This window comes from Bombus flavifrons, chromosome 2 (genome assembly GCF_040668555.2).
Source record: "Bombus flavifrons isolate JBK064 chromosome 2, iyBomFlav1_principal, whole genome shotgun sequence".
Lineage (NCBI taxonomy): Eukaryota > Metazoa > Arthropoda > Insecta > Hymenoptera > Apidae > Bombus > Bombus flavifrons.
Window position 1 is genome coordinate 18,048,666 of NC_138443.1, and position 271,998 is coordinate 18,320,663.

The 271,998-nt window shown below is 34.4% G+C and overlaps 2 protein-coding genes and 1 long non-coding RNA gene across 11 annotated transcripts; 1 reads left to right on the forward strand and 2 right to left on the reverse strand.

Annotated features, from left to right (window-relative positions):
- Positions 1-476: 476 nt before the first annotated feature.
- On the forward strand, positions 477-36,815 carry LOC138189933 (uncharacterized). 7 transcript variants are annotated; one of them, XM_069132254.1, is made up of 11 exons: positions 478-785; positions 1,344-2,455; positions 17,228-17,353; positions 22,804-23,064; positions 24,942-25,013; positions 29,149-29,329; positions 33,380-33,514; positions 33,866-34,017; positions 34,126-34,495; positions 35,036-35,225; positions 35,687-36,815. In XM_069132254.1, exons 4-11 carry the CDS (start codon positions 22,844-22,846, stop codon positions 35,842-35,844), a joined length of 1,479 nt encoding a protein of 492 aa, XP_068988355.1. In that variant the 5' UTR covers positions 478-785; positions 1,344-2,455; positions 17,228-17,353; positions 22,804-22,843; the 3' UTR covers positions 35,845-36,815. The 7 variants fall into 7 exon arrangements, 6 of the variants coding, with proteins under 6 accessions (XP_068988352.1, XP_068988351.1, XP_068988355.1 ...); XR_011176162.1 differs by lacking the exons at positions 1,344-2,455; positions 17,228-17,353 and having other exon boundaries at positions 477-785; positions 35,687-36,221; positions 36,339-36,815; XM_069132251.1 differs by lacking the exon at positions 17,228-17,353 and having other exon boundaries at positions 477-785.
- Positions 36,816-36,824: 9 nt separating this feature from the next.
- Positions 36,825-224,925, reverse strand: SLO2 (slowpoke 2). 2 transcript variants are annotated; one of them, XM_069132249.1, is made up of 23 exons: positions 221,690-224,925; positions 86,045-86,124; positions 83,509-83,608; positions 81,870-82,068; positions 71,528-71,602; positions 68,389-68,472; positions 68,219-68,313; positions 61,735-61,918; positions 59,191-59,355; positions 58,704-58,924; positions 58,300-58,497; positions 57,945-58,171; positions 57,206-57,727; positions 54,896-55,057; positions 54,223-54,376; positions 49,142-49,247; positions 48,943-49,070; positions 48,496-48,747; positions 48,073-48,184; positions 47,014-47,199; positions 46,203-46,334; positions 44,891-45,004; positions 36,825-44,070 (listed from the first exon to the last, which is right to left on the reverse strand). In XM_069132249.1, exons 1-23 carry the CDS (start codon positions 221,944-221,946, stop codon positions 43,177-43,179), a joined length of 4,647 nt encoding a protein of 1,548 aa, XP_068988350.1. In that variant the 5' UTR covers positions 221,947-224,925; the 3' UTR covers positions 36,825-43,176. The 2 variants fall into 2 exon arrangements, with proteins under 2 accessions (XP_068988350.1, XP_068988349.1); XM_069132248.1 differs by having other exon boundaries at positions 36,825-44,073.
- On the reverse strand, positions 153,152-198,612 carry LOC138189935 (uncharacterized). 2 transcript variants are annotated; one of them, XR_011176164.1, is made up of 4 exons: positions 197,112-198,612; positions 176,429-176,991; positions 153,831-154,077; positions 153,152-153,745 (listed from the first exon to the last, which is right to left on the reverse strand). It is a non-coding gene; the product is annotated as an uncharacterized LOC138189935 (long non-coding RNA). The 2 variants fall into 2 exon arrangements; XR_011176165.1 differs by having other exon boundaries at positions 153,152-153,759.
- Positions 224,926-271,998: the final 47,073 nt, after the last annotated feature.

Here is a 271,998-nt window from a genome sequence, read left to right on the forward strand (position 1 = left end):
AGCACTTCAAACGTTATTTCGCTGGATATATACCTTAGAACATTTCATGTTCGAGCTTTAAACTTTTAAGTTCAGCAATTTTAAAATACACGTTACGTTATTTAGATACTTATGAAAATAATATATATCTAAAACACTACTCTTACAGAATTCAAACAGATTTCAAACGATAATACAACTTGTCAATTTCATTTAAAAATAAATGTTAAAATGTTACGCGTTAATTTCAGGCGCGAACAGTAACATCGATGTAATCCAACATCCACACATGAATATATAATTAAATAAAAAGAAAGAGAGAGAAAGAGATTGTCGCGCGAAAAAGCATATTCGAATGGTATCAAACGGTCTCCGTTTCCACGGCCGCCACCTGTGTATACATATGTAGACACAAAGGGTTCCTGGGGCTTGCAATAGCGCGCGGGCGCGCGCGCGTTCGAGCATCCGTATGAAACCTGCGCGCCACGAGGTAAAGCCGCCAGTGCCATTCGTCGCCGCAGTGCGATACGGTCGATAGAAGAAAACGTGGCCGACAGTCTCCGGTGGTTGCAGCTGCCGCAGACACCGTCGCGTCGCCTCGTTCCCTCGAGCCACGTCGACATTCACAATCCCGTACCAACAATTTTCCTGGAATCGCCCTTCGACGCGTTCTTCCCTCGTTTCACCCCTCGAGATCAACGTTGAGGGTGGCCACGCTCGAATACGCTTCAATCCGCTTCAGGATGCCGTGCGTACGGCATCATGACGCAGAAACGTTTGGCTAGGATTCCCGTGAACATGACGAGGTAATCAGTATTCTGACGGGGTGTGCCGGGGAAGAGCTAACAGCTGGCTTCTTCGTGAGACGAACAGAGTGTTGTTTTTGGCTCGTGTTCTGGACAATGGTTATTGAAAATATTTCTCCTTTTGTTTCATTTTGGAAAGGGGTGGATTATGTGTGGAGTGGATGTCGAAGCGAGGGTTCTTTTGGGGTTAGTAAATGACCCAGGTCTGGCATGATTCGCGTCGCATGGATCACCGATTGTCTGTGTTATCGTCTCCAAAAGTAAATTTCGTCAAAGATATTGTTTAATTGAATAGGTAAAATAAAAATGCGTTATCTTATCTGGGTATCTTAAGTCGTCTTTAAATAGTCCATTAATTCAGTACGACAATACAATTTTTGTATACGTGGATATGACAAATACAATTTTTGTATACGTGGATATGACAAATATAGTTTCCGATATTATATAGCTTAATAATCGGAGCAAAGAGAACGAACGAGAAATATCGAAATCGAATACGAGCCAATAACAATTCGAGATGAGTCGAGTGACAACAGTCTGATATCGTTTCAATAGCTGTCCACGACCACGCGATCCCGGGCACGATGGAGTGGTAAGGCGAGTAGGACCGGCGCGGAAGTGCAACGACGATTCCGTGGCCGAAAACGTGCGTGCCCGTGTCATCAATGGACTATAACTGTTCGTGCGAACGTAAACGATCGTGGAACACGGCCGCGTGGCCGGGCCATGACATTGGACTTTCATAGAATCTGTTTACACGCGTGGCTGCCTGTGACAGCGCCCAGTCAGCGGCCGATCGCGAACGCCGTCGCAAAAATCGTGCCACCAGGGATCTCCGACCTTCGCGCCAACGCTCATCAATCACTATCGACATCTGGAGTTAACGAGTTACGTAGTTAGGGAAGCGGTTCCCAGTCAGTCAGTTTGTAACAATCGCGTGAATCAGATACTACGACGTTCGGCGGTCGTGTTGCACGTGGATCGAGCGAAGCTCGAAGGAAAAGTGTACGATATCGGCAGATATCGTTAGTGATTCGTAACCTCGCTTTGTATAGTTTGAGATTGAGGTACCATTTTATTAAAATAGGTATAATCGCTGTGATTCCCTTAAATGATTATTCGTATACGATTTAAAGCCCAGACATTCGCAAAGAGTCTATGTGAAGTTCGAAGTGAAATTCTGCCAGTGCAAAAATTCCAAGAGATACTCGCGCACGTAACAGTGGAGCAATCAATTGTCAGCAACGTGAGGCTCCATCAACGTGGCTGCTTTCCATCTCTACCCTCCCATCGGATCATTTCCACCCCGTTGAACGATCGACGTCGCGATTCTCGAAGGACCGACAGTCTTGCAGTAGGTGGGTTGGCGCCACAGGGTTTGCCAATCGATTTCAGTCTCCTCTCGAGGATGTTCCGCTTCGCGACGTAGCGTTTCGAGTTTTTACGTCGTAGTCACGTGCCAAGAAGCGTAGTGTGCCACGGTGGGGGACCAGTCCGTGGGGCTGGTCGTCGATCGTCACATCGAAGGGGGACACAGTGAAGGGGATTTTTCTCGGTACCTACCTCGACATCGTTGTGGAAAATCGATCCGCCGTGGCAGCCACCCCCGTTGCAACCACCCGGCGCGGTGCAATGACCTCCAAACCGGGAAGGTCCTACAGCATGAGGTAAGAGGATCGTTAGGCAGGGCAAAAGGGGAATAAAGAAGAGGCGAGGGAGAGACGGAACGGAGAAAATAGCCTCCCTTTTGCCATACGTCCCGACGTCTACGACTTTCGCTCGACGTTTTTCTCTATTTCACTTCCGGCCGCATCTTTCCGTGGCTGGGATTTTAAAGCGGTCTAAAGTTGAAACGCCGACTTAAGGTTCACGAGCCCGCAATCAGCTTAACGTTCGACCACGCCGCTGGAATTTACGATGTGTCGTTTATAGGGAAACGATCGTTCCATTTTCGAAACCTGCCGCACGTTTTTTGGTCGCGTGAATGCGCGTAAACCAGTGACGTTACACGCATGTCTTCTCTCGCTTTCTCGCTTTCTCTCCTGTGTTCGGTCGCGCCTCCTCGCCGTTTAAACTCGTAAGGGATGAGGAACGACCGGTAAAATCACTGTCGCGATACGCCACGTTGCTCTGCAAACAGATCACAGTGCTTCCGTGTTAGGTACTTTATGAAATGGCGTCCATTAAACTCATGGATAAAGTTAGAACTCGGCAGAATAATAGGGATGTGCAAATATTAAGTACATATTCGGATACATTATCCAGGAAGCACATATTTTTCCAAAATACAAAATTTTTCCGTTCAACAAAACTGATGTTTTACCGAACAAGCCTGAAATTCTTCGTCATTTTGAAACAGCACAATCAAACGCTTTAGCTGTGTATCTGTTCTCTTTCCCTTTCAAGAAACCAAAGTTGTTTCGAATCTATTGTATCCGTATCCTTCTCTATACGACTGGCTTTATTCTTCTCTCGGTGCCCATTATACGATTCTTCTTTAAAATTAAAAGCGCTATTCAAATAGCGAAGAATGGAAGCTACAAGCGATACTTAACGCAACTACGTTATAGATGCTTTATTGCAGAGGAAGCAATTTTCTCAGTATCCTGGTATTAATCCGCGGGGCATAATAACGTGTCGATTAAAAATATATCATAGAGTCTCGTACCTAATAATCACAGTTCCATGTTTACCAAATAGAAAGGAAGTGCAGGACTTGTAACTTAAGACTATTAACGTCAGGAAGATCGATCGTTTGTTTTATTTTCGTATTAAGTCTTCAATTTCACTAATTCCTTATTTCCTAATTTCCTTATTTCCTAATTTCCACTAATTTCCTTATCGTTTCTATTTACTATTTCAGTTTATTTGAAGGCAGGAAGCATGTTGAAATAAATTTGAATTCGTGTCCTTGATTTCCTTCGTGATCGTAAACTATCGTGAAAGCACAGCACCCACGCAAACGACGCTGCGTGAAACTTTTTAATTTGCCGGAGAATCGACCGGTCGGTCGATGCAACCAGGGGGAAATGTTGCGAACTGACTGACGGATAATTATATTTCAGTTTGAAAGGGCCTTTCATACACTATGTGGCGAGATATTCGCCACGGCGAGATTATACCCGGACTAAAGGATATTTCTGACCAAGAATGTGCAAAACTATGCTCGACAACTCATTTCTACACGGAGATCTTATTCGGAGAAACGTATTGAGCGGAACAATAAACCTTTTGTGTGGTGATCTTCGCAACGGAAATATTGTAACCCTTTCGCTGTCGCAGCCTCCACACGGTACAAACGTTCAGTGTGTAATTTAACAGATGTACGTACTTATACAAGTAAAAAGTTGAAAGTATCATCTTACATTCAATAGCAAAAATGCAGAAATCTAAACCTAAATCTAAATTGTTCATTTCGAATTCTTCGTCATTTTATTACTCTGTTAATAAGTTAAATAGAGTGAGTAAGTCTTTAGAAATTTTATGCTATCCCATTAACATACATTCATAGATATTAAATAGAACTAACGCTGCAATAATTCTTTACGTTCGAAACTACTACTTTTACAAAAAGACACGTTTCGTATTATTTCCAAACTATGAAGAACGACGTAACATTTTTACGTTCTCGTACAAAGCGTTTAACTTATTTCACAATTTTTATTCCTTTTTTCTCATCGTATCCGCTACTTTCACCAGCGTCACGTTTTGACGATTAGTTATAGGTACTCTCAGCAGGTTTCCTTCTTTTCTTTTTTCTCGGATTTCCACTTAACTTCTCGCCGTATTTCCGGCTCTGGTGTTCCTACAGTGACTCGACACTATGATACACAATATGGAAGAGAGAGGGAAGAGGAAACGAAAGAAAAAAAAAAGAAAAAATGAAGTTGTTTCTTGTTATTAGAGCGTTACGCGACGAAATCGAAAGATTTATAGCATCAAACAGGAACTGAAAACGTAGTTGGAATTTCGTTCCAGCCCCACTATCTTCTTGGCTCACTGGTTGCGTGTGTTTGTTCCTTTTGTATCGAGCGTGAGTTCTTACGTCGAATCACCTACTTTCCGAGACCTTCGCTGCTAAGCTTACGTCGCCGGCTACATTGTGACCGTAAACAACTTGTTTCCTTCTTCTATTTCACCCCCTTTGTGTACTATCTTCTTTGAATTTTATGGGTTGCTAGTAAATCGCTGTTTCTAGGACGCAAGCCCCTCCTTGTTTGGAAGGTCGTAGGATTTTGTATATTTTTAACATAGTGTTTGATTTATTGTTATTGGAAATGTCTAATTGTCTTTCACTTGCCATTGCAGGCAAGTAGTAATTCTATAAATTGATTATATCGAATGATTTTCGTTTCTTAGAACTACAATGGTCATCTTGCTGCAGTGTTTTTTTGGAAAAGAAGTTTTGTACTCCTTTTGGTCACTTTATAAAGTTTGCGTCGTACAAATTCACATTTTTGATAAAATTGAGTATGCTTAACCCTCCATGGACACTCATATTTTTGCACTTTCCGTACACAAACTGAATTGTGTATGTTCACATTTATTTGCTTCTTTTTCTTTTTACTGTCCGGTGTTTTGAAGAAACCTAAAAATTGTCTGTACTTATCAAAGTCTTTATTACGTTATACCATGCGCCTTTGAATCAAACGTTTGAATGGCTTTTTAGAAATAGTAAAAATTCGCTTGTGAAAAATTGACGAGTAGAATTTCGTTCGGGACATGAACGACCCGCGTTGCCTATGAGAAGCTAAATAACCAATCTTCTTGCAAATTCCACGTACGGTATTCGCAAGTAATACTGTTTTCCCACGCAGTAAACGTAAACCCATCATCATACACAGGTCGAAACGAAACTTCCAAAACATTACCGATGTATCCTTAAGAAGAAAACGTTTCTACTTGGCACGCGAACAATAAATATATTCATAGTCGTTCGTATATGCATTTATTGCTGTTGCCGCATCTCATATTCAAAGGCAATCTCCCGAGGAGAAAGGTGCGGCATGGGAATGGCGAGTTGCATTTCATGCATCTCGTGGTTCCCTTTCTATTACTTATTCATCGTTACTAACTCGTGGTATCGATCTTTTTAAATCGTTTATTCTAATTAACTGACATTTCACGACGAGGAAACGAGCTGCAATTTATGAAGCACATTATTATTTTTATTTTCTCACGAGTTTTCAAATATATCATTACCAAGGTTATGATCTTTTTTATTATGTAGGTACTCGTTGACATTTGTTCTAGGAGTAAGTCGTGATAATTAATTTTCCATTTAGCTTTACGATCACATTTTCGATATTAATATGCAAATAGCATGTCGTTTGACAGGATTTTCGCTCGAAATCGTTGAATACATATTCTGTCCATATCACGATATATCGATTCTTCCATAATTGAAGCAATAAATGTATTGCTTCCGCCAAAACAAGTTAGTCGTTCGTGTTTTCGTCCTACCTACGTTCGCAACACCAAAACAAGTTTAGTTTCAACCTGTCATCTTATAACAACCAACTATAAAAACCTAAGACGCTAAAACAGAGTTAAAGTTTTAGTTCTTTGCTCGATGGTCAAATTAATTGTTGACATTTCGGAGGAATGTTTACAGTAACACACGAAAGTATTTATGTTACGCGTGTTATATAAAATATTTTGAAATGTTATTATCACTGTAGTATGACACGAACATTTATTACGTTAATATTTCTAGATATAATTACCTAGATCATTTAATTAGCACTATTTGTATATTTAAGACAACATCGTATATACCGCATCAAATGCTTTTGTGTTCTCTACAAAATGTATTAGATATTTATGGTAAATGCCCTATAATTTCTGCATACAATTTCGCATTTGTTAGAAACCAACGTTCACCAACACAATCGTAATAGTCATGTTTTACTACAATGTTGTTGATATATTTCAGAATATTTGAAAATAGTACACATAATATATACGGAAAAGTTCATGGTAGATGTTCAAATAGAAACGTGTCATTGTGTTGTATATCTTATAAATAACCAGTAACAAGCGCAATCAGCTTTATCATCTCTTACACGAATTACATGAGTCACATTTGATAAGACGAATTACAGAGTTTTATTTAGTTACGATGTATATTTCATAAAAGTGATAAATTTTTTATTTAAAATCACCTAACTATACATACATGTATCTCTGAATTCGTAGAAATGTTCAAATATCGAGAAATTTCATAGAACCGTGTTATTTTTTCAACGGTCATTATCTTGATTTCTTGTGTTTTGCTTCGTTTCTCCAGCAAAAGATCGAAATTGTGTGTCTAAAATAGACTGATAAACCCTGTCTACTAGTGTTATCGGTTAAACGGTTACAAACAGGAACCACACCCTTTCTACTTGGACGATATCAGGATGGGGTCGAAACACGTGTTTGGGAAAGGAAACCGTCGAACCTTCGATAAGTTCAACTGCAGAGACGTGGCTAGCGGATAGATATCGATATCAGCTCTCCTTCAACGAGAAGCGAGTTTATATATAGAAATATCGTAGCAGTCGGTCAATTGATCGATGAGCCTATTTTCGAGGAGGGTGCAGCTCCGTTAATGTAGAATAAAGGTATCCGGGTTAATAACACGTGGAAAGTACTGCCAATCTATCTGTTCTCGAATTTCAATAATCTTAAGAACTTCGGTCATCGATCGGTTATATGAGGTCTACACGCCAAAAGAGGCGGGAACTAAGACTTTTAGAATTTTTTAGGGATCGACGAAGATATACGATAATATAAATTTCTTAACATTTCTGTGTGGAAAAAATATTTGTATAAAAGGATTTTCCGTAAATTGGACGGAATTATTATTGCGATTTAACGTTTAAACGAATAATTTAGAAAGAAATAAAAGCACAAGATATAATACAAATAAATACAAGTTACTGAAATAGAAATTGATGTACTTCAGATTCTCGATTAATTTCACATTTAATGCAACGCTTGTAATTATTTTCATTTCGAAATAATTACGTAATTTGTTGAACATTTTTATATTTGTTCTAAATTACTGCGTACACGTAACATCTTTATAACAAATATCTTTATAACAAGTAACAAATTTATTATATAACAAGGAAGTGGCGATATAAGTAGTAAAGCAATTAAGAGTTTTTACCGCATCTATTTTTGTCGATATCTCTGAAATTATTTACGAGGAAAGAGCGTCTAGTTGATCCTTACGTCACCGAATTACCACAAATCACCACGTAATCGTTTGTCCCGTCAATTACAGCAAAAATTATTATCGCTTTAGGAATAAGCTGCAGCCATATAATAAATCGATTGTACGATTAACCAAACTCAACGATACAACGCTAATCATCTTCGCTCTAGCCAAGAATTAATTAAGTTGCATAGAAATCTCTCTGGAGAACTCACGTTCGCTACTCGAGTTCTTGAAATACCTATATATGCACGCAATACGTTTATAAACACAATTCGCATTTTCATAGAAGATAATCGCGGCGAACCAATTTCGATCGTTATCGTCTATAAAATTGACATAGCCGTGGTTTCGAGACGATTAAGAGCATATTTCAGATAACGTTACCGATAAATGGTCAATCGAGAATTGTAAATCAGTCGAGTTTGTTCAAGAACTTGTGTTAGTATGTTGAGTGAGCTTGCGTAAGTATAATCGGCGATAGTCTCGAACAGTGACAAGGTTAATTATCGTTAGAACAAACGTCCATTATCATGACGCTTCTAACGTATTGCAGAACAGCTCGAAGGAAGTTGTGGAAAGATGATATTCGTACAATGCGTTTCCTTTTCATTTTATTTGATGTGCGTGAATTCGAAGCATTTACTATGAACTTGAAGATTCGTTTCCCGAAGTAAGATAGAAAGTCGTGATGTTCTGTTTCGTTAGCCTGGTTTTTTCAACAGAGACTCCTGCATTTGTTCAGGTCAAAAACGAGCCACCGACCATTTAACTGTTTCACTTGACCCAAAAACGCCGTCTCAAAGCGTAAAGTGCGACGGTTTCGTCACGCGTTTCTGCTTCGCCGTGTGAATCGCGCAGCACGCGCGATATCCTCCGCTTGAAAGGTACGTCATACTTCAATATCAGCTTATTATGTAAACAATTGCCGAGCGTGTCTATATCCGTCCTATCTGTATGTTCGATGTGTCTGGTTTACGAGTTTCGAGCATCCAAAACAGTTTTCATCGAGTTTATTTATTTATATTCTACTTGACAAAGAATTCGGAAGAAGCTGTTTAGAAAACATTTGCATCTTCACTCTCAAGATTTTTTATATTCCTGGTTATTTACATTCAATTTTTCTTGCAGGAAATAGATATTTATTACTAATTGCGTTACCGACGATAATATTTTTCCAAGAAAAAAAAAAAGAAAAAAACAAACGATATTTTACTAAAAAAAAGAGATAAATCATTTTTAGAATTTATGTACGATCTCTGATTTTACATCAGACAAATAACATAATCTGAAAGAATGTCTTACAAGCGTTTCTCAAAGAAGAATATTATTCTAAAAAGAATTTAAACGTTGTCCATAGTTCTTTATATTCGTTTTAAGGCACGTGAAAAACTAACGCGTTGCGCGTACACCGTTTTATTTCTTGTACAGACTGCCGATAAAACAGGTATGCGAAATTGGATGTAATCGATCGAGCACGTATTTATTTTGTACGGGTGTTATCACGTGCGCGAATACAAGGCCACGAAACTTTTATGTCGTTCGCACGCAATCCAGCCAGGGAAGTTCGATCGGTTCCTAACTCGTAAATAAACATGATTTCTCGTTTAACTGGGGAAAAAACTTGCTTCATCAATCGTGTAACTTCGATTCGTGGAATTTGTATTTCGAACTTTAATCTTATCTTTTATTCGTGTCGTTACTTCGTAGGTGATTATCTATTTTCACTGAACGTCGTTCCAAAGGAAATACGATTCAACCATTTTAGTTGAGTTAATACGTAACCAGCACACTTTCAATCAATCAAAAAAGTTCTCTATACACTTTTATGTGTCCGAATTACCCAGAGAAATTGACAACTGTAGCATTTTGTCACAGAATCGTGTACATTTAAGCAAGTACGTATCGGTAGAGAAATAGCAAAGACAAGCGTGAAATTCAACGCGTAATCGTAAATAATTCAGTATTTTTCTTTCTTGAAAAATTTGCATAGGTCGTGTAGTAGATTTACACAAGTTATTTACAAGTAAACAAAAAACGTATAGACAGTTGCGACATGGATCAGGAACGAATAGCAATTGATATTACAAAACAACGTTCCTAGAAATATTTGAAATATGTGAATGGAAATCGTTGTGTTACGCAGGTGAAGAAGTTGCTTCTGCCTTTCGATTCACATTCGTGCTTTGTCGACAAAGACAAAGACGGGTTCCGAAATGTCCGGTTTGTCTTCCGCGTGGCGAATTCACGGAACGTAATCTTCCTCCAACAGCTCGTCTGCATTATCTGACAATGGCGAGTTATGCAATCGACTGACTAATTATCGGTCATTACGCGGTGCCGGTGGCGCGTTCCTGGTTGCGTCAGTAGCCCATTTGCACGGTGGCTCGCGAATAAAGGAGAAATTTCAATGAAGAACCGTGGAAAGAAGAGGTTTCGAGGTCACACGGAGAATATACAATTTTATGAACGAAACGGAGGACCTTTGAAGGATTCTCAGTAAATGGTGACATTATAGAAATTTCATAACGTAGAAGCGGTGGTCAGCAATGAAACTCCTCTTGCTTCTGTTAGCAGGAAACTTTTCGTGTTACGAAACTTTTCTGCGGACAACCAAGGATATAAATAGAATGTATGGAAGAAATGTTGTTCGATTGGTATTATGCAATAGGTATCAAGGCCAAAGATCAGATGAATGGGATTAACTTTTGTGACCGAATGTAAATTTCAACATTTACATGCGTGCAAGTACATCGCAATAAAAAATGTTGTTCGAAAAAGTTTTCACACGAGTAACGAGTTTATCGCGTAAAAGACAGAAAGACAAATGTAAAAGAAGATAAAGCAGAAGTGGAGCTACGCAAAGTGCACAACCCAGAAAACAGACGTTAACCTAATTAAGAAATGAAGAAGATTCTAATCTACTCGTAATGAAAATTCATAGTTTATCATTTTCCCTTTCTTCGTATTTCGCACGGTAATATTGTACGAAAATATTAATCTACAAGTATAATTTATTTATAGTATTAAATTACCGACATTCTACCAAATTACTCGGCATAATTCAAGATAAACAGAGATAAAAAATAAGAGTTTCATGCACACCGATCAAATTTCTTCGGTTCTTATTTCATACGGAATTACATAGATCAATCTTATTCTTAATTTATGTCACCTTAATTACGGACCAAAAGTCGGATAACGTAACGTAGCGAATGGTTACGTAAGAACGTCTGACATTCGCGTGTAACTTGCAATATTTCTTCGATGTTTCGTCGATTTATCTTTTTTTTTTTTTTCTTTATTATCGTCAATGATATTCCAGTATGGGTACGACCTCGTGGATCGAATTACAGTACCTATGCACGTAATGATCCGGACACCGGAAGTCAAGCCGGTGATCTTGATAGCATCATTCTCGACAGACGCGCGTGCGATTCACGCGAACCCATTTCACGATTTTGCCGAGTTGTCACAAATAATTTCATCGAGTTGTATCGAGCGTGGTTTATCTTCATCGTCGAAAAGGCGATTGTTTGTATATTTTGTAATTGGTATAGAAAACAGTAACATCGTTATACAAGACGTTGTATATATAAATAGAAGAAGATAATGTCAATGCAAAGGAGAAATTTATAAAAGAAGATATATATATAATTAAATCTTTTTCTCATATGAAACTTGCTTTTTATCTTGAAATTTCTATTATTCCAAAAATATGTTCTACACAAGAAAATTTTAATACGTTTATCGAGGGACGAATAATCACCATTTTTAACAAACGAGGAATATCTTACTTCTTTCAAGATTTTAGAAACCTGACGCTATATGAGGTCACCATCTGCTCGACTGCCGTTTTATTAACATTTCTGCTTAACCACTTGATTACGTCTCGCGATAAAAAAGTAGTGGAAATATTATCTATGTTCCTCTCGGGAATATAGGCCATGACCTAGCAGCAGCAATGGACGTTTTAAATTACTTTCTGTGGCATCATTTTCCTATTTCTTTATAGGTATCCGACATTTACGAAGAAACATAATGCAGACAAAATTGTCAGACGTAAAAAGAATTTGTCAACCAGTTATAAATCCAATTATAAAATCGAGGAAGCTTTGGAAGTTATCAGGAAACATAATTCCGTTGTCAAATTATTCTGAATAAGTGAAACGATTCATAAATAATTAATAGAAATCATTCATAAAATCTAAGAACCAACAAATCATTATAAAGTGTAATTCTATCGCGAAATTATTCTGAAAAAAATTATTTTACTTTCCATGTTTCGGATAGTATACCGTTTCGTGCCAAAATGGTGTTATGCTTTTCTGGGTCGATCGAATTGTACCGGTAAAACACGTGATTTCGTTTTTTTTCTTCGGTTCACTGTTTCTTAACTTTTTCACAAAGACAACAACTGAGCTGACATGTAAGAGTGGCGACCGGTTATCGTACGTTTTCGTTCGTGCCCTGACCGACAATGAATGACATTGTAATGCAGATTGCACTGCTCTGTCTACAGTGAGCGTACTCGGCCTTGAACGACTAACGTTATTCCGTGTCGCGTTCTCCCGAACGCAGTTATGCAACGTTATCAACCCTCAGCTGTTTCCAGGTCTAATCGTTTAGTCGTCTAATCGTAATCACGCGATTTATCGTGTGAATGAGTATGAAACAATGAGTTCATGTTGTGTTATCACTGTTATGTTACCGGTGGAAGTGCTAATTGCTCCTTATCTAAATCATGTTTCTATGACGTCGTTGGAATTTAAATCAGTCGGATGAAATGGAAATTTGTTTTTAACTGATTGTCATTCACGCCCGACTGCTTGCGAGATATTTTTATTTAATTAGTAGGAAACCATTTAATTTCAGTGTTATTTTTTCCAACCATAATTCTATCTTATATTCCGTTGTAGATACGATATCGTAAAATGTATCGTAAAATTTGATAGAACGTCTATTTATATAAAATTCTATATGGTTATTGTCAATTTCTCAGAATTCATTCAGTAAATAATTATTTCATATTTGCAGTGAACCTACTCTAATTGGAAATCCAAGTAAGATTTAACGCGAGACGTTAATAGCAATCTCATTTGCAGAAACTTCCAAGTATAAATCCAATCTATGGTATTGGATAAATGACGTCAATTACTTTCCATTTAATATTAATGTACACAGTCGCTGTAGGGTGCAAAAAATATATCCGCTATCATTTCTTCGTCTGTGAATCGTACGTGGCTCCGACTCATTCTCAATTCACGAGCGTCAGTGTTGGATTATCGATCCAGCACGGTGTTGTGGTAGGTCATGAAACATATTGCACGCGTGTCGTTCGTGCGATGGCGTATAAGCTCTGTAATAAGTATGATATTTTATTTCTACTAGCGACGCTCACGTGCGTCGCTTGCGATCATGCAAATCTCTGTGAAAACGCACTTCCATGTCCGGTTAGCGTGCAACTGACGCTGGTTTCGCGCTCAGAACGGTTATATACTCTTCGTCTAATTGCAACATTGGCGGCTCGCGATCTTATCTTTTACGCGTTGCTTCATTAGCTTCCAAGAACAACGCTGTGCCTTTTCTCATTGCACGGAGATACTCCTTGCAGACTGTTTCTAATTGTTTATAATTTTAGGTTGAAATAAGATGGAGATTCTATTTTGAAGTTTCGAATACCTACTATTACTGGTAGACTACTGACTGTCCTATGTAAAGCGATGAACGTCTATCTTAGTCTATGTTAGATGATTCAACGGGAGGCATTGATGATGCACGCGACAAGGAATACTGTCGAGATGTAATCGAAGGTTGAAAACGATATTGCAGAAATGAATACGTATAGATCCTGTTAACAAGGCCTCCGACATTCTCAGTATTTTTTTTGGGATCCGGTGAAACTCGTTGCTGTTCCTGTTGAAGCTCAGCTGGACCTCATTTAGATAAGTTTCATGTTTTCAGACCTTCGCTCGATTGAAATTTTATTCGCCGATTGAATCATTCGGTGTCACATTGTTCTTTAATTATAATATATGTTGTTTGGATTAACCGGTGCTCGGTTTGAATTAATCGTACAATATACATTCAAATCCTAAATATAAACGCAGAAATGTTCCTTCAGCCGAAAAAACATTTCCATACGAACAGCGGGTGAATGCTTACAATATACAAATGGGGAAGGGTGAGTTTATCAGATAAGTGAATCATAACGGAGGAATTATTGACACAAAGTCGATTCAATGGTCTCAGGTAACCACATACAAACCGTAGCCAAAATTTCTTCGCTAGGACGCTTCCTTTCTTCAAGGTACCTCGTAAGGCTTCCATTGTCCTCGTCGTAACAGGCCATTTTGCGTTTCAGCGTTCTTCATGCCGCGCCACGGAACACCGTTTGTTACGCGATCGTACGCTGTGGTGAATAATGGTCACGTATCGCTAGTAAATTAAATTTGCCGATAAATTATGCAGATAAAGAAAAGTGCGCGTACGGAATGGAAAAACGTTCGTTTGTTCGGAGTTTAGTTTTTGTGTATTTCATAAGCGCTACACTGACACTCTCAATATCATAATAATGAGTAATCATGGATAAGTGATTTTGCGTGTTCCATTAAAAAAAAAAGAGGTTAAGCTTTTCAATTACATTAGTGTCGCGTTATATCGTAAGTAAACTTGTTCTATACAAACAATGATACACACCACGTAATTCCGTAAATTATTTTTCAATTTGAAACGACATTCTAAACAGATAGCCAATATTCACTTACGACCATATTTTACGATACAAAATATACTTAATGTACCCTAATTGCAAATATGAATTACGAATACTCTTATAAAGACGTCCATAATGTGTAGTAAAATTAAATTATTATCCATTGCCGGTACACGTGATGTCAGAAACACAAATCACAAGAGGGCTATAAAGTATCGAACCGTGAACCATTCTATTCGCGTCGACCTTCGAGTTTACACGGCCCATAAAACGAAAGTTCTATACTTTAAAACGTTATTCCGGCGACAGAATTCTTGCTGCCTGCTGTTTATCATTGTAACCGTCATGAAACGTGTTTTTGATGGTCGAAGCGTGCGATTAGATTAATTAATGGTGTCTTCGAGGCAAAATCGAACGACGACGATCAATGGTCACTCGAAGGAAAAGCGTTCGGACGTTGGAACAGGTGTTAAGCCAGTTGCACGTGTTCTCCGTGAACACGTTGATGCAGGGGAGACAGAGAAAATGAGCGAAGGAGAGGAATACCGTGCTGTTCCAGAGCAGTGATTCCGGTCAGCCGGAATAGCGGTACTCGCTCGGCCGTACATCTTCGTTCTCCAATTATTACGCTGCTTTCCGCGGCGCGCACCGTACTTACGCCTTGTCGCGAAAGCGGAAGAAACCGCGCGCAGGATGCGTTTCGATAAAATCGTTTCAGTTTTTGTTTCTCTCGGCCGTCTCGGCCGTCTCGATGTCTCTCTCTCTCTCTCTCTCTCTCTCCCTCCCTCTCTCTCTCTCTCTCTCTCTCTCCCCGTCGTTTTCTCTTTTACTCCTCGACGGTGTTTCCCTCCGGTCTGTGTAATTTAGTGGAACTCATTGCCGGGTTTCTTTTCTTGTCGCGACAAGAAGAGAAAGAGGAGATGGAGAAATTGCTAGAGGAGACTCTTTCGCTTTAAGTTCGTACGTTTATTCCTGTACGTGAAATTCGAGATACCGATCGGTCTGGAATTTTCTCGCCTTCCAGAAGAATCTTTACCGTTGCTGGAAGTATAACGGAGAGCAGGAATTCGTTAAACCTGTGTTTCTATAGCGCAGAGTAGGTGCAATTGGAAATTAGAACGAGTGAAAGGAGAATTTGGAAAACAGGACGATGTAAAATGTAACAACGCGTATTTCGATCGCGCTGCGTTTCAACGGGAGAATCTGCAGCGGCGTAATTCGTATTGAGTTTCGTGTATCGTAACGTTTCGTTTTAAGATTTTATCGTGTGATTTTTTTTTTAATTGGCGAGTAACAATAAATAAATAAATAAGTAAATGTTAGAACAATTAGGCTAAAATTAGAGATGTTAACGAAAGGTCGATTATCTGAGTCACGAGTCAATTTGCTATGTACAACAATTTTATACAAACTATTATTATTCCAAAACTTCAGAAGTGCTTATTTTGTTCTCGATTCATAACTACGAGAAATTATAACCGTGTCCGGTTTTCTAATCACATGCTTCATTTAACTTACCGTAAAAACGTTTAACGTCTGTTACGTTTTAACCACGAAATATATCTATATCCTTAGGAGAAACACGATCGTAAAAGTTTCAAATTAAAACATGAAAGATGGTCGAAAGTGTTTTTATAAATTAACGGTATACACGCTATTTTCTCGTGAAAATATCTATTTTGCTCTTTTAGTAATTCGATATAACGAAAGAGACATCACTCGTTTTATAGAGAAGACGTAGTAAAATAATTAATATAAACAAAACAAATTAAACAAAAATTCGTTTCGGAACAGTTATAAACTATCCCTATTTCTCAAGCAAAGAGCAATACATTTTATCCTCGTATAAGCGAATAACCTCAAACTAATTCAATGAACAATAGCCAAATCACTTTACCACTTCGATCAAATCCATGCAAACATCGCAGCACTTGATAACTCGCGCATCGGACGAACCACGAAACGAGGTGTATACATATTCGGTCAAATTTAACGCGAATAAGAGAAAAACAAAAACAAATTACAACAAGACGGAATAAAAAAGAAACGCGAATCTTCTGGAAGGCTGCACAACAACGCGCGGAACGACGCTGCATCGTGCGCGTTTATGAATGCGATTCTCTAGAAGCGTACAGCGGCGCTGCAGCTGCGCCGGGTAGTTGGTTAAGGCATGTGCGCCGAGTAACGGCTAATTGGCCACCTTTCCTCTCCGAGACCGGAGAGGCCCGTCTCTCTTTCTCGTGGCCCGACTCTCGTACTCTCGTGCCAGTTTTGTTCGTTCTGTCGTGCGGTTTGTATCGAGAGAGCCGAGTTAGAGTGCCTCGACGAAAGGATCCAGTGCCACGGTCCGAGCCATGGAGTCTTGTTCACGCGCAGCTTCGAAACGAGGACGCTTCCTTTGATCCCGCGTTCGATTGTCACGTCTTTTTTCTCACCTCCATAGTTCGTGCCGACAACAGATTTCCTACTATTTCTCGAAATCCATCACCATAGTGTCTTGTTTCGTGTTTCGTGTTTCAGTTGGACGAGACTAACGATCTCAGGTTGGATCGTTGATTTTGACGGGAGTATATCGATCTCGCCGTGAGAAGATCCTTGCTTCTGTTTTATAGACAGCATAAAAGAGGTCGACGTTCGAGGTTTGCGGTGAGTTCTTTTTCGTTCCCTTGTTTTTTAGGCTCGTTTTCTTTGATATATAGGGGTTCGTGATCGAACGAGGGAGATAACTATAGGAATGTTGGTATTGGAAGAACGAGTTAGAGGTTCTGTTTCGGTTCGATGACTTAAACTGGCAAGTGTATTCAAAGTAATGCTGTGTTCTCCAAGTGAAATGTGTTTAGGGTATTTCGTAACGTGTTATTATTAAATTGGACTGTTTTGTTTGGCGAGAAATAAACGTGAAAGAACTCGTGACTTCGTCTTTCGGATGGTCGTTTGTCCAATCTGAGGTCATCCGAGGGCACCTCGTGGTTAGGACGTTATAAATATGTAAATAAAGTATGTGTAGTCGTAGTAAAACGCGTATGTCGATGAAGATATAGAATTGAATTTGAAAAGTAATGTAAAAAACCGTTCATAGTAACGAACGCTATTATTTAATATAAGCGAAGATACTTTTTTTTTTAAATAAAAAACGATATTTGTATTTTTATATCACGTGAAAAATTCTCCAAATTCTTTTGGAATAGAGTCAGCATGGTCTTATAATTGTTTATTTTATTCGGTAATAATTTTTTCGACTATTCGAACATTCAAAATAGAAACGAAATTTTAGATAGGGATATACACAAATCGTGTATTTTCGTTGTAAGAATAAAGTAACGTTATTTAATTTATCGATAGCTAGTGTATATTTTTTATTTATCAGGTTTTACGAAATGGGATTACATAATAAAGTAAGAACGATAAGAAGAGATGAAATTGAAAGTGATTCTTCGCTAATTTAGAACGATCAAAGCATCAAAGTATTATAGTAAACTACATACGTATGTATAAACTAGATGTTGAATCAGAAGCGTATACGAGCATAGTACAACGATTCTGGTATTCTAGCTGTTTCAGAAACGCTGATTTACTGCAATTGTTTTTCTGTCGCAATGAAATGCGAGTCGAATCGCGCGATTCCAATTTACGTAACTTAATCGTCATTTTTTGCCTCTATACCTATGCTATTTTATCCATTCGTTCCATTTCCATAATCCTTGGCTCTTTAAGCTAAAGATAGCGAAAAGGCACAGTTTATAAGAAAAAAAGCAAGAAAAAAAAAAAAAATTAACGATTCCGTTTAAGTACAAGCAAAGTACAAGTCGCGAACCACAATGTTCGTTCATCTGAGCCAATTAACCATCGCCCTGACACAATTTTTTACAACGGCGAAACTAACTGATCGTAAGATATCCAATATAAACGAAACACCCTATATACATATACATATCTCTTTTAAAGAACCTGCACGCTTGTAACACCATTCGCCATAATAAACTATTGACTGGAATCATCGTCATTTCACGCGAGCCACGTTCCAGTTTTGATGCAGATTCGGATTAAGCTCTTGCTTCACCGAAGAAAGCCCGATAGCACTTTCAAATGATTTACGATCGACGAGCTTTACTTTTTCCTCTGGCGAGTGCATCGGAGCCGAACATATCAATCGGCCGTTTCCAATCACTGATTCGCAATTTCACCGTTCCGAGCACGACCCCGTATCGTGCTGCGATCGTAAAAATCATTGTCAAGCGTCTTCTTCGGCGTGCGAAACGGTCCCTCGAGTATAAGAGTAGATCCGCAAGAAATTGCGATGTTAGAGACACCCACTATACTCGCCCCTCCGTTGATTAGACGTTCGGAGAAATTCAGCCTTAATTGCCCGCGGAACGAGAATCTGACTACGCGTTAACGACGAGGTTAACGAGGAGTCAGCGGGCGTAGTTTTAAGAGTAACGAGGTCCCGGCAGTAACCGGCTTAATCGAGTGGATAATTTCGGGTTGCAAGCGATTTCCCTCGAAAGGGAATTCCAAATTGTTGCGGATACATCCCACATACTGTATTAGGGTGAACAAGCTAGGGTGATATTCAAAATAATACAGCAAGGTGTTAAAATTGGTCAATTGGCCAAGCGTTGAAATTTATGCGTTGGAGCACGCGAACGAACATATTAACAGAAATTTAAGACGACGAGAGCGCAATGTGCATTTTAACACTTTTTATTACGTATGGAAGATGTGTTGGAAGTAATATCATTCGTGTGATGTTAGGATATATCCGGTGTATATTTTCATTAAGACACGAGATATCTCGTCTACGGATTTATACTAGCAATGAGAAACAATAATAAATAATATCCTTGTTATTTTTCTGTTGTATGAATCGAGATTTTGTTCACTGTAAACTGCTACGAAAAGGCATATATGCAAGTGACTTCTTTTCTTATTGAGGTTTTTAATTTGTCATGATTGTTTCCTCTTTGTCGTTGGGATCGAAACGCTTGTTGTTTATATTGAAACTTTAGAAGAATAATTGTTATACGTAGAATCAGAAGAATTGGTATAGTAACGAGTCCGATCTGACATTGAAGTTACGTATGTACGTCGTAGTAAATCAGTTCGACAATAATAGCGACTGTTATTATGTAAATCCTAATGTAAACAAAGAGTTTTTGTATCTTGGAAAGAAAAAGGTTCCGGTTCTGCGATCACAATTTTTTTCCCGTCCTTAGAAAGAATACGATAACAAAGTGTAGCCACTCATTTTATTTACATCCTGTACATAGGGTGACACAGGTAAAGTGTCACAACATTTATTTTTTCTAAAAGATTAATAAAGACATTCACTGCACTTTTTATATGGAATGGTAACTGAGATTTGGTTTCTTGTTTTTTTAAGTCTTAGTATGCATATACAAACGCGTATCTTCGAATCCTTTTTGGAAAAATTTGTCATTGTTTGAAGCAGGCGATGATACCTACCGTAATCATAAATAGTGTCAACGAGCGACTAAATTATGAACAATTGCAGGTCTTCGTTCTATGTGCTTCATTATACGTTGCACGATAGTGTTAGGTTGTTCACTCATCGCTATGAATACCGAGCTCATAGACCAAGAGATGTTATTACCACATTCGTCGTAATTAGACGTATCCACCTTCCCCCGGCACGCACAAAAACATATTTCCCGTTATAGCAATTCTTGCAACAATAATTCGTAGCCCCGAAGATTGTTTGAAGAGTTAAGAATCGTACGAACCCCGATGAAAGTGAAATTCAGCTGAATGCTATTATTGTATGTTCGGTAATTGTAAATTTAATTCGAAAGGGAAAATGAAAGTTTGTTGTATGAATTGAAATGTTTGACAGATCTGTATTGGAAGTGTAAATATGAAATGTAAATTTGATTCGAAAGGGAAACGAAAGTTTGTCGTATGCATTTAAAAAAATCGACGTGTAACTAACAAGTGGTATAACTTCAACGATTCAGAAAACAACAGTATAATCAATTAAATTATAGAGTTAGAAATTTCTAAATTATTTCTTATATTAAACACGTTACGATATTTCTATTCTTTTAACTTTTAGCCTGTGGAAAATGTGTCACTATTGTCATAAAAATCGAATAATTTATTTACATATATTAATTATCTTTGTCTATCAGGAATGTGATAATAAAGTTTATAAAAAAAATGAAATTGTTTATACACTTTGATAGAATAATAAGCAAGTCTAGGTAATACTAAAGATATCTGAAGTATCTCAAAAATAGATCAAATTTCTATTGTTTTTAAGATAGGAAATTTTCATATTTGCTAATTAGTCTGTAATTATGCCAAAGTAAACTATAATATAGTACGGAGATTGCCATTTAAAGTAAGAATATGTACGTACATTCAATGTGTAAGGATTACATGTAGGAAAACTATATCTTTGATTCTAAAACGCGCATCGTTTGTCAGATATCATTTGTCATATTATCGCTCTATTTAGCGATTGAACTAATTAAATTGCATTACGATGATTCTTCTCTTTAATGTCGTTATAGCTGACGCCTACAGGCGCTTTATCATTGATTTTATCATTGTGATTTATGTCTGGAAAATAAGGGATCAAGATAAGTTATCCGATACAATGATCCTAAATTGACAGAGTAACGTTACATAGATATTCTAAAATATTTTTCTTTTTGCTGCCACTTTTCCAAGGAAATATAGTTATTCGAGTAAATATATTCTGTCTGCTGTCTTAAAAGTACGTGTAAGTACGATAACTGCAATTCACGACTCGTTATAAATATATTTACCTCGTTAACAAGTCACGCAAAGCAGAGTAGGCATTACAAGTATCGTAAATATGCGCGTATATGTTTTTCGTATGGGATTGGAAAACTTATGACGTTCCCACGAGGTGAAAAAATTCTTATAAGAAAAGAACATCGTGTAATTTATTACTTCAACACCGTTAAATTCTTGCCATAATTTTATTTTCTAACCGTTCCATAACGTGATTTTGTAAAATACGATCGTCACGATTCTCTAAACTGCTTCCCAAAGCGTTTGTTTTCACACTGTAACGCTAAAAAGTTGAATTAGGGTCTCAGTTTATTGCCCGGTATGCTAATAGGTTTCAAATGTAGATGACAAATTTGCTTTACTATACATTAATGAGAATAGCACAAAAATTTAGAACACGAGAGCATCTTATGAATAGACTGCAGATGTTAATGAATAGATATAACTAAAGAAATTGAATCCGAATAAACATTTTTATTTCACTTATGAAATATTATCACGAGTACTTTATTTTTGTTTTCAATATTTTATATATCTTTTCATATTAAGCGCAGTCTGCAAATTTGTATACTTTTAAGTCTTCCATAAATGCATAAGTAGGTATTCACGGTCTATCAAATATTGTAATAACAACCGTCTTCGTTTGTACATGTTATTAGGTTATTCGGAAAGTACATAACGTTTCCAAGATTGGAAAATAATCATTTATTATAAACTCGTGCGAAGTAACGGAATGTTAAATTCTGATAAACGCTACTTGTTAATCATTGTATGTATAGAGTAACTAAGAAAAGAAACGCAAGATTAGTCAATAGAAAAGATGTTTTTCAGTGTATCAAATCAAATCAAAACAACAAAGACAATGTATCAATAATGAATATGCCAATATTGTTCTATATCAGTCGAACTCATTTAAAATTTTAACATTTTATTTAAAATTTTAACATTTTAAAATTTTAACATTTAATTTTATAAAAATATACCATGTTTAAATTTTTCTTAAATTTCGTTTACGAATCTTTCAAACAATCCAATATTATCATTTATGTTAATTGGAAAAAATTTCCTCTTGTCTTTTACGAATACAAATACTAAAATTTCACCACATTGCTATTTATTCGGACGAACGAGGAAAGAATTTGCAAAGTAACAGATTCTCAGCATGCGTCTTTGAACAGAATCGTATTTCATAAAAAATTCATTAAAAGAAAAAGTTGCGGACGTCGAGTTAATCGTAGCATGAAAAGCATTAATTTTAAACAGGGAGCATTCGATGCAAATCCCCTCACTCTGCAATCTCGAATAATCTGTTTCAGGTCCCCGCGAGTCGGAGGACCCCTCTCTCAGTCGTTAGCGATGATTCCGCCAACGATGCACGGCCATGAATTCAATCAACCTCTGTCGAGGGTGGTTATGGTCCGTAAAACGGATCAAAGGACCTTCAGTAAGGGTAGACGGGGTGGAGAACCTCTCCTGGAAACGGTTACCAGGGAAACCGTCGAGCTTTTCAACGGCGGTCGTGCTGAAAGGAAATACACGTCCGAGACTAGAGACATCGTTACGCCAAAGTCGAACAGGTATGCGTCATTTTTTCTTAATTATATTGACTGAAAGGGAAAACCGGGAGAAACCAGACTTCCTGGAACGTGAATGAAGCGATATGTTCGATGCGTGTATGCGAAGAAATTTCGTTTCGGTAATGTGCTTCCTTCTAGGTAACGTATTTGCAACAGCGTTGTTGATACAACGAGAACCGGTTCACGGCTCTTAGAAATGCCGCGTTGAACGTATCGCTTGTTTCTGGGTAAAACTTCAGAAATGCAAAAGTAGTTTATGTATTTATCCTTTTTTATAGATGTACGTTTCCTTTTTTTAACAGTTAACAAATTTAGAGCCGTGCTTCCTAACAATTTTGGCTCCTGACTCTCTTTTACAACAACTAAATAATCTTTCCTCAAATTTTTTTTTTAATGAAATATGACAATTCATTTTGGCTTCCTACGACAAAGTAGACGTATTAAAATATCTAAATGCTACAAATATTTTTAAAACTAATCGCGAGGGTCACGAACCATATGTTGGGAATTCGAAGTTTAGAATATATTCGTAATATATATTTCATTTGTTCGAAACGAGTAGAGAATCAGTTTTACAAGTGAATTTTTGTTAGTCGATAAATTTCGTTATTAGCGTGTGTAGTTTGATATGAGATAAATATGGAATGAGATAATTGTAAAGTTCAATGAAATTAAGCTTTTAATGCATTTATAAAAAGATACTCGAACGTAATAACTGTAAAGATATATATCTTACTAATACATACGAGTATTCGAACATCTATACCTCTTTAGTGTACGAATTTCATTCACGTATTTATGCTCGTTAATCAGGAAATAATTTGTATAAATCATAGTAAATTTAGTACAATTTATACAATTTTATGACCGTCAGCTCATTCAATACATTTTTCTGTGTAGTGTAATTATAAACTATTAGTGAAAAAGTGCATTATTTGTAATAAAGTTTGCCCTTACGGTCTTCAAACACGCATAAATATCTGATTTGAGACAGATCAGAACTTATCAATTTTTTTTTCTTTGTTATGGTACAGGTTCCGTTTCCTTATACGTGTAAATATACATACATACATAGGTACTTACATGTGTACATATTAGAACAAGATGTCCCGAGAGAAAAATCTTAAAATACGTAATACTATATCACTGGGATTCGGATAAGGGATAGACATTCGTTTACTTAGGATGTCTGTTGATTTTGCACCATGTCTGCTATGGGAGAAACACGAGTAAATATTTGTATAGTATGCATTTCGATTTTCCTATACGAATTTCGTTATTCCTTTTTTAAGAACAACTTTTATTCAGTTCTTTTCTCGAGAACTGCTAATAAAGTCCATCTTATTAAAACGTATCATTTTTTTATGTTCAGTATAGTGTTTATTCTCAGATTCGAAAGAAATAAGAAGGAAATAAGTTTTTAAACGTCGAAAATAGCTCTTTTGTTTTAAAACAATCGATGGTTAAATCAGACGTTTAATTTAGTTGACCTTTGTTGACGTAATCGTACAATTTCGCGAACATACGATTATCGAGTAGATTTGGTATTATAATTTAATTTCGTCGATTTAATTCATTTTCCATTTAATCATACACTCGATCTAAACTTCGAAAGCCATTCGCGCAAGCAATTAATCTCTCAAAAGAGTCAGACTAGTCGACGTTTCACCGTTGAATTCCAGCTGTTAGGTGACATAGATCTCGCGTGAATAAGTAATTTTACTGGAAACATGACCCCAACGCTAATTGATTCGCGGTTGGATGCGTTTTCCGCGTTAATTTCACTCGGGACATCTTGAACGATGTATAGTAATTCTAAGTAAAAGTCAAAGGATGTCCGGCTTGTGTATATCGTAAATCGTTACCCCTCCTTGTAGTATGCCCTCGCTCAGCGTTAACGGAACGAAAAAGAAGGTGGTCGGCTTTGTCGACCAGTTGTCGCCCGAAAGGTATTCACCTATGGTGTGCAGACTTGTAGCCACGCCAAACGCCGATTCTAACGAAGCCGAGCAGCGCGTGAACGAAAGTACTCGACGATTCGATGGCGCAAGGGAAGAAAAAGACGAGAGAAAGAGAGAAGGAGAATCCACCGTTTGTACCTTTCAGGGCTTCGTTAGGTTCGGTGAATGGCCTTAGTGTTTAATAGTAATGACATAGTCGACGAATACGAAGCCGAGAGAAAGTCCATTTAGTGCACGAAATTGAAAGAAATATTGTCAACTGTCGTTGGTACTTTATCGAGTGTAAAACGTGTAAATAAAAAAAAATCCTCGAATAAAACATTTACTCGAAGAAAATTAAATGCAATAACATTGATCACGAAGAATTACCGCACGCATAGAAGAAGCTAAACCTACCAGGTGAACGTAAAATAGAAAGGCAATTGAAACCGATAGCATCACGGTGCAATCGCACGAAGCTCAACACTCGCGCAACTCAATTCCCATTCTTTCGTCCGCGATACTTAAAACACCAAAAAATTCCTATGATTCCATCGAACGAGATATCTTTAAAAGTAACCGGTGAAAGTTTTCGACGATTCTTAAACGAGATCATCTCGAGCACTGCAGCAGAGAATCAAAAGCAAGATTCTCGTGCGTGCAAAAGCCCGGCTGTCCAACTTTCCAAATTTACGTTCGCGAAGAACAATGCCCTTTCCATCCGTGCGTTCACCGTTTCCCCTGAAAGTTCGCGCTCGAACGTTCGCGAGGGTTAATAAATCGTTGTCGACGCGCGAGAAGCAGCGGGACGCGAGAAAGGAAAGGGGGAACGTTTCTTCTGGTGGCGAGTGGCGACCGTGGCCGTGGTCGAGGAGACTCGTAGGAAGAAGGAAGTAAAAGCGTGCACGCGCGGACGACGGCGTATGGAAGCGCGCGCGCTCGCGTGAACCTGAAACGGTCGCGGTGCGCGCGTAATTCTTGCCGTGGCATCTCGCGTGTTCCACGACGTTCTTGGTGTCCCACGCCGCTTTCTCTCGGCTTCTTCGTCGTTACTTCACCGCCTGAATGCTGATACTGTAAATACGCTGAGCTGTTGCGTGACAAAAGGAGCAACGATGGCTACGACGGTCACGTTGAAAATGTCGTGCCTCGCTGCGATCCCCATTTTCAATGGAGGAGTCATTCACTGTCGCGACGTATTTGGACGCTTCGCCGGGTTTAATTGAGTTTAGCGCATTGAGTTTGTAATGCCTGCGTGGCGGTGATGTTGATTGCGATTGATTATCGAAGAATAGAGTCGTATTTTGAGATGGGAAACAACTGGCGGAAATATTTGATTATTTATCGTAAGAAATTTTTATGAATATATTGTGTATATTGTGCGGAACTTTCTGAAATTTTAGGTGATGTCTGAGGCAGCATGTCTGACATTTTGATAAATTATTACAAGTATTCTGGCATGATTTTTAAAGGTTATCTATGAAGTCTTTGTTAACGCTATATCGATGCATCTGCAATTATTAAACAAACGTAACAATTATTTTCCCAATCGAATAGCCGTTCGCATTTAGATCCACTGACGAGCAATAAAAGAGAATTAGAAGCATCGCAGACACGATACTCGTCAAAAGTTTTTCATGAACATATGTCTTATATATATCTTAACGTATGAATCACTTCTTTAGTACATTAAAGACAGATCTTCTATTTTACAGTGTCTATTTTTTTTTTAATATTATCTATCGCTAAATAGTTAGATTGTTAGATTATATTTCTATGTATGATATTAAAAATTGCTTGGATATTTTCTCGGAATCGAAATATGAGAACCACTAAAGTCGCTTAGGATCTTTTATTTAATTTCTCGGTATAATACTAAACCCACCAAGAATTTCATGATTCTTCATACGAGACTCGTCTCGCGTAAATTCATCGCGTCGACGAACGATTGGCGAACAAAGCCAGTTCCATGTCAGATACAATTACCAGGGATAATCCTTGGTCGTCTGCTTTTGTTGGGTCGTTTATCTCGCTCTAGAGTATTCTAGACGATGCTATTCGTTAAAATGACGCGGTATGAGGCGCCGACCATAAATTTCACGCGCATTTGCAAACGACGCGTCGGGAAAGCAATCGTAGAATAAATTGTTAGCAGATACTTGTGACAGATTCACACGTAACGTTATATTTTCGTGATAATAGACGCATAAATGGACAAAGAGACTCGTTAACGATGCTATATCCTGCCGGCGTCACAGTATTCAGCCCACAGTGGAACATACACTAGAAATAGATTAAAGGCACTCGTACAATTTCACGAAGCACGTTTAAACGATCTTCTTGTTCGACCGCTTCGGCTCGCGTTTTGCATGTGCCGCAACGATTTTTCCTTTCTGACGACGCACAGAAGGAGATCGCCGGCAGTTTCGCGCACGCTTTTCTCGACCTTTCAGCTTTTGGCCACGCGAGACACAAAAGGCTTCTGTTCGCAGATCCGTCGACGGAACTCGGATGGATCGTCGAGTTCCGGGCGAAATTGTACGGCGCCGGCTTTAACGCTGCTTACACTCGTTTAATTTCGTTTGATTCAGTGTCTCGATGAACGAGAAACGAGGCTGAAGAGAAGCGGACGCTAATTTAACACGTTCCCCGCCGTTAGCTCTTTTTGCTTGTATCCTTTAAGGAGCTGTTGAAGTTGAGAATTCCGCTGGCATCTTTAAGGGAATGTTTTAACAAAGTAAATAAAGAATGTTTTAGCATTTAAAAGAATGTTCTAGGAGAGTAAATTGGCGAATTGTTTAAATCGTCCGATTATAGTAATGGCACCTGAGTATTTTGATCCTGTTGCTTCAATTAATTTAGATATGTCCTGTATCGATCTATTTGTAATCCATACATTTCTTAAGAACCATTCCTTTCGAAGCTGCAACTTTAATAAATTCGGAGAATGATTTGATTTTAAGAAGAGATTTAACGAGCCTGGTACACGGAACTGAAGATTTGACAAACAGCTGGTAAAATTCCGATAAACGCAACGAAATTGGAGAGTTTATCGGACATGTGTTAAATCCACGTGAATCTGTGATTCGTTCGACGATGGAATTCCAACGAACTATCAAAAGACGTGTCGCGCATATGTTGCAGGCAGTGTGAACGCTTTAAGAAAAACAGACAAGGATCCTCAGCACGTAGCGAAACTTGTGACGAATAATTGGAAAGGCGAAAGCGGATTAAGCAGAGAAATAGCAGGACACCGAAGACTAAACATTCGTTGCGGGAATCGAATAATTTCAAACGATTAAGCGACTTAGAGAACTTTCCATTTAAGCCTTTGGGAAAGATGGTATTTTGAGAAAATGTTTGCCTACGAATCTGCAGAATTGCTTGCCATGCTTTTCGCTTTAAGTGTTTGTCGAGTCGGGTGATACAAAAATAACAAAAATGTATGATTCATGGATTGATAGCTGGAACCGAGTTTCTTTTTCTCGTTCATCCATCTTCAACTTCAGTCCACTCGTTTCCAAGAAAACGATCTTACTACCACCACACTCTAGCGAAGAATTTTCGAAAATGCATCGTACGAGTATCTTCAATTGCAGATATATTATAAATAAAATTTCTAATCTAAAGAGGTTAATATAAACGTAGCATAATCTACAGATAAAATTTAGAGTTATATATTCAATTTTTTCCTATATTAGCCCCGGTCGTTTTTGAAATTATTGTCTTCGTGTTTACCATACAACACGTATGCATACTCGATTATCGGAATTCTCGTGAAATTCGGACAATCAATTTCTCACTCCGATTAGCTTGTACCCCGAAAAGAATGGTTCTTTAAATATATCCAATCAAAGCTCCTTTCAATGCACAGCTGACATGTACGCTGCTACGAATACAAACGGTTCAATCACACTGCTTTTTGATCGAATCCATCGAGATTCGAGATACGTCGAAGCTAAATCGCCGACAGCTTGAAACGCCGGCGACACAACGCAACATAGACCCGTTGTTTCCGAGGAAACCTTTCATAGAAGTTGCTTGTCTAAATCTGTGCACCGCTAGCCGCGAGTGTCACTGCCTCAAATCTGAAAGGCTCGCTGTGCTTCTGCATCGAGCGTATAATCGATTTACTGATTTTCAGGTCGAGGACGGATTCGGTGAGATCGAAATCTCCTTTGACAGCGTCGCCAGCGTCTCCAGGGCCACTGTCGAATTCCTTGCACGGCAGTTTCCACGGTAGTTTAGGAAGCGACGGCATGTCTTGCAGCAGTGCCAGGTCATCGTCGGCCTCCCCCGACTCTGCAAGATATTCGTCGACACCGGTAAATATATTTTTCTATGATCGATCGTATTGCGATCGGAATTCTGCTTCTAAAGAATTTTCTGTTATATAAGAAGAATAGAAAGTTACACGATTTTGAAATACGAGGGTGGAATTCCATTCGAAGTGGAACTGCTTGTGAAACAAAATTTTAGTTAGCGTCGAATTAAACGAATTCCTGTTTGTTCGCTCCATCTATCAAACTGTATATCTTTGCTATACGCAGAAAATAAATTTAATCAAATTTCATTTTCTATGATAAATCACAAACATTGGAGAGAGTCGATTAACTCTTATTATACAAATTCCAGTTATATGAACCGCTTGTCCTTCGATTCACATAAATGAATTTCTACCGTATAGAAACTTAAATGCGAAGTAAAAGTTGGACATTTATTTGAAAGTGCATTAAATTCTTCTTGCAAGTGTCTCAAATGGAAAAGTTCCCATATGTCTGAGATACTTTACCTATGTACTGGTAGAAGAGTTACAGCGAGAATGTCACGTAGTAGATACAGGAAATCGTGAAATTAACAAATTACCGGTTGTCTCCTCACGTCGTTTGAATTATTTCGCGATAGTTTGAACGTTTCGCACGTAAGGTGAGACATTCGAACTTTATATATGGTAATCTATATAAAATTTATTATACGAATACGACGGAATAATGGTTCAAACTGTTACAATAGACTGTGTCGAGTGCCGATTTTAGGATGATTTATATACCAAGGTTTTGGGTCTTATGGAGGGGTTGTCACCAGGCGCCTGTCATAAAGCGCCTATCCTGTTACCGTCTTTTGGGTTTGGGACACTATCTGGTTATTGTCTCAATGGCTGTGCCCTGCAGAATGTTTGGGAGACGTGGTTACCCTATTATTGTTTTACGAGCCTGTAACAAAAACATAAAATCAGTCCTCGGGCAACATCGTAATATCTTTTCATCCTTCTGAGATGTTTTCCAGGCTTACACGGTATCGATCTAGAATTATCTTTTCTTTTGTAATACATAATTCTCTATACTTATATACGTATATAAACCCAGACGTTAACTTTTAAATTAGTATATTTACATCCAGTCCATTAATTGCATTCTTTAAACCCTAATTACCGCAACATATATCGCTTATGCAATCCACAAACTATCGATATATAAATCATCCCTTGTCAAGAAGAAAACGAACGGCGATTTCATTTTCATTATTCATCGTCAACGTGGACGAAACGCGTGAAAATCGAAACGAAAAGGAACAGACAAACACGCACGAGTTACCGTAATCGGTTACCGTTTGAAGGGTTAAACGGCGAAGTAAATCATCGTCACGCGTTCACGCGATCACGTGAATCCTAACTCCGTGTGTAGACGAGCGAGCGACATCGGGGTACGTTGGCATCTGTCGATGACTCAGGATCGTTCCCTTTTCGAGAGACACGTCTAGTGAACGGCTGTGCATAACGCCTCGGGAAATCGTTACTCTCGCAATGATGACTAATCGTCTTCGAGAGTCGAGTTCGCGTGCTGTGTTGATTTTTCTCGGCTCGCTTTTACACTTTGCGTCCATCCGCGCTGTTCTTCTATTTGTTCTATTTAATCTTCTATTTATTCCTTCTACGCGAGGACACTGTGCTCTCGTTTACTATGACTCGCGCGCAGATCGAAGAGAAACGAGTATAAATAGGAAATTGGCAGGGGGCTGAGTTCTCTCGAGACTCGTCAACTACTTGATTTCGGACGAGGTTTCTCATTTCCGCATAGAATAATCGCGTTAGACAAGGAGGGTGGAAAATAAACTAATCCAATTAGAGTAGATTAGAGTTTGGAGCTTTTTGAACTTTCGCGTCATATCGGCAGATATAACATAAGAATTAACATCCACCAAAACCTACTAGTCATTCGATTACTTGACACGACGGATCAGATTCGCAGGCTAAAAAGCATCATCCTCTAGATTTAAGCATTAGATTCAGCTAGAATCAAACATACGATAAACACTTATAATCCAAGTTACAGTATCACGCGAAAATAATTTACTTATAATTTTCAATGAGAATTGATCGTAAACTACTTGCAAATAAAAAAAAAATATCGGCAGATGCATCGCGCAATTATAGAGGAGCGTGTTATTTGTTGAAGAATTAATTCGCGGCGAGTCTACATAAATTCGTATAGTTTCAATTGCTAACATTTTAAGCGATAATACTACGTTTCTACGTTTTATCAAAATATTATATTTTACCGCAAGTTTGTAGCGAATCAAGGTAGAAAAATATTCGCAAGTATTCAAGACCTACAAACTTGTTCTACGTCTTTGCTATTACTCCCATTCTCCATAGTTGGATAGTAGAGAAACTGTGATGGAATTTGCCTTATTTTTCATTCATTTTCCCCACAAAATCAGTGTTTTATTCACGATATCGTTACGCAGTATCGCTATAACGAAGAATCTAATCAAAATCTAGGACGATCTTCAACGTCTCGTTGCACTTCTATTTACACCATTTGTCTTGTCAGCATCCGTGGCCGCATTAATCGAATGGCCAACGAAGCGTCGCGTGACATTTGCGCGGAAATTAAAAATACGCAACGACCGGTCGATAGTGCATGTTGGACAAAAATATATCTGAAGTTGGCTTTTCTTCCGGCTATCGACCGATAAAATTAATTACTATGCCGCTGTTAATCATATAAATCTTTCCGTTTAATCGTTTCAACTTGAAAAATTACATAGATCCGTAGATCGATTACCGCGTCTCCTTACACTTGTTAGTTGCGGAGGAGTCGAAGCTAATCCGAAGAGAAACGCGCGACCGGAAACCCCAACGATAGAGGAGGACGTGCCGATTTTACGATAGCTTGCTTCCTAACTGTCGTGTGCTGGAAATGATCGCGTTACGATAGCACGATGGGAAATCATTTCTGCCAGTCAGTCTACTCCCCATTGGATATTCCGCATCTAGGTTATTAGGGACGTCACCGTCTTTATTGCTGGCTGCATTCGCGCGATCGCGTGATTTCGCTTTGACCGTAACGTGCACGCGTGCACATATACAGGGTGTGACAAAAGGTTGATTCGTCGTGTTATTTATGAGATAGATTTATCTTAATTTAGATAAAGTGCAGCTTGATTAATAGAAACTCCGGGTTAAGCCGTTAACGAGATTAAGCGAATGTAGCATCAGTGTAATCTTTCATTTGTAACTCTTTTCAGTTAATTTAGATTATTAGATACGTCGTTTAATGTTGTGCCTATGGAAGGAAATTCCAGGTATGTGCTTCATATAATTATTTTTCGTCATTACTTCGTCTTTTTATCTAGACTTTAGAACTTTGACAAGTTCCACGAAAATGAAGTATTTCATTAGAGAATTTTGATAAATTATCTTTTTGTTTTTAGACATTGACATTTTGGCTTTTGCAATTGTAATTAGTACTTTTGTAATTTTGTTCGAGTTTCGCTATTAACTGCTCGCCATTAGGGAACGATGCTGATGGATTAATACTTTCAGTATGAATATAACCGATGTGGGAAGGTTTTCTTTTCTTTAGACCCTGTATATGCACGTACAAGGAAAACGGCTATAATAAAACTGCGATCGTATTGCTATTCTCTAATTGCAATAGCTGTTTCAGCAAATTAAAGCGTAGGAGCGTTTGCTTTGAGACGATGAGGGCGCGATGTTTTACGAGAAGGAATATTAAATTAGTTTCGGTTATATAAATAATTTTCGTGAGGTCAATAACCTCAGAATTAATTGGAGTAAATACCAAACTGGAATAAACCTTTTGCACAACGATTTGATATTACTGATCAAATTAGTTATATAATTAAAATATCTTGTTCTTTTTGATTCTGTACCAAAGCATCGTGAACCCGATAATAGAGGAGACTTCTCTCTAGCTCTTGAAATCGAAGAAAATATTTGATATTCCGTAACTGAACTCAATCTTGATCATATTTGCAGTGCATTTTATTTTTAAAAGATTTCATATTGTTGTCCTATTTGTATCGCACAAACTTTGTCTATCACGCGGTATTCTGTCTGTGTGTTGTAGATATCAAAGACTGACACACGTAAACCATCTGTGCGCAGATTGGGGCCTCCTAAGGAATTTATCAACGTTTGCATCGAGACGCACAATTTGTATCGCGCTAGGCATGGAGTACCACCTCTTCGTCTCAACAAACAGGTTATTTCCTCTTCATGTTTACCGATAAATAAACTCGGCTGGTATATGTATATATATAGCTGAATAAATTAAATCTTGCATCAGCAGAACCTACGGTATTTAAAAATATTCTCTATCGTATTAAAACCGTAGAATAGAATTATATGAATCTATATTTAAATATTTCCTTAAAGATTCGTTGTTTAAAAAGAATATTAATACACCCCTTTTCGTTTCAATATCAAGTACAGTATGATGATACTTTGTAGAATAACAATGAACAATTTTTTCTTTATAAACTTGAAATTTTATAAAAATTGTAGCATAGAACCGTTCAACTCTATATTTCATATTTCCTCTCTTTGTTTGCAGTTATGTAAAACAAGTCAAGACTGGGCCAATATACTGGCGGCTAGGGGTAGGTTAGAGCACAGGGCAAACATAGATTACGGTGAAAATTTGTACTGTATGTGGAGTTCCAACCCGAAGACTATCGTAGGTGGCGAGGAGCCGGTAAACGAATGGTAACTACATAAAATTTACATTCAATGAACTCGATGTAATTGATGGTAAGAATCGTGCTAGCGATGTGGCGTTCACCTTTCTAATTTTATTACACATTTTATTCACAGGTATGCGGAAGAGGCGCAACATCAGTACGGAAAGGAGCCCACCACCCTAAAAACTGGCCACTTCACCCAAGTCGTGTGGAAGGACAGCACCGAGTTGGGCGTTGGAATGGCCAGGAATCGAAACGGCGAGGTTTACGTCGTTTGTAATTACAATCCAGCGGGAAATTTCTTGGGCAGCTTCACGGAGAACGTTCTACCTCCAGGAAGTCCGAGTCCTACTAAAAAAATCACCTTTTTAGATCCTAAATCACATTACACGTTAGACGAACAAGCGTGGCAACAAGAGGCTCTAGTCGTTCACAACGAATACAGAAGGAGACATCGTGTCCCAGACATGAGGTTAAGCGTAGAATTAATCGCTGCTGCTAAGGTAACACTTTTTGCTTTATTCTATTGGATTGATCGTAATTGTTGAACTCTGATTTTGATATAAGCTTCGAACTATTTTATTGAAACGTTAATATCGGATAAGAACAAAAACTTTTAAATAGTTAAATTTATAAATGATAAAGCGAAGATTTTCAATTTCTCCATTAATCTCTGTTTCGATAATCAAGATTCTACTGTAATGTAATATTTTTTCTATGATTTAACAACTTTTGATTTGTATTTAACAATGAAACATTTTAGCAACGTTAAATGTATTTTAGCTATATTTTTAACTATTAAATTTGATATCTCTTTATAAAAAGATTCATTTTTAAAACGTCCTATTGCAAAAATAATATTTTTCGCTTTGTAGTGCTAGACTTTATCAACGGATCAGCAGTTCGTTCATGATACTTTTAATTTACGTAATTGTAATTTGTCTGGAACTCCATGCGGTCATGACTTAGCTAGTTTGCAATTGATCGTGCACGGATGGACTCAAGAGTAACGCTCGATTACGAATTTTTTCCTCTATCTTCAGGCGTGGGCGAACACGTTGCTGAACACGAACAAGCTGATTCCCCAGTCGACTTCTCCGTACGGGGAGAATATCTACTCGATGCAGTGTTCCGATCCGAAGTTGATTGTACCAGCACGAGAAGTTGTTTCCAAATGGTATTCCGAGAGGAAGGATCACAAGTATGGAACGGAACCAAAGGTCTTAAACACATGTACGTAGCACAACGTACAAAAGCTAATTTATCGATTATCTTCATCAATCATATTGCTAGGAGTAACTTATTAAAAATATCGATCAACGAAGGCTGTCCAGTTTCTAAATAGTATCAATATATGTTATCTTGCTGTTTAATCGTTAACGTTGTAAGACAATTTTTGCTAAAGTAAGCGTATCATATTTTATAAATTATTAATTTGTAAAATTTTTATATCTAACAACAAAATTGATATATGCTAATTTCTTGCGAGACAATAAATTCTTTACAAAATTTAAGAAATTATACTTTTTGATGGTACATCCTCTGTTACCGTTTCAATGACAACGATCAATTCTTTTTAACGTAAATTGCTGCATTTTCTATCGAATTTTTAAAATTTATAATAATAAATCGAGATATTAAATGTACAAGACAAAATTACGATTGTTAATAATTACCTATTTCTTTTTGTTTAGGTCATTTCACACAGATTGTTTGGAAAAAGACTGTCGAAATGGGTATAGCGATGGCTAAAAGGGACGGAACCTGTGTGATAGTGGCGTGTTACCATCCGAGAGGTAATATTGTTGGTCAGTTCACGGAAAACGTGTTGAAGCCTGTGAAGAGCCACTAGGTTAGTTCGTTAGACGAATCTGCCCACACTTGTCGATACTGTATTTAAGCGATGTATTTATAAAATCATGAATAGCGACAATACACATAATATATGTATATATAACAACACAGATGTGCATACACGTAGAATAAAAGAAAACATTCCACGTACTACACGAAATCGAAACATCTCGTCTGTTTTATTAATCGTCGGTAACATAACATGGCGTTATGATATTGAATCCTAAACGGCGATGACCACAAGATGTGTATGTACGCGTTTAATCTTTGAAGATCGGCTTCCGTTTTGAAAAAGCAGACTGTGACATTGATATCACTTTTTTAACAAGAATATTTCAATCTCACTGTTATATAGGGGAAGAAGATATTAATTTGGTATGATGATAGTTTCTAGTTTTTCTTTTTTTTTTTTTTTTTTTGACATAAGTACTTTTAGTACTTTCATTGCTATTTTGATAAGTAAAGGAATAGAAATTATTTTTTGTTAAACAGCCGGTTGTCAAGGAACCGAAGAGTAACACGATAGTGATACGTAATTTCTTACGGATAAATAGTATTAATAAAAAAGAAATTGTCAGAGACTGATCGTTCCTTCGCTGTTTACCTCAGAAACATCACGAAGCGAGACATACCTGTAATTTTTCTGACAATACAACTACGGATAGAGTGTAGTATCGAATCGAAAGTATCTTCGTTATTTAAAAAACACGTAACCATTATGTAACACTTTCTTTTCACTTCGAACAAACAAAACAAATTATTCAAGAACTATTAACTCAAACATTTACATCGATTAATATAAAATAGTTAGATTACAAATTACTAAACATGTTTCAAGCACATTCCTAAAAAGAAGAAAATGAAACAGACATTTGTAATACAAGTTTTCACTCGATCTACGTTACTCTAAGCGATGAAACGAATGGAATTGTACGTTCACGAAATAAAATGCGACGTATCAGAAGGAAACGATGTTACTGCTTTATAATAATTTATTTATAATAAATTTACATGCACGCATCGCGTGACAACGTGTCACGTGGTATATATATATATATATATATATTTATATAGATATAGATACATTCTCTCTCTGTTTTTCTGTTCTTCTTATTTTACATTACATACAGCCGTTCGTAGTTCCTTTCGTGGTCAAGGATTAATTTTTTAATTCGTATGTTGTGGAAACGAGCTCGACGACACTGAAAACACCGCGCCCTCGAGATTCGTTCATTTCATGCTCCCTTTTCGATCTTGTCTGAAACGAAAATAATTTTTTCACCGAAATTTTTATGCTTTGCAAATCGATCAGAAAAGGGAACATGTCCTTTCACGGCGCATACCGTACGATACATCGAATGGGAATAGTTTCTTTAATTTTTTCAACGATTTTATACAATTCGGAATTTGTTTTTCTAATTAATTGACAGAATGACAACTGTGCTATAAAATTTTAGGGTATCTACGAATGAATTAACAATCAAGACACGATAGAAATTAATTAAATACGAGAGATATGATCTATATTATGTTGTTTTTGCACTGAATGTTCGAAAATTTTGAAATACAGGTGAAGTAATGTTTTAAAATGATAAAAGAAATTAAAGATATTGTTATAATTGTAACATTGAAAGGAACCACTACTTTAAATATTTTGTTGAATATCTTCATAAGATACTTATGAACATATTTTTCATAAAACATGAATACTTCAACCTATTTCATCTTTATAACATTCTCTAAAAATACAAATACTTGAATATTATTCAGCACAGCACGAGATTTTTTTTTTATAATAAAACATTAATGTAATTTTTCATTCTTCATTTGTTACGAAAAAATTCGCTCTTCGTCGTTATTTCATATTGCACGCGTAAATGACATTTTACAATCAAATTACACACATATTGTATGTTCTTTCGATGCTTATGCTATATTAAACGACGTCAAAGAGAAAATTTTCATCGAATTTTTCAATTTTCAATAATCTAATTTTTTCATAGGAACAGAAGATATACCAAATTATCACTTTTAAGAGAAACGATGCCTTAATGACATTAATTTTTTCAATATATTCGATTGCTTAAAGCAATGATTAAAATTTTATATAAAAATGCGAGAAAACAGCTTATAATAAATATTTTCGTTCACGATTTGAAAATTAAGTTTGGACTTTAGATTTAAATCTTTACGGACTAATTCTTCCCACTTAACTGGAAAAATCATTTTATTTTCAATTACAAAGAATAAAATTGTAAAAAGAAGCACGATCAACGATACAATACTGTTTAAGCAACAAAATTTGCTCGAAATGAAAATAGAAATAATCGATTTTGTAGAAAACTGAAAGATACTCTGCTACGAGGAATCTCGTTAATAATTTTACCGAACCTCGAGGTGAACGATACATTCATGAAAAAAACTTCTTATTACAGTAGACTTGACATTATTCATTATGGACGCGTAAAAAATTCACGCGTAATTCTATAATACGCTCCACCGAACGTTATCCGCACGTTTTGTCTTCGAGCTCTACGTACAAATAAAGAATACAATTTCAACGCAATATCCATGAAAAATCAATTTACCGTGAATAAATTACTTTCAAGTACGCTCTGTATTTTTCACATAAAACGATGGATTACTGGTCAAACCGCGCGCTGTGTATCGAAAAAACGAGAAAATGTATATCGTCTCGATGTCGCAAGCTCGGCAGTTCGATTATGTAATTTAACTCTCAGAACCCTTATGATCGACTAGAAATCGACAAGGAACTTGCGAAAGGGTTATCGATTCGAGGATTCACGCGCCGATAAATCAAGATTGTTCTTTGGTTTTTTTTTTTTCCTATGAAGACACGACGATAATTTTTTTTCTGATATATACTCGTCTGAAGTTTCTTAATATTACCGTAATATTAATCTCCATTGTTAACATAGCAATATATCCGCGAAATGTTCGTTCGCGTTCTCTCTTTACTTTATTTTACGTTTACGCTACCGTTTACTTTATTTCCCAATTGATCCTTCTCTCGTCTTTCTTCGTATTTTTCTTTTGTTTTCATTTTCTCAAAGACGCTTGTTAATAAAAAATGTCACTTGCCCACTCACGGATACCAGAGTTTCGCGGTTTCACATCGTTGCTAATGTTTATACAAATGTTAACAGAATCATGGACAATCGGTTTTCTTATGTCAGACGTAACTAGGATTTTTCACATACACTCGAGGACAGTTTTACTTTCACATCGCTTTTTGTCGAACAACAACGCATAGTAATAACACGCTACTCGCTTTAGTTTCAGGTCACATTGGTTTTCGATCGATTCTATGACAATTAATCTATGTACACTGCTGAAAGAATGTCTTTCTGTTAGTATCTTATAGAATTTCGATTACTTTTTTTTTTCTTTTATTATTAAATATATCCCGTATTTTTTTTTTTTTTATGCTTTTATTGTTCTGTGTTTTTTTTTTCGTTTTCACTTCGGTCGTTGAGTCGGTAAAGATATAGGTAGCAGAATCCTTTTAGTATCGAAAAATACAAGATTCACAGGAATTTCTCCTGCGAGAAGATTTCTGTCGAAATTTCGTAATTTTTGTTTCAATCGTGTTTGCGTATCACGTTTTGCAATTTCGTTTTCTTAACACGAAGCTATTTAGTTCTTATTTAATCTTCTGTAAAAAAATCTGAATTTATTTCACAAGTATTACCTAATATCGAACAGGAAAAAAGAATCATTTGCATAAAAATGTAACAATTTCTTTCAACTTCTATTCTTGTTTTTCAATTTCCCTTACAAAAGTCCATCTCTAAATTTTCGATTAATCGAATGTTCTATTAATTGATATTAATCGTCGATAATCCAGATTTCACTGCATCACGTTACAGAAGATTAAATAAAAACTTGCCTCATATGAATATTTATCACGAGTGCTACGAGCTTATCAACATCCATCGATGTCCTCGAACTTTGAAAAGCTTATACACGTGTTTTCATTCGTTACCACGTTATAGCTATACTTTTCGAACTTCTACATGCTTTCTGTCTTTTATTAAACTAAACGTTTGTAGAATCCTTCGCATCGAGTTTTCATAATCAGAGCATAACGTACAGATCTCTGGATTAACCAGAGACTCGTTTTCGTTTTTGGTGCTTTCATCGGTCGTTAGATCATAGAAAATCATCGTTGAAAAATACCACGGCTGCGTCTCAAACTGTGTACTAAACTCTACGAGCCATCAACGTCGACGAAGATGGTCGATGTACGTAGACGGGACGGGTTTCGTTACGCTAATCAAGGTGAGAAAGACAGAGAGTTAATGAGCGAGAGAAAGTCAAAGAGGCTGAAAAAACGGGCCAGAGAATTATATCGAAGAGAGTGTAAAATGCTCGCGGCCAGATCAACGATTGATCGCTACAGAAAATTCATTTGCATATTTGGCTAAATAGAATAATGATTATGTGAACTATAAGGATTGACGGGGAGATGGATCGATTCGCTTCATTTATTCGCTATAACGAAAAATGCAGAATCTGTTTGGCTTTAATCGGGCTCGTGCTCGGAAAACGTTCCACGCTGGGCCTTTTACAATGATTGTTTTTGGAAATCGTTTCGTATTTCGATATAGTTCGATGAACTTGAGTAGTATACGAAATTGATCGATTATAGTATATTGACAATATTCTTCGACTAAGAACCAGAAGATGAAGCTAATCCGATCGCTGATAATCGAACGACAAAACGGGCCGGGCGTAGCGGAAGCAGCATCGAAGCAGGTACTCGATAAAATGACGTTTGGTCGGAGAAACGTGTAAATTGGTCGAGAAACGATTGAGTCAAGAAATATAATATATAGATACAATTAAGTCGTTACTAACGACGGCTACGTATTCACCTAACTGATTAAACGGATTGTCGAAACTTTACTCTCTTTTTTTCTCTTGATTCTTGTTTCTCTTTCATCGCTAAGAACAAACAATTCGTCTGATTAAACATTATAAACTCGAAGGACTTCGATTAAAAGATTTCAACGAGGATTGCCTTGTTTCGAACTAATCAGAAGAAGAGAAGTAAAGATCGCGTTTGCTTAAAAGTGAGTAACCTTCGTTCGATCGAATGGCAACTACATTTTCGACTAGACGATTATCTTTTGTGTTTATTAGTCGATTATTTCGATTATTTCGCAAACGTAGAACCAGGCTTACGGACCATTATAATCGAAGAATTTTATCAAGCTTCGTTCAAATTACTCGGTTTTAGCTCAATTCTTATCCGAGTTCGAACCATTGAAAATCATTTTACCAATGTGAACTTGTCATTTACTTGTCAAAGCGAAGCTTTATTCTCAATTCTTCGCTCTTATAGGTCCTATCCTGTTCATCTTCTCTAGACGTATAACGATCCTCCACCAATCGGTGTTTTTCTGAGTTCCTCGTGTGATATGATTAAAATGGTCGTGTATTTATATTTATAATCATATTTATAAGATATACTCTTGTCGTAAATTGGTTCTAGTATAAAATTATCTCACGTTCACCCCGAGAACGTGACTCTACGTAAGAATCGGGGTTTGCACTAGGGAGACGTTTCTTTCTTCTTACCTACTTCTGTCGGCTATCACGTGTGACGAAGGACAAGAATTTATTTTCTTCAACGTTGTATACTAAATATTATCGTATATAAACTGCTCGTTTAAAAAATCGTACATGCTGATACTTGTTACGTTACTCAAAAAAATTCGTATTAATGTATATTTACGTGTTTTGTCATTTCTTTTTATCCGATAAAATGATAGCAAATTCAGAATCTACTACGTATTCACAAACTCATGATTGGGTACAAAATACGAGGTACAAAAATACCTTACAAAAGGTACAAAAATGTTTACAAAAGTAAATGTCATCGTTGAAAATATTAAAAAATTTTACTATTGTATTGGACACTTATAAAAATCAAAATTATCTTGGATTCGAACGTTAATAGTGGTAAAAAATGATACATAATTCATAACATTAAAGTGCTAAGAGGTTTTCAACGCTTTTGTGTCCATAAATAAATTTCTGATTAATCTGCATGTGTGTCATATGCTCTAAACAATTTTATATTTATGTAATTTCGTACTGATATAAATTTTTAGGTTTCAGTTTCTTATCGAATAAAAAGGAATTATACTGTTTTAAATATTTAACGATACAATTAATAATATTTCATTCAATTTTCAAATGTATCATAGAGTCGTTAAATCTTGTCCATCGTCGCAAGTTTTTTTCTTCCTCGTTTTAATAATTTCTCGAATTGATTAACTGCGTCACTGGACCTCTGGCACGCGTTACCGCGAATTTCTTCATCTAGCATATACTCGTCGTCGTTTTGGATCGCTGAAAATTTCGATCGGATCCACGGAGGTCGGGACGCTAGAGTCGACTAGAGAGCAAAACGTTTTAAGAACATAGACCACTACACACGCCATGAGATATATCAATGGATATTTTAAAACGAAACTCGCAACAAATTGTGGTTGCTCGAAACGCGTGATCGCACTATCTACAAATAGAGAATTAGTATTAACATAGTATCGTACCTTCGTTGAAACAACTATACGTTGGTTGAACTGGGCATCGTTCGAACGAAATTTTCAATCGAATAACGCTTCTACATATGATTCATTTTATTCGTACTAATTTAAATAATTTAAAATTCGTATTAAACTTTGAAATTTTCTGTAACACTAAATCAGAATTAGATATATATCGAACGAGAAGAAGTCGATAATAGGTTTATCAGAGATCAACCGATAATTTATCATTTGAACAAACGTAATTAGATCATTTGTTCGGCTAATTACGATCATGGCTTGTAACAATTACTTAATACGAGTCACGTTACAACGACTAACGCCCAGTTCCATCCAGATGTAGAAAACGAAGAATCAGCGTTCCGGCGTATCACAGTCGCGACTATACGACGTCGCAACGCTTAGGTCCCCCGATGGTTCGAGTCAACTATCTTCGTTCTATCATCGCCGCTAAGCTAAACTCAAACTACCAAAGTAGAATGAAGTAAAAAATTCGTCTAAGCTGTTCACCGTAATCATAAAAGTCCGGCCACAGTGTGTCATCCTCCTCTGTGACATTGAAACACCTTTGCTCTCCGGCCGCCTCGTAATTCATCGTTATCGTCACCACCATTTAATCCCACCAAAATCGTCGGCAATCAGGATGCTGAGAATCAACATCCTAACTAGTGATCTTGACGTGTCATGTGGGAACGCTACAGCCATTTGTTTCGCACCATGCCGGAGAGCCTGCGTCCCCACATAAGGTGATATCATACGATCGTCCCCTGTATGTACTGAGGATCCTGCGTACCGCCTTGGATCTGCGGCGACTGTGAACCTAACGGGCCCTGAAGATTTGGAGGATCGTACAAACCACCTAGAGATCCACCTAGACAAGGATCCATATTGGATCCCAGGGCAGCGGTCAACTCTGGCATAGAAGGCAGACCAACGTCCAGGATTCCTGTGTTGCTAGCTATAGCTGTCTGGGAGCCTTCCTCAGGTGGAGTTACTTCCAGACCAATGGATCCATTCAGCGCTATTTTAATCGGGTTGTGGTTCGAGGGATGCGACAGAGCACCTAAACCTATGTCTTCTAAACTGCTTTTTCTTCTACTTATCGTCAGTCCTTGTCTCAACGAGTTGCTACGTCTCAGCAGAATGTCGTCGACCACTCTCAGAGAATTGGAACGACCACGTAGAGCGCCAGCCACCGTCGGACTGTCAGGTAAGGACAAGGAATTCGATTTGGTGGTGCTCAACGGAGGAGCTCTAGGCAAACCGATTCCCGATCCTCGACGACTTCCTGCCCCAGCTCCCGGTAAACCGGCCGAAGCCACTGCTGCGCTCATCTGCGATACCAGTTGGGCCGAACAGAAGCTGATGTTGCTCTTCCTCCTCGAATTGTGTCGTTCGAAAGTCTTCTGCGCGGAGAACGGACTTGGTCGAACTAGGTACACGATGTCACCTTCCTCGAGCTTCAGATCGCAGCTGGGATTGATGATCACGTAGGAGAGGCTATTTCGCTTCTCGGAGACGTCGTCGTAATCGGCTACTGGGAGGTTCAACGACTCCATCCGGGAATGGACCAAGTTGGCGATCTCGGCTCTCTCAATCTGCTGGGCGTGGTTGTCTCGTGCCTCGTCCCCAAGGCTTACGGAGTACTGCTTTGAAAGAAATACGTGGATTTTAGTTTCGATTTGTGGAATGGCGGAATATTTTTAGAACGTACGAATAACACATTGTTAGTGCTTTTTCGGATAGATCATTGATTGATAAATTATTGGCGAATTGGACGATTTGTTGACACTCTTGTATCCTTTAATTCCATTTATTTCATTCTATCGATTTCTTGATTTAAAAAGCACGTATTGAGGTGTATCGAGGAAATTTTCACGCCACGATAATGTTCACGAATTAATTCATATTTCTGTCAAACAGAGTTCGTTCAATAGCAGTTCTACCGTAATTGCTCGATCTTCAAGAATCACCTCACGTATAAAAATGAAAGAGCTAAACCGAGTAATTTAGTAACAACTTCAACGATTTGCCAAACGTTTATCAATCACCGTCCATCCAACGTCAAAAGGTCAATCATCAAAAAATTGAAGTGTGAGTGTTCTCGATGCTCGATCGAGAGGTCAATGTAGGCGGTGAAGACGAACAGAGAGTTCTTGAACGTTCACAGGCCGGAAGCCACTGACTGCTTTGGTACACTGGGCATGCGCTCTGCAATATGGTGAGTTTTTTTTTTTTTTTTTTTTTTTTTTTTGAACACCAGCGAAAGAAGAACCAAGGCGTAGAATGGAGCGATAGAGAAAGTAGTATACGTGATAGAATAGATAGAAAGGGCCAAACAGAGAAAATAGAGATGCGGCGTACGGGGATTATATAAAGAGAAATAGTATGGTGAACAATATACAACATAGAAGAAATCGATCGAGAGAATAAACGGCGACCAGACAACGTCGACTCTGTACTCACAGCTGAGGCACCCTTGTCGCGGGTGGCGCAATTCGCAAGGCACGAAGCTGCCGCCGAATGACGCACCTTGTACGTCACGCCGACGCCGGCATCGCTCTCCGCGTCTGAGTCGCCCTGCCAAAACGATAAGCATTTCTACCCTTACTAATGATAGCCCACCGTTGACATTTCGCACGCACGCCGCTGCTCGATCGTGGTTTTCGTTTTATTTCGCTTTCTTTTATCATATGTACATGATCGGTGGCTACTGTGCTAGTATCGTGTACGTTCATTGACTTTTGTCTATTAAGCTTCCTCCGTGGAAGCAGCGTACAGGATGCCACATAACAAGCGATGGGCTCGAGTCGCAGGTTTAATAGAAATATCTTTTGATAAAGAAGCAAGAACATTAACAGAGCATATTCGGAAGTTCTGCAAGTATTTCGAAAAAAAGAAACGGTACTTATTAAGTAGATTCGAACCCAAACGCGATGCATTCGAACCTTCTGTGAGTACTTGGGGAAATAAAGAAAGTAGCCTCAAGTGAAATTAATAAAATAGATTGAATAGTCTCGAAACTATATGAACACGTTGTTAGAAATTATCTATTTAGCTTAAAAGTATCTATCTTTTCGGTAATAATTTTTACATAGTTACAAGCGTAAATTATTTTTCACTTTTCAAATGTTCATTGTAACCGAAGCATACGTATGTTTTAATAATCCATTCGTATAAATACTGCAAATTGCTTCAAAGTTGCTAATATAATTAGACAATTACGATATACCGAACTTTATCCACAAACTAACTAGCTAACTAACTATTCACAAGCCATTGTATGTAGGTATTGAATAAATATCTATATTATCCAATATTTCGCGTGATCGTGTACATACACACACACACACGCACGCGCGGAAAGTATACTAAAAATGAATCTCAATAGTCGAATTAACTCGTTATCAACGGAAGAAGCATTTCGATTTATAATAATAATATATATATATATAATATTTCTAACACGATGCAGGTTCAAAGAAACGAACACGTTCAGGATCGAAGGACGTGCTGCGAGCATCGTTTCAACAAGATGCAAGAGCCCTACATTTCTTTGATTCTCATTGAAAGGGATCAGATATCTCTAAAAAAAACGCTGCACGAGCTGACACCGGGATAGATACAGAGCATAAGATAGAGCGGGATTACAACCATGCGCTACTCACAGCTGCCATTCAAAAAGTTGTTTCCTGCCCTTATGAATATGTATAGTACACGAACCAATCACTTATAATTATAGTTGTCACTATCGAGAAGGAATAATCTTTTTACTCACGTGAGACGTGTCTGAAACTGTGGTGTCTTGCGTTCTGTAAATACCAATGGGAATTTCGCAAGTAGTCGAACACAGCTTTTGATATAATCTACCATAGGTTCTGATCCACATGTCGTCCTTCGTAATTCTCATCTGTAATTAACCGGATAATGAAGCAATTTGAGGGGGTAGAGTTTCTTTCTCCCTTGGAAATTTAGATGTATTAGTTAATTACAGTTTGGGATGTACGAGTAATTAGATTAAGTTGGAAAATGTGTCTAATTAGGGGCGTAGTTGTGGTTAATTGGAAGTAGAATTATCGCAAAATATGTACATGTGGTGTAAAGTAATTGAGTTGGAAGTGTCGTTAATAGAGTTAAAAGTGCTGTTTTTTAGCTCGATCGATGAAACCATCAATTAAGACGACGAGGTCAACCATTCCTTCGTATCTCTTTCACTTTCCAAACTTTTCGAGTAAGTTTTTACTCGGATAATAATTAAACCTCAATCATTTTTGTGTTGAAAAAATGTGCAATATAGAAATTGGTTGGTCTAAATATAGCGCAGATCTTTTTTAAAATATTAAGACCTTACGGTATATGCGTAATTTTTATTTTTCAATTATTAGACTATTATTATTTTATAGAAAAAAAAATAATAAATATTTGTAAACAAATAAAATCATTTATTTTCTATTTTTTATACATATATATGTGACGTTATGTATGTAAAGTATACTTGATTGTGAATTTCCAATGTGAGCGAATACTTTTGCGATGAACTTGATTGAGAAACAAGGAAGGATGTGAAAGAATACTTTCGAATTTTTTACCGATGTTAAAAATCCAGAGCCTGGCGCTTGATCCACACCCAACAGCAATCTCACGAACGTTATCATATAATCTTTAACAAACGCTTGATAAAGAAGTGTATCCAGCATAGAAGCACTGAAGACACTGCCAGCCGCAAAAGGCAATCGAAACATATAAGATATGTGCGAGCCTCTTTCCTTTTCTCTCTGTTAAAACAATTAAAATGATTCGAAATATACTCTTAATTACAGTTAAAAATTTGATTAATTTTTATACTACACAGAAAATTATTTCACCTTTGAGAATTCAATTTTTTTTTTCTATTATGGAAAAGTGTTATTTTATTAATTATTCATAATAGAAACATATTTCTTTCTGATGTGTTTGCAAAAAATGCATAATACACTAAAGTTTAAGACGAGCTTTATCATTTAATTCATTAACAATTTGTCAAAGATGAAAGGATTAAAGTGAGATAAAATAAGATGTTCTGAAGTTTTCAAGAACAAAATTATTTTAACCCTTATAATATTATATATTAAGATGCAAGCAAATCTATTTCATAACATAATACTATCATCATTAACTCCAAGTATTGGAGAGGTTTCCAAGTTGATTGCTTTTCTACTATAGAAGATATGTTCGTCTCGTGTTTGTAATGTAATAAAATTTCCTTTATACGGATAAGGTAACTAAGTAAAGGTCAAGTATACGTGCTTATAATCATTAAAGGCAAGTAGCGTTCTAAGGAAATACGAGATAATCTAAGATAACAAATTTTACGTATTATCAAGCCTCATTGGAGATTAGTTACTTAATTAAGAAATCTCTGTAGTAGGTTACTTACTAACAATATAATACAAATTGTTACTTCTATATTTAACGTTAAAATAATTTCATCGCTTCCTTCTTTATTTGATGATATTTCACTTTTTCACGTGACACACAAATAAGCATAAATTATTGTTTAATTTAATAATCAGTGCTTTAATTACTATTAAAAGATCAAAGTCTGCTATTAATTACGAATTGCTCGAGCGCTTCTAAAAATTATCATTTAAAACAATAGAGAAAAATACCTTTTCCATTTTACTGAGATGAAGAGCGTACTTGTCGTGTGCCCTGAATTGCATGAAACGCATATTACTCGATTGTGAGAGCTCCGTTATGCTTTTTATGCTAGGAAAGAATCTGCAAATTCACAAATAATGCTTTTAGTAAATATATTTGTGTATATACATATTCATCACATAATGTAATTGTAAAGGAATTAAATTGAAACCAAAATGAGACAAAAATAGAATAAACTTGGAACTTATTCAAATTAATATACTAAAATATCAAGTATAAATACTAAGTTTAAATACGTATATATTTATCAAGTAATATATGCCAATAAAATATAAAATAGTATGTGTATTAATTGAACATTCTCGAAATTTTACACGTAATTTTCATGGTTTAGTATAATAGTTATTTGTGAAAAATTTCCAAACGCTTACTTAAACATCGTTTGAACCGCGACGATGGTATTGCAGTCAGCCAAAGTGTCTTCTTCTGCGGAATTACTAAGTTCCTTGTTTACGACGACCACATTTTCCGCTAGAGTGATACCAGCGCGAAGAAGATCGTCCAAACAATCGATGGTACCTCGCATCCAGTATACCAAAGGAAAGTAAGACACCGCATCGAGGAACGCAATTTCCGGTGTCCGTTCCAGCAGAAGAATGATTGGGTTCAACGAAGTTTTTGACCTAACACAGACCATTGATTAGCATTATGCAATTTTTTTACACTAAGATATTCTTTTGTTTTGAAATTTAATTTCCAGTAAGGATAAATTAGAATAGTTTCGAAGTATAGACAGTTTGTAAAGTACAGACTTTTGAATGATCGTACAAAGCTTACACTATAGATAAATTGCATATATTATTTTTTTTTGAGGATACCTAAAATGAGCCCTTAAAGGAATAATGAAGTTATAGATCCCATTACTAGCGTAATCAGCTGCCAAGATTATGGTCTTATTCTGCCAATTGTACTCTTTCGCGTTTCTGTAGCTACAATGTTGGCACACCTAACAACCAAGAACATTTGCAATTATAATTTAAGATCAGCATTCACTTTGCAAGTCTATCAAATATTCACCTGTGCAAGCTGAAGACAGCAGAGTGGTTTCTTTTCTTTCAGCAAATAACATAAAGTTGGCGAGACCCCTATGAAGGGTGAAACAGGTGGAAATCCTTTAACGATCCTATAATCACATCGACGTTGTATTAAATTGTTGTATAATTCATACACAGTATGCATTGCATTTGACTTTGTAAGCAAGTGTAAGCTTTCGAATGCATGAAAAGACATTTTGTACTTTCTGTTTGGAACCTTTTGTCACATTGAAATGTAAAGTACGAAGAACACTTGCTGCCTGATATTTATAATCGGAACCATTTTTTACATATATTAAAAACTATACATATATACATTTTTTCTTTAATAACATAATAATCAAATTGCAATTGATTAACATTTATAAGAATATTCTTTTAATGCTCTTTTCAATTGTTTTATTTTTAAATAATATTTCCCATATGAATTATTATAGATTGAAACGAAGAAAATGTATTTTTACACGATTCGCAGGTTTCAAATGCAATGTGTATCGCACTAATTATATCGATACAGTGATAAAACGTGATGTCATACTGTTGACGTGTACAACGTGACAAGCATGTGCGAATGTGTAGAATGATCAAAATATTAAAAACATGTACAATTTTTAAATAAAATAAGGGTATTAAAATAAGAGTCGTGTACTGGGTATCGAGCTATTTTTGAAAACTGATTCTTCAAATTATTTGAAAGTAAATAACTGTATCATTTTCAATTTAAATGTTAAGTTATTTAAATTACAAGACTGTCAGATCAGATTTTCGCGTGTGATCTACATACATACATGCATTATGCAGAAACTAATATTTTCCATCATTCTGCTATTATTGCTGCATCTATTTCACATAAAATCATTCTCAGTTATTTATAGATAAAACTCACACGTATTAGTGTATCAAAATATTTCTTATTATTGTCTATGAATATGAAACGGTATGAAAATCACTTTACCTCCAACTATTTATATACAGATTTAGTTATCGTATGATTTTTTGAAATTTCGATAAACACATCTACAACTTTATACGCAACAGATATACAGGGTGGTTGGTAACTGGTGGTACAAGCGGAAAGGGGGTGATTCTACGCGAAAAAGGAAGTCGAAAATATAGAATAAAAATTTTTCGTTCGAGGCTTTGTTTTCCAGAAAATCGACTTTGAATTTTCGCTCGGTACGCGTGCACTTCATCACGTCTCGTTATAACGGATCTCACTGTAGATCGTTGTCTCGATGGAAAAATTAAAAAAAAAAAAGAAAAAATTAAAAAAAAGATTTTTACTCTATATTTTCGACTTCTTTTTTCGCCTAGAATCACCCCCTTTCCGCTTGTACCACCAGTTACCAACCATCCTGTATAAAATCTGACTACATTATATAAGGATAAATTAATGATGATATCGCGAAGGGAAAGAAATTCTCCAAATAGGTAAATTCATCATGCCACCTTTACAACTCACGTTTAAATAATATGTGCGTGACTAAAGAAGTCACGTGGAATAACATCTTAATGTGTTTAAAGTTATCTAATGAACGATTTGCATATGAAAAATACCGAGTAATACACGTTCTATAATATTTATGCTTATACTAAGCAAATACTAGCTCATAGTGACCAAAGTGGTAAATGAAAATGAAAATTATGAATATGAACAATCATATTTATGCTTGGGATAAGCATAAAGCATCGCGGTTGTTCGTACATATTCCAATGGAATGTATAAATTGTCAAAGTTTAAATGGAAAATACGCTTGGTATCTCTATATTATTCGTTTCTATGGGATTTTCATCCATTTAGGTCGGTACAACTTTAAAGAATGCATCGTAACAATTTCGTGATCGTTACGCGTTACTCTTCTTTTATTTTTATTCCTTTCTTTTTTTCTTTTAATTGCGTTACGTATCCTGGCAATTGTAGACATAGTAAAAAATTTCTTTTTAATACGTTGCATAAAAAGTATCGTCAAAAACTGCAATTTCAATAATTCCTAAGGAAGCTGTTCGAAGCAGTGTTACGAATTACAATTATTTATCTAATAAATTTACTTCGTGCTACACGAATACCTTGAAAACCGATCAATCCGACCTGATGGAAAGTTCATTTCGGCTACGTCCAACATTTTCGTAACTTCATTCACCTTGCAATGCCGCGTGTTTCGTATCAGAATAACTTCAATTTCAGAGCTCGTTCCATTGCAAACGATTCAACGAGCCGTATTAAACAGCGAACCTCGATGCACGATGTAGATGACTAAAGTTTGCTTGAATCAGTTAATAAATTCCGAAGCTGCGTATCTACCGCGACCTCTTTATCAACTTCCTTCGCCCATTTTCTTCGCGTGTGTCTCGCGATCACGCGCCACAACTTCCGCTGAAATATGCATGCTGCGGAAAGTGTCTGGCTAATCAATCTTTTAAGAGCATGAACTAATTCACGCTTCCCTTTTCTCTACACATAATATTATGATAGGTAATAAGCGAGAGAACGTTTCCAAATAAAAACAGTTTTTTTTCTATTAATAACGTGACTGAAGCAAGGTATTAATTAAGAAAGAAGGAAAGAAAGAAAAAAAAAGAAACAGAGGATTTTATAATCCTTAAGAGTAAGATAAAGCGTTGATTTCAATTACCAAAATATTACACACATATACACGAAACCCTTTATAGAGAAAAAATCTATTTCATAGAAGATTATTACCAATTTTATATTTAAATTGACGTAATTCTTAAGTGAAAAATTCTTTTCTCTTAAATTTGTAAATTTAAGTTAAGTTTGAAGAACAGTCACTTTATACGAATCAAATGTAACTTCGATCGTTGCTTTGCAATAGAAACATATGGAAAATTCAAAACGATTCGACGTTTTCGTTCTGAACGTTCCCTCGACGCGACGCGAGGATAGTTTGTACGAAAGCATAAAAACGTGAACTCACCCTTTGAAACTGCTGGACAAAGGTCGTGCGTGAAGACGGCAGTGCATAAAGACGATGCAAGAAGGAAGACATCGAAAACATCCATGAGGACATATAGGGTGTCAGGCAGGACAGCATCGAGCAGCGATTCAATATCATCGACGGTCGATTAGTGTGGCACAGGCATCGAGAGACATTCATACAGGACAGACCGACCATCAACGTAAACTTGCGTTTAATTGTATTTTAGGATGTTGAATGACAGGTTTCGCGTGACAACGACCTCTCGTGCTCCAAAACTTTTACCTTATTCGCCCTGTCTGTCTCTTGTCACCGTGACATTCGAACTTTTCAGATCGCTCGACGTTCACGTTTCGAGATGGAAATTTCGTCGTCGTCGTCGTTGTTGTCGTCGTTCGAAATCAAAATTTTTTCAATTCGACCAAATTTCGTTTCGAATTTTTTATATATTGTATCGAATGGAAACTTTATTTCGAAAGTGTTTGCACGGATGTGACGGAGGTATGGAAAAGTGTCGGATGGTAAATACTGGATAGGAAGAAGAGAAAATATAGATTTTGTATCTTTGAAAATAAAGACTACAAGGAAGAACACGACGAGTTACATTTTTTCTGTTTTACAAGGAAGCAATTTTAAAATTGAAAGATTGTCACTTTATTTGATTTCGACAAATACGTGTGTTTTCACATCCCCTTTTAAATTTTCAAAATATTGCTCGTCGCAATACCGAAGTAACGAAATATCGAAGATATTAAAATACTGTTTGTTTTAATAATTATACCTTAGCTTTCCACGAAACTTCGCCGATTTATCAACTATTTGAAAATAATTACATTTTCGAAACTGACAGATTGTTTCCATTTTTAATCGTGTCACGTTAAAATTCTCCCGTTTGATCATGAATTCCTATTAAAAGGAAAAAATAAAAATGGCTGTACTTATCATGTCTTCCCCTGTGATCTTCAAACGCTACTAAACCATTATAAGACAGGAAATTGATATGGTTACGTTATGGGTACGTTACGTCGAATAGGCGATCAGAGGAAATAACATCTAGGGGTGCAGAAACAAGATGAGCATGGTGCATAGTTTCTGCAGCGTAGCTGCTAAACGTTGTTTCCTATAATAGATAGTAACTCTGATAAGATAGTACAGATTTTCGTTTACTTAATTAATCCTTAACGACAGACGATTCGTCTCAGAGATGTTTCAACGTTTATTTCATTACCACAATTGAATGGAGAATATTACGAGCTTCGATATTTGAATGTCTTTAATTGTAAAAAGTTTCACCAAAGAAATCTATATATCACTGAATAAAATCGAGTCACGTTAATTTATATTATCGTACAAATTAATAAATAAATAAAAGTACTAAGTAATCCGACAGACTACATCTGTAGTAACGAATAAAATATATGGACGTCTGTAATTGAACGATTGTGCGTAAATATCAAAAATGAATATTTTATCGACTGTACGATCCTACAGTGTATCTTCATTGCGTTCCAAAGAAAATACCGGCAATATTCTCATATATATAACGCTAAATAATAATCTAAATAGTTTGACGCAGTATAATGCAAAATCTAATATTTCAAGTAGCCAGTATGTTCTTCCTAAAAACTAATATCGAGAGGTATAATGTACAATATTCAGAATATAAAAACAATGACAAACAAGGTACATTCATCCGGTATATGTATAAATGTATAAACAAATATAAGTATATATTCATATACTAATATATAGTACATATGATAGTAATATGTAGTATATAGATATGCATATGTGTATATGTAGAAAAAATTTATACACAAAATACGTTCGATGCACAAGAGACTGTGCCATGCAAGTGCCCGAGATAGTGCATGATCGTTTCACTCGTAAAGGATTTCACGATCGTGCTTCAATACATAGATCAAAAGGATTTGTCAAAGAGAGGAAACCAGCTTTCTCATCTATCTAATAAACGTATCTATAAATTTGTTGCGAGCGCTAATCTTTGACCGTCGGTTTCCTCGCGTTCATATTGGATGTGCTAGGAAACCTTGTACCTTCGATCCTTTCGACCTTGGACGTAAAAAAGAAATAAAATGAATTGCGATCAGAAGTCGATCATACTCACGCTATTTTCTCGCTGGGCGATCTCCAAGGTACGTCGTCGTCCATTTCGTCCTCAGACTCGTCACCTTCGTGGTCTAAAGACTCTTGACCGGGAAGATGTAAGGTTGAGCTCGTTAACATGTCCGGAACTGGTAAAATGCTCGGTCTCCTACTTCCTGCAACGTTTTGATGTAATTTCTTTTATAAGAATTCACATGTTATAGAATTTTATGTATTTTACACTTTAGTACGCACACGTTTTGTACTATTGTGTTTAGATGATTATTCTGTTTCTTTCTAATATTTTCAAATAGAAATACACGATACTTTTTGTAATATAATTAGTTGAATTTATACTTCGCCACTGTATGTTTCGGTGGCCTGGAAATTAAACGTTGATTGGCAGCGATTAAAAGAAGAATCACCATCGTTCCATTTTAAACATTATTTATCAAATACATGTTATAATAAATGATTTATTGCACTAGTGCTCTGGATATCAAATAGTAACCGCTTAAAAATGTATTATTTGGCATATATCATGCGTTCCCTTCAAAAATTGCAAAATTCTTCTCCTGTACCTATAATGGTTGACTTATACTACTTCCATATTTCCGTATCTGTCTTTGTAGGCACATGAATTTACAGATTTTAACTAAACATGCGGAATAATATTGGTTTAATTATTAATTTACCTCTTCTTTGTGTGAGAATTTCGGGACTGAGCAGATTGGGATTCGGATCTAAGGATCGTGGAACGTCCAAATGATTTCCCGTTATCGGTGTCTGCGGCGAAGATCCTCCATCTTTCAAACACTGTCGCGAATCTCCAAATCCTCCTGGGTCTAAATAGGTTGCTATAAAATTAGAGGTCTGTTATTAACAATTATTTACACACATCTCCTAAAAATATAAAAAAGTTTCTAATAAAAATAGAAATACAGTCCGTTCATCATGACTGATAAAAAGAGCAGTATAAAAAAATATCCTCTAAAACACTTCATGAAGAAATATTAGTTTATGTGTAAATTGAAGAATTTTCAAAACTGTGTACTGTTGTTCACTTATTTTCAATAGCTTACATTTTCTGTGTAGATTTTATTCTTTTATCACCAATTAATTACGATACGTTTCTTTTAATATCTTTTTCTCCTTAATATCTGTTTAATTTGATAAGTGATATTGAAAAATAAATTAAGATGTTATATATCTCCAGTTAGAATTTTTCTACGTATCTAGTAATTTTATTATAATGCAAAGTAATAGTGATAATTTTTTTTATTTTGATCGAAGATTATTATTTGCGAGCTGAGTAGCTCGCTCTTGTAACTTTCAACGCTGTTTTGTGGTATGTATGTTTATGGGGTCCATTCATTAGTGATTAAAATAATGCGAACGTTTTGAATTCAAGAGAAGAAAAGAAAGTAGGAAATAGTTCGTCTATATTTTAATCACATAGCAGATCACATAGAAGATTTTATTATTATTTAATGTTAAGCATTTAAAATATTTTTTTATTTTGATATCAACCATGGTCTAGAATAAAGGAATTACATAAAATGTGTCAGTGTTGTTAATTCGAGTTAAATTATATTCGGAGTAAAAACTCTTATACATAAATTTCAATTCTATGCATGCGTATTTTTTTTATATAGTAACATGCATCTAAAAGTCACGAGAGAAAAGAACATTTACATAATGCAAAAACATTGCATTAAGTTATAAAGCCATGCTACTAAGCTTAGATGTTTATTTGTTATTCTTATCAACAATATAATTTAAACGGTTAGTACAAGCAAACTGAGTTAAGAAAATAAAAATATCTTTAGATAAAACAAGGAACTATTTATTTAAAAAGAAGAAAGTAATTTAGCAATTAATGCTGTAAAGTAGTCATTTATAATTTCATACATATTAACTTTCTATCTGCTTTTATACGTTCCAATCTACTGCATGCAGAACTGTAAATTAGTTACACTGCGACAGAAATGGTAATTAATGAGAGAGATCAGTACCAACAAAATTAACATATTAAAGTCTAATGCAGCATAAATTCATAACATTTGCGTCTAATATATGTATTATTCATTTGGTACGTATGAAACCCTGATCAATCTTACATTATTATACTACGTCGATCGATTTATCGTTCTGTTGAAATTTATACAATATATTTTTTCATAAATTTTTCTCATAAACGATGCAAAGAATATAAGTGTATCAATTATTCTAACTATGCAAATATAAAAAACTGTCGCCATATTTCTCTAAAAAGAATCCACCGTAAAATACATTTAAAACCCACGGAAAATTTGATAACATTAATTTATCAAGTATAATTTATCAAGATCTTTTATATTGTAACGTTATGGTATAAAATTTATCATTGTAAGTGTAGCTGTATGAAATGACGGAGTTATAAATTTGTGATAACTGTTGAATACATTTTCCCACAGAATTAAATGATAGCGTGTTCGAAGCTTCTTACAGTTAATTCCATAACTAATTTTTATTCAATAAATATTCCCTAAATCTAATACTTTCTCAAACTACATCTATCTAAGTTATATTAAACTATATTCTTTGACAAATTAATTATTTATAAATACTAATATACAGAGGCATCGTTAGAACCAAATCCACTCTATCGTTCTTCATTATTTCTACCGCATAACGCGAAATAAATGAAACATTACCATTTGCCATTAATATCATAGATACTCTTCTTATCTTTCTCACAACGATAATTCATTAATAATCGTACTAACTTCATCCTGCCCTTCGAACTTTCTTCCGATAACGTATAAAAATGCCCAAATATCCTTGCGTAAGATTAAATTGTTCACCGATATAAAAGAAGGGAAAACGGATATATCAAAGTATAGCTATAAATCGTATCGCCAAAATCAGATGAAAAAGACGAAAGGAACAACAACGAGAACCAATACCAAAAAGAGAGTAAGATAAAAGAAAAGAAGATAAGGGCAAGCGCATGCGACACTCACGGTGGACATTGGATGCGAGTATGTTGTGGTGTTCGAGTGGTGTGGGCGTGCTAGGGAGAACCTGCAAAATAACCTGTGGGGCCCTGTGTGCCTGTGTACCGTGTACGTTCTGTCCACGGGGCCCCGTGCAGGTCGTCTCCTGTCTGCAGCAAGCTGTTTCGTTCAGCGCATTGTTACAACTGTTGGAATAACGATGGTGCTCGTTGGCACCGGGCTTGTTTGCAGTACCGTTCCCATCACCACCGGCGATCGTGCAGCTGGTAGAGATCGTCGTCGTCGTTGTCGTCGTAGTGCCTGCCCCTGTGCCAGAGTTCATCGTGGTAGTGGTGTTGTTCGTTGTTGTGTTGCTGGCCGAATTACTGTTCATGTTTCCGGTCCCATCGGTCTTCGTCTCCACGACTACTTGCGTACCCTCCGCCACGGTTCCAGTTTGGTTGTTCGCCACCACGAACGCCGAATTCTCCTCCTTTGTAATGCTCATGTAGTAACAGGTGTCCGTTTTCTTCATTATGTGTCGCGGACCTTGTGATACATTGAAACGAGTTAGATAATTTTTGAGAACCTCGATCGATGATAGATTTTGATAGTTAAGAAATTAAATAAAAGATTGTATACGTTTTTGGGGAAAAATACGTCTTTCAGTGTGATATGTTGGGGCTAGTTGTTATTTATTTTGAGTGTAAGAATACGTGCAAGAGCGAGAATATCGTGCGTGAATTATACGATATTTGAAAGTTACCAGGATTTAAAAGGATGGTATCTTCGTAAAATTCCGGAAGTTCTGCTGGGCGGACCGCGACTAATGCCACCCCATATTTACGATGACTGTGAAAGGACGCGTAAGTGAAGGATTTACCCTCGTACTCGCCGAAAAATCGAGAATCTCCGAGAATAATGTGATAAATCTCGTTTCCGGAACATTTACCGTACAGCCTGTGCCACTCTTCTTGCGATTGCTGTCCCTCTCTAAAAAATCAGGGACAGACCGATCATTTTCTTCGAATAAACTTTAATTAATGACTTTCCATGACAAAACACTATTTGATTGATTTCTGTGTAATTCTTTCAATGGAAAAATTCGCTTTTATACTTACTGTCCCCTGGAAGTGTGCAGTAGAAGAGTAACCAAGGTTGAAGCACCAGGGCACGTGCAATTATTCGCCAAAAGGGCGTACTTGAATTCGTCTTCGCACACCACGTGTTCCGCGAACTTCACGTGAAGTTTGTTCTCCGGACGGAAGATTTGTACGTACTGAGGAACGTTTGGTGCAAAATCCTTCACTGCCCACGATCTGTTGCCGATCATCGAAATATCGATAAGACATTCTTCTTTATTCTCAGTCAATGGGAAAAGTTATTGTATATTATATGAAATGTTATCCACATATTCTTCGTGTGTATAAAATTATTAAAAATTAATCGTTCAATAAGTTAATAATTTATCAATGTTTCATGTACGATTTTTCTTTTCTTTTTCAATTCTTCAAACGAAACTGACCTGAGTATCGTGTGCTCGTCAGCAGCGGTTTTGTCAGCGTAATTTCTTGCAGCAAGAACGAAGCAGGCTTCGGCCTCGTTCATTCTCGCCCTGGTAAGATCACTATCTTTCAGACACGATCCTTGAATATAGATTACCCTTTGCGCCCAAATGGGCACTTGTAGAATCATTCTCATCGTGGTATCCAGCTCCATAGGTGACAATAATACAACGTAGTAGTCCTAATTATAATTAAATTCATGAAACTTTTGTCAAGACTATACTGAAACTCTAAGCGTTATAATTACGCATGAAGCGTTGATATTGTTAAGATGTTGGTTTACATTTTACTTTAATTACTTTAATAATAAGGTAATGAATTATAATTGTTAAAATGGAATTTGTAAATTTGATAGCGTACTATGTCAGTAGAACAGAGGAAAATGGAGAAGAAAATCGAGAAGGAAATTAAATCGGCCAAGAGTATTTACACGATCGAATTTCTCACCTGTAGAAGGGGATGGGCGTAAAATTCATTTAGAAAATCCATGATGGTGTCGGCTTGCAGCGTTGTGCTACATACCACCACGTGTTTCTCGCTTTGCGCTCTGTGCGAGGAATACGAGCCACCTAGTTTTTGTCTTTCCATCCACGTGAAAGCCAACTGTTCAAACTGTTAGAAAAATTTCGGATGTCACTACAAAGCTACTTGTTATTTATTAGCTGGCTGACTATAATTATTGTAAAATAATCGTATTCCCTATTTTTTCGAGTAAAATGCAAGGACAACTTTTATCGAGATAAAAAATCAATTTCGAAGGTACTTTTAGAGTTGTAGCATGTAGCAAATTATTAGCTCGTCCGAAAAGTCTCTTTCGTTTTATAAGGAAATAATGGATGCACATCATTTTTCGTTTTATATTATTTTATCGAATTACGTATGATTCATTTTGTTCTGATGTTGATGAAAGATGCGTCGTTGTAGAAGACATGTCTGTAAAGGAAAGACACTTTTCGGACAATCTAATATATTGACAAATTTCTAGATTTTTCACCGAAAGAGAGATTTTCTGAATTTTAAATTCCAATAATTTAAAAAGTTGCAAATCGTTAAATATAATTTTATCGAAATTTATTTTTATTTCAAGATAAATGTCAAATAAAACTATACCATCGTTCGAAGAATTATCGTAATTTTACAATTATTTGAGATCAATATAACAGATTGAAAAATATCGATTAAAATAATAACACTAAATTACGAAAATTATATTAAGTCATTAAATTCTGTCAATTCTAATTCATTATGTAGATGTATCTGTATCCTAAGGGTTCCTTTTATCAGAATATTCGCGTATTATACGTCATCGACAGTCCTGACGGCTGTATCGCACGTTTATCGCTGTCATCGCAATCTGTGCCATCAACCGACAGCTAGCCTTTGATATCTCCTACTGTCATTAGTCAATGATTTCGGTCAACAAGTAGGATAGGGTATTTAGGTTAGCTTCCGCCACCATAAAGGATTTAATTAAACGTTTGTTACCGACGAACATTAATTAGATTATACGCTACACATCGAAATTTTATGAATCCTTTCATAAACACACAAAGGGCTGGCAATGAGTTTTGTATGCGACGCTATTTACTTCTATATAGTAGATTAATTACTGTAGCGAAGTCATTTATGATGATAACTAGCTGTACCTTTCATTTACAATTATATTCACAGTTATACAAGCAGTATACGTATTATACATCGTTGACTTTATATCATTGCAACCATTCGCAGAGTTTCAAACAACATTCTATATTAACGGTTATTAGTTATTTGCTTATTCAATCATTAATTAACGTAACGATTGATGACACGACTGTGGAGAGAGATTACTTTTTACTTTTAGTGTTTTAATTTGGTTGAGTTTAGTTAAATTTAGTTTAGTCAAGATATAAGTACTTATTCGCTTGTTTTATTATGCCGTAGCACACTCGTAAAAAGGATTATGTGTATTGAACTCGAGAGATGTGTCGGTATCGCGTTTTAGTTTAAATTTGAATTGCAAACTGGCCTTATTAAATATAGATTATGTATAATAATTCAACGTGTCACTTGACACGATGACGTAGCGGTGAATAGCATACTTATGAAATCTAGAAAAATTGTATTTCAGTAAATTTAAAGAGATCGTTCAATCGGTGAAATTTAGTCCTTTCTTTTCTGTATTTTAAATCGCGAAGATCGCCATTCTATTGTATAAAATATAGAATACAAATTAGAGTTAAATATCCTCAAATTAATTAACTTAATATAAGAAATATAACACGATAAAGATTACCAGGGATATGTATCATTATGAAATACCACGAAATATAAAGTATAAATTAAAATTAAGTAATTCAGCATAAAGTTAATTTACATTTTTTATAGTCGACTATAACGCAATGATATCCGTTGAGAGTATCCCAAATAAAATTCAAACAATTAAGAGATGGAGTTTTACATTACGTATCGAATCTCACAACATTAAGTTTCTGATATCTCAATTGCTGTATAGGAATTTGTGGCCATTAAGTTCAAGTAATTTCCCGGCCATTAAGTTCTTGGATATAAAAGTCTCATGCCATCATCTGCCTTTCGATTTTCGTCAGACAATGATCAGGGGAAAATCGATAGCGCTTTTACGATCGTCAGCAAACGCACGTGTCGCATCGTTTCTGTCGTAACATTCGTCGTTAAAAGGGAAATAAAGTTTCATGTGACTGGTTACTCACCGAACGATAAATATCGCTAGAATAGCAGAAAGTAATAGTCGAACACTTCCTGTCTCTGTGACGTTTCGTACAGCGGAAAATTGTGTGTCAATTGTCGTAAAAACGTTCTGCACGAATGCAAAATTAAACTGAATAATTTAAAGCAGTTATCACGTATAACACGAGACATTAATATGAAATTCAGCTATTGATATATTACTGTCCTGTCGGTTTTCTCACAGTTAATTAAGAAATAGATGAAATATCAGCAAAACTATGATTCGTAAAACATAACACATACCTGAGTAGGTAGAACTATGAGAGCAACGCAGATCATGATAACCATGTAAAGCTGCGAGGGCCAAATGTCAGGTACAAAATCCCCGTAGCCGACCGTAGAAAACGTGACTACAACGTAATATGTGCTTTGAAACAGATTGAGATGCCTGTGCCCCGCTCTCTGGAAGTGTTGAATCCCACATACGCTGAAACAGGCAAATTAAAACACGCATTTTACGAATCACGAGATCACAGATTTCATCGCTCATTCAAGTTACCGTGTTTCAGAGACAATAATTTACGGACACGAGAATAATTCAAGCCTTACACTGGCCAATTTATGATTTACAGTCGGCTGGAACCGATTGTACAATTAGTAGTTCGTATTTCTCGAACATCAAGGGATACCATCGGATGTCCTTTCATCCTCGAGAAAGCAAAAGGATCGTTGAAACTTCGCGTTAAAAAAACGTTTACCTCGTTCGGTAAACGCGAACTCTTTCTAACGAAGAACATTTACAAACGACAGCAGTACGTATTATGCATGCGGCCTCGTTCTCATATCTGTATCGAGTTTATATTTGTGCGAATTGGTCTTTTCTCTTTCTGTTCGTGTTTAACCAACTATTTTTATACTATAACGAGGTGATTGTATAATGAGTCCCTTTTTATTTAGAGATGTATTTCAAATACCTTCTCATGTTTTCGTCAAGTGTTTTAAATTAAAATAAATTTAACGGTATCGCGTAAGATGTAATCGCTGGATTTAAAGAAATACTTAAGGATTCTTTCAGACAATTGTCTTCAATGTTTCGACGATAGGAGATTTCAGGAGTCTTATCTTCTTTATTTTTAGAACTGTTCCAATATAATATAAGCTTTTTTGATTAGTTTTGTTAACAGTTGATAGATCTACTTCCCTCAAAGGAATACCCTTTATCAACGTGGTTGCTTTTCCAGCAAAAAAGGGAACAATTTTAAAACGTTAAATTCCTTCGCTTTCGTTCCATTCGCTAACGTTGTAAGATATTCCGTGTAAAAATCATTATCGAATAGAATTGATCAATTTGGTCCTACTCAAGGCAATATTCGCCTTATATTATTTATCGAAATTCAAACGAAACGTTGAAACAAAATCGCCTGATTCGTGCGTACGAATTTTCACTGCACAATTTGACCCGCGATTTAGTATTCCCATTCGAAAACGCTGCTTGACGAGTCAACCGAAATAAAAAGAAAAAAAAAAAAAAACAACGAAACAAAGAAACGTTGAATAGCGAGAGGAGAGGAACGATATTGCTTTTTTAATTGGACGACTTGCGTTTCGCGTTCGAATGCGTTGATGTGTATCAACAAATATCCAAACTATCCTCACGCTTTCGGACTCGTTCCTCGTTTCAAAACTGCATTGTTTCTCAAAATCGTTTGCACGTTTATTACGATTCTCGTTACTCCCACAGTGTGGTATCGATACCGCAGGTAACTTCGCGTCGATTGACATACTTTCAGATTTTATATTGAGATATGATAACTGGTTTAATTTTCCAGAAAATACCTAAAAGTTGTCAAGTCGACTTAAGCTATCGTAGATTCGTGCTCCGACAAATTTCAAACGTATCATCTGTTAGAGCAATAGTTCGTCGAAACAATGAAATACGTCGGAGATGTAGGGACATCGGGCCTTTCTTTTGGAATTTTGGGAAGATCCCCGATACTTAGGTCTAAACTATTTATTATAGCTGTACTTAAATAATAGAACTTAGAAGTAGTTGTTGTGATACGATCTGATTATGTTTGCCCGAGATTCGTGACAATGGGCTTGGGCTCGAGGTGACACAACTCGCCGAACGTAGCCACGGTCACGGGATGAACGTTTTTACCTAACAGAAGAAGTACCAATATCGAGGGACACACGCTGTATTAACAAACAAGCCCCGGACAGGAGCAACGTCTGCTCTACGCGGGTCAGCCTAGTAACGGCGCCTGGAATTTTGTTGATATCCCCGGTCAATATGCAATTGACAAATGTGATCGTATCAGTCTTTTATTCTTGCGACCACCTTGGAGAGTTTACACACATCGTTTAGTCGGTCACTCGGAAAGATACCGAGTCACTTTGAGTTTCAAAATATATTCTATTTAACAAAGAGTTTTCCCTGTTGAGCGTGGATTCGTTATTGAACCTAAGAACATTGTCTTTAACATCTGGAGTGTCTAATCATGACGGTTAATTGTCAAACTCTGTTAAATTAACATTTGTACATATAATTGTAAATATAATCTCCATTGAACAACAACGATGGCTTGTCCTAACGAAGATACGTCACACGCCCTTAAGTCTAACACCAACCCGACAAATATATACAAAATTTTCGTTTCGCGAGCCTGTATATGCATACTTAATGATGCGTGCATTTCGATCTTCTGGCTTCTGAATGCGCGAACTCATACGAGCGTTAAACAAATGAATCCAAAACACATGAATTTTTATGAACGCGGTTACACTGTACGCAGATAGTTGGTCACATGGCGCATAAATTCGCACGACTCGATTAAACTATAGTTTGATTTTCGCCCGTGTTCCGAAAACTTTTCCATTTTTTAGATAATAACGTTCTAGTACTCGGAAGCTACATTCACCACATAATAGAATCGATATTATAAAAAAATGATTTATATCTTGATTTGCTACCAATATATCGAATATAAATTGGCTGATCCTATAAAAAGATTTGCCACGAGATCGACAACTTCGTGATTTAACTAGATAATCGTTCTTCTGCCATATAATTACAGAATACATTTACAAGGATTATGCAGTACAATATCTTGTTGCGTATCATGCGCAATGTGATGCGATCGGTTTCGAAATAAAAATTCTGATCTTCAAAATCGGACGAACTTAAAAGATATTTTCATGAAAAATTGAAGAAACTTCATTACGGAGATCATAATGTGTTTGTCGAAACGATAAGTCGAAATTACATTTCTTTCATCGTTTAGCAATATAAATAAGATATAGATATCGAATATAGATTTAGATAGCAGAATAAATAATAAACAAGAGGAATTTTTGTGCAATTCGATAATTGTATAAAAACATCACGTTTATAGAGCAATCTTCCTTAGACAAGAACGTAGGTAGCTTTTCGTAGAACAAAATTTCGTCCAGGGTAACGATAATCATTTATAGCGCGTTTCACTTATTCTATCTATTTTGAAGAACGTAGGCACGCTAACCCTGCCGCATTATCAATATTGATTGTGTAGAAGAGTTGCTCGTTCCGTTCAACTCCGAGAATGCAGCTTATAAGCAGAGCCTGTTCCTTGTAAACTCTACAAGTAGTCGTTCTAACGAAGTGTGGCGGCAACTATACATCTTCTAAGCGCGACAAGCCCATTCGTAAGGCGAACGTCAAGCGATTTTCACAGTGACAGTGAAATAGATAACGTCTAGTCCGGTGCAATAACTGGACCAGAAGATAATAAATTTCGCTCATTAACCGGCGCGTGCTATTTACGAATGTGCGCAAGCTGTACGCATAATTTCGCCGCGCTGTTACCAGGTTAACGTTATCGTTTTGTTGTTTCGTATAAAAAATGTAACGTGACGGGTTGAACAGGTTTGTTTTGTAACGAATTAAAAAACACGTTAACGCAAATGATTTACATTTCGCAGTAATTAAATACGTGATCGTGAAACGGATTATACGTTACGCAGTAATTAGGATGAGCTGCGTTTGGCTCGTTTATATTATTGAATCCTCTGTTTTTTAGATTTTTATGCACTATTGGATTCTTGAAAACGAGATAAATTATTTGTAACTTATTTTAAATCTCTATCCTTTCTTATCGTTTGTCTCTGTCAATTTTGTTGTATCATCTTAAACCTTGTTAGACCTCCCAAAGTACCTGAGAGTTATCATGAATTATTACAATTTACCATCGAATTTGGTTTAATTTAAAGAATTATCGATCAACGGATTCATTTTTTATTAATATCGAAGATTAACTTGCTTTTTTTTATTAATATATACAATGAATTCACGTTAAAAGAACAAGGTTTAAGATGATACAACAAAATTAACAGAGACAAACGATAAGAAAGGATAGAGATTTAAAATAAGTTACAAATAATTTATCTCGTTTTCAAGAATCCAATAGTCCATAAAAATCTAAAAAACAGAGAATTAATACAGAGATGTAATTTATACTCTTCAAAACTCGTGAAACTCAAGTTTCTGCATTGCTTTACAAATGTTCGGAAACAATTCGACTCGAGAGTCTTTTCCCTTGAAACGTAGCCGTTTCTCTATGCCACGGCTGCGTTCCCAAAATATTTCATCGTGGAACGAACGAACATAGGCGAACCGTGACAACGTAAGTACGTGCACCTTACCTCGTTCCCCCGTTTGAGAAACGACTTCCGAATAATGCCGTGATCGGCCAACAGATAGGGGACATCCGACCAAGTCGCGGTGGCAAGGGCGAGCTTACAAGTACGCCGTTCTAGAATTACACCGTAAATAATGAATCAGGACGATCGATGGCGATACCAATCCATCTGCACGAGCCGCCACGATTACTTATTAACATTTGTCCCACATTGCGATCTGGGTCAATCAGGCAAGTTTCATCCCTTCGTGGCGCGATCGTAATCCTTACGAGGATATTGCATATATATGTACAATAATGTGCATATGTACGCGTGTTAACACCTTTGCGTATCGATTTTCCACGTAGGTTTCAGCGTGTACTATCTTGGACAAATCTTAACTTTCAATTGACGTGGATGTCGACAGATTTAATGACAAGGCTCATGATGAGAAGTAGTCCGGAATAAAGGGCCATACTGGAATATTTATAACTATTGTTACAGTGTACTTATATAACATCTTTCTTGTTATTCATACCTATAGAATATGTTAAGAAAGCTTAGTTAAAAAGCTTGGTATATATACTCTATAAACGCTGTACGTATGTACGTGTATGTATTTATGCTCTACAAGTCCAAATGTTAAGATATCTCCGATATTTATTCTACTTCCTTACATAACCAAATTTCTTTCAACGAACAATAGCAATTGTTGGATGATAAAGCAATATCAAGAGTGTCGAGATCATCGCGACGTACTGAATAGAAAATAGCTATCCCACTGGTTGTTTAACTTTCCGTTTATCTCATTAAATAATACAAAATACAGGTGTTGGATAACATGGATACAAGAAATTTTACATAATTCTCAAGCATAGAATATTATTTGACGTCATTCGCGTAATAAATACACCGACGTCAAAGTTAACTTTTCGTGGTTCCCAGGCAAAGGAGCAAGTTAATAATACGTACGGGAGAAATGAAATGCTGGTGTTAGTCCACTGAGGTATCTTGAATTATCAATAATCCTACGCGGATGTTATTATATACATCGTCATTCATTTTAAATGGATAAAACATCATATTGAACCCTCTAAGAGAATATCCCAGATAGATTATAGATTTAACAAGTACGCGGAATTATAGTTATTCTTTGGTCTTAATTGATAATTTTCGAGTTTCCTGGAATATTGCCTTTTATCCCTCGAGCAACGTGTAACTAATCGAACAAATGCACTACCTTTAGAATGGTATAATGAGTTTTGATAGAAAATTGGAAATTGCGTTTACTAGATATAATATTCTCGTATTGCACCTATATAAAAGTGAGAACTGCGTGTTAAGAATAATTATTTGAAATGGAAATGAAAAGAAAATTCTAAATAAATGTCTTGAAATTTCTGAATTACTTTTATAATACCAAATTTTATATCCTTTTTGTAAGTATCAAGATGTATCTTGATAATCAAGATTTGTCATAAATTCGACGAAAGAATCTTTGATTCGTGGAAATTAAGCCTGGGATCATTGTTTCTCTGTCTAAATCGTAATACCGTCCAGGAAATCTGAGAATTCGTAAATGGAAGCGTCTGTTCCTGATTGGCAAAGTTTCCTCGTTATTTGGATAATGTAATATGACTTGTATGCAAGCCACGTAACATGCGCTTTGGATAAACTTACATAATTGTTGTGGACGGCTAAGGAACCGAGAGAAAAGTCGACCAGCGCGAAGACGGAATTTTAATTCGTTCATTCGTTGCATCGAAGAAAACAGAAGTTATTAAAGGAAAGATAGAGACTATTTCATTACACAAGATGATTATGCTTCTGTCCGATAAATATTGTTTGTTTATAATTAGAAAACGACATTTACGTATGGTTGTAAATTTACGAAAATCGAGAAAATATTTTTCTTTTTATTATAAGCAAAAGATATTTAGTGTGTTTGGTGTCTATCATGAAACCTTTAAGTTGAATAAATTACTTTGAATAGTGTTACATCCTATTTCACAATACGGTGAAATTATACGTGTTGATATTTTTATGAAAACAATTATTAACTTACATTTGAATTTATAAATTTCTATTATTTTAGTAATAAATATTTAGAATAATTTATAATTTTACTCACCTAGTAAAGACAAGGCACAGTAACGTTGCACTAAGGATCATAAGTTGTTGACTTAAAGCTGATTGGGACTTTTGCATAGCTCTATGTAGATCGTTCTGAAACACGAGTATCGATGATAACGAGATGAAGATGAATAATTTAATACTAAGTAGTATATGTCAATTACTTACGAACATATTCTGCAATGAATGTTTTGCCAACCAGCAGTTTAGGAATACCGGGATGAACAGATTTCGCATTGGTGGATAAAGTAGCTAAAAATATAATTAATAATTTGCTACTAATCATACTACTTGCTACTAACATTACTGTGTAATAATTTACTGTAAATAACTAGATATCGTTTAATATAATTATTACCAAAAGACATTTAAACATTATGAGTAAAATTATGTTGGTATTAATACATTTTTGTATATAGCAGTAACAAGATTGGCAATGAAACAAAAATTTAAAAGTGATTTTTAATCGTCTTGTTCAACATAAAATCGTAAAATTATAAAGAATTATTTGTCCAATAGAAGTGTATAGTCCACACTCAGTACAATTTGCTAACATTATTAGTTAATAAATTATTATACGAGAAGGCCCAGATATTAAATTAATTTCAATCTGTACTTGTGTATCGTTTGTAAACAGAATAATTTTTGTGGAAAGCTAATTTAAGAAACGAAAGACTCGTCTCATATACATCCCATCGAATATATATATTTGCAAACGCAACTGTTAATGCACGCAAGAATAATGAGTTTGCCTATTGTTCTCGCTTCTCTACCATCGAAGAACAAACATGCTTCAAAGTGACAGCAATTAGCGTCCATCACTGTTTTCTCCAGGTACTTCATACATCCATGTAACATTTCTTTGGAAGAAAGGAAGCGAGATTATGTAAGAAATTTCGTTGATGACGAATACAAATTTTGAAATAAAAAATGTACGATTTGAAAAGTTTGGAACCTCAAATAAAGATACTATATCCTAAATTTTCAAATTATAAATATGCTAATATAAAATATGAAATGAAATAGAATTGGCAACTTTCACACTTAGAGAATTGAATTGAAATTACATAAAAATGTGATTAATGTTTAGATACGTGATTAATTAGAAAGTTCGTGAGCTATTGGCATCGGTTCATAAGTTAATTGAAGCTTATAGACTGCCAGTTAGATGATCATAATCGTAAATGATCATTAACGTAAAAGGGAAAAGAAGTTCTCATGACAGACTTTTTAAAAATAAAACTCGTTAAAAAAATAGTATAAGCCACGCTCGAAAGTCACGAATAGCTCGTCATGTGATGTAAATGCTGACCTAAAAAATGAAACTACACTTATTTTTACGTTATTTTAATGTTGTTCAAAATGTAGCAAAAACAAAACATAATTGTACATCGAGAGTCTTCATATTTTTAATCTACTATCGAATTAAATGAGATGTTCCATATAGACAGCATTTAATTTTGTTCGAATCTCCATGTACATGTACAGAAAACAGTCAACAAAAATTGTATAATATACAATAATTTTAAAATTAATTCATAATTTTTCATTTCGCAATATATATTTTGATATTTCACGCGTTATTTAATTTATTTTACACGGTGTTTTTTACAGAACAAATTTTTAATTTCAATTTTCAAATTTTAAAAGAAATTTTATATTAAAACTTGACGTATAAAAACTAATTAAAACAATAATTTCATAAATTTACTCGCACGACAAAATTTATAATTATTTTAATATTAAAAGATTGTGAAAATCGTTAACTGATACAGTCAATAATTCGATGTCTTTAATATGCACACATTGACGTAGACACATTTTGTAAAATTTCTATCGTAAAATGGCCATCGTATGGCTACTGTTAACGGGTTACATTTTTCTTAAAACCAAATTTATTTACGTTCTATAGAACAAATATTTTACGAGTGATTATAGTTCTAAGGAGCGATGACTTGGGATTTACTGGACTTGCTGAAATGTCACCGAGGTGACACAATACTAATGAGTCTGAGCCAATTAAATTCCGTGCACAATCCTCTGATGTTAAATCCTGTTCGCTTTCAAATCAGGGTTGGTCCCAATAGGGCACAGATCGATACACCAAGATCGAATCTAATTTATCCTACACGTTGAAGAAATACTATTAAATTAATACTACCAAATTCCTCAAATTGTGATTAAGAATTTTCAATTTATTAAAAATTAATATTTCTGCAGCCATTAAACATGGTCGTTAATTTATTCGGTCAAATTGCGAATATATTAATAGTCAGAAGTTTGTTAAATATCGACTCACTTTTTCTAGAACTCTGGAATCAGTAAGAGCAATAGCATACTAGAGGCCAGACTTCCTTTCTTTACTTTCTTTCCCTACTTTCTTTCCCTACTTTCTTCTTACCCTATCTATTATTAAATAATTCCATTATAAAGTATGAAATTTCTATTTTTTTTTTAGTTATTTAAACAACGTGAAATTTTAAAGATCGAAAAAATTACTTGTCACAATTTTTCCATGTGGTTCTCAATTGTTATAAACTTTTAGTTTCGCATATGTAGTTCGGAAAAAGCGTCCATGTATATATCTGTATACATCGACATTGTATATCGAGTCGATGCAAAGCAACAAGTTCTTTACTCTTTCGGTATGATAGCTCGTTAACATAACCATGGCTGATCGGCTATATATCGTGGTTCGAGATTCGACCAATAAAGCTCCATTAGAATCTTTTGATATTGCGTGCAGAAGGGACGTAAAACAGGTAGATTTTTATGGATTTCTCGGTGGAATGGAATTCAGAAGGAATCACACGGTTGATATAATTCGTTTTATTGTCTGCCGCAGGCTCCAAACGCCCGAGAAACCTTTTCCTTTCTCTTTCTTATCAAACCGTGTCTTAATAAACCGTTTCATGGCTTTATGTACTTCTGTCTCAACGTTTGGAAAATATAATGGACGAATTGTTCAGCTATTCTTACGATATTTTCTTTATATTCGTGAAATGTCTGTGAAATAAGATTTCATTTTCTTGTTTCCTTGTAACTTTATTTCTGTTTCATTTAATATCTTTTAGAAAAGCAATGTATCGTTGATTATATACATTATTAAGTTCGTATAGTTATTCGCTTTTTTTAAATTTTTTAATTCTATCGAGAAGAAGTAAATAACAAAAAAACACTATATTAAAGTATAATATACGAATGTACGTATTACTATCTTATATCTAACACAAAGTATACAAAGCAAAAGCATGTGTCAAATTGTTAAAAAGCTATATGTAGAAAATATAGAGAGTGAATGACTCACCGTGATGGTGAACGGAATGGTGTTGACTAGTTCCAGGATGAAGTGGAAAGAGAGAAGCTGCTGCCAGATGTTTCCCTGTGAACATGACGAAGACAGCTCAAAAAACCCAGTGACAATTTAAAGAAAAATACAAGGTGCGGTGGAACGTTCCATGAACAACATCGAACAGCCGTCCTGCATTTTCTGTCCAGTATCCTTCTATAGTAATTATAATATATGTGCGTGCGTGGGCCTTGTCAATGTTTCCCAGAATGTTACTTTAAATCAACAGGTGCCTAGTTAATTAGCGAAAACCAATTTAATTCTGTCTCCGGATCTATAAACTGCCGGGCAAACTCGCATAGGTAAATATTAATTAAACCACCCTACAAATACAATAATCGCATGGTTTCGTTTAGCAAAATTATCCGAAATGCAGTATCCACGGATTTATACTTCGAAATACTTCGCGACCAGGTACATTAGGTTCATGTATCGGCGAATTGTTGATCGAAATCAAGTCGAAAGCTTAAAACAGGATATAAACAATATAGAGAAATATATAAAGATATAAAACAATTAGTGAAAATTTTTCAGTGATTAAATTAAAAGAATTACCGATATGTATTTCATTCGTCTATTATTTTATTTAAAAGTTACGTTTAAGTTGTAATATAGTATAGACGCAAAGTTTGTAGTATTATTTTTTTTTTTCATTCATTTTCGAAAAATTGTATCGAAACTAAATTTGCAAATAGCTGTGTACACATATTTATTATAGGATTAAATTGTTAAAGACAACTACAATTTGATTAAGTATTCAATGAATCTGTCTGAAAGCGTTCTAATACCATGTTTAATTGAAACAAACGACGCGTTCATTTCGACGTGAAATCCATAAATCACTGTGGCACATCTCCGCGTACATACATCTTTTAACGTGACCTGTCAACGTATATCTGGTCGTAGGTAGAACACTGATCTGCAAGAGAACATATCCTATACAATTTCAAGCCAAATAATCATTTGGCTAACAGAGATAAATCAACATTTTAGCTTTCACTGAGTTTGGAAAAGCTTGAAGAAATATTCAAATAATATACATGTCTAGTTTGAGGGATAAATTCCAATGACAGTTCAAAGATTTTTTAAAATCCAATAAACGATTAATTTGAATCTAATTTTTGAAACGTTGATAAATTTTGCACTTTAGATAATTATAATCTAATAAAACAATTTATTGAAGCAACTTTATTTTTATATCAATCAAAACTCAATGAATTACTTAACGTACAAACTTTGCAATTTATAAAATTTCCCAATTAAATTTGTATGCTTAATTTAATTAAAAATGTAATCAAATAATTCGATAAAATCTTAATTCCTGTGCTTAGTTAAGAATTACTAAATACAAAATGGTATTTAATAAATGTTGCTCGTTAGTATCTTTTCTGCAACTAAAAGAAAAGATAAAATCCGTACGGTATTATAAAATTTACTGCTGTTTTGCTGTCGTAAAGCTCCAAATTGAAACAATTTAATACAAAATACGATTCGCGTCAGACTTTATGCTCGTTGTAACACGCTAGTTGGAAATTTCCGTGTAAACCAAGGGGAATTTTACTCAAATGTAAGTCTAAGCAAATGCAGGGTATCAAACTGTGTATAATTTAACATTCTTATCTTATTGTAGGATGAATATGTGTTTTCACAACTTTGTTGAGTTTATTAAATAGCTAAACATCCTCAGAAACTATTAATAAATGTAAAGAGAACTGGTCGTTGACTATTTCGAGCTTGACGATATGAGCAAATATGAATTGTTTAAAGATGTTAATTAGAATTTTTTCATGAAACTTCTTCCTTACGAGCATACAAAAATTATATACTTGTCTGATGAAGAATTTTGGTAAGAATTTTTTCTTCGCATATTATATTTTTTTCTTTTGTAAATTTCAAAAAAGAAGATATTAAGGAATATATTTGGTTAAAGATTATTTAATAAATAAATCTGACGCGCGAATAAGTTTTGTTTCGTTTATTTATAGGAATTAAAAATTATACGATAGATCCATCAATGATTTTATTCGTCGAATGAAGAAATTTTACCAAGTTCCTTTCCTTTTTTGAATAATCTAATCAACATCGTATCGTGGAATCATAACACACATGCGTTAGTATAGTTTCACCTAATAAATCTTGCGTAAAATAATATTTTGTAATTTTGAAGTTTTCCTAATGTCTTCTTTTGTTATTCACATTTAATACCGTTGAACTCAAAAATATGAAAAATTCCAAAAACAAAAATACGATGTACGAAGAATGTTTCGATACCAAATATTATTATTACGGTTCAAGTATTATTTTTAGTCTCTTTTTCAAAAGTATCGTTACAAAATTTCAGATACGGTCAAAATACGTTTTTCTTTTCTTGACTCATAGCAGCATCTACTTTCTTGGAACAATAGGGATCAAAGAAACAATCAAGAACGATGGGCTGCGCATATCTTTGAGATTCGCGAGGAAGCAGCAATTTTATCGCGACAGAGATCTCTTGATACTCCCTTACGAGCGATATTACGTTTGAAGAAGGTTGAAAACACGATGTTCTCGAGACGTTCGTGCAACAACGGACTCCTTTATGCATTACGGCTTTCTACGTGGTGTAATCTAGAAACTGTTTAATTCGTGGGTTGAAAATCGGAATATGAGGCGATTAATGGTTTCATTGACGTACGTCATTCGTCTGTAATTTGTAATTTAATAATAAGCGGTGAATAAAAATTATCATACAGATTGAATTTTTTAATTGTTTTATCGAATATAACTTTTAAGTATACAGTTGAAACATATTTTGATCTATTATTGTTAAATAATTACACAATAAGAAATAATAATAAGAAATACATAATAGACTACTTTTTCTTATCAAAAACAGAAGAATTCAATTATATAAAAGACAATAATAATTATATAAGTAGGAATAGCAATTCTGATTCTTTATAATTATTATTCAGAATAAAGATTCTACACAAACGTTTCACGAACAGAAATTGATATAATAAATATTTGCAATGTTTTTTTTCACAAAATATGGGATTGGAGGGGAGGTTAGTGATTTAGTTGAAAGTGATTCAGTGGGCTGTATTTTTTCTAGATATCTATAGTTCTATTTGCATCTCATCTATTGGTAAAAGTACTAGTAAAGAGTAATGCAAATTTTAGGTGTAGATATAAATAAAGAAGATCTAAATGTAGGTGGAGAAAAAAATTCGATTGCATCTCATCTATAAGAAAACTGATAAATGAAAATGGAAATTTTAAATGTTGGAACAGATAAAGAAAATCTAAATGTAGGTATAAATAAAAAGCCAAGAGATAGTAAAATATTAAAGTTTGGAAGATATAAATAAACATTAATTTCCGTTCGCAATCAACGACTTTCGGATAAAATTGGAACGAAATAGCTAAGTCTGGAGTGTCTACGAACTAAATCAGCAGCTTTCTCGAAAGCTCATCAAAGCTTTAAAAATCTAGCAGCGGTGCTCCCACACGATAACTGGATCAACCTTTCCTGCAGGATTTCGCAATTATTAATATCCCCGGAGATTTACGAACACCAGGCGAATGCAATTTTCATGGTAGAAAAACGTCTATCGCGCGTCGAAAGGAGTATCTTTCTGAAGGCTGCCGCCCTAAACCATAAACATCCTATTAAACGTTGTTGCGGAGATGTAACACTCTTTCGAGAAGAGTGTGTCAAGGGATCTGAGATGAAAATCGTGTCGAAAATATTTTTCAAAGATCGTTCGCGTACAGTCGTCGAAGTTTTAACAAAGTAAATTTTATTGTAAACAATGGACAGATTTTTTAAGAGGGATTCCGATTTCGTTTCTAGTTTGGTCTTTTCCGGAGTTCAAGTACCGTTCTTTTAATAATTGTAGCTAAGTATGTAAACGGAAAGAAATTGGGGAATATTAAGAATATGGAGCAGTTTTTGTTAATTGGTAATTTTATAAAAATACCCATTGACCTTAATTTTGTTTTTTTTTCTATTTTAACAATGAATAAGTATATCTAAAACAATGAACAATGTGTGAACAAATTGGGTTTATAATTTAAAATAAGTTGCATTTACGTTTTGTTACTTATATTTTTGGATATTCAGAGAATAATTTTATAAAACAATCTTTTAATTTCTATTTGTATCGGTTCTCAAACGTTCTATTAAATTTTTATATAGGATAATTTCTAGATAATAATATAGGTGACATCAGAATCATTTATTTGTCAATTAAACTAGATATTAATTTATACGAAATTTTTGGAATTTTTCAAAGTACGAAGTGAATTACCAAATATAAACATTTAAGCTCGTGTTTTACATCATATTCTTAGCATTAAAGGGCAAATTTATTCGAACATCTATTTTCTTATATCCACTTTTTAAATTACTTTTACCCAACTAATGATCTAAGTCTCCTAGTGACTAAACGAAGAAGATACGAATACGTATCGTTTCTCAAAACAGTAAGTCACTCAACCATCAGTAGCCTTAGGCTGACGCGAAACTCTCCTCGATGAGACGAGCCAAATACACAACTACCAATCGTGTTCGTGAACGAATGTACATGAACAAAATACAGCGTTTGCGTATATGTTCTGGAGTATTCGCGTGTGTCGAATAATATCCGAGCATTCGCTGTCACTTGGAGTATCGAGACCTTGCGCGCGTCCTCCTTCGCAATTCCGAGGTAGAATCGAAAGCCATGGAACTGTGTGGTTCTCGGTAATCCTATTTTCTGACAGACTGTTTCGGTTAACTCGACAATCCGTCATACGAGAGATCACTCGTCGATTTCGAGCATGTCGACACTGTTTGAGAACTTTTCAAGCAGATTGTCCTCGAGCGAGGTGTAACGATCACACGAAAGTGGTTTGTTGAAAGGTACAATCTTGTGTGTATGTACTGCTCGTTTCTTTTTACAGAGACAGATACAAAGTTCCAATCTATGCAAATGCATTATGCCGGAGGACACGGAAGGATACGAATAGATTGTATTGTAGAGTATAAAGAAAAAGCATTTCCTTATAATACTTCATGAGACAGGAGATTGCATATTAGATTTTTAAATATTTACCTTATAATTATTTAAAATTGATGAAATAATTCTTACGTAAGTTAGGGAATTCAATTTGTCTTCTGATCAATTTGGTTTAAGGTCTTGAAACTACATTTGAATTATTGAAAGTAATTTCTAGTTGGATATATTTATGCATCAAACTTAACTTAATTTATTTGGTGATTATTAACCGAAATAAAGATTTTGAAACCACTTGATCTTTATATCGTTCCAGATCACAGAAACTATATCTTTAGGTCCTATATTACAGAAAAAAAGGAAGAAAAACTTTTCATATTGCAATTATTTGAATTTATGAGCAAGCATTCCCTATTCATACGCTCACCACTCTAAATATAATCGTAGAATAGAAATATAATATCGACGCGACACTCGTTTAACTGTTCAAACTACGATAACTCCGCGATTTAAAATTGCCGCGTCAGTCCATAAAACGGACAATATTAAAAAGAAACGGCGGCTAACAGGGATGACAAGTGGTATCGGCGAAACGCTACCCTAGAGGGTGGATCATACGTAAGAGAATAAATCCAAAACTGTGACAATAATATCCGGTGGTAACAATAACTGCGATAACAATAATAATAAAACCGTAACAACGTTAATGACGTCGATAAATCATGAAAATGATGGAAGACAACAATATAGAGAAGAAACAAGAGAGAAATGGGTAGAAAAAGAATAATCTACGTAAACTACTAAAAAAAAAGAGATTGTTTCCTCATTCTCGTAATCGACGATTTTCTGTATGGTATCAGAGTTTCATAGAACTCTATAGGAATGTGTTTTGGAATTTTACAACCGGAATGCGTATAGGTACGAGCAGCAGCTCGATCATCACGTTTTACATGATATCAACGTAGCGTTATCGAGTTTGTCGGTTGTTAGAACGTGACGAATCGGGTCGCTGGAATGTTCGATTAGCGAATAGCGTGCTACCACCGATCGGCAACCGCAACACAGCGTTAGAGATGTTATCGAGGATCCTGCACGTGCAAAGGCACCCGGCTTGTTACAATCCAACACCAGCGGTGAACGATAATTTCACGGGCCACGATGACAGTAACTGCGTTTTATGAGTTTCTTTGTAATTTCTATGACTTTCGTAATCGACTTGCTTCCGCTTTATGTCTTCACACGGCAAGGTTGTGAAGTTTACGAATGAATTTTGATACAATTTATGATGTGTTGGATTATCCAAAAAATTAGTAACGATTTCATGATTAATGTGTTTCGTCTGATATTAGAGTAAGTTGGGATTATTTGTTGAATTTTACATAAGGTAAACAAAAACATCGACGTCAATTATCGAAGAATTAGAATTAAATAAATTGTAAAATCGATCAACGAGAAAGAAATTCGGGATTCGGGTTCGTATATCAACGAAGGGTAGATGAAGAATGTCGAATACTAAGTGTGATGTACGATTCCATCCTATTCGTTATTTTAGGTATAACGTAGATCCACTATCATTTAAAGTAGAACTCCATTTATTGGAAGGAGATGTTAATTATTGTTTGATTAAACAAATTACTGCCGATTGAATTTATTTGTCTGAAAGTAAACTACTATTATACGTCATAATATTCCTTGAATATCATCAAAGGCATATGTATACCAATTCCATAACTTAATGACAGTTAAATACAATCATACTTGGTATCATTTTCATTAGAAAAGCCTTTGATCTCTAAGAGAATCTCCTGAAAAGTTTTACTATTTTCATTTCTGTGACACATTAGTAGCTGAGTGGGTCAACCAAGAACGTTTTTCCATGCAAGTAATTCTAGAAATTGGTTATGATCACTCCACGACATTTAAACAAGCAGAGATACAAGATACAATAGTTTAGTAGACACTGCTAGACACTATGTTTGACCGGTAGTCATGACTTTGGCAGAAATTTTTATATTAAATTTGCAATTTAGAGTAGAACAGACGTACTTACATAAAAGTAAATGGTATCGCAGAATCGGTTGAAAGTTGAGAAAAGGCGATAAAAAAAGAAATTAAATAGTATAACAAAGTTCAAACTCTTATTGCTGTAATCTTTCTTTTGGCGTAACGATCCATGCAACCCAGATATACAAAATGGAATTTTCTCCCTTTATTACTAAAATTATACTTTGTGCTTCTTGGTGCTTTGCATATGCAGTTAAAAAAGAAATGTTTTTATTTTACCTTTTTGACTAATAACATGGCTCTGAACTTTTAACTTACTATCATACAGCTAATATTCTTTGTATATAATTTATATCTCTCTATACTTTAGACACTTACTGTATGTGCTCTTGTCTATATTATCCATCTTTTTGAACAAATAGGCATCGGTATAAATAAGATTGCATTTCTCAAGCAATTTCGCGAAAAAAAATCCTGGAAGAAACGAGAATTCGCCTCCTTCGTTAGAAAAGAAAGAATTAATTTTGTAAATGTATCGTGACAGTGATAAAATAGATCATAACGAAACAAGTTTTCTGCCTTTAATCGTACAGGAAGTACATTAAACTGACACTAATTGCGTGACACATTATATATATTTCTTACTTCTTCGAGTCCTAAAGCAAACCTTCAAACTTTTGAACCTAATTTAAACCTAACCAAATCTTACTAGCCTTAGCTTGCCCAACTCTAAATATTTTTCTACAACTGCCTATGTATTAAACAATATCCAAAAAATCCACGAAACGGTCGGTATGGAATAAAAATATTCGATTTCTTAAACATATTTCTCCGACAAAAGTGCTCGCAGCCAGAAATGAAATTGGAATTTAGGTATAACTACTCAAGTCGAACTTTCATGCGTTCGTAAGTCTTCTACAGATTTCCCGGTTTACTTTTGAAGCGAAATAAGGAAAAACTTTTGAATAGAAGCCGACGTGTTTTGTGACTACCGTCAAGTCGAGCCGAAGTTTGCAAAATTTTGTATTGCACCAGTGAAATTGCATTGGTTTTATATTTCTCGAGGATCGTGCCTAAACTTTCAGTGCAAGATGTTTATAACTCGATCGAGTTTGACAGGGCTAGAAACCAGAAAAATCGTTTTCACACTAATATTTATCTATTTATAATATGATAGCTCGTCGTCGATTTGTCGAGTTGAGAAATAATCAGGACGAAATTGCAGAACGACGAGAAAGCTGAGCGAGAAGCAGGGAGACGTCAAAAACTTCGTGCTAGTTGCAATAGAAAAACTCGAATACATAAAAGAACAAAAATCACATGAATTTTTTATTACAAATATATCTATCACGAGTATAATCTAAACATGTACAGTCAGTCAAAAAAATCTATGTGTATTCATTGAATTGTATGTATCCGATTCATCGACAGAAACGGAGAATCAATTTTTTACACTAAAAAATTACACCAGAAATCATGATCATTTCATCAAATTATTTGGCTAAATTAAATCTGCCTTGTACTTTAAATTAAATCTGATATATCTTGTTTCTAATATGTGTTATTTCTTTTTATTTATTTTCTTTTAAACACGAGTCTCGATCCAATTAACGTAAAATTTGATACTAAAAATATTGTGAGAACTGTCCTCGCTATGATATTTCATATCCAACAGATGTATGTAGATACCGTAAACTTTTGTGACCGACTATACATACATACACATAGGTATACAATAAATCACAATAACCATTATAGCAAAGTTGAAATTTTAAAAGCGAAACACATAGTCAGTGAGGAAGTGATGGAAAGAAAATTTCGTTGCCTGAACGGAATGTTTTCGAGAGCAACGAAAAGGAGACGCAAGAGGACTTCAGACGGCTCAATTGAATTTTTCTTATTACGCGTAAAATAAAAGCGAGCTTCTTAGGAATGTTTCGTCAGAATACGTATAAAGAATCAAATATTTCGCGCTTGCCGCAAAATCTCTCCTTCCTAGGAAGCGTTTTTAGTTACCGAACAAAGAGAGAGCTCTTTGTGAATTTTCCTGGCTCGCTGCAGTAAAAAAAAAAAAAAAAAATGATAATCCGTAGCAAAGTAGGAAAAAGCTACCCTCTATGAAGCCAGTAAATTGGTTGGAAAAGCTTCTAGCTAGTCAGCCAACTGGCATCTCTAACTTTCTGACTTTCGGTTACATACACCACGCTATTCAATGCCAGTCAACGCGAATCTTCGACTTCCGTTTTATTTAGTCTAATTCGTTCAGCCAACAGCGGAACGGTTGGCGATTAGACGAGCGTACACCGACTACCATGCATAAGCAAACAATGAAAAGAGAGAAACACATAGAGAGGAAAACGACCAAGAGAGATACACGAAAGCCAGACGTGCAAAATAACTCGCTGCTTTATTATCGCACAGAAAAAGTTGGAAGGAAAATGAAATTCATCGACGAATGTCCTGCAGACAAACGTAATTCTGCAGATGGCATCTGGTCAATTAGGTTCTAAATGGTACTTTGTCGAATGAAATCTGTTAATGTATTTATTCGAGCATCTTCTGTGAAAATTTGTTATTAGGGTTTAATATATGAAAAATTGAGCTAAGTGTTTGGTCATGTTAATATAGGTACCATGTTTTGAAATATTTGCAATTCGATTTAAAAGTCTACTTTCATATTACATATATTTTAGGTAAGGTAATTGTTCTTGCCAACTCTTAGAAAGATATAGTATCAGAATTATTTGATGAAAATGAGTGATTCCATTTAAAGTATGGAAGATACTGTAAATTTTATCGGTAATTTTCTAATTTGAGTGTCCAACTATATTTCAAATATATTTAGTAAAAAACATACAGGCGTCAAAAATGGTCCTACTAAAATCGAGGCTTATTAATATAACGTATAATTAATTTGATATACTTTAAATAATTGTATCATCTCTGTGAAATAAATATCTTTTAATTCCTATATATAGTTTTAGATTTGTTTCAATTTGTTTATCAATACAATATATGTCTTTACAGTACTAATAACATTTTTTAATGTTCTGTATAACACATAATATATTCATAAGAGATGTGTACGAATGTTCTAATACTTTTGTGAGCCACTGTATGTTACGTTAGCTATTTTCTTTAAAATATCGAATGACGTTAAAATAAAGTACTAAAATAAGAAAGGTACTATCTAATTTAAAATTCGTACGTCTCTGTGCGACAATGGAGAAACGAGATATTTCAGACGAGCGGCCGCATGTCCCATAATCGAGTATTATGCGTGAAATCAAATTTCCCGGGAATGAAAGGATGCGTACCTTGTAACCCAGATAGGCGAGCAGCAATGCTTCCGTAAGTGATACTATTGCCAGGATCACCTGGACGACCCACAATTCCAACGGCCTTCTCACCCATAAAATCGCGTCCCAGTTGATGGTCGGATGCTCTTGAAATTCCTCCTCGGTAAGATTCTGGGATGCGAGGAACTCGGTTTTGTTGCCGGGCGTGCAACCGTAACTGAAAGAAAAAAAAAGGGAATTTGCCTTTTTTCTGGGTTTTAAAAGCACTACTGATGAAGAGAAACTCGGGCACAAAGCAAATTTTTTAAAAGCGTACGCGCTATAATTTCACGGAAATTTTCAAAAGTAAGTAATCGACTATAGGGCAACTGCTTAATGCACACTGCAATGGTATCTGACTAATTGTACTATGGAGTTTGAGAATTTGAAGGTTAAATACGACGAAATAATCCGATTATACAGGGTGGTTGGTAACTGGTGATACAAGCGGAAAGGGGGTGATTCTACGCGAAAAAAGAAGTCGAAAATATGGAATAAAAATTTCTTTTTTTTAATTTTCTTTTTTTTTTTTAATTTTTCCATCGAGACAACGATCTACAGTGAGATCCGTTATAACGAGACGTGATAAAGTGCACGCGTACCGAGCGAAAATTCAAAGTCGATTTTCTCGAAAACAAAGCCTCAAACGAAAAATTTTTATTCTATATTTTCGACTTCTTTTTTCGCGTAGAATCACCCCCTTTCCGCTTGTACCACCAGTTACCAACCGCCCTGTATATCGAAGAGATTAAAAAATAGAGGCAATGTTATAACAATGCTTGTAATCTTTTATTTATTGTAAAGAGAGAACTCAAGAAACAAAGATCACGAAAGAAGTTAGGAATGCAACATTGGAAGGAAGAGTGGAGAGATATTGTACGCCAAAGGACGTACATTAAGTAATTTCGTACAGGAAGTAATTTCGGTAACACGACAGATAGAAGATAACGTGGAAGTAAATTGAAGATCCATAAGAAGGTAAGAGGACTAAAAATACTTAAACAATATCGCGAATGTTAGAGACTTGTAGTAGGAAAATGGTATATCAACCCGCGAATTCTAATCTCGCTTTCATTTTCGGCTATGATAGCTCGTTCTCCGAAATATCATAATTTCGAATCGCGACTCGAAATGGTTTCCTTCGTCTTCGAGCAGAAATTCTTTCTCATTGTCGCATTGCAGTGAAATATTACCAAGTTAAAACAAAATGAGATAATAGAGAAAATCTTTTCTTTGTTTGTGGTACTGTAGAATTATTTTGATTAAAATATTTTTTACTTGATTGGCTGAAGATATATTTGGTAGGAATTCTTTTTCAAGAAAAAGAAAAGAATGTACAATTTTGATATCTTTGCAAGAGATATTTAAGATAGAATTAAAATTGGTTATATTAAAAATATAGAATTCGTCGTATAAAAGTAATTAATTTCTTCAACAAGCAAAAGGATAATTGTTTTAAGAAAAACTGTAGCATAAACTTGAAACCAGAAATCGACATATACTCATAACGATCCCTTTTATATTGTTACAATTTTAAGAAAGTTTCTAACGATTGAAAATGGCTGGCAGACATTAACACAGAGTTAATTAAAATAACAACATCGACTATAAAGCTCACCATGCTGCGTAAGTTGGATCGTTGTCGGTGATCACTCTGAATATGTATAAGAAGCATGTTAGTAGCTTGAAGAACAAGTTAGCCAATCGTATCCTCAAACCTGAAACACGAATAATCATTATTAATCGTAAATAAATACAACTGGAAGTAATAATAAAGTGCGATTTGACTTTATAAAAATTCCCATTTAATATCTTTCTTCTGTAAAATTTTGCTAATTCCATAGTGGTAAAACATTTATTTTAACTTTTAAACGCGCAATTTAGTCGAATCCTTTTATCACGACACGTCAACACGCGATAGGGTAAAGGTACGAGAAAATCGGTAGAATGAATTTGTCACGGATAAAGAATGCCCAGGTGGAAAGGTATCGATATTCACGATCTACAAAGAACAGTTTTTAATCGTCCCCTCGTAGCGTTGTGGAACATGGTAGGGCATCGATCTTTCGTTAGGCATACGGATAGATGCAAACAATCGATACCAAGAGAGATCGAGCAACGATATCGGTGCGACATCCGCTATCTGCTAGTGCCAGCAGCTTCAAAAGATTATGTCTCGCTGCCAGACATCTACATGGTTGTCGGTGTCACGATGGCATGCCATTCCCGAAATTACGTTTCTGGCATGCAATGAGCAACATGTCTCCAAAAAGAATTTCCAGCACCCTGAACTCTTTCACGATCAAAAGCTTGCCGATCTTTTCGAACGCGTTGATGCAGACAGAATGACCTTTTGCCATCATTCGTCGAGTGTTTATTTTGTCGCAGACATAATATAATGTATAGTGAGTCATAGAATTATTTGCACAGGCGAAAGTTCGACAAGAATTTAGAAATAATAAAATAAAGAACTTTTCAATCATTTTTATTTAGAAATATAAGATAAGATTCTCTGATAATAAAATCGTAAAAGATATTAAAAAAAAGTTTCAATTTGCATGTACGAAGGAATTCATCACAGTTATAACGTAAAAAGAATGCTTGTTTTACTGGGGGAAAGACGTATTACATGTCATATCTTTTATTAGATTCTCAATTGTACAAATAATTTTGCAACACACTGCAGATCTGACGTCTTATGAGAATTCGTATCACACGAACTGAAATATTACCATTGAAGAAAAAGGATTAAAGATTTTGTTTTATTTCTTACAATTAGCTTAATCATTGTAGTTAGATCCACGAAAAAAGATATGTCATGTGATGTAGTTCGTTATTAATGGTTGCTTGCAGACAGGGAATTAATCACCCAGTAATGAAAATTTGTGTTTTTATGCTTTCTGTTACATCTTAATAACGTTAATGGAATGGTAATTTCAAGGAAGTAATCGTATAAGTGGAATTGTCGAAGGAGAAAAAATGTCTACTTGATTACGTATTTGAAGTTAAGTAAATAGTAAATCGATGGATGTAACAGTTTAAATGTAATACACTAACAAATTGCTTGACGTTGATATTGTTATTAATGAAGATATTTTCACAAACCAATTTGATGTTCATGGAAAACGAGTTAAAAAGAGTAAGCTTAAAATATGGTATCTTGAACCAATATGTGAATGGATTATATATATCTATTATCTTTTCTCTGAGAACTGGAAACAAACAAATCAAATGTTCATATATGTTCCTGAAAGTTTTTTGAGATTTATCACGTTGAAATTCAATAAAATCATACTTCTATTCAAGTTTTCGAAATTTCGATGTCTAAAAAGAAAATTTTTGTTAATTGACACGTAACAATTGTGATAATTAATTTGATTACATTCTGTCCAATGAATGAAGAGACTAGCACATTTCTATTAATGAAATATTCCACAAAAATATTTCATACGACGAGCAATGGAAGAAAAGACAAGCTAAAGCTAATCTATTTTTAGACTATTCTGATAAAAGCACGGTCGCGATCGATCAGTTTTAGATGCTCCGCATTGTGTTACAAGTAAAGTGAAAAACGTAACACGATTTACGAGATGACATTGGCGCAATGGGTATATTCGTATGTACCGCTATAACATGAAACTCTGGCGTTAGACCGAAAGGTCTATTTAAAACTGCGACAGTGAACTCTGCCTGCGAATGACGGTATAAGCTATTACATGGCATTTCATACGAAACGTATCGATGCATCTGAATAGAGGACACGAATTTACAAATAGGCTAAATCAATATAAAATATATTTCATCTGTTTCATCCAATGGTCTATTTATGCGTTTACCTATTTTGATTTCTACTTGTGCAATTGCTTGAAAATATCGGTGAGGTGTTTGATAAATTTTTTAATTCAAATGTTTTAGTCCTTTACATTTCGAGGATTCTTTATAATTCTTTTCCGATTCTTTTATAGCCGATTAATGATACTACTACCTTTTTGCGATTAAACTTTTTGAAATCAAACTTTACGTTTCGAAAATAACAAGGTTAGAAATATTTCTGAAATATCTACGAATTTATAATTTATTCATATACGTAGTTTAAAGGATCAATTTATCGTTTATGGACTTCAATATATAAAAACTATACTCGGTATACTTACTCGAACGTTGATTTTTGATGAAGTACAGCTGAAGTCGTTCCTTGAACGTGTTTTCGTTCACGTAATATTCAACACGAACTCTGTAAAGAAGAAGAAATTAAAATTACCACTTGATGTTTCATAGGTTAAGTAATTCTAATTATTGTAAAGAAATCCCGTATTATGTACAGTATCGAAATTAACAAATTTTCAATTTTATCCGTTTGATGTCACAAGCTCGCAATTGTTAATATCATTTTTATTTAATATTATCTTCTCACATCTCAAAACTTGATATCTTAACGCCTTAAAGGCAAGACAATAATGAACCTCTTGACCCACGTCAATCTATATCAAAGAGGTTATCGAATAGTATTTTTTCGTAAGTAAAAAAATATTAGCTGTACCAAATTATAGCAAGGTCCCTTCAAATCCTAATATCCTCATAAATCGTATAACACTAAACAATTCCTCCGAGAGTGGTAAACTTTTCCAATCCAACTTATTCAGCTAATCACGAGTCGAAATATCGTTGAATGCAGCGTGGAACAATCGCAGTTCGGTGGATTTCTATGAAACGCATTCGCGTCGAAAGTTCTCACGAGGCAGCGTGCTGGTTGTTCTCATTATTAAGCAACAGCACTCCTATTATCGTTTGTTAAATCAAAATCAGTCTACCAGACAAATGGTTCGCATTACTATTGCAACAGCGACCGTCTAATAGCCTAATCATTTCCACCGAGAGACGTAACTCCGATTGGTAGTTATTTTTCAGTCAGTTGAACGATGCGCCGCGATTTTACAACGTCGCGTGTCATCACTGGATCAACATCGACGACAACGACCATTCGCACGAAACAGGCTCTTGAATCGATCGTCGATCAAGGGATGTTCACGCGGAAACCTTTGTGCCTTGGAGAGTCATGCTGCAAGAGCGTGGTTGGAACAATGGCGTGAAAAGAATTCCATGTTATAGTCGGGGCAGGGTTACGGCTTTTTGCCGTTTTTCGAGAGCTTTTCATTTGAAAAAAACAGGAAGTTTAAGTTTTCAGGAAGTTTAATACTCTGAGTCTTTTGCAACGTTAGTTTGCCTGAGATGAATATGCGATTATTGTAATTATCGTTGGAATATGTTTTGTGGTATCTCCAGTTTAGATATTCTTCTCAGTTCAGTTGTGTTATTTGAATTATTAATTTCTAACGAGATTATGGTTTCTTAGAGATTATCTTATGGATCTCTTAAAGATAAACGCCACGAAGAAAACGTCGTAATTTCAGAAAACGAAATTACGAATGTAATACGTGTAACAGGAACAATGAATAGATATAACATATACCACAGTATAGACGTTAATAACATAAAGGAATATATAGTATAACGATTACCAAAGCCCATAATGTATTTAAGCTCTTACTGAAAGCACTTTTGAGATTTTTACTAGATTAGAGTTAAATTCCTTTGTCTTAAGTAATTTTAGAGTAACGCGCGTGATAATGAATAATTTGTAACAATGTGTAATGAAAAAACAAAATATGACGTGATATTATATGAAATGGAGATATGGATGAAAATTATAATTTTATGTGATCATAATATTTAATTATCATTGTAACAACAGCCGTGTGAATGTCTATGTAATTTAAATACACATTTGTTTCATCTAATAAGTATCATAAGTCTATCAGAAATTTATACATTTTTACATCTTTAAATTTCTCATAAATCCATAAACATCAATAGTGTACAACAAATGTAGGAATCGTAATTATTTTGCAATCGAAATCCCAACGCTGATTGATTTGACAGAACAATTTTCGCCATATAGCTTAAGCTGTATTGGTTATCGTATATTTCACTCGCTTACAAACCTATAACTGACATTTTGGAGGGTCTCGGAGGAGGTTCCATTTCCTTGAAAGCGTCCTCGAGGATTTGTCAACTAGCACGACGTTGTCGAGGACATATTTATTATAGCACCGTTGAAGCTTCGCGAAATTAAAACTCTCGATGATATCAATTTTTATATCAATTACAATTTTTCGTATCATACGCTTTTTAATATCTCATATATTCAATTATTTAAAATACAAAAGTATCGTGAAAGTTGACCATCCAGATGGAACTATCTCCTACACCAGATTCAGCTTTGATATATGCTCCAGTCGATTCAATTTCGTTCAATCTCGAAGCGATCCACAGATTTCAGCTATACGCACGGTGTCAAAATTTGAATAATTCATTAGACACCTACGTCAAAATAGCTTCACTCTCGGCCAAACTCATCATTTACAGCATTATGCAAATTGCACCAGTTACAGGTTTAATCTCGTACATTCAGCACTTCATTTCGATGCATTTAAACATCTACCTTGACAACTTTTGTATTCTCGATATTTCGCTTATTTCAATGTCAGAATCTTTCTACTTTTTTTTTTTTAATCGTTTTACGAGACCATCAGAAAGATAGGCGAACTCATCGACTCCACCTTCTATAAATTTTTCAGCTTCATTAGCCGAGTAGGTGATTAGTGTCTAACTTCTCGAAATAAACAACTCAGTTACTTCCATTTCATAAGTTTATTCGTTGCAGGCGATATAAATCGCAAGCTTTCAGGTAAGTTTTAAGAAATATTTGTAACTAACATTTTCCTGCTTTTCAATTTATGGAGTTAATCAATATCGCTACCGAACCCATATATTACGAGCGATAGCGATACGGGCATACTTCGTGTTTCATTCTAACTTTAACAGGATACTTGGTCCCACTTATGGCAAGATGATTAAATATTAACAGCAATGAAACGTTTTTCTAGAAGTATTGTAACTTTGAACGTGTAAGTACGAATTTATTGATGAAATTGCACCAGGGATCTCCTGTACGATCGAATTAATTTACAAACGCCTTATTTAAGAAATTTACAAACTTATAAGTAGCACAAATACACTAATATCGCTAACTTATTGTGCTAGTGCTATAATGTATATATAACTTAATTTGAAAAAACTGCTTACGTTAGTCTGATTCTCACGTGCAAAATTACAGCAAAAGTTCCTGACAAGATCTATTGGTTGAGGTATGGGTGTGACTAACCATGTGAAATATGCCAGAGAAAACGTGTGTGAGCACGCGCGAAATCGGAAACGGAAAGCTTGCGCGCCGTTGCACGCTTTCGTTCGTGAACGTGCACTACCTTTGTGCCGAAACTTTCAGTTAGATTGCACCGCGTGATGCATCCGGCATCGGATATCCTCAGGCGAACGAATCCGGATTAGTCAGTCATGAGTGATATCATAGCGAACTGAAGGCGGCTTAAAGGCGTGTACTCAAAACACCGTTCGCAAGATGTTCGCAAACTTTTTATGACGATTTTGCGATCTTTTTTCAAACTCTGCTTATATTAAATTCACGAGAAGTATATTTTATTATATATCAGCGACGACCTATTTTTAAATACTATCGAGCTCAGTTAGTTTGGTGTTATTTAGTTTTGGAATAGTTTGACAGGTAATTATTAGACTGCGCAAAGCAAAAGAGAGTTATGGACGCTTAAACGATTTGCCTATACACAATATTTCCTACCATTGTATCAAAAGTTCTAACACATACTCTGCATTGTGTAAAAGTCCACCTATTAAATTTTCATTTTTACGAATGAATATGATATTATTTCGAATCTGTTACACTAGCTCGATTCGTGTTTAATTCAAGAATTATTAGTAATTTGCTCGAAAATATCGATTAATATATTATTTCTATTAGCTTCTGGTCGTAAGAACTTCGGTTTCAAAACTGTATATTTTATGAACACATTCGCGAATAGTAGATATGGAAAAAGATGACAAACAGATGAACTGTTCGTGAATATCAATGACTGTGAGTTATAATTTCTTCGTAGCCATAGTGATCAATTTTATCGTTTATTTTTTTAGCCATCCATATACATTTTCCATCGTGCCGTTCGCTTGATTTATCGGTCGGGCAACGACAACTTTTTTTCTTGTTGTTCGCGGGACGGATAAGGAGCTTGACAGAACGATGAAGATAACGTTTGGACGGTGACGGCGTGAAAGTGCGAATAAATCGTTCGTTAGGTATATCGGCTATTTCTTTGTTTTTTGCTTGAATGTGAATAACGAGGATGGTGGCTTGATAAATTTTTTATGGCGATCGATGCCGAGAGGGCTGACCGTTTACGTGGAAGTATATGAGTTATTTGTTTTTGAGGCGAATGTTGTGACTTTATATTATAATGCTTTCGTTTAAAGTGGATATTAGCAGCTATTTTGCTGGCCATACCACTGTTCGTATGAACGTCCTGTTCATATTCGAAATGGGAGAATAATTTGTAGAGATTTATCGTTTCCTGTACTGTTCAGGACAAAAGTTTTCTTACATATCTGTTATACATTTTTCAACTAAAATATTATTATAGGCATAATATTATATTATTGACTGGACACGTATACAAATATGTTTAGGACACGGTTAAAATCATCGTACAACGTTGTCAGAGCTTAAAATTGATAAAGTGCTTAAGTAGCTCAAATATTATTACAAACAGATAATTAAACGTATCATTGTAACCAGTACGAAAAGAGTTCTTAAATAACATACAATGAGAGACGAAGGTACTGTACGAGTACTTTTGTCTTCACTGTTTCGATATACATTCATATACAGGGTGGTTGGTAACTGATGGTACAATCGGAAAGGGGGTGATTCTATGTGAAAAAAGAAGTCGGAAATATAGAATAAAAATTTTTCGTTTGAGGCTTTGTTTTCGAGAAAATCGACTTTGAATTTTCGCTCGGTACGCGTGCACTTTATCGCGTCTCGTTATAACGGATCTCACTGTAGATCGTTGTCTCGATGGAAAAATTAAAAAAAAAAAAATTTTTTTAAATTTTTATTCTATATTTTCGACTTCTTTTTTCGAGTAGAATCACCCCCTTTCCGCTTGTACCACCAGTTACCAACCACCCTGATATGTGTGTATTTTATTTAAATAGATGATGTAAAAATAACAGCGAAAAAAGCGATTAAAGCTGTGTCATATTTTTTTCTAAATGCTCTATCCACCTGATAAATTATTTAATTAGTTAACTCATAAATAGCGAGAATCTGAAATTAAATGCGTGCATACCTTGGTCCGTCTCACTTTTTAATGATGGGAGAACCAACCACTTTGAATGGATAAACCGTAAACTAATCATCCAAATGCAGCATTCCAGTAGCTCAAAGTCCATTTGTCGATATTTAATTAAAATGTGGTTAGAGAATTTAGAGCGTTGACATTTCCAGTATAATTGGAGTCGCCGAATTGATTCGCAACCAATAGGACTAATCTGCATGCGCGAGTGATTTCTAAAATTCCGATGCAATCGTCAACGAATCAGTCCCTTTGATCTTAAGCTGAAATATTCAGACTTGCGAACCTCATTTCTCGACCTTTTAGTTCGCAGACGTTTATATTCACTTTTTATTTCGCATTTCCAGTTATGTATCGTCCTTGACAATGTTATCCAATGGCGAAAATTGATCAATTAGAATTTATTATCTCCTATTGGTTTTACTTTTAATGAATTAAGATAATAATATTGCATTTTTGAAAGAATTGCCTTAAAAAAAAGATACATATTTTTAATTTAAAATGAAATACTGTACAAGGTGTCTTCCTTAAAAATTGTTACTTCTAAGTGTCAAAAATATCAACGAACATTAATTTGACGAATACGTCTTCGACGAATGAAGTTTTTATATCATATGTGCAATTCATTTTCGAAAATTAGGTACGTGTTGCGATATTTTGTATGCAATAACAAGCTGTGCAAATGAAACTTCAAAGAACTTTTTTTAATTCTTTATGTACAAGTATTAAGAAATAAAACTTATACAGTTTCTAAAATGTGGCAGGAGAAATCGGATATTAGCACGTGGCACACACAGTCCTAGCAATCAAAGGAAAGGGGAAACTTCTTCGTTTTAACGAAATTAATGACTACGTTCCCGTTTCGGTCTTCGCTAAAAGGTCAATTCACAGTAACGAGTTCCGGGAACTTTTTCTTGTAATTTTATGTACTATCTATGTCTCACTGCGTTCAGTAAGATGGGGGTTTTCGTCACAAATATTTAGCTACCTTCGAATAAATTATTATATTAGACCTTTTAATAATCGTTCAATCCGTGTACATAAAAAATATTATTATTACATCACCACAAGTGAACGTAAAATATACAAAGTCCGAATTGAAAGTAGAAACGTAGGTACATACTTTTCTAGACATTTTTACTGCTTACTACTGGTAAGTTTATTGTTATGCAACAAAACTAGAAAAGTATGTACCTACGTTTATAACACAAAGTTGCAAAACAGAATAACGAGTTTTCAACCTTCAATTCGGGCTTTATATATTTTATGTTCGCCTGCGATGATGTCATATTATGTCATACGTTTAAAACGTCAATAATTTTTACTTTTTATCAGACAAAAATCTTCCTAAACAAAAGATATATCGTTGGAAGGAGACGATAATCATTTCTACCCATCAGCATCAACACCGAAACATTGTCTAATGAGACAACGTTTATAGATGTCTACGTATCGTCTACTTTCCCTTCGGTCAGCTCGACGCCTGACCACGTAATGGATTTTCCACTTCAGGAAGGAAATACTCGTCCAGCTACGGAATTGTACCTCGTTACTTGAACTCGAAACGCCACTCGGAGCAATTTATATAAATTGAGGGGAACATTCTCGTCCCCGGTCCATTCTCTTCGTCTTCCTGCTTCCGATCTCCGTGTTTGTCACAGCTTGTTTGTCTTTATCCCTTCAACTAACGCTATACTCGATCCGATCGTCGCGTCGCAAAATTTCGAGACGAGAAGCATGTCTTCTTCGAAATCCAGAAAGAGAGTTCGAGTATTGGCTGGGAGAATGAATTTCTTAAAGTATATCGATGAAATTAACAATGAAATTAACTCTTAAAGTAAATAACCAAATAAATCATGTTTGCGCGTTTATTGTTTTAATATTTTAAGGATCAACGAATCAATAAAGAAAAGTAAAAAAAGATATTGCTTTCGATGGTTACAAATAACGTGACAATAGAGTTAACACGAAAAGAATACTCAACAAACAAACAAGGGGTGAAAAATCCCCTGAAGAAATTCAAACACATTCGAAGGACTGAAATTACTCCTCGATATTCAGAATTAAATTGCTCTAACGGCCGTGTTCATTCCCTAAGCTGAATTAGAATCAGCTCAAGTTGTTGACTTTAGAGTTCACGTTTGTTTACTGTTTGTTTGCTGTTTTCGTGGCTAGCTCAGTTACATTGTGCTATGTATAAGGCCTGTTTCGTCAGACAAATTCCATAAGTCTTCCTTATTTTCAAATACTGTAAAATCCATTCGAAATATAACCAAACCGAAGTGAAATTGTATACGACAGCTACAATAAGAAAGAATTGTTGAAATATTTCATGAAAGATAAAAGTTAATCTGCAAACAAGATTATTCGAACTAATTCGAAGAGATTACAAGAAACTTTATTTCTCCTGCAGATCTTCGTTGCGCCCTTAATTCTTCATTTAACTTCACCAATTAATAAACGAAACCGTTTAAGACTTCCAACTCCGCTAATGAAATTACCACGCGATGTTCGAAACACAATGACGATCCCACTGTTCGCCTGTTCAACACTATTCACATTTATTCGACCACAGAAATTTCTAGAAACTCATTTTCATTAGTCTTTGAATTCTCTGCTGACAGTAATTTCACGGTTTATATGACGTTTATTGCTCATTACCGGGCACGAGGATACTTAGTCTGACTCCACTTTCAAAAAGACACAACAATGAGCTTTTCGTATTACTATGCAACGTAGTATTACGTAGCGGAATTTATCAGCGATATATTACGTTTTGCGGGTTTACAAGTGCCATACGATTCAGTTTCTATTAGAATATTAAAATAGATTTTATTACATATAATCGAACTTGACATTCGCTACTTTACTTGGATTCCTTTTTTTTTTTTTCAAATAATAAGGTTTTTACAGTATCTTTAATGGTTAAATAATATTTGGAAGAAACGGAATATTTGATTGAAATATAGGGATTAAATATAGAAAATGAATAAGACATTCAGCGCATTGAAAATCAGCTATCGTTTTTGGCTGCGAACTTGAATGTCCGAGTATTTATTCAAAATCAAAACCTGTCACTAACAAACGCGTCGTCGAATCATAAACTTTGATGTTAAAGCAAATAAATTTCTGCGTTTCGACAGGTGAATTCGACAAAACAATTAACCGTTTAGTTGGTTTGACTATTGTCACTATAGCAACGCAAACGTATCACTTTGAAAGCTTCAATTAAAAATGTTTTTACTTTAAAAATAAATAAAATACCATACAGTAAAATTCTATAAAAAAAAAAAAATACATTTTCTATTCTTAGAACTAATTTAATACGTTAACGAAACTCCGGATTATTACGAATGTAATTAACGAAACAGAGGTTTTCCATTTGCGTGGGAGAAATTTTCATAGACAAACAAAGAACGCAAACTTTCAAAAAATATACGCTTCAAATTTCAAAAGTACTTTTACCTAGAATGCTATTTTTAGAGCTTCATTTTCTCGTTGAACATGTATTTCCGGTGACTATAATTACAGGCAGAAGCGTAAAACTACCGGTCTTTTGACAATTTCCTGAACTTGCATGCAGCCCGTTTATTCCCGCCCTCGACAATCAACTCTCAACTCCTCTCCTAAACTCTCATTTTGCTCAAGTCTAGAATCTTTCGATCAAACGTTATTTCATTCTGTCAGCTCTTACAGCCAAACCAAGGAATCACGTAAATCCTCAATCACAAAGTTAACTTACGAGTTATCCATACCCTTAACCTTTAACCGTTACTCTGAGACTCTAAAATACTACAAAGGTTATAAATATTGTTACAATTTTATTCTAAAGAACGCATATCGCAAAGTCCCGTTAATCTTCAATTAAGTTAAATCTTACAATTAGACGATGGAGGAGGATGCCAGTCAGGCGGCCTGGAGCCGCTTCATCGCCGTCCCAACGGACCACGACTAGAAGGGGCGATAGCGATAGGGGCAATGGCCCCCCTAACGCCCTAACAGACGGAGAATTTTAGGACTGGCTCGAACAAGGGGACGCGGGAAGGAGATGCAACAGAAGATAATTCATAAGAGGTTCCTGGAGCACTCCTGTCACACGCGTAGGATGGTCATCGTGGAGTTTTAGTCGGTAGGAGTCCGACACTACTCTGCTGTTACTCGATTATTAGCAACAGCGGAGTGTCCATGAGGATTTCTCCACGTACAAAAAAAAAAAGTTAAATCTTATAATTATAAGTTGATATTAAAATTTGATTTCACCGTATCAGTTAAGAGTTAACAATGTAATTCTCATAGGCGTCTACAGGTGCTAGCTTTCATGTACTCTGTAACATAATTAAATTTATAATTTATAGATCCCACTGCGTTTCATTTTCATTCATTTCAATACATTAATTCGTAATACGAATAAAAAAAAAACCTTTTATTTTACCAGAATTTTAAATTTCGTTGTTTTGTATCAATATGGATAAAAATTAATAAAACTTCCCAACTCATTTTCCTCGCAAAACTCAATCACATGTTTCCCTTGTCTTGCTTTACCTGCGCCAAGAGGAGTAGCTTTTAACCTAAATTTGTTATTCTAAACGACACGTTGCATAATAATCTCCGACCGAAAAGACGTTGCTCCCGTAACGGACGGATTCTCGATAAACTCAAAAGCGCGGCTCGCTGTTCCGCAGTGCTTTTACGTAGCTTGTAACAGTGGGGGCGAAGAACGGTCTAAGAGAAAGAGAGAGATAGAAAGGTTTCGTGCAACATCGTGGTAATAACCCGGCTTTCCCTGGTTGCACGTAAGATTCGCCAGGTATTAACGGCCCGTAAAGTCGTCGCGCTAACGGTTGCTAATACCCCCGAGGTAAAGGAACGCTGTACATCGGGGCACGTCACGCAAACTACCGCATAAGCCGCGCTACCGTCGCGTTGGATAGATGGGACGTCACGACTCGTAAGCTGATGCTCGATGTTCCGTCTTTCCTCGAAAGCATCGCTTGCGATCCTTATGCACAAGTATCCGATCCCATCGTCCATAGGTATTTGGACGTTCTAAAATTATCGTCAATGTACAGGGTGTTCTGGTGGCATAATAATTTGTCATAAAAAAGAATAAATGGAAAATGTAGAATAAAGTTTCTGTATTTGTGGCTTTGTTTCGAAAAAAAAAATATCTTGAAAATTTACTCGATACACGTGTATTAACGCTGAATTTGGACATATCGAAATTCTGATACTCCCACATGAAAAATAAAATACGTCTCATGTGATATCAGATGAAATTCTTTGATCTAATTCTGGTCTCTGATCTGATCTCTGGCAATCGATCATTAGATAAGTATAATGTACAATGATTAATATTAATTAGCGTATATAAGAGAGAAATAATTGAAGGTGGATGAAAATTTCACCTGCGAAGGTGCCTTAGTCACGTGACTCGAAGTGGGTCCGTTCAACGTTGAAATTTTAAAACCACAATCACGCTTATCTGCAAATAGAAAGAGTCGCGTGATTAATAAAGTTTTCTCGATTTTCCTGAAAGCTATCAATTCCATGTTCTTCCGTGCTATCGGTGAGTAGGCCGTGCTCTCTCCACCCTGGCTGATCACGAAATCGACGAAATCAATCGCAGGCCATCGTATTAACAAACTCCATTCAATTCCCCGGAATATCGATCGGTGTTCCATCCTACCGTTCAACGTTTCTTGCAGATATCTCGAATCGGTAGGGTGCAGTCGATGGACGATACGTCATACGCGTCCCGCGGCGATATTTACGAGCCACCTGACGATCGTAAATGCTTTTATGTATCGACAGGAAATTCGAACGAGCGTGGTTCCGCGGTACACGCCGACTGAGCATCCTATCCTGTATCGTGGCGCTGCATGAATTATGCAACCTGCGAACCGTATGCTCGTAGCTTGTTTAGCCGTCGATCGCTTCTACCTGCAGTAACATCGATCGCCTGGGAATGACCCACTATGCGACAACTTTCCGTTCACCGTATACCGTTTCGATTGAGTAACGACGTTACCCTCGTGTACTCTGCTGACCATCGCTGCGAGCAACGCTCCAAGGATGCGAGCAACTTCGAGAAATTACATTCGAGGATCGGCCAGCAATTTTACTGCTGTTGTTCCACGTGGTTGTAGTAATTTGAGGGTTTGATTTGTGGTTTGGAATCGGTGCTGTGTTTGGATAGGGAAATTAAATTCTGCGTGGTTGCGAGCTAAGAATAACGTTCGTGGACAATGGAAACGTAAAGGTTGGATGACTTGTCCGTGACGAGAACAGGAAGTTTAACTCTTTGACATTCTAAAAATTTTTAGGATAAGATCAGCCAAAAACGTTAACATATTCTTACAGCGAAAGTTTATAAAAGGAAGGTCTCCTTTTGTAAAGAAAAAAGATTATAAATGTTTCCAAATTTGTTTAAACTGCAACCTTTCTTTCTGTTTCACTTTTCATCGATAAAAGTGACGTAAGAAACAGGTTTTACATTATCATAGTACAATGATATTTCCTAGAACATTGCAGTTGTGCAATTCTGTACAAAGGCTTAAACGCTTTCGATATTCACAGAACGCAATGTAATTGTTTCACGCGAAGCCTCTTCAGTTATGGCACCAATTGATGCGCCAGACCAATCATGTGTTAATATAGAATCATGAAAGAGGCAGATGACCTCGATGTGTGAGGATAGCACGTAAAACGATAAGTTATTTAAAGCGGACGAAAAAATAAATTAAAATTTTATATATGAGAATTTGCAACTTAAATATTTTTTATTACGTTGGTAGTAGTAAACTATTCCGGTGACCAATATGGAAAAAAAGATTATAGAAATACGGATGACAGAATAAGCGAAAAAAAAGACTAAGTCATAGGTTATCATATAATCGTTTTTTATATAATTAATTAAATTGTTCTATGATGGACTGACTGAATATTTATTTGCTCACTTGTGTTATTGTATTTGCCAGCGAAGTCTTTGAGTGACCTAAAAATAAAATTGATTAAAATGAAATAGCAATAAAAATGAAAATTTAATACTTTTGTTATTATTTCAGTTTTAACTTGCTTTGCAGGTAAATATCCGTGAACGTGTTAAAATGTCTGACAATAATTTATGGAGTCTATTCGTCTTTATCATTCCATAAAAATTCATTTTGTTATTTTTCATGAAAATTATTTATTTGGTTCATAAAAATGTAAATTAAATCTTCGGTATAAACAACGCAACAAGTGGTTTACTAGAATTTGATACGCGTGCAAAATCATATTCAAATGTCAAACTTGTTAGTTTCACATTTGTGTACAAAATTGTATAAAATATTTCTAGCAAAAGATATAACTTCAAAAGCCAGCATTGCCCTTTGCGTCAACGTAACATTTTATTTGCAAATTTTTTCTCTTGATTTACATTATTTGCATTCTGATAATTGACATTACGTCTATTGAACGAAAGCCTAAAGATATGCTGAATTTTCACCACTCTTTCTTACACATTTCTGCAATTTTATAAAACTTAAAGTATGATGATAAATCTGTTACTTGATCCTCATTGGGTTAAGGTCTAAAAATAAGTCGAAATAAAATTTCTATTACGTACGAAAGTCGTATTAGTTTACGGTACAATCCATCGTGCCATTTTTAGATTAAGAACAGTCGAATTATTAACAGAACGTCCATCCTATTGTCAATTAAACGATATTTCATCTTTTGGGAATTTGCCGAGGACTTGCAATTAGTAAGTTTCTAGCTATGTTGCTCCCTTCGATGTTATCCCCCCGGCAATGTATCGATTTGCTCTCGCCTACGCAAATATTTAGCAATGACGATATTAATTCGCCACATTCTATTCCCGTCTCGTCTTCAATCCGTTGAGGAAGTAAAGAGGAGAAGTCAAAATATTCGCTGCCACCTTTATAGAAATGCACGTTATTTGATTTGTTTCTAAATGTTTGGAAGAAAATTTGTGATAAAAGAAAGTTACGCGTATAGTTCAGACGTCAAAGGGTTGAAACAGTCAAACAGTAAAAGTCGAAATATTCTACAAACGATATGTCAAACGATTAAATCGACAGAAATTAATTTACCGTATACCTGACGATGGAAAATCTTTCTGCAAACATTGTTCGGTGAAATGAAATCAACGAACGTGAAAACAAAACCGGGGAAAACGTACACTTTCAGATATCCGTGAAAATATTTTTCCACCGCGTGATTCTGGACAAATAGAGCTGAATGAACATGACTGTTAATCGGCGGAAATCAACGTTCGCACACGACGAACGGACGCAAGATTCAGTTATGCAATTAAACGATCGGTACACAAAGAGATGTTTTATCCAGATATAAAATATCGTGTTTCGATATCCACACGTTTCTCATGATTAAATTATATCACGCGTTGAATTTACACGTTTCAGTGTCGTGTCCGCCGGATAAACGATCACATGATTCGCTGACAGAAACAGCATGCAGCCGACCGTTGAATTGCATTCATCAAACTTTTGTACGCGTGAAAACTTTGCAAACAGGCAAATTGTAACGTGTGAACGATCTAGATCAGGAACTAAATCTAAGAGAAAATATTATTAGGTTGTCCGGAAAGTGTCTTCCTTTCGCAAATGTGTTTTTTACATCAGTTCACCTTCATACAAACGTGAAGTCTGTGAAATGTCGCGGTATTTATTTCAACAGAATAAAATAGATCGTACGTAATTCGACAAAATAATATAAAACAAAAAACGTTGTGCGTCTATTATTTCTTCGTAAAAGGAAAGAGACTTTTCGGACAATCTAATATAAACAAAGAACTTCGAAGATGCGAAGATAGGCAAGTACGTCTATCATTTCCTCGTAAAAGGAAAGAAACTTTTCGGACAACCTAATATAAACAAAGAACTTTGAAGATGCGAAGATAAGCAACTGAGTTGAATAACGTAAGAGAATTTAGTGACAGATGTCAATAGAAATCCGATAAAACTATTATTTGCGTAGCTCAACAATGTCTCAATAGTTTCGTTTCAAACCTTTAACTATATATAATATTATTTAATCGTTTTTTAAAAATTGTATCCTAACAGTATACGAAAATGATGTATTGTAAATGTAATTATATTGTATTTGAAACTATAATTTGCTTGATAACGTATAAAGTATAATGCTTTGCAGAATAATCTCTACGTAGAGATTTAAATTGCTTAATGAAAGAAGAAAGGATAGTTGCTCATCCTCGATGCATCGAGTAGATTCAAAAATATCGATCGTTTAACGAGCTAAAAGACGTGAGACCACCGAATTTTGAATTATATATGAATACCTATGAATAATATATGTGTATAAGTTGAAAATGTAGATGATTCACATATAGCATATGTATAAAATAAAAGACATAATATTAAAGGTTGCAATGATAATCTGATAGCAGCGTGAGTATCGTACGATCTTTTATCGTATCTTTTCATATCTATATAATATAATATTTAATTTAATAAATACAGTTTTGTATTAAAATTTGTCGCTTTCTGTTTATAATGATCGAAGGATTAACAACCATCAAAATCGACAAATATATTTCTAATGATTGAAAAGTAAAGGGCGGAAGAAATGAAAGTGCGACACGATCGATCGTAACAACTCACGCGATTAATTTTTCAGTAGAGCGATTATTCTTTTCTGCGAATGTGCATTCATCGTCTGTCTCGTATAGGTTAATTATATACGTGTGTCTTCGCGTTCTATAAATAGAAACTAGTAACATGTCGATACAGATAAATAAAACTCCGCAACCTTGCACTGCATTGACTGAATTATAGTTTCACAGCGAACTTCGTTCGCTTTCCTCCATGCATTTCTCTCTATTCTTAGTCTCTTTATTGCATTTCGATGAGAAATGGATAGTTTACGCAGCCGTTTGTTACGATCACGTACGAATATAATTTATGTGCCGATCGAACACATATGTGGACGTAGAAGGGATTAGACACGGCATGAATTATTGGAAATGCACGAATGATACAAACGAACATATCGCAGAATGGATTAATATTAAATTGATCGTGTGTATAGTATTTTAATAAAAGATATTGCAGGTTTTACTTCACTTGGCAGTTCGCGATTTGTATATGCATAAATTTATTGAATACGTAAATTCAAATTTCTTATTTGTAAGCTAATCGATTATTTAATATAACCATAGAAATAAATTGGCGAATTATTTAAGGATTTTATCGTACGAAGTTTCGTGCACGATTGTTAATTAAAGTCAACAGAACTGAAATAACGTGACAAGATAAAGGCGTATAAATTCGATGGACCAATTTCATTAAGGAGATTATTTCCCTCCCACGAAACTCTGGCCCAGTATTTAAATGTCAAGGGTTTACGATATTGCAACACGCGGAAAAATAGTTTCGCGTCAATTCGCTTCTTTCGATTAAAATATTTTGCCATGTTAATGTTTGATAATAATATTAAAACGTCGTTATAAAATGTACGAAGGGTAAAAATGTATAGCACGTAAAAACCGTGGGAAACGATATAAGAAGATATTTCATATGAATACGTTGTTTCTATAAAAGAAATTAATTAGCAAGATTTCACACCGCCACAAGTTAATATAAATTGTACAACTTTTGATTTAAGTTTTAATCCAAGTTAATAATTTAAGTGAAATACGCGACTTTTGTTTCAGATTACGTTAAGACTTAGATTTTAACTTAAGATCATTTGGTCTTATCGGGAAAGTTATGTGTAGGGCGGATATAGAAGTAATACCTTGTGCAAATCCAGTTGAACGTAAGCTGCGACGAAGAAAACTGTGAAAAATCTTGGTTGTTCAGCAAAATATTGTCGCGCGAACCATGAAAATAGCAGAGATATGAACCAACTTTTTACGGCTGTAACTTTTATGGATATATACTTATCAAAGAATTATAATGCTTATAATGTTTACGTTAGATTTTTTCGTAACGATTACCTGAAGTTTCCTTTAAAAGAATGTATATCTAACGGTACTAGATACAAAAAGAAGTTTCAGAGGAAGAATCGAAAATTAGCTATGCCGTATCACGTATGCATAGTTACAAACCAGACAACGATAAATATTTTACAGAAGGAAAGCACTAGAAAAAGGTCTACTTTGCTGAGTAATGCAATGTATCGATCTAACAATAAGACAGCTACCATTTGTAATGATTTCTTTTTTACGTCAACTGACATCGCCCATTGTAATCATTATCCACGGAGTTACAGTTTTAAATAGATATCAAACATCTAATAGCAGATGTACTCCGCAATTGACCATTTAATTGGCCCTTTAAAGTGCTAGTTAAGCTCAATTTACAACACACGATGTTAATTCCGGCAATCAAACAAAAATTTCTATTTTTGACACAATAATCGATCTTCCAAGTTTTGCGATGTCTCCGTCCACTTTTTCAACCATCATTTGCCCATCATGTCGTTAAATGTAGAGCCTACATTAGATCTAGAGTTCGAAGTAGACCTAGTTAGAAGTAGGTTTTATTTTTCATCGCTTGATTTCCTTCTCCGATGTTTTTATTGCGCAACTAAATAAAAGGAATGAACATACAAACGAATAAGATAACGCAAAACACGTAGAAATAATGTACGATATCACGACGAGAATGCTGATGTTTATCCTATTGGACGAAACATTATTGTCAATTTATTAATATTATTAATTGACAAATTATCGTAAAGTAGACGTTCGATCTAATACTATAAATGGATTACAGATGTTTATGGAAATTCGTATTTTTATAAATACAATCGAAGAAATGGAACCTACCCGGAATTATGATAAAAGGGAGTCGAGATTGAAAGAAGATTGGGAAGCACTGCCTTGAAAGGATCGTGAAGTCGGCTCCAATCTTGATTTACGCGATAAAGTTTCCAATACGCATAACATTCACACGATCGGAATTACAGGCAATTTTTCTTCGATAATTTCTTCGTTGACGTGTTTTCCCGTTATTCCTCCCCTTTCAACGTTTCTTTTGTCGCATTGCTTCGTCGAACGTATGTACAATCGGGTCGTGTCGCATTCCCTTGCAGACCCAATTACGGAAATAGCAGCCCGTTATCTTCATCGTGTTATCTGCGCGACTATTGCACGGAGAGAGAACTAAAAAAGGGGAGAAACGTCGTCAGTTGGTATCATGCGTGTTCGCAGATTGCGTGTGCTGGCGTGGTCGACCGTCGTTTCACCCTGTCGTGTGCAAATAAAATGGTAGGCTGGAGGATAGCCGCAAGTGGGTGTCGTAAGCAATAACGTTACACAATAATGGTAATGCTTCGTTGTTATTAAGATGAGACGTTCTCTACGCCATTGCAACAACTATCGCGAAATACTGTTCGTCTATATATACCTTCAATGAAATACACCAAGCGATCGAGTGAGTAGCATTATGGGACTGATATGACCAGTTAACGACAATTTGTGGAGGTCAATATTGGAGTTTCGTTTTCAATCATTTTCAATATCTTTCTATAGACATTGATAAAATGATTCACGAATGTATTTGTACACGCAGGTACTATAGAAAATTTGTACGTGTATTGTAGAAAACTTTGAAATTTCTTGATTCTACTAGTACGATCTGAAGCTAATTTAAATATATAAAAAAATAACAAGACATTTTCTGCTGACATACGCTTGCGGAAAAATTAATAAAACCCGAATCTAATTGCTTTATGAACGTTTTTATCAACGAATGTAATTTTGATCATTTTTCTTTTTCATTTTTAGAATCGCTTTCTGGCACTCACGTTGTGTATTCCAGTTTTTATGCAACATTTTATCAATTCATATGCCTTTTCTAAACTTGTCGGGCAAAAATGATCGATATGGAAACTGCAGTACGGTGACATTCCATAGAAATGCATAACTTGAATGATCGAAGCTTCGCGCATTTCACACCTTCAAAATGTATGCACCGCGAAAATATCTAAGCGACCGTAAAACATTTTTACTCCTTTGATCGATCATATGCTAGCGTTATACTTACTTCCCTACAGATACGGGAATAGCATATGTAACATTGAAAAAGTTTCCTGACCATCGACTGTGTAACCGTGACGGTTGGGAAATGTGGATTTTTAGATTACGCGTGCTTCAAAGCAACCCAGTGGTTGTGCACAAAGGTAAAGATATTTCTAACAAATACGATCAAAAACGAAAAACAAAACACGATCCTTGTTTATGTTGCTTTCTGGGAAAGCGAAGGAATAATCTGTCTATGAATCATGATACACTATATTTTTTTATAATTTTTGAAAAATAATTTTTTTGAATTAATAAAAATCTGACTGCTGGAACGCATTATTGTCGAAGAGATTGAAAATTTCGGCAAGGGTCGTATTTGTTACGAGCCTCTCAATTGTGATTAATAATTTGTTTACTGCAAGATAATCTTTCGCGAAGATTCAAATTGTCTTAATAAAAGAGAAAAATTACAATTCTACTTTGACGAATAGAAAAGGTTTTCAAAATATACAGTTAGATATTGAAACTTAAAATTGTTAAAGTTTAAGACAAGGAAACAGAAATTTGATAAAAATTTGGCACGTTTTGGTAAATTAAAATTTATCAAGAAATGAAGAAATAAGAAAATATAACGTGTAACTTGAGGATATCAAATCTACGTGATACGCACGAATACAAATAAACCTATGATACAGCTTGTCAGACGCTCTTGGGGTCTATTGCCGCGTTATGCAATAAACTGGGGTCTGTCTCGAGACAGATTTTCTAGGTCCGTGTCCTACGATATTAAACTCATCACGAATGTTTATCGACCTGCATAGAAGTTTCTTAAAAATATGTACCCCGCAAAATTGCAATTCTGAGGAAAATATGAGAGCCATATCTCTGAGCTGTGTCTCAGCCAAGTTAAATATCGCAGCAATGATTTACTATAGTAATTTAATAATTTTAAAATTACTATATGAATCAATTTTGAACATCGATTTTGAAACATTGAGTTTATGGCAGGTAGAATGTCAAATAACATAAAATTATTATATAAGTGTAGATTAACGAAAATGTATGATGTAAAATAAAAAATTTAACACATGTTTAACACATATTTTTTATTTAATCTACACTTATATAATAATTTTATGTTATTTGACATTCTACCTGCCATAAACTCAATGTTTCAAAATCTATGTTCAAAATTAGTTCATATAGTAATTTTCAAATTATATCTAAATGAAGTTTCATAATAACACATTCATGCAGCAACATTTTCTAAAGCATAATTCTCGACGATACAATGATATTCCCTAAAATATTATTCATCAACAATTTTAATTACGTACTCTCCATTTTGGTTGTACAGTTTAGGTACGGTATCAACTTTTCATACAGCATCTCATGCATAATTCTCCTACACATAAATTTACATGAAATTTCTTATTTATACATTTTTGCATCGATATTTAAAAAAATATAATTGTAATTATAAAAAATGCTAAAATATTGCTTCGTTATAATATGAAAAAATTTAAATTTCTTCTTTAATACGATAAAAATATAAATGGTTTTCTTCTTCGTTCGTAACGATTGGTTCGAAGGTGGCTAACGAAATACGACGGAGTGCAACGAACCAGGGCGAAATAAAATTAAGCTGGTCGATCTATTCATCGCGCGTTTCTTTTTAAATGGAACTTTCGTGTAAGCAGAAGCAACGCATATGAGCAAATGTAATCGATCGAAGACACTTGGTTCGTTGGATACCGGGCATCGACATGAAACGTGACAATTGTACCGATACAAGCTTTATGAAAATTCGATCGAAGACCATTGACTCGCGTGGACCGACCAACCCAGAAAACTGAAACACGAAGCTGCTCACGATAAACTTAATACAGAAGATAACGTGAAACGGTCGCACGCAATTAATTTTAATATAATCATCCATGGTTACGTGAATGAAGCACACAGAAGACAGCACGAAGGTTATTCACCTGCTCTTATTAAATCCGAGTATACAGGGCGGTTGGTAACTGGTGGTACAAGCGGAAAGGGGTTGATTCTACGTGAAAAAAGAAGTCGAAAATATAGAATAAAAATTTTTCGTTTGAGGCTTTGTTTTCGATAAAATCGACTTTGAATTTTCGCTCGGTACGCGTGCACTTTATCGCGTCTCGTTATAACGGATCTCACTATAGATCGTTGTCTCGATGGAAAAATTAAAAAAAAATTTTTATTCTATATTTTCGACTTCTTTTTTCGCGTAGAATCACCCCCTTTCCGCTTGTACCACCAGTTACCAACCACCCTGTATATTCCAGTCTTCGTAATCGGTCTTATAAAAGTCGAATAGAGGAATAATCGTACTTTGTCAAAAATATGGAGACCAGTGGAATTAATGCGTCGTACGAATTGCTGTTATGGATCGAAATTTTAGTAAAATGTTATTTCGTAGATTTGTGACAAGGTAATTGCACAATAATTTCAGACAGAGCACGTTTTTAAAAGATCTAAAGCTTAAATATTTGAAAAGTATCGAATATCATAGTTGTTAAATTACTTGTTAGTTAATATAATTATAATTCTGAATTATAGGTACATTATAATATTAACTTTTAGCCATAATGTAATTTATACCGATGTACGTTTTGTTCTGATTTTCAGGGTAAATAGCAAAGAGAAGCGTCAAGCCGTATAAGAGACGGGATTATTATACTCTGTTTCACTTCTAATCTCTACGTGCAACTTACAATTATAAAGCCCATGATGCTTTCAGCAAAATTAAATCGCCGACAACCAGATTATAGATTATCCGTTGTAATTCGAATTTCGAGAATAATACGAAGTGAGATATTTTATACAAAAATTTTTTACGGCTAAGAATTATTTTATTTTATCATAAGTCAAAATTTAAATACTTTTCTAAAAATTAAGTGTAGTGTTATGTAATTAAGGTGCAAATTACAATTTTCCATCTCTGCTAGCACCGAAAATCCATAATTATTCTCTTATCACGGAAACATTTGAGAAAATCTTCCTTGCTTTACTAAAATATTTCTAAATCAATTGCAAGAAGTCCAGGTCGAAGAATCGTCGCGTAGCGAGCGATTCACATTCGCGTTTTAATGAAAATAGCTCAGTGTGCTATGCGAGATGGATCTTAACCGGACCTTGCGTATTTTGGCAGGAATGTTATGTTCATTAAGCCGTCGACGAATTTAATTACTAGCTAAGATAATCATTTTTAAATCCAGCTATTCAAGAAGAAGGTTATTATTAAAAGTTTCAATAATTAAATAGTCCGAGTAAATTCCACAATGTAGGCAGATTAAAAGCGTAATCGAATGATTTCCTGATTTGATTCGATACAGAGATTTCCTCGCACGAAGAACTTGTACAAATAACACCATCGAAAGGTCACAGCAAAATGTTATTTCCAATAGAATGACGAATGCTATGAAGAATGGTTATTAAATTTTTATGTAATTACCGCGCGATAACTTGTATGAGAGTGACACGTTTATTCGACTATCGGATGTCTTTTAACATAGTGCAGATCGTAAAATTTCAATTTACGAGACTCGTAAAACTCACAGTGACGTTTAAATATCGTGGTTTTAAACACGAATACAAAAGTGAACGAACCTTTTAATGACTTTTAATATCGCATGTCTATAGATGAGCGTATATATCCCGTGCTAAATGTGGTATGATTTCCACAGGTAGTATATAAAGAGATATTAATATAATTTTATACGATTTTTCGATTCTAATGATTTTGATTTAACCCAAATGCAGAAATAAGATGAATTCCTTAGAAACGATGCTTGTTATTTTAAATTAGTTTATCTTTTAATAACGATTAATTAAAGTTGCAGTAATGATAATGATAATAAAGAGTTAATGACTTGATAAAATTAATAATTTATGTAAATCAATCCTGAAATATTAAAAATCGATATTATAAATCAAAGTTGCAGATTTTTCATTATTGCGATCTAATTTAGTCTCCGATTTAGCAACTGTACTTTTATTCAAGTAATATCGTTGCTGAACACGAGACGATCATTGTTTTTCGACGAACAATGGATTTATGGCAACTAGTTACAGAAAATTGCGTCGGATCGTTTCAATAGTTCGGATGTGATAGTATAATGCACGATAAAGTTGTAAAGCCGCGAACGCAGTAAGCACAAAACGAGCAACTGATTGCAAAGACACGTGGTGACAATGCGGTACAGGTCGACAATATTGATTCGTAACCGCAGCATGGTGATACACTGGTCACAAATGGTCCCAACAAAGAGGAAACTGGAGCTAGACACGCCGCTTGATAACCGAGTTAAACGTTTCTAGTTACCTCGTCACACCTTTCAATGTCTAAAATCGATGTAAATGTACTGAGTGCGGTTCGAATCTGATTTAAGCTCTCCATATCTATATTTCCACCAGCCGCTATCCCAGTTCTATTTTCTGATAAAATTATCTTTTACCAGCTCATTGTTAAATCTACTTTCTACTATTTTCTACTATTAAACCATTATTCTAAATTTCTGCAGGATATATTTTTCCATACTTGACGTTATTGGATTCTTCGTTTTTTAACTTTTAAATACGGACCATTAACCTTTGAAAGAAATCTGAATTTTTAGTTTCTGATTTATCGGAATCTAGTGGAGAATTTTAAAAGATCTGGCAATGAAATTTTCACATGCGAAATACTGTAATACTAACCCTCGGCTGGCGAAAGCTGGGTCAATTCTGACTACAGATATTTGTCCTTATTGTAGCAACTTTACTCGTCGTATAAAAACTAATACGAATCATTTACATAATCGCTCTTCGAGAATATTCCATTATACAGTAAAACCGTTTGTTTTACCATCTTCCGAACGTTAAACTCGACGATACGGTGGATCAATGTTTGAGTAGAATGAAATACGTCGAGTATCGCGAGATAAAATTTTAATTTGAGGTCGCATCTGGTCCGTATACCTGTTTTACAGTCACGTGGACTCATAGAAACGACTGAGGTTCATTCTAAAATTAGACGACCGTCTCATCTTTTGTAATGACTCTCATCACCTCGAGAGCTCTTACTCGAACAATATATGGAACTAGGATTTCCTCCATATTTACACGTGAGCATATACATCGGGGCGTGTCTAAACCAAGATTTTTAGCTAGAAATGCTCGTTACCATTAGGCAAACGGTTAGGCTGTTAAAGGAAAAAAAGAAAGAGGAAGGGAAGTAAAAAAGAAGAAAAGAGAAAGAGCGGAGGATTAATTGGAACGTGACGAAATGAAACATATCGTATGTGACGCTTTAATCGCGACGAAACTTGCTTTCCGGTATTAATGAACTCGTGAATTTTTTAACAGTTTTTCTGTACTTTCATTACGTTGTATAAATCTTTATTTCCTTTGAACAATGGAGGGGCGGAGATTCTAATTTGCATAGCAAATGATTTCTAGTACGTGTTTGCTGTAATTTTCAGTTTATGCTATTTAGAAATAATGTTTGAACTCTTCCAGTTGGTAGCAACGACTTCATTACTATATTCATACGAATGTAATGGGAATATAACGACTTGAACCAGTTTTACATTCACGTGATGCGAATATACTGTGTAGTGCATTGTATAATTAAATTCTAATTAAGAACATTGTGTTCTAATTATAACTGTATGAAATGCTGGAAATGTAAAATTTTGATATTTTGCAAATTAATAAGTCAAATATGAAGTAACGTAATAACAACGATAATATAATATTTGATTTTACAAAACAAGTATTCGACAAATGTTCCTTTAAATTTAATAGAATTTTAACTACCTAAGACTACGATCACGTGATAAATACTATAATCCTAATCTACGGTAAAATTTATAAGAAGCATTAGACGCTGAGGGAACTGAATGACTAAATATACGAAAGACCAGGAAGGATCAGCAGAGAAGGAAACGAACCCATGAATCGTTCAGCGTCGTGTTCCCAAGCAGATTTAGTAATCCACAGTGGGGCGTCGATCGAGCTTAGGAAAGAACGAGCGGCGCAACGTTTTCTCGACTCGATGCACCGCACGCTTCTGAGAATTGCTTTTCTAACAGATTAACCGCGTTTCAGTTACGAAGCACGGGCTTCGTAAAGCCGACGTGACGGATCGACTTCCGCCAAGTGGTTGTTCCTGCTCCCATGGCGAGGATTCCGCCAACCTTTTATTGACGACGAAAAAGGGAAGAGGAAGAGGAAGGAAAACGAAAGAAGAGAAGAAGAGACGAAGACACGAACGAAGGAGAACGAAGAGAAACGAAGAGAGTGAAAGATGGACGAACAGCGGAAGAGAGGAAGAGGATGAAAGACACAAAGAGAAAGCTTCGGTGGTCTCGGTAATTTAGTGGAGGAATTTAGACGTCACACGTCACTAACACGCCCTGAAGCCAACAGGAAAGTCCTTCCATGTAGCTGGTGGGCATGTCGGAAGGACATTTGATCGCTCGAGTGCCTGTCGAGACTCTTGTTTCCCTTGTATTGACGTCGATCCGTCGAGCAAATAACTTCCGGGGAAAGACAGTGCGAACACGCTCCCCTCCTTCCGTTCATATTTATGCAATTTTCCTTGGAATTTAGCTACTCCCTGTGCTTTGATAGCGAGGATATTGGATTTTCCTTTCTCGTGTGTTTTCATTAAAGATTTAAGCGTGTCGAAGGATCTTTAATGTTAAGCCAGCTGGTGTTATTTAGTACGTAATTATGAATTAATACATGAGAAAATATTGCTTATATTATTTGAAACTCGAGTATCAATTTGGAATATTTAAAGGAAGTTTTCTCATATTCAGATCATCGATATTCCTTCTCCCTTCTTAGCGTTCTCCTTTTTGGAAGTAAAATGATAAACCCAATATATCCTCTAATGGTGTAAGTTTGAACGATTTCGTTGAGCGATTTAAAAAGTCATCTTAATATCTGCAATTATTTGAAGAAAGCCAGTCGTTCGAATACCGATTCGTATTAGCAGGAATAAATTCGATACGTTGTTAAAATCGACGATGTCCCGATATTACGTGGAATAAATGCTATGTGCAATAAATATTCACATATCGATATGTCGCTTTTATCGTTTGAAGCTGAAATATATCCGATCTCAGAATCGGTTGATCCCTAATCTTTTATTTATACAACACCTGTTTCATATTTCTTATCTCAACGTTGATAGGTATTCCATTTATACATATATTCGCACGCTGCAGTCGTTCATGATCTTCTGCCACGTTCCTTACGCGTTCCTCCTTGCGTTTCTAACTTCTCCAAAATTAATATCCACTTCATTGGGCATAAATTAAAAAATACATATGACACGCGCACGTATAGATAACTAAAATGTGCCTTCCCATCTACGTAAGAGTATAATATAAAACCTGTTGTATTCTCTTTTGTAAATTTCATGATTTTGCCTTCACAATATTATGTTTGATTACAGGATCATCGGAAACGTACGAAGTTCGAAGCTTTGGAGGCTCGAAAGTTCATAGAGAAACGCTTTTAAAAAATTAGAATATTTTAAATAGTATCTTTTTAATACTAAAGTTGAAAAATTATACAATGTAGCTGTATTACATTAAAGTAAGTTGACATATCTGATTAAAAATGATTTTTAAAAATACATATGGGAAGAGATGACTAGTTATTTGGTTATTGCAAAAGAGGATTACGTGGCTTAAAAAATGTTGGAAAACACCGCTCTAAACTCTAATCAGGAGAACGTGGCAAACAAAAAAAAAAAAAACAAAAAAAAGATAAATAACGGTGAATATAAAAATTTTTGGTTTCTATTTAACGTGCTCGAACGTTATATCGAAGGAAGAGATGCGATTAATTAGAATCAAGGATTTTCTCGAGGTTGAATGACGCGATTTGAACCAAAGCCGTTATATGACGTCGATTCGGATTTTGTGACGTGATAAAGTTGGTGGAAGATTCCGTTGGTAGATCGAACGCGAAGGTACAGTTTATAAGGAAGAGGAGCGTGATGTTACGATCGTAGGGAACGTTTAATAATGAGAAACAATTTCTAACGGATCTGGAATGTACAGGTAAATCACGTGCGATACTTTTATGTCTATTCGTATATATTAATATATATATATATATATATATGTCGGAGATGTAGGGATAGCGGGCCTTTCTTTTGAAATTTTGGGAAGATTCCCAATACTTTCGGTTAAACTGTTTGTTTAACCTGTTCAATATAGTGTTATAACAGTGGACTTGAGGTTGAGGTGACACTGCCGGTCACCGAACGTAGCCACGGTCTCGGGATGAACGTAGAAGTACTAATGTTGAGGGACACACGTTGTATTAACAAGTCCCGAGGCGGGAGCAATAACGGCTCTACGCGAGCCTAGTAACGGTGCCTGGAATTTTGTTGATAACCCTGATCAATATGCAATTGACAAGTGTGATCGTGTCAGTCTTCTATTTGTATGATCACCTTGGAGAGTTGATACACAACGACAAACGAGCAGTCTAAAAGATACCGAACGTCATAGCAAACGTCTATAAAAGAAAGCTTATAATTAAATGTTCAAAAAGTTGTCCCGTTGACCGTGGATTCGTTAAACCCGAGAACATTGTTTATTTAAGAGTGACTTTACGTTATACAGTTAAATCTTGTTTAATCAACTTCTGTACATATTACTGTAAATATAAACCTTTGAACAACTATAATGGCTAATCCTAATGAAGAAACGCAAGGCGCCCCAAGAACCAGCACCAACCCAATAAACCCGATTAACCCGACATATATATATATATATATATATATATATATATATATATATATATATATATATAAATGTGGATTATAAAGATATAAATCTTAATATTTATTGTTTATTTTTGCCTATGTCTCTGTCAATATTTATTAGCTATTTTCGTTCATTTAAATGGCTAACCAAATATATGTGTATTGTATTTCATTCCTGTATTTTTACGAAATATATTATAAACCTTATTAAGTTAATATTCGCGTGTCAAGAAACATCAACACGACACATATGTCATTTTCATATCTTTTTATTTCAACAGAAAAATTGTGACATGGATTGATCAAGGTTAATTTTTTATGATAAATTTAGCAACTACGAAAAAATCTTCCATACGTTTTTATCCACGTATCGTTCAGGTTGCGATAAAATTGAAAGGCTAAATGATCAAGGACGAAGGAAAGCTGTTCGAGTTAGTGTCCGTTCTCGACTTCTTCGTTTATGTAGGAAAATAAACTTGCCAGCTAGAAACAAAAGCAACTGGACTCTTCACCAGATTCAACTGTTTTATCGTACTCGTTGCACTTGACGTTTATATGTACGTTCCTTGTCAAGGTATAAAGTTTTATGAAAATGTGTTCCTTTCTTTTTCTGAAACTCTATTCTACGCAACCTTTCGTTTAAATCCTCTCCTTATTATTATTATGGCTTTCTACTACTTTTGCTGGAACAAATTTTCTGGACAATGGAAATCTTTTATTTTTACCGAATCTTTTATTCGCACTCTTCTATATTTTAAACACGTGCGTTCAATTTAATTAACTTAAGAATCCAATCTTGTCGACTAGATTAATAAAAAATCTTAACATTTTAGTAAGGAGATAACTTTGTTCCTTGTGTTAAGACGTAACGAAGAAAAGTGTGATATGAATTTAAATTCGCGTGGCTCCCCGCGAACTGTATCGCAAATTTAAATATTACGTCGAGGAAAAGGATGATAAAATTTGAGAACATCCATTGGAAATCTTTTCCGCTACTACATGAAATTTGAAAATTTCTTGTCAAATATACCACGCTCTTGGCTATTTTCTGCTACGGTAATAATTTAAAAAATTGTTCATGGAGGTATAAAAATTTCTCTTCTTAAAGTAAAGTGCACGTTATAGTATTTAGAAGTCGACGTAAGTTTTCTTATAAGTTTCATTATTTCTAGTCGCGTTCACAAAAATATAAATTTGCATACAAATTTGCAGTCCGTTAATAACTTCCTCAACTAATAAAAATTCTATAAAAACTTTACAAATTACAAGTTTGATTTTAACCCGATTGTTATATCTGTCAAAAAATTGTAAAACTACGGGAGAGTTGTCCTACAGCAAAGACTTACAGCAAATTAATGCGCAAGAGAACTCGTTAAATATTCTAATACCCTTTAACTTGAAGCATATTTACGCTTCTGTTCAAACACCAGTCCAAACTAAACCAACATCGTAGATCATAATATATCATCAAAATACATATATCATCCGCTGCAATAACTTAACGAAAATGAAATATCAGTCAAGAACACATAACACTACCATCTATCAATCTCCTCCTCAACATTGATATACGGTTTGTTTGATAACCCTTCAACTATCTAACGGCAAGAGGAAACGTGAAATAAACTTCCTGATAAGTAGAAATTCTGACCAGACGATTGTCCAAGGGTGGCAATTGTCTGGTAGGGCGTCGCAGTAGTTCAAGCACTTTCCGATCAGACAACCGTGAGCCAATGTATGATCGGCCAAAACTTATTTCCCACGGGTGCCATGATTCGATTCGACTCGAGAAGTAGTAGCGAGGTACGCGCAGTTTCGCTCCATGCCGCGTTTTTTTTTCTCCCTTCGTTTCCCCTTTCTCTCTATAGGGTTTTCTTATCCAGTAGCATCAGTCTGGAAAAATCCTGCGAGTCTCGTGAGATCAGCCTTTGAGAAAGATGCGGCTGTCGCGTTAGGGAAACGCAAAACACCGGCTTTCGATTACCTGTTCGACGTTACGCATGAACATCTGGGAGAAATTGGAATTTAAAAGTTACCTTTTAGTCGACCCTTCGATCTTACTTCGATGAAACGATTGATTAGAATATGTAATGGGTGATTACGCGCGATGTTTCCTATTTGGAGACCATAGAAAGAATTTTGTGTAAATTTAATCATTTCGATCGTGACAGTCAGATTTATTTAATCGATGTTTACCTACAGTTTTTTTTTCTTTACACCTTTTTTATAGTACACTACATGTTCATGGTGCCAAATTTTTTGTAGTCTTACGACAGAATGTCTCTTTCTCAGATGTATTTTAAAAACAATTTATCATACTGACGAAGAATGTTCAAAGATAAAACGTTATTCGAAATCAGGAATACTGGAATTGCAATATTTCTTCATGCAAATCATTCCCATCTTTCAGTGTGGGTATGTAAATTTTGCTTTCTATATGCATAGACCAACTCCCATTCTCTTTCCACAGCGGTAATTTTATCCTATAATTCAAGCGTGACGAACTAAACTAAATTCAATTGCGCTAAATTTCTTTTTCTACTAACTGACTAATCGATTAAACTATTTAACTAATATATTATTCAGATTAACAATCATTTGGAAGAATATACCGCCATTATTTGAACAGCCAATACTAAAGATAGACCAAAAATTATCAGCTATGAACGTTCAAAGTTTTACCAAGAATTCATTTCATTTGCGACAATCTAATTCCCCTCGCATCTTTCCTTTGGATCTCAAATCCTTCGGTAAAGTCCCAAATCTCAAAGCTGGCAAAATCTGTGTCTCAACTTCTTCTGTCTCGTGTACACGTGTTTAGCTGCAAACCCGATTTCATTCACGTCGAAAATAATATTAAATTCGGTGAAGAGCGCTCTATAAGATTAGAGTTTATAAGATTATTAAAATTCGCAGCCTGTGAACACAGTTTTCCAGCATGGATATTCCCCGAAAGGTCTCAGAGTAGTCTTTCGCCGACCACTTTCGTGAAACAACCAGGGGCGAACGTGAAACGGGGTAGGAGAAGCTTGAAACTGAATCTGCGAAGGTGAAAAAGCGAACGTCGAGGCAGAAACATCGAATTTCGTCGCGGCTTTGCCAGCGAAATCTTTTTGGCCTGAAGGCGTTCTAACAAAATCCTGAGGAAAACGACGTTGGCTCGTGAGCTCGTTCGCTTCTGAGACCATCATAAACCAGAAAATGGTACGCGTTGTCCCAGAGTTGAAGCAAGGATGTCGTGAAAATACCCGAACTTCGAAGATCTTGACGAGATAAACGCTCGTCGTGATAACGCTCGCTAGACCGTCGCCACTGCTAGGTAATTGTGGTTAAAGAGAAGACTCTTTTATCATAGTTCGTGTTCTTAAAGCCTTTTCGCCGCTCCTGAGATTTATTATCGGCGTCGTCGCGTACTAAGATTTATTTGTGGTCATTGTTGTTGGCGTTCGAATGAAAAATTCTAAATAGGAGGATGCTTTTGCTTAGGAAATAATATTTCATCGATGATCTTTGTATCTTTTGTACAGATTGAATACAAGAGTTGGATTTTCAAACCGTTGACGCGTTTAAAAAATTGACTGGAACGTGTTAATTGAAATTACAAGTCGAGTTTTCGAATTTTTGTAGATTTTAGAAATTTTGGTAGTCGTGAATTTCAGGTAATCTTTATCCTTTTCAAATGATCGATTCTCTCAAATGAATTCTTTCACAGTCGTTGAGCACGCTTGAAATTCCATCTTTACGGATTTCAAATCGTAGCGGAGAATATGGACTTCTTAAACCAAACTGTCGAATAAATTCACCACGGTTTTAAAGCGAAGACGATCCGAACTTCCGAATTGAAAATTAAACTCTGGTTTAGTAGATCCTTTCCCCGTGGTCTTATTGCAGAACAATGACATCGTTGCTCGTTTTATCCATCAATTTTCTCCCTTTCATTCGCTATTATGTCCATGGAACGCGTCGAAAAAGCAACCGATAAAATTTAATCGTACGTCGATTTTCGATTATTCGTTAATTTCCGAATAAATTAAACAGGTCAACTGTCTTTATCGAAGCGTCGCTAAAAGCGAGTGTAATTATTGGTGAAATATTATTTCTTTCTTTTAAATTTGCCTCCATTTCACCCAAAATCAAAGGGTTCTTTTACTCACACGCCGTACGATACACCTCGAAAATATTTCACGTTTCACGTTTCACTATTCTACGATCAAAACGCTTGTATCGACGCGTGTTTCGTGAGCTGTCAAACTCGTCGACGATGAAGAAAAATGGAACAAAAATGAAGGAAAGTCGACAAAATTCTAATTTGTACGCAATTTTTATAAAAAACTTTCGAACCATCAATGAATCGAGTGAATTTTACAATACTTAACCCCTTAACCTACAATTTACGTTCGAGAATGCCCGTAATATTTACGTTTGGTTCGATCATCTTCTACGGGCTATGCCCGTAACATTTACGTTTGACCCGATCATCGTACTACGGGCTATGCCCGTAGTTGTAGGTTAAGGGGTTAATCAACGACGCACAAAACATTGTCAAATGTATGTACGTATGTATTTAATATTATTTATGACATACGAGCAATCGTATTTACTTTCAAGTTCCGATTTCAGTAACAAAGTGACGAATGATTAAATGTTTACATTTGGTTCTCTCGATTTCGAGCTTTTAACTAACAATTCGCGAAATAACCGATAATTAAATAAATTTTGTTCGTCGAAACGAAACTTTGCGACGTTTAATTTGCTAACTGAATAAAATGTAAACTAGGAAATATATTCTTAGGTATTACTAGATAATATTTACGAAAATAAATCTAAGCAAAGTGGAGATGAAATGAATGTATATACAGGGTGGTTGGTAACTGGTGGTACAAGCGGAAAGGGGGTGATTCTACGCGAAAAAAGAAGTCGAAAATATAGAACAAAAATTTTTCGTTTGAGGCTTTGTTTTCGAGAAAATCGACTTTGAATTTTCGCTCGGTACGCGTGCACTTATCACGTCTCGTTATAACGGATCTCACTGTAGATTTTTAAAAAAATTAAAAAAAAAAAAATTTGTATTCTATATTTTCGACTGTATAATATAATATACAGGGTGGTTGGTAATTGGTGGTACAAGCGGAAAGGGGGTGATTCTACGCGAAAAAAGAAGTCGAAAATATAGAATAAAAATTTTTTTTTAATTTTTCCATCGAGACAACGATCTACAGTGAGATCCGTTATAACGTACCGCACGCGTACCGAGCGAAAATTCAAAGTCGATTTTCTCGAAAACAAAGCCTCAAACGAAAAATTTTTATTCTATATTTCCGACTTCTTTTTTCGCGTAGAATCACCCTCTTTCCGCTTGTACCACCAGTTACCAACCACCCTGTATAAATTTTATGTAACCTGTTTATTACCAGAATATTTTTCAGATTTTAAATTTAGCAATTGTTTGGTTTATTTCTTATTAAGCAGAATCTTACCTACATTAAATAAATATAATTTCCATTTCCACTAACTAGAACAAGTATTGTATCGTATAAAGAAAAAAATTCAATAACATTATTACAAATAAATATACAGAGTAATCATCTTTCGTGCATCGTGATATCCAAATATTACTAACAGCCACTATATCTGTCAAATTGTCAATAACGAGAATGTACTGCTAATAGAGAATACGTTGTTGTAAGTTAGACACGATGTTTATTGTTGAAAGACAAAACAACATTACGTACTGCAGAAATCCGAGATTGCTTTTTGGCAACTGAATACATCCAACGACTGTCGCTGGAAAGCAAATTGCCAGGCGTATATTATTTAAGATTGTGCGAAATCCGAAGCACGGAACACAGGTCATAGCTGGGATTGTAGCTTGATTCATGGACTTCGTTAGCAGAACAAAGCCATTGCACTTGTTATTTGTCGAGCCATTTCCCTTTGAGAGATTCACTCAAGTGTTACCTCTGTTCCTCGCGAGCTCGTACCGTGTCCCAGAAATATTTTTGTTCCCGCTGGTCGTAACGGAACTCATTAATTAGAGGATAAAACATAAAATTGTCAAACAATTGCTCATCGAGTAGCTACCGTACTCTGATGTTATTAGTAATTTACATTCTCTTCTCGTTTATGCGCTTGATAATTTCATCGGAATTACGATTTGAATATAAAAGTTTCATCAGTACTCTGAGTGAGTGCTAAAGTACTGATTGAATGACAATCAGGGAGGATATATCTTAAATTTATATTTTTACGAACACAGTTAGAAGAGTAGTGCCTAAGCTGAAATTTGTTTTACCTAGCAGAAATAGAAATGCCATTTAGCAAAATATAATTTAATATAAATTTATGTAGACTGGATATGGACTTGTATATATCGTAACGAAGAATGATAGAAATACAGTTAAAAATATTCTCTCCAGTTAAAAAGTTTCGTCCGAGTATTCGACTCGTGGACTTTACAGACTGACAAGATGAAATGTACCTTTTACAACGGGATGCATAACGTTACATTTTACAGCAGACTTTTATAGCACAGTATACCTTTTTATGGTAACATCGTTGCTAGCAAGAAAGGGTTTAATCGAGTGCTAACTGTGAATGAAATGTTTATTGGTAAATGTAAGCTGTCCCTAAGAAGATTACGGTTGATTAAAATGTAAATATATGGGTGAACGAGTTTTTATAAATTAATATATTTTCAAGACGGCGTAGTGATTACAACAAGTGTAACAGAGCAATAAGAAAAGTAAAAAAAAATTTTTAACGAGTAACATGGTAAGTATAAAAATGAGACAAGTAATTGCTCTAGATGCATTTTCATATTTAAAGTTGTTCATGCAAAAACTATATTCCTTTTGTATATTTAATATTTTCCAAGTTGTCTAACAAAATTAATTCCATTGCACGCACCACAAAGCAATATTTTTATACTAAATTTATAAGAAATGTTTAATATCGATACAATCCTAACACAATGATATAATAATGAACCATGTTACCTTCGATATTTGACGAGTAAGGAATGATATTATACAAAACTGTGAATTGTCCTGCATCTATTTACGTATTTCACTCGTATTTAGCAGGTTCCGCCAGAGAAATATTTCATTTCGTTGATTCAAGCAGCGAATTTTCCTTGACAATAAAAAATTTAATTGTCTCGCGATGAACAAACGCAGACTGACTTGTTAGGAAAGCAGAAAAAGAAAAAGTTGTATGCGACGGTTTATTATGATATTTTAATACCTTCCAATTCCGCTTTCTGCCTTGCTTCTTTAGTATTCGTAAATCATTTTTATTACTGCTATAACAGTTAGCGAATGAAAATGTAAAATCGTTTCTGTAAAGGATTTTTACTAAATTTTTCTTAAATAAATCGTGTAATATTAAAATTTCATTCGATAGATTATCTATCAGCCATTTAATAAACTATCCTAATATTTTTAGAAAAAAGAATATTCTTCTCGGAATATTTTTAAACAAATTTTATTTTAATTTCAATTTCATTTATTAACTTGGAGTAACGGCATGCGAGAAGCTTGCTTTCGATATTAACTTTAAATAATCTTCCAGCAATTTCGGTAACGTTTCTCGGAAGCGTTTCGTGATTCACTTCATGATTCCCCGTGGCAAGAGAAACGCGAGCTAAAATCGCTTTAGGAATCTAATTCGTTTAAAGAAGGTTTAGACGTCGACCGATAATTTCACTTACGTGGTCGCAACAGGTGAGGTGATCTTATCGAGCTTTCCGTATTCGAAGCAAAAATGAATCGCTTTATCTTTCCTTCGAAGACTCGCAGTAGCTCAACCATTATTACTACATTATCGGAAAAAAGAACAAATTACGTTTGTGGAGTCGCGCGGACGAGTGAACTGTAAGTTAAATCGCAGACAAATGAACTGTCTACGTAAAAAAAGAAATTATACGTACAACGATTACCAATTATTATAATCTTTTCTATATTTTACAGATATTTAATCTTTGACCACAAAATACTTAGGGATAAGAAGAAAATTAAACGCCACGTAAATAAAATACATTCTTCAATTGGAAACGCTCTTACCTATACTTGTTAAAAAGAAAATCCACGAAATAAATTAAATGTTAGAAAAAAGAAGGTTAAAGAATTAAAAACTTTTTCTTTGAATGAAATGAAAATTATTCTTTCTACACACTGATGGCGTTATAAATGAGCCGCTTCTTGTAAATTTATTGCTTGATGCGAGGAGAAAAATAGAGTGTAAAAGCACGTAAAAGGACATACAGGAAAGAACACTTAGACCCGGCCCATCGGCTATTACCACGTTAAATATCCACTCAAATGATGCCAGTCATAAGATCATTTGCTTAACAGGAAATACGATACCGCACGGAACAGGATTATCCAGCGTGGTTATAACGATATTTCTGCATGTGACGGAAATGCGTTTCGAGGACGAGCATCGAGGAAATGAAGTTCATTTTTCTTTCCCCTAATGGGTTCCGTGCGTCTCCTTTTTCACGTTATGACAACGATTCTTGGAACAATTCCGAGTTATAGTTAGTATTCCAGTTATGGAACATTCTTTCTTCACACTTGTATTTTTATTAAGTAAATCTTTTTTCCTGTTAATGATCTATTTGAGTATATACGTTTCCAAATTTTGGTAAATTGACGAGTTATTCGATTGTTATTTAAAGTTTGAAAAAGAAATTAGCAAATTGTTCAGCTCTACGATCTTCCATTGCATCTTCCAAATCCAAAACGATAGTTTCAAATTCATCTGGTGTCACGCATATTTGATACGTACACTTGATATGAATTTTTGGCAAAATTAATACATAATTTTAATGATATGGAAATAAGGCCATATATCCATTTATTGACTCACATTATTACTTTCCAACGTATTATGTTACTCCAATTACATCCACTTATAACATAGTAGCTTAATATTTCATTCCTCATAATGTATAATACTTATATTTGGTTACTTCAAAGAACCAATTACACAAATGTTAGGAAATCTAAAAGCCAACAAAGAACTGGAATTCCCATTAAAAAAATGGTAGAATTACTAATTTCTGAAATGCATCCAATATTCATACGAGCTACGATCACAATATGCATAAATTATTCCCAAGGCAGCATTTTCCAGCGAAGTCCAGTACATTCCTTGCCACGAAGCGAATCATTTGTCTAAACGCCTGAGTCCTTCCAACTCCAAGTTTTATCGAGGTCACCATTTAACTGGCAGCGGCTGAGCATTTCGAGGCCCCTTTCGTGGCATTCACCCCTTAATCGCGATTGCTGGCCCCTTCGCCGTGAAACGGTAGGCCTCGACAATTAACTTGATCGATAGTGGTCGGTTTCGCAGATAGAACGAAACATCGAGCTTTCGTTTTCACCCTATTTTTCCTTAGCCAAATGGTAAACCTAAACACCGGGTAAGTACGATCTACGGTAAAACGAAAGGTGGGATGAACTCGTAAATTTGCGAAAACTATCGAAAACCTCGAACGAATACGATTATCGTGGCATAATTTCAAGTGTTCGTTACCGATGCTAACGATAACGAGGGGATAAATCGCCTGACATTGTAATTAATGGGATTGATAGAATTTCAAGGAGGGTTGGCCGGTTCGTTCGATGAAAATTACATCCCACGGCAGAGAAGTGTCGCGCGTGTAAACACGATCGCATAATCCCAATTGAAAAACGATTGCATCCGTTTCACGGTGATAAGCTTTACTCGGCTCTGATAGCTGGTTCCAGTGTTTTAAGCAATGTTTTTCGAACCTGTTTGTTCACCGTAGTCAGATCAAAGCTTATCGAAGCTTCCACGTTTTTCATTGCTATCCGATTATCTTTGTTTCATTCTTTTCCTGTCCATCTTTTTTTTTTTTTCTTGATAATGGACAAAGGACATAGATTGGGGAAATCTACGGTGAATCATATAATTAATCGTACAATCGGGAATGAGAGAAGAAAAGAAACTAAATGATGAAACACATAAATTTTTTCATCGTTTTCCATGTTTAGAATCGATTCTGTAAATATTTCCTACATATTCTGTAACACCTTGCTTCAGTCGTTACACGTATACGATGAGTTTTTAATTAAGAAGGGTGCATATATAGATGATAACAATATTGCGTTATTTTATTGCGAACAACACAATATTGCTAAATGGCAGAAGAAATTTCTTACGTTTTGCCGTAATATTTTTGCGATCATATTACCAGAAATATATTTTTCAAAAGAAAATAGATAAATCTGGAATAAACGATTTATATATATTTCATCTTGCAGGTTTAATACACGCGTAATAGGTAACACTATACACGAAATTTATGTTCAGCGAGTAATAAAATTTCGGGTTTACGTCGAGTAATTTATAAAATAATCCGATTTCCTGTTTGATGTTTTTATCGAATTTTATCCAAAATATTTCAACGTACTTTTATCGTTTGGTATTGTTGACATATGCGAATTAACAATTCCATACGAGAGGCACTCGATAATACAAAACGAAATAATAATACATATAAGTATTTTAAATTATTTTACATTATTTTACATTAAATGCTATTTTACATTAAATGACCGTAGATCAACAAGGGCAGAGGAAAAAGTACAAAAACGAATTTTCAATCGGAAAATGAAATTGAATTGGTTCATATTTAAGATCATACGAAGATTATTTATCTGGTTGAATATCTGATTTTCCATTATTATTAATTACATAACAAAAGTTCACATTGATTTACTTACAAATATTATATAAAAATTGTGATAGAAAAGATATTAAAAAATAAGGGTAGTTTCAAAACAAAATTACTAGTCGAAGGATTTTAGTTCAAAAATATAATTGAATTATTGCAAAAACCAAGTTTGTAACTGTCAAGACAAACAACATTTCAGTAGCTTTTATAATTTTAGTATTCTAAGATGCAATCAATAAAAAGTTACAAAAGGCTGAAAAATATATATCTAGCTCTCAAAATTACATAGAAGGACAATTTTGTTAATATGAAATTAATTGATGACGTATGAATTTTAAAATTACTTTCATATGAAAGATATGACAGACTTCCATACAATAAAATATGACTTGTTACCTCACCGTTAGTTCTAAAATAAAATCCAACGACTTACATTCTTTAAACCCAAAATATCATGACATTTTTATGTAAATTCCACCAAGAGCACGAATTCCCGTTGAAATGCCAAGCATCCATCTCACTTACTAATCTCATCTTCGCGACATGTCAAAAGTGCATCTGTCCCGTCGGTCGTGGCACGAGAGCTACTAAGGAAAGGTCGAGCAACGAAGGAAGCAATTACGGCGTTGCGGAATAGCAGCACGACATTGGCGAAACACAACCAGCGACTCCCATCGAATTAAAGCAGAACCGCGATATATTAGGACTCGCGAGACCAATATAGTTTCCTAGATGCGACACACGCCAACACTTTGGCAATTAAACGTTGAGTCCACGGCCTGGTTGATCGCTGTCACTTTTATCATCAATTTACTGCTCCGTTCGAAAAGTCAACGGTCAACAGTTGCTCGACGTTCGACCATGTTTCATTAGCAGTTGCCCGGAAGCGATTGGGTATCGACTTCCGTCGAAATACTTGTCGGTTACTGGTATTGCAAACGAACAAGGTATTTCGATCAGTGCCAGTCCTTCAACGTCAGTACGAGAGACTCGTGCATGAGCAGGTCCTAGTTTCAACCGAATTCGGCCACGTTCAGTCCGCATCAACCCGACTAACTGCGTTTCATGCGATTGCTCGATGATACGCGTTGCTTTCGTTCGAAAGAGTAAGAGGACGAAGTAATCGCGTTTTCAACTAATTTCCAGTCTCCGGTCACTTAACAGTTGGATCGTGTTACCGTCAGGTCGTTCTATGAGCGGAATGATAAGAATTATCTTGGTATAATAAGTTATTTGGTATAACTCGGTTAGTTATTTGGTTTCTGTTGAAAATGACAACGTGCGTTCGTGTTCGCCATCCATATGCAGATGCGTTAGTTATAAGAAATAGTAACTAGAAGATAATCCTAGTTACAATCGATAGATTTAATCGATAGGCTTAAGATGCCTTTTTGTTTTCATCTCTAGCTTTTGTAAGCGCGTGCAATAAAGGTTTTTTTAGGTCACAACGATGTGATAGATTTATCCATTCAATAAAATAATAACTATTGCGATCCTACCTCTGAGTATAGAAATAACAACAGTTTCTTTGTTCACTATTATAATATAATACACGTATATACAATACATAATGTATATAAATTATTAAAATATTTAAATAACGTTAAAAATTATATCAAACTCGCAGAAGATAAGGTTCCTCTCAATGTACTCCGTTTCGTAAGAGAAAGCTGTAGAATTTCCTTTGCACGGTTCCATAAGCTTCAAATAAACGTCATAACGAGTAATTTTTCTGTTTGTGTCTAGTAAAAGGTGAAGCCTCTTCATATTTTTCCTCTCTCCACTCCTGTACATTCTCTGATAATTAACGAATCTATGCTACTGGCAAAAATAAATCGCTTCAGTTTATTGAGAAACCTGCATCTTCACTTGGATACTTCTCCGAGAGGTGAAATCGAATGGGAACGTTTTCAGAAAACGAGATGGTAAATCTCGGTTGAAAGTCAAGTGTTTAACTTGGATAGTTGGAGATTTGCGTTACAACAAGCAAGGAACGACTCGTTTTACATTCGCGCGGTTACCTACAGTTTCGCTTCCTAAGAAAACTGTGCTACGACGGTATTTACAATCGCAGAAACAATAGAATCTGGGTTACGTTTAATTAATTAAGTCAAGCATTGGATGTAACTGAGAAACTATGTTTCAACGACTATGTTCACGTTACAACGACAGTGTGCGATTACTCTCTCGTTCGATATGTCAAGTCCAATTTAAACACCACTACTTATCGCTGCTGTTGACATTTCGTTCGAACGAAAGCGATCGTGCTTTTACTGATTAGGATCGAAGCAATGGAGATTTACATAGTTTCTAGCTATTGAATTGGAACCACATGCAGAAATTTCACTCCTTTCGTTACAATATGTCATATACGCATAGGTCGCCCAATTTTAATCTAATTTAAATCTAAAATTTTAAATAAATGCCAATTGCTGGCGAATTGTCCGTTGTGTAAAAAAATAGTTCAGATAGGAATTGAATGCTTTTAAGATAGGATATAATCTGGTGTATTAGTTTTTAAACATTATTAACCTATTGAAGAATTATTAAAATAATCTGTAAAAAATGATGATTAACGATTATTGGTGTTCGACGATAGTCCGCGGATAAAGCTTCCTGCACGATTTTGTTTCTTTCTATTTATCGTTGTCAGAGAAAACGAGAGTTTGGAAAAAGATCAAAAATGCCGTAATACAATTTCTATTTGAGATTTTTCTCTATCTTTTGTTTCTTTATTTTCCTGTTGATTAAAGCTGAAGACGACACGAAGGAATGAGGGATGTTTGATATTATCAAGCTAGTGAGTTTGAAATGTTTCATTTTTGTAGTTATTAAAAACATACAAGTACCTTTGGTAAAACTCATGTTGACTTTATTAAAACGAGAAACTGATTTCATATTCCTACGTATTTCCATCATAATACTTTAATTATAATTAGAGATTCGGAGCATTTATATTGCTGATATAATGTATTCAAGTAATTCCAACGTAAAACTTAGGTTCTGAATTTTTTATTTGCATTAAATTCTTGGATCATGTGGATATGGATTACACAATACAACTATATTAGTTCATTATTTGATAACGACGAGAAATTTTAATTACAGCGTAAGATCGTAAGTATAAATAACCATAAATCGAAAAGCTTTTGCTTGGATTTCCTCACTACCAGAATTTATGTAAAATAACACTGGTTAGAAAAGTTTTGTCATAGCGAATATATTCACTAGTATGTACCTAAAAAAAAGGTTAAAAATACAATTTTCTCTCCGTTATTCTAATCTGTTGTCAAAACAATTTGGATTGCTTTCACAGACAAGTGGTCTATAATTAAAGATTACGTGGAATGTTCCTTAACCAAATATTATTGAAAAACCATTAGTTGTCACCTTTTAAGCAATACTCTACAATTTATAACTGTATAAGATGATATAAGTTGCTAAACATTAAACTACGCCACTGAAAAATCTTACGTGACAGTGACAAACTTTCTATTTACATTCTATTAAGTTGTCCGAAAAGTGTCTTTCTTTTACTGACACGTCATTTACAACGCCGCATCTTTATACAAACATGAAACCTAATCTGTCGAACGTTGTGATCTTTATTTTGATAGAACAAAATGGATCATACGTAATTCGATAAAATAATACAAAACGGAAAATGTTGTGTATCCATTATTTCCTTATAAAACGAAAGAAACTTTTCGCACGACCTATACTTCTTATTCAAATTCGATATAGGAAATGCAATATCAATATATTTCATAAACCAGTGTAACCAAATTGAAATAAAAACCTATGAAATATTTCCCTTTCGCACCTTCGTACCAAATTAATACATAACGATCGAATAAGTAACAACATTTGCAACTGAAAATTACACTCGACTCGCCCATCTTGCCAACTATTTCTTCCCAGTCTCGAGTGTCTTCGATTTCATCGCTTCGAATTTCCATCAATGGCCGAATTGTAACTTTCTAACTGCGTTACCATGTTGTCGGAAGCTCGTAACAGACTAGAACATCGAGATGCACTCAATAGTGTTGGAAATCTATCGAAATTCTATTAACTCTTTGGAGGATACTCTTTGCGTCTTGTCAAAGAACTACGCGACAGCGGCCTTCTTAAAACGTGATTCGATAAAGGACAAGAGCAACTGGTCGTCCAATTATTCGTCTTGTGACACGGAGTGCTTTGTTGAGACACCCTCTAAATTACTTCGATTATCTTAAGGTCTTTCGAAGGTTAATCGAATAATTAAGCGCGGAAAGCTGGTTCAAAGCTTTAATAACTAACACGGATAATACGATCCGCTTGCTTATTGGTAATAAGGCCGGGTCAATTATAACGTTATTAATTATTTTGGGGCTTATAGATTGTTATTACTATTTGTTGAGTTTGTTGAGTACGCGGTGAGGTGTAAATTTATTCGATATCCTTCACGTTTAATACGAGCGCGAATTAATATGCTATCTGTGTAAATTAATCTAACAGTTAATTTAAAAGGTAGTACGAGTTGTGAATGATTCACGCGTTATTTATCGATACAGTAGCAAGAATGATAGAATACTTTTCGGTTCGTTAAAAGAATCATGGAGGGTAGCGTGATTAACGAATGGAGCTTACAACGTGCTTACAATGATCTATCAGATTCTTTTATTTTAATTTCGCGATTATAGGATTAGAACAGAGTTGACAAGTAGGCGACCCACGAGCCAAATCCAGCAACATCGTATAATTTGAATTTGAAAGTTATATTTCATGTTATTATGTATGAAATTCGCTCACATGCTCTCTAATATTATTGAGGAATTGTAAAATGTTCAAAATTTCAAATGCTTCTGATTAAATACATTTCATTCGTTGTTTGTTTCAGCAACAGAAACTGAAATTCCAATATACATGCTACGTATTGTTATCATCTTTGATAGAAAATAGAATTGAGATTAAATAGCATTAAATTAGAATAAAATAAAATAATAGAAAAAATCATAATGGGGATTAAAGTAGCATTATCAGAACCCAGCATCCTTCGAATCCATTAGCGAATCTAGCCATAAGCTAACCATAGATGTAATATTATGCCCATGATGATAATTACGATGCTCTGTTTATCGATCCGTTTAATCGTGCACGGAATAATTCACTGTCATTAATGACGATGGAATCGTACGCTTTGATTCGAAATTAATCTTGCTTATCTAGTGATCGGTATGATTAAAAAAATTTTGATTAACTGATACTGTTACTAGGTTAATAAAATATTAAACCTGGAAAGTGTTATTCCACAAGTGAATCGTTAACGCGTTAAGATATTCTTATTTCTTACTACTAGAAGTCTAATAATGATAACTTTAATGCTGTAACTTAATAACAGATAACTGAATTGCTAGTGTACCATGGATATATTATACCGCTAGTAACAATTGACCATTTCCCTCGTCCCCAATAGGATATCGATATTCATTGCGTTTTCAATAATTACGGACAATAATTAAATCATGTCCACGTTCGAATCTGCATTCAATTATGTTATTAATTTGTATCCCACGTAGACAGTGTGCTTTGTCGATTTAAGATGTTTTTATTAGATATAGGAAAAGATTCTGTGCTTTCAGTTTTATATTTTTTGTATCTTCGTGAACGAACCGTATCTTTACCTTCGAAAGTAGAAATATTTTCTTCCCATTTTCTCGAACTTCTTACAATCACCCGTTAAAGGTAAAATCTCATTTGGAAAATCTCTGATATCGTTTTTTACATGTTATGCATATCGTAATATTTCCATTGGAAATAGAAAAATATTTTTCTTTTTTAACGAAACGTCATTGAATTTCCATTGAGCTGAGGTCTAAAGAATATGCAATATTTTACATATACTTTACCAACTGTAATTGTATTTGCAATTATGTTTTATATATTATCGATAATTATCAATACGTTAAAAGGCAATGAGATATTTGAATTTTAGATTAACAGAGTATGAAACTAGAAGTGCAGAATTTTTCTCTACGTCTAATAATATTTAGCTCTTTCCTGATGGAAGCTCCTCGATCTGTGTCTATGCGATAGAATTAAATCAATCTTCATCGTCCAAGTATTAATTAATTGCACGTATATTAACTTTCACGAAGAAACCTAAATGTTAATTTAATAATGATAGATGTAATAAAAATAGTATTGAAACTGGCTCATTAACCTATTTTTAATCTCTATTTTCAGAACAACATTGTATAATCCTACGTTGATTATATTCTTATTTTTCTTGTTGCCCCTTAAACTCGTAAAAGCCACGTAATCGAACTACAATGCGTTTGCGCAAGCTACGAAGCACGTAAGAATGAAAGTTAGATAATAGAAGTTGAAAAAGTAACATAGCGTTCGAGCTGGTAACGAGTTAATTTTCAGCGCGAAAATTGAGACGCGACGCGGGACTAATTACATCGCACACCTTCCTTACTCTTTTCAACAAGCCTTTTATTGTTTCTCTTCGTTCATATTTATTCTGAAGCTTCTCGCGTATAATTCCAACAGCGTACAAAGGTTTAATCGGTATTTAATTAGACTTGGAAACGGCATCAGAAAGAGAGAAAGCTCGTTTGCGCTCTTCAACTTCTGTCGAATCATCGTCAAGATATCGCACCGTGAAATATTCTTCCCAGGAAGCTGATCAAAATTATTTACTCGTACTTTCGATGAACCCACACACGCTTTACAAATGATAGCCGCTAATTACTTGATATAATTCTAGAGTTGCGAAACTCTTGTCGATTCATAACTTGAGACTGTCATCAGGCTGAGTTCCTTCCTCGAAATGTTTCCCAGAGACGTGAAATGTCACTATTGAATAAACGCGCAGGCAACGGAATTATGGCACGTGAACGAATATATGGATACGTGTAAATGTCACACAGTTGTTTCGTTGCTTGCAAAGACCTCGTAAACCGTCGTTGATTACCAATTAGCAGATTTGGGTCATCGGTCGCGTAAACTATTTTCTGAAAAATGTAAGACTATGGAAAGGTCGTAACGGTTGAATGTTAAGAATCTGTGGAATTTCATCGCCTATAATAATTTTCAAATTGTTCAGATTAGAGGGAATATTCTTTGACCGACTTTACGACTGTGATATTAAATTTGAATGATAACGTTGTTGGTTGTATCTTGATTTCGTACTTAAGTGGAAGTTATAATAATAAGATTATTTGATTAACATTGCTTCTAAGGCATTTTCATTACGATCGGCTTAACCTTTACCGAGAGATTGGAGAAGCAATTGCAAAGCAATCCTATTAACATGCTAAATCTCTTACAGAGATGCAGCTTTTAATTACAAGTCACATGCAGAAGATATGTGCGAATTTTACTCAAATTAAACGCGAAACGATCTAAGCACAGTGTCAATGTATTTAGCGCCAAGTGGTGAGCCGCGTATACACAGAGCCCTTAGTTAGCCGAACCCGCAAATTCAGAATTAGGATTGCGCATCAAATATTTACCGACCACTTGTCCCACAATTGTCCAAGGTACCGTGAAAATCCTCGACTTGAGCTTCGTATACGATCTTTGAAGAATAGGCAGATAAAGTTTCTTACGAATCTTAATTTAATAAATTCGATACGTTCGTGTTCGCGGTTATTGACGATACAAGGCAAGTGGAACAGAAACGTTGATCTACGTAGAAGTTTATAATTGGGATTTATAATTACAGACCTATCGTGGTATTCGGATATTAATAAGGATCACTGTATACGAGGATCATGCTGGTACGTATTGGTCTCCATAATCATCTAATTCAGCCCTTTAAAAATGACTAAATTATTAGAAGGAAAAATAAGTCGTAACGTAAATCGAAACGTATTCGAACATTTGTAGACACATTTGACGAATATATCATGTGTCTCGTACGAAACAATTTGAAAGATAACTAAAGTAATTAGCTGATCTTTATGTAATTCCATAATAAAATTCTATCTAAAAAATTTTTTATACGAATTGGCCACAGTAATTTCCAAATCATACGAAGCTATCTTACTGTTTGAAAAAATCTATATTTTACTCTAAAACCTTCTGGTTACTTCATTACTTTCAAGCTACGGTTAGCGTTTTATATCGTTAGTGTTTCAAAAAGTGAATTGCGTTTATGGTACGTAATAACAAAGGGTCGTCACGAAGCTTTCTGACGTGGTACCATGCATCATAAATATCTGACAATAAAGATAATATTCCTGACAGCAAACGGAACAGAAATCTTGCGATTTAGATCTGTGCACATATGTGCGCCATTTGTTCGAGTAATATAGCATTCGGAAATTACATATTTCATATCGTATCTAGTTGTATTTGAATGGAAATTCATATTAGCATTATTTCGAAAATTGTCAAGACTACAAAACTAAATTTATTCGAATAGATTTTAATTAGCAGTATTACACGTTATCTCTCTGTTTGTAATAGAAGTCTTGAAAAGTATTGTTAGGCGGTAACAAGACTGGCCTGGAGACCGTGAAAGACGATTATTAATTATGGTAGTCCCAGACCTAAGTTATTAGAATTCATCCCCTGTCAAAGACTCACTTTTCTCCTCAAACAAAGATTAATCGTTGCAAAGCTTAACAATTTACTTCAATAAACACCAATACTGAATCATATTACGATTTTACTTTTTTAATGGATACTGCACGTTGTCTATCAATGCAGTCCATGTTATCTGTTCATAGATATTAATACTTTTTAAGAAATATCCTATCGCCTTCTGGCCGCAGAAAGCTTTCGAACAGAAAGATTTCTCGTACAACCTCAGCACTGATAGAAAGTATGGAGATTGAAATATACCATAAATATAGGATATTAACGAATAATATAGAATGTTAATAAGTTTAGTGTACAAAATTACAGAATATTAAGGATAAATATAGGATAGAAAACATTTTTGATATTTTAAAACAAAGTTTACCATTGCATTTCAACAATTTCTAGTTTCTATGTTTTGATCGTAGTTTGACGAACAATCAAAACCTTCTCCGTGGAAAATCAAACTATCGAACATGTTCAATACTACAATCTACTTTTTCAAACTTCCGTCATCCAACTGTTATTTCTACTGCAATATACACGAGTATCTAGTTCCTTTACAAATCCTTCATGGTAGTATTATATTCGAGAACTTCCCGATTCGGCTGTTGTAAGAATTGATTCTATCAAAGTTTTCGCCACGAAGTTCACCGACGAAGAAACATGGGAATCGAACGTGAAAACCATGCGACTGGAAATTGGTTGCGAAAACGACGCGATTGAAAATGAAATGAGACTTGTCGATAAAAATACCGATCATTGGTAATCGAATTCGTCGTCGATTAAACTATCGTGTATTGAAATCCATATTGGAAACACGTCAGATTTTTTGGATATAAAACTTCATTTTCTCTATTTCAAGTAATTTGAAACTTCTTAATTTTTTTATTACACTGTTATTTGCTTAATTTGGAATATCCTTTCAAATTTTTATTCTTATTCTCGTTAATTGAGTCAGTTGAATTTACGTAGTTTCAAACACTTTACTAATGTAAAGTCATTTTACTTGGCTTGAAATATTCTTCCGCATTTTTACTCCCATCCTCATTAATCAAGTTAGTCGAGTTTAATTTAACGTTAATTTAAAATACTTTACCGATGTAAAATTTTCGTTTTACTTAATTTGAAATATTCCTTAAAATTTCTACTCTCACTCTCATTAATCAAGTCAGTTGACTTTAAGTAATTTGGAACGTTCGTACCTGCCAATATTGACTTCCTAAACCAAGTCAATTTCTTTTCTGATTTTTCCGTTAGTTCGCACTTTGTATATATCATTATAATTAATATCATAATAATTTACATGCGTGCATAATCGATTCTTTCATTTCCTATTCGATATTCGCTTGAAGCCAGGTTACTTTAACTCGGCTAATTTGAATACAAATAACTTGACTAATCTAAACGAGACTTTGAACATGTATAACTATCGAATAACTGATTTGTCGTGATTAAAACGATTGAATCGTTGACATTGTAGGAGAGAAAAAAACGTACAATGTTTCCTGCGTACTCGATGTTAGTTTCGAGAAAAAATTGTTCCTGAGATCGAGCGTAACGCAACGCTCGAGGCGAACAAGATGATTAATTGCTTCATGCAAGAAGATTGTTTTAAATCCAATTTGTATTCGAGACAGTGAAATGGGACGATGAAATTGACCGATTTGGATTGGTTATACGTTCAAAGTTGGTTATTTCTTTTTTACTCTTTACGATTATTACAGTAGCAGTTGTGTTTAAATTTGACACTAATTTATCTTCTAATTCGTAATTCCTTCCTTAGTATTTGTCATAAAATAATCAGTTTTATAAATCCTCCGAGGAACGATTTATAAAGCTACGATATTCCAAGAAATCTAGAAAACACAAAGAAAATCTTTATAAACGTATTTTATTTTGTCATTTTCTGCTACTTATTTCTGTATTTTTGTTACAAATGTAAGTTCATTAAACGACGTTCAAAAGATAGAAAGCGATCGAAGAGAAGAAACTTCTGAGTGTTTTTAGGAAAATCATTGAAGAATCGATCAAAGAACTTTTGAAATGTGTTTCGCTACTTGAAATTCCAAAGAGTTACAGAACTTTGTGTTTAGCTTTACTACATTAGCTTACATGAAACATACACGTGCAATTTTACTCCAAAATTTTGGCCAATTTTCGACGATAATTTCGTGAACGTTGTCCTGAGTCATCTCCTTTGATCCAATGAAATAGCGTGCACATGAAACTGTATTTCCCGTGCGTTCTGTTATCAAAAGAAGGAAAAAGAAAAGGACACAATCGTCCTTACCTAAAAACGAAATATATGCATCGTTCTTTCCCCTGATGTCCTTTTATTGGCTTTATGATGAGAAACAGATTATTTTGTAATTGAATTACCATTGTTCCACCGTAAAAAGTATGTAATCCTGCTTAAGCTGCGCGTCAGATTCGAGAGTGTACCCGATAAAACCTAAGTGTCCGTGAAAATCTACGAGCTAATTTACATTCCTTGCCTGGAAAGGTGAAATAAACACGCCTGGGTCAAATGTATCGTATTGTACTTGCATGAAATTTTGATGCGTTTGGAAAAATAGAAAAAAGTGAACACATTCACGGTACATTAACAAGATTGAAGATTGCATGTTTTTCATTTATTTATCGTACTTGTAGTTTTTCGTAATTGTTTAATCAATAAAATTTAATAAGCTGTCTATCGTTCATTTTCTACAGTAATCATTTGATAAGAGTATTTAAGAATACTTTTTTTTATATTTTCATAGATCGTGCGAAACATGCATTGTTTATTTCTAAATTAACATTATTATACGTTGGAATAAAATATTTATGAAAGTAATAGGTATTCTACGAATACATTGCATTTCGGAGGAAAAATCTCTGTAATATCTCGTATTTGTATTCACATTCTCGCTTTATTAAAAAGTATACTTTCAGCAAAAATATTTCGATATACGTAGATAGAAAATTCTCTCTACTCTGGTCCTTATATTCATTCATTTTTGTATTTGAATGTATTGCTATTTCCAAATGTTTATTTATTATATATTCTGAAAGACAACAAATTCAACGACTTCATCCGATAAATCGTATATTTATAATCGAAAAATTTGGTCATACATTGTTCTCCAATTTATTGCAATATAAGTTTCTAAGATATTTTTCGTTATAATATACGTTTGCATTCGGAACTATTTCATTTCGTAACCGAAATTAATATTCTTTCAATTCCAGAACTCTGTACTGTTAAAAACTACAGAGAACAAAAACGTACTAATTATTTTCTATTGTCGCAAATAAGGTAACAATCATATTATATTATATATATTATACGTAAATGAAATTAATATCCTATCAGTTAAAACTCAATCAGTCACGCTGTATTATCAAAAGCAGCGAGAAGCGAAATATTTTGTACATAGAAAACAGAGTTGCCTGTTGTCATAAATAAAATATATATTAATCAATTCAGCAATTGTAACAGCAGAAGCAGAACTCGACATGGGCAAGGCTAAACCAGGCAACACTCGTTTCAATAATTCACGGATAGCTCGGAGAAAGCATCGTTTTCAACGAGAATAGGATGTTTGTGGCGTAAATCATGTGTCTCGCTTTAAAGTGTGAGCCATTTCGAACAAGCTAATCCCATAATGGAAAATCTCGTCGTATATAAAATATCGTTCTACTACCTTGGTATTCTGTCATAGCTGTCCCAGCTGGTAAGACAGTTGTAACTGCTGTATCTGCTCGAGGTCGTCATAGCTAATGCCTTGCTCGATCACACATACTGAGTTTCTTCACCGATTTTCACCTTTCCTCGATCGACAGAGGGCAGACACTTTTCAAATTCACCAGCGTCACTCTGTCGCTTTTTTCCTGACTTTCCACGTTTGCAAAACGTTCAGTCTTGAATAACCAGTCTTTTTCTAGATTTCCTCCCGCTTTTCTCGTTTCTCTCGCATGAAAAATCAGAAAGACGCAGCTAGTTCGTTGCCATTTCGGTTTAAATCGTTCACGACGAGATACAAACTACACTCGTTCACGAAACGGATACTTAACGATACAGGTACATAACTCTAGCACGTTCTATGTTTCATTCGCGAGATTTTTGGCGATGGAATCGTAAAAAATAACGCGTTTCGCCGATTCATACGAGGTACATACACACACAAGAACGGATTGCACGGAAACGATCGATAAAACTATGCCACTACTAGTTGGACCGCGACATTGAAAAGATCGGTTTCTATTCATAAGTTGGACCACGCTTCGTCGTCTTTTTCTCTTCGCCCTTGCTCAAACGGTTAAAACGGTAAACGTCGATTAAATTCTACACTTAATTACCAGCCACCTGGGACACGGCACGCACGCGTACATATAACGCGTGCCACGCGCCTGTCTCTGTGTGTATGTATTAAAAATACTCTACGTTTTTGGACCCGCCAACCAGCGTGCTCGATAATATCGTAATTAGGAAGAAAACGGTGCGGTCGCCTTTTTACTTTGCCGCGGGACACGCACCGCCTTCAGGAATCTCCTTCGTCTTTTTGCAAAGACGACTCTCTTCTTAGCCAACCGTACGCTTACTTTATTGCGTTAAGTTGGTTCAACGGGGGGAACGAACCCGTCGCCACCCGTAATTCTCTGCTCTTCTTCCTTTTTTCTCTCCTTCCCTCTTTGCCCTCTAGCTCCTTCTTCTTTTTTCTTTTCTATTTTTTCTTCTCTTTTCGCTTGCTCTTCTAATGAAATCTTCAGTTACGTTAGTATGCCTGAGGGGATGATTGTAATGGATTGGAATGGGGTTTAGAAGGAGTCACGGATGACACGTTCTTGGAAAAAAGATGTCAGTCGGGGCTCCGGGGAAAATAATAAAGAACAGCCCTTCTGTCGCATGCTCCCGTTGCAAGGCCACGAATTACTCCGACAAAACTGAGAGGAGCGTCTCCAAGGTTTACCAAAGCTCATTTCCAAGATTAAGGATAACGACGATTACGAAACTTTTTTTACACAGTCAATCGTTGCTACTTGATATGTTGATTCACGAAACTCGTTCCAACGATGACTCGAAATTTCCTTCGTTTTCTTAAATCGAATGGTTCGTTTGGTCTCACCGGAAGCCGCAACTTCGCTCATCTCTCTGCAACGACTGACGACACTGCTTCGTCGAACCAGGATCCAAGAACGCGTCCTCCGGTTCTATTGGTCCCGCCACAAGCTCGTCGATCATAATCCAGAATTTTAGAAACTCGACCTTCCACCGAACGACACTCTTTGTCACACTGTCTTCCTTTCCTCGACGACAATGACCCGATAAGAACGATAACCAAAACTATCTAAACTGGCTCACGTTTTTTTCTTGAATTTGATAAACAACAAACTTTGATGGTGTCGGTTCGTCGTAACAACGATTAACGGCAAACAATTGATCGACGTTCAGCGGCCGTCCAACGATGTTTCAATCCTCTTAAAAACTTGTTCGATCTGATCGATGACGGACAGGTGGTCGACGATCACAGCCGTTGGTGGTCACGGTGCATCTTCAGCTGGAGACAACGGCATTTTCTCTTGAGGTACCGCATCTTTTGGAACGTTTGGCGTGTCGCGAGTCTGCGGGCAGTTTCAGGCGGAAACGCGGCGCTCTCGAGGTTTCATTAGCCCGCCGTAGAGGCATCGAGAGGTTGCCGCGCTGGCAGCTCCTCTCAGCAAAGTTCCGCAACCACAAGGCGCTTCGCGTGGCGTGGCCCAGCGCCGACTAGCGGGTTCAGCCTTAAGCTTTCGTTTCGTTCGTCGACCAGCAAAGCTGCGCGCAAGCTCGCGCAACTTCTCCCCTCCCGTTTTCTAACTCCCTCTCTTCTTACTTTTGGTATTCGCAGCACTCGTCCTTCTCGCGACAGAAGCCAGGTTCTCTTGGCGAATTCGCATAATAAAGTATCAAGGAGAGGGAAAAGAGGTGGCTGGAAAAGCAGATGAAAAATAATAAATCGTTCGACCAGCGTCTGACACGCGCTTTCTGATTCGTTCTCCGCTTCGATATATTCGCTTACTTCTCGTGCCGATAAATTCAGCCTGATGAGTGCCGTTCTCTCTCACGTTTTACTCGTGCGATCGCGATGCGAGGTTCGAAAGCGTGGTAGGGGCATTGTCAAGTCGGCTTATTAGCGCGATCTTTTATTGTTTCTGCTCCATTGTCTCTGCCTATTGTATCATCTGTTTTTCTGCGGTCCCGATGAATTGGGTCGTGGAATACCTGCTTGATTAGGTGGATGAAGACTGACTTATTGGTTATCAGCTCGTGGATACGGAGGGGTTAACGTCGCTATTATATTATATTATAGCTTTAGAAACAAAATATTTGTCAAACTTTACTTCGTATTTGATAGGACGAGGATTAACACGCGAGATATTCGGAAACGGCATTCAAAATGTTACACGAACGACACTCTGTTGCGAGAGTAACGTAAGATGAAGATACAGAAAGAAGCGAAGATTCTTCACATCCTTGCTAGGTCATCGAAAAGAGGGAAAACGTAATACGAGAAGAAAGTGTTTAAAAGACGTTGGATATCTCGATATCGACCCTGGATTGTGTTACTGTTCAACTATCGACTCATTCCTCCTTCTTCTTTATTTTACCAATGACAGGGCTGTTTCTGTATAACGTTACCGTTTCCATATTTCTGTGTTTCGTTTCGTATCACGTTTCTTCTATCTTTTTCTATCTTACACCTATATTTATGAAGAAACACGTACGATGAGATCACACGTGGAACATACCTATGTAATATATTTCAAACCCTGGCACTTGCTTATTTAAACAAGTTTCCTAGACACGGAACGATCTTAAAAAAAAATCTCCAATTTTATGTGCGCGATATCGTTGCTTTTCCCTTCCGGTAATTTTATTTACTGTATTATGCTATACCGTACGAAACTAAGATTATATCACGTGTTTTTAAACGCACGAATTTTCCCTCCGATATTAATTGGTTTACATTCTTCCTGTTCTCCGAATATGACTTTGAAATCTATGAGGCCCCCGTGACGCACATTGCAATCGGTTCACGTTCAATTTCAAGAATCGTTATTTCGTACTCGGAAATCTTCATCTCTAATTCCAGGTACAGCAGCCTGGGCTTGTAATTAAATCGACTAAGGTTTCCATGGTGTACAGAAACAAGATGTGAGCGATGAAGAACACCGAGAACGCTTCCAGTCTTGCCAACGTTCACCGCAACAATTTGTTTCCTTATCATACGATATTTGCAGTCCCGCACGAATTATCCCCAAGACGCAAGAGTTCGAGGCTCCGTGTTTATCCGCCTTGAAAGAATACGATCATTTCCTCTCTTGCATCTTTACGTAAATCAGTGGCAATAGGCAAGATACAAAGGAGGAAGAGAATATTGCAAGTAGAAGAAAACGCGAGGGAGGATTGCTAAGCTCTACTACCACTTTCATGCGAATAGTTTATGTCTCTTCTGTCTTCTCCATGGCAAATGAAGTTCTTCCTTGCCTAGTCATGATTTAAGTCCGCTAGAGATACAGCGTCACGACAATTTTGCAGCGGTGATACTGTGCGATTCGAAAGGCTTGTACCGGCTGATTCTCTCGTTAATTCAGTCAAAAGCAATGCAATTAGGCTGTGGCGAGAACATTGTGTGGGTATATGTGATTTGTTATCGGAGACCAACATTGTCCTTGTATCAAAGCCGACACGGTTAATAGGGTATTTCAAGATTTTCCCGTACAAATTTTGTTAGCGAGTGCTGTAGATGAACGTAAGAGTAAAATGATACCAAACGTAAAAATAAGATGAAAAACATAAGACTCATATTAGCGAAATAAGAACGAGAACGCGTGACTTGCAGTGTGATATTACAATTTAGATCAAATAGCGAAACAATCGTTCTATATTCAATGAAGAAACTAAATTACACAATCTCACCATTGTAGAATCCATTGTAACGTTTTATCTAAAAAATAGAAACACTATCGATCTTCCTTAAAATAGTTGTAAAATAATTTCAGAATAATTTCGGGTACACGGATTGTTTCTTTAACGCGTCCGTTTCCTCGAGGGACAGTAACGAACGACGAAAGGAGTGCGGCTAGCGAAATAAAGTTTGATGCAAAGAAGACACCGAGGGAGATATCAAAGAAAACGGGACGACCTTGTCCTCAACATTTCATCCATACTAATTTCAACGTCAGCTGTCTGGGAAAATAACTGTGAAAAAGAACAATGTAAAAACTTCGAATGAAACAAATGGAAGACAGGTCTAGTCTGAGTATCCCGCCTCGAAATAAATGAAAGAAGGAGATATCCCGATGAAATAATCGATCTCCAGACACTAATTTATTCCGAAGTTGTAGAGTTTGTTTCTACGTGTGAGAGCACTGGAAACCAGAAATCATATAAGATTCTTCGATTTAAGAATTTTGCTGATGAAAAGAAACTGTGTCACCACAGGATGAAACGTCTCGATACAGTGATTTGCGATTTACGAGGTAAGTTTTCCTTTACCCATAAAAGTAGCTCTTGCTCGTCGTAAACCTTTGAAACGATACGGTGATCAAATGATGATAAAAGGACTTGGATTCTTAAAGTAATACTCGATTGTGTACCCGGATTATCGAAGAGTGGCGAAAGAAATATAAATGGACGAGTTGACTATTGTCAAACTGTACATGTTTATGCATTTAGGGACAATTTAAAAGTGCAAAAATTTGGAGAATCCACACACTATGCAGAAATATATAAAATATAATAATCATGTATAAATTCATTAATATACGAGAAAATTGGCTTTTAAGATACTTTTATGGTTTCTGTGAAATTTATGTTTTTAATAAATATGTCGTAGCTTTCGTGCACATTTTCATACTTCTTTTAAGCTTTATCGATATAATCATGACAGTCGTATCTTATCACAGTGCTAATAAAATTTCAAAATGTTTCAAAATGTTTTGTATAACGCACATAATATGTTCGTAAAAGATTCCTATAAATTAATATAAGTGTCCTAATAGCTTTTTGAACCATTTGTCTTGGTCATTTTAGGGTATGCTAGATCAAAATATGTTCAGCATAAATTGGTTTAAGTAACTTATTGGTTATTGAGAATCGATAGGTTCTGTTAACAGAAGTAGTTAAGGAAGATCTATAGCTTGAGATGCATGCTCGTGAGAATAAACCACGTAGAAATATTGATACACGTTATAAATTAAAAAATTGCAATAATATTTAAAATGCATATATCAGACTCAATGTATAGCATTGCCTCGTTAACAGAAAAGTAATTCCTGCTAAAGTTATTTGCGTAAATTATTTTTTAAATGATTTGTTAAATCATAAATTTTGGACTTCACATTCGATATCTAAATGCCGAAATTTTTGTAAGCGGATTAAATGCTTGGCTAACATTTTCCAAATTCCGAAGTAACAAGGAATGTAATATAATACCTCGCGAATATATAACTTCCAAGTTTCTTCTTCTCTTGTTTTTAAGGAAGCAGAGCATTCGTTATAATAAAAGAAATAGATGGAACGTGTGTAGAAAAAAGATGTTATGGCACATAATAAGCACTTTCCTACTTCATTTCTCTGAACAAAGATTTAATCAAGTTTTATCGCCTAATATATTTTCTCGTTTGTTACCAATCCTTCAATATCTATTTTAATTCAATTTTCATTGAATTTATTTTAAACACAAATGAAAGGTACAGTATTGAATATTGCACTATCAACGATAAAGTTAACTAAAATAGATCTTTACTTTTGTTTTTCTAAAGCGAAAGTATTGCATTTACACAAGCTGGAAACAATCGATACTTGATTGTTGCGATTGCATAGAATATCTTTAAATATCTCGCAGTTGGTTGATTATAAAATCGAGAATAGTCTTCGATCCATTTATTTTTGCTACTTCATAATTACTCGCAAAGTTACCCAACTTCCTGATGAATAAAACTTTGCCACTTTAGAAAGAACTTTCGTCATTTCAGTGTACGCAAACTCGGCTCCCTTCGGGGCAATTATTTCACCGTATGAGAATTACAGGAGAATATCTATGTATGTGTTACAAACAACTTAACAAAATAATAATATAACTCGTAAAATTGTATATTTTTGACACGATCATCTTCTGTATTTTATAATTTTGAATTCATTATATACTAATAGAATTTAATGATAAAACTTTGTAATATAGAAATGTAATCTATGACACCTGCATAAAATTTCATACAGATGTTGAAGCGCACTAAATCTATTTTGTACATGTATAGTAAATTTTTTATGATATATAATTAATTACATTTTATAATTATAACGAAATAAAATTATGCTACAACGTTTCATAGAACCCATATTTGCTACAGAAAATGTAATTGACTGCTTCATATAATGTATTGCTTTATGTTCAAAAACAAGGTATAAAACTTGGTAATCTTCATAGTAAAATAATATATATTGAACTATTATTTTATCGTTTATTATTTTAATAATTCATTGCTAAAAATTGGAATGACAATCTACGATCCACCATATAAATAACGATCGATTCTTTGATAATGTTTAAATTAAAGTTGAATATATTTGAACGAAACAAAATTTATTATACTTTATAACTCCGATTTAATGCCACGATAATAGCAATAGTTTCATATTTTAACGTTATTTTATGTCGAACGATTTAAACGGAAAGGATAAATTGTAATCATTTTGCATAATTAACATATCTGCTCATCTCGATGTTAATTATTTCATTCCATCGCATCGTATTAATTCGATGAACACTTTTTCCCCACTGTTTCGGTGTAAAGCAGAACACGCGTTTTACGCGAAATTCATTCTTTCCCTCTTTTCCTTTTTCATTCTCCCACTTATCCTTACATACGTCGATGAATTTTCATGAATTTTAGAATCTTCTTATGTTCATGCACGCGGAGCTTGTTTGGACATTAATATTCGATGTATACGCAGAACTTTTTCAAACCTGTCGTTCGAGAACCCTGTCAAGACGATGGCGTCGCTCAAGAAAATACATATTAATTTCGCGTATTATAGAGCATAATGTTGGCAAAACGCCGAAAGCTGGAATAAATCTATGACAACGATGCGAAGAAAGAAAATTCTATAACTTTTTTAAAAATTTACGTTACATTAATTATTTTTATTTAGTCACAACTTTTATACCTTTAAATATCAACAGAGCAGTGTTAAACCAACTGAAAGTACTGACTCACGCTAGCACAGAGCAGGATATTTTTTAAAATTAGTCATAATCACTTTTGACTAGTACGAATCAATATTTCATCCACTTTAAAAAAATGCGTAGCGTATAAATAAAATCTATTTAAACAAAATCTATTTATCAATAACAAGCATGCATATTAACCATCGATATTTGTACTATAGGAATATTAATTATGTACAAGATACTCAATAGAGAAGAATATATTAATAGGAATAATAAACAACAAACAAAACGAACGATAAACTATACAAATGTGTTACAAAATAAAGTTTGAGAAATAAATATGTAAGACAGACTTAAAATTAAAATAAATCTAATAAGAATAAAATACAGTTAAACAAAGCGATATTTCATACACGAAAACGTTATGCGTAAGAGTAATTACCTGAATCTATTAATTGTTAGAGTTACGATCAACTAGTGTTACCATGCGTTACTCTGGAAATCTATTACAGTTTTAGATATATTCTAACTTATGATGACAATTAACCGTTTATTATCAATATGCAAACGAGGCACAGATTGCCAAGGTATCTAGCTGAAACTTACTTTATGAACATCGTTAAGTTATAACGGGGAGCCGGTTTTCGAATCAAAACGTTATTGGACCTAAAACTGATTTATTGTTCTTTTGCTTAATTTAAACTACACATGATGCCAGTATCACATTGCAGCGTGCAATATTCGAGCACTATTGAATTATCCATTCCGTTTGTATCACTGATAGAGAATTCATTGTACCTGACAGTGTTAATAACGCGTTATTTTGTTACTGGACCAGGTATCATACTATTATTCACGTTTATTATACAAATGATACTATATTTGTAAGTTGGAATTGATGTTTAAGAAATACGTAAAAATAATACTGTATGAGCACGCTGTATGATAAAGACTACAACTAGAAGTAAGAAGATAATATACTCGTATGCACGAGTGATATTTTTAAGGAAAATAATTTCGAAATATACAAATTCTATTTGCTCATTTAAAATAAAACAATTTCATATAAACAAGCAACGTTCTACTTAATTTTGCATTATCCTCCTAAACATTTGCTTTCCTTCGTTCTTTTACAAAATGTATGTAAAATGTAAAAAAATAATCCTTTGCTTTTTTACAAAATCTCGTAAATATATCAACTACTTTTCAACTTTGAAGAAATTGGTATTGAAAAAATTTCAACGATATACCTCCGGTCGGTATATTTTTCCTATCGTCTTTAACCGCTGAATATTTACATTATACTTCGTCGTAAATGATATTCAAACCTTCCTATACGTTACGAAACACGAAAAGGTACCTTATGATAATTTCATATTTCATACGGCACGCGAATGAAACAAGACAGCTGAAATCTACGCTGTAACTCTTCCGGACTTGCCTGGTAAAAGTATAATTTATCACGAAGAAACTATAATACAAAGTTTCCAATCCAAGAAATCACACCTAGTAACATTAATAACAACCTAACAGGACACTGTCAGAGATATCGCGCGACAGTCCTCTTGAAATACTAATCAGACATCAGGTTCACGAAGTCAACTACAACTTGCAGATTCTTAATCACCGTTCGTGCGTGCCTGCTACACTATGTTTAACCCTTTAAGTACAAGTACATTTTCATAAATCGTTCCCTCCAGTCATACGAGATAACAAAGCTAAACAAAATATTTCGCACCTTATCTTAATTACGTGGCACGACTTGTATAGACAAACGCATGATCGTACGCGCATATTTAGTTTACGTATAATCTGCAAATAGAATCGTCAAAAACCGATTCACGCATCTCCAATTCTATTCGAATCTTAATATAGCTCACCGATGAAAAAATGTTCATTTCGTTGTAGGTGTACGATTTCAATCGTCAGTCGTATTTACAAGACTCACAGAGCGTCTATTTAAACCAACGAGTGTTTCTAACGGTTGTTCTTGGTTCTATCGTGACCACAGCGGAAATTAGTGCTACGAATGAGAGGACAGGATACGAACGATTCGAGATAGAAGAAGGACGTCAGCCTGTAACCCGAGAATTCAACCCAAAATTACGGTGCAGCGACGTGCAAAGCGGAACGTCGATGCGATTAGAGGTAATATAGTTGAAAGTCTACTTCCGCTGCATTAGCTTGCGAAGCGATGGCGACAGAGTATCTAAAAGAGAACGTGGAGGAGAGACTTTCGTTAGTGTAGAAGCATCAGGGAACGATTACAGCGTTTGCCCGTCTTTTTTCTCACTTCCTTTTATTTTCCATTCCCTCGATTTGCCGTTGGATATTCTTTCTATCGCTTCTTCTTGACTCTTTCTTGCCTCGAAGTGTCTTCCCTCTGTCCTCCAAAGCTATCTTGTTCGCTAACGAGATTACTCTCGACGGCCCACTATTCTAAACGCGGGGATCGGTTTGTCTATGTGTTTGAGAACGACCTTTAAGATCCCACGCAGACAAGCAATTTTTGTCTTGCGTGTCATTGCAAGCGAGTGCTCAGCTTTAGCGAAGATGGAGCAACGCGCACATGGCGAGAAGGCAACGCTTATCTTCAGGATTTTCTGGACTGGTATCGATCAATTAAAATTAAAGAGCAATAAACTCCGAATAAATTCTTGCTACACCGAATACTTATCCATTAATGGTAAATACAATTTCATTCCTTCTTCTTATCTGTTCTCTTATCCAACTAAAATTTTACCGAATTCTGATCTGAACGGGATTCCACATATTTTATTTGAAACTCTAGACATCTAGAGAATTTCTTAGTTCGACGAACGACCGTCGTTCCTCGATAATGGCAGCACCGTACGCTCGTAGCGAGGTTGCTGCCAGCTGCCCCCTATGCGGCCAAATCGACAGACAGCTACGCGCCGACGTCTGATCAGACACGGTACCTTATTCTACTTCGTGGCCTCCTTCGTGCCGCATTATTCCAAGATCTCTCGTATAACGCTACAAAACAAGGAAGACGACGATTTTTGAAACGATTTAAAAAGATGTGGATATTGTTCTGCGATTACAGTTTAAACTATTCCGGTATATGTAGATTCTCGTTTCTTGGTTTTGTCAAGGTGGAAATTATACGAGAGAAACGAAGAGCTCTTTATAACTGGCGTGGAATCGCTGGAACGAACGTGCGTCATTCATGAAAGTATTCGATGACAAAGCATCGATAAACGAGAGCGTGATTTGATTGTTTGAAATAGTCAAACAATAATCTTGTCTGCATCGAAACGAATGTCGAGTTTGTAAGTTGAGAAATGTATACTCACGTTCTTCTATTCCGAATACTATTGTTTCAGTATCAGTTTTTCATTTAACAAAATGAAAATTTGATATTCCATTCGATACGTCGTTAGAAGAAAATTGCAGTTTCGTCTTTCTCTCAGCATGAAATCTTTTCCCATCGTACCGTAAAAGAAGCTCGTGCAAGTCGTCAAACATTGTACTATTTTCACATAATCATGCGCATATGAGATCATTAATATTCTTTTGCTATAGAAGATTTGAGGTACGTACATTTTACATCCGATACTAGAGGTGTAATAACTTTTGACGACAAGAAGTAATTATTCTCCAAATTGTTTAGTCCGACTTCTTCGTCATTTTATTATACCGGTAAAGCAATACGAAATCTCAAACGAAAGAAAAGAAATGTTCATTTATGTAATTTGGTTCATTTTAGGAAGTATTTGATCTATTTCGTCTCGATCGATAAATATTCGTTTTATTTAAAACATTCGATCAAATACTTGCATGAAAATCCTCAGAATAGAATACATTACATAAATAGATCTGAGACAATTCTTTTATGTCTGGGAACACTTCATTTCTGCTTAAGTGAGACAAATCGTTCGGTATAACCAATTCATTACTTCTATAAAAGATTTACGACAATTCGTAAAAGAAGCTTTTCGTTTCCATTTGCTTGGGTGTCATCGGTAAAAAAGTAAACGGATAATAAAAACTAATCGAGGAACCGTGGAAGAGAGATTGGATTGTAATAGAAGTAAAACGCATAAACAAGACCTAGCTTTATTTTCCTGGGAATCTACTGTCTTAAACAAAGTTGATGGCCGTTCGTTTCTTTATATTCTTTCTGTCGGCATGGGAGGAAAGGAACACTGATTGGATTATCGAACACTGAAGGACATTGGCGTCACTTCGTAATTAAAATCTCTCAAAATGAATTAAAACGATCTTGCGCGACATTTCGCGAATAAATCAGAAAAAATTGGATAAAATTTCGTTTGCACTTCTAAAGCAATTATTCTCGGCTCTTCGACGCTTAACCAGCGTGATTGGAATCTTTAAAGTTCTTTATCGCAAGAAAGGCACGATAAAAGCATTTCAATTGTTATATCGTTACATTTTCCATGATAAAAATGATTCTAATAAATCCTTTTAATTATCATCGAACGCTGGCACGTACGATGAAACGACAGCAGCGAAAGAAGTTGCCACAGCTTCCATTGAAATTATCTTCTTCTCCTTCTTTCATGCACGACGTTAGTAAAATTGCTATAAAAACACTCTAGACAACCTCTATTATCAACGTTACTATTTTATAGCTGCTTTATTACCTTCAGATTCTTTACTGGATTACTATTAAGATTTTACTTTTCTTTCAAATTCCAGGATACTGAATCAGGAGGTTGGTATATCGATCAATGTGTCTAATAAACATGATTTATTATTATATCCAAACAAACAAATATCTAAGACAAACTATATCTAAGATAGAGATAAAAAAAATATCTATATAAAAATAGCTATAGATGAGCTAGAGATAAAAAAATTTCATTAGATTTTTTAGATTCAAGAATTTTATTAGACAGCCTGTATACCGTATAGTTTACATCGGTGCTCTAGTTTCAAAATATTTTCGCGTGGCAAACAGACTATAAATCTTTTATCATACTTTGCTATAGAACAAGGATCGAGAAATCATTCCAAATCTGTTTTTCCAACAAACAAACGATACTATAAATTTATCTTATCGGTAGTATTCGATTTTCTAATCAATTTTCCTAACCAACAGTAAAAAGTTAATTTTCAAAACGAAGAGAGATTTTTTAAAGACGAAACCACAACAGAGTCGGAGATCTCGGTTGATCGCACAAGATAATTAAGAATAATCAAGAAAAATTCTGGAAAATTTTCAAGCATTTTCAGAATAAATTTCGTTTCCATAATTGGAATCGGCACACAGCAAAAGATCCTGCATTTGATATAAATCTTCGGGGGATTTTATCTGCCGGACCTATCTCGAGCGTTCGCTTCATTACGGACGCTTGACGAGGGTGAGACGATCATCTGTCGCAGAGGTGTGATAAGTGGTCCGGGTTCACTGAATCTCTGGCTTCGTGTTTCACGCGAGGGGATAAGCTCTTCGATTTTCTGTGTCATACCAGCGTGCACCTTGCTTCGATCCCGTCATTTTAGTTTGTCATGCACGTCATACGTGAACGAAACCGCGTGATACGCGATGTACACAGTGTCTGGTAACAATAGTACAATCAGACAACGAGCGATCCCTTGTCAAAAGCTGATTCGAAAACACAGAACAAAGTTTTTTGACGTTACTCACGTTTATAAACACAATTAGAAACAAGGACAAAAATCCGTTAAATCGAAATTTACAACTATTACACCGGTCAGACTTTCAAAATCATTTTTTTTTTTTTTTCTCTCGAAAACGAAACCTCAAATGAGAAATTTTATCGTTCATTTGCGACTTATTTTTTCGTGAGAAATTATCCTTGCACAAATATACCACTAGGTACCAGACACCCTGTATAAACGTAGAATTATTCTCGTTTCGTGTTGTCATGCCACTCGAAAACCCATTATTTCCCTTTACTGGTACAGGCATCCATCCTCTTTGCTTGGCATGCCCGAGACAAATCAACGGTCCATCGGATTCGACCATCGATTTATGTGCACTCTGATGTGATTTCGAGATGAGGAACGAGAAGTGATGTTAACGAGGCTCGGTAGCATTTCCGTTCTATAATTTCCCCGGAATCTCTGTTCCTCAACTTAAGCGGTTTCAGCTGAATAGGACGCTGTTTTCTCTTTTCCAATGGAAGTTCCACTTCCAGATATTATATACAGACAGTGTGGATGAGCGACCTAATTTGCGCGGTTTGTTAAATAATGGAGTTTCCTGAACGTATGTGTGTAAATGTCAAAATCGTTACTGGCGATAAGAGGTTTATTTCAATAATGTAAAATCAAGATGCGGTTGTAGTAATGTGATCTCTGGTAATTTGCCTAGCTAATGGTATTTGTATAATTAAACGAGGCACATGTTTATCGAGGGAATTACGCTTATTATATATTCGGCAAGTAATTTCGTGTTTATTCGCGTAATTTCGAAAGTAAAGATTTTATCGGGATTCATAGTTATATATACTTTGTTGGGAATTAATATATTTTCTGCAAATATGTTGCAATTTTTTAATAACGTTGTAAGTTCCTTTTTTGAAAAATTATTACGATTCTGCGGAAATTATTCAGTTACGTTTGAAAATTTTGTATCCTTATGGAGGAACTTGGGTTTGACGTGAGGTATAACATCGTTCTATTAAAGGGGCGTGTGAATGATTAATTTACATGGGAGTGTTACTAATCGCTACGCTTTCCTCTTTTATTTTTTTTTACGATCCTCGTTTGGACGTGTCTCGGTTATTAAGGCGGCAATTATCGAAAACGGTTCCTTAAATATCGTATAAGACACGGATGAACAAATATTTGGTGGCTTCCATTAGAATACACTTTTTCGTTCCAAAAAGGGACTAAACGTTGCTAAAGTAGACTTTGGCATTTTGCAGAAAGCAAACAATTTCTATTTTGTAATATATGTACCCGTAACTGTTCGAATACTTCGTAACATTCAGCTTGATAATATAAAGGGTGTTAATACTCTATTAAAATATTATTAAATTTTCGATACTCGTATTAACGATATCCGTTTTACATTGAAGGTATAAAAGCAGTGTCATCCCAGCCGAAGTCCGATATTTCCTTTATTTGCGTTTATTTCCTTTTATTCCCTTTAACAGTTTCCAATTCGTTCCAGTTCGATTTTAACATTAAGGAAGATTATAATACTCCGCCTTTTCCTGCGCTCGTAAGAGTTTCTATAATTAGAAGAGTTACTTCTTTTACTTCTTGGAGAAGCACGGAAACGCAATTAATCCAGCGAGAATGCTAGTAACTTTAATGGAGTTTACGCGATTCAACTGAATGCACGTGTTGAACGTCGACACTAAACTGTCGATAAGATGAAAAATTGTGAAACGAAACATTACGATATTGGTCGTTACGTTGCAATCTGCGATCGATAAGACCGAATGGAGTGAAAACATAGTTAATCGTAATATGTGAATAAATTTGTAATTGAGACGCTTATTCCATAGAAAATTTCAATAAATAACACTTAATCCAGATATCTCAGAATTTCTGTTTGTATCGTATCTCAAAATAACGTTGTTTTGCAAAATATTAACGCCCTTTATATTATCAACTTGAATGTTACGAAGTATTCGAACAGTTATAGGTACATATATTGCAAAATAGAAATTGTTTGTCACTTATGGATTTTAAATTGAATTCAATTCAATTTCCATCTCACATAAAAGAAAACTGGTATTATTATGGAAAATATTACAAAGAGACTGAGATATGTTCGAGTTAACGTGATAAACTAAAAACAAGTCGATGGTGAATGTCGTATTCTCCTTCGATATATTGAGAATTTAACATGGCTAACGCCCACAACATCTCGTAGGTGTTAATACCATTTGTTGCGAAAAGTAACTTTCAACATGTAACTCTTTTAAAAACTATTTTTTCCCCCGGATCGTCACAATTGAATTCATTCAAAACCTTTTGAAAATCATGCACCAATGGGTGTCACGCGTGTTTAAACAACCTTTCAATAAAAACATCGAAATTTTCAGGGTCGAATCGCGCAAAGGCCGTGACCCATCGTGTCCATCATCAACGATTTAATGAAGCCTGTATTCGGTCCTGGCAAGTTGCATCACCAAGCGACCAATTCAACGAAAGCCACAGCTTGCCTTTTCAAGTTGTTTCATCTCGACCTTTGACCGTTTCGCGCGTCCCCTTTGCCCACGGGCCGCCTTAAACTTTTCATCTAACACGAGCGTCGAGGCAGGGGGATAAAGTCCGCATCGTAAGTGGTCTGAATCAGGTCCGTAAAAGTGCAGGCTTGAAAATCGCATGCCCCCGTCGATCTGGAGCGTAGAGAGCGCCCTTAGAATTCCAAGGGAGTCTGGCACGCTTCAAAGGGAGGAAAAGTAATGTCCATAATTTATGGGGAAAAGATGACACGTCCATTAGGCGACAGTATCTGATGAATGAAGAAGAACAACAACCTGCCAGAGTTGTAGTACGCTTAACTGTGCTTGATAAATGGTGTTACGATATCCGAGTGTAAACAATAAGACCATTTGCTAGGTATAAGATGCGTTCGCAATTCAATCTTGTACTTTGCAGGCGATAAAAGTTATTAAAATGTCTCCGTGGCTTGTTTTTATCGAGAATATCCTGAGATTGAGAGGCTTTGTTCGTCGCTTTCCAACGCATTAATTTCGAAATATGATGTAATATTTGATTTTTAATGAGTTTAGCAACATTGTGTAGGTATAATAATAGAAAAGAAATAATTTTCACGTTATTTGCTTTTCATATGTGGCTAAAAGATTGATGTATCTATACTGAAATATTGAACCGATATATTTTAGATTATTAACCTTAATCGACTACAAAATATCTGCTACAGAAGGAATGAAATAGGAATAAAAGTTTGAGATTATATTCACGAAAAAAAAAGAAGACGACAAGGAAAACAAAACGAAACTCTATTGTCGTATTTGTTGTTTATCTTTGGAAACGGTAATGCTTCGTTCTGTCATTGAATATAAACAGATTTTCTATAGTATTTAAAATATTTGGATATATAAGATTAAAAACAAGAACAGAGGATTTATAATATTCTATCGAATATTATGACAGTACTGTATCAATTCTATTTCATTAAAATTGTCAAAACATTAAAAATAGTTACAATATCACGATGTTTTACTTAAATATCCCAATCATCGTTTCATATTTTTTTAAATAATTAATAAATATATTTAGAAAATGATTTCTTGAAAAATAAAAATATTAATCCATACATTAGAGACTTCAGTTACAATTTTATATAGCTTATACAAACAAACCAACGTTACGTTTAATCCTAAGCTTCGTAAACAAGATCAAAAGATTTCCAGATATTCAAACATACATAGTAAATAAATTCGCGACTAGTCCTAAATTGGGAGAGCAAGGAGAATATTTTAAGAAAATATCTCTCTTTGAAACGCTTTTACGTACGTTCCTCGTTTCTTACTACACAGAGAGCCGCAAGGAATAGACGTTTTATTTTACGTGCCGTTATTTTATGAGAAAACACTTTCTCGATTTTCATAAACCTTCATATCCCTTCCCTTTCTAAATTGAGACATCACGTGTAAAAAGTATAGATTCTTAATAATTCTTAATAATTAAACCAAAGCACATTATTCAAGAGATAAGGAAGGAGATCAATGTAGAAGCTCTTATATAGGGTGTCTAAATTATTTTTATTTGTTATATTTCATATTTTTATATTTATGAAGATTTCCAATAGACACATGAAACCAATTTCTGTTAATTTTATCAATTATATTTATCACTTGAACATTATTGGCTTTTGGCCTTTATCGCGTTTATAGATTTAGATTATAAAATTAGAATAATAAAAAATATGTCAGATTGTATTAATTACCCTCTAATTGGTATTTACAATCGCAGCTGTATCTTGCAATGAATTTAGAACCAAAATAAATAATTCCAGTAAACATTCTATTTGGATTTCTTGTTCTATAATAGAAGATTTGAAAGTATATTTCTTATACTTCGTAGCACTATACATAAGAAATAGTATTCGAAGTTTAATTTTCTGTAGTAATTACAAATTACATCGAGTTAAATTTGGTATTATTATTTCTCTCATTTATGTACTTGCTATTGTATATTCTTTTACCATATTCTGTCAGAATTTTCCCACTAGAGCGAACATTTCTTTTTTTTTTTTTACACCTACACGCATCATTTATATTCATATTTCAACTTCTCCGTTACGTCAAAATCTACACATTCCTCACTCTCGGCCAAAAATACTCTACGGAAAAATTTCTAGAAATAATAATAATAAAAAAAAACCAGAACAAATTGACAGTATGTATCATGCAACTGGAAAATGTTACCTGGGTATTTGAAAAGCTATTTCATCGAGGGAATCGCTGGGCTGCAATGGGGCACGCTCGAAGAGCTTGCTCGGGCCCCGATGGACCCTGTTGCAACAGTGCATGGATCCGGCTGTCGGTTGCGATTGGTCCGTAGAATTGGTCCCACGTTGACCACTTTGACTCGATCTTCCCTTCTGCCGCTTTTTTCGTACCTCCTCCGCCTGACGGCGCAGGTTGTGCAACCGGAAGAAGTACATTGACATCTCTGTTCCGAGGGGCGAGTATATACGATCAGAGAGCTGATGAACGGGACGACGAGAGCGTACATCCACTCTTTTCGTGCGAACGAATCTTTTCCGAGTAGCCTTCTTTCCAAGCGAAATTGAATTTTCGTGCCACGAATGAACGCTGATACGATTTGAGTTGCGTTTAGAGTAAAACCGAGGCTTTAAACAATTTTGCTAGAACCTTTGTCGTTTAGAAACTTTTAAAGGAAGCGCGATACTTGCGAATATCGCAACAACGTGTAAAAAAACGACTCGAAACGCCATTGTACCATATCGGCGTCACACTACGCGAATAACGAATAATGCAGAACGTCGCCTAGAAGTGACCTCTCTAAAAATGAAAGTCGCTTAGTCGAAAGATTTCTTCTCGAGAAGGCTCGTTCGCATCGATCATCCCAGTGAACACGTCTTCCAGCAGAGAATCATGCAACGCAAATCTAACGAAAACAAGGTCTAATCTAACGAATACACAGTAAACAGCGAATAAAGAGTACCAAACGGAGGAAAAAATTGCAAGAAAGAAAATATAAAAAGGAATAGGCAATAAATAATTAGCTGTAAACTTAGCGTGATCTCTCCGTGCACGATAAAATATTAACATGCTAATTAGGGAGCGTATGTCGTCCATAAACGCACAAACGTACATTCGTTATGGCGCATAACCAGGGAACCTGACATTTCAATCCGTCGTGTCGTCGCGTAGAGCCTCGAAGACACGTCGTAAATAGTACGTACACGACATTCTGCGGAACATGCAACGGCGTACACTCACGTTAACCACGGCTCGCCAAAACCCGAACTTCGAGTAGCCGAAGTTTGACAGCGACAACCGAGGGCTACACCGTTTCCCTCGTTGACATCAGCGACCCGCTAAAATTTTAATAAATCGTGGACAATTAACTTGTCCGACCATGTCCATCGATTCGTTTCCCACTGTTTCTAACGTGCGAATATTCAATGCCGGCGGCTTAATGCGACCTTGTAGAATAAAGCAGCGGCTGGTATCGAGGATACGCGGGGATCAGTTTCAGAGGACGTCCAGAGATTTAAGGGCTTATTCGGAAATCCAGTAGTGGAGAGAAAACCGTGTAGAAATAAATTAACCGCTTTTTTTTTTTTTTAAATATGCTGTTACTCTGTGTTTTCATTAATTATTCGTTTTCAGTAATTAAAACTCAATGGATGTGTATGTTACAGTGTATATGTCAATTTATAAGTATTTGTACACAGTTGGTTTCATATGAAATATGAAAATCGATCTAGCGCAAGATAATGATAGAGAATGGAGATAATAACAGTTGACAGAGATTGTTTGCAAGAGTCATAGAACATTAATGAACAATTATAATTACAATAATAATAATTTACAATTATACGTCGTAGCATTCTAATCTAATGCTCACAGAAAAAGTCTGAAACGAATTAAATGGAAGATTTTTAAATTAATCGCGTCATTGTCGATGAGAGACCACTGATTTTTCACGACAGATATTTCAAAGAAGAGTATATCAGAAGCGAATAGACAAAATTAGTTTAAGGTATTTTTGTATACTCTTCGATATACGTTATACAATTTGCCTAATACAATATACGTTGATCATAATAAAAAATAAACTGGTTTAATTGTATCGACAGTGTAAAAGAAATTTCTGAAAATATCTACTTTTCAAGCCATTACAGTTTCTCCCTCCCTAATACGATTTTCATCTGAAATATTCCTTTCTTCTATTTTATTTTCATTATTTGATCTTTACATTCATCTATATTTCATTATAACGTAAGAGAATTTTTAGTAAGTTCAATGTTTGTCTTTTTATTTGAAACTTCATTTCCAAACATTTACTCATTTCGAAGCAAAAGTAAAGGATTCCCTTCGGAACGCAAATGCCTCGTGTAAAACAAACGTTGCGTAACAATTGGGCGTAACTTCAGAAAAAAGAACAACGCTTTCGAGTAACAAAAAACATGCCTACACAAATATTTGTTCCGTAGCAACCCTTCTTTGATAGAGACGAGTCATTTTCCCGTCACCATCGTGTTTTATAGAACGTATCTCATATACGTTCCATTTGCAATTGTAGTATATGAAATCGAGAACGTTTCGTGTAGGACGCTGTCACGCGAAAATATTTGATTAGGTATACCTGCTCGTCACGATTGGGTCGATCGAATGCCCGAGAATCTTTCCACTAATAAGCAGCTCTTCAGACACACGGTTGAAGTTCCCCCAGGACTATTTCACGAGACTTTTTTCCGCTTCTTTCCTCAGCAATCGACATTCTTTCAGATCAGCCTCGAAACGGGATTCGCACGTCGATAGGTATTGGGTATCATTCCCTTTCGATTTTTTGTTACTGTATTTATTAACATTTTTGTGACGAACTTCAACTTTGTCGTTATTAAATAAAAATACAATGCCATTAAAATATTAGTACATTTACATAAAGTATTAGTATATTTATTAATACAATAGGCTTAGTGGTTAGAAATATACCTAAACGTAGAGAAAGTTTTGATAGTTAGAAACAACAGTTATAATGTACATATATGCGTAATAATAATACGTTACTATTAATTAATAACGATAATGATACGGTACTGTTAATTTCGTGTTGTATCAGGTTGTCCGAAAAGTTTCTTTCGTTTCGTAAAACGATACTAGACGAACAACAATTTCTGTTTTATATTGTTTTATTGAATTAGGTGAGATCCATTTCGTTCTATTTCTATTATTATGTTCGTGCATAATTCAATAAACTAATATAAAACAAAAACATTGTGCGTCCATTATTTCCTTATAAAACGAAAGAAACTTTTCGGACAACCTAATACTTGAGTTAGTGTAATTTCTGAATTTTCGTAACAATGCTAAATTTCTAATAGCTAGGAACAAAATTATCCTGGCGTGAAAAAACCCTAAACGAAGATATCCCTTACGCAGCTTTCCTAAGGGTTCGTCCTTTATTTTCTTCGGCATTTCATGTGGTCTTATATTACACCGTGTGCACCGCCATAAATCGAGGATCCTCCTACATCTCTCGAAATTCTCCTATTTTTATCTACGAGTTGATGATAAAAGCTGGGTATAGCAGAGTCGATCCTTAAATACATATATCTTAAAACCACTGCAATCGTGTATTCTTTATACATATATAGCATGTTCGTTACGTGATACACACAGGTGAACAAAAGGGCACTTTACACGAGAAAGACGATATTTCTTTGTGTTCTAACCTTTTGGAGAAGCTTGTCGGATGGGTGTGTACAAAGCGACAAATTTGCTTCTCAATATATTGTTCAAATTGACACTTTAGGGAGATAGTTTGAACGTGGATTTTTCTATAATTTTTTACATCATAACTTTTCTTTCTTTTTTATAAAGATTTCTGGATATAAATTGTCTAATAAGTTCGTTTAGGTAGTTTCAAAAGAGTAATATGAAAATAGTGATCCTTGATATTGTATTGTTATTTTTTTACATTTTTAAGGTCTTCTAAATTTTAAATAAACTTTATTTATTATCCTTATTTTCCTTCTTACGAATGGTACTCCAGAAAATATCGAAAGACAAAGGAACTCGTTACACAACTCGATATTTCGCGTGGTAGTAGGCATGAAATTTTGGGGACGACGTTTTATCGGCATATCGATATGCATTTACGAACACTGACACCGTAGAAAGAGGGGCTTGGTATCATAGTTTCATATTCAAATTTCTCTACGTTACAGAAATACAAATTCTTGTACTTTCAAACGGCTCTGCAATATTTCTCAGGCGTGGCAACGAAACGCAAAGTGAGTAAAATGGAATCTCGACAAGGTGGATAGGTATGAAAATAAATTGCGACAACGTTCAGGTTCGAGCTTCATTTTTCAAAATGAAGATTTTTTCATCGAAGAAAATTATTCAAACTATACGTTACGCTTGATGATTACACGGATTAAAAGTCCTGTAAAAGAGCTGGTACGTGAGTGTAAAGAACAAGAGAAAGGTCATTATATCCAGTTACAATGTGATCTAAGATACGTGCGAGAAAAAAAATGTTGTGGCCTCGTTGTTCTATGAAACCGTGACTTTTAGACGCGGAGAATAAGGGTTAAATGCTGCATGCTCTCGTTCTTTTGTTTCAAAATCGTTACATCTCGCTACATCAAACTTCTTCTTTCATTTTAACGTACTTGACTTATTTGCTTGCTGAATGCTGTATTGTAGTTTAACTTAAACGTTGTTTGATCGTGCCCCCTCTGGCATGATGAATTACTTAACGAACAAGCTACAACAGTTGCGAACTGCTACAGTGATAAATCAATGCCATGGCATGGACATAAAAGAATTTTTCGGCAATTTATTAATCATTGTAGCGTTGATCGTAATAGCCTAGCCGTATCGTTGCCTCTTATAAGTATAATTAATTAACTATTTTTCGTCGGATGTTGCCATAGTGGTGGCATTTAAAGTTTCTATTTAAAGGATAGCGCTACTATGGCAATAGTAAATATTAATTACTTCTGCGATAAATGCTGCATTTATTGTTGCAAAGGATGAACAAGCCAGAGTACGATTTTATAAAAATGTAGTTCAAGATATAAATAAATATATTATTTGATAGCGAAAACTACCTATATGATCTATAGCAAAACTATAATTATTTGAAAAAATTAGAAAATATACTTAATCATGATATTCGAGTCTCGTAGTGTTAATGAAATCTCAAAGTGTTATGTATAACACTGATAGCGTATTGATAAAAGATTTCTACAAGTATTCATATTCTCTTCATTAAGAATATTTTCGTGAGCAACTGTAATTCTAAAATTTTAAATTTATCCACTTGATTATCTATCATCCTAACCAAAGTATTCGTCTTCATCCGCCAGATACTGTTCAGATACGGAGAAGAACGCTAAGCTCTGAAAATTGAACAGAATACAAATTGCCAATTCTCTATGATAAAACTGTGAGAAAGCTCTGCAGACTATTTTTCTGCAGGATAAGCGAAGATCTCCTTAATTGCAGGTGTAAATATGTGACTGGCATCTGGCCAAAAATCGATCAGACAGAAGTAAATTGCGTCCGCTAATATTTATAAACTTCAAAAGCTAAATGCTGCCTCTCGCTTCGTGAAACAGCGTCTCAAAGATCGAAGCCTGGCTTTAAATATGCGGCTGATGCGATGAGGTGTTTATCATATAACTGTCGACATTACGATTAACGATGCAAACTGAACTCTCGCGGCTCGTGAAACACGTTACCGGTTGGTTCGCCTGCATTGTTTCCGAGAAGCTTCTGTTCCTCGGTCTTCCGTAAAATTTGCAATAAAACGTGTTTGCTTCGGCTTCGAGTAAATTTGCGGCTAACCAAAATAACAGTAAAAAAGTTCAACGTATATTTCTTTTCCGTGGAAATATTCTGTTGTACTAGGGTTTTAGAAAATTGGTACGAAAATATACTGTCCAATTCTTCCACGATCGTAGAAAATTAAACAAATATTTATAGAATGTTATTTGCCAACCGAGATCAAGTTAATTGTTTCCACGAAGAAATGCGAAGATGGATTCCCTTTTAGCTCCAAATTTACGTTTCGGTTTAAAAATTTTGAAAATAGGCTCCGACATATTTTCTCTTCTTTGCTGATATATGTATTTTTGCATAAAATATACTACATATCTAACACGATCGATACTTTTGATCAATCGACCAGTATATAAGACTAACCCTTGTGTTCTAATAATTACGTTTCATAAAAATTCCACTCTGAACCAAATTACATTAACATTGACAAATAAATCTGAGACAAGTCTTTTTAATCTATCTCTTCATAAAATAAAAATATGTATTTATAATCGAAAGATCACGACACGATCTTTATAATCGATTTTATCCGTCTGCAGCATTAAAGACACAAATCCCTTCGCTTTAGCCAGATGATCCTACTTTAAAACCATATTGCGTTCAAGGACCGTGTCACGGTAACCGTCTGTATAAAAAATGCAATGCCATGTCGTCCGGAGATGCAAATTTCATGCGTGTCGAAGCCTTCCATCATTGCCAGCAACGGAAGTAAATTTATAGCGAGAACACGTGCACTTCTCTGACATCACGAATCCCGACACGATGGCACCGTACAGTAAACCCCTCGTAAGATAAAATGGCTGATGGCAATCAGTGCGACCCACTCCGATATTATGCAATCCTTAATTAAATCGTCTCGGATGGAATGGACACGAAGTCTAGGTCATCTCGCAAGATTCTATTTCAGAATATTCCTATATTTCTATATTCTCGCGATTGCTTGACATTCTCAACAATTCATAGCGTGTCGAAGCTACTATCCTATCGCGAAAAATCGCTCACTGTACAGATTAACGTCATCTGGCGCGAAATGCGTTGCAAAGTTTGCTAAAAAAAGATGCTTCATTGGGAGATAAAAGAACGTACAAATATTTTCGTAATAAAAAAAGAAAAGAAAAAAGAAAAGGTTATAAGCAGAAATAGAAAATAAAAATTAGGTAGTAGGAAATGGACGAAGTTATAGCTTTTTCTAACAGCCAGATGTTTTAACACACCGTGTGATTGAAGACGATTTCGTGCAACGAGTAACTCGGCCACGATACTTGAACTGCACGAATGGCCACTCGAAGTAGACACGGCTTCCGGCGAAAGGTAACTTTAACGATATTTCAAGTAGTTCGAAGACCTCGAGGATCACGTAAATTCATATTCAAGCACCTGATATTAGACTCGTAACTATTGACGAGGAAGAAGTTACTTTACCTCCTGTACCTTGTAAGGGTTTTCTTGTTTCTTTTATTTTTTTTTTTTTTTTTTTTTTTTGTTACGCAAATTTCCAACTGTAAGGATAGAGTAGGGTAGGTCTATGTTTAAGTCAAAAAGGTTAACACATTAAATCATTTTTAACCCAGTTTATTTTTCCATTCAATCCAAAGTAATCGTGTTCTAGACCTTTTTACTTCTTTCCCAAAAAGTAAACAGTTTTTCTTCTGACTGTTGTGCTATTATTTATCGAATACGTTCTCGTAAATTAAACTTATAAAAATATAACATACACACGATGACATTTCTTTTGAATGATTTTTCAAAAACATTTTTCTTACAATTTTGATTTCTCAAATACATTTTCTCAAGCATCATATTTTCCTACAAGGAACCTTTTACGCTATATTTACGTATCATAATCAGATGATAAAGTTATAACACTCATTTGTCTTCTTTCGGTATATTCCAGTAAAAGAATGGCTAACAAGTTATCTTTTCAGAGTTCCAAACTATGTTATGTAAGTAGATTCTTAAAAATTGATACACTCTATGCTTGAATAGTGTTTGAAAGAACAGGAGAACACACTTTTTCAAGTGAATCTATTGTATGGCAGGTATTCCATGTGGAACAAACGGATTCCCAAAGGATTCTCGCGAAGATAGAACGCAATGTGAGCCGAGAGAGTCTTTGTCGGACAGCATTTTGTTTGCATTCAATGTAAATTTCTAACCCAGTTTATTCTAGTTGAGTCTGGCGATAGCTCTTGTAGGAACGATTCCACGTTATAAACTGTTATAAAAAGATATTATATTATATTATATTATATTATATTATATTATATTATATTATATTATATTATATTATGATATTATAATTGAAATAACTGATATAAACTGTCACAGAAAATGATGCGAACCTACGAACAAGATAGAATTTTTCTTTGATGTAAGTACCAACATATACTGAATATTAATCAAATTTATAATGGGGATATTAAATTGATTAGCGTGATTAACGTGTAATTTTTACAAAATCATACGATTAACCTCGACGAGGATTATTGATTCGACTGTTGTGAAAAATCAATTAACGTAGAAATGACTTCAAGAAAAGATAGTAACTTTATCGGGTGTATACTTTTTACCGAAAGTACATTTTTCTTGTTGTTTGCCGTGGATTAATTTGATTAATATCTCTTGAAACACTATCATCGCGAGCATCTTCCTAACTTTAGTTCATTCTCTAAGTTCATTTTCTAATGAAAAATGACCAGTCTTGAAGGAGGCAAATCTAGGTTGAACTTAACATTTACACAACCTCCTCTAAATGCAGAATTTATGTTCCCAACTTTCACGGCGCTTCTCTCAAGTTTAAACTCGTATACGAAAATCGCATAAATACGATTATTCATAACAGGCGATGAATAATTTCCAATATCCCCATTATAAATTTTATTCACATTCAGTATACGTATGTTACGATGAATTGCATTTTCCTTTTTTGATATTCGTTGAAAATATGGTAAAATTGAATAAATTACTCTGAGATTTATAATCTAAAAAACCGGCATTCGATAACTGACTATGAATTGATGGCAACGTTGAAAATTGCTAATTGTACAGCAAAACAAAACACGCATTTACGTATTTAAAATTATAATTAAATACCTTTTCATAGAAAAATAACAGAGTTAAAAACAAAATAACTCGTTTATTGCGTCAGAATTAAATTTCAATGGCAAATAAACAATTTATTATATCCTTTTGACGGAATCGTAAAACAATTTTTCTCTCCATTATATTTTATCGTTAAACGAAGAAATGTTCCACACGAAGGGTCCACGAAAAAAAGAGGGAATGTTAAGCTTCAGCATCTCCCTGAAGACGAACATTTATTTTCCCATATACAATGTCACAACTTCATATGTTCTCAGAATAATATGAAAATAAAACATTTTATTCTTCATTTTATGCTGTATCATCTGCAACTTTTACTTATTATTTTAAGTAATACAGAACACATTAAACTGTAGAAGGTGAAAAGTACGTATACGTCTCAGTTACTTCTAACTACTGTAGAATTCAGCAAATTTTTATTCAAATTAATACAACATAATCAGTGATAAAGGGCACACACGGGAGCATACGAAAGAACGTTAAACTCAAACTTCGTTAAACGTTGACGTTCCTGCTTCTTCGCGCGGGACCTTCTTATATAATTAATGGAAAAGTTTTGTAATTAAATGAACTACACGTAAAATAGATTTATCTAATCTAGAAAACTAATGAAACAGTTATAAAAACGGAACAATAAATTATTGTATAACGCAATTCTAACACAGAAGAAATTAAGACGAAACTTTTACGCGTGAAAGAACAACGAATTCACCTAATCTCTAATTTCACATTTGCGATCATTATACAATCAATATTTATATCAATATTCACATAAATATTCGTGTACTCCTACTCCTAAAGGTCTTAGGACACTTCTTATTTTTAATAACGTCAGTAACAACGCGACACGATTTTCTCATAATGTACTCAAAAATACTATACACTGCTTCCAAGTTCTCATAGAAAACACTTACAAGTAGTAGACTATAAAACAACACGTCCACAGTAGAGTAACCTTTCGTTTCAACATCGTACCTCCAGAATAGAAAAAAAATATGAGGTTGATCAGTCTGGCACAAAATTCCATCTATTTTAGCCGAGAACGAAATGACAAACGACAGTAAGATTAGGACAAGCTCTATCAAGAGAACAATATGTCTGTTGTACCAATAAATTCCTGCAAATTACTTCGTCGACGTGTCTACAGGCCAAAAACGACGGCGACACGCGTTGAATTCGTTTCCACAACGTCGAACTGGGATTTAACGAAAAAGGGGAGAGGCAAAGTACGCGGCCTGAATACCAGTCGATCAAATAAGCGAGAACCGCGAAGAAAGCCAATTTCTCTGGCCTCCTACAAGCTTTTGAAACGGTGTATATCCTCGACCGTCGGTGTACCGTGGTTACTTTGCCTCGACGACGAACGCTCAACGATTAATTCCGCTACGAAACACCCGGGATAAAGACTTAAAGACTATTATCCGACTTAACACATTTCACGAGTTTACTGGTGAGATCGGATAGCCAGAGATAAAGGCACTCTCTTTGTTCTTGTAGAAGGATTTATTAGAAGCTTGTTTCTACTGTTACGAAACTTTCTTCCTTTGGCGCGTGGTGTGTACGATTTGCGACTTTGTCACAATATGAGTTTGAATGTTTTATTGCTTTGAGAGAGAAATCGATGAATGTTGTAAAGAACGCACGCATTGAAGTAAAAATGGTAATAGGACAGATTACATAAAAAGAGAAATTATAATAAGAAGAAATTGAACAAGAAGGATCGTACGGAAGTATTAAAAATTGATTTAAAATTATTTAGGAGTGCGAATCCATTGCATGGAAATAATGAAAGTTAATTAAAATTCGCGAAAGAAATTAATTAGAAATTAACACCATTGGTGCTTTCAGAATCTCGTTCTTCAAATCTCTATCATTGTCATTTTGTTAATATGTGCTTTCTATTAAAGGTTTATTATTTGACATCAAATTCTGAAGATATAGGAATTTTTATGTCTTGGATGATGACTCCTTGAAGAATTAGAAAGATTTTGGTTTATAAAATTAATGCGAATGTGTAAAAGCTGAATTTTACCGCTGAGAAAAGGTTTTCCGATACAACCAAAAAATGGTGTCTTCTAAATCGTAAATCAAAATTACGCAGCAAGACTGCTTATCATAAAAACGTCATCTTAGGAGAGAAGAAATTTCAAATAGTTGAATATTGATTCATATGAAGCACGGATTCGCATAAAATATGGGTAGATTCGAAAATGTTCACAGGCTTCCTCTTGGAAGTCAAAATAATATCGTCCCATGGAAAGAGAATTCTACGATCTTAAATCATTTGAAAGAATAAATTTTTCCGTTATATCATACTTTTTGCACTATTCTTTACGACAGAATATTTAAACATATAATTAATAAATGCAACGTTAACTCAAATAATTCCATAATAAGCATAAAAGCCATTTTATAAAATAAAATGTCATAAACTACGATAACCAAACTATAATATTCTCCCTAATAAAGTAAAGATATAAGTAAAAATCCGTAACAGAAGAGTCACGTCAAACAAACGTCACTATGTAAATATATCTTTCGAACTATAGCGAATGAACTGAATTCTGTTAACGCACGTGGACAATTTAATCCAACTATAGAGCATACGTGATGATATTGAAAATAAGGGAGCGGCTAAGCGGAAATAGAAACGTGAGAGGATAACCAAAAAGCGGTTGGTTTAATGAATGACAGTATCACTGATGTAATGGGTATACCATTGGGTGTCAGGCGAAATAGACATTTAGACTGTAACGTTTCCCGCTTGAATAGTTTAGGACCTATTAATCATTTATTCGAGGATACAATTTAGGAGCACGTGGTTTCATACGCGGTGAATTGTTTAAACGTTTATTAAATTTTATTAAATCTAAGCACTCTCTGTTACAATTTATGTAAACAGTTTATACGGAGGAAGTTCCACGAGTCAATTAATAAATAAATGCGTTTCCATAAAACAAAACACGTACAGATAAATATGAAACGTTAAAACGAAACAAACGCTTAAAGGTACTGAGGAATTTGAAATCGAACAAGAAAATTTTTTCTCTAATCGAAATATATTAATATTATAAGAATTGAAATATCGAGAAGAATAAAAACACTTTAACGCCATTTATGATAATGCATTGTCAAGATTATTACGACTAAAAAACTATAAAAGTGTGCAACTATTTTATAAATTCTCATTTCGTGTATGTGTTTGTTTAACTTTTATCGTTTAATTAATAAATAATTTACCTAAGTGTGATATTGCGTATACGTAACATCCAGTATGAAAGGAATAATAATTGCATTGTTCAAATAGCATTAACTAAAGGTTTGTTATTCTCAACATTTCAAACGTGTATGTGTTTGTTTAACTTTTATCGTTTAATTAATAAATAATTTACCTAAGTGTGATATTGCGTATACGTAACATCCAGTATGAAAGGAATAATAATTGCATTGTTCAAATAGCATTAACTAGAGGTTTGTTATTCTCAACATTTCTCTGAATCAACTGTAACTTTAAATTAAATTTTTTGCTGCGCGAAAATACGGCAATAGAGACCGATGCGATCATCCATCGTGCGAATAATTCATGCATCAGATTGAAACAAACAATATTAATTCTTCAGAACTTGCCCAACAACGAATAATCATCGCGAAACAATTGTCACAAAAACATTTACAACCAAGAATGAATCGTCACAGGTTTAACTTTAATCATCGTGACAGTATTCATATTCAAGAGCCATTCTGAAGCTGACTATGAGAACAACCGATGCTTTTCATTCTTAAAATGCCGTACATCGGTAATTTTCAACCAATGGTACACGATACGTGAAAAATTTGCACAATATACGCTATAAAAAATTCTACTATCGAAAATTATTCGTCCTACATATAAAATATATTATCTTCGTTCTTAGTTAAAATCTTCTATCTACCATTTCGAGATTGAGGAAAATTGCGGTTTTATTACCTTCTTTGTGCAATCTTTGTTTTTCTTCATTAATTAAAATACTTGTTAGTCATTATTTCGCAACAGCTTGTATAATTTCACTGAGAAGATAGAAAATACGACTAATTTCAAACGTTCTACCATATTTCGAAAGATGAATAAAATAGGGTACTTTAACTAAGGAAATATTTTTTAGTTTAATACGATTAATGCAGTATCTTTTTTTCTTTTTTTTTTAGTGATACTACAATTTTTTAATTTGGATTTTTATGCTTGATAATAAAAAGATGGACAACTTCCGCTATGTATCATTAAACAGTCTATCCCCTCCAATCACTTTCTTACTTCCCATTTGTCAATCACAATCCTAGAAATATGTCAAAGAAACATTTCCCTGTTTAACGACAAGGATCAGAATTTCTATACGAGAGAAGCAACATATATTCCGTGGTAGAATCGTTTTCAGCACGAAGTAACACGTATCACCGCAACTGTTTCGGGCCATTTAGCTCTTGCCATCTGCTTCGACCTCTTCTCAAGAGATACGGAGGGAAACCTGAGAGTGGATTCGACCTATTTAAGAAGCTTCTTGCCACTTCCGGACGTTTCTACAGGAACGCGAACTTCGCCCTTACGATTGGCACGCACGTGCTGTTCTATGTCCCGTAAAAATCTACCCAGAAGGGATAAACGCGCATCGAATTGAAACAGTTCATTTTGTGTCCCAACTCGCTATCGGTTAAACTGCGTACCATATGTTAGAACACGACGATTTTGGTTCGCTAAGCTATTAAATGAGACGCGTCGTGTAAAGACTCGAAGACCCACCAAATTTGCAATAAATGTTTGGACTAAATTTAGCGTTTTCACGTTCGATTCTATACAGCGTGTTTCCTACTTTTCCTACTTTTCCGCCCGAACTGTAGGACCATAATGTGGTGAAAATAAGAAAAACATATTATATGTAGTTTTGCTGGGAACGGTTTATTATAAATATGAGAGATACATTATGAAAACAAAAGTTATATACTCTTTGTGTATTTTTCTGTGGAAGTTCGTAGAAATTTGTATCCCAAAATTCAGTACGTATCTGTATGCACAATGTTAATAGCATTGTCATATTTTTTGCGTTCGAAGAAACGATCTATGGAGATGTACTCGTACATGAAGAGTTGACGCTATTTTTAACAGACATTTAATTTTTTGTTTTACAAAATTTCGATCCGATGCGGTTTAGAGAGAACCGGAAGAATCGAATTATCTTTTCATAGAGTTCGATCTGATTTAACACAGCTCGAACGACTACCCTTTTAAAAATTCACACGTGAACTATTGAACTATTTGAAATTTAAGTGTTTTTCGTGTATTTTTCTTGGGCTTGCACTTTGACATACGTTGTTCCCGGAATTTAATTATCGATTTTCGGAGCTGTTTTTTTTTATTCTCTATTTTATGGAAAAATTGGATAGAAGTTACTCAATATGAAATGAAGTAATAATATCGAGTTTCGAGAATTTCCTTCAATACATCGTATTAGAAAGGATTCTTCTCAATTTCACCTTCAATACATACGTTAGTATCTATCGATCTCTTACTTCGGGTTTAAAGACATCTAAACGTGCATGCAGATATATTTATATTTATAAGTTCGTAAAATAAAAAATGTGTTGAAACGAATAAAAATGTCTTTCAAGATTTAACTATGACATATCAGAAAATATCTTATTATTTCTACTGGGTTTCTCCGCTTGAAACCAATTTTCTATTTTTCCTTATGGGCAGTATTTCCTTCTATACGGTTTTCTTTTACATCGTTTCTTTAGGAGCGTATCTGCCGTGTAAAAATAGAACCAGGTGTAGCAGCATTGTATGTATTTTAATCTGTTGACCGAGGAAACCGAATTAACTCGTCCCTCTCGATTTCGTAAATATAATAATTTCTCTATGTATCAATTCCCTTTTAATAGAGCAATTTTATTTGAAAGCAAAAATTTAATGATCAATTTCAGCAGAGTTGGGGAGTAACTCATTTCATGTACTTGAAAAATAAATAAGCTAAAATATCTTATTACTATTTATACAGGGTCTTTCTGGAGAGGCAATTCATAATCATAAAACAATTAAACTGTTTACTCTCCAACTCTCAGATCTTTCTATTCCCTAGTGAGGGATACGAAATGGGGTGCCGACAAATTTTTTTTTTTTTTTTGAGACACTGATACTACTCGAAGAAACTCGCAAATGTCAAAAAACATTTACAAGCATTCGTGCATGTTCATATTTCACGTATTTACTAATTGGTTGTAAACGTTCGCGGGTATGGAATAGATCGAATTCAATATAGTCTGGGAAATTTAAGTCAACAGTAAGATTCCAATATTCAAGATATTCAGAATATCGGAGAAGATTAGCCTCAGTGATTGCATTTACGAAATTGTTAATTCAAACAAGTCGATTTGATTAAGTTTCGAAACTTAGATCGAGTAGGTACTAAAATTTGGAAGTGTACTTGTAACTGTTCGGATTAACTGTTATTTCACGGTTAATGGGCCAATGTAAACGCAAGATATATCGTTCCCATCTATCAGTATTTCCTTATTTATACGTTTACGACCGAATTCGTGGAATTCGCAGAAAGGACGATACAAGAGACAAAGTTCATAATTTAAGAAAACTTGGATAAAGTTAAAGTTAGCTAAAAGAAAGCCTGTATTTTTAAACACTGGAATACGTTTCCGCGTGTAGTTATACGGAAGGAATTTGGAAGTTTGTACCAAAATCCCTAAAATAAATACGAATGTTACGTGTCGTTTCTTATACTTATCTCGCTACTGAAAAAAGAACATGCAGCAACACATTTTTTTAACCGAGCTTCTTATCTGCGATATTTCTCGAAGCTTTTATACACTAGAATAAAGTTTTCAGAACTTCATACGTACATACTAAGAATACGTTTCACAAAACTTCAACAACCTAATTTAGCACTGCTTATCTCCAAATTTATTATGAACGGTTCGAGAATTTTCCGCATCAATAATCGCTATAATGTTATGTATCTTTAACGTTATTCCCATTTCTCGTTTACTTGTACCACCAGTGGATACGCGGCTTTAGACGTATCGCGTATCGTGACACGATAATGGAATTGCCGGAATATCGGTTGTAAATACGTTCACCTCGATAATAGAGAAAATTAAACGGATTATACCGAGCTGTTCTTTGCTTCGCGCTACATCGCTTCCGTATAAGTTAGCGATAGTAACCTAAAAGTTCCACCACATGAATCGGAGACTCTAAACAAGTTCCTGGAAACCTTTGACAAAGTGATCACGGACTTCTACCTTACCCAGGTCCCACAGTTTGTTAGAACTTCACTTGTTCCGTGTGATCGTGCTGAGATATGTAACTTATCGGCCAAGGGAATAAGGATTACACGAAAGTGGTAGTACATTATATTGGTTACGTTAGGAGAACGATCATGATCGACCCGGTGGAATCGTTCGAGATGAAGTTTGATATTTTTGAATTGTTGGATCGAATGAAATGTAAATTTTAGTGAATGATTTTGTACTTGAAAACCGGATTAATCTACGTCCATTTTCTTTCAAATTAAATTACAATGAAATCAAGGAATTAGATTATAGCTGCAAATCACCTTCTTAATATAGAAACATTTTAGAAACTTTTTTAACAATATTTTCTGCCTATATTTCGTAAAGTACAACGATATTATGTACAGAGAATTATAAAATACATTGAAACTTTCCTAATTACAAGCTGTCGACATCAACAGACAAATCGAGTAAGCGAAAGCTACGAGAGAGACATGGCGTTCGGTTGCGGTGAAATTAACACGTGTCGTGCGTTACCTTCGAGCGCATAGTAATAATGCACCTTCCAAGGCAATGCCGATGTTCCCGTTTATTGACTCTTCTTCCAGAGTATGGTTGCACGATTATTTACTGTAAAACATTGACCTGATTCAGAGTTCTTGCACACAACAGTTTATATTGAAACACTTTATTAATGAAATTGAAGCTCAATTTGCGTATTCAACGACGTTGCATATTCAACGCAAGTTATATACAGTAGAACCTTGATTACCATAACATTGATTAATGGAAAATTTGAGTATGACTCTTTGTAAGAAAGATTGAAAAATAAACATAGAGACTGAGAAAAATTGTTATATTTTTATTCAACAGTTTTTACATCAGTTTAATATTAATATTTATAAAATAGTACGATATATAGCAATGGTCTTTCCTTTTTTAAATTAATTACTTACGCTACGTTAACTACGAATAGGTTTAATTATTTACGCCGCATTAGCTATTATTAGTATACCTGGATAAAATCATAAATTGAATATTATAATTTTCGGAAAAGGTTAGTTCATTCTACAAATTTTAGCAGCTAAAATGTTTTAAATTATTTATTATGCAAGTGAAATGAATATTAAAATATAAATTGGTAATTGAAATTTTGTCTCAGCGTAGGATAACATAGCCCTCAGTTTAAACTATTTCAAAATGATCTTTCTTCACATGTATGTAAAAAAGTTAGATAACCTGAACAAAAGGTATCATGATTAGCTCTGATAATCAATGTTCTACTGTCTTGTAAAATTACCTCTATCCTATAATCAAACGATCAAATTTTATCGAGACTCTTTCGAGTTTGATACAAAGATTGCATAATACTCGATAAGAAATAGATTTTCCTTTCTTTTTCTTTCAACGCGGAATCGAAACATAAAACAGGTACAACTATCGTAAAATCAGTCTGGATGCGAATTATATGACGTCGTGGATGCACTCAATTGGCTTAATGTCTCGAATCGTCGGACAACTCAAACAGGAAAGGAACGCGCCTTGGTAACACGTATGAAAATCGAGATTGAGGGTTAAATAATTTCAATCGTACTTGTTACATTTAAATTTCTAGAAATCTTAAGATATTGATCGGAATATTTAATTTCTAACACTGCCAAAGTATCGAGGAGAGTATTTAATTTCTAAAAATTATACAGGACGAACCAAAATATCTCAAGAAATACTTAAATTGTGAATTAATTTTCTTGCAGATGAAATAAATATTTCAGATTTTAATGAATTATCCAACATTATCGAATCACTAAATCTTTCTTCGTGAGAGTAATGGAAAGAAAAGTGAAATAAATATCGTAGTTGCATAGGGCAAACAAATTGCATTCTAAAAAATGTATAGCGTATCCCAATCATAATAAAGCTTTCTATACGAAAAAAGGAACATGGCTGTTGTCGCAACTAGAAATTGCTTCGAGTCTGTCAGCGTGAAATTTGTCAAAGTGTTTAACTACTGAAATAACTGAAAATCCTTTTAAAGACCAGGTGAAATTCACCTTGTGGAAAATTGCTGTTTCTCGCGTAATTACAACTTTCAACGCGACAAATTTTCAACATGCAAAAACCAGAAACGCTGTCCAACGGTCCTATAAAAATTGTTAGAAAGTTTAACGGCATCTATTAACGTACTATAAAGGCTCGTTGAACGATCTTTGATGGAATCAAATCAGCGAGAATGTCTGATATTATTACGTCCCAACAAAAATGCTTTGATTTGAAGAAAAACAATTTCTTTGGTTGAAAGAACGATTTGAAAATCCAAAAATCGATTCATTTATTATAATTATTGATTTTTTATCACCACGTCAAATTGCTATTAAGGAACGAATTAGAATTTAATTTCCAATGCTACAATTAAGAGATTGAGCGAGCTACGATATTTCAAACACCCGATTGTCAAATGAATTCTCCGACAAATCCGTAATTCTCTCCCAATTCCTCCATCACCACATGAGAAACAGGAATGACATCGACCAATAAAATATCGGATCAGTTGTCAAACTTGAGGATCAAAGTGAGTAGTCCGATCTGTCTCAGATCTAAGCTACTTGTACGTGCAAATCTAATCCACCGATCTGCTGGAAGTTTCATGCGGATCGCTCAAGTTCGTAAATAACTAGTTGAAATTCCAAACTTTCTAGCCTCAAAATAGCACGAAATCTCGGACCTATTCTTACCCAAGCTCCTTCGAAATCTCAAGCGTTCGCATAATCATGTTAACGATAAGAATCGCGAGCACAAGAGGGAAAACATTGCCCTGTTACATTTAGGATGACGAGAAGCCACTGGCGTTCTATTTTCTCGGGAGCAACGCGAGTAAGAAGCCTCGCCACGAATCACGCCTGCCATCGTGAACGTGCGCAGATTTACGAGCGAGAAGTCTCGAGAATTCCCTGTAACGGATACGGAAAAGTCGAAACGAACCAGGCATAGGAACATGACGGGATACATGGCGAAAACGAGAAAAACGAGAGAAGCTAAACGAGTTTGGTGCTTTCCATGCCGCAATGCAGACGCCTACTTGTTAACTGGACTGTTTGGTTCGAGTTCTTGGACATTCGAGAAATACACGCAATACCAACGTTCTCGCGTGTACACGAGAATTCGCATGACGATTCGCGTTTCGAGAATCGAGAAGACGTTGTTTTTTAGTTTCAGCGGGCATTGAACCGCACTCAGTTCTCGACGTGGACGGAATATTTGTTATTTTTGAGAACATGGAAATTTCGCGTTGCGTGTACGGACACAAGTTTTAAGATACAGAGAGATTTTTCTGTTTTATAGGTCGAAGTAATTTTGAACGAGTGGACTTGGTAAGTTTGGCATTGTAAATGATTGTACATTTTGTGATTTTGTTGAACAGATGTTCGATAAAATCTCGCTTATTTAAAGTGTATGGAACATTGTTTGTTATTAAAATGAGATTAAAAAATTCTGTTTTGAATTTTAATATTGTTCTTGCTAAACGGTATAATTGTATTGAGTAAGTATGACGTTCTTGCGAATAGCTTCCTTTTAACAGGAAGGAAGGATAGAAATTACGAAAAAAACAGGTTACAGCGTGACAAATAATATAACTTGTGCAATGATACAAGATAATATAGTGAAACGAGGATGGTATTCTAGGGGCAGTGTACAGCCAGACGAAAAACCGAAAAAGTAATAATCACTTCTAATTTAAAGCACAGTAGAAAAAGCTCACGTACCACCAATATCGAAGGCTTCCATTTTAGTTCACGAAGTAAAGAAACTTTGGAAATATAATCAATACTTGAGAGACTCGACAACTTCTGTACAATAGAGTCTGACATATCGTAATATCATCTCTCAAATTGGCAAACACACATACAAGCACAAGCGTAACAGTTCTCGAATTAATACATCAGATTTTCCGGACTAGTTAATACAGGCTGGTTAATTAACGTCCACCGTTGTCACTCTGTTTGCCTGATTATTGCGATGGATGCAGTATACTGAAGAACGTGCATACTGCAATAATCCGAGAATTTGTAAATATTGAACATTTTCTATCGCTAAATTATTTCTGTGAAGCAATTTTTTGGAGAATAATATATTCTACGTTTAAAGGAAAAAAATGTATTAGATTCAGAGCACGATGATATTTTTATAACGAATCGTTTAACTTAAATTTTCTACATTTTTCTATATATAATAAATTTGCATTTTGTACATATTTTCAAAATCTTTCAAGATGTGTTTATTGTTTGGAATATGTTCTTGTTAATGAGATAAAGTTTGTTTTACTTTACGTTGCTTTACGGCTGAGAGTTTGAGTCTAAAAAGCCTTTAGCAAAGACTTACAAGTACCAAGGAAACAATATATTCCTAGTAATTCGAAGAACGACGAACTTACGTCTGATAATCCCAGTGGAAGTTTGTTGCTTCTGCGTCGGCATAATTAGCGCGAAGCTAAGATCTGTATTATAGTGAGAAATGAAACTGTCGAGCTAAATTAGAGGTCAAAAATGAGAAACGAACGTTTGTCAAACGACAACGAAATTGCGTTCTACGATCGTTGTTCCAACGAAAATGTACTATTTGTCAATTTTCAGGAATTTGATTTCTTTAAATTTCTATTATAAAAATATCGTTTACATGCTCCATTAGTAATAATTTTTATCAGAGCATTATACGACATCAAACATAGTTGTTAAATTATTATAGAACCAAGTACCCTTATAACGTGCAAGTAAAATATATTCTGGAAACAGCATGATCTTTTCACCGAGTTTTACGATTCGTAAATTCAAATTCGATGCGAATACTAAAATACTAGAAATATTAAGCCAAACTAAATATAATGGATGAACGAAACGAACGCAAGTATCGCACGATGGGTTACATATCTCTTTGAGAAAATAAATTCCAACAAATTCAAATAACAAATACGTTTAAAAATCATTCGGAATTAAGTATTTATTTATCCAAGTTCGAGGATTTAAGCAATAATACGCGAAAACGTTTGACTACGTAAAATAAACTAAGTGATAATAAAATAAAAATGTTATCTGCCGCAATCATTTGAAATACTGAGAGATTGAAGAAAAATATGTATCCATATTCAGTGTAATAAATAATGTTATTCAAATTCCACATATATTGGATACTTATATGAAAAGATACTACGTAGTAGAAAAATTAACAATGGAAATACCGGAGAATATAAATACAAAGAAATATAAAGGACTTCTTAGAACATAGCGTATCTATTTTACGAATCAAAAAGTAATATTTTAAAAAATATGAAACTGAAATTGTATAAAATTACATATATAAAATATGTATAAAATTTACATTCATAAAAATGTATTTAAATCCTACGAAATCTATAATCGTAGTTTTGATATTAATTTTAACAAATTTTTAACTATTTTAACTGTATGTGACAGGTTTTTATACAACAGTTATATAAAATATTTTGTTTATCTCGCATTATGGGAGATATGATAAACAGAAGATAAAATTCAAAATGAAAGAATTCCCTTTTAAAAATGAAGAAACGATCAATTCCCTCAACACGGAAATACAACTAAATGGTTTCACGGAAAAATCCCTGTATTTTTTTCGTATGATATCGAACAAAGCTATTTAGAATTAGAAATCAGTATTGTACAGTCGAAAAAAGTAAATTATATCGTTCTTCTCGCACGAAAAAAAAAAAAAGAAAGAAAATAAATGTGATGAGGAAAGAAGTTCGCAGGTGCTTAACCTGCCAATTCGATAATATCGATCGGTATTCCGGTATACTAGGCAATGTTAAACGAGGTTTCGTGTTCTCGTTAGAGCGTAAACGTAATTTTAAAAACTAACACCAGTAACGATAAAATTGAACGTTTTAACCAAATCTTGAGGAACCATGGTTTAATAAAGGACAAACGTTTGCATTCCAAATATTGACAGAAGAAAAAAGCACGTCATTCCTAAAGAACTGTAGGTATTTCGATACGACAAATGAACAACACAGCATGCAAAGCAGACATATTAACCCTTTCGCGCACGAAAATTTCGTACATTCGCATCAAATATAGCAAAGGTAACGTAATTGAAATTGTCAATGCGTGCAGTTCGAATTATTTCGAATCAAAGCGCAAACTTTTTAATCATATCAAGTTCAATCATTTGGAGGAAAGCATTCGAAAATAAAAAACGAAGCATTAAAATCCCAAAGGAACAAATTTAATCATAAAATTCCAAACTATCTCGAATCTGATTATATCCGAAGAGAGTGGTCTCTATTGCGAGAGACATTTTTTAAATAAGGTATTAAAGCTTCAAAAAGCTCGTGCATTAAATCCTTGATCAAAGAACAAGCGGAAAGGGATGTTTCAAGAGGCACGTGAAAGGGTTAAAAAGAAGAGAACTTTCGTTCTCGTTCTCAATCCATTTCGAACTCGCTGTTTGACGTGCACGCGTGCAGCTGTGTGCGATATTAATTCAGGAATACACCAACTTACACTCAAGACATTTCGTGCAACAAGTATTATAACACACTTCGTTCTGAACGTGGCTGTGCACAATACCTGCCGATCGTTTCGCACTTAACACTTTGAACGCTTTGCTTTTTTTTTAATACACCGTTGATAATACGAAGCAATTGTATTCGGGAGAGTCACCTCGGTGTGTCGTCTTTCAATAATTAAGAAATCTCTTCGAAGTTCGATGCTATCGAGCTTAACAAGCTCGCAGATAATCTTCAGCAGGTTCGATATTGTATTTATAAAGATTTCAAAAATATCAAGACTTCGCGATAGTCTTTTTATTTTCTTCTTTCTTTCTTCTTCCTTTTTCTTCTGTCTTTCTCTCTGTATTAATTGACTGATTTTTCCTTTACAGAATGGCCCCAGTGAATTATCAAAGATTAGATACAGATCGGTATATATATAAATGGAGATATGCTTTGATAGAAACTACGAATCATTTTCTTCCGTTTTGAACAAATGTTTCTCTTCTCGTTGGTCCATGCGTTGTACCTTGGATGGTCGATCGTAGATTACAGCAATTTCATAAAAGGATGAAAATTCGTCGGAATTTAAAAGACTAGAGGTCTCGGGTTGATCTTTTGCTTTCTTTACTTGCACTCCAACTGTAACGCAGATTATGTTCCTCTTGAATAACTTTATACACGTTAAAGGTTCATCTTCACTGTTGTAACGTACAACGTTAATAATTCATCAATGTATAACACATTTGATCGAATTAAAATAAAATATGCACATACATATGTGAATGTTAAGTTTAACTAACAGGTGGAAAGAAGAAGACTATCTTCGAAAATTCTTCTCGAAAGAAATTACAAGCCCTAAAGTAGTTTCAATAATTTGTTAATCCGCGTCTTTTGATTACTTGCTATTGTTAATTTTTCGATTGGTTGATGATGTTTCCATGGTTAGAACAATACATTAAAGTTCGATGCATGGAATGGATTATTGTGATGAACAAGAGAGCGTTCTATGGGGAGGCGTAAGTGCAAGTCAAAGTGGGTAGTAAGTAGGTACATACTCGAGCGCAATAGTAAAGGGATGTTGTCAAACATGTTTCCATTCACCAAAGAGTAGGACGTTTACGGAATACGTGAGCCCAAATCGATCGGAAACGCATAGGAAAAGACAAACTAAAACTGTCTTCTCTAACTGAATATTTGGAGAAAATGGCACACGTTGAAATCTAACTGTTATAAACGTGTTAAGTTGCACATAGATTATATGGAGAAATCAAATAAAATTCATAACTTTTTCTACGTATGTTTGAAGACGAAACGTGAGAGAAAAAGCAGATATAAAGATTCTTCGACGAAACGTTCCAAGGGTTTTCATTGTTATTTCTGTCTTTAGAGTTTCTTAAAAATTACGAGTTCTTGTTGTTATATCAAGGATGGTTTATTTGGTCAAGCGATCTTTAGTGAAATAACAGCTTCTAAAGAGTCAATCGAAATTCCCATTTCGAAGTCCCAAGAGAGAGGTTCGGATCAAAGAATCCAATACGATCAAAGAGTTATGCAATGCCAGGAATTACCTGCTTTTCCTAGAAAAACAGAACCTTGTCGTCTTGGTTCTTCTTTGACATATACGTAACCGATGGAAAATTTTATATAAAATAAATAAAATACTGGGCGTGCTACGTTTGAGTTTCGGTTATTTAAATTTCGCAGAGGAGACAAACACCTCGTACGAAGTAAAAAATTCGTAAGTGTAGAAAATAATATCGTAAATATAGAAAAAAAGATAGAAAATAAATAAACGTGGAAACAAAGCGTGAAAGAGATAAAGTTTTGAGAGCAAAAAATGATACATTTCCATATAAAATAATCGCATTGTATGTAATTTCCTAAGTATCCTAAAAAAGATTAAAAAATAATGATTTCGTTGCTCGACTAAAATGTCCAAGTTTTATTTCGGTCTAAAGCTTTCTCCAACTCGTGATAGTACCAGTATATTACTATTACACTTCTTATATCTCTTCCTATTTACGTACCACTGAAACGTCACTCGTGTTTTTTATCATTGAGTCGGTCCTTTTATTATTTACATCGTGGAATTACAATTACGAAAGGAAATACAAATTTAAAGCAAAACGAAAGAGGAGAGTAAAAAGAAATCAATGATAAAAGAATTTATCTTCTCGTAATATTTATAACGATAAATATTCTACGTATTTACTATTAATCACTGATATTTGAGCAAAACATCGAATTACACGTATAATATGGACGATTTGTTAAATTATCGCAAATTAGAGAAAGATTTATTGTACAGAACGTCAATGAAAGCAATTATTTAAAACATTCCTAGCGATCGGATCAAAAGCAGAGCAACAAAACATTTGGAAATCTATTTAATCAAAATTCTACTTTGTTTAAATCGGAATTTGTTAAATTCACCGGTTGCGGCCAATGTTCACGATAAAACATTGAAATTACCTTCAACTCAGAAATCACAAAGATCCATTTATCTCTGCCTGTGATTACAACCGACCCTTCTGTTTCCACAAAGCTTCATTAAATTGATCGAATTACAGAAAAGGACAGATAACCATTTCACGATATGACAGATGATCGTGACATTTCTTGCCAGGACACTGTACCTAAAACGTCTTCTAATCCGCTAATAGAAAGTAGATTTGATATGAAAGCAATTCTAGTCGCGTCATTGCGATTCGGAGATAAAAATTTGTCATAGCAGCGACTTTCCATTTGACCGATGAAACACGAATTTCGATTGGCAGTACTGGCCACAGTGTTTTATTTTTGTACGATCTAGCTAAAACCTTTGAAATTGAATCGCGTTTACTCATCTCCTTTTACGATTTATTTCCATGATTCATACGACGGTTTCGTATTTCTTAATTTATTTTAATAACCCGACCGATTAATTTGCTTTTTAAATAGAGATGTCTCGAATCGGAGGATTGAATAATAATCTGAGAAATCCTTTTTCATCAATTCATCGCTATTTCTAAACGATGTCGCAGTTATTTGATTTGCATTTAATCTACAACCGGTATGTTATTATTAATAATTTATGATTATACAATAACTTCCTGATATTTATTTTTAGCATTGGCCATCCTTTTTTCCTTCACATACGAAATACGGATATTATAAATCATAAACTCGATGAAACTTTAGATAACAAATAATGTGCGAAGAAATCGGTGGTTCATTCGTGCACAAACTAGGCAAAGATTATCATATCTAGATTAACGCTTAACACACTATGTTTATCTTGCATCGCTCTTAATCTACAGCCAGATTTTACAGAAATGAATACGTAGGAGATATACGTAACAGATAACGAAGGGATGGACTAGAAACTTTCGTATTATTGAATATTTACTTCGAGTCTCGGAAACGGGGATGAAGTTCTAAAACTTCCATTCTAAACTTCAACATCCATGGAAATTTGATTATCTATATATCGTAGAATCTCAGTACCTGCTGAGATCTATCTGTAGACACCAGAATTTGGATTGCAGACTTTCAAATCTCAATACTCGCAGAAATTTGATTCTGAATGCCCGAAAGCTCGAAATGTCAAGGTCTCCAGGATTTTGATTCCAGATACCAGAATTCTGAGAAACCCGATTCCGAAACCCAGAACTTTGATGTCAAGCATTGAAACTCTAAAAGATCTAATTTAAAATCCCGATTCGTGTATCATAGTGCAGATTAAAAAATGTCTAAAAACTGGAATGCGCGCTCTAAACTTCAGACGCTAAATAGAAAATTCGAAACCTCTGTGATCGTCTCGAATTCCGGATTCTGAATTGTGATTGCCTTAATCTCTGAGAATACTCTCGGAATACTGAATAACACTAATACCGAAACTAGTCTAATTGTTACAATCTCCAGGCTCCTGCCAGCAGTTTTTAGTTGTTTCGAGTTTAACGTTAACCTTTCTAGGCGCTAGGAAATTACTATCTCATAATTATAGATTCTTCTTTTAGGTTTGCATTCACTTTGATAAATTTTATTTCCGTTCAGTGCGCTGGTACTGATTTATATCGTGAATTTTAAATGAAACGTAAGTTTGATTATATTTTGCATCTCTGATACTGGCTTTCCAACATTATGAAAATTTAATGTTCTTCTTATCTTATAAAAGAAGTTGCTTGGAATCTTCTTTTCTTCTTTCCAATCGGTTTACGTAAATATTTTTACATGCAAACCGATTGCAATTACATCTATCCACGATTGTTATATTTTATATAATTTTATTGTTATATAATATTGATAATACCGTCGTAAAACATTAATAACAATAATTATAGTCTTAATACGAGTAATGATACAGTCAATTATATTTATAAAATGAGCCTGACGCTTACATAAAAAAGAACAACGATTTATTCGCTTCTCAACTGCAATACTTACGATTATATATTGCATGCTAAATTTTCAACAACTTTTAGACCGTTACAGATATCAAAAACCTCGTATCACGTCAACAGCGAACAAAGAACCTCAATTAGAGGAATGGAATTTATTCGGAAATTTCGTCGTGTGCCGCACTCTTACACAAACTTTTAATATAGAACTTTCGCAAGAACCATTTTGTTAAGTACTTTACAAACTTCTGTCTCGAGAACTTTTATTTTTATATAATAAAGCCTGAATCGCAACTTTGAATTACTTCCATCGTGTTCCTTTCATATCTTCCACGAATATGTCAAGCTCGAATGTCACACTTCTACGGGAACCGTTCCGATACTCTTTTTTAATCCAAGTTCGCGGTAACGAATTACAGATGGCAGACGGTATCCGATACAAAGTCGAGACTCATCCGGAGAAGGGACGCAATCACAGGATCCAGGTCAAACGGCGCTTTGATTACGACTTTCGATCTGTTTTGCACTTTCCATGCGGACTGATCGTTTCCTCTAATTAGTGTGCGTTGCGGTGCACCACAAACGACGACTGTCTACTAATCTTGCGTAGGATATACTGGTAAGAGGAAGAGAAATGGAGAGAGAGAGAGAAGATCAGATTAATCGTAAACCCTTTCATCTGACGCGTACATCCTTGTATACTCTTGTACGAGGAGTAACGTGAAAGACGACGTACTGGAGAATCCAAAAGTGTTACATTAAATTAAAGCTGGAGAACAAGCTACAACTTCATCCTTAACGAACCTGTCTTGCACGACAATAGACGATGGATGAGAGAACGGAGATAGTTTTTAGATTATCTTGTTGACTTTATTATATTGTGCACGTTGCAGGAATCGAGCTCCAACGAGAAAATTATCGACACTCTTCTGGCTCTTGTTAGTTTAATTACATAAAGTTACTCTTTGCTGCTCTTCTTTTCTTGTCGTTCTGTTGATCCAGAATTTTCAATCGATTGAAGTGTATTAATTATTTTAGTTTTAATACGCAATCTATACTGTTAATCATGGGAAAGATAACTTTCGATACAGAATCACGTCAACATTGAATTACGCACCTTTGACTTTTGTTATCTTAATTACATAAAGTGTCTCTTTATTATCCTTGACCAACATACTTTGATACAAGCAGTTCTTAAATTTATTGAAGTTTTTTAAAACGAAACAAAATTGATGTCTTCTGTAGACAATCGAACATTGGCATTTTGAAATTCTGAAATCTTTCTTCTAGATACGTTTGATTAATAATAATTTCCAAACAATGACAGCTATTAATAAACTATATTATAGAATAATACTTGCGGTGTCAATTATAACATCGACAAAAATAATTTATCTAACAGAATTTCTATATCAAACTTTCCACGTTAATATAATTTTAGTTATATCTTCAGTAATCAATTTTAGAAATCGTAAGTGCGCTTCGAGGAAAACTTGCTTTAACGTGGTTCTAAACTCGATTCGTCGACATGGCCAAAAGGGACTGACCGATTTTAATTAACGAAGCAGTCATACGACACGAGTAGAAGGATCGCTCAACCAAACCGACAAATCTAATGGTATAGGAAATTCAATTAATGCAAACTTTATTGCCTAAAGCAATATAAACAAACTAGAATAGAGAACTTCAACGAGTTGAATGTCCTATTTTCTTTTTTATCTCTGTTGGAGGAATTACTAAAGATTTAAAAACGCTATCCGCATAGCCCTTGAGGAAGCTAATGGAGTCTCAAGTAGTCATAATTGCGTTTTAACTACAGAGAACCTAATTTCCGCCGATCTCCGCATTCCTGCATCTATTTACATTTTTTTATGCACAATTCGCAAGTTTCTCGATTCATTTTCTCCAACGATACCGAAGCAAATAACTTGAAATATAACGCGTAATGGCTCAGTAAGGCAAACGAAGTGTGTGAAAATTTTAGACAGATAAGAATAATGAAATAACGAAACAAATGAACATATTAAAGGCTTCTAAATCCTTTTTATAATTCTGTACGATGCTTTTTCGTAATTCACAGTTGCATTTCCAGAGGGATGCGTAACGATGGACAGGTGACAACAGCACAGAAAATCTCGATTCCCGCTCCAAAGAATACATTTTTCGCAGTTTTACGACAGGGAAAGTCGGATGGAAAATACCCGTGCTCCATCTTTTTAATTTTTTAGACAAATAATACGAAAACCAATTTTTAGTTAGACAAAGTGCTGTCAAAAATGAAAACTATTTTATATATAAAATTCTTAATGTTATTATTCGGGTAAACAATCAGAAAACAATGATTTATTTTCATGAATTGACGAGCTTTCCGAGGAAAGACCCATAAGTCTATGGTAGGTACACGTCTGCGTGAATATTTGAGCGCATTTTTCAAGAAACTCTAAAATCAAAGGCAGGTTTAATATATAAATCAGAGCAATGCTTCTTAGTTAAAAAAAGTGAACATCTCAATACAAATATCTATTATTTTGCATAATTAATCATAGTATAACAAATAAAATGGAATACAATAATTTTATCTTAAAATGTACATTTACATGATTTAATAAATGAATACATTTCTCTATACTTGAAGGAATATACATACAGAGTTCGTGAAAAATATGAATACCAACTGAAACGTAATTAAAATTTATAAATTAGAATTAGAACTTCCAGTGCAGTTTACTCAGTCCATCATTTCGCTTTGTGAGTCCTAGAAAACTCGTCATAAAATAAATAATCGTAATGACTCAAAGATAAATTTTCGAAAATGTTTGTAATCCTGATTGCTCTTTGCATTTTTAATTTATAGAATTGATTGGCATAGTTTCTAACCGATAGATAATGTACGAATATATATTAAACGACGATGAGAAAATCATAAATAACATCGATAACCATTACCTTCATCAAGATAGAATCATTTATAAATAATTATATTCTAAAATTGCGCGTTGTATCGAATATAAAGTACATTAATAGTAACTCGAGGTACTAATAAATAATTCGTGTAAATGTGGAAATAAATATGAAAATTGAATAACGTAGAATCACAGATTTTATATGGGATTAGTTAGTATGAAATTGATTTTGCATGTATTAATGTCATAATTACACGTAACGAAATTAGTAAATTGAAATAGCTTCTCGTGTATTTTAGCACAAGTTTCGTAATAGAAATTAAGAATTTCTAGGCGTGTTAAAAGCAGAAAAGTTGTTATATAAAAATTATACTATATAGAAATAAAACAAATATCTAAATCAGTAACAGCAGAGACAGGGAATTGAAGAAACAAGAACAACGCAGATTTTCAACGATAAGAATATGATAATTGATAATACTACGAGAGAACAAAGTGCTTGTAAGCTCGTAATATTTTGTCTTAGAAATCTACAGATTGTTTCGACGAATCTAACATTTAATTTTATAATTTGAAATCTGACATAATCACAATTAGGAAAATACGAAATCTTCAGAAATTTGTTAAATTCAAAACTTGCAGAGTATTCAGAGGAAATTATTCACGGAGAAATTTTGTTGTTAAATCGATAAAACATTTGTTGGACGTTTTTCTTATATGTATTAGAAACCCTTCCAATTCTTCCAATCTTTCTCTAATTACTGTCATAACTAAATCATGGTAATGTAAAATTACTTAAACAGTAATTTTAAGAGTAAAAGTATTTTTAAACAAATTTGTCCTTTTCATATCCATTATACAATCCATTACGTAACCTGTTTAATTATCTGCCTCGACTAATTAAATACCTATTCCGATAACACAACACATCGCGATTCTAATCTTCTCAACTCTGTTTAACGTCAAACACACCCCGACTTGTCGTGAAACAATCACCAAGAAAATCCATTAATTACGAGGATCTGTAACTCGTAACCTGCGGATTACATTTATATTAATTGACGTAGAACTCGACAGTATTACGATCGCCGCGTATTTCTATAAAATCGAAAGGAAATTAAAGCTCCGTAAAAATCCTCGAATTTAGCCGCAGGGGAATTCATGACATTGGAACAGAACGAATGGAAATTTTAGTTTGCATTTTTAGGTCAAAATTTCATAGTACCCTTTCTAACTTTTATCTCTTTGCGAATATTTTCTCTTTCTGAAATTTCTCTCCTCTTTGAATTTTTATTTGCACCTTTTTAAGTCTGTCACATACCTACGTGTGCCCAATTACAAATTAACTAGCACATAATTATTTCAACGCGGCGTCTAACCAAATACGCTGACATATCGTACGAATAATTAGTTCGCAAATATTTTACTTAAATAGTGGTTAAATTTGATATACGTGTTGCTAATTATAAAAACAAAGATATAGAAGCGTAACTAAATTCTGAAATATTTTTTAAAACGCTTTGTTAAACACAAATAAAATGGGAATAAACATCAAATACAGGGTGGTTGGTAACTGGTGGTACAAGCGGAAAGGAGGTGATTCTACGCGAGAAAAGAAGTCGAAAATATAGAATAACAATTTTTCGTTTGAGGCTTTGTTTTCGAGAAAATCGACTTTGAATTTTCGCTCGGTACGCGTGCGGTACGTTATAACGGATCTCACTGTAGATCGTTGTCTCGATGGAAAAATTAAAAAAAAATTTTTATTCTATATTTTCGACTTCTTTTTTCGCGTAGAATCACCCCCTTTCCGCTTGTACCACCAATTACCAACCACCCTGTATATTATATTATACAGTCGAAAATATAGAATAAAAATTCTTTTTTTAATTTCCTTTTTTTTTTTTTTTAAATTTTTCCATCGAGACAACGATCTACAGTGAGATCCGTTATAACGTACTGCACGCGTACCGAGCGAAAATTCAAAGTCGATTTTCTCGAAAACAAAGCCTCAAACGAAAAATTTTTGTTCTATATTTTCGACTTCTTTTTTCGCGTAGAATCACCCCCTTTCCGCTTGTACCACCAGTTACCAACCACCCTGTATAATTAAAAGCACGGGACTCGAATCGCGGATTGAAATTAAACGTCCAAATCGCGTCGCCGTCTGTGGAAGTTTACAAGATCGGAACGGCGAGGAATTTCAATGTTTCGGCGCGATCGAAGCCACTTGGATCTGTTTACGTTACCGAGAGCAGTTTATTTGATACGCTCTTTGACACTATTACCAAATCGAACGAAATAAATAAAGGTTAGGCACGATTAAGCAATCCCCAATGAAATCGAGGGAAGTATATCGTGCTTCTGTAAAAACGCTATCGGAGGAATTCGACTGGCCCTGCGATTAATTTGATTTTCATGGCCATTTCGTGAGGGGAAATCGAAAACACTTGGGGAGAGAAACGTTTTATGTCAGCTAAACTATAAAAGTTGGATTTTAAGATTTTGAGGGTGAGGAAGGTATCGCTCTAACAGAAAAAGTAATGATGAGTACAAATCGATTTTTTTTTTTTTTTTTTTTTTAGAACAATTATTTTGCTGATTTTATTTTGCGTAGTTAGCATTGAATCTAGAAATATAACTAATAATGAATAGAATAATATAACTGAAGAATATTGAATTTGAACGCATTTTAGCTTTTAACTAGAGAACACTGGTCTCTGAGAGAAATTTGAATTTTTATTTCCTCGCTACTTTTAAGCGTAATGGAGAATTTTAGAAGCTTTAACATTTAGGTACATGTCTTTCATCTTAATAGATAGACCGCGTGTTCTTAACCATTTATGCGAGAATTAAAAATGTAAAAGTACAGAGAATGCGTAAATAAGACAATGATTTGGTAAGTAAAATACAAAGTGATTCAAAGGAGTAGGTTTCTGTGGAAGTGACAAAAATGCAGACGTTCGTACATAAAAGTTAAAAATACTTGGTCGATTTCAATAAATGTATACTATTTTTTCACGAAGGCGTCCAGAAGGCTACTTTTGTACGCGGAACGATTTATAAAATTAAACTCTGAAACGAAATTTTCTGGAACAACCTAGCGATCGCAGATTCTTAAGTATCTTTAAGGCGTCGAGAAAAGATCCTTGAAAGTCATTAATTTCATGGAGAGTTAACTTTATTCTTCTTGTAAATTATAACTACACTTGCAAATGAGCAGGCAGGAAACGCAGAAAAATGAAATTGATAAAATCAGCGAACCGGAATATCTTCTTTCTGGGAGAATTCACAAATTCAAGGGCGGAGAGATGCGAATTGTAATGTCGAACGTCGATAATTCGCTTCGTTGAATCTCCATAAGGAACAATAGCTACTGTAAACGCCATTATTATCGTACATAAATTGCGACGATTGTTGTTTATATTTTCTTCTGTTTTCAGAAAAATCGGAAGTTATCGATGACGATAAGATGTCGAAGCAAAGATATGATCTAATTTGGTGAAAAATATCGAAGTATGTAAAAGGAAGATCCCTCATTCGAAGAGAAAAACGTTCTTGTATTAAGTCGTCCGAAAAGTTTCTTTCGTTTTATAAGGAAATAATGGATACACAACATTTTCCGTTTTATATTATTTTATCGAATTACCTATGATCCATTTTGTTTTATCAAGATAAAAATCACAACGTTTGACAGATTAGGTTTCATGTTTGTATAAAGATGCGTTGTTGCAAAAGACGTGTCTGTAAAAGAAAGACACTTTTCGGACAACCTAATACTATAACCAGGAATTTATAATTAATAATTAATAAATATGAAATCTCATATTCGCGAAACATTTAATTACGTTAATTGATTCGAAGCATTAGAAATTCATTGCGACATATAACGAATTAAAGCTGTATATAGTTTTTAGTAAATAATTATGTGATAAATAATATTGAAAAATATTTTTATTCTATTTTACTAAAATATTTTGGTTTAATTTTTATGTAAAAGACTGATTTTGTTCTTCAACATTCTTATCATGCATACAACTCATCCGAAAGTTATAATACACACTTCGCTACAAAATAGCAATGTGTTGCTGAACTTCTGATTCTTTTGATTAAAAAAAAAGCTTCTTATAGACAGTAATAGGTGAAGAAATCAATCGTTTATTACAAAAAAGATGTCCTATTACTAAATCAATATACTTTTATCAACAAATTTTTGTGTCACATTACCTCAAATTGCTAAAGGATAGTATTACTAATTGAGATGAATATCGCAGAAACATATTTGCACAGGAAACATTTGTTGTCGAGAGATAAGCTCTTTATAATTGAGAATTGCACTTTTTCTGTATATTTAAAGCAGAAATAGGCAGAGATTGAAAAAAGCTCTTGTTTGATATTTCATTCGCTATGATGAATGCAACAGAAAGATAGAAATGCTTAAGACCTTTTTACATTTTATTAGAGAATTCGATTAAAACGTTCTTGAGCAATTCGAGTTATTAATTAGGTGCTCTATCGATCATGGGAGAAAATTGATATTCCATGTGTGTTTTGAGTAATACGACGTAACATTTGGGTGGCCTACTTTTGGATCCCATTGGATTTTCTTTCCATACGATTGCGTCTCGAATAGAAATCCCTGTACATATTTCTTTTTGATTTATCGCCGAGAACTTGCGAAACTTTTAATTACGTTAATTGATTCGAAGCATTAGAAATTCATTTGCGACATATAACGAATTAAAGCTGTATATAGTTTTAAGTAAATAATTATGTGATAAATAATATTCAAAAATATTTTTATTCTATTTTACTAAACTATTTTGGTTTAATTTTGATGTAAAAGACTGATTTTGTTTTTCAACATTCTTATCTATTGCTGCAATTGTTTATTAAATTATTTTTCTGATCTCATTGTTGGTTAAATCTCAATTGATCAACAAATCTATCCGATAACAAACTTCAATAACGTCAAATCTATTAAATAACAAATATATTAAATAATCACTTAATTTTCAATTTTCACAATTTTCATATACTTTTTCACATCATGACAATTCTTCGATACTTTGAGAAAATGTACACAATTAATTTTTACATGCTTGTTTACGTTATTCGAACAGTTTTAAACAAATTGAAAAATTCTTAAAACTCCTATTTAAGTTACGTTACAGTAAATAATAATGAAACAAACAATTCTACTCTAAATTCAATATACGTATAGCTACATATATATTCCTCGTAAAGCCGCATTCTATGAGCCATTACAGCAAATTCCAAAGATTCCCCGAAATGCAACAAGTTGCTCCGATCGTGGACCGTATCCTAAACATCTTCCTTTTCAACTGTATTTCAAGTTGGAATTTGCAACAGCTTCTGCTAACTATCTCGTCGTCTATTCAAAATCTTCAACTACAGTTACAAAAGAAATTCTATTTTGTACGAAACGAATTTCATTCGCGATACGTTAAACACCGTCTACGCGATGGCACGTGTTAAGCGCGCTCGCTGATGGTGTAATGGAAAAATCAATCCTCTCATTGGTATTCCATCCACAGATCGCTTAATAGTGCGTAATTATTTCGGTGGCCTACTTGACGTATCATTATGATCGTCCGTGTCCATCCTTTGTTAGCGCTAGCAAAATTAATTCCCTGGTCGCGAATCAACGTGAACCGATCGAGTACGTTTGCGTATTGTTATGAATTAATGTGGATTCGATAGTCTTCCATCAGCTCACGCGTAAACCAATGGAATTCGTTTGTGTGCAAGGATCGCCATGGCATTGTATCGTGGCTTTACTTCATTTGATGCAAAATACAAAACAAAATGTTATACAACGCCATATTCGTAGAGCTATTACTGTTTGTCGTATAACATGGCTGTCATCATCAAAGGCTCACTGTACGATATTTTAATGGGATCGGTTTCAGCTGGCTATCTAATGCAAATTGTATGAAACGAATCGAGTATTCCTTTTTCTACTTTTCCCTTTCAGCGCATATTTATGAAAAAGAGGAAAGAATTCGAAAGAAAAAAATTCTTTTCCTTTTTTCTTGTTGGCGTATACGAGCGTGAAAAAGTTTCTGGCCAGCCAAATTTTTCACTTTATATTCCAAAAGGGATGTTTTAAAAAATGTCAACTAATGCTGGATATAAGGGCATAGCAAGTGAAAACAGTACAACGAACAAACACTGTCATATAATCGCATAGTATTAGTTACAGTTCTTTCAGATATCTCTTTTTTTAAATATGAACTGGATAACATCTGGTCGAAAAGAAAGCGACGACAACTCGATGAACGTTTTTTTCCTTTTTTTTAAAGGAGATGAATTTCGTTCAATATTTATAGTTGATGTTAAAGTTCAAAGTATGTTGTTTTGATCATTGAAATTTATGTTATTAAAATTTTGCTGGCTGTTTACGTAATGCAGAGATGAACTGCTCGCTATGTTATTTCAAATATAGTATTGAAAATATAGCAACGATGTAAGTTTCTGTTAAAGTTATATAATATACGAGACTGTTTAAACACGTATCGTAGAATGCTTTTATACGTGTAAATTTATTTTATTATTATATTGTACAATATAAAACATTTTGAAATTCCATCAGCACAATATGATTATATTGTTAAAATTCCAAACGAACCTGAAAATGTACGTGGATATTAAAATCATTTAATGCAAATAGATATCTAGTAAAAAATTAATATACAACATTACATCTCATTCTATGAATGGAAATTGTTCATTAACGAGTTCAGAATGAGAATAAATTCGAAGAAGTAATCCAGAATTTCGCCATTTTATTTCGAAATATAAAAGATAATAGCGATTCGTTTTTCTTTTAAAATATTCAGAGGTTCCCTAAGCAATTTTCCCTCTCCGTTTTTTCGAGCGACCTTCCTCTAAAAATTACTTTTTTACATTCAGATAAAAATTCCCACGCGGAAACCGCATCGATGGTTGTACATGGCTTTCAATTTTTTCCCCGTAGAAACACACGGAATTTCATCCGTTCGTTACGAACCTCTCAAAACGTAAATACGTCACGATCACCTCCATATGCAGCAGCGTTAATTAACATGAACTCGGCTATAATTACGCAGTCATTCGATATCGGAGTCGAACTTCCGCCGCAACTGAATTTAAAAGATCCGTTTAATTTCGCGTGATTGTTGATTACTTCAATTCTAGAAATTCGTTCCTCGTGAAACACCTGTCGTGCCTCGGTTCGTCGTTAATCAAATAGTCGTGTTACAGCCACCGACGTGATTGCTTATTTCAGTAAAAAAATCGTTCTTTTCCGAGGTCTCTAAGAGAATTGATTGCAAATTTCCAATAGAGAGAATAAATAAAAAAAAAAAAAAAAATTCCAGAAGAATACTTAAAAATACATTTCTCACGCTTTTAAGCATTGCAAGTATGGAACAGTTTCCAAATTTTCATTTCGAATACTGATCACAGATTAAATTAATTAAATTTAATACAAAGGTTGTGCACTGTGTCTGTAGTTACATACGCGCCACTGTATACCATTTACCATTTCAACTCGATTAAACAAATAAATCTCCGTTGGTGTACATGGAGCCAATAAACGTCATTAACTTCGAATTATCGTTATTCCGTTATCGCGATACAAAGGGAATTATTTAATTCGTGTTACCGAATACGTACCGTGTTCGGAACTGAAATCCTCGTTTTGATTAAATCAGCCCGTCTTCGAAATGCCTGTCGTTTCTAACGATAAGGCATTCTGGCGTAAAACATTGCTATTATCGATGTTAACTATGCTTCCCTAAGTCAATTCTGATCACGGAAATAGCTTTCATGATTTACAAAGCAAAAAGAAACTATGAACGACTCAACAGGTTAATAATGACCGACATTTAGTAGACGTAGTGAACGTAATCAAACGGCTATTTATTTTTATAGACACACATGGCCATCTCGATAACATCTGTACGATTAACGTTAGTCTAAGATTGACAAACAAATATAAAACGTAAAAAAAATATACAGTCTAGTTGTTAGCAAGGTATATCCATAAACGTTCTACGATATATTTCGTAAACAGGAAGAAATTACTCATAAATTACGTCACATTTTTTTCCTTAGAACAGTTTCTCGAAACAGGCTGGGAAAGTCCGTCTGTTTCACGATGACACGCCCGCTACTCGTAGTAAAAATACTGGTTACGAGTATTGGCCGGGTAGGGTCATTGAGGGGTGAACCCTATTATGTCAAATAAACGAATGGAACATATTTTCATAAGGGAGAAGACAAAGGGGCTGTTTGCAATGAATAGATGTACGAAAATCATGTTACAGTGGCAAATAGGCCTAAAGTTTGGATGTAATCATTTATTTAATTTGTCGAGAGGGTTGGATTGTCTAACGGGTAGAAAATTACGCGTTCTTTGACTCTTAGAAGCTATCATCAGAGAAAAGTAATACCATTGCGGATGAAATTTTACGCTGATACGTACTTTTTATTTTAGTAATCAGTAAGAACAAACAAATGCGATCAAACGTTTCGTTGTTACTTATTATTATCTAACATGAAACTTTTTACGAATAAATTATGCGTATTGTATGAAACTCGTTGAAACTTTGTTAGCGATCTAATGAGACGCGATTATCACGGTTATATCGGTAGAATTTGAAACAAATTTGAAAATGTATATAAAAGTCGAAAGCCACTTACTGGAAATATACGATTAGTAAAAAAGTAGTTTGCGGCATGAACAGTGGTCTCAAACACGTAATTAGTACTAATTGATTATTAAAAAAATTTAACGATCCCTATCATGTCCATGCGTTTGCGATAAATATCTTCTAACTTCTATGCAGGGTGGTTGGTAACTGGTGGTACAAGCGGAAAGGGGATGATTCTACGCGAAAAAAGAAGTCGAAAATATAGAATAAAAATTTTTTGTTTGAGGCTTTGTTTTCGAGAAAATCGACTTTGAATTTTCGCTCGGTACGCGTGCACTTCTCGTTCTAACATTCTAACTATCACGTCTCGTTATAACGGATCTCACTGTAGATCGTTGTCTCGATTGACGTTATTTTTCTAATTTTTAAAATTTTAAAATTTTTATTCTATATTTTCGACTTCCTTTTTCGCGTAGAATCGCCCCCTTTCCGCTTGTACCACCAGTTACCAACCACCCTGTATATGTTGTTATTTCTATACTCAGATACTCACCTAATGTAATTCCAAAATGCTTTATATAACATACATACTACATTCATAAAATATCTCTATAATTGATTGCCTGCTTAAACACTTTCATGAGTCATTGTATACTCACGAATCACGAAACAACTCTTCATTGTATCACGCAAGTTAACGAAATATTCCCTTACATGTTATCACACAAACAACGTGCGTATTACGCACCCTCAAACTTTCTGACATTTCCTCCAACATCCTACACGAATCTTTGTCTGTAAAATGGGGAAGAGATAACTTTTTCCAGGAATAAAACTGTTAAAAATGACAACGTGAGTTCGCGCTCGCCATCCATATGCAGATGCGCTAGTTACAGTAAATAGTAACTAGAAGATAGTTCTAGATATAATCGATAGATTTAATCGATAGATTTAAGATATTTTTCTTTTTATCCCTAATCCATGTAAGAAAGTGCGATAAAGGTTTTCCGGCTGAGAACGGTGTGATAGATTTATCCAAAGAATAAAATAACAGCTATTGCGATCCTACCTCTAAATACAGAAATAACGACAGGTTATGGGCCCAGGTTCAATAATTAGCTATTATTTTATTGGAAATATTATTAATAGTAATAATATTGAAAAGCGCAGAAGATAATCTAAAAAATAACAAAAAAGAAAAAAAAAAAATGGTGCGCGATCGATGATTCAGTGTTGAATATCATAAAGGCGCTTTATCGAATATATAATAAACGCTCACGTGATAATACGGTTATCAAAAGAATATAAAAATGTCGAGCGGAGCGAGTTTAAGTACTGAAAAGCTAAACAAAGGCTAAGTAAAAAGCTAAATAACTCAGAACAGTGTGATAGATTTATCCAAAGAATAAAATAATAGCTATTGTGATCCTATCTCTAAATACAGAAAGAACAAAAACTATCTTCACGACGAACGCGATACATAAGATCGATATAGACTAGGAATTTAATATTCAGGTAACAGAAAAGAGCGTAGAAGAGAAAGACACGTTTGACGTATTTTTTTCACAACCGTTTCTGCCTTTAATCTTGTTTATCGAGAAGAACCAACGCGAGTTTGAGGATTTTCGTAGGGTGATACGTTTACAAGAAAGGAGACGAATCGTCGCCCACCAAGTCCAATTAATTACGAACAGAGGCTTTAATTAACCCCGGCAACGATGCGAATTCAATTTGATGCTAGCCGTAGTAACGATCCGTGGTAAAATCCATTTCACCAGAGTCGAATCACGCGGGATACGCGTTTTTCAACTAGAAAGGAGAAACCAGAGATCGTATGTCCTCGCGTGTCAATTTTCATCTGTACCACGATACTCACGAATTGGACGCTGATAAATCGTATGATTGATCTGCCTTGCGTCAGAATTATTGTCGTTCAAGGAAATAAGAAGGATGTATGCTAGAGATTGTTCACGGAACATTCATTCTCACGAATGAAATGTCAAATGAAAGAGAATTTTCCAGAGAATTTGAAACTTCTTCTCCATATGTTAAATTTTAACTTTATTTAATAAATGTATTTAACTCTACTGCAGTCCTGATATTTTTACGTTTCAAGGCAATGTATAATGTAAAAGTGAAACAAGAAATCACGCGTGTTAACAAAATTTTTTTCATATGCTACTTAACGTTGGGAAACAACCGAGAGTTATAAACCAGTTACATATCCTTTTCTTTTTTAATAAAATAAATTTTTCTCCGAAATTTAGAAGGAAATTTAATTCACAATTTCAAGTTTAAATGGAGGAAAAAACTTTTTATAACGTAAAAGAAAAAGCGAGTATCATCTTTGTATTACATCTATTTTTATCAGATTCTGATTTCAAAAAGTAAATGGAAGTACTGTGCAGACTTTCGTTTCGAGATATTTTTAATTTAAAAAAGTCAGTCTGCTACTCTTTTCCCTTAATTCCATGTCACCCATTCGATGATATGAGCACAAGTAGAAGATTTCAATAGCCTTGATTGTCACAAAAAAAACTGCATTTTCTGAGAAAGCATTTTATCCTGTAGAAATCGCGAATTACACACTGTAGATGCAGTTGAAAGTGAGGAAAGTAACTTTTGCCAACGAGATTCGTGTTGCAATCGTAATTCTGTCTTACGTGCGTTCTTTCAAGAATATTTTCCCGACTTACTACAACATTTCTCAAATCTGCATATTATAAAATGTTTCACCGAAATTACGTTATTTCTCACAGTGACACGCACTGTAAATAACACGTCTACACTGGTGTAAGCAGGAACACGAGTTTCAAGTTGAAAATGTCTTTCCTAAATCGTTGAAAATAGTTTTAAATTCACTTTGTAGTTTTCTGAGAACAAATATACTTTAATTGAGATATAATTCTAATTGAGAATAGCAAATTCATTCAGAGAGCTTTTCGATCACAACTTTCGTGTACTTCGTTCCACCTGTTGAGTTCATTATGCACATACGAGTGCCAACAAGAATGCGAAATAAAGCTCGAATAAAATAATTGTAAATTGGAGTACAAATTAAAGAAAAAGCATTTTATTTAACACGAAATTTCATATCTAAGGAAATGGAAAAGCTATATTTATTCTAATAACGTCAAATCGAATAAAAATTACAAACTTGCAAAAAAAAATGCTATATTAAAGTATTACACTGTCGAGAAAAATCGCAGTTCGTCCATGAGAGGAGATTAGTACGACAAGAAAATCTATACAGCTCAAATTGCGAATCACGTGTTATTTGGAATGTAAAAAAAAAAAAAAAAAAAAAAAGAAATCGCGATGGATGCCTGTTCGTTTCAACAGTTCATCGTTTGACGTACAAAATTAAAAAAAGCACTCGTCGCGTTTCGGCAAAAATTCCGCGCGATTAAAGATCGGTTCGAATGCGAGAGGACAGAATATTTTTCACATATTTGCAATAACTACGCCAAACGATAGAGCAAACAATATACTGGTAGATACGGGACAAATTGCTACAACAATTTACAGTTGGTTTTGTAAACGAAATTATATATTTGAATTTATCAGCTCGAAGATTTTCAATATCTCAGCTTACGACGAAGTTCATGTAAATCGTATTTACGTATGATCTGTATCGTTAATTATCGTTCGTGCGCAGGGTTGATGTCTCGTGCTTTTTCGTTTCGCGAACACATGCATCCCTGAATTGCTTAAGGGACCGTGTCTGATTTCCCCGGACAGTCCAAACGAAATCAAATTCATAATCCGATTCTGGAAGTTGATAGCAGAAAAATCTATCGATCGCTTGTCTATGTAGCATATATTTTTCCCTTTCAAAAATTGAACGATAGGACAACGACGATACAACGACTGAAAATTCTCTAAATTTTTATTGCAGAATGATCTTATCTTAACGATCTTTCTGCGAGACTATCTCTGGAAACTATCCAAGGAAAAAGCATTTATCCATTCGACAAATCATTTAAAACCTTCTTGGCCATTTTCTCTTCTTTTTACGATCATGAATCGAAATATATTTTTTTATCGAAGAGCAGATTGAATCTGCACGAAGAAAATAATGTACACAGTTCTATAATGGATAAGAGACAGATAGATAGATAGATAGATAGTTAGATAGAGAGAAAGATTATGAATAAAAGCCAGTCGCAAGCTTTCCTAGATAAAAAAACACGTGGTCAACGTAATTTACAAATGTCAATCCGATTTACAATTTCATCGTCGCAATTTTTTAAGAATTTAATTTATAGGTGTATTAACGCATTTTTTATGCGGAGCAGAGTCGAAGCACGATTGGTCTGCGCATGCGAGTATCATCGGGCGGAATATTTGCCGAAGACTGGGTCGAATTTCCGTAAAAATTTCTCGTGCTATTCTCATTAAGCTTGCTGTTCGAATTTCCGGTACGTTAATGCGAGAATGTATTAATAGCTAAAGGTATAATATCCTTGGAAACGCCTTTCAGCTCAAGGTATTTCCGACAACATTTTTCCAAGGAATTATCGTATCTTCACGAAACGTGATATAAAAACCCATATAATATTTACGAGAATGCCTGCAAATTTAACGTTCCATATGCTGACGCCAGAGATGCAATACAACGAAATGAAATTTTCATAGAAACAAAGTATAACGAAATATATTTAACTAATTCGAGTATTCTGTCTGCTATTGACAAAAGTGTCTGAAGAATAATATATGTAATCTTTGCAAATAGTTGGAAATGGAAATGTTTCCAGGCAGAATATCGCGAATCGTTTTCGTTTAATATGGGAAACCAAACAGATTAAACCAATTACCATGAAACTGCTATAAAACTGACTTCGTCTTGGACAGATGCATTCGTAATTGGGCACTATAGTGAGCCAATGACGTCGTAATGTCAGAACTGGATTGAATCGTCGTCAGGGGACAAAACTGGCGTTGTGTCCTGTTTCACTGGCATAAAATCGATCGTTATACGCGCGCCAGATTAATTGATTTCTCGATGAATTCGAGTCTCTCTCTACCACCCTTTCCAAAAGGATTTGTCTACTTTCGATTAAAGCTTTGCTACCATAAGCATCTTCAAGAGGATCACTCGTGTTCACCCTCTTTATCTTAATTTTAATTATACTTAACAACTATATTCTAAATATAGATAAATACAAAATTATACTTGTATAGATCGTATGCGTATGTATACACATATGCACGTGTTTTTCTCGTTATTCTCTGATGAGTATAGGCGTGTTACATTCTAGGCGAGTGTCGGATCGCATCGATGCTCGATTTTATTTCCTAGGGGACTGTCCGTCTCTTTGTATCACCTTGGCGCGTCCCAATGTAGTCAATTAGAAAACTCCAATTAGAATAAATGAATTAGAGCGATGCCAGTGGAGCTCGTATCGTCGTGACCAGCGTCTGTATGGCCATCCGAAAATTTATCGAACAACGCCACGATCCAGATTGAAATGTCGTCCCTTGAAAAGAACAGCGATTGAACCCTTCCGGGGATGTCTTCAGAGACACGGCTAATATATACGATGCTGTACCTAGATACGTTATACGCGTTATAAGTATAGCGCGGGATAGGTGGCGCCAAGTTCGCACATGCAACAAACTCGAAATACTGATCACGAGTTCTCCTTTCTTTCTCCCCTCGTTGCTGCAAACTTTCCCGCGTTTCACGGCGATTCGAATTTTCGTAGATGTCCCGTGTTACGTTCGAAGATACTTCGCGTCAGGGAAATTATTCCGTTTGTCGTCACCGATCCTAATTCAACAACGGTGTAACGAGCGACCGTGCACCGACTGATCCCGGAAGATATTCTTGTTCGTTCTCGGATGCTGGTTTACTTTTCTCGTTATTCTAATCCCTCGGGATACCTTGAAGCCAGCGACGACCAAATCCGAAGATACCTCCGGAGAACATGGAGAACACCTGATCTGACGAGTTCACGGCCATTAGTTTGATCTTTTCCTTCTCAATTTTGCGAAACTTCTTGTAATCTTGTTTCAGAATCACCGAAACACCGAAGAGACCCTCCAGAAACTCCTCTGAGGAAAGTTACACCGTGAAAATAAACGCTCCAAGAAAAAACGTCGATTCACGTGTGCGATTATTTTTTTTATATTGCGCGATAATTTTTACCCGATTGCGAGCGCGTTATCGGGGAACACGGCGGAAATGAGAGGATAAAGATGATTCAGGTGGCGAATGGGAAGCTCGAGGATAAAATGGACGATCGAGGAGAGATAAGAAGTGCACGAGGTTACGGTGATACGGAGGTTTTAGGAGCACGATGGCTCGCATCTCAACCGCGCGGCGGCTCGGAATCGACTGGCATCCCGAGGGCTTAGACGCCTCCTGCTGGTCGCTCGGTGGTCCTCTCTCGCACAACCAGGCGCAGACGCCCCAAAACAATCACCCGCCACGATCTGTTATTCTTGCTTCACCTCGCATATCTACTTACATGCCGCTTGCTTCCTTTCTCTTTTCTTCCTTTCCTTTCCTTCCCGACTTTTCTCTTTTTCTCTCTTAATTCGTATTTGTTAAAAATTTGCCAAACGTTACACAATGTGTCACGTTTTCATTTTCGCGATCATTTTGAGCGCGTTTCATTTCAACTCTGAAACGGCTTCTGTTATAGTCTTTCTAGAACTGTACGAGGTTTTTCATCTTTGAAACAAGTTCCACATATTACTCTTTTGTTCTGAATTTTCATCACATTGCTCTGTTACTTTCGTTATATACGCTAGCGCTGAAAAGTATATGGATACTTGCTTATGTTTGACAGAATGTAATTTAGTTAGAGATATACGAATAGGAGACTCAGGATGAATTTATTCTTTATTAGAGCTATCGTACAATACTACGACGTGATAAAATTTATTTTTAATTGGCTATGGAGCTATTTCTTTATTTATATCGTTCATTATCCTCAGATTGTTTGGTTGTCAAGTTATAAATATGACAGAGAAGATTTTTTTAATAATGTCCGAGATCTGTTAACATTTCAATCTGTCACGTATTGAATTTTAATATGACACTGGCAAACTTCTAAATAAACAATTCAAATTTCATATGTTATATTGTTCGTTTGTATGATACGAAGACAAAAAATGTGTTTTTTTGTGTTACTTATTATTCTAGTATTATTCTCGTATTTTTAATACAACAGAAACGAAGCTTTCATATAATTGCGAGGCGATGTACATGCTATTTTCCATGTGGCTGAAGAAAAATTGATTGTTCAGTATGGTTGATTGTCACCGTTCATAATGAATGTTAAAATATGCAGAAATAAGTGCATTTTGACGTAACCTTTGGTACATCAATATAAATGGAAATTGTATCACGGCTATAATATTTAACGCACATAAATCGTAATTTATGAGAATAATAATAATTTATGAGAATAATACGTGTTAAAATTATCTCTAGCATAATTACCTTGTAATTCAACGAACACTAAAAAATCAATTATATAAATAATTAATTAACCGTATGGTATCCAACTATATCTTAAGTGTTTAATTAAAATTTTTGTAATTTTAGTTAAATTAGTTGCATCGTATCGTATCTTGCTAATTAATATTTTCATGAGTTATTAATGTTATACATTATAACATTTTATGACATGATACGTTTTATGTATTCGAAAGTATTATAAAGTAAACTTCATTGAAACCACAGATGGCATGCTTTTTCGATTCCGTTTTCCATTTCTATTTCAATTATTGTTTCACAAAAATTTGCAACTACCTATCTCTTCACTTCAGAAAGCATTTTGACATTGTCTCGCTAATCCAACAACAGAAAAGTCCACTTTCCTTTGAATTTCCTTCCTTTTTATTAATTATTTAATCCCTACTCGTCCTCTTTTTCCGCTTCGAGCATTCGTGCAACGTATGTAAATGTGTATGTATATACGCACACAGCACAGTTGCTTCATTTTTTGTTACTCGTTTCGTTTGATTCGTGCTGCTACATTCACATTTTCCATCTCGGATTTATCATTTTCACTCATTCGTATTCATGCATACACATATACAGACATATAATAGTTAGACAGAGGGTCTACGATTTGAAATATTCATAGAGCTTATCGATTGAAGTAGAATATGTTTAATCAACGTACATAATTTCTGACATCGTTCCTTTTAGTGTAAAATATAATAGAACTTTACATTTAAAAGTGTTCAGAACGTAAGCGATGAAGAGAGAAGTGCCTTGATAAAATATCGATGTAAATAAAAGAATCTATCTAGAAATATATTAGTTGCATTTAAGAGAAAAGAAACGTGTTAACGGTAGATTATTAGTAGAACTTCGTTTATCCGAATTAATCGTGTTACACGCTGTTTGAATAATCGAATTTTTCAACTAATCGACTAACCCGCGTATGAGAAAAAGTATTTCGAAATATTTTATAAATATTAATATAAAATAGGAAGAACAATTTGCATAAAATTGTAAAGATTTCCTTTAGTTTCTATTTTTGTGTTACACTCCTTCGTTCTACGATAGGTTGCACGTTGACCAATTTTCTTTTGTACCAATTGAGAAGAATTACAAACTCCTCTCTTTAACAGCCTGAATCTCGATCGGCTTTGAAAACTCAGTCAAAGTGTGAATCGAATTCCCCTCACTTCGTGGTTTCTCACTTTCGCGCCCCTGTAAACTTTTATTATCGTATTATATATGTATGAGTTTTTACCAGTTTCTATAATTTCACGGCTAGATTTTACTCGAATTAGAAAAGAGTTCGTCAACGAGATTTCATATGACGTCTATACGATATGCATGTTTCTAGAAATGTGAAAGGGACACAAATTTTCCTCAATTTGTTAACTCGAGAACTCCAAATGCGATGCAACGTCTAAGCTGAATTAGAAACAGTTTTATTACTTCGTATTCAACTGTTTCAAAGAATTACAAGTTGAACTTGGATGTAATAAAAATATAAGAAAACAAAAAGAAATATCGAAAGACATGTGTGATGCATCGATAATGGAAATATGAAATAAACGACGCGTTGATTTATAATTTATGAATGCAAATAATGAACTTTTGAGGGCATTTTCTTTTTATTAAGCATTTCTACGATCGTCGATAAATCGTTTTATTCTTAAAAATCACTATTCTTCCGTTGTTTTGTTTTTTTTTTTGTTTACTTCCCTTTAATTCTCATTTTATTTTCTGAAACACTGAAACACCTAGTATTCTTGACCTATCTCACGCCAATTTCACAAATATATATTAGGAATAAATGTTGAATATTATCAAAATGTAAAAGCGTGATTATATAAATATTACGACCATAGAACATGGCTATAGAAAATGACTCGACTTATTCGCATAATTATGTCCAACGACGTTAACGCAGTAAATTTAGCAATGAGGTCCGTTTCTATTCATTTCGCTACTTCCTGCGGCTACTTGGTATGATCGATGTACAATGAATTTTCGTCTTTGTAGTTGTTCACTGGCCCCAAATTAGCAGAAGTTACTTTCTCAATCGCTCTTCGTTCTTCTTCCCTTGGGAAACTTTCCGCGTCACTTTCTAACAACGTGATCTTGCCTCGCTTTCATTTTTCCTTTTTGGCCATCGCAAAATTATTATCTTCGATTCTAGACACAGTACTGATCAAAAGTTTGGAATCATTAATTGAACGGATATAATTATCCTCAAAAATTGTTCAGAGAAAAGATCAATTGAAAGAAAGTGCAAATGTACAATTATCTCAAAAAATTATTTAGCAAAAAAGGTTCATTAAAGAGAAATAAGTTATTATTAATATTCACAATGTTAATTAAGATACATGTTTGATTTGACAGGTACTGTTTAAATTAGGCAAACAATACTAACTTTTTCCGGTACGATACGTAATTCCTTATGTATTGAAGCAACATGGTATGAAGTTTTTATCGGATTTGTCTTTGAAAACGGTTCATCCGTTTGCTGCTATTGTGAAAAATGCAGAGAATTCTGTCTGGATACAAAGAGTCTTTGAATTCTATTCGTAGCTGAAAAGTATATTTTAATATCTGATCGAATGCATTCGTGTGTATTATATTTTATTTCACATATTTATATCGGATTTATTCGATCTGTCAAACATACGGAATATTTATGTGCTTGGAAAATAAAATTGCGAGAATTTTAGAAATCTAGACAAAAATTATGTTTTGTATAGTTTTTGTATTTTACGAAACAAATTCGATGTCTGTATCGAGTTCTCGTGAAGATTTGCCCTATTTCCCTACCATTCGTTATTCTGTTGAAGTTTTATTGACAACCGAACTTCTGGTGTTTTTTTAACATTTCAGGCCAAATATTCGAAAAGATTGTCGGGATATTTATAGAAAAAGCAGATTTCTATCACATTTAAATTTTCTAAAATTTTTAAATTTTTTACTTTTATCTTCTCTCAACGCATCTTTAAATTCTATTGTTACATTTGAAGCTTTACATTCAACATTTGATATTTTTTAATAATATTCAAAGCCTCGAATTTTCAGTGGTAAAATAATAAATCCAGAACAATACCGCGTGCGAGCTTTTCGTAATTACAAAGACATTCAGCAGATTAACATTATTAGGATGGTGAAATACGAAGAAAAAATTTGAGCTGCATTGTTACTGAAAGCCACGTGTAGCCTGAAAATGATCACAGGCTGCTAAAATACGAAAATAAATTCTGATTTACCGGCAAATAAAAAGAATAAAATAATGATCTTTTTTTTAATTTCAATAACTTTATCTGCCCCAGCGTTTTTTTTTTTTTTCGTTGTTTTTACGTACCTTAATCAACAATTTGTAACTGCGGTTTTACAATTGCATTGTAAATTTTATCATTTAAACGCTAGAATTTCGAGATATTCTATGAAAAAGGATTTTTCATGAACAATGTTTAATACATACATATAAAAATATTTCCACAAAAGAATTACATATCATGGCAGATAAAATTCAATTTCCAAGTACAAACAGAATTAATAAGCATGCAACTTGTCTGTCAGGCGTATTCCTTTTTAGAATAACGAGGTAATGCATATTTATAGATCAACGTGTTGACATACGTAGCTGTCATTTCCTTCGTATTCCTCGTTTACAAGTCCACAGGTGGAGTTTTTCGAAATCATATCAGAAATACACATATTCATTTTCGCATCGAATTCACATTTAAAAGGAAAAAAGCAGAAAGATAATTGGTAATTACGAGTAACTTATCTTCTGTTTCCAAGTTTTATCTTGCTTCGATAGAAAAATATTTACATATAAAAGAACATACATTTTTTATTTATGGTATATTATCTTCCTATGGTATCTTCCTTTGGGAGGAATTTTTAATTCAAAATGTTGCCTCAGAGGATTAAAAAATATCCTATGTGTAATTAATTACTAATGCAGTATGCTTTATTAAGTACAAGTATAGTTGGCAGAAGGCTATGTACTTACTTTCGACATTTACATTTTGTTTCAATAATCTTTACTTTGTTAATAAAATTGTTCATTCATTTATACGAGGAAAATTGTATTTTAATTAATTTTATTTTAGTTCGTGCAATATATGTGTTTGAAATTGTGAATTTAAGATATTGAAATTTTATAATAATTCACAGAAATAGACTGCAAAAACCGCGATATCGTAACAACGAAATCCTAATGAGTTCCTCCTCCTAGAACTGTTCGATCTCGAATAATCTTATTATCGAAACAGTTTGGTACCAAAGGAAGAGCATGGAAGAAGGAAGAGATTTTATGATTTTTTATTTGTTTCCTCTGGATCTGTTCGAAAAAACGAAAGATGGAAACATTCTCCGAGAAAGAATTATGTATACTAAAATAACATGTTCCTATTGGTGAAAAATACTCCACAAAATAATTCAAATGTTAAACATTGATTTCATCTACCAAAACAATCAAAATGACTGATATTAGATTTTTTTCTCTGTCGTTCACATATTTTTAAGAGAATACATCATACCTGAAATAGCTTGTTTATTTTGTTTTTCTATAAATATTATCTTTTACAGAAAAGTTTAGATACGTGTACTTCTATACCCTTAAACAATTAATATCCTTCGAAATATGTATTAACAAGAAAAAGACAATCCAATATTATCAGACAACTTATCAGACAATCCAATATTATCAGACAACTTATCAGACAATCCAATATTATCAGACAACTTATCAGACAATCCAATATTTATCTCTATGTCATAGGTTGTTAGTCCTAGTGTTAAGTAAACATAGCTTCAATGAACCGTTTTAGGAATTTTAGAAATACGAGAATCTTGTTTCAAGGGAATTCTCCCCTCAAACTCGTTCGTCTGATTAAATTGTATACACCAGAAACGTTTCTCCTCTCATAGCAGCGTAATTCGTCAACAGAATGCATTGGGGCGTATAACAGTTATAAAGCAGCACAATTTACGAGCCGAAGCCATATATCTCCGAGATAAAATGTGCTATAACCGAAGCCGCTCTCTGTCCCAGTTTTTCCCTTTCTGCCTTCCGTTTCTTTTCACACCAATGTTCCCTCGTTGTGTATGCACGTCGGTCTTTGTCAACGTTTGGGTTTTTATCCCGTTGGATTTTTTAGGCTGCGTTTTTATATCGCTCGATAAAGTTCATAATATCGTTCGAATGACACGATCCCTTGACACAGTCTTTGAATTGGTTGATCGTGCAAAGGCATTGACTATAGTTCGCGAAAACACTCGAACACCTTTAGAGATCCCTGATGAATATATTATGCGTGTTGTACAGAACATTTCGTTTCTTAAAACCATTTCGATTTTGAAATTATTCGTGATATCTTCTTACGGCGAATGAACCTATGAATCTGAGCCATTTGTTCATTTACGATCGAATATTAATCGTGTACTTACGAAATTAACGAATTCATAAAAATAACAGAGTCGAATCAGTTTGAGTTTTGAGAGGTTCAAGTATCTTGTGCCTTCTGTATACATACATTTTCAACGTAATTTCCAGTTTTACCAATATGACAGTGACAATCGTATCTCATTACACGTTAATCTGTGCTAATGACATTTCAAAATATTTTGCACAGTACAATATATACATAATACTTTTGTGAGCCAGTGTACCATAATTACGAGCTAAAGCCAGATTTTCGGCCTGTATTCGTCAAACGTGCTCTCACCAGTTGTTTCAATTCGATTTCCATTGATGTGCTTTGAGGCTGAAAGTACAACCGTTCTCTATGCATGAACCTTTGTCGCGGAATTACGCCGTAACGTTATAGCGTTTCGGCGGCAGACATTGAGAATAATTATTGCTTTCGGTTGTAAAAGGTAATGGGAGAGGATAACTTGGGAAGATGAAATGATTTAATGTGTAACGAAGGGGAAGAGAAATAACAACGCGGACAATGCTGACGTTTGGATTTAAAGAGACGTCTGTTAATTATCGGAGAAATGGGGATCGTGTGAAGAAGACTAGAATGTAAAAGTGTAGTAGGGACACGTTTTGAGCGGTCACCAAGTGCACATTGTGCGACATTGCGTAATCCTTTGGTCGCATTCGTGTACTTTTCTGCTTATGAAATTATTACAGGTATTGCTATTTTACAACGTAGAAATGTGAAATTGACGATTTTTTTATAATTCGTATTCGTTTTCAACCTCGTTGCGTTCTTTAAGTATCTTTCGATATAATCGTATTGTTTAAGTTCGAGAAAAAATAAAATGATCGTCATCGATATTCAGAATACGAATGTTTAGGCATTTAAGGGGAAATTAAACGCACTAAAATACACAGAATGCGCGTAATGAACAGAAATATGTAAAATGTAAACAATTCGTGTTATGATATTTAGTGGCTAAAAGAAACCTAAAAGCAGAAATTCGAAATACACTTTCTTTTATTTCTTTTACAATGGTAAAATATTTCGATATTTTTCGTAATTTCGTTTGACCCTTGTCAGAACTTTGAAAGTACCTTCTAAAGTTTTTTCTATTCTCAAGGGTGCCAAATCTCATTGATCCTGTAACTATAACACTTTGTGAAAGTAAAATTGAAGAGGAAAATATCATTGATCATCTCCTGGCTCTGTTATCTCGCTTATGCAAATCATAAGTCCTACCTTTACCTCAGTTTTGAACGATGGGCGAATATATTTCAATAATTTAACAGCAACGTTTTACGTTAGAAATTATTCTAGAAAATTCTAAAGGTCATTTTTTCATGAGAATTGAGAGAGCAACGGATCATCAATTTTACCTTTTACTATTATAAAAGAAGACTTAACTTTTGCTTCGTCCGCGATAGCATATCCAAGGTTTCATACGCGATGTTATCGATTTCGAAATCAAAGAACATCCAAGAATCTGGACCAATTGATTGTGAAATATTTTTATCAAGCATTGTTTAGTCTATTCTGAATTAATACTGGAAAGAACGCGCAGTCTGTTTATTTTACGACTTCAGTTAATTCAACTGGAATTATGAACAATTTTTTATGGCTTGCAAAAGTTATGATTGCTTTCTTTGTTTCATGAAACCACGAAATCGTACAAATTAATTAAATTAAACGCAATGTCTTCTCTCATAAATTCAATTAAATAATGAAGCAAGTTTTAATTGCTTCATTGCAGCAATTGTGAAAATACGTAAATACGTATTTCATTTCAGACTATTTAGTACGAAATAGTAATACAGTGCTGCGACTTGATTTCTCTTCAAAGATATTGTAACGAACAGAATCGGCTTTCTACCTCTGCAAGAATTTTTTTGGAACACTTCAATCGAATCATAATTTTGTAAAAATTTGATGAAAGAAGTGGTATATTAGAAATGTAACACTAGGATTATCTAAAGGAGGCTAAAGTATAAAACATGTAGCGAAGGAATTCAGATAAAATCAGTATCAGTGTTTTCAAATTAATAAAGTCCCAGACAAAGTTAGAAAAGTGCATCGTTGTCGTAAATCCATAAAATCTTTACGAATTAATCATTTCAACTATTCTGATAATTCTACTGTTAAACTTTAGAACTATAGAAGTATCATCTTCGTTTTGAATATTTCGGTAATATTTAATAAAATACCCTTAATAAAATTTCCAATACGTTGGCTGAAAGCGGAGGAAAACGTAAAGTAAATGGACATGGAAGATGGACAAATCTGTGTACATCTAATCACAAGCGACAGTAGCTGGATCCATGGCTTGTAGCTTCCAAAATAAGATGCAGGCGTATACTTTCAAACAATAGAACTTTTTTCATTTTTCCCAAATTCTTTGTTCGATTCTCTTCTGTTTGTACTACCAACGAATCATGAATAATATTTCGAATATATAAAAAATTTCTAGACAAGCAGAAGACAAATAGAATAAAGCATTTGCTATAACGAAACCAGTTACATGATACGTCGTAAAAAGCATCCATTAAAAGAAAACCAGCACGAGGAACAGAACCAATCTTCTGTTTGCCGTCGAACATTCGCAGGACTCCACAAAGGGCAACACAGAACATGGATCTTGGTTCTCATTTCCCTAGTTATATCCGGCGGGTACAACTGCTTGGAGAAACGGTGCTTGACGATTCTGAATACTGCATTCTTACGACTGACGAGATCGGTTCCGCGTTTTCATCACACTCGAAAAGATCACTTTGTACGGAATGAAAAAGTTGTCTCGCCGTCATTGCCATTGCATAGGAAGAGTAGATTGCATGTATGCTCACGAATACCTATGTAGATTTAGCGATTCGCTAATGACGTCAAGTTTGCAATTTCTGCTTACAGAATTTTATTTGGTTCTTTCCTTATGTAGCTGAAAGATAATGGATTCCATTGCGTAGAAATTATACAGTGAGCTGCTTATATCTTATAAGGGTTTTCACCGTGATGCAACACTCGTTTCATAAGTGTTAAAACTTATTCGGGATTAATACTGAAAAAGAAATTATTTTCAAATAAATTAACTTATTGATACTGATAATATTCGGTAATACAATGTGGCAAAGTGATCATTGTGGAAGTGATGATACTGAAAATGTGATATATCGTATGTATATTGGAAATTTTTATATGGTTAAAATAATCGATCAAATATATCATTATCGGTTATTTAACAGTCAAATATTTTATAATAAGACGATTTAAATTTACTTCACGCCATTCGAAGGGAAGAGAAGTCGAATATCGACTAAAATACAATTGATGGGTCAAAAGTCACGGCAGTCTAGTAAGTGCCAGTAACATTAAAATGAAATCGACAGGCGAGTGTCATACGAACAGAAAATTATTTCATTTATTTTCTTCTTTTGCATTGTAATATAAATGTCAAATATGATTCGTATTATCAAATTATAAAAGTAATATTATGTTTTAAATATAGTTTCATTTTTAAAAATTTACCAGTTTACCTATGATATACTTTTACGAACCGAAACATTTCCATTTCCATTTGTTTCTGCAATTTATAGTAATTCGCATCACTTGTTATTACTTTGCTGGCTTTCCGTCTCCTGGGAATTAAAGATGGGAATATAATGAAGATAATTTGAAACTGAAATCGTTCTTAGTAAATCACGGGAAACGAGGTGCAATATTACTTGGAAATTCCTTAACCGATACAACTTAGAAACGACAATTTCCCTACCAACCTACACAAATAATAATAAATTCATCCTATGATACATAATTAATCCAAATAAAACATATATTCTCCAATCGATCACATCGTTTTAATAGAATCTTTCCTTTCTCCCGTAAAATTGAAAAAATAAAATTTATTATCTTAATTAATAAAATTAATCAGTAATTCAATATATAATATAATTCACGATTAAATCAAATTAAATTTTGTTAAAAACATTTAACCATTCCTAATAATTTTACAACTTTCCAATAATATTGTACTCTGATCGAGGTGTATTCTTAATTGTTGGACAGCAAATGTTTTATCACAGAGGGTGAGAAATTTCGTGCGTATCCTTCCACAACTTTGACTAACACTACGGGTTCATTAATATAAAAATATTGATCGTAAATATTGACGCAAGTTGGTTTCATTTTCTGAATAAAAAATTTGCATTTATATTAAAACTTCACTTTAAAAATTGAACTTCGCATAGAACAACAATTTATTATTGTTTTCTATTTTAAAAATATATTTTAATTTTCTCGTAAAAAATTTGTCAAGTCAAGAATAAAAGTGGCTAGTAAACGAGAATTTACATAATTTTTAAAGTTAATTATTTATTTTCAAGTGGAACAAAAATTTCGGAAACGATTCTCGTACATATTTTAGCTTTCAGCGAAATGAAATCGTGGGGCGATCAATGTCATCGTATTTCATCCTTATTACTCGGGATCTTACTGAAGTGAACATTCAAGACTTTCATAATCCTACTCCAAGATAAGTACATTGAGAGCCCCACTTTCGCTAAAATGGGAGGATAAGAAATTTGGAACTAGATACAGAGTGAAGAACCATCATCACGATACTCAAGAGGGGAGCCAGTCGCTGATAACAATCTCACTACTGAGATATACTCGAAATAGCCTGATTACTGGATCCATCATTTATTATTTATCTTCCATGTGTTTCTAGAACGGAGGGGTGAATAAAGTTTAAAATTGTATAATACGAAACTGTAAAAATTGATTTTAACACTTATTTGCTATAAAATTATTTTACTTTTGAAATTTCATTGAACATTTCAAATTGTATTTGAAGGTTCCACTCGACCATGAAAATTCTTTACTGTAAGTTTTAAATTGTGGATTGAAATTTGAAAACCTAAAGCTAAACCCAAATTTATTAAACTAAGTGGCATATAAATGACGTTAGTTTTAGACGAATCCAGGAGAAAAATGTGTAACTCAAACGAATATTACAGATCAATGTTAATATAACACAATATAATATCACATAATTGTTAAATTTAAAAAAATATTTTAAACAGAAATATCTTGTTTAAAAATTTTGTAGAACCCAACTATGTTGCGCCAAGTGGCCGGAAATTCACCTTCAACGAGCTTCAAAGCTATCGGTAAGGTAGAATGTTTGAAATTAGGATCGTTTACGCTCAGAATTAATCGAATGCAAAGTGAAGGAAGGTTGTCTGCACTTCAAAAAGCTTCATGGATATCTACCTTACCAACAGAGATAAAACAACATTCCCCTTGCAAGATACAAAAATCGATTCGAAAAAATAAACTAGAGAATAGGAAATACCTTCCGCTTCCAACGGTTGATAAATCGCTTCCGTTTGATAAAAGATATTACCCTTGATATCGTCAACCGACAATAACGATTGCTATCAGGAATGTTATTGGGAATACTAGTTATCACTCAAAAAGCATTTGAAAGGAATGTAAGTCTGATTGATTATTTCTAATAGATTCGACATAATCTTGAAAATAGCTATGCGTATTGACCGGACGTTTCACATCTACAAATAGAATAATATCCCACTGTATAAGATCAGTGAACCAGCGCATTACTCATTTAAAATAGCCTCTACATTCTACACAGCTACGCTCTAAACTCTACATTTTATACTCTACATAATGAGATTTATCTCGAGACGAAGTATCATGCGAGCTGAACTCTATATCATAATACCTATTCATAATTAATAGCTTTGACGCAGTGAAATATAAAAAAAATTTTTTGAAAGATGTTTTTATCATCTCTGTACTAAATTCGAGTACTGATTAAATTTTTAATAACTGTATATTGTTCCCTAACGACGAAAAGTCAGAAAATTAACGAAACTGGACTTGTATCTTTCCTGCATAATCTTCAGCTGTGAATAGATAACCACATGAGACCTCATTCGAGATAAATCTCATCGTGTGAGGTCTGCTTTACCTCCATGTCATCTCAAATGATGTATCAAAAAATGCCACCTTCTTATACGAATACATTGTATTGACAGAGAATAGTTGATGAATGAGAAGTTGTAGAAGCAACAAATTTCTTCGCATTATCTTTGAAAAACGAGACTGGATAATTAGCCTTTTCTGTCACAACGATCGATACACTTCCACTGGCTTTTTATACCGGACGTTTTTCTGGGTCGCGTGCTTCTTTGTGCAGCGTGGAAAAACTCTTGTTTAAGAACACGTGCATTCATCGAAGAGCAATCGACTAAATATAAACATCTATTACGGCTGAATCACAGTTTATCAAGTGCTATAGAGCTAACGATATTATGGCAACAAAATACGGAAGGTATAGCTGACGTTGTGTAAATTCTTTGGGATATTTACATCATGAAACTTCTATGTAAAGACTTGGCATTTAGGTAGAACTTGTACTCAAAGACGTGTATGTATTTGAGTACTTTGCCTAACGTCAAAGCTTTCGACTGCATTTAACGCCGAATAGTGTCAGAGCCATATTTTACATGAAAGCTTCTCAAGATATACACTCACATTTTATATGAAATCTTTCCAGAATATACACAGATTTATAAGAGAAATTCAACAATCACTGTGGAAAATTATTGCGAATATGAAATTTTTGAAATTTCATTAAAATTATAGTAAGACAATTTGACAATTCTAACTGTATCAGGAAAATTTTGAACCAATCTAAAAATCTATTATATGTATATGATGACAAAATGGAACAAGAGAGAGCCTGTTGCGTAACTGGATTCGTTTATCGATTCCCAAACGGTACATGTGAACGACATTACTATCACTGTTTGACACAAACAGTCACTCAACTTTGACAGGAACTATGAACTCGTTTGTTCAATCTAGAACTTCGTTCAACCGTGAAAGCTGGTTTACCGTATAATTCAGTACTTACCCCTATCTAATTTACTCATTTAGGAAAGTAAAATTGGTAACAAGTAGATATTGCGAAGATATTGCGAAACTACTAACAAAATTATCAAAGATACGTATATGTCGTAAATTCTGTTTGAAATGCGTTAATTACGAAATATTTACTAATTAGAATATACTCGATGCGAATAACTTTCTAAATAACAGGATTTATAAGCATTTTTACACGTGTATTAAATCAATCGTAGGAAGAAATATTTTCTTAATTTTAAGGTTGCTGGTTGGTTAAATTAAATATTTAAATAAGTACAGAAAATAAGTAGATTGCTAATTTGTAATCTATGAGAGATCTCTGCATATGTTTGCTTCCTTTGGTATTTTTAAAAACTTGAGTCCGCATAATTATCTACTCTATGAAAATAATTCACAGTAAAAATAATGTTAATAGAACCTTCACACGTTGGATAGGTTTGAATTGCAATAAAGATATTTCATTAACGATATGTGTTTGAAAAGCTACGCTTTGGAACTGTGATTTTAAAATAAAGAAAACCGGTTTGCACACCTTCCATATCATTACATTGAGAATCAAATGGCGTTAAACAGAGATTGCGGTTATAAACACAAAAGTATTGTAATGAAACTGTTATTTTGCGTTTCGGTAATTTAAATCCAAATAATGGGGTATACGAGGATACAATCTTACTGCGTACGCGTAATAAAGAGCACGGTAATAAAAACTTATGAACTATGAGCTGTATCAAATGGTATAACTTACACCTAGCAACTCGCTTTTTCACAAGATTTGTTTGCCTTTCCAATGCGATTCACGAAACCAAAATCCTAATTGAGTTTAATAAAATATTAAAGTTCAAAGAAAGAAGGGATATAAAAGCTTTTCATATTCACTTCATCTGTACATAGATTAAAAATTTAACATATCGATCTATTATGGATTATGGAATAGATGCATCAGACTCTTTTTCACACGACTACCAATTTTTATAATGTTACAATTAAGGCTTACGGATATTCATTTAGCCGCTTTGTTCCTTCTATGCAGATTATATTTTTATGTGAAATTATTCATTCTACACTTTTTGATAATCTATCGTTATATAGACTAAAATTTAATTACTTACTTAATATAGGAATCACGACCTTCGAATTATCACTTACCTGAAACAAACAATTAAATACTACATAAATATCAATGAATAGTACTTAAATGTATGATTGCTTCATTACTTCAAATCATTATATTGTTTTATTATTTCTTTTATTCGTTTTATTATTACATTATCTCATTATATCAAACAATATAATTAACATCACTTCATAATATTGATGTTAGCTATATATCTAACACATAAGTATATCATGTATATATCAATCTATACATATGTAAATATACATGTACATGTTGTTATAAACTTTAATATAATGTGACATATTATCTCTGACACTTCTTAAAAAATTATGAAACTGTGCTTTAGTCCTTTCTCAAATATTTTATACAATGTTTATCGTTAAACTTAATCTATCATTAATACATTTCCCTTGATGTATTAAAGAAAATTTCATTTCTAATCTTAGTAAAAAAAAAAGAATACAATATAAAAACAAACTAGAACGAAGTGGAAAAGGATAATATTTTTGCATTTCATTGAATATCTAATATAAAAAAAAATTGAAGCTAGAAAGCTTTAGAAAACAAAAACCATTATCGTCAGTTTTCAGCCAACTGTAATGCATCACACAATGATAACTAGGTTGAATCCGAGAGAAAGAAAGAAATATCGGCTTTAGGCATAACGTGGCACGCAGCAAATCGCTAACATTCCAGGTCAACTATTCCATAAAAAAGCTGCATCGATTTTTTCAAATGTTAGAATACGCACAAACTGAGAACTACAATATTTGAGTAATAAATTGGACTCTACAGACGACAAACGAAAGTCTAAAACAATGCATAATAAATCAAAGAATACATTGGAATTGAATTTTTGGATAATCGAATAATTTTGACACACGATAGATCATTTATTTAGAATTAGATCTATTATGTAGCGAATTAGGCAAGAAATACTTCTCAAGTTGACTAATAACTTTTATGAAACTACACTCGATACATTAGTAACCAATGTGTTAGTAATTATTTTATAAATAATTTCTAAACAAAATAGAAAGACTCTGGCATCACGTCTCACCAATGCACGATTCATTCTACTGTAGTCATGGGTATCCAACTTGCGCTCAATTCGCTCAAAATTATATGTATAATATGTACTTACGAATCCTATCAATTTTGCAAAAAGTTTTTACAGATTTATTGATCTTTATCGCTATCGTTAAATAATTTAGTATACCCATACACAAACAAATTATAAGAACTTATATCAACACCATGGTAAAAAAATGTAAATATTGATTATAATAATAGAATAGTAGAATTTTTAGTAGAATCGTAAAATTTTGGTTATATCACAACTAATCGTGACAAAAGCTGTTCGCATAATTGAATGTTTAAATAATCATACGAGAAAATCTATTAACTTTATATAAGAAAATTATTTGTTTCCCATTTACATTATAACTATTAATATTAAATAGGAACAAAAGATGTTATTATGACAATTTTTAATTCGTTCCTCCAATAAAGCATTTATTCAACAATTTTATGCGGATGAAAACCATAACACAACACAATACAACGCAATAACATGAATAAGGTATAAAAATTTTAATATGAAAGCTAACAAAAGAGAATGAAAAGGAAGAAAAATAAAACGTAATGAAAAATTTAGTAGCACAATGACCTGTTTCGCTAGCTCAGAGTTATTACACGTGTTTCATCGCAACACGCAACAATCATCCTCAAATTTTGAGACACCGAACTGTCGAAATGAATGTTTTAATAATCGTTGGTTCTGATTATCCCGGTTCCACTCTGAAATAATTCTTACGAAAATCACGAATTCATCAGAACGACTCTATACACCACTTTTTCCACTTTGTCGTTTCAACTGCAGAAGAGGCAATGTCAACATGGCTGTTATAGATGCACGAGAGGCAGCGAAATAACGTCCAGAATAATGGCTGCAGTCGTTAATCGTAATGGCACCGCATTGAAGTCTACTGAATGAGGCATAAAAAGGAATACAAAATCCGTAGGCGGACTCGAGATCGAGGATTAACATGAAAGAACCACCGGAATAGAATGTGGTCCTCGTTCTCTCAATCTGTAATAGTGAGGATCAGTCCTTTAGCCTTTTTCCGACCTTGTCCTTAACCGAGGTAAAAGGGATCATGCAAGAATAACGGACGCAATCTCGCATAACATTGCATAACAAACTCACAGTTGCTAATATATTCAAGCTTCGAAAAAATGAAAGTATGTTACGCGACAGTTAAAACGTCAATTAACTTTTATCGAATACTAGTGCCGTAGTTTCCGAATCGGAGTTTTATCACGTTCCACGTGACTTGTATATGACTTTTACGATAAAATTACAGTAGCATGTCGAGAGTGACATACGACTGATAAAGGCTGAGAATTTATGGTTTTACTTCCGATGACAAAACAGTGGTCACACAACGCTTGACAAATATTTAAAAATTTAATACTATTTCTATTATAATACCTAGACTGTAAATGTTTATGCAAATTCATGTATTTATAAATATATTTCAAAAGATGAAATCTAGATAAACTTTCAAGCTTCGCAAAGATATAATAATGATAGTCGTTACAACGCTAATAAAATTTCAAAATGTTCCATATAACACAAAAATTATGATTTCTACAAATATTCGGATACCTTCGTAAGCTATACTAATCTCGAGAGATCTAGAAGTTTGGACCAACTGTTCTTGCGAATCCTCATGATCCGAATCCGATATTCGTTGACATATGTTTAATGTCTCTGGTCTCGAGATATCATTGCGAGATTATTCTTGTTGATTTATATGTCTTTCGTATGGAACGAGCTTCATACTCGTAATTGATACGACATCGATTTCTCTACCCATATGTACCTGCATGGAGCGAAGTTTGATTCTGTATTTTGAGACCATGGATTTACATTCCTCTAGTGATCTGTAATGATAATCAACAGTAGGTATATGTATGATGCAGCGCGTATCCTACAACTCTCAGAGTTTCAGAGATACGTTCCGTATATTACAGTTACTATGAAATTTTCGTCACCACAAAATGGACTAAATTTCTGTTTGTTTCGTTAAACTTTTCGGAAAAATCTCTAACATTTCTCCTATGCTATTGTTTTTTATCCTAATATCTCATACAGTCGGAGTTAGTTATCATATCTCTAAACGTTACGACAATCTCTTTTATAAATTTGAATAAGAATTTGCGATTTACTTATAATATACTATAAAGTATTAAATAGAAAAATTGATTACGATGTACAGAGTGAGTGTCGTAATGGTGCATTTTTCAAAAACATTTTACGTATAATTTGCTACGTTCATTTATATTTTAGCGATTTCCATTAGAATGGTAATTTAAAATGTGTAGTTACTATGCACATTGGCAGGAATACATTGGAGAATGCAACGACAAATTGGGACATTCGCGATTTTCTATTTGTCTCGACTGGCAAATTCAACTCTCCTGTTGAATTCGCTCACTATATAGACACAATCCAGGTGAAATAGGCTAGCGTCAAAGTAAACATGACCTTTGCACATAAATACCCTCACATTTTCGAAGAAACGATGTGACACAAATATTCATACTGAGCAGTCGTATTCACTCGAATTAATTTTAACGACACCTTTCATTTAACGAATATAATATACACTTGAACTCCATGTCATGTATGAACATAAAACACGCAGGAAATAGGAAGAAATTTAAATATAAAAGTGAAAACGAAGAGTATTGAAATTCGATCCTCGATATTCTAATAAAATTAGAAATGTTATAATATCTGATATGCTTTCTTTCAAAGCCTTTCGTAAATTATGTAATAACACTACGTTCTTCTATCTTTTATTGAAATATAAATGCTACACAGATACATTCAAAATCACGTTGTACTGTTCCTTGTTGATAAATATAAATGATTCTGTGACAAAGTGCACTTTTAGTTGCTCTGTTTATGTCGTATACACAAAATTCGACAAGTGTATGTGGATTTCTATAGCTGACTATATTTCGAATAATTATTTCATAAAATTACATACAGTTACGAATATACTACTTTAATTTACTACTTTGTGTTTTAACAATAAACGTTTAATCCCGCCAACTAAAACTCCCACAAAATTACTAAAGCGCGGTTAATCATGGATCATAAGGTACGTTAACAAGGACGGATTTATGGTAATAACCAACGTGGAAAACTGAGATGTCCTGTTTCACATTTTCTCCATAAAGCAATTTGTAAACTAAAGCCCCTCTAATGCGCGACGTAAATGTAATATGGAAATCTTGTACGATATAGAAACAATAACGTTTAATAGATATCACATAACGTACTACATAACAGCGGATATTCAACTAAAATAATGGCAGATAATCATATTGTGTTTCAATATATTTCCATAGATATTCTTCGTCCATGTTTTGTTACAGCTTCCATAAAGAAAAATCACGTTACAGCATATTTATAGGAGCATTTATTTATAATTATAACGTTCCCTCGACTCGCCTATAAAGTATAATTATCTATAAATTGTCCATTGACGATGCATGAACGTAAAGATTAGTGAAGGAAGTTGCGATGTCACAGGAGCTTCGTAAAAAGGTGTATCACTTTGTCAGGGACCGTACTCGACTTTATAGCAGTTTGGCTGGTATAAAAGATAAGGAACAAAGTAGGCAACCGGGCCATTCGGAAAGAAGTACCATTAATATTTCATTCTGAAAAAATATGACAAAGTGCACTTTCGAAATACACACGCTTTGCGTGAAACAGTGGTCCTAGAACTTAAAAGTTCTAAAAGCGTCTCACGTTGCAGACATACAAAAATACGGGAAGGATAAGAGAGTTGATCCTTTCGTTTCAGGCGGATCTTCGCCAAAGCCTTTTAAGAGGTAAAGTAAAATTCAGGCCTGGGCTAAGAAAAATTGGTTTTCAGACGAAATTGAAGCTGTAGCTGCTGAATATACATTTTAAAAATTTCTATATAAAATCATTTCAAGAATGAATATTTGTCAAATTTTCTATTCCGTGTTTCTAGATTAATTTCAATTTGTAATATAATGGTGTGTTTTCTTAAGGTTCGTACAATAATATAATAGGATTTGATAAACAGTAGGTTTAAGTTAAAATATCTATATAAAATATCAAAATCAAAAAATGTTTATATCATCTAAACTAAATTTATGAATTTAAATGTTTGATATCCCATAACTAGTCGTGTCAATATTACTATTTCAAAAAGAATAACAATTTACAGACTATAGAGATATGATCCATAAATGGAAAAGAGAAACACTATAGATATCAAAAGGAGTGCAATGCCTGTTCAAATTTTTTATATAATTTCTGTTGAAAGAAATATTATTCTTCGTTATATACGTATGAGATTATATTGGAATTTTCCTATTATCGAATGGTTTCGCACTTTAACATTAATACATACTCCAAACTTTCCACGTACAAAATTTTTCCTTTTCTTATCCTACGTATGGTAAATTCCAACGTTAGCTGGTAGCTTTAAAGTACATACAAACACACACCTCACATAGCGCTTTCAAGCGTTCAAGAACTTACACAACATTCCTTGAAAGTAAATTTATATATCTTCACGCGCGATGCCAGTTTAACGAATATAGCGTTAAAAAGGGAAATAAGGGAAAAACGTGTTGCGCAAAGCTCTTGAACAGCGTTACGTTAAAAATGAAGGTGATGCAAATTTAAATTATTTCATCCTTGTACTGACGAAACACCTGGAAAGTACATGCTCTTGCTCAAACATTTGGAGCATGTCTTAATTTCAAAAGAAATTACTTTCTTCTATAAAAGATATTTTATTCGTAATTTTATTCGTAATATTATCTTTTCGTCGCATTGCGCTTATGTATTAATTATACAACGTGATTCAGTAATATAAGGAAAGATATTGTCATATGAAACAATTTTATTCTATATTTGTCTCGCCGATCGTATTATTATTACCACGGGACATCCTGTATTTAAAAATGAAAGCCATAATGTTCTTATTTCTCACAGAAACGTACGTTCAAACGGCGAAGGATGATCCAAACTTTTGAATGAGAGTCTACATTTAGAAAATAATGACAACGATATAAATTCATAGTATCAAGAAATGCCTATATGGCAAGAATTCCCAAGCTACTTCCGTTACACGATAAATTTCCTTTAGAAATTCTGATATTAAGTCCGTGTGACACTACATGAAATGTGTGTCGACCTTTTTCCAGATTAATGGAAGCTTCGAAATCCCTAATTGACATTTCTCGATATTACCGAACCAGGGTCGCTATTGGTTTTCGATGCGTTGACAGTAAAACACGTTTGGTTAGTCCCTGAAACGACCACTGATAATTAAAGACCCAAGCTTAGCAAACGTATACAAGGAGCTGTTTTAGGGTGAGGTATCGGCTGGTTTATTTAATGGAATATACTTTTTTTTCGTTCGCACGATATAGGCTATCTTGTATATACGAATTTATATGATAGAAGAGCTAATAAATAGAAAGGAGAATAATGTTTACGTGTACTTGGCAATAAATAAGTTGCCAGTTTTGGTTTAGTTTAACAAAATGTCAGCGAAAGATATAACACACGTCAACATAAAAGAATAAAAAATAACAGACATATTTCAATGTGATTGAATGTATATGTTTCATCTGTAACCACTCAAAAACATACAGAAAATGAAAAGCAAATGTCGCAGTTTGCGTAGATACAGCAACGTGTAAGTTAAATTCAGCAAAATTGGATGAAACGCGTGTTACAACTCTAAGCTGCTGAAGCGGGACATTTTAGTCCTATGTAGTCCTATGCAAATTCTTCTTCCTTCTCACTTTTTTACATATTAGTTTCTATATTACAATTTCGACGTTTCATCCATGTTATTGCATTACGTTATAGTTTCCATCTGCATAATATTGTTAAATAAATGTTATATTGCCAAAAGTTGTTAGAATGTTTATTATATTTTTCATTCATATCCATGTTTTGCTACTTTTATAATGAGAAACGAATAATTCAGATAGTAATGTAATATGCATGTTATAAAATTCAAGCATTTTGTATATCACCAAAAGAAGTTCAAATAAAGTGGTGATTTGTTTCTACAAAGTGTTACAACAAACATTGTAATTTAAATATTTCATATATTTTTGCATGCCGTGTATAATGTATTAAATTTCCCATAAATGTATAAAAATCGCAATTAATTTGGATAATCAAAATTCTACTGTATTTCATATTTTATATAGTATATATATGTATATAGTATGTATATACCATATGTATAAATACTCATCTTATTTAGTTTTCTTTTCTTGCTTCGTCATGCCCTCGACATGTTGATATATTGTCGTTGATCATAACGATACTAATATTTATGTCTTATACTCAATTTATCTAGATAAGTTGAAAGTGGGTTAAGTAAATAGCTTATTTTTACTAGAGAGCAGTAATTTACACAGGACGATCACAATATTGCTTACGTATTTTTGTTTTATATTTTTCTTATTTCTACTATATCGATATTGATTTCGATATTAATAAATGACTTTAATAATAATACACTTTATCAGGGCCACAAGGTATATTATTTTATAATAGAACAATCAATTACTAAATCTGTATTTTAAAAAGAAACTGGAGATATAAAATAGAGATATAAAAAGATATAGGTATAAAAATATAGGAGATATACAAAACACGTATTGGTAGGTGAAGAATTCGTTAGCTTCTTTTTCGCTTTTGAAACAGTTTTAAAAGTGCGAAATAATATAAAAATATCAGATATCGATATTTAAAGTTTTCTCTGCGTGGCATACGATACTTTTAACAGTTTTAGCTACGCATTCAAGCGTTTACTCCGAGCGTGAATTTGCAGAGCCAGAAAGCTGTACATTTTGAGCAGGTTGTTCCATTTCATTTTCACAGAGGAATTTTAAATGCACAAGTTTCCTTTTATAATAATTCACGGAATACGTAAAAGGAATAAGCCAAGGAGAAAAGTTGTGCATTAATGCTTACGACGTGCCTAACTTCCTACTTCCTGGGAAGATTGTAGGAAGGACGTTACTCAGAAGATATAAAAGTAGAACCTATTGGACATAATGTCACATAACTTACTAAGTATGTGAGAAATCTGAGAAAGTACTATCTTTTTAAAGGTTTACCCTGGCTAAAGGCTGGAAATTTATATAACTTATGTCAGTTAGAAAAATTTGTTATATAATTTCTTATACTCGTTTAAACCTACATTCGTTTGTTATATGGTTGCGCCAATAAGAAATTCCATGTGTGATTTTGTGTGTTTCATGTGCGATACGCGTCTAGACTATAAGCTCGTTGCCCAAAAAAGTTTTACATCGTTTCACTGAACTTCTCAAATGGTTTGCTTCATGCTTCAAATATCAACGACCTACCTCTCATCGAGTTTGAACGACGATCTCGACAGATCGCCCCATGCACTCATGCTTCTGCTGCGTCTCCTGCAGGAGGATTGAGGAGCGAGTAACCTTGAGCTGCTCCGTCTCCTGGTGGAGGCCAAATTCTCTGCCTGGAAGTAGACCCTCGGCGGATGCGTCTTCTGCTGTGCATTTGGCGGTGTGGAAGTAGGTGTGACGGCCGCCGAGGTATGGAGTTCCGGCAGTGCCTCGTAGTCCCATGCTCTAGCGCCCATCTCGAGTAAAGGAACCGACGAGGCAGCGTTTTGGCCTCGAAGAGGATCCCGAGGCTTACGCTGATGAAACAGGGCGAACAGTTGACGGAACGCCGACTCGTTCGCCCGATGTTCCTTCTTTCCTGGTGGAAGCTTCACTTTGTTGCGCGTGATCGTACAACTAGCGTACGAATCGATCTATGATGTCCCTCCGATAACATCATCCTCAAATTGCCACTCTCACATTGCGGACTACGTCATGGGAATATGATGCGTCCAAACGTCGTATTTCAATAAGTCGCGAATTACTTTCAAACAGTCAAACCGATCGCACAACTTGAAATCGTTTTCCATCATGATCAGCAGATTAATAAAATCACGATGTAGAATCGAATATTGTAATTATTTGATTCTTTATTTTTGATCCTTTTTTGCTTTCTGCTCTCCTCTGTTCCTTACGATAATTTATATTACGAATATTGATTTTGATTTTTTAATCCTCTTCTCCTTTTGCTTCTTTCCGTTCCTTAAAACGATTTATATTAGGAATTCTTTACGTTATGAATTTAATCACTTCGAAAGCAATTTGTACTCGCTTCGAGGTATCAATATAATTTCTAATCGATACGCTTGATGTATCAAACTCGATGATTGCCACCTTCGGTGGCGAAGCGTTACATCCTTAGGAACATATTATTCTTCCTTTACAGGTCGTTGACAAAAGTTGGAATTAGCTCTCGAAAACGTTGTCTCGTGCAAACGATCAAATAAATTGTTATCCGACTGAAATGTTTGTCCGAATGCTTTCGAATTGGAGGAATTCGTTAATTGAATTTCTCTTAACTTCGCTGGAACGTGTAAACTACGTAACCTCTATATAATGTATGTTTATAATTAATTAATTAAGAGTTAAATATTGGCAATCAAGCGTGGAAAATTAATAACTATCCACTTTGAAATTTGCTTTATTAAACGTTTCATAGAACGTTTGGATGAAACGTGAAATTACGCTTGGATTGAAAAATGCAAATTTTCGTTTAGAATCGATCGACAAAATCGTATTTTAGAAATTTCTCAGGGCTAATGACCCCAGTTAACAAGTGCAGTGTTCTTACAATATACTCTATGTCTTACAATCAAAATCATTACATCATTTCGATATATTTCTGTATATTCTCGACATAAATGCAATATCAATGTAAGGAAAATTGTTTAAAAATAGGTGCGAAATAACGATTCGCATATATTGCATAACTATGCAACAGCTATTAACCAATCTAGCGTAACTATCAAATGTGAGCAACTTCAACAACAATCTCAAAAGTATCCTCTAAGTAATTCTATCATCTATGTTTAACAATAATCTTCAAAAATTTAACGAGTGTAGCAAGTCTGCTGAAAAATGTTTCGTTCAACAGTTATCACCTTTTTAATTGATGTCAAATAACAGTCAATCTCGTGCTTATTGCCATTGTATCGATAAACATTATAATGCTGCATTAACAGTCGATGCACTGAAGCTACGCGATACATTCGATAAATACATTCTCATTATTCCCAATGATGCCAATTTCAGAGAATTCAAATGATTATTGTTATTTGTACAACACATTGTGAGAACTCGTTTTGATCCATGTGCAAATGTGAATGCTTCCGCCAATGCTTGTTCGTTGTATCGACCAAAAGGAAACGTATCATAAACATATAATTAAACAAATTGCTTTAACGTTCTCAGAGGCGATTTAACTGATCGCTGTGGTTTTAACGACCAGCTTTCCATTCAACAGGAATAGGTAGCAGCTTCTTGTCACGACAGACTTCTGATTGATTTAAACGAAGTCACGTGATGGTCAGTATCTAAGGTCATGATCATTGCAATATTATTTCATCATATTGTTCTTGATTGAAACATTCGATTGTATGGTGGGAACTATTATAAGCGTTTGATTAGAAACGTTGCGACAAGTTGCAAAGCGATCAGCTTTATATTGCCCATTAATCTCCTAGAAAGAGCATCGTTATGGCTTGCCGAGTACTGTGCGTGTTTCGAAATTATTTTTGATGTTACCTTCAGATTTCGTCCATAATGTAAATTTCTTAATGTACGTTAGCACAAACGTCATATGCTTCACGAATAAATAACGACCGTACACTTGAAAACAACACACGATATAGATTTTCCTTCTTTCATAAACAACGAATAGTTATCAATTCGATGAATATTCACTGGAATGTTACTGTCTACTTCGTCTTCATCAATCTCCGTATTCATCGTTTCATGAACGAACCGCGCATTGTTGGATTTGATCGATACGAGATTATAAGTATAAGAAAAAATTCTATGGAACGTTTTCAAGGTAACCACTGATGAATATTAAATCGACGTTCACCGTCGTCGAACGTTAATAATTTTCACAGCCTCGATTGCCATTGGCGAAGAAACGGAGAATCAGCTGATCAGGGCTCATGAGGAAATTTCACGGAACATTTAACCGCTGACAAATATCACCCGGTATTTTCAATATCGCGGTAATGTGGCGCATTTTCCTCCAGCGAAATCCAGAGACAAGTGTCTAAGATCGAGATACCGTGGTTGAACCAGTGAGACATATCGACATGTTACATACTGCATCGGCCTTGACATAACACGAAAGTTACGACATCCTCATAGATTGTCTGAATTACATCCACACACACGACAAAAATATTTTTCCCTCTTAAAAAGATCGAACAGTTTCTCAAGGAGATACGTAAAATAACGAAGTTGTACTTGATACCACATTCAATGGTATGAAAGACTCGTGTTGATGCGATTCATGAGAATCGAAACGTATGAGAATTTTGGTGAATGGAAATGGCGGATCGCAAACCGCTTGGACAAGACACATCAGTCCCGATAACATATCACTATGGATTGTGTCAGGTTGTCCTCCAGCTCACTGGTTTTTCACTGTCGAGGAGCCAGCTCGCAGCTCACCACCCCGTACTGCGGTACATCGTAGCGGTTTTCTCTCGTGCTCAACCACCCCTTACTCTCTCCTCTCCGATCACCAACATTCGCCCCACTCTTTTCCTGCCTCCTTCTTCAACGTCATGATCCTTCTCCCTTTCTCTCCTTCATTCCGCTTCTCTCTCACTTTGTCCACTCAACTTACTCGCTTTCTCCTGTTCGATGGCTTCCTCTCCATCTCGCTTCCGACAAAACGGCACACACGCACGTGGCGCCGCCGTTGTCAAGGCGACTGCGCTGCACGAGATGCTTCTACGTTTTTGTGTCATCATCATTTACTTACGCGAGATCCTTCCTATCAACTTCGACGTCGCATCGATGTTTGTGATAAATAATCCTGCTTAGGTTGAATGAAACGTGCCTGAGCACATCTATGGGCCAGAGTGTCACTTATATCGATGTTATTATGGCATACTAGATCGTAATACGAGCTTCAGAACGAGTTCATATTTCGAACTTATGTTACATTAAGAATTCTTCGAAACTCATAAAAGTGCTGTATGATTTAGATAAGATTATTTTATAGTATCTTCATAAATAACACGTGTCTCTCGACGAATGGGTGAACTTTACTTCTTGAAGTAATAAAATGTAATTTTTGCTTTAAATTACATGAGATAATTATCTTCGCATTTTATCAAAGTATGATAAAGATGTATATAGCCAGTAAGGGCAGTTACTGTTACATAATTCGATAGAAAAGATAGAAATGTTTTTTTTTTATCTTTTCTGTTTTCTTCTTTAAAGATTGTCGTTAAAATTTTCATTTTGTCATTAAAGATTTTCTTAAAAGTTGTCTAAAACGGTGCTTTCACCCAATAATGTCGTCCCGATAGTTTTAAACGAACCAGTATAAATTCATACCAGATTAAATTCTGTAACGTCGAAGGTTATACGCAGTGAGAGCGAAATTATTTGGGAATAACACAGCGGGATGAATGGACAACCGGAGTACAGCATCGATTCGCGCCGGGAAAAGCTGAACTTGCGTATCAAGCCTGCGCACTGATGGCTAACGTAACGCGGAAAGCTCGGACTTTCAATACGCCACGTGGTTCACCTCTCGAGATACTCAACATTCGCATGACTTAAAATAAACTTACGAAAGTATGTATGTAAGGTTGATTTAACAACAAAAGTGGTTAGTTTATAAAATATAAGGGAAATACAATAGTTTTTTAAACTAAAATCTGTCATTTAAGATCTGATATTACACTGGAAGAATAAAATGAATATTTCGTGATCAGAAATTGTTGACTGTTGGGGACATGTACGATAATTTAACAAGTGATATTAGTAAATTAATAAGTTAAAAATTATAGACTTCCATTTTTACCGTTAAATAATATTTCGTTAAATAAAATATTCAGGTAACTTGCAATTTGGAAAAATTATTGTACAGTTTCTTTTGCCTTTAATATCAAACTTGTTATTGTTATAAAAAGATATTTATTAATATTGGTAATATTGATAACTTGTACTGTAAAAGCAATATATCATATATTATTCTTTAAATTATACGAAAACTTATGATTAGACAAAGAAGATAAAAGTTACCACGGTCTTTATCTTATGAAAAACCTAGCAACGTCAAGCAGCGCACTCTACATAAGAGCGGAAGCGTTATAACGCTGAGTAGGAAATATAAAACTCGCAAGCTCAAAAGCTTTATAAATTCCGTAAAAGCAGTCGATAAGGTAGAAAGATGTTGTTTTTCTCCATAAGCATACTTTGATCCTTGGTTCAAAGAAATCTACTCCTTTGATCTATGAAGATTTTTTTCAAAAAACAGGTCCGCCAAAAACATAAAAGAATCAGATTTCAACAAATAATTTGTTTCAAAGCGTGCAAAGAAGCGTGTTTTCCGAGAGTCAGAAAATAAGTAACATTAGATTTTTGCCGGGAAACTTCAGAAATGATTCTTAAAGAACCAAAATATTCTACTTTACCTACATAAGAGTAATTTACAAAGAGTTATCAATAGATAGAGACAAAATTACTTTTTAATTCACTATCTTCGTTTTCTGAAACAATTACAAATATTTAAAGTAATTGATATTCATTTTTAAAAACATAATTCGCTATATGAATACTACAGAAAAGAAACATGACGGGTCATGCCTCCTTTTTCAAATTGAATACATTGCTAATTGGCATATGCATATTAACTACATTTTTATTTAATTTGAATATCAAATACCTGATTAGTTAAATATGTGCTATTTATGAATATTAAAAAAAATATTGAATATCATAATATTATGTATTCCGGTTGTGCTATACAAAATTTCTTGGAATCAGTGAATCAACAAATATACTACCGTGTTTTTTCCGAGTAGCTTTTATATGCAAAAAATGAATTAATAGTTGCATATTTATTATAGTAATAATTACATAACAACGCACTACGTGCAGTGCAAGAGTTTATAACAACAACACAGTTGGATTGTTTTGTCCAATTTATTGAACCTGTTTGCCAAATATTCAAAATCCAGTAATTGTGGTTACTTTCGAGTACCCTTATACAGTAATCGTCAGTAACAGGGTATAGTATTCTTCATATACTATTGCATAGTTCAGGAAATTGAACATACGCGGAAATGAATAGATGCATCGATTAACAGAACTAATACCACAGCAATATAGGGTATTGACTATCTCATCAACTGTAATTTTCTTTTCAGCAGAGACGAAAATATGTTCATGACATTTATTTAAGAATTTATAATGAATAATTTATCTACTCTGAGTGTGTATGTGTGTGAATATTAGAAATAAATAATATATCTAATTATAAAAATGTGATAAAATTATCGAGGTACTTGAATATAATTTTGACAACTTTTAATTAATCTCACAGGATTAAGTCAGATGACATTTACGTCCCACATACTAAGGTAGGAAAATTAAAAAAAGAGTGAAGCAATTTTCCTAAGTACCCTTGCACTGAAAGGACTTTAATAATTCGTAACTGTAATTACAGTAACAAAGGCGAACGTTTCACTTTGGTCTCCTACATTCATGATCTATTCTCTATGAAGGGAATTTTATAGAATGGCTTAAATTAAAATAGAAAATGAATTAAATTAAAACTGTAAATTGAATCGTTTACGGTAACAATTCAAGTTTTCCCCTAATTATCTAGATATTTTAAATAATTTATTAATGCGATGTAAGAAAGTTTGTAATCAACGTCATACCATTTTCCATTGCAACTATTGATTTGATTGATTCGGAACTATGGTTTTGGTATATTCTTTTTTAATCTCTTTTAGTACTTTCATCATATTCGCACTTTATTTCAATTTAATTTCTAACTGCCCCTTCTAGCATGTACAACTTTATGAGTTCGTATCTGTGAAATTATAACTCCGAGCTAAAAGTGAATTTTGTTTAATAAGCCGAGAAAAAAGTGAAGGTGAACGTATTCTCATAGGAGAAATGACTGTAAAAGAGAAGTTCGCCAACTTAAATCACGCCAGGACCCAGAGTAATAGCAATATAGTCCTGATAAACTTTTTAATATTCACAACACGATACAAACGCAATTTTACTGGAATCTGCGATAACAAGAATAGCATGACATTGAACATTTCATAGTATTTTTAATAATCATTAGTATTTAAAACAATGATATAATCAAATAATTATTTCCTTATATATAGCTTTGTTTGGTAGTTTTCAACATATCATGACTAGTGCCATAGCTATATTTTATACTTTCATTTTGCGTTTCCATCATTAAATTATTACAATCAAGGAAACCAAATATATATTCCTGTAAGAAGTGATTATGATCAATAAACGCCACGACATATTGCCTTATTCATTACTATATTGACTTTCAATCGAATCATTGAATTTTCCTAATATTTATAACATTTTTCTTTCTTTCATTAATCATTTCTTTGAACTGTCCAAAAAGTTTACTTATGCCGTTTTTCATATACATCAAAATTAAAGACTATCCTCAATTTACTGTTTGAATATACTTATAAAATCATACTTATAAAAATGTATACTTTATAGTCATATAATATAGAAATCTTTCCTAACATTAAGAAGTAATAAATAAATATATTCTATATTCTTCACTATAGAAAATAGTCACAAAAATTATCATTATTATTAAAAAGAACACACTATAAAAATTATAAATCATAGGTCTTGATAAACTTCATAGTGTACGTATATAAGCACACGTATATTACGATGCCAAATGTTGAAACATGTCCCAAACACATGGTCATTTTGTAGCTTGTTTGAATACACTGGAGGATTGCAAAAATGCAAACACCGCGCAATATATGATAGTAGAGACATCAGCGACTCAAACAGATTTTCAAGAAATATCTCTACCATTTGTTCTCGGAAGAAAGATTCCACCAACGACCAAGATTCGAAATATCGATTTCCATGGCAACCGGTTTTGTCGAGTTTGTAGTTTGTCATTGTCGTTGAACGATACGTGGGCAAGTATAGACGGTGCCTTCAATTTCCTGCCAACCGGAGATGCAAAGACAATTGCAACTTCGAAAGGTTGACCATTTAGGCGAGGAGATGTCTCGTTTCCAACTATCTCCTTTAATCACGAATTTCCTCGACGAAGAACAGAGAATCGAAACGAGAAATTAAAAAGCATGTTGGTAATAAAGAGCTCGTTCATCGACACCTGCATGTAAATCTCAGAACGCGCGTGTTTCAAAGAAAATTGTATCTTGCAGATATCAAGAAAAGGCGAAAGGAGGTTTTAAATCATATCCGAGTAAACGGTTAAAATGAAATAAGGCGACATCTTACAACTGAACTGCCTTTGAAATTAGTAATTATTCGTTATTATATTCTTAACTGGAGATCTCTGACAACGAAATTTCAAACGAGTTTGCACAAGTTTAAAGAGAATTTCGATAGAGGAATATCGTTCTGTTTAAATTCATAAACTGTTTGACTGTTAATATTTATAGCTGCCTTTGATAGTACTTACAAATAAATTTATGAATAAATATTTATAAATGTATTTCCTGTTTTAAGATCTACTGTATGAAGAATACATAATATTGACCAGACAATATAATTAACAGGCAATATGCATAAAATCAATGTACGATAAGTTCTCTCAAGTTTTGCTGCATATTGTGATTTCAATGGACAATGAAAGGATTAAACAATTTTTATGCTTCTATCATTTGTAGTAATTTTTGGGATAGAATTTGCGAAAAAATAAAAAGCTAAAATAAAGATATATATTTTAATTAATACTTTAAATACATACTTTGTATAAATGAGTAACAGGTGTGGAAAAATTTTTATGTGTTAGTTAAAGGTTGGTGGTCCCTTAAAAATGTTAAAGATTAAAAGATCTATCACTAATTTTAAGAAATCTTTGAAATCAGATAATTTAACACTAATTTTGAGAAATGTTGGAAATTAAACAATTTATTGTCATCTTCTTATAAACTACAGTTCTGCGACCTTATTTATATTTTTTTAGTAATTATGTAGATTTTTTATCCTACCTATCATAAATTCCTGAATATAACTCCATTTCTATGTAAATTTTTTAAGAAGCACTTTGCAGATTCTAATATTGCCTTGTAATTAATGACTACCTGAAAATTGTAGCTTTATATGAATTGTGAGAAAAGAACAGAATTTGAAGGCATATAGTCATTACTATTCCTTATTTCGGTCAAGCCTATATTAAAGGTGATATGCTCGTCTAATCGAAACTGATATTTTGTACGACACATTCGCAGCAAATAGCAACTAGAATTACCATTTTTCCCTTCACACTTTAATTTTACTGTATCTTCTCAATCCTTATAATTTATAGACAGACTGCAAATATTTTGGCATTTATAGGAAATTTGAATGTGCAAAATTATATAGAATGCCTATAACATGTAAAAATACACAAAATATCCGAAGTAAAGTTCTTTTATCATTTAAAGAATAAAACAAATCTCTATTTAGATTCCATTTCTTTGACTGTTGTTTTTCAAATAGTAACTAAAATTATTACTTTTCTATTTCATTTTAGTAATATTTAATACTTGTTATAATATCTAGAGGGAGAAAAATATCTCAATTTAGATTGCATTCCTATAATTAACTATATTCAAAATAACACAAATTTGCATAAACATGCGCGGTCTATTTGTAGGTATTTGTGATTTATGACAATTCGAAATTGTGTTGTGCTTTAAATATTATTCAGTTAAGCGTTTGTAAATATACATCTATAAGTATGTTTCATGACAATGGTGCGGAAGAGTAAACCGGTTATAATGATTACTGTGAAACATAATGATGTTTTTAGTGCCAACTTCCATCATTGCAGCTAATTTTAATGATATTATCCGGTATCGATACCCAACAAGAACATTTAACACAAGTAATATTAATACAGCATTTTCGTAATGAAATAACTTAGAAAGATGATCATACAAAACAAAATGAAAACCACAGAATTTAATAAACACGAATTTGGATGTAACTTCAAATACATTGATATAGAACTATCGAAGTAAAGAAAATTACTATCTATAATTGTCTAATTATATCTAATAAGTATTGCAAAAATGATACCAAATTGTTGGCTGTTCATGTATAGATAATAATATACAAAAATGAACAACAAGTAAACACAAAGTCCCCTTAACTTTTCTAAAAAAAAATGTGATTGTATGATTTGAAACTCCCCAAAGTTCAGCACAATACGAACCGATTTCACATAGCAACAAAGAAATATGTTGGGAAACTTTGTCCGATAGCGGTTTCGAAATCGTATGTCCAGTGAAATGTTTGAAACTTTGTTGTATCTTGGAGCGCGTATACGAAGCAGTTGACCAAATGAGAAGAGACAGCGGAAAATAACAAAAATAGAAAGACCGGTCGATATTAATTGTGTCAAGTGTGGTTCTTAGAGCCAGCCTCAGCCTCATCACGAAATAAGACAATACTTCACTGCGTCAATCTTAAAATTCGGTTGGTTTCAATTCGATAGACCTATACATATATGCGATCAAATTATTGTACAAGCTCGTACTATTTGTCACGAATCTTTGATGAAAGAACACTATGACCATCTTGTCATGGACCAAGGATTCTAGTTGGTGCTGACCTTGCATATATTTGCATCGATGAATCTAAAATCGTGTTAACTGCCTCTTTATAGTTAATTCGAGACCACAAAGAGGAGAATGCACCGTCACGAAGATAGCATATCGTCCTTATGAGTTACGTATGCGAATGAATCGCGGCATGAACTTAACGACACGTTTTGGTGTATATTTTAGGGATGGTACACTCGAAACCTTTCCAGTTTCGAGTTCTCAATACTCGAAACTTTCTGCTACTTTTGTGGATCAAAGCTCTCGAAATCCAGATTAACAGTAATTTGTGTAAATAATTTACGAGAATATTGCGATATAAAACTATCTTTGTTTAATTAATAACATAATCCAATTTTGGTTACGCTTTAAACTTATTCTGATTGATACGATTTTACAATCGTATCAATAAGTAAGCATTCCAACTTTTGAGGGATTCGAGTTTCGATAATTTCTAGAGTTATACTTATAACGTATTTCACGTATCTAAAGATCAAATTTCAATCCATCTCTAATATATGTATTATTTAAGTGTTGCTTGATAGTTAACTGCAAGTCACAAAGATGAAAGTGCGCCGACACGAAGGTAGCAAATCTATCTTTTGAGTTATCAACGCGACTGCATCGCGGTATGAAGCTAATAAAACACATTTTGGCGTGGCACTATATTTGACGTTTTCCTTGGATGTAAAAATTCGATAAAACGGGTACGTGAACAAAGTGAAAAGTGGATGAAGTGAAACGAGTGTTGATTTCGTGGCAAATAAAAATTTTATGAATGATTCTTTTCGAATATTTACAAGGTACAACTAAGGAGAATGGTAAAAGAAATAATAAATATATGCGTAATGGAAGGAGATACGTATATGAGAGTGGATATAATAAAAAAAAAAGGCACAAACTAAAAGTTTCATCATTGAATACGTGTTTCATACATAGATATGAAGTTGCAGAGGGTAATTTCGGTTGAATTCAACTCAGTTATTATAGGATTCGACCAATACTCTTTTTTTTTATTTCAAACGCGCTTCTGACCGACTTTCTTCTAAAGGATGAGAAGGTACTGGAGCGTAAAAAACTAGACTTTCCGCTCAAAGAAACGATTCAGCGGTAGTCCAAAGCATGCAAAATTGTCTCTGCTTTTTGTCCGGAATTAATAGATGAGTGAATCTCAAACTGACTCGCCTGTAGTCTGAATTTAATAAGGATTGTGACACATTATTAAATTAAATTAAATAGCTAAATAATTAAATCTAATCTAATTTAATTTATTTAATAACTGGTACTGTTCTAAGGATTTTATCAAAATTAATAATTTCATTTGTTTGCTGCAACATATAGAAATTATTTCTGATAAACATTTCTTTTTCTCGTGAGTATGCTATAAAAAATATTTCCTCGAGTTTAATCTACTTGACTTTATACTCAATTTAGTAAGTGCTAATTCTCATCTCCTGGATATTAAGAGTTTTGTTACAAGATTGCTAGATTCAGTGTAATATACATTATGTAATAAATATAAATCCAAGAAATAGAATCCCCTAAACAATTCTTTATTTTTTCTTTGTGCAAAAAAACATAACTGTACACATATAATAACTCTAAGTATTTTTATTTTTTAACAGATCATGTTCCGATCACCAGATGCTGTAAAATATTAAAGTATTCAAAAGAAACCAGTTTTCTCTACTCGTCTTTCTTGTAACGAAATATGTTTTTTCTTGTACGAGGATTTTATGGGATTCCAATACAAATGGTAAAAAATGCGAGACAGCGTGTTGTCAAAAGAAGGAACCCTTTTATAGAACCTTTTATTACGTTCTTTCTAACCAAGGGGAGGAAATCGATTGTGATGAAGATATGTCGCGATAAAGCATCAGTCAATATATGAGAAGTAAATTACTTGGTAGCTTTCAAAAATTTTTCTTCTAAAAGAATAAAACGATGTGCCAGTCTTTACCTTCTTTCTAAAATTATTATAACTATAGAATCATTTGAATCTCTACAAAACTGTGATACATCTATACAATTTTTATGACAAATTCTGTGTTGATTATTTCGACCATTCTGATAATTCTAGTATTACAACTATGATAATTCTCCAATAAAAAACTTGGTATCCTATTTAGTCTAAATTCAGTGTTATTTCTGGTTCCCCTCTAGAGCTATCCCATCTTTTGAAATTTCAAGATGACTATCCTAATAGATATTGTGCCATTCAATTCATGACCCACTCTCTGTTTTACTCGTATTATAAAGTCTGAATTATTAAATAAACGTTGGGGAGGGACACATTCCGGATTGAAGAAAAAAGAATTAAAAGAACAGACACAGTATAATGAAACATGATGCTCATGCTGTTTAATAAATATCTGATACATTCAGAGGCTAACTCATTTGCAATTTAAATCCTTTTAATGCTAAACATTATTGTTTACAATATTAGCGTAGCTTTCATTTACAATTTTGATTTTGTTGTATTATTTAAATTTCAGTTATTTTTCTTTCTCCTTTGATATTTGTTTTTCGATTTTCCTTAATATAATAAAATGGTAATTTATATCGTACAAATAAAATATCAATGAATCATTTTTACTGAATATTCCTTCTAAATATAATATCGGTGCCGTCAGTTTCGTGAACATTTCTGAGAAACAAGATATTACGGGTCAGGCACAAAATCGGTGATCTCAAACACGAGATCATTTCTTTTTCAACCCCAAATCTCCTCTTTCGTAACGAAAAGAACTCATCAACTGAGAAAACAGGCAATTTAATTTGTTCCCTCCGAACCTTTTTTCCTTTCGTGAAACGAATTAGTTTCCCCTGTGAATTTCATACTTGTGTATAAGGTCTCTCTAGTACACAGCCACACCTTTACAATCACTTTACATATCCATATTAAAACACATGAACGCGACGTCAGCATTATTTACTTAATTTTAAACATTTCTCGGTAATCAAAATCTTGTTTAATTAAATAAGATGTAGGTGTGACGGATAGAAGTAATTATTTGTAACATATAAGAGGATTTTGTTTTAAATTACAATGTATCTATAGTCAAACAGCTAGAAACAGCTAGTTGATGTGAAATATTTTGTATAATTTGCGTTTCAATGAAAATTATAAAATTGAAGTCAATCGAATCACTATTTTAATTTAGCAGCAACGAGTTCAAAATTGAATTACAAATACAGTAAAACAAAATAAAGTATGGTTAAGAAACACAAAATTATGGATAGAGAGATATATAAAATTAAAAGTACCACTCTTATAAATAAATTTATCTGACATTTTAGTAAAAACTCCAATCACATACGAAAAGTAAAGCATAATCTCTTAAACGACTAACTATATTCAGCGAGATTAAAGTATTATACGCGTCTATACATAGATCAATAATTTATACATACTATCTCTAATGAAACTGAAATAAAAAAGAATATGTTTTAATATTTCAATATTTCAATATTTTATAGTGTTGTCTACCTTAGTTACAACTTTCATAACAGTGAAGAGACTAAAAGTGTTACACGATTAAAATTATATTGAGAAAATGAGATTTTCGAATACTCTTGTAACATAAACAAATTATCATTCTCTTCTTTATCCGAAAACTTACTTTTATATTGGACTAAGGTAATTTACATTGAGATAAATGTCCATTCGCCCAAAAGACATTAATACGAGAGTCATATCTCACGAAGATTTAAATTCATGAGTAAGTAAGTAATACTTGAATATTTCCTAGTGAGCACAGATAATTCATCGGAAATTGGTACAGGTGCTCGAATGTCCTTCCAACTTCTATAAAAGAACTTACGACATACTGATAAAATTCACGCAATGATACTAATAAAACGATACAACATTCTTATAGGAAAAGAGGAATATCTTAAATATCTGGAGATTAGACAGTGATGTATATTTTGTTCTCCAAACATTTGAAAGGAAATATGCAACATTAAAGATTTACTCACCGCTCGCCGTCATCATTAAAAGCATAATCCCCCAGGAGAAGATCGCGAAGTCTATATCTCGGAGGTAAAATCAGTGGTAGACAAGGATCTGGTTCATTCATTGTGCACGAACCGTTTTCGATGTTGGACAATTCTTTAGACGTTGCTTTCGTGTACTCCTCGATCGTGCCGAGGGTACCACGAAAAATACTGTTTACAACTGCCACTGTTGCTGGAAGCTTTGTAATCGTATCATACAATCACCGAATCACGACCTGAAACAGGAATATATAAAATTTAATATTTGATATTTTTTAATTCGGTATAAATCAAGTTCAAATTTAATTCAGTATAAATTTCCATATTCAATTCAATTTTTTGGACCACAGTTATTGCAGTTCGTCGTCATTTTTATTGACATTGAGAGGAATAAAACATACTACGAGTATTATAACGAGTACTATATTTTGCAAATTTTATATATTTTGAAATATATGGATTGTGTAAAGTTTTGCACTTTGGAATTTCACATAAACGCGTAAACATCCTCAGATTATTTATAATAGTACTTTCGTGTTTTTACAACCCCACGAAAGCTTTCGACTAAACTACATCACAAAGAACACGAGTGTATCCTATATACATGGTATCCTTCCTGACATATGGCGATGACCATAGGGAAAACCCACTAATTACTCGATTACATGCTGATATTCGATCTGTGGCACAACGAGAAATTATTCATGTCGGTGGTAGAACTCAAGTAATAAGAGAGTATGCTACATTTACTGTTTGGATGATATTCATTAGCTTCAGTTAATAAATTAAAGTAATCAGTTAGCAGGCGTACATTTTCCAGGAAACACAGATATCTCTTTAATAATTTAACTTCACAGACTTATACTGAATTGTTTGGAGAGATTTTAATACTGTTTCTCGTTAATTATTTATTCTTTTATTCTCTTATATTTATTTATTTTTCATAGTCCTTTCCCTCCGCATTAGGACGGATTTCCAGCTATATTTCTTTTTAACTTACACCTATGGTGTACTTTTCCAACCACTTAACTTACAACTTAAATTTGATTTTTGAATGTACCTCTTGTATTTCTTATTCTCTACCCTTTTACTATTTATATTCTCGCAGCGCCAAAACTTCAATAACGTACAAATCCAAACAGAAAGATAAAATATTTTATTCTCTGATATATTTATCGCGTTGTAAGGGAAGAAGAAATAAAAGATAGAAAAGGGAGTAATCACTCCAAACAAAATTGTAATGGTGCGTTTAAATTTAACTTAAAATTGAATTTTTCCGTATTTTTCCATTCGTTTGAGATATTTTTATTGAAACCATTACCACTCAATTAGCTTTAATTATACATGCATTTATGTTGTTCCGCTAATTCGGTGCGAATTAATACTCTCATTGATGTTCTCTGTACTTGCACGTAATATCCATTGGTGGCCAATTAATAAAACGTGCCGAACAACTAATGAAGGTGACTGATTATTAATACTCTGATGAAGTTACACGAGATTCAGAAAGCTGCAGCTAACAGAATTTTAATACTGTTGATAGATGTCAAGATCGCTTAACATGTAAACTACGCAACTTAACGTCAGCTCTTTTGAAAGATTGAAGACAAGACGAATATTTAAAAATTGCATATTGAACATATGCGTTTATTAACATAAAATGTAAACGCATCTCATTTAAATGCCCCAGATACTAAAATTGAATTCAGTGCAAAATTGTTCAGAGATCAAGGACATTGAATAGCTTTAAACTAATAAATAAGATTGAACGGTACGTTGAGATCACGACATTGCTAAATTAGATTTATTTGTCATGTCACTGTCGAGATGTTCCTAACATTTAGCAAATTAGGAAACCTGCCACGCGACCGGATATCTCCAAACCAAAAATCTATGGAACCAAATTTAGAGCCATGTTCTAGCCGAAATAATCTCAAGATATTGTCATGGGATTTGGGGAAAGACGACGAATCGTATATAGATCTCGGAAATTGGGTAGGTTGCAGTGACGAAATACAAATCTAAATTTGTCGGTAATGGTATTCCAGATTTGACTACCCTTCTACACCCTTACACTGTACGATAATGAAAACCGGCAATTCCTGTCATAAAATCGATTCATGGTAAGTCGACAATCGAAAACTTTTATAGTTTCAACCATTAACAGATTAAATGATAATACCTTGTAATACGATTATTACTTTTCTTGCTTGTGTTAGACTACATTTTGCGTAAAGACAATAACTATATAATTACATTATACTTCATTGTAATTTTGTACTCAATCAAACCGCAAAATATTCATAAGTATTAAAAGGTACAGGGAAACTCAAAATAATTTTACATTTTTTTACAGTTACTACATTTCTCCATAATTGAAATAGGTACTACACTATCTTATAAAACTGGAAAGTTCTTTTAATGTTAAATTTGCTCGTCATTAACTATATTATTTAGTTATTAGACATAAAACAGATAGAAATGTATAAAATTGCAATGTTTATAAATTTCAGGATCCCTAATATATTTTACACTAATTCTAGTTATTACTAAAAAATGATTAAAATATTAATTTTTAAATTGTACAAGACACAACACAATTGATGATAAACATAAACTAAATGCCTTCTTGAAAGATATGTAATTTGAATGACAACGAAGTCCACGATTTTTTAAACTTTTCCAAGAGAAACAAATTACTTGATAAATTAATACAGTATTAATGCAGTATTTCGCACATAGCATGTTCTCTCAAAATATTGTTAATTACCTTGTTAATAAGTAATTAAAGTAAATTAGTAAATAAATGTCGTTACATTAAAAAGTATATTATATTTTGGTTAAACATCGAAATGTATATAATATTCATAACAGACCTCAAGATTGCAGATTACACACAGAGCCGAGAGTAAATAAAGCACAAAAATGGAGCTTCCGATCGAAACTTATTAGTGATTAGTGGTAAAGTGTCAGTAGTAGATATACAATACTGTTCCGCAATTACGCCTTGTTCCACTCAAATGTATTAGGTAGATATATCATATTCTCTAGAGGAAGGCCATTTGCCGAAATACAATAGCATTGCATTCGAGTGAATGTAATTGACTACACGTCAGATACTTCCAAACGAATAGTTTTGAATGTAGCATTTCAGTGATTACTACTCTAACACTTCACATAAAAAATCAGTATTACTCTTGTTTAACGTACAGTAGAAAATTGATTATTATTAAAATGTTGATTAAAGTAATGATGATTTCGATGATCGTCGAAAACATTGATTAATAAAAAATTGAAGGTCTTTTTGTAAGAGAGATCGAAAAATAAAAATAGAAACTGGAAGAAATTGTTATTTTTAAAGTCTATTCGGGAAAATTGTAAGTCCTAAGTTCAAATCTTGTTGATTTCTTAATTATTACGTCTCTTAGTCGATAAAAAGAAGTATTTTAATATGAGATAGTTAAAAAAGGAAATAAATTAATAGATTTAAAGATATAATCGTTTAAACAAGTGATAAATTCTCAATGTTCAGTAAAAAACGACTAATCTTAGTTTAACTCAATAGATACGAATCTACATATATAACTAATGCTTTAAATATTTTTTAATGTTCAAGAGAGTAAGAAAAATACATTTTTAATCTCAGAAACAAATATAAACCTAGTTTTGTTTTTGTTTTAATTAGATTCTACGATTGTTTCTCTATAAAAGATAAAAAAAATGTGTGATGTAAATATCACACTCCTTACACTCCTTACACTGAACTTGTAGCAAAAGTTTCCAAACACATTTTTTGCCCACGAAAGACTCTGTTTACGCAGTCTTAATGACTTCAATTTATTCTTTATGCTGGCGTATTATTTCCTGCTTGTCAATATGTTCGAACTAGACCAATCTAAAGGATATAAAATAGAGCACAGGATGAAAAATTTACATTTTTCTTAATAAAAAGAAAAGATTATTAATGTGAAAGACAAAAACGAAAATTTGTGTTATTTCATCCTGTTCTATGACAACACAATTGTGTTATGATAAATTTGTACTGTTTCCAAATTTGTATATTCTTAGCTACTAACTACTCTTCAAAATGTAACATACAGAATATTCCTTCAACAATGACCTGAATATTCCTATAATTAATATGATATATTTTAATTTACATAAAGTATATTAAATACCGTCGATATCTTAATATCATAACAAACAATATTCCTAAATTTACGAGAAACCTGAAAAATACATGTTTAATCCCAAAACTAAATAATATGGAAACAATTCATTAACAACATAGTGAATTTTAAAACTATATGCCTGTAAAAGAAAAGGCTGTAACTGTGACTCCATCACGTTTTCCTGTAGTCTACATAGTCAACAGTCTGCTCTTTACATTTAGATTACAAAATATTATTACTGATATGTACTTACGTAATTGGAATCCTTATCTCTCAATAGATTTTCCATTCTTTTCTGTCGAATCAGATGGCTACCGTCGTCAATGGTTATTTCCTTCAAAGAATCACAGGTCAACGGAATTTTCATCATATCTCATACATTGACACAATTCTTTTCGATCTTACAATCTTCTTCTATCGATCGTCAATGTAAACGATGTTTGTAACCGTTTCTATGTCGTGCATGAGACTGTTAAACAATTCAAGAAAATCGTATCATTCTCATCGATTGGTCAAGAGAAATGCTTTTACCGAGAACTATCACTTTCACGAGTATCGACACATTTCCACGCAAGGCGAACATCTCAGATCAATTAACCAAATTCATCAACGAAATGTAAATCAATTCCACTGTTATCGAAAGTAAGAATACAACAAGCACCTTCCGTTAAATCAAATTATATCATCGTCTTATATCTCGCGAATTACTTAATAACAAATATTCTCTTGTTAAGTTCACCGTTACTGGCAATCACTTTCACTGCACAATTATATATTTTTCAATTATCATGTTCTTGTTTTCGAATAATTATTATAATTATATATCAAAAGCGTGCTTAATGTCCAACCGTTTTTAACTTTTCAACGGAAAGATTACCGAATTCGTAATTCAAAACTGTGTTTAAATTATTCACTGAAATATATTTACAAAGTAATACAAAATTCTTACTTTATGAAAAATTAAAACAGATCTAACGCCAACAAGCATTATTGATAATTCTACTAAAAATGCACAGGAAGTGTCAAATGTAACGTGAATTTGAATCACGTAGTAAAACTGTCATTGCGTGTAATGGGACGGTAGTGTAGAACGCGCGGCACGTGCAACGCGATCACGCTTTATTTCTAAACGAACAGGCAGTCGAATTATTCGAAGCGCGCGCGCTCGACGCTTACTGAACGGTGTCTCGCGCTTCAATGATGACGCATCCTCGTTGCTCGCAACGTCGACCACGCTCCTGACGACGCCCACCGACGACCTATTCGATCAACCGTCCAAACACCTGCTGAGATAAAAGGGGACGAAAATCCTCGGATTCAACCGCAGCCAAAAAGGTGACGCGTATGAAATCTTGATGTATGGAGCTTTTCAGGAATCCTTCCGACGATGAAAAACATATTGTGGTCTATTGGACAGATTACAGGTATGTATTGTTTATATCCGCAGCTTTATTTGTAATTTTGTTCCTTTCGTTATTTACGTTTCTTTCTGTACAAATTTTATGCATGTAACAATCAACAGTTAAAAAGGTTAGGTCGTTCCTCGTACTAAATGTCAAAAGATTTTATTGTTCCTTTCACGGATTTAGAGCTAACGCTATTTGAAGATACATCAGAATTGAGAATATGCTTTTGGATAAAGTTTAAAATATAATAATGTGTTTGTTAGTAACAAGTGTAACGAATGTGCTTATTTTTGCATACATGGATAATTTACATACATGGATACATGGATACTACTATTTGAAAAGATAATTTGTATGCAAGAGAATTGAAAACGCTACTTAGAGAAATAAATGATATGTATCATGAAAGTATTATTGTAAAAGCATCAGGTAAAGATAATTCAGACAGATACATGAAGAAATCATTGCTGCCTGTATAAATATTTTAAACGTTAGTCTATAGAAGCATAGTCGAGAATAGGAACACTCTAATGCAGCACTAGCGCCATCAGACGAAAATAATTGTTATTATTTCATTTTTAAATTATATTTGATTATAAAATTAAGTAGATTTTACGATGATTTCAATTTGACTACTCATAAATTACATTCACATATTCACCAACATCCAATCTAAATACAGGTCAATATCGATCAATGATTAATCTAAGAGATCAAAGAATGCAATGATGTTATCCAAACATAGAATGTGCTTGAAACATTTATTGACTTTACTTTTTAGAACATTTATCGACCATGTGAACAACAGTATAAGCCTCAAAAGTTTTATAATCGGTGTAGAATCATTTATATGTTCATTTTCTTCCTACAATGTATTGTACAATTAATAGAAGTACGATTTCTGTGTCATTTGATTATACATACAATCCTCTCGGCAACTGTTTCTCTTTGAAGAATTATTAAATACGTATAGAGCATTGGTTAAGGTTCAATATGTTGATTGTAATAACGTTTCATAAAGCATGGTGATACATTCTTTCTACCTCATTAACATATTATATATTCAGTGTAAAGCTACGTATATATATACGTATTCAGGTTTGAACTACTTGAAATTATCTTTAATTACAGATGCCGCGATGTTCAATTAGTTATTTTGCATGTTCTGATTACAAAATGCGCTTCCAACATGTGTTATACATGAAAAGAGTATTATATCATCAATATTATTGTAAATATATTAGAATTACTCGAGGCCTCTTACACAATAATTTACCAACTAATAATATTAGTGAATTGACAAGTTACAGAATTCTTTTTCATAATTTTACACCTTTATAATAGGATAATTAGAGATGTTTTAATTTGTAAAATTTTCTTTCAAAACTTCATTTCGTTTATTATCATACTTGTTACCATAATGTTAATAATTTGTAAAGTGTTAGACTCTATGGTGCTGAAATTTTTCGTCTCAGGTTCCACAAATTTGTGGTTATCCATAAAATCTCGTATATCAGAGAAAAACATCACCGTTGGATTTCACAAATTCTAGGATAGTTTGTATCTTCTCATATAACGGTAATTCATGTTGGTTCTATAGTCTAGTGATTATTGTATCACATTGCAGATTCTGTGGACAATAGAGAAGTATCAGAATAACAAACATTACATTCTCTACCCTATAACAATCTGTTTAAATTTTATATTATGTATGTAATCATACACTTCTTTTCTTTTATATTTTGTTATTTCCTTTAAAAGGTATAGTTTCTGTCTATTTCTCTTTCTCGCTTCTTATAAATCTTTCTTACTATATTTTCTAATTATAGAATATGCTATTCAAGTACTTGTTAAATCAAATTATGATATAAATCAGCTTAAATCGATGTAAGCTGAAAATTCATCCAATATTAAAACAAAATTCCAATGTATTCTCTGGATTAGTAGTTAAAAAATATATACGTTATGATTGAAATTCAGAAAATGTACAAATATGGGAATACATATCTGAATTTCTATTTATGAGATCTTTGTTTCAATACAATTTCTTTATTACAATTAGCATTCTTTCACAGAAGAATAATTTTTGTAAACTACTAACGTGATAATCTTTCTTTATCAAACTTATAGTACTATTTGAGATTTCATTTCTGAAATAAATATATGAATGATTTGAAAATCCCACTGTTTTTAATCGGTAACATTGGAACTGACACAAAAATGATAACGAGGTTTGGCAGTTATCTGAATCCTTTACCATTTTCACGTCATATTCGACATTATCAATTTAGGGTAGATAACATATGTTCTGAAATACCGATTGTTCGAACAGCACAGGTTTTGTTATGTCCATCTGTGGTTATGTCCTCTACTACGGACGAGGTATCTCCACCGACGAGGTACAGAATAGACGTGACATGCAATGCCTTTTCGTGTTCCATGTTTTGGGGGTCGCTTGTGCATCTTCTCATTTCCGTTCCGCATTCGGTGTTATTGATTCAGTATATTCAGTAAAATCTTATACATATGAAATTATAAATAAAGTATAGAGCAGGATATCCGATAATCGCAACAAAGTATAGAATTCTATACTTCTACAATACTTCAGAAAGCATTAGACATCATCAAAATAATAAAATATTGTATACACATTACGTATATTATGTTATCGAGAGCAGAAGACGTAAAATTATCCGATGGTAAAAAAGTATTGTGTATTGAAATTTGTTAATTAGAATCTGAAAGTATTGAAGGCTTGTAGTATATCTGATTTCAATACATTTGTATTTACACATATGCGCGAGAGAGTAAAAATTATCGTTAAAATATAGCGTGCAGGTCAGTGTTGTCTATTCATAAATTGTATCCTTCATACGTACTGTTATATCTTATTAATTACATCTTAATTAATTACAATATAATATTCAATTTGTTAAAAGGAATAAGACACAGTATATAAGAAATTGTTAAGGTCATTTAACTGCGTTATATTTGATGTTATTTAACTAATAATTATATCCTCGAAATTAAGTAGAAATATATATTATGACAATGAATTGAAATTCATTAAGACAAAAATAAAATTTTAGAATTATTCTCTCAGGATTATACACAAGGGTAAAGATATCTTTCAAATATCTTTCAACAAAAGTATATTGAACACTGTTAATTATTAAAATGAGTAGGAGTGTCGTGAGTAGGAGTAACTTGTGGGAGTTAAGCTCGTATGTGAACTCAAATAACCGTATTTAAAATCTGAACTTATCACCGAGAAAATCAAATCACGGTTTGATTCCTTGGTTTTTGAGTGTACTTAAAAAGTTACATTTCACCCATAAACATTCAATACTTATGCCTTGTATTAACACAACAAATTAAATGCTGTATTTAAAATTGAAAAATAAAATTAAATAGAAAAAGAATATCATTCCAGAGATTCTAAAAATTTTGTTAATATTAGATAAACGAAATCATTAATTTAATTATTACTAATTGATAGTATTATTTTAAATTAATATAGTATGATTATTTTCAATAAACGATATAATTGTCATAAATTAATAGGATAACTGTTAAAAAATAATTGCTAAGAATTAACAGTAGAATCGTGTTAAATTAATGACTTTAGTGCTATAAATTAATAGTATAAATATTATAAATTAATAATTTAAAATGTTACAAACCAATAATTAAATTATTAATGGGTAGAAGCTTTCCTCCGATCTTTACAATGCGGCAGTTGAAGCAAGAATGAGCTGGAGCACGAGTCGAATGTTGCTTACGTACGTATACGAAGTGCCATACCCTTGAAAGAGTCGCGCAATAATCAACGTACAAAGTATATGTATATATTACATCTGCTCATTGCTATTGGTAATCTATATACGTATACGAAGCTTTTGACAAAAATTTCGAATTTTTTTAAATTGATATCATTCACGATTAATACTACTACTACCACAAAGACCATTGACAAAAGAATTCTTAACATTTACCGGAAAAATGACTATTTTCGGGTTTGCTGGTAAACATCCGATTCGCAGCTTATTAAAATTATTGACGCGCAGATCTTCCGAGAGTACAGGTAATTAATATTAACAATTAATATCATTTAATAATAGTCTGGAATATGTGATAAATCAATTGGAAAATTTGATTCTAAAAGGTCATTGGTCATGTGGTTTACGCGGAAATATATGGAAAATTTTAAACAACCAGGAGGATAAACTTTAATGATTCGCTGTGCATTTCCTATTTAACTTTAAACAAGCTTTTTATGGTGAAATATTTGTTCCACGATGCAGTTCGACACACAGCTAGTAACCAGTATCATGTGTCTCGTTTAATATTCCATAGGTTTAATGTTTGCCATTCGATCGGGTTCAGTTAATGAAACGCAAAATGAACAAGCGAAGCGTTAATATTTGAAGAAGAAATGGCGCTCTATTTCGACGAAAAATAGTAAATAATTTATACTGGGAATCGTCCTGTTTGACGACAGTGTACTTTGTGCGGAAGAGGAATCAAAAATTGATCTTTTATTAGAGAATACTTCAAATATAGCTTGTGGAATTCTATTGCACAAACATTTTTTTACGATTTTATAATTGACAAGTTAAGCCACTAAAATAATTGAATTGTGATTTTTACGACTATCTCTGCTATCAATGAAAGTATGTGCTTATATGGAATTTTTTATTAAGGGGCAGAAGAAAAATTGTGTGATATGTAGCATCGTTAATAGAAAAAGAAAGAAAAAGAACAGAAGAATGGAAAAGAAAACAACAAAATATCTTTATTCCGTGCCTTCAATCACCAATGATTAGTTAATTTATAAACATCCATCTTGTAAAAATGGATATAGATTCATATCGAAACAACTACCGCCCGACTAAAGTTCACTTCATAATAATGTGAATGTATACCTACGTCGTTTTGCCCCCATAATCATAAAAGTACATCATAAAAACATTATATCACGATACAAAATGATCATAACAAGTGCGTTAGGAGCTTAAAAATTACTTGGACATTACACTGGTGTGGAAGAGTTATTTTGTCGACCATTACGGTCTTCCCCGTTTCGTTCGCTTGGAAATAACAATATTTAACAATTATTAAAGAATATGGCATTATTTCATGCGTGTTGGTGCCTCGAAAATGACTGTACTACGATCGCTGATGACGACGGAATTATCTTATCACGCTACATTTACGAATTAAATGTTACAAAGATTATAAATTTTCACGCTTACGTATGTATTAGAAGAATGAGGATAACAGTAGTTAACAATCAACCATAACACGATACACATTACTTTATTTCTTATTATTTATTAAACGTTAGGTAGACGATTTTACTGAACGTTGCAAATATTATTTTACGTTTATTACACGTTCTGAATAAACTTTGAATGAAAAAATTTCATAACATTATAGTTCATAGTCACTCCATTATAAAATTCAATAAATTCACATTAAACAATCCGAACTGAATGCTAGATATAGTTAACGAGTTTTATAGAGTTCTTCTTTCAATTATTGCTTTGATAAAAGATACACGATATGGATACACGATAGAAATACAAATGGAGACTCATCATTGTCATCAGACTAGAAAATTATAGGATTCAATATTTGGCTATAATTAAGCTGTATATACCTATTTATATACTATATACATGTATGTATATTCATTCTCTAAATATTTTAATACGTACAGTATTTTTGATAATTCTATGTATTTTGCATTTTAAGTTTGTCATAAATATGCATAAACATTCACTATGTTCTAAATTTTTTACTTATTGCGTCATACATGCTGTTGTTATTTTAACATTATCAAAATAGTAACATAATGAAGAATAATGAATACATATTATTTAATGTCATCGTGTTATTTAGATTTAGTCACATTTTCGTAAACTGATACACCATGCACGCTATTACCACTAAAATCCTGAAACAACATAAAATCCAAACATTTCGTCATGCATTAATTTTCTGTGGCAGACATAACATATGTGCATAAATCAGAGATTTCAAATAATTGTGAAAACAGTTATTTTCAACATATATTTCGCGTTTCACGATTTCAAAATGTCTATAAAGTAATAGAATACATTTACAATTATGAAACAAAACTATGGATAGAGTTTGACATTATATCCTGTAATATCGTTTGCACTTGCAAGTATCCCATTGAGAATTCGATTTCATCTAATGGTTGCTATGCATAGATATATTTTGTTAACAATGCAATTTTTTTATTGATCGCGTATTATCACAATTATTATGTTTGCTATCAAGGGAATATGTAATATAATATTTCAGGCAATACTGTATTTGCATTTTCCAGGAATATTTCCAATCATGTAGATTCAAGTATATTTCCTTGAGATAAATTTCACAGATAATTTAATAAAATCAGAAAATATTATAAACAGTAATCTTTTTTCTTTGTTATTTTCTCAATAATTTTTGTGTAACTGCAGTTGGTAATACTTTATCGACATCTGATATATTAATTTATATTTATTTAAAAATACATGTAGAACTTCTTGATATAACTGTATTTAGACATAGATTATTCATATATGTAGATTGAATTACATTGTGAACGTATTCATTGTAAAATAATAAGTAGGATTTCTATTCCTTTGTGCTCTGTAGATGCTCATGTTACCGATTGTAGATGAAACGTTATTTTTCTAACAAGTTCCTTAGCTTGCCGCATTTCAAACGCAGATGTCATTTAATTTATAAATAATAAATATTGTTAGTACGTAATAATAAATTTGTATTCTACATGTTACAAGTGGTGTCGAATTAAAGTATGATTCTCGTATGATTGTAAGTATTATTATAAAAGATTATAATCACCATTACATTTTAGGTTTTTATAACAAGTTCGTCAACTTCTTTTTTAAATTATAGTATTGTTGAATCAAAATTTATTAAGATAAGATAGTCAAAACTTCCTTTCAGTATTCAAGTGTATTACCCAATTATAGAAAAAGACGATAACTATAAAAAAGTGTAAAACAAGATTCTTTGTATCTTTCAATAATTATTAACATTTCGTGTCTTTGATTGGCCTAAAATATTAGTAAAATATAATATTCTCCTAATAGAATCGGATATATATTAAATACTTTTCGATGAATCATCGACAAACAAGAAAGACAGTATTATGTATTCTAAAACATTATCATTTAAGATAGTTGCTGAAGCTGTTTGTTGAAAAGTTTGATTTGCCACGATTTGTCACAAGTTGTTTCTTCGATAAATATGTGTGCTCTTTCTCCATGATATAGGCAGTATAGTCATACGTTCCAATTTCAGGATGCAGAGTAAAGACATTATCGGTTTACTAAGAAAACATACTACAAAGAGAATAGAAAAATAGGTATACCAGTAACTAGACAATAAACAGTTGACAAAAGGATCATATTTGTGTCATGTACGACTACCAAGCTTTCATCAAAATATAAGTTTTAATAAAACTTATCAACAATCGATATTTCCATGTTTAAAGATCTTTTACTCGAATAAAAAGAAAGAATTGAATGTAATTTTTATACATTTATCAATTTTTTAATTTCGATTAAAAAAGTTATCGAAACAATGGTATTCGCGATCTAATTATGAAACGAATGAAATTGTCGAATTAATTTATCGAGAATGAAATTCCATTCGACTACATGAATCAAGATCGAATATAGATATCCAACGTCACCATACTTCCTTTTTTCATAGTTATTTGGGTAAAATTAAATTTATACACGTCCCGTTGATTTCAATTTGTCCGTGACATAATGCCTGATTCGATCTATTGACCTGACTCGACCTGAACAGATCTTTACGTTCGTCTGGACGAAAATATGCGCAAATTGAATGGACTTAAATTTAAATCTATGAACTTAAAATTAAATCGAAACACTGACGTAATTTACTAAGTTTAGTTAAAAGTATATATATATATATATATATATATACAGCATAGAAAATTAATATCTTGACAGCTAAATTTAATTGAATGAAAGAATAATCAGCAAATTCATGACGATTAATTTTCATACTCCATTAAATATATCTCTGCTAAATTCTATGATCTAGAACGTGAAATATGAAATGATAAGTAATTGAACGTTTTTATATACGTTATAACAATATTTTTGATCTTTATTATTACACTTACGTATCCATATGACCTGAAAATAGTAAAGTGCGTCTAAATTAATGCTTTCAACAGCTTTTACGATACATTTTCCAACTTTAAGCCCATAAAATGTTACGCGAATATCCCGATGATTCACGACGCCAAATAATGAAGTTCTACTAGTTTAATAACAGCTCTTATTAATATTCAACATACGTATATCATAGTAAATTCTTCGATATGGCTTGTAATAATCAAATTTCCGACAAAATTTACCCCTCTATTTATTTCTTTTTACTCGTGTTTATCCTAAATATTCCAATATTGTTTTTACGATAAATTTATTATTGTTTTTTTTCGTTGCGCTAAACGGTTAGAGAAGGTCAATACCATCGAACCAATCACACAAACAAACAAAAACGAAGTCATAGGCTTGACAGCTGGACATGCTGCTCGTACGATACTATAATATAGTCTTTAAAACGATCAAGAAACAACTATACCAACACAGTTGGTGAGTATAGAAATTAAAGTAGATAGCGACCTCTTCATTATTTCAAGCAGTGTATATACCAACGATAAATATAACATAACATCTCTTACAATTATCAGGTCACTCACGTGCATATACAGAACTACATGAAAGCAGTAGAAAATAATTTTTCAGAGATTGTTAGTTTCCTATTTACAATTTTTCCGACACGATTCAGATTCATTGGAACGTAAAATCTTCAAAATCGAGAAAGAAACTTTAGTAGATGGTATTTGATACGTCTCGAGTTACGAATACGTAAGGGGATCTTCCATAAAGGGAAGTTCTTATTTTTGTACGGTTCGAGTTCCGAGAAAAGAAACCGAGCTTATTGTTGGTCGAGCCGACGATACGTGTCGTTAATCAAACGAACGTCCACGGATAAGATCGTTCGGCGTCATACAAAGGGAAACGGTCATCGTTAATTCATTAGAAAATGATTCGATCGTCGGGGCTATATTTACGGGGACTATAGGTTGCGGTCGAGTCCTTCGAAGACGAGGCCTCCCCTAAATCGATACGATCGTTCCTAGAAGGGGTAGAAATACCTTGACACACGTCACATTGCCCAATCAAATATTTATACGACGCTGTACGTTATCCTTCATCGTATTTTCGTCCGTCAAGTTAAGCTCCGTTCAGATTGGCCGCGTTATCTGGATTTAAATCGCTTCGATCTAAATAACTCGGCTTTAAGTTTATATTTGTACGAATTAAGTTACCCGTTTCAAAATTACTTGAACTTAAGTAACTCGACTTCGAAATGTCCATTAAGTTGTTCAAACTAAAAATTCCTTTTCATCTATAACCATCTTTGTTTTAAACTTCTTCCGTAACAAGAAAGAGAAGAATTCAGTCGCGACACGAGAAATTCCACGGAAACATTAAGAGCGAAAACGACACCTTAACTGAAGTATCGTCGAGGAGTGGAATTTGAACGTTCGTTCGGTATAGTTACAAGCAAACTATTGGCGGAAACTGATGGAATAGGGGCGTTCCTTGTTCCCTTAAGTTTCGAAGGTGAAGCATAGTTGAGGAATTCCTGTACAGCCAGTCGGTACATATTTATTTATAAGACTTGTAGCGGCTGAATGGAGCGATCGATCTTTCTTTCGAGATACATTTGATGCTGTTACGGTTGCTCTTAATGCCTTATAACGGAATCGATATTCATACGTAAGTAAGCACGTATATGTGAAAGGAGTTTCTCATATCCATCCTCGGAACGTTGCTTCCGCGTCTAACGCGTATACATCGCGTGATAGCAGCGAGTTCTGCTAGATAATGTTCGATTTCCTTTCAGGAAACGAAATTATTGCTCGTAGCTTGTGCATCGACGGTTCGATGGATTCGTAATACGATTCGCGTATTACGTTCGAATAACAGGAATTATTCCGGGTACATTGGTCATACGTAGGATTATAAAAAATAGAAAATTTTTATGTTTTTTTTTTATTAAATCCAGTAGTTTAACTTTTTTATTATGCATCAGAATTTAGTAATATTTAAACGTTTGAAGTTTTCATTCTAAATTTTAGTTCGAGTTATTCGTTGATTTGATAATAGTTAATAAAAGATATAGAAGTTAAGTTAATAATCGTAGTTGATTTGAATTCTTGTTTGGTATTGTACGAGAATGCTGCGATTGTTAAAACTCTAGACGAATTTTACTCTAACGTGCTGCGATCGTTCCAATTTTCTACCTGAAAAAGAAATTTTCTAATTATCTCGATACGAATCGGTCGAAAACGACCCGAAGAAAATGTCAGGCTCGATCTTTTGTTTCCAGAAAATACTACTTTATTCATGCGCATAGAGTCTATATCATAGACACGATACCGTTTGATCTTTAAAACAAACTAGCAAACTGCCAGCAAAGTGTCTGCTATCGCGTAACACCGTTTCTCGCGACGATCATTTCACGTTGACGTGCGTTTAGTACACGTTATCGTACATAGTTTTCGAACACCTACCGACGTATGAACTTTTCACGCTACGATTAATGATTGACGTTCAGGAAGAACGATCGATGGTGTTATGTACTCTCTTTACTTAACAAATAATATACTAGCAACAGAATGAAAAATAGCCGAATTATACGCGAAACATCTTTTCATTATTTTCTTCTTTCATATTTACCGCGTTGTTTATGTACGAGTTATTTATCGTTTGACATACTGCGACATAGAGAAATATCTGAACCTATCGTAGAGAGCTTCTACGAATACGCGAGTTATAAAAAGCATTTCGAAATTTTGTTAGCACCGTAATGAACAGAGAACGTACACGCGATATCTATAAATATTTACCGAATGAAACATATTTGGATTTAGCAACGAGTCACAAATATCATCGTTACAACGATCAAGTTGAAAACGATTAGAAAATTTACGTAGACGTTATGAAATATACAGGGTGGTTGGTAACTGGTGGTACAAGCGGAAAGGGGGTGATTCTAGGCGAAAAAAGAAGTCGAAAATATAGAATAAAAATTTTTTTTTAATTTTAATTTTTCCATCGAGACAACGATCTACAGTGAGATCCGCTATAACGTACCGCACGCGTACCGAGCGAAAATTCAAAGTCGATTTTCTCGAAAACAAAGCCTCGAACGAAAAATTTTTATTCTATATTTTCGACTTCTTTTTTCGCGAAGAATCACCTCCTTTCCGCTTGTACCAGCAGTTACCAACCACCCTGTACATTACAAGGTATATTTATTGGCACGCGTTCAAATACCTTTGTTTATCACGGTATGTGAAATAGAAAATTGTTCTATCCGCAATGTCGCAACGCATTAGGATTGCAACGAATTTTATATTATTGGTTTCCAATTTGGCAGCTTTTCGACAACGTAACCGATTTATTCGATAAACTTTCGCTACCAATATTCGAACGTTACAGTGCCATCTCTTATCGAACAGCAGTTCCCCATTCAATTCTCTGAAACAAAAAAATTCCATCTACCATTAGAAAGATTACTCCTTACTTCAATTTTCTGTTCGAGACGATCGACGAGAGTAAACGATTCAGCCAGATGGCGCGCGCTATTCCCTTCTTCCTGCGCGTTCTTCGAGTTCTCGCGAACCTCGCGTCTGACAAAATTAGCCGGCTGTCGTGTAATCAGCTTTGCGACGCGTTTCCTCGAGCACGTGAAAGAAGAGAACCCGTATATCGAGCTGCGACCAAGCGCTAGCTGACTCGTTTCCGCCGATAGGAATAAATACATTTCCGATATCCCCTGCCGGCCGGTACCCGACGTTATTAAGAGCGGCCATTTAATAACTGCTTGATGAAAACTTGAGAAGATTCCTCATCGAAATGTCAAGATTAATAATGGTCGATATGTATCCGGATTCCCGTAGGAAGCTTTCTTACCACGCTGGAGAACAGAGACGGTGAAAGAGGGTTAAGGGTTGGAAAGGGCGTGAGAAGAAGAACGGCGTGGAGGACAAGAGGGGCAAGCAAGTCGGAGAAGCCACTCAGAAAGTAATTTGCTCGATGCTTGGGCGAACAGGGGAGACCATGTAGAAGCACGGCCGGGATACGTTCATAGATGAAGAAAAAGGAGGAAACAGCGTGGCGTGAAGGGAAGTAGAAAGATTGCCACAGAGACGGAAAGTGGCGGACGAAGATGGAAACGAGAGAGAAAAAGATGGAACGTCTTGCGCGCGCGAGGACCAGGGGAGAAAAAGAAAATCGGTGACTGCTTCCGTACAGAAAAGAGGAGAATGCAAAATGGCTTTATAGGACGTTCCAATAAAAAACCACTCCCACGCTCCCTTTCGTCCTCCTGTTCGTCTGTGTAACGCCTTCATTTCCAAAGTAAATGAGGACGTAGCCTCCGTTGAACGCGCCGTTGCGAAAACATAAACAGCCGCTGTCGTGATAAAAGAAAAACGAATCGACGGTGGATGGGCTGGGTGCAACGCGAAGAAGCTCGAAAAAGCTCGTCTTCCCCTTTTACGCTTTGTCGCACGGCCTGGCTTCGTCGAGAGAACGAAACGAGCAGGCAACGTCGATAGGTAAAGGGCTCTGTCTCTTGGTTCAAACGGTTCCACCGGCTTTTCTATCGGTTCGTGTTTCCTTTTATCGAATCGGCAAACGACGCGACTTAAGAACAGTGTGGCGTCGAGAGTCACCGGCGCCACGACGACACGCAAGCGTTGTCACTTTTAATCCACGTCGCAGTCGAACATCCACACCTCTTCCATTTTTTTCTTTTTTTTTTTTCTTTGCTTTGTTACTTCGTTGGAACGTGTCGTCTTGAGTGATTTTATCTTAATGCGCCTTTGAATAACGCGATTGCAAAATTACTTCAAAAGACTGCATACATGTGTAGCATACGTGACAGGAAGCGTGCGAAGGTATACGTGTATCGTTGCCTTGAACGCACAAGATGAACAAACAGGAACGATATTCGTAATTGAGTATTTGTTCGTCTTTCCTTCTGTGCTCCGTTGAAGACTTGGCTCATTCGCGACATGCAAATGTATGTCGATTCGAAAATCATCGTTATGCATGAACGTTTGTACAATGAGGAGGACTTTACGTATTGTGTGACAGTTATTTCTATATAAAGTTAGTTACGTTACTTGGAAAAAGAAATTGTTTTAGTTGCTGCGCTATTGGTCCCGTATAACGCGGAAAATATCTCTCGCGTTATAGGTAATTCTACTGTACTTCTGTATTGCTACAAAAGTTTGATATTATGAAAATGAAACGTAGAACGTTATGAAAGAACACTTCGTCAGAAAATAAGAGCCACTGTAATATCTTCGACTCTGAGTACAAATATTTCGAAAAGCAGCTTAATAGAATTAATCTACCGAGGGATATCGATTCTCAAACAGCGTTTCGACACGTTTCTTTCGAACGCTGCCGCGTTTCCTTGTAATTGAAACAACGGTATCGGCGGAGCGAACCAAAACGACCAAAGTAAATAAGAAACCAAGGAGGAAGAGTTAAGAATGCGAGACAGTTTCAAAAAAACATTTATAATCCGTTAACAAAGAGACGGGAACAGGAAAAGGAAGTAACGGGTAACGTTTAAAAACCAGCAATAGGAAAGCATTGGCAGAGACAAAGGAAACGAAAGAAAACGGCGAAAAAGGGACAGCTTGCGACTTGAAAAGGAATTGTTTGCTGTTAATATTTTCACCACGCGTCATATTGTCACGTGCATCTCCCTCCTTTTTCTTTCTCCTTTTTCTTTCCCCCTTTTTTTTCTTTCTTTTTCTCTTTTTCGTTGAATATTAACCGTAAAAGTTTCAGTCGGTAGTTCAACGTGGATTTTGTGTCAGCCCGCGGTAGCTAGGCGTGCGTTGACATGCCAGCAGAACAGAATAATCTCATTACGCGGCTGAAACTTCGGTGCCGGAATAATAAGGGGATATAAATGCAAATGAAAATTATGAAAATGAGCGATTAACCAGCCATTCCAGATACAAAACTGCCGAACCGGCTTGAAACTTACGATCGACTTCTCCTTCCGCCTGTCACCGCGCTCTGCTTGAATAACATTACTCGCGCGTCGTGTACTTTCCACGCGCCAATTTGTCACCATGGCACGATGATCATCCGAGTGGATCTTAGTTTACGAGAATATCAATTCATGGTACCCGGCTGCATGTAAACTTCAAGATGACGGCCTCTTTTGGAATCTTATTTTCTCATTTGCATACGAAATGCCGGATAAAGAACTTGACGAATCGATACAAGGACAAAGATAATTCTCGTCTTTGAAATAGCGATAATTAAACAATAAACTGATTACGAAGATACGCGTGAGTAATAAAGTTGCTTGTTAGAAAGCGACAGTGTTTTTATACCTTTGTGGATAAGGGTGAATGTACATAGATTCTCAAGGTAATCAAGTTTAATGGAAAAGTTTCGATTTTATACGCTTCGAGATTTATTAGAAAGATTTTACGCTATGATAACTCTGCTAAAGAATGAAATCATTCGATCTAGGTGTTTCTATGTTATAACGCTCTAATTGTCTAAATTACGAATCCGTCGAAAATAAGTATCCACATATTTCCAAACAGTAGAGTATAATATTTTCATTTTTTCTCATCTAGATCGCTGTCTAGAATTCGCTGTACCGCTATATATGCACAGATCGCATAGAATAACTAGGTTCGATGAAAGGTGGAGGCAATCGTCTGAACGCTGTCTTTCGAATAGTTCGCTGTCGAGAGATGTGCGGAATGTTTTCACTGCGTCGATGGTGAAAAAAGCTTAGACTGGCGCGTAGTAGTCGCGCGGCGATTACTGTCAGTCACTTTTACCCCGGCGCAATCAGGGGCGGTTTTGCGACGCGCGTATCACAGACGTACACCGCGGAAAACCATCGAGGCTGAGAGGTTCTGTCAAGTGTTCGACAAATACGCGACGTGTTTGCCGTCATCTTACGGTAAAATTTGATTACTCGTTCCCCCGTTGTCTGTCGTCGAGCCTGGATTGACGTAAATCTCCCCCTAGCCCTCCTTTGCTCGTAATACCACAACTTATGAAAAGTCTTCGCGTTTATCGCGGCTTTCCCGGTAATCTCCTTCGTCAGTGTCCGCGGAGCGAAACGTAGCGCGACAGTCGGGATGAGCACACGATCGAACGCAAACTGTTCCCCTTTCTTAAACCTTCCTTCCCTATCAATTTTCCAGATGAATTGAAATTAACGCGTCATGAGGTGTGACAATGTCTTTTTTCAGAATACGCAGGATAAATGTCTGGTTGAAAGTTTTAGATTAATGACGTTTATCGATCCGGTCGAGAGAAATGGGTAATTCGTTTTGTATTTTGTATTTTGTTACGGACACGATACTTTTAAGAATATTCGTTGCTTTTCAGTTATATATTATCACTTAAGAAAAAAGCGACGATTTCGTATTCCAATTGCCACGTGTATCTATCAGAATTTCTTGCACGTACCTATATCGTCAGTTATTCAGCTCGCTAATATTCAGCTGTAAATTCCGGAAGGTCGCTTTATGCAAAGCGTTCAATTTTTCCAGTACGAAGCAAAAGCTTGGCTGACACGTATGTTTGTACAGTCTAGTCTGACCACGTACAAATGTTACATGAAATAAATATTGACTATCCATCTTCTTGCGTACACGTTCTTTTTTCCATTTCGTTCTGTTCCTCATACAGCTGTAGGAGTTTGCTTTTTCAAGATCTTTCGTTCTTGGGTTTACGCGCCTATCATGTGTGTCGTCACAACGATGCGATCAAACGATTAAATTTAAATAATTCCAATAAATTGATGGATTTTATAATCGTAAAAGTATCGATCGTGAATTACGTTGTTCCATACATAGGCACGTCTTTATATCGGTATTCTACTTGAATTACACTCTTACATCGAAAATAATACCATTGAAAATGTTTCTAAAAATTCTTAACAAAATACATCGTAATACAAGCTACTGCAAATAATATATACAGGGTGGTTGGTAACTGGTGGTACAAGCGGAAAGGGGTGATTCTACGCGAAAAAAGAAGTCGAAAATATAGAATACAAATTTTTCGTTTGAGGCTTTGTTTTCGAGAAAATCGACTTTGAATTTTCGCTCGGTACGCGTGTGGTACGTTATAGCGGATCTCACTGTAGATCGTTGTCTCGATGGAAAAATTAAAAAAAAAAATTTTTTTTCTTAATTTTTATTCTATATTTTCGACTTCTTTTTTCGCGTAGAATCACCCCCTTTCCGCTTATACCACTAGTTACCAACCACCCTGTATATCTCTTATTTGTAAGCAAGCAAGATATTAACGTAATTATGACAGCTCAAATGAGAAACATCATCCTGTATATTTATGCGGTTTAACAAGACTAATGAGGAAGGACAATACAGTCCATAAAAACAACACTTTCCATGAAGAGAATACATGGCCTTGCCCTTCCGTCGCATTTACAGTTAGGATCTTTTTACGTCGAAAATTTATACAGATATAAATTATCTGTGTATCTTTTTAGTTCCCGCAAATGGAAAGGATACTTCGGCTTTATATTTAGATAAGGAAGAGGAGAACAAGGTAGTGCACTTAACGGATAACGTCTACGATCATATATTTTTCGAATGGAAATAATTTATTCGCGTATTCGTACGCGGAGAGGGTGGTTGTCCACTTTTCATGCGTTTCGTCATATATTGCGAGTAATTAAAGAATACCAGATTTGTATTATTCCTATTTTACAGTCAAATTGAGAGAGGTACATCGTCTAATTTTCCACGAGTGACTGACTTCATAAAATTTAGACTCCAATATTGAACGGAAAATCAGATGTCTACGCACGAACAATTATCAAATATGTCGTCTATTATTATTTTATTTATAGCGATTGTTGTTAATTATCTATAACGGCACATGAGTCAACGGGAGATTTGAATCGGGAGAGGCTCATATCATTGTCCTTTGGAATACCAACGTTGTTTTGGTTTGCTAAAGGTAAACGAACTCCGGGCAAAATATTATTCCGGAGTTACATTCGAACTTTTTATAATAACATCTGTCGATACAAATAGACGAACGTGCTTTTTAGAACAGTCATTATAGCGAGTCATAGAGTCGAATAGCGAGCGTATATGATAGTTGAACAGTTAGAGAGTTGAATAGTAGCATTGAGCGAGCGACGATTACGATCGGCATACGCTATCTCTGTACTTGTACTTGAAGTGATTTTAATATAATTGACTATTACAATTTTATCGCTCGTCTCTTTATTAAACAAACTAACACGTTTAATATCTACCTCACATCTACTCATTATATAGCACGGTTGCCTAAAATAAAATCAACGATCCAAATTAAACGAAAGAAGATTGTTTAGGAAAAGTAAACTTGCACGTATGCAAATGATTATGAACTATAGTACACATAGTAGCTAGTTGACGAATTCATGTCGTACTTTTACTGACAAACAATTATTCAATTATTCTTTAATTTTCCTGTTCGTACGAGAATACCTTTCACTTCGTAAGGCATCGCACACAATTCTACGGCGATATTTACGCGTCTATATTTCTCGGTCGTTTCAACGCGGCGTAAATAACAAATACGCGTGAAATTTGGCGGACCGAAACGCTCTTGCTGAAAGGAACCATATAACCTTTTTTCCACAGGGAATAGATCGATGAATAGCGCGTTGGGATTTATAGCCTGCGGGGTTGAACGCGTGTACGCGGTAAATTCGAAAAATTCATCAGTGAATGGTCGAACAAAAGCACGAGGCTTAAATGGTACCGTTGGAAAGTGAAAATCAACGATCCGCTAAGAATGGTCGCGAGTCGTTCGCTATTTTATCTTATTATCGATGGTGAACAAATCATACGGTTTAATATCGAAGTTAAAAATATAAATTCGACAGATAGAACCGTATGTATCTGCGATCAGTTTTGGTTACGAGGAATATTATGGTAAACTGTAAACGCAATTATATCGTAGAAACGTCGTTTTGTTAATGTATTAGATTGTCCAAAAAGTTTCTTTCGTTTCTTAAAGTGATAATAGACGAACAACAATTTCTGTTTTATATTATTTTATTGAATTAGGTATGATCCATTTCGTTCTATTTCTATTATTATATTCGTGCGTAATTCAATGAACTAATATAAAACAAAAAAAAAAAAAACATTGTACGTCTATTATTTCCTTATAAAACGAAAGAAACTTTTTGGACAACCTAATATATTTGTTTATGGGGTATCGTTAGCAGTATCGATGTTGAATTCGTGGTGTCGTTGGATTACCTTGAATTCGGTGATCGTGAAAGAAAGCTCGTCGACCAAATCGAAAGTTGGCACGTGTGACCAACGAGCTCCAGCCAGGCGAAAGAATAGAAAAACAAGGAAAGAGCGAATGGGTTCGTTTTAATCTGTGGCTAGGAGCACCGGTAACTGCCATCTTATTGGTCTCCCATATTGGCTTCTCCGGTGGCCGCGTCTAAACCCCGGAACTCATGGCGATACCGGCCAATCGATCGTTCTTTGTTCCTACTGGAGAAATCCCGGAGGATTTTCGGTCCAGTAGGGCCTGGGTTGCTTTGTTGCTCGAACTGGCTCGCAATATCGGTGGAAAAATAAAGTATCGACATCTTTCTTGATATAATCTCCTGTGCTTTTGAAAGCAGAAGAGTTTTCCACTTTTATTCCCATCAGTGTATACTTACTTACCTCTGTGAAACTTAAAGCGAATCTAACCTCACCTCGGACTCCCAGCCGGATGAAAGGGATGACGACAGAGGGATATAGGGGAAGCGGATGAAACGCGTTCGCGTATCTATCGAACGTATACGTATGTACGCCAAATCCTTTAGCTTTCTGTATTTTAATACATTCCGATAAAACGCAACAAAATTTACTCGCTCGAATTTAGTCAATTTGCAGCTACGATTTATGCAGGTACGTTGGGCTAATAGAAAAATGGAAAAATCGTCCGTGTCCGTTCGAACGATATTATAAACATAAAATATTTTTTCGTTGTTAAACGAGCTTGAACATTAAAATTTGTTTCACCAAATGCTTCACCGTGCAATGTTTTTTTTTTTGGCAGTTGATTTTACATGTAATTCAAGGTAATTGAGCTTTGAAGATACGAAGGAAAATTTGTGGAATTAAAGAAGATGATTCTGTTAACAGTTTAGTTTAGTGCGTAGGGATGAAGATTTGATGAATAATTATCAGATCTACGAATGTTCATGTCGCAATTGAAAATAAAATGGTCGGGATATTCTCTACTATGATTTTAGAGATTTCGAAATTTATTAAATACACCGCGTGATACTGGCAGGAATATGTCTTTCTCCATTTGAAACGCAAATACTTTCCTCTTTACGGGAATCTATATTTCGATCCTTTACATCTCTAAGCTAACGTAAAACGAGCATCTCGAAATATCCACGCTCCATTTTCAACTTTATTTCGTCCTGCTACAATTTCGTTTCGGAAAACTCGAGTCACGTTTTGAAATCGGGATAATCTGCGTCCAAATCCTGTCCTTATTTCCAACCAGCGACTTCTCCTTAGTGAAATCCACGTCAACCATGAAAGGTTTGACCTATCTGCTCAGGATTCTCGATTCACAATTCCACTTTTATAAATTGAAGCGATGAACTGTTCGTTGTATAGATTCGTCTCCTTTTTATCTTTCAATTCTTCTTTAACCTGCTACTTTGTAATATTTCCTATGAAAAAGGTGTATAGTATATGGTATATGGTATATGGTATATGGTATATGGTATTTCTGGTAATTATATATATACGTATATCCGAATGATATTATCTTTCATATTTTACTTCACTTTTACCGTAAAAGCTAATTAATGGTTTCTTGCTATTGTTACCACGCTCAATTCTTTATTACAACAATGACCACTTTTATTATTACTTAGAAATTAGACGAGTCTCTCATCTACAATTATAACGCGGATGTGTTAATCAGAGGCAAAGTGTTCCATCTTGCAACTTTCGTTTTGAAAGACGATTGATGCGTCCCGATGCTCCTCAGAGACATAGAGAATCGATGTCGTTGTACGGGTTGTCAGAACGATTCGAAAGGTGTGTTCGATCTAGCAATGGAACAATGCTTAAGTGACTGTTATCGCGTTTGAACACAAGTCACTAGGCGTTCCTGACCTATTTCCTGAAAGGTTCTGCGGATGGCTATAATACATTTCCTATTCGAACACGTACTACAGATACGCACCATATGGTCTGCCAACTATACAAAGAGAAATAAATTTTCTATTATCGATTTCGATTAATTACTTACTAATTACTTACTAATTACTTATTGATCGACGGAAGAAACAATCTTCTAGCTGCGGCTGATTTTTTCACTTTTCTCTATTAAATCGAGGACTAAGTTTATCGTCTATTGTTTCTTTTCGTTATTTACGTTACGTTAATGAGATGTAAAACGAAGAACAAATTTCTAAAGTTTTTAAAGTAAATCAATCTTCGGACATGTAACGATCACGAGAAAGACACCGTGTGATACTACGATAATTAAATGATATTTCAGACCTTCCTCAATTTCTAATACAAAATTTACATTTATTTAAGAGATCGTCGTATTGAATCAGCGGCGTATTGATCTAGAACCGAATAACAGTAATCAGGAGGGAAATGCCACGCGATACTGCGATAATTAGCTGAAATTTCAATGCTTCTAGTAGCGGCACGGTAGGCATTAGAAACGCTATCGCCATCATCTGGGGATAAGCGGAATATTAAATTTTAGTGGCTCAGAGTTCATATCGAAAGCCACCAGCCGGAAGTCACTTTAGCTCCAGCTTCGTATCGCACGTAGTAGATGATAAAATGATTTTAATTTCGATTTCTCTGCGATACTTTATTTTCGTTAACGGAAAAAGCTTTTCGCGTTTTCAACTGACAATACGTTCTAGACGAATATCAAACGGTTGGAAATATTGATTTCTCCTTGATCCTTTTGACGAGAGAACAACAAACGAAAACCTTCTATTTTGTACAACGGTACAAACAAACAACGGTTTGACAAAGATTAAGAATAAATATTCCGACATCCATTCATTAACAGAACGTTCCGTTTTGTTTCATGTAAAAGTTGTTGTGTTTGACAGTCACATGACAGGAATTGTTGGTAAACTCGAGGTCATTTTGTTTGAACTTTCGTTATCGCTTCTTTGATAAAAGAATTATGTAGAGTCTGTAAAATTCATCGACATTGGTATGTACATATCGCGAAAGAATTGTTTGCGTTTATCACGTACAGTCAGTTGCAAAAGATCACTTGAAATCATCGAATTTTGTGCGCCTGATTTGTCAAAATATACAGAAACACACTTAGTTACAAAATCGTTAACACTTACATATGGGCAGAAAATGATTTTTTTTGACAATTTTTCCTAAACTTTGAGAATTACTTGTATGTTACTTATTCTAATATTTAAGATTTTTAATAAAAGCAGAATAAATGGTATTATTTGTTTTAACGTTTGTTTATGTTTAGTGAAGAGAAATATTTAAAAACAGTTGTATATATTATAATATGTCGAATCGAATCGATGCAGATCTTCGATGATTGACTGTACACCTCTGGACTCGACGATTTACCAAAAAATACATATTTACGAAATTTGAGACAAAAAAAACCTGTATTGACCTCGCTAAATTTCTAATTGAGTGGACTGCAAAAATCGCATTTCATCGATAAACAGCGATCATTTGCGTAATTGCGAGTACTGAAAGAACAATGTGCAGATCAGCATTAATGAATCCGCGATGCAAAATTGATTATACAATTTGTTGATAAAGTACTCGTACTAATATCCGAAGCTTTTGTTTATCACAATTATTTGATCGAACTCGCTGAATGCGTGAACACAATTGTAATTGGTCAACGTGATAATTTAATCGATTTAACGAATTATAGATGCGTCAAATTAAGTACTACATACAGAAAGAATGACTAGTAGCGTTTGTGTTAACCCGTTAAGAATCAACATGGATGTAGTTAATGCAACATTTTGTTTGCAATTTTTCTTTCAATCGAGCGATATTATTTAATTCTATTTTTCTATCTTCACTATGAAAAAGTATTAGTAAAGGAAAAGTATTTCTTCTTTCGAATGTGAACTTCTTTTTTAATAATCAATGCATTGATATAATAGCACGGATTACGGTACATTAAAATTAAAAACAAAGAATAGATTAAACATAATATCGTAAACCAGATATGAAGATTCATTTATAATGGGATCCTCTATTCCAATGGATCTTAGTTAGCGATGTCAGAACAACAGCAGTCTGCTTAAAAGTTATCTTGTAGCGTATTTTTACCATTAGTCTTGAGAAAGATGAGTAATTTCTAAGCTCAAAGAAAATATAGTATTAATAACATTATGCCAAACCATTTTCTTAAATCATGTTACATCGTATTTGTGTACCTGTATTAGCGAAGTAAACTTCTGCAAAGTATTTATTACTGTAACACTCTTTTGCCAAAAGAATATGTAAATTACTTTACTCGCATTTTTCAATAACGTTACGTCCATACGCAGAAATTTTCCCGAATAGATAATCACTACTGGATTACCGATCGCTTGGAGAATATTGCTCGTCTCATCGAAATGCATAATTCGTTGGTTATTCCGAACGATGGGTTTCGTCTTTTTACCTGCAGAACCTTCGATTTTTTGAAAAGCCGATGAAATTTCACCACAAGCAAAAGAAAAAAGAAAAAAATAGAAACAAGCAGACTCGAAAGAGGAAAAAAACGAGAAGTAAGTGAGGGACAAAAAACGCGGAAGTTTTTCCCCGAGGCTGGTGTGCACGCAAAACGGCAACAAAGAAAAAAAAACGAAAATTCGATAACAACCGGCTGTGTTCTTATTTTTCTGGGTCCCATCGATCATCAATAATTCATCGTTTGTAATCAAATTCCCATTGAGAGTCGCGGCTTTTTCTCCCGTCAGCGGTCTCGTTTGAAAACCTGTCACTGAAATTCGTCGGACGAAAGGAAACTTGTAAAAAGGCAGAATAGGGGTTGTTGGGTTCGTTGAGTTAAGTGTTGGTGATACGAGACAAGTGTCGTCTAGAATTTCTCAAAACTCTCCCTTGAGGTTAACATAGAAAGAGAGAGGGAAGAGGAGAGAGAGAGAGAGAGAAAGAGGAGGAAAGAAAGAAATAGCGAAAGAGGAACCGTTCACGCGAATGTATTCCTTGAAGGTAGCGTAATTCCGTGACCGGATATCCCAACTTCCGGTTGGCTTTTGTGGGGAACGCCATCGACGAATCGACCAAGGCGAAGGTAGAACGCGAAAGATCCGCCCTTTGTGCTTGGAGCTTTCCAGTTCATCACGGGGATGCGAGCTTTCCTGGAGGAAAAAGGGACACGATTCCCAACGACAGACTTACGGAGAACATTTTTTCAGCCGAAGATCTCTTTGACGTACTCTGAAAAGCAGTCAAACCGAAGGAAACAATATTAAGTGGACGAACGTGTTCTTTACGCGCTACTAAAGAACGACATGGAATCGCAGCGGTTAAACGTCCGTCATAAATTGTAGTTCTTAGTGCGGTAACGTGATTTTTTTCCTTTTACTAGGTTTTCCTTTTTTATTGTAAGGAGAGTGTTATTTCGTGTTTTATTTTAAATAGGAGTAAGCTAATATTTAGTAGGTGCGTGTAAGGAGGTTCAAGTGGATTTCTGATGTAGTGGGGTGGTATAATGGCTAGCGTTCGCGTTAAAAGTTGTGTACCGGGTTAACTACAGCAATTATAGTATACCTCGTGTTTTTATCGTTCATCAATATTGAAAATAAAAAATACGATCGAGTCTAACACGATTCGGAGAAGGTAGTCGGATTGAGTGTAACAAACTCGTTGAATCGAATTTCACGCCACGCGTAATTTATGTCATTTGATTGCCATCGTAGAGCCACATATTTGAAGTCTGTTAGTTCAATGAATTTCTAATGCAATTCTATGTATATAGTGGTATATAGTTTTTTTTCTCGTGATTTTGTTAGTGGGATCGCGTTTGTCGAAGCTCGAGGAAGTTCGATCGATGAATTATGTTGGAAAGTGACATCAATTACGGGTAGGCAATATCCGTCGTTTAATTACGTCAAGCATTATAGTACGTAGGTTGGTATCGCAAAACTTATTAGCACGCTGCGATACTGATCTATGCGTCCTATTTGATAGTCACATATTGCATACTATCATTAAACAAGTACATACGTATATTGCTAGGGGAACTGCAAACCTAATAACAGAACATCCCTACGAAACATGTGAATCGAGGATATAAATTCCCTTCTTATATAGCGTTCATCGAAAAAGTGTAAGGGTTGTTGCGCATCACGTAAGGTCACATTTACTCGTATAATATTTCATTATGGATTATAGGATAAGCGTGTGGTTTGATATAATCGAACGATACCGAAGAAAATGATAAGACACGTATCAGGGCCTTTTCGTTAAATTTTAATTACAAGTTCTATAATTACGAGTTACTGATAACTATGTGTATATGTTAATATAGAACAGCAATGAGAATTCGTAAAAGTCTTAATGTTTGTTTTATTTAATATATTAGGTTCATGATTTTAATCACTCTTCGTGTGCAGAACACGTTCTTAATAAAAAGTATTAAGAGTAAAGAGATTAAAGTTATCTGAAACTACAATCGTATCAGATAGATGGTGATTATAAACTAATTTTCGTAGAAAATATAATTAAAATCCCATTTTTAGATTATATAGGGCAAAATTTCACGGTACTGTGTTAATTTATATCGTATCCATATCGAAAATTGTTTAAATACAGATTCCTATCGAAAATTTTCTTGTCGCATTCCAAGTTGCGATATACCGAAACGCACGATGATGCAAATTTTCTATGTAATCTGTACGATAACGTATGAAATTATTTATTCAATTTAGGAAAATTGATCTATCGTTCCTTGTTTTGTCATGAATTTTTAACAGTTAGAATATTGGTTTATATTTGTCGTGGCAATTGTGGGTCTTATCGATACTCACGTTTTTCCAGATAAGCTTGTTATTTTGGCGTTTTTTTGACTGTTCGAGAGAACGTTGTATTGCAACTAGCATCGACGTTATTATCCATTTGTCGATACTCGTGGTAAACTGCGGGATCCAAAACTATTCGAATCGATGGGACGCGAATCCAGGCAACGTTACTTCGCGACTAAATTTTGGTCTTGGTAACGAGAAATAAAGCGCAATCTGTTATTGTCTAATTTTTTTTTAGTTTTCCGTTAATTTTGTTGTACCACTTGATTAATAAATAGATCGCAGATATTTATGCATTTATAGATAATTAAAACACGTGTCGTCGATATTTATCTATTCTTGAATATTCAAAAAATATTAATTATCATAATATTAGTTATTTTCTTTTCACACAAATATTCTTAGATTTATTTTTCTATTCTTGGATCTAATATTTTTTTAAGGTAATACCCACATATATCTTTGGTCGTAGGAAATTCCTTTCTTCATCTAAATTTTATTAAGATACTCTTTTCTAGCTGTCAAAGATATTTCCTTATAGTTTTGTAAAATTTTGACACTTTGATGACACTGTTATATAATAAGTTAAATTCTCGGAATATTATATTTCCACTTGAAATGAATAGTAAGATAAACAATCAAATCAAAAAGCGGACGTATTTTAGAACGTGAATATCGATGAGAATCGTTATCAATTTTATCCAAATCTGTAATCTGTAATTACGATTTGCTATGTTTAGTAATCTGAAGTGTGGAAATTTTTTCTTTCTCCTCGTACAATTTTAAATATTATTCCGTTAGATATACGTATACATAATTTTCAGGGTTGCTTTCATTATTAACAAATAGGATTTGGAAATTAAGATATGTATATCGTTTAAAGGATAAAGAAAACCAACTTATTGTTAGATCTACGTGATTTTAATTAGAGTAAGCGTCGAGTATAAAACAGACAGCTTTGCACGTTGAACTAATAAATTAATTTCTATTACAAAAGCTTCATTTCTATTTCGTTCTGTGAGATGTATAATTACATCTCTTGGATTCCGGGCCACTATAAATACGGCAGTTTCTAGATCTTTATTTCGAATAACGATTACAAATTTATTAAGTTGAATCAGAAATAAGAACGTCTCCTATTTATATGCTTGCCATTATAAATTATTTGTCTTTCAGAAAGCGAGACACTTTCAATTTAAATGCATAATGAAATTAAGAAATTTACAAACGACTGAGTTGATTAATTTGATTCCTGAGGATCTCGATTTACACTGACGAAAATCTTCAAGAGAAAGGACAAACTCCATATAACTGCATATAACAATAACTATATATTTTAATTATTTGCTATGACAAATTTTTATATCCTTCTTCAATTTCTTTTCTCAATATGTAATTATATTGCATTAAATATTAGGTTAGAATCATGTTGTAAAAATATGATATTTTATATTTGTACGTATGAGCAGCCGCTACGTTTAAACGTTTCTTCGTATGACATTTATTTCAGATTAATATAGTGAGATGATTCTATAGAAATACAAAAATTTATTAGTATCGTGTAAAACAGCTTCCTTTGATTACGCTCGTAGAACTCGAAATTACATTCTTTTCAACCATTTTATTAATTTCGATTCTTGGCATAGTAATAAAACACTTTTTGTTGCGTCAACGTTGGCCAATGTTCGGGCAACACGCTGCAAACTTCAACGAAGAAGAATTCAAATTCTGAAGCGTTTCAAACACCTTGAGGAAGACACTCACTTCATCGATTCACATCACAGTCTTTCCTGCTGTAATTATAGATGCGAAAGTTGACGAGTTCAATAAATTGTCCATGTTTATTGCTTTTAATGAAAAACGCGTTAAAAAGATTTATGATATAATGTTGCAGTTAAAGATGACATTTTTGTACATGACAATTCAATGCCCAGGGACTTCGTAATTTTGCAAAAATTGTTAGTTCCGCGATCGAATATGGAAGATTCCAATTACTTAGCGTTGATTCCCTGAAATTGCAACCCAAACGATATTTATTCGATTTCACGAGGAAAAATGATTTTCTAACAAGAAGCCAATGATTTTTCGGGTAGGTTGATTAATCGCGTTCGATTGGCAAAGATAAAAATGCAATTCCTTGTTACACAGGAAACGGAAAGTGCAGAGGTAACAAGCCAAACATTGAAATTTCCGTGAAGACAAAAAGAGCGCAATATCGAACGGAAGTCGTTAAGTTTCAGCGGACATTGCAAGTTTCGCTGGTTAAATTGAATGGACCGAAGGAGGCGTGTGCGCGCTTATGCGCGCGCGTGTATGTGTGTAGTTGGTAGTTCACTAACAAGGTATGATTAAAGCGAGTCCGTCGAGCTAAAAGATATTCCGTTTTTGCTCATCCTTGCAAAAACATCTTGTTATAATAGCCTATGTATCTTTTGCTAACGATGTCACGGCCAATCGGATTACACGCGAATAAAGGAAAACGCTATCTCTTACGGGCGAATTAAAAATAAGATCGTAACAAAGAGGCATTAAAACACGACCATTTATTTCCTCAGGTGGAACATCGTGAATATCATAGAAATGGTATAACTTCTTTACTGAAATAACATCTTTCGTTAAACAGAAGGATGATTTTGTTAGTTTGCAGGCGATTACTCTTGCTAACTACAATTTCGATCGAGTTCAAACAACCTTTAATTATATATTGTCGATTGCGTCGACATTGTTAGTGAAATTTTACACGTCACGTGTTACAAATTACCAATATCAATCCAGGTGTTCGCAAATTCTATAATTTCATCAAATCGAATCGAATCGGTCGTATCAGCAGATATGCGCACGTCCCATTCTTCAATCGTTGTGATCTTTACGCGAAAGAGATCGCAATAGATCCTTCACTCTCGCAATCCCGTATTGTTATCTCAGCGTTTAACATTCCTGCTCGATACGTTCAATTGTCGTACGCGGCGAACACTCGCGGAAACGTAATAACGCCTATTACCGTTTACACGTGCCTCCTTTGTTCAACGTGGCTGGTAAGCAGCAGCCAACGAATGCCGATGCGAGTATATCGTGGACGTGGAGCGGAATCTCGAGGAGGGAATAGTCTCCTGACAAGGGGTTGAGGGGATGGGAGGGCGATGTAGAACGGGTTCGCGACACAATAAACCATTCCACGGAAGGCAAAACACAAGCCCCGGCGCCGCCATAACCGAAGCCCAACGTGCTGCTTCATTATGCGGTGCGACGTGGCAAAGTGCCAAGGCCTTTGATAAAGGGGGTAGCCACGTCCTACCAGATTCTCACCCCGTTCCACCGCCTCCGTCTTTCCGCCCTTTCGTCGTAACACAGGGCTTCTGTCCACCCTCTGACGCACATCCTTGACTCGTACACAAGCAGCTACTACTTACTGGCTCGAGTTCTGGACAAAGAATGGAAAGCTGCCGAGGGCGAGACAGCTTCCGATGCATGCTTTCTCGTCTTTTTTTCGCCGTTAGCTTTTTCCGGTCACGATGAACCTCGACCCCTGCCGCTCCTTCGGTTTCTTAGAGGGTTGGTTTTTAAGCGGATTTCAATTTCAATCAACGACAATACGAGGTTTGGGTAAATTAGTGTTCTTTGAGAGAAAAAGGAGGAAGCGACGCGTTTGTCGGAGATGAAAGATGTAATTTGGGTGTTGTAAGGAGATTCTTTAGGTCGACCTAGAAATGATTGTCGCGTATGAGAGACTGAGTATCCTTAATTGTGGAAGATCTTTCGGACAATTATCTGATTGATTTGATAACACAGTAATTTGATGATTAAAACAGCAACGTTTTTGAAAAAAAGCCGATCTTCGTAAAATAAAATCGTGTAAAGTATAAAAATCAGACGTATAACGATAGATAAATAACTAAATGGTTGGAGGAAGTAGCTTGTGCAAGCTAAAAATGGCCATTTGGAGAATTTTTGTACTGTAACGTAGCATGCGACTAAATGGTATTAAAAGATTACTCGTCGTTTTAATGTAACTGCTATATAAAGTTATTTTTATTATGGACAGGATTTATGATACCATTATGTAAGTACATTTTATTGTGATTGCAATGAAAAATTATTGAAGTAGAGTTTAATACAATATTTGTATGGCAGATTAAACTGGTGACTAATTAAACGTTTCTTGTTTAATACTAGACGTGTATTTTACAAAGTTCTTAAAATGTTACGGATATCGTAAATAGAAGATAGAAAGGTATAATCTTAAAAATGTAGTTATCACGAATCTCACGTTGAACGAAGAAGTCATCATTTTGGCCACACATGTTTTGTCAAATTAATAGATTTCGTCAGATTAGATAGAAACTCTCAGATTAATAAATTTTATTCTGTTTACTGATGAATTGAAACTATAAAAGTTCCCATTTTTCGTATCTCCGGGAATTCTGCATGGAATATTCGTGGTATATATTGAAGAACTCGATAATAGAGAAAATCAGATACCGATCGAACGTCAGCTTTTACACGTACGGATAGCCACTAAATGTTATGATCGATACAAATAAAATTCCTCTTCATTACAATATATGTATAATACCGCACGATCTTGTCGAGCATTGCATGTTAAATTATTCATTGGAAATCACTCACGCACTTGTATATCTATATACATTTTACAATCCTGTCGAGAATATTAATAGTATTTTGTACACTATATAATACTGATTTCTACTGATCAAATTTATAGCCTCTACAATCTCATCTTCTTCGTTCGAAATTTACTTTAGCATTTGTTAGAAATATTTCAAATAATTTAATATACTTATTCAAGATTTTTCATAGAATTCTCATCTTTCAAATTCTTATTTCAATATATATTTTTAGATAGAATCATATACTTGTATTATTTCTAATTCAGCTCAATTACTACAATGTATATGCAATATATTACAATATGAAATATACAGGGTGGTTGGTAACTGGTGGTACAAGCGGAAAGGGGGTGATTCTACGCGAAAAAAGAAGTCGAAAATATAGAATAAAAATTTTTCGTTTGAGGCTTTGTTTTCGAGAAAATCGACTTTGAATTTTCGCTCGGTACGCGTGCACTTTATCACGTCTCGTTATAACGGATCTCACTGTAGATCGTTGTCTCGATTGAAAAATTTAAATAAAAA

Bases quoted from the DNA above. Each gene is read 5' to 3' on its own strand.
- LOC138189933 (XM_069132250.1), top strand. From the start codon at position 742: ATGACGCAGAAACGTTTGGCTAGGATTCCCGTGAACATGACGAG. The intron at 23,065-24,941 runs GTATGCGTCATT...CCCTCCTTGTAG, and splicing joins GTTACGCCAAAGTCGAACAG to TATGCCCTCGCTCAGCGTTA. The intron at 29,330-33,379 runs GTAAATATATTT...TGTGTGTTGTAG, and splicing joins CAAGATATTCGTCGACACCG to ATATCAAAGACTGACACACG.
- SLO2 (XM_069132248.1), bottom strand. From the start codon at position 221,946: ATGGGCGCTAGAGCATGGGACTACGAGGCACTGCCGGAACTCCATACC. The intron at 71,603-81,869 runs GTACGCATCCTT...TCATGTTCACAG, and splicing joins TCGCCTATCTGGGTTACAAG to GGAAACATCTGGCAGCAGCT. The intron at 55,058-57,205 runs GTGAGTGTCGCA...CTAATTTTATAG, and splicing joins ACTCGCATCCAATGTCCACC to CAACCTATTTAGACCCAGGA.